This window comes from Myxocyprinus asiaticus, chromosome 9 (genome assembly GCF_019703515.2).
Source record: "Myxocyprinus asiaticus isolate MX2 ecotype Aquarium Trade chromosome 9, UBuf_Myxa_2, whole genome shotgun sequence".
In the NCBI taxonomy this organism is placed as follows: domain Eukaryota; kingdom Metazoa; phylum Chordata; class Actinopteri; order Cypriniformes; family Catostomidae; genus Myxocyprinus; species Myxocyprinus asiaticus.
This window is the reverse complement of record NC_059352.1, coordinates 42308031-42577935: the sequence shown is the minus strand read 5'-3', so window position 1 is coordinate 42577935 and position 269905 is coordinate 42308031. Positions and strand designations below refer to the sequence as shown.

Here is a 269905-nt window from a genome sequence, read left to right as displayed (position 1 = left end):
TTTACTAAGGAAAGTGAAAATGAAAAGCAAAGAAAAGTAAATGAGGGAGAAGAAAATGTAAAAGGGACAGATGGTGAAATACCAGTTGGCCAGACAGCTGATCAGAATGCAAACAATAATAACAATAGTAACTTTTTATTGGACAACAAGGCCATTTTGGCATCAGAGAACATCAAACAAGAACCAGGAATGCTTGACTTCTTCTCAGGGCCATTTCCTGCTCAGGAATTGTTTAATGAAGACACCATCAACAGTGAGATGAAGGCTTCTGACCCTTTCGAACAGTTCTCACCACGTGCCAGATACTCAAATGACATGATAGAGGCAGAACATCCAAATACCAAAATATTAGTCAGCACAGAGACTGATAACAATCCAATGTTCAGTGCCTCACATTTTCTAGATGACATATTTGCAGGTTTTGATGACACTTCTAGCTTGTTGCCTGAATTTAAGTATGACATGTATAGCAAGGAATCAGCCTCATCTCAGCTGGATGACCTTCTGAATTTTGGAATAGAATCAAGAGGGGAGACAAGCCAAAACACAGAGGTGGAAATGAGGAGGAATCCGCTTGATAAACATGACACCATTGCGTCCGGACTACTGGGAGAAGCCAGCAGCCTTTGGCAGGATGAAAGAGACGTCTTGTCCATAGAGGATCAAATTAAACAGAACCGATATTACGATGATGATTAATGAAGAGATATGAATTCACACACTTTTTAATCTGCCATACAGTCATTTAAATATATACAATCAAAGTTTCTGTTAACATCCCTTAACAGTATGGTCTCAAGATCTGTTCATGAAGAAATGAATGTTAGCATGCTTGTATTCTTTTATCCTCAGCTCGTGGCAGCCAGTGCATTTTATCCACATTCTGAAACCTTTAAGCTTTATTTAAAGCACCTGGTGTGCAAGACAAATTGGGAAAATATGATAATAGTGATTCTATTTTTTTGTTTTTTGTTTTGCTGTAAACATTTAACTCAGATTTCATGTATCTTTGCCTGTGTCTGTTTTTCCATGCCTGAAAATGTGCAAATTTTATTTGACTTTCTTTATAGAACATTCATAGATTGTTTTGGTTTCTGCTTTTATTTGATAGAATTCCTAACTAGTTTTCTGTTTTAGAAAGGTAGGATGAATTGCTTCCATTATTCTGCAAATGCATTGACAAGCAATAAAAATCATGTTTCTGGAACTGTCAGCATTATTTGTTGTGTGTTTCATCAGTATTATCTTTTATTTTATTTATACAACATGTTTTGCTTAACCTGGCATAGCTACAGAATATTATCAGCCACTGAAAATACTTGTGCAAATAATGTACTGTAAGAGTTCAAAACCTTACCTGTAAATCGGCTCATTTAAATTAAATTCTGAATTATTTCACAGGCTAACAATATAACTTTAAACATTATTTCACCATATAATGCTTACAGAATTACTGAACATTCAAATAAAGAGAAATGTAATTAAACTTTCATTCATATATTTTCCTGTAAGAAATATTGTGCAACAGTGGAATGGCTAAACCTTACCTGTGTACAACTTTTTTTTTTTTTTTAAAGGTACCGTTTAAAGTACAAAGCTGGGGTGGTACTTTTATTTTGGGTACATATTTGTACAATTTTGTTTCCCAGAGAAACCAAACATATAAATGTACCTTTAAATGTACACAATAGGTCCTTGGGGTACAATTATGTCCTCAAAATGAGTTATACATTTTTCCTAGAGGTACAAAATTGAGGGTACCACCCCAGTGACAGCCCTTGTACTTTAAACAGTGCCTTTATTTCTAAGAGTGTGGTGCTGTCCTTACCTGTGTACCTGTGAAAGTTCATTAATGTACCATCACAGTAAATAGTCCAAACAAATTATATTTTAACAAAACACCAATGTATAATGAATTTATAATAATTTTTAGCGGGGTAAAATTAGATTTAAATCCAATGTGTGTTATATAGTCGTCCTGGGGTGCATAAGGGACCCTCTAAAAAGTCCACACTTTGCGCTAAAACCTGGCTGGTGTCCAAGCATTCATTCAATTGACTTACTTTTGCACTGTGGGTGGAAATTGCAGGCGGTCCCTTAGATCATCAAGCAATGAAAAAGAATTGGAGCATTTTCAGGCATAATTCTGAAGTTACAGCAACAAGTGTTTACTGTTTTGAGTACAATGTTTTATGCTCATATCACTTAGTTAAATATTCTTTAGCCAAATTATGCTAATTAATCTTTGTAAGCAAAATCGAATGTCAAACGAATATTGAACCTAGACATTTCTGAAGATATTGGTGGAAGTTTGAGTATAATTTGCTCTGCATCCTTGGATTTGAAGACAGTTCCTGCTTCAGTTTTACTTAATGTGTGTTCTACATGCTGGTTTGGGAAACAGGTTTTCATCAAAATAAGAAAAAAGAAGTAAAATAAGATTTACTGTAATAGCGCAATTTCCCATGTTATTATCACGAAACGCTATCTTATTTTCTTCCCTATTGAATGCACCTGAGGCCAACTTGTTTAAGATTGATCTTATCTTGGGGCCTGGGTAGCTCAGAAAGTAAAGACACTAACTACCACACCTGGAGTCACAAGTTTGAATCCAGGGAGTGCTGAGTGACTCCAGTCAGATTTCCTGAGCAACCAGTTTGCCCAGTTGCTAGGGTGGATAGAATCACATTGGGTTAACCTCCTCATAGTCGCTATAATGTAGTTCTCGCTCTCGGTGGGGCATGTGGTGAGTTGTGCCTGGATGCTGCGGAGAATAGCGCGAGCCTCCACACGTGCTACATCTCCAAGGTAATGCGCTCAACAAGCCACGTGATAAGATGCGAGGATTGACGGTCCCAGACAGGGAGGCAACTGAGATTCGTCCTCCTCCACCCAGATTGAGGCGAGTCACTACGCCACCACGAGGACTTAGAGCGCATTGGGAATTGGGCATTCCAAATTGGGTAGAAAAGGGGAGAAAATTGAATAGATAGATCTTATCTTGGCAAGCATTAATTGTTTTAAAGAAGAGGACATGTTTTTGTAGTGTATGTTTTATTGGTTTTTCATTTAGGAAACAACATATATAAAAAATAATGTTATATTATGAGGCAATTTTATGTTTTGTACTGTACAATCATATGATCATTAGGCTACAATGTTTTGTTTGTTGGGGTAACTGACACAAAATGCTTTTGGGAAGTTGGCATATTCCATCCTCCATTTAACACTTTTTAAACAGCAACTTCATAAACATTATTATGTTTATTACATGCAATAATGATCAGAAAAATTATTATGCATGCAGCATATATAACCTTATAGTAACAGAGATAACCTACTACATGGAATAATATTTGAACTTTTAAACATTTATTTGTTACTCTGCAGGACCATTTACAATGAAGTAGTGAAGTTAAAAATGTGCTTAAACTGGCAATAATCTTTAAAGAAATGGTGACCATTTAAAAGACCTTTAGGCTACACATTGTTTATGCTGCTTAAATTCTAACCTAAAATATTGATATGGCATTCATTTTCAAAAATAGCAATATTTTAGCAAATATTAATAAAAGCAATTGTTTTATACTCGCTCAGAGTACATTTAAGGTATAATGCAGTTGCTCCCTTACCAGTACACCTGGCCCCATCCTGGACCCCCCACTTAAAATGGTCTAGAACCACCACTATTGCAAATACAAATAATGAATCCAATCCAAAGAAATGTCCAATTTACTTAAAACAAATGAGAATCAAACATTTTTAAATAATTATTTAATAATCTGTGCAATAGAATGTAAATGAAAGGTAGGTCTATTAAGTGTTACCGCTTACAGTGAAAGCATTTCCGTTAATTGGCATCAAAAACAACAGTCACCTTGACCTTTTTAGAGAAAGATTGCAGCATGAAGTGGAGGCTGTATGCTGATCAAATGAGCAGTAGGGGTAGGCTGGATGGCACCTGCTGTCGCGAAGCGTCTGATTCGCACCAGCGTTGTGATTCGCGTTTTGCCTGGTGCTGATTGGACAGCGCTCTATAACCCGCTGCAGCGCACTCGTTCACAACACTCGACCGCTCTTTCATACAGTACCGTCTATTAGCCTAATTCTCAGGAGACTACTGGCATCATTTCACCACGGCAGCTAATGTGACAAAAAAAACAAAGGTGGGGTTACAACGCATAACATCGTTTCCCATCACCGACGGTGTCGACGCGCGGCGTTTGTGGAGCATCCCATTCTTTAATGTGAGAGGCGCAGCATGCGCTATAGTCAAGTGATATTAATGTCGCGTGTGGGGGGTAAAACGAGCGACGTATAAAGCTTTCTATGCGTATACTGTCTACATTGGGGTCTAGCTATCAGTACCAGGGTTCCGTAGATCAGTCAGCTTTGTCAATGTCAACTGCATCTTGTTCTATTCGCAAAAATTAGTCGCGAGTCTGACGCTCCCAGCTTTGGAATGGTCGAGTGGCAGTCTGTCTGTTTGTTATTGGCAATGCAAACCGTAGGTAAGAGCATGGATGGCGTCATGCTCAGACCAACTTGGGTCGTCATTTATAGCCGCATCCTAGTTGCATATTTAAGAATAAAGCAGGCAGCAGACCTTGATGCATTCGGGACTTCGTGTTTCGTTGCGACAGCCTCAGCCCCCATTCATTTTCTATGTATGAAAAACAGAGCACTGTCAACATTCTTTAATTTATTTATTTTTTTCTCTCTCTTGTTGACAGGCAGGCATACAGATTTGGAACGACATGAGGGTAAGTAAGTGATGACAGACCTTTATTTTATGGTGAAAATCTCATTCAGGGCACAATACATCACATCTGGACTGAGGTTTTTATAATATTGTTATAGTCTCTGTGTAGATCAACATAACTGTCACCTGTCATAACATCACTGTCACTTAAGTTAATATTTTAAGTCCAAGCTCATTACAAAATGGATGGATAAGGCAGAAAAATAATGAACAGGCTCATATTTAATTCTAAGCTCCCCAAACTTTGTGACATTAAATTGTCAATATTAACAATCAGTATTGTAAAGACAATTTCCTGTTTGGTGTCCTAAGTTGAAATGAGATCTACACCCCTGCCTCGAGGCCACTTCTGTCTTTTTGTAGGGTACTATGTCGGAAATTACTGGTAGATGCATAACGTTGCTTTTAATTATCAACATCAAGATTTTTGGTAAAAATATATATGATTGTAGGGTACAACAGGGATAATTATTCATGAGCTTGTTGGCACGCTGTTTATATAGTCAGCTATCATTTTTGCAATGATTTGGAAAGTTGGCATACTTTTGATTATATTCTTTTTGTGGGATGAATTCTGCTGAGCAAGCAATTACATCCTCCTGTATGATAAAGAAAGTTTTGAGGATACTTTAAAGTTTAGGCTATTTTAAGCACTTTTACCTCTGTGCTCAAACCCATATACCTGTAATACTTATTGTCTTTATAAGAGACAGTTATCTGCAAACATGTCTTAAACAGGCCCTTAGCATTGTTTTAAGGACCCTTAATGACTGTCTGATTTACTTTTACACATTTGGCAAACACTTTCATCCAAAGCGACTTACAATGCATTCAAACCATGTAATTTATAAGTATAAATACATTAATTGTGAATCAAACTCATGACCTTGGCATTGTTAGTGTCATGATCCAGTGACCAGTTGAACTACGGGGCTGTCTAGAAATTTTCTCAGACCCTGATAAGCAACAGTCTGTTAGTTTTAGCCCCTACTAAGATCTTGTGATGTTTTAATTCAAATATACAGCACAGTGTTCTGGTGCATGCATTCTGTATGGAGAATGAGATACTTTAGAATTGCTCTTTCTCTATGTTGAGCTCAACATATCTGTTTATTAGTTGAGTCATTTTAGCTGTAGATAGAGAGATAGATAGATGGTTATTGTGTAATTAGAGGTATACAAGCCTATTCATACAAATTTGTGCTGACATTCTCATTCTCAGGAATGAGTTTGCTGCTGCACTGGTAATTTAATGTCATTGCATTAGTGTGTGTGATGCCTGTGTAAGTAGAGCAAACTCCCTTAAAGAATAAACCCAATTGCATACTAATTAAATTTTCCTGTTTAAACATTTTTTTCTTCTTCACATAAATATTGAAATAGTGGAAACAGAGCATTTTATTTCTAAAGTGTAGTTAAAACGGTTTTGATTTGTATTAAATTCGTTATTTGACACCAACCCATCGGTCTTCCACAAATATTTTAACATCAATTTGTATCGAGACAGAATGAAAAACCTTCTGACTATGAAACGTTTGTCACCAGCTGAGGCTTGTCTGTCCTCATGTGTTCTGCCTTTATTGATTTGAGTACATAAATGTGTCTTTTGCTTTGTAGATGTGAACAGGGATCAAACTAATTGACTTTGCTGCTAATGTGTTTATTTCCATTTCTATTCTCTGAGAAAATTAGCTAACATGGCTCAAAATATAATTGCTCAGTACTGACTCTGGTATTAAAAGTCATGTCCTTTTTAAAGCTGGTAACTACAGTACATGTAAACATGTCAATGTCTTAGCAGCTATTGAAGGAGGTGTTTTATTTATTTAGTTTATTTATCTCTGACTGCTAGTGTGAGAGCTTTATTTATAATGTAATGTCTCATTTTAACACTGTCAAAATATTATTTGTTTGAGCATACCGACCAGCCAATAGCTTGAGTTTGGAGTTTGGATTTCAAGACTATCTGTTTGGAGACAGGAAGAGTGTTCAGGAAAACTGTTTGAAAACAGTCAGTGTTTTTGCAATGCCATTTTGTTCCACTAATAGCACAAAAAAAAAAAAAAAAAAAAAAAAGAAAAATACACACTTCATCTTTGAAAGAGTTTTAGGGTTTTTAAGGAGGGTTAAACATTTTTTTTTTTTTTTTTGATAGTTGTGAAAGGTGAACCAAAGTGAATGAATAAAATTACATGACAATAAGCATGTAAGCAGCCAATGCCAGGAAGAATACAAAACTAAGACACCAAAGTGCATGCACACACACACACACACACACAAACATACTGCCTCAGGATTGATCATTTATGAGAGCAGCAGTGGCAGCCATCTGTTTATTGATCGGTAAATCAGAGAAAGCCTTACGTTGGCAAACACAATTATACACATGACAAATATGCAGTCATTGGACTGAGAAATATGTTTCAGACTCAGATAATTTACTTTTACTTTTTACTCAAAACAGGTTGAAATGCTTTAAAAAGCTTCTTTATAAACTGAAATAGAATTTTGAGTCCGAGAACAAGAATGTGTTACTTTTACAATAAGTGACTACCATTGACCAGTTGCTTTACTGGTCAAAAACAAGAAGATCAGTCATTAACAAGAAAAATTTGGCTCATTTACGCTTAGAAATACTTGTTCTGAAGATAGCTGGTGAGCACTGTTGTACTGTATATTTAGTACAGTGAAGCACTATTTAGTACAGTAGTATTAGTTTGGTTGTTCCTTTATGTAATTTCTCTGTCTCTCTTTCTCTATCATTCTCTCAGACTGATTCAATCAGCAGTTAATAAAAGATATTATGTCTGCCAGACTCTGAAACATATTTCTCTGTTGCCTGTCCTGATTTTTGCCAGTAATGTCGTAAAGTGTTAAATTGAAATGACTAGCTAGTGTAGTTCATACAGTTACTAATAATTAGTAACAATAGTAAAATTAGATTGTAGTAACATCTTTTTAAAAGTTTTATACAGTATATAAACAGTTCCGGTCCTCGAATCTGATTGGACGAGAGACATTCCATGAGTACTGATGGTCTCACATTGTTGTTAGGTACTCACCACTGCTGACCGGGAGCACTCCACAAGTCTTGCCGTTTCAGAGATGCTCTGACCCAGTCATCTGGCCATAACAATTTGGCCCTTGTAAAAGTTGCTCAGGTCTTGCTGCCCATTTCTCCTGCATTCAACATGTTGACTTTGAGAATTGATTGTTCGCTTACCATCTAATCTACCCAGACCTTGACATGTGGCCTTGTTAGGAGATGATCAACGTTATTCGCTTCACCTGTGAGTGTCCATAATGTTTTTGCTCATCGGTGTGTATACGTATATATATATATATATATATATATATATATATATATATATATATATATATATATATATATATATATATACATACACACACACTGTATTTAAGCTTGAGACCTCCTGCTCACTTTATGCTTTCATTGTATAAAATCTCCTTTTGTGTTCCACAGAGGAAAGAAAATCATACAGGTTTAGAATGACATCAGGGTGAGTAAATTATGACAGATTACATCAATTTCGAACTATATATATATATATATATATATATATATATATATATATATATATATGCACATACAGGTGCATCTCAATCAATTAGAATGTCGTGGAAAAGTTCATTTATTTCAGTAATTCAACTCAAATTGTGAAACTCGTGTATTAAATAAATTCAATGCACACAGACTGAAGTAGTTTAAGTCTTTGGTTCTTTTAATTGTGATGATTTTGGCTCACATTTAACAAAAACCCACCAATTCACTATCTCAACAAATTAGAATACATCATAAGACCAATAAAAAAATCATTTTTAGTGAATTGTTGGCCTTCTGGAAAGTATGTTCATTTACTGTATATGTACTCAATACTTGGTAGGGGCTCCTTTTGCTTTAATTACTGCCTCAATTCGGCGTGGCATGGAGGTGATCAGTTTGTGGCACTGCTGAGGTGGTATGGAAGCCCAGGTTTCTTTGACAGTGGCCTTCAGCTCATCTGCATTTTTTGGTCTCTTGTTTCTCATTTTCCTCTTGACAATACCCCATAGATTCTCTGTGGGGTTCAGGTCTGGTGAGTTTGCTGGCCAGTCAAGCACACCAACACCATGGTCATTTAACCAACTTTTGGTGCTTTTGGCAGTGTGGGCAGGTGCCAAATCCTGCTGGAAAATGAAATCAGCATCTTTAAAAAGCTGGTCAGCAGAAGAAAGCATGAAGTGCTCCAAAATTTCTTGGTAAACGGGTGCAGTGACTTTGGTTTTCAAAAAACACAATGGACCAACACCAGCAGATGACATTGCACCCCAAATCATCACAGACTGTGGAAACTTAACACTGGACTTCAAGCAACTTGGGCTATGAGCTTCTCCACCCTTCCTCCAGACTCTAGGACCTTGGTTTCCAAATGAAATACAAAACTTGCTCTCATCTGAAAAGAGGACTTTGGACCACTGGGCAACAGTCCAGTTCTTCTTCTCCTTAGCCCAGGTAAGATGCCTCTGACGTTGTCTGTGGTTCAGGAGTGGCTTAACAAGAGGAATACGACAACTGTAGCCAAATTCCTTGACACGTCTGTGTGTGGTGGCTCTTGATGCCTTGACCCCAGCCTCAGTCCATTCCTTGTGAAGTTCACCCAAATTCTTGAATCGATTTTGCTTGACAATCCTCATAAGGCTGCGGTTCTCTCGGTTGGTTGTGCATCTTTTTCTTCCACTCAACTTTCTGTTAACATGCTTGGATACAGCACTCTGTGAACAGCCAGCTTCTTTGGCAATGAATGTTTGTGGCTTACCCTCCTTGTGAAGGGTGTCAGTGATTGTCTTCTGGACAACTGTCAGATCAGCAGTCTTCCCCATGATTGTGTAGCCTAGTGAACCAAACTGAGAGACCATTTTGAAGGCTCAGGAAACCTTTGCAGGTGTTTTGAGTTGATTAGCTGATTGGCATGTCACCATATTCTAATTTGTTGAGATAGTGAATTGGTGGGTTTTTGTTAAATGTGAGCCAAAATCATCACAATTAAAAGAACCAAAGACTTAAACTACTTCAGTCTGTGTGCACTGAATTTATTTAATACACGAGTTTCACAATTTGAGTTGAATTACTGAAATAAATGAACTTTTCCACGACATTCTAATTTATTGAGATGCACCTGTATGCACTTTTCTCAGTGTGGGAAATATATCTACATCTTAGTTTTTGTGCATCAATCCTGGATAGTTTTTCTGTACACTTTTGTGCAGAGAAAATGGGCAGAAAATGATAATGGCCCACATATAATTGCACACTTGCATCCCAACTAAATGTTGGGAAAGGACAGTATTGACAGTATTGCCAGTATTAATCACTGTGCTCCATAACTGTTCAACCCCTGGATGCCCCCATGGCAACAGCCCAGTATCCCACAGCAACAGAAGACAGATGCTGCACTCCAAATTACAAAATGGTACCACCACTTGAGAACATAATTACTAAACAAGGGACTGGAGCATCAATATGAAGGTTCAGAAAGAGTGTATGTGTTGTAGACCTGTTGTGTTTTGACATTACATTTTTTTTATATTCACAATTATGCATTGTTAGTCAGATACTGTGCTGCAGGTAAGGGCTACATGTAAAATTTGAGGAAATTTTACTGATCAATACCTAATTAAAGATTCAATCAATAATTCAGATCAGTTAAATGTTGTATGTTTGAAAACATGAATGAATTGACAGAGTTCAGTAGGTCATTGTAAGTTGGTAAAGAACAGTAGGTTCTTTCTGAACTATCGGCAAAACAGGTTTTAACTTGATTCAATAGGCCTTTATGATTCAGTTGTACATGTAACAGGTTGATGAATACACATACTCACACGCTCAACAGACTTCTAAAGCCTGAGAAATGTGGCATATAAAAATTAAAACTACTATCAGCAATACGCATCATTGGGCCTTTAAGAATTGGTCTATGTTGCCTACAATAAATAATAATAATATATGACTTCAACGCCATAATGTTAAATATCCAAACTTACTTTATTAACAGCTTTTGATTGGACAAGTTACATCCTACATTCAAAATAAATGCAAAAATATAACTTAGAACTATTTCATTATTTTTATTTGCATATCCTTTCACAAACAGTATGTGCTGCAGTGGTGGCTCATCCCATTAGATTTTACATGGTGGTATAAAGTTCATCGTTAAATCGTTAGCAATTGCACTTTGAAAATTAAAAATATTTGTGATCAGAGTTTGTGCAATTCCTTAATGAAAAAGTTCAAATCTGCTAACAGCAGCTGAGGGGCATATAGGTCTTAAAGGAATAGTTCATCCAAAAATAAAACATTTCTCATCATTTATTCACCCTAATGCCATCCGAGATGTGTATGACTTTCTTTCTTCTGCAGAACACAAACAAAGATGTTTGGAAGAATATCTCAGCTCTGTAGGTCCATACAATACTAGTGAATGGTGACAAAAACTTTGAAGCTCCAAACAACACATAAACGCAGCATAAAAGTAATCCATATGACTCCAGTGGTTTAATTCATGTTATCTGAAGTGATCCAATCATTTTTGGGTGAAAACCGATCAAAATGTAACTCTTTTTTTCACTGTAAATCTTGCCATTGCAGTCTCTAGGCACGAACACGATTTCAAGCTCGATTACACTTCCTAGTGCCTGATGCATGCGCAGAGTGCTAGATGGCGCTAGGAAGTGTAATCGAGCTTGAAATCATGATCGCCAAGGAGACTGCTGATGTCAAGATTTTTTGTGAAAAAGGTGTTATATTTTAATCTGTTCTCACCAAAAAAATTATTGTATTGCTTCAGAAGACATGAATTAAAACACTGGAGTAACTTTTATGCTGCCTTAATGTGCTTTGTGGAGCTTCAAAGTTTCAGTCACCATTAACTTACATTGTATGGACCTACAGAGCTGAGATATCTTCTAAAAATCTCTGTTTGTGTTCTGCAGAAAAAAGAAACCATAAACATCTGGGATGACATGAGTAAATGATGAAAGAATTTTCATTTTTGGGTGAACTATTCCTTAACAATGCTTGTAACTTCTTCCCTGATTATAAATATAAATTAGATTAGGGTAGGTTATAACCTGTGCACACCATTCTCCAAATGGGGCCATTATGTTTGATTGCTCATATCTTAAAAATGCATAAAGGCATTTGCACGATTTTTGGCGTACTTCTATGACTTTTTGTCCCGAACACATATGTGAGTTTTATTTGCATCAATTGCACAAAATAAAGTGGTGCCATTTGGCGATACACATGGGCTGTAATAATAGTCACATTACTTTCACACAGAAATAATAAAAAACGTCTAAAATTCAGACAATTTACTGTTTTAACGAAATGTAAACAACAAAATGATGTCACTGTGATGTCATTGTGAGCATCAACTTGCTACAAATACATAAATAAATCGACTAGCTAAGTTTTCAGTGGCAGCAAACTTCAGTGCTTCTCTTTCACCACGTGGCTCCATTTTTATTGGACCACCCTTTATACCCAGACCTTAAAAATCAACATTTAAATAAAAGCTTAATTTTGGTGATATTATTGTATTATGTGTAGTGGTTGACTGATATAGGTTTTTAAATGTATGATGGCAGTGTTAATATCTAGAGAGCAGCATGGCCAATCACCAATATATAATATAGTGAGGAGACTAGCAATTGCATTATTCATTAAAAAAATGCTGTCGGTAGATTTTGAAACAAATACAAGGAAGAACTAACCCTTCTGTTAATTGGACAAGGATTATTAGCCAATGCTGATAATCTCAAAATGCGCAAACATTAGCAGATAAATTGCCTGGATATATTAGTCTATCACTAGTTGTGTGTGGAAAATTATGTTCTGCATGGTATCTTGTCTTTAACTGGCTACTATGGAAAACACAACAGCACCCCACTTACTCTTGGATCTGACCAGTATTAATAGAGGTTCAAAGAAACAGGCCAGAAAAGGGATGAGTCACGTTTTTCTACCATGTGAGGATCTGGGAGAGCTGAGGGGTTGGATATCGCATCTGGCTCTCCTGCTGGAGTCTTTCACTGACAGTTACTGCTGATGTTGTTTGTTTGTCATGATAGAGACATATAGCTTTTCACCAGATCTACCTTTAGTTTACACTCCCACCCGTAATATCACCTCTGTCTGCTTACATATATATCTAGCTGTTTGTGTGAGATTTTATAAGAGTCACTTTGAATTCCTCTCTCTCTCTCTCTCTCTCGCTCTCTGTGTGTGTGCGCATGCGTGAGTGTCTGCTGAGCGAGTGAGTGGTGAGTACGAGTGAGTTGTTCCTGCTGTGGGAAGAACAATTGTCTTTTTCTTTTTTTTTCTTTTCTCCCCAATTTGGAATGCCCAATTCCCAATGCGTTCTAAATCCTCGTGGTGGCGTAGTGACTCGCCTCAATCTGGATGGCGGAGGACGAATCTCAGTTGCCTCCGCGTCTGAGACATCAATCCTCGCATCTTATCACGTGGCTTGTTGAGTGTGTTACCGCGGAGACATGGTGCATGTGGAGGCTTCACGCTATTCTCTGCGGCATCCACGCACAACTCACCACATGCCCCACCGAGAGCGAGAACCACATAATAGTGACCACGAGGTGGTTAACTCCACGTGACTCTACCCACCCTAGCAACCGGGCCAATTGGTTGCTTAGGAAGCCTGACTGGAGTCACTCAGCATGCCCTGGATTCGAACATGCGACTCCAGGTGTGGTAGTCAGCGTCTTTACTTGCTGAGCTACCCAGGCCCCCCAAATGTCTTTTTCTAAACTTTCTCTTTTGTATTTGAGCTTTAATACCAGTTATACACCAGGTAGTGTAACAAAGTTCATTGAGTTTCGGGTGTCAGAAACCAGTGCTTTGCCCAGGGTGTGAATGCTTTAGATTCTTTGAAGCGGTGTCATGGATTTAAAGTGGTCTCCGCGGTGAATGTGGAAGAGTGCATTTTGGCTGACGGAGATGTTGTTGGCCATAAGTGTGTTTTAGCGGCATCAAGAATGAATAATGCAATTGTCTTGTTCTTGAATACAGTAGAGAACACAAATGAGGTGGTGGAGAAAGGAGTAGTGATTCATGGTTTATTCACCCCGGTGCTCCCCGTTTACACTTCCGCAAAGAAAGTCATTTTGTCTAACGTGCCACCTTTTATTAAAGATGAAATATTAGCCAAGGAACTGTCAAGCTTTGGAAAGTTGGTTGCTCCAGTGAAAAAGACTGCAATTGGGAGTAAATCTGACATTATTAAACATGTAGTGTCTTTCAGGAGATTTACGTACATGATTTTGAAAGACAACGTGACAGAACTTAACTTAAATTTTAAATTCACAATTGATGAATATGACTACACTGTCTTTGTATCTACTGATATGATGAAATGCTTTGGATGTTGCAGAACTGGGCATTTAGTTTGTGCTTGTCCAGAGAATGATGGTACAAGCACGCATCAAGATGTCTCAGGTGAGAGTGGGGTAAAGTAAAAGATGGAGAATCTACTGGTGCTTCTGAGCCAGTCCCGACTGAACTGGTGCAGGCCACGATGGGCAAAGATAAAGCAACTTGTAGATGGACAGTCGAGGCAGAACAGGTCACGGTAGAAAACATGCCACAAATCGACAAGGATGAGTCAAAGCTGAATGAATCCGAAGACTTGCTTAAGAGTCTTCTAATAGAGATGGAAATAATAATTACGTTAATGTTGCTGAAGGTGATGAGAATATGAATGATACCCAGACTAGTTCAATGAACTGTTTGTCTGACACAGAGTCCCTCTCAGAGAGGGTCAGTCAGGGAGAGAGCTCAATGATGGATGTAGATCAGGCTGTTTTCAAAGCACCCCTAAAGAGGAAAAAGAATGACAGAGAATCAGGGTCAAAACAAGCCAGAAAAACAGGAAAAGAATAGAAGAATGATGATGTAGACAATTTCGGCAGTGAGAGTGACTCTAGCGTCCCGGGGGGGGGGGGAGGGTGCAGGTTGCTGAATATTTCCCAGATCTTAAACATTTTGTGGAAAATACTAAGGGTATGAGTGAGGGATGTTTTACAGACCCGGTTGAAAAATTTGTACAAAACTCCAAAACCAACTGAATAATAATGGCAGAAAACTGGCTTAAATTTTACCCTTATTGGCTGCCTGTATCTATATGGATTATTTTTAATTTTGTTTTTACACATGGGTGACATCCATATTGCATCCTTAGATTGTGTAAAATGAGCAGACATTTAAGAAGTGCTGAAACAGAAACAACTTGATGTTTTATTTTCACAAGAAACACACAGCCATGATAAAATTCTGCAGAATGGGCAAAAGAATGGTGTGGTCTCACTTTAAGTCACAAAACCTCATGTAGTGGTGGATTTGCCATTTTATTTGCATTTTAGTTTTACTCCCTGCTCTTTTAAGATGGAAGAGATTGTGAAAGGAAGACATAAAGATTCGAGCCCAGTTTGAGAAACATACTTTTGTTTTTATTTGTTTAAATGCCCCAACTTTACCAACAGAAAGAATGGTGTTTTTAGATACTCTATGCACAACATTAAACAAGTGTAATAGTGAAGAGTATCTATTTCTTGGTGGGGATTGCTCATGATAACCTATTGTCATTAGCAAGACTAGACAGATTTTATAGTTTTAAACGCCATCCTAGTATTTTTATGAACTGTTTAATAACTCCAGTTGGTTTTTCAGACTACAGTCTAGTCACATGCAGAGTATTCTTAAGCTCTGCCATACCAAAGAGTGCTTATTGGCATTTTAACACAGTTTTATTAAGTGATGCACTTTTTAAGGATACATTTGAATTCTTTTGGAAAAAATTTAGGAATGAAAAAGCTACATTTCTTTCTTTGCAAAATTGTGGGATTTTGGTAAAACACAAATCAAGCAACTAAGTCAACAGTACACGCAAAATGTCACAAAGGATACAATTAAATCTGTAAACACTCTAGAAGCTGAAATTCTGAAATTTCAAGAGATGGCAAAGTCAAGTGGAAATCAGGCATATATTGAATCCCTTTATATATATATATATATATATATATATATATATATATATATATATATATATATATATATATGTATATATATTTATCTGCTTTGTCCGACCTACAAGAAATGAAGGCACAGGATGCACTGGTCAGATCACATTTTAAAAATATAGACCAGATGGATGTACCATCCAAGTTCTTCTTCAGCACAGAAAAAAAGTATGGCCAAAAACGTTTTATTCTTTCCTTGCGTTCTGAAGCTGGGTTTCTTTTATCAAACCCTAAAGATATACGAAATAGAGCAGTCAGCTTTTACAAAAAGCTTTATGGCTGTGAGCACAAGGAAGACAGGGTTGTTGAACAGCTGTTTTTTGAAGAGTTACCAAAAGTCTCTGAAAAATCAAATAAGGCTCTGAAAAGGGCTATAGGCCTGGAAGAACTGCATAAGGCTCTCCAAGGCACTGAGAATGACAAGGTTCCTGGGATAGATGGAATCCCAGTTGAGTTTTATAAAGCAATTTGGTCTGTTATAGGAGAGGATCTGCTGGCAGTTCTTAGTGACAGTTTAGTCAGAGGACTTCTGCCACTGAGCTGTAGGAGAGCAGTTCTTACTCTTTTGCCCAAAAAGGTGATTTGAGTGATATAAAGAGCTGTTGACCTGTGTCTTTATTGTGCAGTGACTATAAGTTGCTCTCTAAGGTGTTAGCCACTTGTCTGGGAAGAGTTCCGGGTGAGGTTATCCACCCTGACCAGTCCTACTGTGTGCCAGGTAGGTCGATTTGTGATAATATTCATTTAATTAGAGATTTATTTGATGTCTCTAAGATGTTTGGTGTAGATATTGGCTTGATTTCCATAGATCAAGAGAAAGCATTTAATCATGTGGAACATAATTATTTGTGGAAGGCTCTACAGGCTTTTGGTTTTAGCTCTGATTTTATTGCCTATATTAAAGTTTTATATAGTGACATTGAGAGTGTACTAAAGGTTAATGATGGCTTATGTGCTCCTTTTAAAGTGTGTCATGGAGTAAGACAAGGTTGTTCTTTGTCAGGTACTTTATAATCTAACAATAGAACCACTTCTGAATAAATTAAGAGGAGTTTTAGAAGGAATTTCTTTACAAACTTGTAAAATGTATTTTTGCTTATATGCTTATGCTAATGATGTTATCATAATGATCAATAAGCAAAATGATGTGGACACATTATTAAAGACATTGAGAAGGATTTTGAAACTAACTCTTCTGCAAGAGTTAACTGGAATAAAAGTGAGGCAGTTTTAATAGGGAAGTGGAAAGGTGGGGTACCAAACCTCCCAGATTGGTTAATTTTGACAAAAAATGGTTTAAAGTATTTGGAAGTATGTTTGGCGATGAGATAACTGTTCACAAAAACTGGGAGGGAACAACTGAAAAACGTAAAGGTTGATTAGAAAAATGGAGATGGATTGTACCATACTTATCATACAGGGGATGCACTCTAATTATTAATAATATTTTAAAGACTGCTGAAGGACTATGTTAAGACACATCCTTGTTCTTGTTGGATCCCAAAAGAATCAACACATCAAGGTTGCCAGTTTTCTACCACAATCGTTTTTAAAGTGTGGGTTCACAGTTTCTTTATTCTGGCTGTTGGAAGAACCCCTTATTTATGGTGCACATTTGGACATTTTAGAGACATGTGGGATACTGACTGCGGTATTCAGTAAATCCAAGATCTCAACACTCAGATGTTTAAACAAACTGGCTGGTCCGAGTTTCAGAAAAGCTGAGAATGTAGCTGCTTCCTTAAGAGTTAAATCAATTTGAGTTATTGCACAAGTACTACAGAAATCTGTTTTTACAACAGAACAAACAAACATGCTTCAAGATTATTGTGCCTAATGATAAAGACTTGTTTCCTAATCTGATTCTTTCTCCGAATTTAGATGAGTATACTGGTATTTTTTGAAAATGTAACATATACGGATTTGTATGAGAGTAGTGGCAAAAAGATGTACAAGGCTTATGTAAAAGTTTTTAACAAAAAGAGGTTGCATGAAAGAGTTGATACACCCTGGCGTATGTTTTTTGTAATGGGTGAAGATACTAGACCAGAGTGGAGAGCACTTTATAAGCCACCATTAACTAAAAGATTTGGAGACTTACAATGGAGAGTTTTACATGGCATTGTTGCTGTTAATGCTTTTATTTCTCTTTTAAATCCAGAAGTTGGCCAAGATTGTCCTTTTTGCCTCCAAAGAGAGACTGTTTTTCATGCTTAGCCATTTTTGATGTTTTACTAAATATTTTTAATGTTTTTGATGAAGAATTTTCGAAGATGGCAATATGAGCGCCAGTTGTTAAATTTTATTTTGAGCAAAGCCAAAATGGACATTTATGTTAGTAGAAAATGTTGATGATTATAATGTTGTAATGGTGTTTGTAGCTACTATCAAATCAAGACTTTTAATTGATTTTCGTTTCTACAGAGCTATAGATTGTCTAGTAATATATGAAAAAATATGGTGTCACAGAGGAGCATTGTGTTCTATTATTGAAAATTTTCTGTAGAATTCTAAATTTGAATTTTATAATGTTTTTATATCGCTAATTATTTGTAAAATAAAAAATAAAATAAAAAAATCTCTCTTTCTCTCTCTCTCTCTCTCTCTCTCTCTCTCTCTCTCTCTCTCTCATTGAGGCAGTCTGCTTATGAATACAATTTAAATTATTCTGCCAGATTCTGAAACCTATTTTTTCCATCCAACAGTTGTGTCCTCTGCTGCCTGGACTGATATTTGATGTATATGTAAAGGTACATTAAGTGTAGTTAGTCTATCTATCTATCTATCTATCTATCTATCTATCTATCTGTCTGTCTGTCTGTCTGTCTGTCTGTCAAGATATATACTGTATAATATTGTATATTAATATATATACAACTGAAGAACCCAAGGAAATACTACATGATATGAGTTCAGCATATTACATTTTCTATTTTTCTTTTCAGATTCATATGCAGCAAAAAAGTGGGATCTGGGAATAAAAATGTATACCCATCACGTGCAAAGAGAGCGTTTCGACTTCCTGTGACTTACAGACAAAGAAACATCCAGCAGCACCTGTACTGAAAAGCATCTCCATTCACTCCACACTATATTTATGCTTTATTAATGACTGTCGGAACAGACGCAGTGCAGTGAAGTCCCACAGAGACAGAAAGTCAGTTATAGGAAAATGCATGCTGCAAATCTCTTATAGATAATATGAGACAGGGAAGAGGGCCATTAAATCTTCTATGTCCTTCGTCAATAACACTGATACCCCTTTAAATAACATGATTACCAGCACCAATAAATAATTGGTGGCACCAATGCTCATCTAATGCTCCTCTATAGCAGAATGATGCTAATGAACAAAACTGAACCAGTTTTGACAGCAAAAGATGGATGGTTTGTGCTCGTTTGAGCAATGTTCTTCAAATAACTACACGTGGCCTGTGGGCTGAACACGTGTGATTGACAGGCGCTCAAGCCACTGCCGAGATGCCATCAAAGGTGTCATGCCTGTACATGCTGACTGTGGTCTGCTGGGCCAGTGCTCTGTGGTATCTCACCGGTTCCCGCCCCTCAACCTCCTACGTGGGTCCGATGAACTTCGCCGTCCGCAAACCACTCCCAAGACTCTCAAAAAATAAAACGTTGAACAACATCCGAACACGTTCCCTAAACCCACACAATTTCAAGTTTCTAATCAATGAGCCCACCAAATGTGAAAGCAAAACACCCTTCCTGGTCCTCCTCATCAGCACCAACCACAAGGAGTTTGACGCCCGACAGGCAATTCGGGAGACTTGGGGCGACGAGAACACATACAGTGATGTTCGCATTCTGACTCTGTTTCTTCTTGGGTTCAGCACAGAACCGGTCCTCAACCAGATGGTGGAACAAGAAAGCCAGATCTTCCATGACATCCTGGTTGAGGACTTTGTGGATTCCTACCACAATCTGACCCTAAAAACTGTCATGGGGATGCGCTGGGTGTACTCATTCTGCCCCGACGCGCAGTACATCATGAAAACGGACAGTGATATATTTGTCAACATGGACAACTTAGTGTTTAAGTTGCTGAGACCCAATACCAAGCCAAGGCGGCGCTTTTTTACAGGTCGCGTGATAAATGGAGGCCCCATTCGTGACATCCGCAGCAAGTGGTTCATGTCCAGAGAGCTCTATCCTGACAGCAGGTACCCACCCTTCTGCTCTGGCACCGGGTATGTGTTCTCTGGAGATGTTGCAGAGTTGATCTATAAGACCTCTCTCCATACAAGACTCCTATATCTGGAGGATGTGTATGTGGGATTGTGCCTGCGTAAACTAGGTATTCAACCCTTCCAGAACAGTGGATTTAATCACTGGAAAATGACCTACAGTCTCTGTCGCTACCGGAAAGTGTTGACTGTGCATCAGATCTCACCAGAGGAGATACTCAGAATATGGAATGATATGTCCAACAAGAAACATCTCAAATGCTAACAAACACAAGACATTGTTAAAGGAATAGTTCACCCCCAAAAAGTCATACGGGTTTGGAACAACTTTAAAATGAGAAAGGATTACAGAAATGAAATTTTTTGGTGAACTATTCCTTTATATTTGTGTATAATGATGTTAAAACTTGAAGGAGTAAAAACATGATTCATCTACTAGACTGCTGTGAACTTATTTGCTTTATATTAGTAGTGCCGACATTCAAAGTAAAATAAAATTATATTAGAAATAGCACTACAGTATTTACTATCCCAGAATTCTGCCAAATACTACATTTAATCATGTAAATCACTTTTAATGAATGAGAATGCATATTTATGTGTAGTAAAAGCCTTTGCAAATCATATAGCTCAGTTTTAGAACCTGAATAGGAACATTATTTTGCCATTGTTTAGGGTATGATGAAATGGTAACACTTTACAATAAGGTTCCATTCATTAGCATTAGTTAATGCATCAGATATCATGAAGTAACAATGAATAATAATTTATAGCATTTATTAATTTTTGTTAATGCTAGTTAATAAAAATACAATTGTTCATTGTTAGTTCATGTTAGTTCATAGTACATTAACCAATGTTAACATATTAAACTTTTGATTTTAAATATATGTTGAAATTAACATTAACAAAGACTAATAAATGCTGTAAAAATATTGTTCATTGTTAGTTCATGTTGTTAACTAATGTTAACAAATGGAACCTTATTGTAAAGTGTTACTGATTAAATAATGCAAAAATAAATTGCATAGACACACACACTTTGATTTTTCATTTACATTACATGCATGCACAAGAAATACAATGAAACAGGCATTCGCACACACATAAAAGTACCTTCTTCTTGGCAGGAAGAGCTATTTACTCTAGCCAGTCCAGCTGAATTAAAGAGAAACTGAGCTCCAATTCGCAAATCAATCAGCCAAGGATACTGAAACCCAATGCAAAACCATTAGCCCCCCAAAAAAACCTTTCCAATGTAACCTTTTAACCTTTACAAGTAGTATGTGCTTTGTATTTTTGACAGCAAGTGATTGTGTACTGCATTAGTGTATATTTAGCCATTCAGTTGTGTACTGCTGGTGGATGAATGAAACAGGGGGCAAAAATGGTCTTGTATTATAATAATGTAACATAGCACATGTGAAAAGGCCACGCTCGGACCATGCACTTTATTTTGTATATGAAAACTCATGGACAGATTTGTTTAGCACTGCTGACTGTATATTGAATAAACATATCCACTTTTTCTAAAAGTGTCACTGTTCTGTTATGTCTTTTACCCTTGGGCACAGTAATCTGGGAGTGAAATGTCAGATAATCAGATTGCTCTAGTGAGAATATACAGTATTATTAGACATGTCATAAACTCACTATCTAATGAATAACATACAATTTAATAACAATTCAATTTCATGAGTAAAAGTTACCTCAGTCAAATACTTCTACTAAAAAGAATTTCTTCTAACCGTATTAGTACATTTATTGTACCAACTGGCGCTACTTAAAATCAAGCCATATTTCGTCTCAGACAGAGCTCCAAAAAGAGGCGGGAGCTCCAACCCGCCAGCAAAGATATAGGGTGCCCATAACCTAACCCTTTCCCTAACCGTGTATGGAAGTGACACCACCTTTTGGAATTTGCGCAACCCCCTTTTGGAGTAACCCTGCCCCCTCATGGAGTAACTCCGTCTTCTTTTGGAGATTAAACTCCCATGTGGAGATCTCCAGCCTGCAGCTATACCTACCTGGGACCTTATGCAACAACTACTTAGCATTACTGACACCTGCCGGCCAAGAAACGTCAGATCACTACTGTTGCTTCTCTGTAATGTAATTGACTAACCTGTGTATTAAAAAAACAAAACAACAAAGCATGTCTTTTGGGCTATTGTTACCCTAAACTGGGTAATCTGGGAACCCACTGTCAGATAATCTGGTATATCTAGAGGGAATGTGCTGTTAGAAATTGTTACCACAATTTCACCAACTTCTGGGTGGATACTGCATTCATGTTTTGGTAATGGGTTCCAGATCAGACTTTCTTGAGCATGCCATAGTTTTAAGGAACCTTTCAAAGTAAAGAAATGTGTTGCTGTTTTTTAACCAATCAATATTTGGCATACATTTCAATCGAAACATGATGACTTTTATATTGAAACGTTTATGTGATAACAGCAAAGATGGTGCCATATTATACATTTTAATAACTCCATAGGCAGGGTTGTAAACCTGCTGTGTATCAACACTGATTGGAGAATGTTTTTCCCCCCATTCAAATACTAAATAAATCTAGAGTAATACAAATAAAACTATCTTACACAACATATGTGTATTGAATATGTATTATAAGCTATTTAATGACTTTTTTTCAGTAATTGAAACAATGAAACTTTATTAAACAGCAAAAATTGAAATGTAACACAAATTTCAAACCATTGAAACATGTGAAATGTGACAACTTACTCAAAACATGTTTCCTGCATTGTTTGCTATGGAATTCACTGGTCATTACAATGAATGACCTCATTGAAACAAGATAATTCTGTTGTGTTTTAGCGATTAAATTATTATTACACAATCATCTTTATAATAATGATTATGTAAAAGAAAATATTTACAGTCCTAATAAAAGCGTGACGGCAGTTAGTGTGAGCAAGAGTTTTGTACAAAGACTTTTAAAAAATGCACCACTTGTAAAATAGTAAAACAAAAAAAGAAAACTGTATGGTGTATATTCAAAAGATAGACACTGAAAACTGGAACCCAAAGAGGATGGTCATCATACCACTAGTGAGCCGGTGGTATGGTGAAATCTGACTCCCTACTACCTGATTGGCTCCTATCCCTAAAGCCCACCCCTACACCTACCCCTTACCATAGTAGGGAGCCACAAATATATATATATAGCTTTATTTTTGTACACAAATTATGATCTGGATCAAGGGGGCATTAGATAACCCTGATCCCAAATCAGCACTCTTAAAGATCAACAAATAACTGATTACATTTCTAGAAACTTCATAGTGGCAAAGTGCTGACTGAGGATCAGTTTTATCCATGACACTGTTTCAGTACATTTATATCAGGGTCTTCAACCTTAGTGGAAAAAGAGATGGAGCAAGGACCCTCTGTAACATATTCTATGTAATAACATGTGTATAGTACCATATTAATGTATTTACACACTTTGTTATGATGCTTACATTGCAAAGCCATTAAATAATCATTATCGATGTACAGTCATATACTTGTATATTATAATTTATAATGCAAGTTTACTTAATACATTATTAATGTGTAAGGTACAATGAAGCATTTAGATGAATTCTACCTTCTTTAGCTTTGGTTGAAGATAACTTAAAAGGATTGTTTAAGTTAACATTTTCATTTATTCACCCCCATGCCATCTCAGATGTGTATAACCTTCTTCTTTAGAACACAAACAAATGTTTTTTAGAATATCTCAGCTCTGTTGGTCCATACAATGCAAGTGAATGGTGGACAGAACTTTTAAGGTCCAAAAAGCACTTAGAAGCAGTATAAAAGTAATCCATACGACTCCAGTGTTTAAATCCATATCTTCAGAAGCAATATGATAGGTATGGATGAGAAACAGATCAATATTTAAGTCATTTATTTTTTTGGGGGGGGTTACTATAAATTATCCTCCCTGCCCAGTACGTGGTGATATGCACAAAGAATGTGAACTGCCAAAAACAAAAGAAGAAATGTCTTATTAATGTGAAAGTGAAAGTGGAGATTTATAGTAAAAAAGGACTTAAATGTTGATCTGTTTCTCACACCCATACTTATCATATCGCTTTTATATTAAGATATGGATGTTACCACTGAAGTCATATGGATTACTTTTATGTGGTATTTATGTGATTTTTAGAGCTTCAAAGGCCTGGTCACGATTCACTTGCATTGTAAGGACCAACAGAGCTGAGATATTCTTCTAAAAATCCTTGTTTGTGTTCAGCAGAAGAAAGAAAGTCATACACTATCACTTTAATATTGTGCTTTTGTTTAATACATGATAAATAGTTTGAGTTCAAACAATTGGCAAACCCCCTGCAGTGCCCCCTGCTGAAGACTATAATATAAAATGTAATAAAATAAGGACAAGTGATGGCAGTTTATAGACACAGAGCATACTAAGTACTCTGAAAGTTTATCTGACCCAATGACATACTCCTGGTTAATTCTTCTACAGGATGAAGCTTCGTCCTGTCACATCAGGCTCTAGTCGAGAGTAGTGTGATGGGCTGTATGGTTGTGTTGTGGAGAGTTGGGAGGAGCTTGGGTTCAGGGTGGAGGAGCCTGAGCCAGATCGGCTCTGCCTGTGTCTGTCTCTGCGGAATGAAAGAGGGCTGCAGCGACGGTTCTCCAGTCCCACGTGGGTGCTGACCTGAGATGGACTCAGACTGAGTTTATGACCCTGAGCTCTTAACTCATACTCTTCTACTGATGTCTTCTTGTAGCTGAGAGAGAGACAGAGAGGGTTTGAGATATTTATATCGTTTATTAGCTTCATGAGAAGGCAAAGATAAGGGTTATGGACATTGGAAAAGAAAGAATGTGAAATCATTCTTCTGCTCTGGATATTAGGAAAGAATAAACTGATTTTAGCAGACATAAAATTTTGCCTCCTGTCACCAATTTTTGTTAAGCTGGGACTCAAACCCAGGACCTTCTTGCTATGAGGTAACAGTGCTATCCACCATGCCACCCCCCTATAGAGCTGATATATTCTTTTAAAAATCTTCTGTTTGTGTTCAGCATAATAAAGAAAGTTAAACACATTTGGGATGGCATGAAGGTCAGTAATGATGATGAGAGAATTTTCATTTTTGGGTGAACTATTTCTTTAAGTGACTGATTTGAACATTTTCATGAAGCTTGTATATTAGGGAATTATATCCTTTTGAGACCCCGCGTCCACATGCATGGATATTACATTTTGGCTTTGCTATAGGCTATGCATAATTTTTAATTATTTAAACCAACTGATCTCAGTACAGGAGATTCTAGGCTGTCATTAAAGTGTTAAACTTTCGATGTGACAAAACAACATGGCGCCGATCCCAGCTGAGTTTGTCTTTGGGAGAAATGGCAACAAAACTACATCTGGTAAGAAACCTTATTAAGTATTTACATTAAAACCTGTTTGAGCAAAAGAGTAGATTCTCTAGTTTTATCCGATATGCCATTTAATAAATTTAATTGATTTCCACATATGAGGATTATGGGCTCATTTCCCTTAAAATATCCTACATTCACTGTACATTATTACATTGAGAGATCAATGGATGCATCCAAAAGCTGGAAAATTTTGCTTTCAGAGGCTGTATACGGAGTTAGGATGAAAATAAGGTGCATTTCAAACTGTTCTGAGACCAGTGCAGACAGACAGCACACTGAAGGTAAAGTCATTCCTTAATTAGGGCACAAGGGAGAATCCTATATCTTTCCTGTGCAGCCAAGTGCATTAACTCATAACATTCGGTTTAAAGTTCAGTTTCAGGCTGCAGATGATGTTTGGTCCACAAAACATGTTTAGCAGACATGGGACGATGGTAGTCAGTACATAGATTCAGAATTTTTCATGCAAATTTTTATTTTAACATGGTTGGCAGTGATTAGATGAAGCTGGCTATTACACTGAATCAGAATTATTTATGCTAATTTCTGATGTAATGTCTGTAACATCTAAAAAACATGAATAACCAACTCTCCTGGAAACATAATAAACAATTTGATTAAAGAAACTTTCTATAGCTTGGTATTATTTAAAATTTCACAACTTACTGTACTCCCACTGTCCACATATGTGGACATAAATTTTTAGGAAAACTATTTGGTCTAAATATATATATATATATATATATATATATATATATATATATATATATATATATATATATGCATGTTTCTTAGGAGCTACTAGTTACAAATCTAAAAGGGGACTGTTAAATGCACACAGCAGTCATGCTTGTATCTCAGGGGTATACTGACCACAAAGGAAATATGAGTGTAGAGCCGAGGAGGGCGGGGCCGGGTTGGAATGAGACACACCCGGTCCCCAATCAGCCTGATGGGGCGCGCGAGGGATAAAGGCGGCCGGGGACAACAGTTCGAGAGAGAGAGAATTACAGACAGCTGTGCTGTGTTTTTAGTTGTGTGTTTTTGTTTGGGTTTTTGTTTAATAAATTATTATTTAAGTTGTCAAGCCGGTTCTCGCCTCCTCCTTTCCTCTAAACCCCCTTACAATGAGATTCCTTATATTTTGACTAAAACGATGTGTCTTATAAAGCAGCATAATTTTTTTGCCTTCTGTTTGGAACAGCTTTTGTGTCAGAAGCACTCCTATGATGCCTAAACTGCCTAGGTGGGCAGCTCTCTTGGATTTGTAACAGCTATAGAATGGTCACTGATGTCTGCAGGGAGAATGTGAAGACTTCATGTTAGTGTAGTGTTGTGTGAACTTACAGTCTCAGCAGTAAAGAGGAGAGCACAACAGAGACAGATGAAGCTGCCATCGCAGCAGAACCCATCCAGGGCTGCAGCACCAGTCCAGCAGGCATAAACACACCTGAAAACCATTCAAATTATATGCAAACCTACATGCAAATTAACACAATACTTACTAATGACAGAAAACAGTATGGTAACATTATGGTAGTGTCACTGTGTGCCACTATGTTGGTGCTGTTTACCTGCAGCAATAGGGATGCCAAGCAAGTTGTAAATGAGAGCAAACACAAAGTTAATCCGGATTCTCTGCACAGTCTTTTTAGACAGCTCAATACTGGCCACCACATCCAGCAAATCATTCTACATCAATAACGGAAAAGCATATTGAACGAAGAATATGGTGACTTTCTCACATTTTTAGTTTACATAATTTGCCATTTGTCTCATGATTAATAAATTGTTATTGAGCAATCTCACTCACCCGTATAAGAACAATATCTGCTGCCTCTATGGCAACATCAGTGCCCGTTCCAATGGCGATGCCTAGATCAGCATGGGCAAGAGCAGGCGAGTCGTTGACCCCGTCACCTACCATAGCAACTTTAAGACCTCTTTCTTGCAATTCTTGAACCTTTGCCACTTTATGAGAGGGCAAGACCTCAGCAAACACCTTCCTGATGCCCACCTGTATAAAGAAACCCAAGTGTAAATAGCACTGGCTACACAGCGCAGCTATTTGCAATAGTCTAGTCCAGTCAGACAAATTATAAAAAGGAAAATAAGCAAAATATTAAATAGAATAAATACAAACAGTATATATTAAATGTTACAGTATATATTAAATCTGTACTAGCACTAGTAGCCTTTGTTATTACATTTGCCTTGCCTGGTCTGCAAGTATAGCATATAGATCTCTCAAAAAGTATGACTAATATATCAGTGCACCTGTGTGGCAATGGCTCGGGCTGTGCGTCTGTTGTCTCCTGTGATCATGAAGACCTCTATTCCCATACTGCTTAGGGTGCGAACAGCTAGAGCTGACTCTGCCTTCACTGTGTCTGCCACAGCTAACATAGCACACAGAACTCCTGAGAGACAGAGAATGAATACAAAAGAGGATATGTAAGTAAGAGAGAGGGGAAGAGAAATGGAATGAGAAAAGAGTGGTATAAAAAAAGGAATAGGGAAAGGATGAGGAAGGAATGAACGATACAAAAAATAAGATGAGATACATCTGAATAAAATTTATAAACCTGCAAAATGTAAAAAAAGAAAAAAGAAAAAAAAATAGAAAAAGAAAATAATAAAACATTACATTCTTTTTTATTAAATTAATTTAAATATTTTGTCTCTGGTCAAAAACTCTGATAATTGTAATGATTAAAGTTAAACACTCTGGCTAATAAGTTTTGTTGATATAAGAATACGTCCTCGTTAATTGCGTAACCTCCGTTCCCTGATGGAGGGAACAAGACGTTGTGTCGATGTAGTGACACTAGGGATCCCGAAACACCTCTATTTGCATACCACTCCCCCGAACATACGGGTATAAAAGGAGCTGGTATGCAACCACTCATTCAGGTTTTGACAAGGTCCCGGCCATTACAGCGGGTAGTCCAGCGTTGTGGCAGGAGGGACACAACGTCTCGTTCCCTCCATCAGGGAACGGAGGTTACGCAAGTAACCAGGATGTTCCCTATCTGTCACTCACTCGACGTTGTGTCGATGTAGTGACACTAGGGGTCCCTATACGAAACGCCACAACTGGCTGAACTGTGTTACGTGAACTGGCGGTGTGTGACGGGCAGACCACTGTGTGCCTCATAGCCAGCGCACCAGGCCGACATGTAACCTCCCCCAACGCTGTTATGAGTGTTGAATGGCACTTCGGGGACAAGTCGACTGCCCAAAAGATAGAGACAGGCTAGCCCAGTCATGACCTCTTATCCAGCTCCAGGCATGTTTCGCTGACAGAGAACACTTGCAGGTCTCCTACCCTCTTGATGGAAGTGAGCGCAGTCAGGAGGGCAGTCTTCAAAGAGAGTGCCTTAAGCTCAGCTGACTGCAGGGGTTCAAAGGGGGCTCTCCGTAGACCCTGAAGAACTACAGAGAAGTCCCATGATGGAATGAGGCGCGGTCTGAAGGGATTCAACCTCCTCTCAGGAACCTGATGATCAGGTCGTGCTTCCCTAAGGACTTACCGTCCACTGTGTCGTGGTGTGCCGCTATAGCAGCTACATACACCTTCAAGGTGGAGGGGGACAGCCGCCCTTCCAACCTCTCCTGCAGGAAGGAAAGCACCGATCCGACTGCGCATCTCTGGGGGTCTACGTGTTGGGAAGAACACCACTTAGCGAACAGACGCCACTTCAAGACATACAGGCACCTCGTAGAGGGGGCCCTAGCCTGAGTGATCGTGTCTACCACCGTGGGTGGTAGGCCACTTAAGTCTTCCACGTCCCATCCAGGGGCCAGACATGGAGATTCCAGAGGTCTGGTCACGGGTGCCAGATGGTACCCCGCCCCTGAGAAAGAAGGTCCATCCTCAGGGGAATTCGCTGGGGGGGCTGTCGCGAGGAGCGTGAGGTCCGAGAACCACGTCTGGGTGGGCCAGTAGGGTGCTACCAGGATGACCTGCTCCTCGTCCTCCCTGACCTTGCACAGGGTCTGTGCAAGTAGGCTCACTGGAGGCCAGCCATGTGCCAGCGCATCTATACCGAGAGGTGCCTTGGTCAGGGTGTACCAGAGAGGGCAGTGGGAGGATTCTTGGGAAGCGAACAGGTCTTCCTGTGCCTGCCCGAATCGACTCCAAATCAGCTGGACCACCTGAGGGTGGAGTCTCCACTCTCCCCTTTGGGTAACCTGTCGTGACAGCGCGTCCGCTGCAGTGTTGAGGTCGCCCAGGATGTGAGTGGCTCACAGTGACTTGAGGTGCTGCTGACTCCAGAGGAGGAGACGGCGGGCGAGTTGTGACATACAACGGGAGCGTTAACTGCCTTGGCAGTTGATGTATGCCACAGTTGCCATGTTGTCTGTCCGAACTAACACATGCTTGCCCTGGATCAATGGCCGAAACCTCCGCAGGGTGAGCAGAATTGCCAACAACTCGAGGCAGTTGATGTGCCAATGCAGCCGTGGGCCCGTCCATGAGCCAGCCCATTTTGGAGGCGTCTGTCATTACCACGACGTGCCTGGAGACCTGCTCTAGGGGAACGCCTGCCCGTAGAAATGTGAGGTCGGTCCAAGGGCTGAAGAGGTGGTGAAAGACCAGCGTGATGGCCACGCGATGTGTCCCGCGGCGCCATGCCCATCTCGGGACTCGAGTCTGGAGCCAGTGCTGAAGCGGTCTCATATGCATCAACCCGAGCAGAGTGGCCACCGCTGAGGATGCCATATGCCCCAGGAGCCTCTGAAACAGTGGACAGTGAATCAGTGGAACCGCTGTCTTCTGTCTGAACGCCTTCAAACAGGTCAGCACCGACTGTGCGCACTCATTCTTGAAAAGAGATGCTCTGAACCGGGAGGAGCTTGCTCTTTCCCCAGTTGACCAGAAGCCCTAGTCAGCTGAGGTGCGAGAGCACCAGGTCCCTGTGTGCACACAACACATCCCGAGAGTGAGCTAGGATTAGCCAATCGTCGAGATAGTTGTGGATGCGAATGCCCACTTCCCTTAACAGGGCAAGGGCTGCCTCTGCGACCTTCATGAAGAAGCGAGGGGACAAGGACAGGCCAAAAGGGAGGACCTTGTACTGATACGTCCGACCCTCGAATGCAAACCGCAGGAATGGTATGTGTCGAGGTAGAATCAAGATGTGGAAGTACGCGTCCTTAAGGTCTACCGCCACGAACCAATCTTGATGCCGGATGCTCTCTAGAATGCATTTTTGCATTAGCATCTTGAACGGGAGTCTGTGTAAAACCCGGTTCAGTACTCGCAGGTCCAAGATTGGCCGCAACCCACCGCCTTTCTTCGGTACAATGAAGTAGGGGCTGTAAAACCCCTTCTTCATCTCGGCCGGAGGGACAGGCTCTATCGCACCCTTCCGTAGGAGGGTAGCGATTTCCGCGCGCAAGGTAGCAGCGTTCTCGCCCTTCACCGAGGTGAAGTGGACGCCGCTGAACCTGGGCGGACACCTGGCGAACTGAATCACGTAGCCGAGTCGAACGGTCCGGACCAGCCATCGCGACGGGTTGAAAGCGCAAGCCACTTGTCCAAGCTCCGGGCAAGGGGGACCAAGGGGAAAATCTCGTCGGACGTACCGGCGGGTGGGGCCTCGCGGCGGGGCGGAGCCTGAGGTGCTACACCATGTCGTGGCCGTGCTGAGTTCAGGGACGAGGGAGGAAGAGGCCTGTCCTCGTGACCCATGGAGACCGTCACATCGGGGGCAGATTTGTGCCACAGCTGGGTGCGCAGGGGCGGGGAGACCGCCGCTGAAGTGCCAAACCTGCCAAAATGGAATGGTGGATGGTGGTCATGATGACGGCCGTGCGCACCGGGTATGTGACCAAGGGAACAAGGAAACCGCTCTTTTGCTGAACTCTTGGGTACCGAAGCCACTTGGGCATGTGGCGAAATTAAATGAAAAGGTAACAAAAGATTCTCCTCCCGGCCCTCCACCCGGGGATGGAGTGGTCTGCTTACCAGCTCCAGAGCAGCGGGTTTCGTCATCCCTGGGTCGCCCGTCTCAGGGGCGCTTCGAAGCTCTCCACGGGTTCTTGGCGGCCGGCCGTGAGATGGGTGGCATCTGCTTCCTGCGGTGGGCTCCACGCCGGGGCCGGGCCGCAGGGGCAGGATGTGCCGAATAGCCTCCATCTGCTGCTTCACAGCAAAAGTGCAGCAAAGTCCTCAACGGTGTCGCCAAACAGGCCAACCTGGGAAATGGGGATGCCAAGGAACCGTGCCTTGTCGGCCTCTCCCGTCTCGACCAGGTTTAGCCAAAGGTGGTGCTCCTGGACTACCAAGGTGGACATCGCCCGCCCGAGAGACTGCGCCATTACCTTCGTCGCCCGGAGAGCGAGGTCGGTTGCAGAGCACAGCTCCTGCATCAATCCCGGGGCAGAACTACCCTCGTGCAGTTCCTTTAGTGCCTTGGCTTGGTGGACTTGCAGGAGAGCCATGGCGTGCAGGGTGGAGGCAGCTTGTCCAGCGGCACCGTAGGCTTTGGCCGTCAGGGACGACATAAACCTACAGGCCATGGACGGGAGCTTTGGGCATAGGTGCACCGCGAGCGACTTATCCATCGGGGGGATCGCCGAATAGCCCTTGGCCACCCCACCATCGAGGGTAGTGAGGGCGGGGGAGCTGAAAGATCGGGACCAGGCAGTAAAAGGTGCCTCCCACGACCTTGTCGGCTCCTTGTGCACTTCCGGGAAGAAAGGAACTAGGGTGGGGCGTGGCTGTGAGCGGCGCCGCGAGCCCAGGAACCAATCACCGAGCCGCGAGGGTTCAGGGGAGTGCGAGGGTTCCACTCTAGCCCAATGCCACTCTAGCCCACTCTAGCCATCATCTCCGCATCAGCCTGTGACTGGGCAACCGTACCCGAGGGGGGGAGCCCAGCTGAGGCTTCCGTGTCTGACTGGACGAGCCCGCTTTCCGATGCTGCGCTCGAGAGCACATCACCTTTGCGGGCTCCGAACAAGAGGTTGAACTCGCCGTGAGACGAGCCGGCGGACTCATCCGGAAGCCCGATCGGGGCAGACAAGCGTGCTGAGGAATGGGAGGTCAGTGGGGGGATACCTGGCGGAGGTGGTCCCACCGGGGTCCCCAAATCGACCCCAGTGCTAGCCGCGCTGGCCTCATACCCGTGGGTAGAAGGACCGAGGCGGGGAGCCGCTGGGGTGGCTTGCTTTCTTACAAAGGCAAGCCGCGACCGCATCGTTGCCATGGACATGTTCTCGCAATGAGTACATGACCCATCCACAAAAGCTGTCTCCGTGTGGGCAGTGCCCAGACACGAAAGACAGCGATCATGACTGGCAGAAGGCGAGAGATAACGACCACAACCAGGAATAACACACAAACTGAAAGGCATCTTTAAAAAGACGCGTCTCTAAAAAGACTTTCCATGTGTGCCACTCTTTTCGAGAAACATACTCTTTTTTAGAATATACTCTTTTATTTCTGCCGAAGCACCCAGGGGCGTTCTCTGCCATGCACCAGTGCAGAGGGAGGAGAAGCCGCTGAAATGCGCCGTCAGATCCAGCAGAGGTGAATGAACAGCCATGGGAATTCAGCTCAGTGAGCATCGACTGTTCGGCTCCGAAGAGAAATCTGAATGAGTGGTTGCATACCAGCTCCTTTTATACCCGTATGTTCGGGGGAGTGGTATGCAATTTTCATTGGCCTTTTTTCAAAGACCAGAGGTGTTTCAGGCTCCCAAGAGTGACCCCTAGTGTCACTACATCGACACAACGTCGAGTGAGTGACAGATAGGGAACAATTTATTTTTAATTAACAGTGAATTAATAAAAAATTATATTTAGGTACAGTAATTGCATAAGTAGATTTTTCAATGTGCATATAAACACAAAAGGCCCTTTATGAGCTTGAACTGTACCGTCAATAGCCACAAGTATGGCCGTCTGGCCTTTAGTCTCATGGCTGCTCATGGCATCATCCACATCAGCAGTGACCTCCAAACCATTCCTCATCATCCACTGTCTGTTCCCGATCAAAACAGAGTATGAGGGGCTGTCTGAAGAACAAATCACATAGACATCACACTTTACTTTTGAACTGATCAATAACTTTGAGGGCGTGTTGAAGAGGGTTTCGCCCAAGGTGCCATACAAGCTAGAACCGCTACTGATTATAAAGCATCTGCTGAAATGTTGGCATCAATAAATAACACCTTAATATCACTCCTCACATTTCCTAATTCCTTCCAATGCAACTCTGACATGAAAATAAAAACTTCTAGGATTTTAAGATATACTCTTACTTCCTAGACCATCCAGACTTTTTATGAAAACTAAAAACCCAAAAAACAGAAATAAAGCACAAGCTGATGATGCAAAAAGCTCACACTAGGAGGCAGTAAAAACACATATAAACCTTACCTGACCCTGCATCTGTGTCTGCCAACAGGCTGCTCTCATCTGTGGTGGCTCCTTGGAGGGTGAGCAGAAGTGGTGTGGGTTTTGCTGTGGGCATTGCTTGATATTTTGGGCTGTTCTGTAGCAGATCCTCAATGTTGGAGACTTTACAACTTATTCCACAGCCAGGAACTGCCTGGAAGTCATAGCAGTGCCCCAGGCTTTCTGTTCCTAACTCCTATAGAGGGACAGAAAGAGGAAGATGGGAGATAAAGACAGAAAGAGGGAAAGATAAAAGGAAGCACAAAATGATCTGAAAGTTTTAAGATTTAAAAACAAGACAGCTTAATGTCAAATTTAAGGGATAGAGGTTTCCCCAAATGTCTGAAACTCTTAGAATTAAGAGCTTAGAATAAAATACTACAAATTCCTTAAAGGGATAGTCCACCCAAAAATGAAAATCATCCCTCTTATCATTTACTCACCATCATGCCATCCCAGATGTGTATTACTTTCTTTCTTCTGCTGAATACAAACAAAGATTTTTAGAAGAATGCCTCAGCTCTGTTGGTCCATACAATGTAAGTGAATGGTGGCCAGAACTTCGAAGCTCTAAAAAGCACATAAAGGCAGCATAAATGTAATCCATACGACTCCAGTGGTTAAATCCTTAACTTCAGAGGCGATATAATAGATCCTTAACTTCAGAGGCGATATAATAGATATGGGTGAGAAACATGAATATTTCCATCCTTTTTTACAATACATTTTTCTCCCTGCCCAGTAGGTGGTAATATGCATGAAGAATGCGAATCACCAAAAACTAAAGAAGAAGAAAGTGAAAGTGGAGATTTATAGTAAAAAATTATTTAAATAAAGATCTGTTTCTCATCTACACCTACAGTATCATATTGCTTCTAAAGATATGGATTTAACCAAAATAGATTTTAGTCTGATGGATTACTTTTATGCTGCCTTTATATGCTTTTGCAGCTTCAAAATTTTGGTACCCCTTCACTTGAATTGTATGAACCTACAGAAATGAAATATTCTTCTAAAAATCTTTATTTGTGTTCAGCAGAAGAAAGAAAGTCATACACATCTGGGATGACATGAGGATGAGTAAATGATGAGATAATTTTCATTTTTGGGTGAACAATTGTTTTAAAGAAATAGTTCAATGAAAGATGAAGAAGAAAGTGAAAGTGGAGATTGATAGTAAAGAAAGGACTTAAATATTGAATATTTGGAGCAACATTGGGGGTGAATAAATGACAACAGAATGTTCATTTTTGGGTGAAATACCTCTTTATCGTAAGAGTAACAGAAGTCTTTGGAGGTTCTGACAGTGTCCATTGACTATCATACAATACTATACTGAAGTTTCAAAGCTTGTTATGTTTGTTGCTTATTTCAAACCTCTTTGCAATACTTGGAGACAGCCATGCCCAACGGATGTTCACTGCTGGCCTCAGCGGTGCCCACCACAGCCAGAACCTTCCGGAGAGGAAGCCTTGCTCGGTCCCACAGTACCAGTACACGTGTCACTTGCGGCACCCCGTTAGTAATGGTGCCCGTCTTATCAAACATAACAGCCCCTACCTGAAGGGGGAGCAATGGTGTGAGGGTGAAAACAGATTATCTCCACCAGTAAATTCTGTTGATTCTGGAAAGAACTCTCAAAAGAATCTGAACATTTCTGTCTGAGCTAAACTTAACTGTATATACAATCTCACAATTATATAACTATATCTCTAAAGTTGTAGACATAAACATATATTATATACACTACCAGTCAAAGGTTTGAACTCATCTCATTCTTTATTATTACTATTTCCCACATTTTAGAATAATAGTAAAGTCCTCAAAACTATGAAATAAGACAAATGGAAAAATAAAACTATTACTTCAAAGTAAATTACAGCTCTACCCACTCTGGCAATTCTCTTAACCAACTTCATGAGGTGCCACCTGGGATCATTTTTAAACAGTATTAAAAAAGTTCCCATGCTGGCCACCTGTTGGCTGCTTGTCCTTCACTATCTAGTCAATCAATAAAAAAAAGTATTTAATTAAAATGTTATAACTGATATGTAGGCAAAATGTATATTTGTCTACAAAACTAATTGCAAGCATTTAAGCGTAAGGCTTTAGATTAAAATGCTTTTAATATCATGACAAAACATACATTCAGTCAAGTATGGCTAAACGTTTGACTGATAATGTAGATACATAATATATAGATCAAACCTACAGTATATAGACTAAACAACAAGAGCTGTCACAGTCCTGTCACTCTATCAGTCTGGATTTTTGTCTGACAGGACCGTGGCATCATCGTCCCATGTCTGTCTTATGTTTCGTTGTCTGTCTTTGTGTGCACGCATGGTTTCGGTTATATTCCCTGCTGTGCGCTCTTCGGTCTGTCTTGTTTCATGTCGGGAGCATGGTGTCTGGATCCTGACTTCCTTTCTGGTTCGGTTTCGGTCTGTGTCAGGATCCGGACACTCGTGCTCCATGTCTGTCTATTATTGACATGGGTGCATTGCACTTATGTCATCTTTGACTTATGTCAAACTCGTGTCAATAGTTTGTCTCTCGCGAACGCAGGTGCGCCTCACGACACACTTGCGTTGCATTGTCTTCATGTTGTGCTGAGGTTAGGTCACTTCGGTCTAAGGTGTCGGTGGTGTGTGTGGCTGAACTTTCGCACGGGTGTACTGTCTTGTTTTTGTCGCCTGTTGCATGCATCGCCTGCCGTTTGCCTTGTGATGTACGCTAAGGTTTCGTTTAGTGTGAGAATGCATGGCATCTCTTTGTTTGCCGTTGCTACGCATTCTCTCCTCTTGTATGTTAGTTGGCATGGGCGTATATTGCCTTATTGTCTTGGCAATGTGCGCTCATGCCATTCGGGTGTTTTGTTGTCTTGTGAGAGCATGTGGCTTTATTTTGTTTCTGTATCACCACGTGTCTCTGCGTTTGGGTCCTAAGCCTCTCTTATTCCTGACAAAGAGCCATCAAAAACATCATAATCAAGTCTTGATATTAAATGGAAATTCCCATCATAGACCACAGCAGCTGAGATTTAATATCAATATATACAGATCAGACTGAGGAAAGGGAACCGGGGTTGAACCTTGCCTTGTGGGCCATTTCCAGAGGTTCTCCACCCTTTATAAGAATGCCATTCTGGGCACCCACCCCTGTGCCCACCATAACGGCAGTCGGTGTTGCCAGACCCAGAGAGCAGGGGCACGCAATGGACAGAACCGTGATGGAGGCCTGGAAGGCAAACCGGACAATCACATCTGTCCGGGAGATGTTTTGGTCGTAATCCTGTAGACATTATACTTTAGTTAGAGACTTTTCTGCTTCTCTCTACACAGTATCTTGCATGTACAAATGGCTGAGTTCATGAATTAACTCACAGGAAAATACTGTGCCACTATGTCGAAGTCCATAAAGCCAATGATGAGCCATAGCACCACTACAAGAATCGAGATGACAACTATAAATGGAACAAAATAGCTGCTCAGTTTGTCAGCCAACTGCTGAATCGGCGCCTAAGAAAAGAGAACAATTACAACAAATCGTGACATAGAAATCATAATGGCTAACAATTAAAATTTCAGATGAAGTGTCCAATTTTTTCAGCATTAATTCCTTCTTCTATCCCAGCTTACTTACTTTTTTAGCATACACATGTGCAATTGCATTGAGGAGTATGTATATGTCTGGTTTACGAGGACATTTGTTTAGGTAACAACTGGTAATTACAAGGGTATTATGCTATAAATGTGGTTTATGAGGATATTTCTAGTGTCCCCATAATTCAAATAGCTTAAAAAACATACTAAATGATGTTTTTTTGAAAATGTAAAAATGCAGAAATTTTTTTGTGAGGGTTAGGTTTAGGGGTAGGGTTAGGGTTAGTGGATAGAATCTATAGTTTGCACAGTATAACAATAATTTTGTCTATGGAAAGTCCTCATATGGATAGCCACACCAACATGTGTGTGTGCGTGTGTATGTACATGAGTTACCTTTGATGTCTGGGCCTCTTCCACTAGTTTAACTATCTGACTGAGCGTGGTCTCTGCACCTACATGTGTGGCTTTCACCAGCAGAGCTCCATGAGCATTAATAGAACCTGCTATCACACAGCTGCCTGGTTTCTTGATGACTGGCATTGGCTCCCCTGGAGAAACAGAGAGATTTCAGTTAGCAGTTTATATTCTAATTCATCAGGCCACTTTGGACCATTTGGACCGCTATAACTAATAAACTTTAACATAGTATTAACCAGTGGCAAATTCTCAGGGCCAGCAAAGCCTTCTCTGCTATGGATTTAAAAACCTGAGATGTAAACAGGAAAGGAGGGCTGATTTTCACTTCAAGTAAATTGGTAAGTGCTTTTTGCATTGTTATAACAACATCAGAAGTTTTCTAAGTGTAAATTAGGCTGGCTGGAGCATTCAGTGTCAGTTTAAGTTTTGAAAAGTAACCGTGTACCCTTGCAAAACAAAAATTATTGCAAGCAACATTTAGATCGCAAATATTATTAGATAGCTTTTTCCTGGTATTAGACCTTATTGGTTTTGGCTTTCATGCGTGGATATGTTTTAAAAATGTTAATTGGTGTTATTATTTGGCTGTGATGTAATGTATGATGTCCATAGGCATAGGTTGTCTTATTAGTTGAGAAACAGTGTTTTCTTAATGGCAAGATTAATTGGCATTGAAGGCCAAGACTTAAAATGCATGGGCCGCCACTGGTATTAGCATAATACTGAGCATAATAAAAAAAAAATAAAAAAAAAAAGAACGAAATAAAAGTGTTCTACCAATTAAAGTAGCCAATCAAAATGTTACACTTTAAAAATAGAATGCAACATTCACTCTGTAAAATACTGTAAATGATTTTCAGCTTGATTAAAAGGTGATGTATGGTTTTCTATCCCATTCTATGTCAAAGCTATGCCACTCATGGATTAATTTCCCCGAAAGTTTTAAATAATGTGGCTATGACGCCATCAAAACATTGCTCTATCTGTTTCAGCATCCTGACCAGCCCAACATGCAACATTGTCCCAACCAGTGGCATGAGTTTGAGGTGGGACAATCTGTTTTTAGTGACTAATGGAAGATGGGGGAGACTTGTTTGAAAGTTGTTTTAACAATTCCATTTGGTGATGCTAGTGGTGTTGAAATACTACATCACCTATAAATTAAAAACTTTATTGCATTTGCGGCCACCTACACAGGGTTGCGCCTTCTTTTCAAATCATTGAGAAAAACCACGAAGTATGTACAACAACAGTGTTTACAAATGTAAATTAAGTATATTACATCCTAAATCTCATCAACTGAGGCAAAGTCTCTCACCAGTGATTAGGGACTCGTCTGCCATAGATGTGCCCTCGATCACCTTCCCATCAACAGGAAACTTTCCTCCCGGTGCCACCTTCACCACGTCACCCCTCTGCACCAACTCCACAGACACCTGCTCCTCTCTGACAAACAACAAGAAATGCAGATTTTGGTCTTTATGTCATATATACGTAAGTGTTATATTACAGAACACACACAGTGATCAATAAATTGTATATGTAGACGCACAACTAGAGCTTATCAAATTTAAATACACCAGAAGTGCTCAGTCCTGCTCCTGTAGATCCAATCTAATACAAACATACCTGTAACAAGTAGCTAATCAAGGACTTTGGGATCACTTGAAAATTACAGGGAAGAATGTTAAAGGTGCACTAAGTATTTGTTTTCTGCTTAAAAGGTTTTACATCTAAAGTATACTACTTTTACTTTCGATATGGATAAAATGATGTACACTTATTTTAGATGAAAACTCCAATTTATATCATTGGCCAAGAAAAGGATAATTTACTCTACATAAGAGTGGTCCCACCCTTATGGTCGCCACCATTTTGAGATTACACGACTGGTTGAATACTACTCATTTTTATAATTGAATAGATTCATTTTGCAGAATAAATTATTATTAGAATTAGTATAGAATTTATTAAGAGACAAATATGTCTACAAATAGGCCACAATGCAATGCTAAGTTCTTTAACATTTAAAACTTTGCAGATAGGTGTCATTATAAAGTTTAAGACTTCTGTGAAATCGACCAGTCATACTGTACATAAACAAAAATTACTTTTTTGAAACTGGATGAGCAGCCCTAATTCTATGACAGTAACTGTCTGCTTCTTGTTGAAAGCTGTAATACGTATTATATAATTATATTATATAGTGTGATTTGAACCTGATAATAGTGTTGTCTGGACCCAGGGACACTATAGTGGCATCCGTTGCCTGTAGAGACATGAGTTTTGCCAGAGCCTCAGAAGTTTTACACTGCAAGGACAAAAGAGTAATTCCACTATGAGAAAGAATGTACAAATCATCATTTTATCCCAACTAGGTCAGACTAATGCTATATAACAGCTTCTGTACATACTGAAGCCATAAAAACACAACTTTGATTTTATCCAAACACAAGTCTGAGGATATTTATTGGCTGTAAAAGCTGTTGTTACTGATTAAACCAAAGACAGCTCAGAACAGCTTGAGGAAATTCCTCAGACCTGAGAAGAGCAATTTACTTCAAGTTTTTTTTCAAAACCTATAGCTCTATCACATGAAGCATATCACTGGATTTATGACAAAAAGAGATTTCAGTACCAGTCAAAGTAAACACATGCTCTTAAACAACTGTTGTCATAACAGAAGAAAGCTGCAACCATATACCCTCACACCCTATTGGACAAACAAATATAATTGTAAATATACTGTATATAACTAAAACAAAATACCTATAAAATTCCCGCCACTGATTAAATCATTTTTAATTGGCATCAAATAAATATTTCCTATAGTTTGGGATTATTGCCAATGAAAACTGCAAGTAATGCAATCCAAAACATCAACCTGCAAGCAATTAAAACACTAAGAACATCATGATTACTTTCGTAACCTCTGTTCCCTGATGGAGGGAATGAGATGTTGTGTCAATGTAGTGACACTAGTGGTCACTCTTGGGAGCCCCAAACACCTCTGATCTTTTTTTTAAAAGGTTAATGTGAATTGGCGAGTGGAATTTGCATGCCACTTCCCTGGACATACGGGTATAAAAGGAGCTGGTATGCAACCACTCGTTCAGTTTTTGTACTGAGGAGCCGAGATAAGGTCCCGGCCATTTCAGCAGGTAGTTCAGCGTTGTGGCAAGGGGGACACAACGTCTCGTTCCCTCCATCAGGGAATGGAGGTTACAAAATTAACCATGACGTTCCCTATCTGTCACTCAAACGATGTTGTGTCGATGTAGTGACACTAGGGGTCCTTATATAAAACGCCACAACTAACTGAACAGTGTTATGTGAAGTGGCGGTGTGTGACGGGCAGACTGCTGTATGCCTCGTAGCCAGTGCACCAGGCCATCATGTAACCTCCCCCAATGTTCTTTATGAGCGTCGAACAGTCCTTCAGGAACAAGTCGACTGCCCAACGAATAGGTGGACAGGCTAGCCCAGCCGAGGCCTCTTTTCCTTCTCTTTTCTCCACAAAAAGAGTGGAATTTGTTAACTGACTGGGAGCCCCAAGTTTCTACGTCGGTGTGGTGTCACTCCCAAGGGGAAGACACCGCGGAGACCACACCCCGCCCAAAAAGGGGGGGGGGGTATTTTGAGTAGAAATATGTTGCATGGTCTTTACCGAGCCTTGTCGGAAGTATGTCATGTGGAGAGGTCCCATGGTAGGTCCTACCCAAAGGGGGAGGAGTTTCTACAAAGCATGGTGACCGGGAGTAGAGGGGCCCCTGCCCAAGGAAGATGCAGTTTACCGACAGGTAAAAGATTTTGGGGAAAATATCACATGGGGTTGCCTTCAGGGGAACCAGCACGTGCGGAGCACCTACCTCATTACAGGGCCTCATTAGCGCACTTACTGAGCCGGCAGCGAGTTTCTCCGCAAACTCAACTGCCACAGGGCTAAGGAGGAAAGTCATCCAGGGATCACAGTCTGTGAACACTACTGGGAGTCAAGAGCGCACGTCTTCCCCTCAAAGGAGGGGAAAGGCGCTATGCACAAGCGGTACACCCGGCCAGTTGTCCCGGAACTTACCTGCTCGTGCCTGCCACTACTCGGGATGAGACCGGCTCAACCTGGAGATTGTAGAACCTCGCAAAGGTGTTGGGTGCTGCCCAGCCCGCTGCTCTGCAGATGTCTGCCAAAGAGGTACCACTGGCCAGGGCCCAGGTGGCCGCCACACTCCTGGTAGAGTGGGCTTGTAACCCCGCAGTGGGTGGCACATCCTGAGCCTGCCATGCCATCATGATGGTGTCAGTGACCCAGTGGGCGATCCTCTGTTTGGAGACAGCGCTTCCTTTCCGCTGTCCACCAAAGCAGACAAAGAGCTGCTCAGAGACTCTAAAACTCTGTGTGCAATCCAAATAGATGCGTAAAGCTCGCAACGGACACAGCAATGCCAAGGCTGGGTCTGCCTCCTCCTGGGGCAGCGCTTGCAGGTTCACCACCTGATCCCTAAAAGGGGTCATGGGAACCTTGGGCACATAGCCCGGTCGGGGTCTCAGGATCACGTGAGAGTAACCCAGACCAAACTCCAGGCACGATTCGCTGACAGAGAACACCTGCAGGTCCCCTACCCTCTTGATGGAAGTGAGCGCAGTCAGGAGGGCAGTCTTCAAAGAGAGTGCCTTAAGCTCAGCTGACTCTAAGGGCTCAAAGGGAGCTCCCCGTAGACCCTGAAGGACTACAGAGAGGTCCCACGGGGGGACGAGGCGTGGTCTAGAGGGGTTCAACCTCCTAGCGCCTTTCAGGAACCTGATGATCAAGTTGTGCTTCCCCAAGTACTTACCATCTACCGCATCGTGATGAGCCGAAATAGCGGCTACGTACACCTTCAAGGTGGAGGGGGACAACCGCCCCTCGGGAGGAGCGTGAGATCCAAAAACCATGTCTGGGTGGGCCAGTAGGGTGCTACTAGGATGACTTGCTCCCCGTCCTCCCTGACCTTGCACAGGGTCTGTTCAAGTAGGCTCACTGGGGGAAACTCATACTTGCGCAGTCCAGGGGGCCAGCTGTGTGCCAACGCGTCTATACTGAGAGGTGCCTCGGTCAGGGCGTACCAAAGCGGGCAGTGGGAGGATTCCCGGGAAGCAAACAGGTCTACCTGTGCTCGACCGAATCGACTCCAAATCAGCTGGACCACCTGAGGGTGGAGTCTCCACTCTCCCCTGAGGGTAACCTGACGTGACAACGTATCCGCTGCGGTGTTGAGGTCGCCCGGGATGTGAGTGGCTTGTAGCAACTTGAGGTGCTGCTGACTCCAGAGGAGGGGACGGCGGGTGAGTTGTGACATGCAATGGGAGCGTAGACCACCTTGGCGGTTGATGTATGCTACCGTCGCTGTGTTGTCCGTCCGGACCAACACGTGCTTGCCCTGGATCAATGGCCGAAAGGGCGAGCAGTACTGCCAAAAACTCTAGGCAGTTGTTGTGCCAACGCAGCCGCGGCCAGTCCAGGAGCTGGCGGCTGTGTGCCTGTTGCATACGGCACCCCAGCCTGTCTTGGAGGCGTCTGTTGCAACCACGACGCACCTGGAGACCTGCTCTAGGGGAACCCCTGCCCGTAGAAATGCCAGGTCAGTCCAAGGGCTGAAGAGGTGGCGACAGACCGGCGTGATGGTCACGCGATGTGTCCCGCGGCGCCATGCCCATCTCGGGACTCGAGTCCGAAGCCACTGCTGAAGCTGTCTCATATGCATCAACCTGAGTGGTGTGGCGAGGTCTTGCGCCACGCCGGGGCAGGATGTGACGTATGGCCTCCGTCTGCTGCTTCACCGCTGAGAACTGCTGGGCAAAGTCCTCAAAGGTGTCGCCTAATAGGCCAACCTGGGAGATGGGGGCATCAAGGAACCATGCCTTGTCAGTCTCTCGCATCTCAACCAAGTTGAGCCAAAGGTGGCACTCCTGGACCACGAGGGTGGACATCGTCTGCCCGAGAGACTGCGCCGTGACCTTCATCGCCCGGAGAGTGAGGTCGGTTGCCGTGCGCAGTTCTTGCATCAGTCCCGGGTCAGAGCTATCTTCGTGCAGTTCTTTTAGCACCTTGGCTTGGTGTACCTGCAGGAGAGCCATGGCATGTGGGGCGGAGGCGGCTTGTCCAGCGGCATTGTAGGCCCTAGCCGTTAGGGACGACGTAAACCTACAGGCCCTGGACGGGAGTTTCAGGCGCCCACGTCAAGTGGCAGCGTTCTGCGGACATAAGTGTACCGCAAGCCCCTTATCCACCTGGGGGATCAACGAGTATCCCCTGGCTGCTCCGCCATCGAGGGTAGCGAGAGCGGGGGAGCTGAAAGATCGGGACCGGGCAGTAAAAGGTGCCTCCCACGATCTTGTCAGCTCCTCATGCACTTCTGTGAAGAAAGGAATGGGGGCGGGGCACAGCTGTAAGCGGCACCCCGAGTCCAGGAACAAATCATCGAGCCGCAAGGGTTCTGGGGAGAGTGGAGGGTTCCACTCTAGCCCGACACTCACGGCCACCCGGGAAAGCATGTCCATCATTTCCACTTCAGCCTGGGACTGGGCGACCATTCCCAAAGGAGGAAGCCCAGTCGAAGCATCTGTGTCTGACTGGACGAGCCCGCTCTCCGATGCTGCGCTCTATAATTCATCCTCTTCCCGGGCTCTGAACGAGGGGTTGAACTCACCCTGAGACGAGCTGGCGATCTCGTCCGAGTGCGCGACCGGGGCAAGCGAGCGTGCTGGGGAATGGGAGGTCCGTGGGGGCATACCCAGCAGAGGTGGTCCCACTGAGGTTCCCAAATCGCCCCAAGTGCTAACTGGCACGGCCTCAGCCGCTTGGGTGGCTTGCTTTCTTACAAATGCAAGAGCCCAGACACATAAGACAGCGATCGTGGCCGTCGGAAGTGGAGAGATAACAACTGCAACCAAGAATAACACACAAACGGAAAGGCATCTTTAAAAAGACGTTCTGTGTGTGCCGCTCTTTCAGAAAGAAAATATACTCTTTTAGAATATACTCTTTTAAATGTTCTGCTGAAGTGCCCAGGGGCGTTCTCTGCAAACCACAGATGCAGAGGGGGAGAAGCCGCTGAAATGCGCCGTAAGATCCACCAGAGAGAGGTGAATGAACTCGGTGGATGAATTCAGCTCAATGAATAGAACCACTCGGCTCTGAAGAGAAAATCTAAATGAGTGGTTGCATACCAGCTCCTTTTATACCCGTATGTCCGGGGGAGTGGCATGCAAATTCCACTCAACAATTCTCATTGGCCTTTTAAAAAAAGATCAGAGGTGTTTGGGGCTCCCAAGAGTGACCCCTAGTGTCATTACATCGACATAACGTTGAGTGAGTGACAGATAGGGAAGTACTGTTATACGGCCTTATCAGCTTGCTTTATTTCAGTTATTTAAAGTCTGTATGGACAATATCAAGATAAGTGCATATTGAAATCTGGATTATGGAAAGGATGACCAGACAAAAGCTTAAAGATATGGGGCTAAGAGTATTATCGCTAAACACAGCGCTATGCCATAAGTCATACATGCAAAATCAATAGGTATGGCTATGAAGTTTTGGTATTTTCGTGTAAGCATGTGCTATGTCTAGGCACAAGTGGGTTTGGCGAAACTGTGATGCAAAGCGCTACTGGGCTGGGTCAAGTGCAATTTAATTGGGAGGATCTTCTCTGGCACCATCTTATTATATAGTTCATTCCCTGTCAAGCACCAGCAATATAAACAAAGACAGCACATCCATAAGAAGTTGGTAGTGTAAATGGACTGTATGCAATGAATTACAAAAACTTATATAAATATAAACTTATGTTCTTTTGTGCATTAACTGCAACCCTGTTGTATGTCAGGCATATTTCTATGACAGTGACACGATCCTTTTATACACATGGAAAATGTGGTTCTCATCAGGATTTGGATTTATGCACCGTTAAATTATAGAGAATGTAAGTATTGTTAATCATTTTCATCTTTATGCACTTTACTTCTTCGATTTTGAAAAATTGTAATAATTTATCAAAAAATAAATAATTAAACCCAAAATATTTTTACATTTGAATTACACTTCAAACTAAATGAAAATATAATCAAAATAACGAAGTGGTCAAAAATAATTCCAAATTCAAACATTTCACTCTGTCCAACTTCTTCCACTGGCCCCTTTTGCAGAGACTTAAAAAATCACTCTATGACAACAAGTGGAAAAATACCAAAACAAATTAGATCATAAATACAACTGTAAATAAAAACATAATAATAATAATAATTTAGATAATTTAACACAAATCTAATACATTTTGGTTTTATAAAATGGCTACAACAGTGATTGTCAGGGACATAATTTGATGTCCCACTTTATTTTCAGAGTTTGGACAAGAACTTAATTACCATCTGCTGGTGGAATCTCCAAACTACAAATGCAGGAACTGATTTTAGACTTTGCACTGAAAACAGACGTGTTTTTTTAAACGTCTTAACACAATGACCTATTTCTCAGGAAAATAGAAAATTGCACTTTGTGCCACTTCATTAACATATAATACATGTACAGTTTGCTCGCATACACCCACAGATAGCTCAAACACTCCCACCCACGGCCACTTGCGCTGGCACGAAAATTGCACTTAGAATTAGCTCTCTCATGAAAATTTTATAAGGCGGTGTGCACTGTCCTAACACGTAGCGCTGCGCTGTGTGCACTCACGAAAAAAGAACCCATGGTTTCTTCAGGTAAACTAAAGACTCCTAACTGAGGTTTGTACTGTCTCTCAGGTGGTATAATATTTTCACCATTAAGGCATTTGACTGCCCACTGAGAAGCAGATGTTTGTTACTTTTTCGATGATCTAATTTATTTTCACCTATTTTAGCTTAATTTGCAGAATCAACCATAAGTATGCCACTCGTAGTTTAATTACTTTAAAAAGAGCAAACAATATGACTCTGTGGTGCCATTAAAACATTGCTCTGGTTGTTTCAGTGTCCGACATAGCAAGTTTGGGGTGAGACTATCTTTATGTCCAACCAATGGCAGATGAAGAAAGTGATCAGGAAACCTGTTTTAAAACAATGCAATTCTGTTTTGTGGTACTACTGGCACAGACATTGCAAATTTCACTCTTTAAGTACTTTTCAGAGAGTTATTTGATGTTTCTTTACCTTAGCTACATGCTCCAGCCAGCGTCCTAGAGCGATGAACACAAAAAGCATCGGAGGTGTATCAAAAAATGTGAGTGGGCTCTGTTTAGCTCCTTCAATCATGGCAACGATCAGCACTATGCAGGAATACACATACGCGATGGTGGTTGCCAAGACAATGAGCACGTCCATGTTGGCTACACCATGTCTTAGCGAACGGTACGCTTGTATGTAGAAGTAACGGCCACCTAGAAACTGAGTGAGAAAGAGAATAAAAAAAAGAGAGATGCTTTTAAAACATCATCAGTTATTTAACCCTCCTGTTATGTTTGGGGTCAAATTGACCCCACAGCAACTTTGCCATCTCTTAAAAATATGCTAAACTTTTTAGAAAAACTTGAATCTTTCTGACTTTTCCTACATTTATTAGAAGAATACATAAATATATACTTCACATGTTTCAGAGTTTTCAAAATCCCTGAACACATTTTGACCACAGTGGTCTTTAGATCCCAACCTATTTTATGGTAGGCAACATGGAAAAATGTACACCTTTATTTGGGTACCTGGGTATCTGTCACTCACTCGACGTTGTGTCGATGTAGTGACACTAGGGGTCACTCTTGGGAGCCCGAGACACCTCTGGTCTTTGATAAAAGGCCAATGAAAATTGGCGAGTGGTATTTGCATGCCACTCCCCCGAACATACGGGTATAAAAGGAGCTGGTATGCAACCACTCATTCAGGTTTTACGCTGAGGAGCCGATATAAGGTCCGGCCATTTCAGCGGGTAGTTCAGCGTTGTGGCAGGAGGGACCAACGTCTCGTTCCCTCCATCAGGGAACAGAGGTTACACCAGTAACCATGATGTTCCCTATCTGTCACTCACTCGATGTTGGTGTCGATGTAGTGACACTAGGGGTCCCTATACAAAACGGCACAAAGCTGAACTGTGTTACGTGAACTGGCGGTGTGTGGTGGGCAGACTTGCTGTGTGCCTCATAGCCAGCACACCAGGTCGACACGTAACCTCCCCCAACACAGTTATGAGTGTCGAACGGCCCTTTTTGGGGACAAGTCGACTACCCAGAGATAGAGACAGGCTTAACCCAGTCGTGGCCTCTTTCCCCTTCTCTTTTTCCACTCCCTAAAAAAGAAGGGGGATTATCCAACTGGGCCAACAGTCTAGTCGGGGGGGTGTCCCTCCCAAGGGGAGGACACCGCGGAGACCACACCTCGCCCCAAGAGAGGGGGGGATATTTAAGTGGAAGAATACATCACATGGTCTTTCCAACCATGTGGAGAGCCTTCAAGGTAGATCCTGCCCAATGGGGGAGGAGTTACTACAACATGGAGACTGGGGCAGAGGGGCTCTGCCCAAGGAAGACGCAGTTTGCCAGCAGGGAAATGAATTAGCGGAAGATATAGATCGCATGGGGTTAGCCTTACAGGGAAACGCCACATGCGGAGCACCTACCCCAGAACCGGGAAGCGAGTCTCTCTGAAAACTCGACTGCCACAGGGCTCGGAGGAAGTCAACCAGGGAACAACTTTTGTGAACACTACTGGGAATTAACAGCGCACGTCTTCAGCTCAAAAGGAGGTGGAAGGCGCTATGTGCAAGCAATACACCTGGCTGGCTATCCCGGGCTTATCCGCTTGTGTTGCATGCCACTACCTGGGACAAAACCGGTTCCACCCGGAGGTTGTAGAACCTTGCAAAGGTGTTGGGTGTTGCCCAGCCCGCTGCTCTGCAATGTCTGTTAGAGAGGCACCTCTGGCCAGGGCCCAAGAATCCGCTACACCACGGGTAGAATGGGCTCGTAGCCCTACCGGGGGCGGCATGTTTTGGGCAAGATATGCCATAGTTATGGCGTCAATAAGCCAGTGGGCGATCCTCTGCTTGGAGACAGCGCTTCCTTTCCGCTGTGCACCAAAGCAGACAAAGAGCTGCTCAGAGATCCTAAAGCTCTGCGTGCGATCCAAATAGATGCGTAAAGCGCGCACCGGACACAGCAATGACAGGGCTGAGTCTGCCTCCTCCTGGGGCAGCGCTTGCAGGTTCACCACCTGGTCCCTAAAAGGAGTGGTGGGAACCTTGGGCACATAGCCCGGTCGGGGTCTAAGGATCACGTGAGAATAGCCCGGACCGAACTCCAGGCACGTTTCGCTGACAGAGAATGCTTGCAGGTCACCTACCCTCTTGATGGAAGTGAGCGCAGTCAGGAGGGCAGTCTTCAAGGAGAGTGCCTTAAGCTCGGCTGACTGCAAAACTCAAAGGGGGCTCTCTGTAGACCCTGAAAAACTACAGAGGTCCGATGAGGGAACAAGGCGCAGCCTGGAGGGATTCAGCCTCCTGGCGCCTCTTAGGAACCTGATGATCAGATCATGCTTCCCTAAGGACTTACCGTCGACTGCGTCGCGGTGTGCTGCTATGGCAGCAACGTACACCTTCAAGGTGGAAGGGGACAGCCTCCCTTCCAACCTCTCTTGCAGGAAGGAAAGCACTGATCTGACTGCGCATCTCTGGGGGTCTTCCCGACGGGAAGCACACCACTTAGCGAACAGACGCCACTTAAAAGGCATACAGGCGCCTCGTAGAGGGAGCCCTAGCCTGAGTGAATGTGTCTACCATCGCAGGTGGGAGACAGCTTAGGTCTTCCACGTCCCATCCAGGGGTCAGACATGGAGATTCCAGAGGTCTGGGCGTGGGTGCCAGATGGTGCCCCTTCCCTGAGAAAGAAGGTCCTTCCTCAGGGGAATTTGCCCGGGGGGAGCTGTCGCGAGGAGCGTGAGGTCTGAGCACCACGTCTGGGCGGGCCAGTAGGGTGCTTACCAGGACGACCTTCTCCTCGTCCTCCCTGACCTTGCACAGGGTCTGTGCAAGCAGGCTCACTGGGGGAAAACGCATATTTGCGCATGCCAGGGGACCAGCTGTGTGCCAGCGCGTCTATGCCGAGGAAGGCCTCGGTCAGGGCGTACCAGAGCGGGCAGTGGGGAGGATTCTTGGGAGGCGAACAGGTGCACCTGTCGAATCGACTCCAAATCAGCTGGACCACCTGAAGGGGGAGACTCTACTCTCCCTTGAGGGTAACCTGTTGTGACGGCGCGTCCGCCGAAGTGTTGAGGTTGCCCGGGATGTGAGTGGCTTGCAGCGACTTGAGGTGCTGCTGACTCCGTTGGAGGAGACGGCGGGCGAGTTGTGACATACAGCAGGAGTGCAGACCGCCTTGGCGGTTGACATATGCTACCGCTGCCGTGCTGTCTGTCCGAACTAGCACGTGCTTGCCCTGGATCAACGGCCGGAACCTCCGCAGGGCGAGCAGAATTGCCAGTAACTCGAGGCAGTTGATGTGCCAACGCAGCCACGGACCCGTCCAGAGGCCGGCGGCTGCGTGCCTGTTGCCAACAGCGCCCCAGCCCGTTTTGGAGGCATCTGTCGTGACCACGACGTGCCTGGAGACCAGTTCTAGGGAAACACCTGCTCGTAGAAATGAGAGGTCGGCCAAGGGCTGAAAAGACGGTGACAGACCGACGTAATGGCCACGCGGTGTGTCCCGTGGTGCCATGCCCGTCTCGGGACTCGAGTCTGGAGCCAGTGCTGAAGCGGCCTCATATGCATCAACCCGAGCTTGGTGGCCACCGCCGAGGATGCCATATGCCCCAGGAGCCTCTGAAAATGTTTCAGTGGAACCGGTTTTCTGTTTGAACGCCTTCAAACAGGCCAGCACCGACTGGGCGCGCTCGTTCGTAAGGTGCGCCATCAAGGAGACTGAGTCCAACTGCAAACCGAGAAAAGAGATGCTCTGAACCGGGAGGAGCTTGCTCTTTTCCCAGTTGACCCGAAGCCCTAGTCGGCTGAGGTGTGAGAGCACCAGGTCCCTGTGTGCGCATAACCTGTCTCGAGAGTGAGCTAAGATTAGCCAGTCGTCGAGATAGTTGAGAATTCGAATGCCCACCTCCCTTAATGGGGCAAGGGCAGCCTATGCGATCTTCGTAAAGACACGAGGAGACAGGGACAGGCCGAAAGGGAAGACTTGTACTGATACGCCTGACCCTCGAACGCGAACCGCAGGAAGGGTCTGTGTTGAGGAAGGATCGAGACGTGAAAGTACGCATCCTTCGGGTCTACCGCCGCGAACCAATCTTGATGCCGGACGCTCGCTAGAATGCGTCTGCGTCAGCATCTTGAACGGGAGTCTGTGTAAAGCCCGGTTCAGTACTCGCAGGTCCAAGATTGGCCACAACCCTTGGCGATGAGTAGATGGGGTGCAGGATCTTGAGCCGCGCCGTGGCAGGATATGCTGGCTAGCATCCATCTACTGCTCTACCATCGAGAACTGCTGGGCAAAGTCCTCGACGGTGTCGCCGAATAGGCCCGCATGGGAAATGGGGGCAGCAAGGAATTGTGTCTTGTCGGCCTCACCCATCTCGACCAGGTTGAGCCAAAGGTGGCGCTCCTGGACCACTAGTGTGGCCATCGTCCGCCCGAGAGACCGCGCCGTGACCACCGTTGCTCGGAGAGCGAGGTCGGTCGCCGAGCGCAGTTCCTGCATCAATCCCGGGGCGGAACTACCCTCGTGCAGTTCCTTTAGCGCCTTGGCGGACTTGCAGGAGAGCCATGGCGTGCAGGGCGGAGGCGGCTTGTCCAGCGGCACCGTAGGCCTTGGCCGTCAGAGACGACGTAAACCTACAGGCCTTGGACAGGGGCTTTGGGCACCCGCGCCAGGCGCCGGCGCTCTGTGGGCATAGGTGCACCGCGAGCACCTTTATCCACCGGGGGATTGCCGAATAACCCTTGGCCGCCCCACCATCGAGGGTAGTGAGAGCGGGGAAGCTGAAAAGATCGGGACCGGGCAGTAAAAGGTGCCTCCCGCGACCTTGTCAGCTCTTCATGCACTTCCGGGATGAAAGGAACGGGGCGGGGCGTGGCTTTGAGCGGCACTGCGAGCCCAGGAACCAATCACTGAGCCGCGAGGGTTCAGGGAAGAGCGGTGAAATCCACTCTAACCGACGCTCGCGGCTGCCCGGGAAAGCATATCGTCATCTCCGCGTCAGCCTGTGACTGGGCGATCGCCCCCGAAGGTTGGAGCCCAGCTGAGGCTTCCGACTTGACGAGCCCGCTCTCCGATGCTGCGCTCGAGAGCTCATCACTTTCGCGGGCTCCGAATAAGAGGTCAAACTCACCGTGAGACGAGCCGGCGAACTCACCCGGAAGCCCGATCGGGGCAGACGAGCGTGCTGGGGAATGGGAGGTCCGCGGGGGGATACCCGGCGGAGGCGGTCCCATTGGGGTCCCCAAATCGCCCCCAGTGCTAGCCGCACTGGCCTCAAACCCGTGGGTAAAAGGACCGAGGCGGGAGCCTCTGGGGTGGCTCGCTTTCTTACGAAGGCGAGCCATGACCGCAACGTTGCCATGGACATATTCTCGCAATGAGAACATGACCATCCACAAACGCTGTCTCTGCGTGAGCAGTGCCCAGACACGAAAGACAGTGATCGTGACCGTTAGAAGGCGAGAGATAACGAGCACAACCAGGAATAACACACAATCGGAAAAGCATCTTTAAAAAGACGCGTCTTTAAAAAGACGTTCCGTGTGTGCGCTCTTTTAGAGAAATATATACTCTTTTAGAGGGGAAAAATGCTCTTTCAGAAAATATACTCTCTAGTTTTTCTGCCGAAGCGCCCAGGGGATTTCTCTGCAGTGCACCAGTGCAGAGGAGGGAGAAGCCGCTGAAATGCGCCGTCAGATCCAGCAGAGGTGAATGAACAGTAGTATTCAGCTCAGTGAGCATGACCGTTCGGCTCCGAAGAGAAAATCTGAATGAGTGGTTGCATACCAGCTCCTTTTATACCCGTATGTTTGGGGGAGTGGCATGCAAATACCACTTGCCAATTTTCATTGGCCTTTTATCAAAGACCAGAGGTGTCTTGGGCTCCCAAGAGTGACCCCTAGTGTCACTACATCGACACCAACGTCGAGTGAGTGACAGATAGGGAATACTTGATTTCTGTCACAAGTCCCATTTGGGTTTGTTTTGTACATTAAATAGTGCGAAGAGATAATTTCTCCATCATTTTATCACTGACAGGAAAGCGCTGTCAAAGATTCTTTTACTTAATGAGTTAACAACCTCCGCAGCTCTGTCATTGGAGAGAGCGTAACAGTAAACTTTAGTGTGTTAAGACAGTTCCGCCCATAGAATGTATATGGGACAGCCGTGTAGGCCTATGCTGAACTTGTAGGCTCTCCTTGGTAGAAGGGTTCTGGTGCTGTGGCTTGTGCATCAGTGTAATGACACATTACAATGGTTCCACCCTTCACACCAGTGTTTATGCTGTATTAACAATAAATGCGTTAATCACGATTAAGAATAATTAACGCTAGGGGTGTAACGGTACACAGAAGTCACGGTTCGGTACGTACATCGGTTTTGGGGTCACGGTTCAATACGTGTTCGGTACAACAGGAAAAAGCAACAAATCCCAAATGCTAGGTTTCTTTTCATTTATTTTGAACAGACACAGTGTAAATTACAGTTTGTTCCACCTAGCGGCATTTAGTCCCCCCTGAGGTAGTTGGTACAGTAAAGCCTCCTTTAGTGTATTAAGCACTAAGCAGTAAACAGAATGCACTCTTGCAAAGGTATTTGGTCACAATCAGCTACAAAACTGAAAAGCATCTCTTGTGTTATAAAAGTACAAAATAAATAGAATAATGAAAAATAAATCTTGTGCATTAGGAGAAGCCATTATTGTTTTGGGTTGGTGCATAAATGATCTCTTCTACTTCTGCTCTTTTTCCTGTTGTGGCAGTTAGCAAACAGTGTTGCATTACTGTGCGCGCCCCCTTCTGGATTGGAGTGGATCGCCTGTGACTGACTCGTATGTATGCTTCGTCTGACTGCATGCACCGAACCGTAACGTCAGTACCGTGACGGTTCGGGATGAATACATGTACCGTTACACCCCTAATTAACGCATTAAATGTTTGAAATTAATCGCATGCGTACGCGTTAATTCTGATAGCTCTACTAAAAATATATTACTTAATACCACAAACTGAGCCTTCAAACAGCACAAAGTATTGTTTGTGAACACAATTGTGATTTTGCTGGTATAAAAAATTATTTTCCTATGCAATGCATGCGATGCATGTCATTATAAATATAATATAAACATAAATATCATATGACATGTTTTCTGCTAATACTTTGTATAAAAATATTGATGAGAAGTGACACAATCAGTAGGTATGACATAAAAGCAAATAGCATTTTGAATTTGAGTAATTAATCTTATTTTAAAATGTTTGGGGTCAATTTAAACGCAAAGGAGGGTTGAGCTATTAGGATGGGGGTGTTGGGGAAACCTGCATGAAATAATCATTATTTTTGCAATTTCATTGAGTGAAACAGAAATTAGACACTTCGCCTTTAAAACTAATGACAGGTGCCATGGAGGTACCTGAACTGGTGTGCAAAGCAGGAAGAAGGCCAAGTTAAGGGTAGAGAGACCAGGTAGGATGTTTTGGTCTACAGGCATGGAACCACCGTGTTCCTTGTGTTGACTGTCCATCACCATCATGTAGATCATTAGACCCATTACTGGGATCCCAAACACCAGACTGAACAGAAATGAGTGCTTCCATCTGTAAGCATAGGTACATTTTACACTGTTACATACAGTCACGTTGAATTAGCTATCTAAAAGTGGACATACCATACTTCCCTAGAAAGTCAAAACACAGTAACTATGACACTTTTCACATTCTGTTTTCTCTGAATCTGAGCATAGTTAAACCAAACTTGTCTGTCACAAGACAGATAATCATATAAGAGACCTGATTTTGGTGAACGCAGATTTGACGAAAAAGTGTAGTTACTACATTAGCAAGGCAGCACAGACTATTATTTTTATATAAAGCTGAATATAATTGCTATAGAATAACCTTATCCCACACCCTTTCCTTACCCCTATAGGAAAACTTTATGCATTTTTATAATAAAACAAAGTATTTGCTCTATTTATGAATCTATTTTCCGGTGAACACAGTTTTGATGAAAAAGTGTAGTTACTACATTAGCAAGGCAGCATAGACTATTATTTTTATATAAAGCTGAATATAATTGCTATAGAATAACCTTAACCCACACCCTTTCCTTACCCCTATAGGAAAACTTTATGCATTTTTATAATAAAGCAAAGTATTTGCTCTTTTTATGAATCTATTTTCCAATTGCAGACATCCCAAATGTCCACAAAGGGAGATTTTATCAGATTTACCTCACTTTTGGGGGCAATTTTGTCTCCAAACTATAGCTAAGTATGTACACACACAAACCAAAAATAAAATAAAAAAATAAAAAAAAGATACTTGCTGCCGAATCTCCTCATGATGGTCTAAAGTGTTCTTCCCAAATCCCTCATTCTTTATCAAAGACACTCCAAAACCCAAGCCCTATTTACAGAGAGAGAAAGGGAAAGAAAGACCAAAAAAAGAGATAAGAGAAAGAGTGGAAAATAATAATAACAATAAAAAAACTTTAACATTAAAACCCATCTTTCTCCTCTTTTTCTTCAATAATTCAGTTCTTTACCTCAATAATTCTGACAATGTCCCGAGAGCCCACCAAATCAGGGTTAAACTTCACATGAGCTTTGTTTGTTGCCAAGGCAACAGAGGCTTCCAAAATTCCCTTTGTCCTCAAAAGTTTGCTTTCGATGTTATGGACACAGGAAGCACATGTCATACCAGTGACCTGATGAAATATCATTGTCAAGACAGAAATACATTGAAATAAAGCCTTTAAAGTACATACATCAAACCATTCTTTTGTTGAATTTTATATTAGCCCTTCATAAGAATTTCTTGTTCATCTCTGTTCCTGCTGGTTTATATATAAAAAAGAGAACAAAGCAAAGCTTATTCACTTTTCATTCAAACATACTGTATGAATCCAGGCTTGTCATGCAGATATAGGTAATTATGTTACTGGACACTTTTTAGTTCAAAAAGGTGAAAAATGTGTCCTTTTTCTTTTAAACGGTATAAATAGTACTGTAAAGTAGTTTAATAAATAATGTTCTATTATGAAGTCATTACCCTTACTTGATTGAAATTGAGAAAGTTTTTACAAGCAATTTAATTTAAATCATTCAGATTAAGTCACTTTCATTGAGCCAACATAATTTAGTTAAATAAGGTCAAAACAATGTTCTATAGTAGTTTTAACTAAACTTCATTAGGTTAGTCAAACTCAATTTAATAATGTTTAATTTAATTAATTCTCTTATGTTAGTCTAACTTCTTTTGGTTTATTAATCATTAATATATGCCAGGTGAGCAAGTGTAAGAACAGTGAAACTAATACACTGTCAATTTGATAGCAACTGCTTATAGATCTTAAAGAGCACCTATTATGGTTTTTAAACGTGCCTAATTTTGTTTTAAAGGTCTCATACAATAGATTTACATGCATCCAAGGTCAAAAAACACTTTAATTTACTCATAATTTAAATTGCAGCATTACTTTTTTTCCCCCAGAGTCAAAAACGACTCGTTCAATGATCCGTTCTAAAGGATTCATTCTAAACTCCTCCTTTCAGAGAGCCTACTCTGCTCTGATTGGTCAGATGTCCCAGTCTGTTGTGATTGGTCTACTGCTTAGTGTAGTGTTTGAGGGCGGGTCAAAGCTGTTCGCGAGCAGCCAATGAAGACCAGAGGTGGGGTTTTTTGTTACCAAATTACGTAGGTTAGTACAGGAAGTAAGTCTGGAATTACTAAGGACTCGTTTCAGGTGTTCAGAATCGTTTTTTTTCTTTTGTGAGTCAGTAACTCCATTTGTTGTGCACTTTGATTTTTGAAACTTTGCGGGCTTTTTTACATTCACCAACAGCTATATAACACACTACATGAAAGTTAATATTTGACAAACCATAATAGGTGCTCTTTAAATCAAACGTCACTTCAACGTGACAGTCCATCCTCAACCTAAGCACAAGCACCAGTCTTCACCGCAATGGTAACCCCCAGAACTCCAGCCTTACAGACACTCTTTTTAAATACCAATTTAATAGAACATTAAATATTAACTCCTCCTATTCTCATTTTGCTAAAAAAATATATAAAATACACTTCATTTCAACATTTGTTCGCCCCATCCAGTCCTGTGCAAAGAATGGTGGGAAATGGAAATCCCCTGCCCAGTTTCCTCAATGCTACAAAAATTATTATGCAGTCCCAACTCAAATGGATTAAGTAAACTTACAAATTTAATTCGATATAAATCACTGGAATCAAGTTGTGACAAAATGTTCTAGAATTGCGTTGCTTTAGTTCGTTTTAATTAAGTAAACTGAACTACCTGCAAAAATCCTTTTTTGAGTGATTTGTGAATGAAACATACCTCTCGCCAGGTTTTATGTAATTACCCCCACAAATACTAAAATCACTGGGTAATAAAGTTCATTTGCAGAATACAACTTTGAAAATGTCAAGATAAGTATTTGAAGGAATTATGAGAATTTATTCTTTGCCATTATAACAACACAATTCTTTCAAATTCATCTGTATGGCATCTATTTTTTGGACAAAGTATTACAATGATAATATTGTTCCCGCCAACAGCTGTAGCTAGTCCTCAGCAGCTATAACAAGCAGTTGTTTCCCAAAAAGCTCATAAATGTTATTACCACAGCATGTCATTATAAAGACATGCATGTCATCGTAACGACAATGTGCAGTGGTAATGATTAATATCTGTGCTCAGTGCCTCTGAATGGAGGGAGATGTGTTCATTTAACCTAGTTTTTATGTGCAAGAAAATGTTCTGATGCTGATTTATTTTTTATTTAATTTTTTTTTTCAAAAGTTACTTTTTGTATTTTAAACAACCTGTGCATACAAAGTTATTTTATAAGAAGAACATTTGAAAATTTGTATTCAAAACAATTTCTTTTTGATTTTGAAGAATTAAAAAAAACAGATTATAAATTGTCCAAAGTTACAGAATCAGCCACATGAACATATGCCCCCAGACACTTACAGAGAGATCCAGGACGCCATCCAAGAATGTGTTCTCCTCCATCACTGAAGCACCAAACCCCAGAGCAGAGATTAGCTGGACAATTCGAGCTGGGTCCAAAAGCACTGCATCATATCTCACCTCTGCCTTACCAGCCATCAGGGCAACCAATACTGATTTAATACCTAAAAAATAACAAATCAGTAAACCAGTTCACACAAAAGCCAAACACACAGAAAATCAAATCACTGAAACTATTGTTCTGCCTTATACATATTTAGAATATGTAAAACAAACTAAAAAGCACTCCTTTAAAATAAAAAAGTTCCTACCTTTAAATTCCTGACACATAAATACAGTACAAATAAATGATAATGCCATTTTAACCTTCATGTTTCAACAGGTTTCTCTCAATGTTGGCCACACAGGATGCGCAGGTCATCCCTGTCACCTGAACAAAAATTTTCTGTGTCTCTCTTTCCTCAGAACCACTGCGGTTGTCTTTGTTGATGAAATTTGGTGAAGACCTAGGTGTCTGGATACAGCTTTTTGGGGGCAGGTGTTTCAAACCACTAGACCTCTGAATCCTAGATGAACCTTTACAAATGGCAGAATCTTTGGAAGAGACAAAAAAATGTACACAGTTTGGGAAACAACAAAATCTACTGTAATCGTGACATTGCTTGTGATTCTTGTACAAAGATGAAAGATTTGATGCTTATATACAGAACAACACGAATTAATGCACAATATTTAAATGTTTTTATGATTGTAATCAGGTAAGTTAGTTATCATAGTTTAATACAAGATACATTTAAACATGATTTCATGTTTAGGGACCACAGTTAATAAGTTGAGCTATGAACATTAAGAAGAGGGAGAGACAGAGAGAGAGAGAGAGAGAGAGAGAGAGAGAGAGAGAGAGAGAGAGAGAGAGCGAGAGAGCGAGCGAGCAGCCTGCTTAAAGCCTCTTTAATCCGATTAGACTCCAACTCTCCTGCTTTGCTATGTCTGGATTTGAGTCATTCAAGAACACTTCATGTTACTCTAGAATGGCAACCTGTGTTGTAATCAAGGAAACCATTGTACTGAACATACCTTACTAGCTGAGGAGAAGCAACTGTCTAGATAAAGATTTTGCTAGTTTCATGATATCTACTAGATTTTAGAAGCAATGAAAGATAAGGTTTTTGATTGCCAATTTTTTAATCCATATCAATTGTTTTAAACTTGGGAAACGATAAACTACACATTCACACAAACACTAATAAATATAGGGCAATTTTTATAAAAAGATCCACTTGAAAGTAGCTAGTAGCTAATTGTTAGATATTAGTTTTATATACTGTATTTCACTCTTATTTGCTTATTTGGGTGAAAGAGGTGTCCAAGTTACATTTTACCCCAACAATACTACATTTTTTATTAAATCAAATTTGCTATTAGGACCCTTAAGACTTTTTTGCATTGTGTCATTATTTTAAGGAAAATTAAGGTCTTTTTACCCCCATATCTCATTACTGTAATGCAAATTACAGTCTCGTTCTCATTACTGTAACATCCAAAAAAGATTAATATAGGCCTATACATTTTAAAGTATTAATTTAAAAAAATGATTTTAATTTTTTTTTTAAATGCAAAACAGAATTGTTTATTGTAGCCTAATGAAAGTCAATAACAAACGCATTACATTAATGACAACTAGGTGGTAAAATGTGCTTAATTGTCCTGAATATAATGTCACAATGCAAAAAATTATATGGGTCCTAATAGTAGACAACATTCTTTTGATGCAAAAATATGATTTTTTACTATTTCCCCTCATGTTTTGGCGTGAAATGTATTTATGAGTTTCAATTACATGTAGCCCCAGTGAGAAAGAAAATTATCTTCACCACACAAGATACAGGTTTGTCGTTTTTGTATTTATGTATTTAATAGGCCTACCTTGTTCTAGCCACGCTTCAAATCCCATGTCCTCGATTGCTGCCTGCAGTTCTTCTGGACAGGTCAAGCTGGAGTCGAATGTTACAATTCCCTTCTTTTCCTGTAAGTAAACCTTTATGGAATGTACCCCAGCTCTCTGGGACACCATTTCCTCTATGGCTTGAACACAAGAGATGCATGTCATTCCTTCTATTTTGATGGTGACGCGCTGTGATGAAATACTGACCAAAGAATTCGATCTGGATTCTGAGTTCCAACCAGGTATGGAAACCCTAAAATTCCCAGGTGGAATCTCCTCCAACAAACCTTTAACTGTCTCCAAGGTTAACAGAGATGGGTCAAATCTAAGGTCCACACTTCCTTTTTCCAATGACACAAATACAAAGTTGACACCTAATATTCCTGATAAGGTCTCAGTTATGTTCTTGACACAAGACCCACAATGCATCCCTTCTACACCTAAAGTCACCTCAGACCAATCAGCGGAGATGGGCGCAGCACAAGTCCCAGTTGCCGCAGGCTGTAGTTGACTAGGCAAGACCAGAATTGAGGCATCAAACCCCATGTCCTCTATGTGTCCTCTCAAAACCTCAGGTGTTACCTTTGAAGGGTGAAACCTCACAGATGTTTCTTTATCGCTCAAAGACACCTGGACATTTAGAACCCCTTGAAGAGTTCTAAGCCGTTCTTCAATAGATCGGACGCATGTCTGACAGGTCATTCCTTGCACCCTGATCTTCACCTCACTCTCCTCCACCACCATCTCTCCCATCTGGACCCGGGCGAGGTGACCCAAACTGGTCTTCAATTCATTGGGGCCCCCTGGCTCAAAACCAAGATTATCAAAAGCATGTTGTTGAGGGGTCCAGGCGTCATGTGGACCTTTATTCTTCTACACAAATAGAAGAAAACTGAGTTTAAACACATTAGATTAAACGTTTTGCTTTCCAGTTGTAAAGTGTAATTTCATTCAATTTGCAGTGAAACATTGTAGCATGGGTAAAGAACTGCAAGCCATTTTGTTAAAACTCTTTGAAGAATGTGCACCCAACTGAACCCAAGAAATCTGCTCAAAATCTGAGGCTCCACAAGCACTTGACACAAAAGTATTAATACAAACCTTTCCCATTTTAGAGCATCAAAGAACAGATTAGTGCTGAGGTTGTTGGTCTGAACTGTCACAAGACTTGAAATTTTCTCTTGCTCTGTTAGTGCCATATTACAATGTGAGAGCTGATCACATTGGACCAGAGTAGCATGTTTATTTAACTTTACATTAGTGGTTAAAAGGATAGTTCACCCAAAAATGAAAATTCTCTCATCATTTGCTCAACCTCATGCCATCACAGATGTTTATGACTTTCTTTCTTCTGCTGAACACAAATTAATATTTTTAGAAGAATATCTCAGCTCTTTAGGTCCATTCAATGCAAGTGAATGGTGACCAGAACTCCATAAGTTCCAGAAAGGAGATAAAGTCAGCATAAAAGTACTCCATAAGACTCCAGTGATTTAAACAATGTCTTGTGAAGTGATCCAGTTAGTTTTGGGTGAGAACAGACTAAAATGTAACTACTTTTCACTGTACATTTTGTCATTGCAGTCTCTAGGCACGATCATGATTGCAAGCTCGATTACACTTCCTAGCGCTTGATGTATGCGCAGAGCGCTAGATGGCGCTATAGGAAGTGTAAACCAGCTAAAATGATCGCCAAGGAGACTGCTGTCAAGATGTACAGTGAAAAGGAGTTACATATTTTGGTCTGTTCTCACTCAAAACCAACTGGATCACATCAGAAGACATCGATTAAATCACTGGAGTATTATGGATTACTTTTATGTGGCTTTTAATGCGATTTTTTTAGCTTAAAGATCTAGTCACCATTCACTTGCATTGTATGGACCTACAGAGCTGAGATATTCTTCTAAAAATCTCTGTGTTCAGCAAAAGAAAGAAAGTCACACCTCTGGGATGGCATGAGGGTTAGTAAATGATGAGAGGATTTTCATTTTTGGGTGAGCTATCCCTTTAAAACTACTAAATAACACATAAATTACCTATTTTTAGCTAAACAGTTGTTCAGAACACATAAATGAATGAATGTTATTGCATCATATAACAAAATATCAAACCAAGTGGTGATTATTTTCAAGAAAATGTAAAAGAAGTGCACTTCTAGGACAGCTGCGTAAACTTGACTGGAACTGACTTTGGCCAATAAAAATCACCATTAATTGTAAAAAATAAATGGTTTGCAAAAAGTGAAGGTCTAGCATCACTTATTTTCTAAAGACATTTGTTTATATATTTTGTAATCAAATTGCACTGAAATTCAGACATTTTAAGTGTGGCTTAAGTCGGAGCCCATTGTTGGGGCCATTATACTGTATATATGTATAATATATTTACATAGACAATGTGCATTTTCTATTCAAATTTGTTCTGCTCATGCAAAGCTTGAATACTTCTCATCTTCTGAGTCAATTTGGGCCATTCAACCTTTCATTTGATTGAGGCAAATTCTTTATTGTTCTATTATTAAAATAGTAACACTTTCCAATAAGGGCTGGGTTTCCCGATAACGTTGCAACTTAAGCTTTAACGATCATCTTAACTAAAGTCGCTCCTTATTTTACGATGGAGTAACACCCGTTTCCCAAACCAGCACGTAGATCGCTCATTATAAAGTAGAACTTAAGTGCTTCGTTACGTGAGTTGTCCGGTCCAAAGGTGCTGATCACTTTAGCCGGTATGTCCAGGAGTTTGTCTTCTCAAAATGAAAATAACGTGGAAACAGGGGCGGACTGGCCGTCAGGAGCACCGGGCATTTCCCAGTGGGCCGCTGGGTAATTTGGGCCTGCCTATCCTTCAGGTGATGAGGCTTACTTTGTACAGCAGAAACAGTGCTTGTCAAAACATAGGGCTTTTCATTTTTTCTCAAGAATAATCTGGGGAAGGAATTAAAACCCTACAGATATAAAGATGCAACAAACTCAAATAGAGGGAAAATATGAACAAATAATCTGCAAAATATTTGCAAAGATCTACACTTTAAGAGGTATGTTTATTTTTTTATTTTATTTTTTACATTTATTTATATTTGTTTATATTTATATATGTACATATTCTGGCCAACTTTGTTTTCATACATTTTTTTAAATAAATAATTTACACATAGTTATGTGGGTAATTGACATGAAATTTTAAGTATTGTCATTAGTGTCCTGCTATGTATCACTTTCTTCATCTAAACTATTAAACAATTTTTTTTTGTTTTTTTTGTTTTGTTTTTTCAAACACAAAAATTTGAAATTGAGCAGGAAAATGAAATCAATGAGCCGGTGTGTTGCTTTTCACACGGGAAGTCGGCATGCTGTTATCCAAGGATCGGCACATTGTGATAGTTGCATGGGAGACCACAGTTCAATGCCCAGTCAAGTGAGGAAGTAATCACATTTGTATAAACAATCACAAGCATGATAAGGAGGTTGCATTTTTGTCCCTAACATTGCATTTTGTCTCTACTAATGTTTAGGGTTAGATTTGGGTTTTGGTTGGGGGGTAGAATAAATAAAATAAGCATTTCTCTTCACTGTTTTACACCCTGTTCAGCTGAAAACAATTCTTTTTATAACTGGCTTCTGGCGACCTCTCCTGGATATAAATGGATGTCACACTTGTTTATATGCTCTGAAACACTTACCGCTTTAGCCTCTGGAGGCAATTTTCAAAGTCGGTCAATGTATACCGATTTCGGCTAAAGAAAAATCGGCACACACTTGCCGATTTTTATGTGAGCTCAGGCTGGTTATGGTGTGGTGTGTTGCGGGCCGGGTTTGGTGTGCTGCTCTGGGCCAGAAAGTCCAGGGCCACTTTTTAGACCTAGTCCACCCCTGGGTGGAAATACTGACAAACATGGAAGTTGTTTGTCGAGGCACCAAAATGTATTATCTAACTATTACAGAATTTATTTAAAGAAATAATTATGGCTTTAGTAAGACAGAGTTTCAGATGTATTGATGCTCAATTATAGAGATTAATGAAAGTGACGCAATAAATGCATGTAACGTGAATATATGCTATGTGAATCATAAAGGGCTCTCATGTAGCCTAAAGTTTTGTTCCTTTGTCTGGAAACTGAACAAATGCACACTGAACAGGACTAAAATGACAGGCATCAGTATTGAACTACTCATAGACCTGTCTAAATATTAATAGATCATCTGGTTAGTTGAATGTACGGTGTACTTGTAGCCTAACTGCCATTATGCATCATGCAATTTGTTACTGCCTTGTAAAAAGACTATAGGTGAGCTGATTTGAACCAGCCATTGGAGGAAGAAAGAAGAGGAGGAGGATGAAGAAAGAGAGAGGGAATCTGTCATTGCACACTCTAGCTATAAACTCCTCTGTTAATCAAATTTTAATTATTTATTAAGGCATATTTATTTAAGTTTTAAACTGCGTGGTCACACTACTCACATATGTCTTCTTAAATAATCTGTTTAATAAGAACATGTTGTCTTTCTGTTGCCATTACAATTATGCTTATCAAAGAAGGCTAACATAATGTTATACTGTCTTGTAAATTTAGACCTATCACGTCGCACGATCAAAATATATTATTACAATGTATTAAAAGTCCCATTGTCTTTTATAAACTGTAAAAGATGCCAGAAAGACATGTTTAAGTTGCACTTAATGGACTTAAGAGCGGTTCAAATCTCTCGTTAACTGCTTTGATGACGATGCTTTTGGGAAACGTGCCTTTGAGATTAAATACTACTTAAGTGCTGCTAACGGTCTACTTAGTGCTTCGGGAAACCCAGCCAGTGTTGTATTTTGTTTAACATTAACTATAACTGGATTTTCCGATAACGCCTTTAAGATCATTGAACGATAATTAAACAAGAATTTAAGTAAGTTTCTATCTTTTAAAATTGTTAAGGCAAAATGTTTTCTTAATTAAACTTATGGCTACTGTAACTTTCTGTTCCATTTTTATACATCAATGCGACTAACCTTATTTTCCTTGAGTCCGTCTTTGCTGTTTTGTGAGAAACCACAAATGCAAGGATCCGACCCGCAGCGACAAAGAGGTCTGCAGTCGTCCATGCACATCTGTTCCCCGCTGACTGTCCCATTATCAGACGACTTCGAGATAAACTTGACAAGGTTACTGACCGGACTGAGTTTATTCATTGTATCGGTGTCCTACACTAGACTTAAGGCTGAAATTTAATTTCTAAACTAATAATATAGTCGCTCCTCTGCTGCAAATCTCTGCTTTTGTGTTGGCTGTAGGTGAACAGGTTGTTCTGTGGCGTGACGGCGCGCATTTAAATCTCTGCAGGTTTTGCGCTCAGCTCCGCTTATCATCACCGTTCCTGCATATCTGCCGCTGTGGATTTTGCACTCGTCACCGCCTGTCAAACTTTTGCACGTCAAATTTTCTGTTAATGATTGAACCGAATGAGATAACCGTGTGCACAGTGCACAACTAAAACAAATAAAGGTCGGAAATCACACGACACGGCTGTATGACTTCTCTCTGTGTGTGTGTGTGTGTGTGTGTGTGGGCGGGTTTGGGTGTTTTTTTAGGTTACAAACTGTTAATTACAAGGGTATTCATGTGGTTTATTAGGACATTTCTAGGGTCCCCATAAATCAAATCGCTTAAAAAACATACTAAACGAAGTTTTTTTGAAAATGTAAAAATGCAGAAAATTTTTTGTGAGGGTTAGGTTTTGGGGTAGATTTAGAGTTAGGGGATAGAATCTATAGTTCATACAGTATAAAAATCATTATGTCTATGGAGAGTCCTCATAAGGATAGCCGCAACAACGCGCGTGCGCGTGTGTGTGTATTAATTAGCTATAGTTTGCGGACAAATTTGTACCCAGAAGTGAGCAAACTCGGACAAAAACTCACTCGGAGAACATTTTAAGATGTCCTCATTTGAAATTAAATTAGTTAAATATTGATTTTTGAAATTCTGATAATGCTAAAAGTTTTCTGTTAAGGTTTAGGGTGTGGCTTAGGGTAGAAAAATGAAATGGCCTCACACTAAAAATGCAGAAAGATTTCTGTGGTTTCTGTGGAGGAGTAGATGTGTAAATAAAATAAATAAAACGATTAAAAATATAATTTGATTCCACTGCCTCTACTGGCTAGGCTATACACGTTGTTAGCATGTCTGTTATTTCACTAACAAAAGTAGGCCTACCAAAAAATGTTTACCATGGTGTTTTTTTTGGACATATTAATAGTAACAATATTAATATAATGGTATTCTTTGAAATACCTTAGAGTACCAGGTAAATAAAATGGAATCGATATGGTCATCGTTCAGTATATAGGCAATATTAAAGCACCATATTTCCATACCGTCATGGTAGATACTTTTTGTAAGAGTTATATTTTGCAGAGACTTTTCTCTAGTTAAATAAAAATAAACTCTGCCACACTGAAACACATTCTTCACTTTTACTTTGCAGTGATCGATTTAGTGCATATTATCTATAGCCTATGCTGGTTCCACCTATTAAACCAGCTATTTTAATTCAACCTATAGAATATTAGCCAACTTTTATTATCACTATACGGTCGAAGATCCTCATTCAAGCGGAATAAACTACAGTAAGATTCTGTATTTTGGCCTCTACTACAATGCCAAAGATCAATACACATCAGTTGCATCATGTACGGAGGTTGTGAAGGTCAGCTTACCCATACTGTACACCTGGTGGACCCGTACATCGCTTGCAGGGGGGAACATTTATTAACCAAGAGTGGCGTTGTTCTGAAGGATGGATACTGACCTCTCATATCGCGCTCAAACAGCCACATGACTGTCATGGACCTTTAATTAAAACCAGCATCCGCAGGAAACCCTTATAAAAATGTCTATGGTAACCATAGTTTCCGTCAAAATGCTACAGTCATTATTGCTACGGTAAAAAAAAAAAAAAAAAAAAAAAAAGCCTAAAGTAAGTTGGGTTGTGTGCTAGAATTGAGAAATGCTTTTCTAATTCAATTCCTGAATTTGAACTGAGGTACAGGATCCAGAATTAGAATTAAAGAAAGTAGAATTAAAATGGATTGAGTGATAGTGGCCTTTAGCCCCTGCAACAGGGGGGCTTTTCCCCAAATACTTTCCTTTCACTTACTGGACAGTTATTAAAAAAAAAAAACTTTTGTTTTCATCACCTTGAACAAAACTGAAAATTATATATATACACTATATTGCCAAAAGTATTCGCTCATCTGCCTTTAGACGCATATGAACTTAAGTGACATCCCATTCTTAATCCATAGGGTTTAGTATGACGTCGGCCCACCCTTTGCAGCTATAACAGCTTCAACTCTTCTGGGAAGGCTTTCCACAAGGTTTAGGAGTGTGTTTATGGGAATTTTTGACCATTCTTCCAGAAGCGCATTTGTGAGGTCAGACACTGATGTTGGACGAAAAGGCCTGGCTCGCAGTCTTCGCTCTAATTCATCCCAAAGGTGCTCTATCGGGTTGAGGTCAGGACTCTGTGCAGGCCAGTCAAGTTCTTCCACACCAAACTCGCTCATCCATGTCTTTATGGACCTTGCTTTGTGGACTGGTGCGCAGTCATGTTGGAACAGGAAGGGGCCATCCCCAAACTGTTCCCACAAAGTTGGGAGCATGGAATTGTCCAAAATCTCTTGGTATGCTGAAGCATTCAGAGTTCCTTTCACTGGAACTAAGGGGCCAAGCCCAGCTCCTGAAAAACAACCCCACACCATAATCCCCCTCTACCAAACTTCACAGTTGGCACAATGCAGTCAGACAAGTACCGTTCTCCTGGCAACCGCCAAACCCAGACTCGTCCATCAGATTGCCAGATGGAGAAGCGTGATTTGTCACTCCAGAGAACGCGTCTCCACTGCTCTAGAGTCCAGTGGCGGCGTGCTTTACACCACTGCATCCGACGCTTTGCATTGCACTTGGTGATGTATGGCTTGGATGCAGCTGCTCGGCCATGGAAACTCATTCCATGAAGCTCTCTACGCACTGTTCTTGAGCTAATCTGAAGGCCACATGAACTTTGGAGGTCTGTAGCGATTGACTTTGCAGAAAGTTGGCGACCTCTGCGCACTATGCGCCTCAGCAACCGCTGACCCCGCTCTGTCATTTTACGTGGCCTACCACTTCGTGGCTGAGTTGCTGTCATTCCCAATCGCTTCCACTTTGTTATAATACCACTGACAGTTGACTGTGGAATATTTAGTAGCGAGGAAATTTCACGACTGGACTTGTTGCACAGGTGGCATCCTATCACAGTACCGCGCTGGAATTCACTGAGCTCCTGAGAGCGGCCCATTCTTTCACAAATGTTTGTAGAAGCAGTCTGCATGCCTAGGTGCTTCATTTTATACACCTGTGACCATGGAAGTGATTGGAACACCTGAATTAAATTATTTGGATGGGTGAGCGAATACTTTTGGCAATATAGTGTATATATATATATATATATATATATATATATATATATATATATATATATATATATATATATATATCTACCACACCTGGAGTCGCGAGTAACCCAGAAAAGAAAAGGTGACTATCAAGATGGAAGAGGCCAAAACAGCAGAGCACTCAGCAAAACCAAGAGGAAGCACATCCCTCCATTTCATATGGCAGACCACACAAACATACTTGCAAAGGTCAAGCTTATTCTTAAAGGGATAGTCACCCAAAATGAAAATTCTCTCATAATTTCCTCACCCTCACGTGTATGACTTTCTTTCTTCTGTTCAACACAAACAAAGATTTTTAGAGAATATCTCAGCTCTGTAGGTCCATTCAATGAAAGTGAATGGCAGCCTGAACTTTATGTTTTGTTTATGGTCCAAAAAGCATAAAAAGTCAGCATAAAAGTAATCCATACGACTCCAGTGGTTAAATCCATGTCCATGGACCTACAGAACTGAGATATTCTTCTGAAAATCAAGAAATTCATACATATCTGGGATTGAATTATTGTGAGTAAATGATGAGAGAATTTTCATTTTTGGGTGAACAATTGAATGATTTGCCATTGAAAATGTCCATCCACTGATTAATTAAAATATGCCATTATTGTTGCTCAAATGCTATTCTTATACAGTTTATTTACTTTAAATGAAAGTTTTTTCAAGAAAACACTGCCAAACTGAATAAATTTCATGTGATATCATATGCATTGCAGTACATTTGAGAAATCCATATATAAAAGGCCCATTGCTGGGCGAAGGAGGGTTTGGCTCTGTGTTTGCTGGGACCCGCAGGTCTGATGGATTGAAAGTAAGACATTCTCAAGTTCCTCACAATATACAGTACTGTATGTCCAGGTCTTCTGTCTAATGCACTGTTACTTTGAGCCTTGAATGATAAACAGCAGCATTCATTTTTTTTCAATTTTACATTCTATTTTTCTACTTTCCTTCTTTTTTAAAACAGTTCAAGATCATATAGTATCATAATAAATAATTGAAATGCAGTATTTAGTAGTGGAATCTCTTCTCCTTATTTAATTGTGCTTTGCAAAGCAGCTTTTAGTACAATCACACCATGACACTTTGTCATACCACATATAATATTAGTGCAGAGCATGAGGTTATCTGTCAGATTTTGCCATGTTAATGTTAGTGTTGTTTATCGGTCTTCAGGTAGCCATCAAGTAAGTCACCAAAGACGGGCAGAAGAGGAGCTAAAAGTTGTAAGTTCCACTTTGAATCAGTTGTATCCATGTTTGTTAAGTTACTTCTGAAATGTAATCTGGTACTGCCAACAAATTACACAATTTAAATTGTAATCAGTGATGTTATCATTCAAATGACACTTTATAGGAAATCAAATTAAAATATTTTTGAATTAGTTTTGATCAAACTCTTATTTATTTGGTGTCAAATGCAAGAATAATTTTGTACTCTTTTGACAAAAACAGATAAAAAAGAGTGAAGAGGAGCATTTTCCTTAAACTACTCCTTTATCATCAACACAAAGTGCCTTACTTACAGGTGCTATATGTAAGACTGACAACAAGCGTTTGAAATGGGTACTGCAGTCCAAATTCTAAATATTGGGAGAGTTGTCTTCCCCGCCCCAGACTCGAATCTCATGCGGGTTGCCAGAGTATCCACACGCAAATTAGCCAACTCAGCATCCGTCTTAAATGATTTCTGGGCTTTAAGCTGTCTCCATCTTCCAAAGGCATCGCCAGTATTTATCCTTGTTTTACTACGCCTCTGGTCATGGTGGTTTTTAGACGGATGGCGAGGCTTTTTAAGTCGGGTGGAATCTGTTATCTCTGATCCAGTTCGTTTGCTGGCTTCCATGGCTGCAGCACGCAGTGTTGTTTGCCTGCAAACTTGTTCAAATCTGGCAACTTGGCAGTGTCGAAATACTATTGGTGAGCGGGCAGTGGGCGGGATCACACAGGCCAAAACATAAACATAAATTGTTTGGAAACTTAAAAGTAGAATATACTAGCTGTAGCATTGTTATCGTAGAAGCCAGTATTTCAATTCAGCATGTTTCCTAATTCTCTAATGACATATTATGGTCATTTTATGATTTAGTACAGTAAAAATATTACATATAGCACCTTTAAAGTTTTCTAGTTTCTGTATATGTTCAAGTAATTTTTGTAATCCAGATTAAATGTAATCTGTTACTACCCAACAAAGGTTATATACACATACACATCAGCATTTAGCCCTTTACCAATGATAAAATGACACATTAGAACATGTGATTTAAAAAATCTTCTACTATTGCAGGAAGGCCGAAGTTTTGTGCCTTTGGAGGTCGCATTGATGAACCAGGTCAACTCAGCTCTGGTCTTTCTCAGTGTCCTGCAGCTTGTGGAGTGGTTTGACTATCTCAACGCTACATCATGATCCTGGAACGCCCTGATCCTTGCCAAGATGTCGAAAAGTTCTGTGAGGAAAATGGCTGTTTGGAGGAGAACCTGGCCAAAAGGGTGATGGTGCAGCTGGTTAATGCACTCAAACACCGCAAAAGCCAAGGAGTCCTGCACCGGGACGTCAAGACAATAAAATCTGCTCATTTGCATGAATTCTTATGAAGTCAAGCTGTTGGATTTTGGTTGCGGAGACCTCTTGAAGGATTTTGCCTATAGAACGTTTGCAGGTTGGTAGTGTCAGTTTCAGACGGCATGCCCATGGACTGCCCACAGTTTATTCTTTGACCGCCTGATGCATATTGCATGCAAAATTGGAAATCCCATTATAGATCTAGTAAGCCCTAATCTGACTGGTGGTTTTACACAATTTCCGAAAGTAAGAGCGCAACATTGTTTTTATCAGTCCACCTCGAAACAAATTGTGTTTACAAGGTACCATCATTTAAACTAAGTTATCTTCAAAAGTTTTCCTGATTAGTAGCATCAAATCTTTTTGTTTGAGGCACTTCGTAGCAAGTAAGTTGTTATCCACAAGCAGAACTGTAAATTCTTCCTTGTTTTCTCAGTCATGTCTGTAAAGTAATCTGTACTTATTTTCTCTACTGAACTTTGAGTCTTTGTGTGTTTTCTGTAAAATTGTTTGACATTTATTATATTTTTCCATGTAGATCTAGTATTGTGGTATAATTTATTTCATATAAACCTGCCCCTAAATGTAATGTTAAAACAAAACAATCTGTGATTGATCGCTTCTGTCACAAAGGTGAGGCAAAGAGACCCAAAAGCAGAGGAACGGTTCAAAGGATTTATTAACAATAAATTATAACTTCAGGAGATCCTGGCACCGACTGCAGTAGAAGGTGTTGAATGTTTTTTCGATGAGTGCACGCTGACCGTGCAGTGAGCAGATCCGTAAGGAATCCTTTGTGAGGAGTGTGTTTGTTGGCAAGTGTAGAGTTGTGGTAGTCAGGAGTAGATTCGTGAGGAATCCTCCATTGAAGAGATGTGGACGAAGAGAACAGGCATACAGCAAACTGGAAGGCAACCACACTCCCGACACGTGGGCAGAGACGGGCAACCAAAACAAATACACAAGACGGGACCAACTTGGCAGAGAGAGCGAGATGAGTTACTTCAACACCAAACAGCAATCTAGCAAATTACATGACACAACAAAGGGCTAAAATGGCCAGTGAATTAGTGGAAAGACAGGTGCTGCTAGCACGCTAATTAGTGGTGTGATCAGCGTTCCCATGGAAACACTGATCATGTATGCCGACATCACAAGAGACACATGAGGGAGAGAAATAACAAAACAAACAGAACAGACAGAGGAACTCATCGGAACCGTGACAGCTTCACATGTCAGTCAGACGGACTCTTCCGATCTAAGTGGGCGATTCTTTGCCAGAATAAGCTGCAATGTGGACGAGACCTTTTATTATCGACAACGCTCAACGAATGTTCTAATACGTGGATATTTTTGCTAAGTTTCGGCAATCCAAAAAACTCTTTGACTCAAAGGAGTTGAATATATTTTGATACCTACAATTTGATTGGACTGGAATCTTTTCACTTGTTGTTTTGTTTTGTTTTTTAACCTCCTGTTGGGTCTCTCAGGCACTCTTGAGTACAACCGATATTATGCCAGACCAGCCACTGTTTGGTCTGTGAGGGTGACACTGTACAGCATTCTATGTGGCTCAGTCCATTTCAGTACCAGAAAGGATGTAATCGAAGGCAGACTACGCTTCACTAAAGAGCTGTCTATAGGCAAGAAAGTGCAAACATAAATCTTTCCACAAAGAGGAGACACATATCATGCTTAAACCAAAAGAAAATCACTATTCTGTATTACTGAAGACAAGTACTGTGTTCTATGTAACAGAGTGTCATCATTTGATAGCCTGGTGCCTCAGTGCTGAGGTGGAAGACCGTCCCAGCTTAGAGAACATTGAGCACCATGCATGGTTGCAGGTAGGGACCACTAGGAGCATAAAGCACAGGGACAGATGAGACAGTTGCTAGACACCTACAGCAACGAGGAGACATCAATCATAACAAATCATTAATCTCCCATTCACAGCTATCAAAATTTACCCTGGAATCATTAACTTCCCCGTTTTAAAACCCAGAAGTGTGAAAAGGGTCCATTGCTCCCAAAGTTAATAGATAACTAACACTTTGCGTAGTGCCTACATTTTGTAGTCTGAACATGCGTGCATGCACACACACATACACACACTGCAAAAGCACACCAGTGCACCTGTTTTATGATACAACACATTTTGAAATCTAATATACACTCACTGAGCACTCTATTAGGAACACTATGGTCCTAAGAAAGTGTCTGACATTATCTTCTGCTGTTGTAACCCATCTGCCTCAATGTTCGACCTGTTGTGCATTCTGAGATGCTATTCTCCTGACTACAATTGTACAGAGTGGTTATCTGAGTTACCGTAGCATTTCTGTCAGCTCAAACCAGTCTGGCCTTTCTCCGTTGACCTCTCTCACCAGCAAGGTGTTTCCGTCCACAGAACTGCCACTCACTGGATGTTTTTTGTTTTTGGCACCATTCTGAGTAAACTCGAGAGACTGTTTTGCGTGAAAATCCTAGGAGATAAGCAGTTACAGAAATACTCAAACCAGCACGTCTGGTACCAACAATCATGCCACGGTCAAAATCACTGAGATCACATTTTTTCCCCATTCTGATGGTTGATGAGAACATTAACTGAAGCTCCTGACCTGTATCTGATTGGCTGATTAGAAAATCGCATGAAAAATAGGTGTACATGTGTTCCTAATAAAGTGCTCACTGAGTGTATGTCCCATAAGTAAAGTGTAATTCCTGTGTTGTAAGTCTGTAACTTGATATTAACACAAAATAAATTTGATCTGTATTCTTCTGACTTCCTTTTTTCATGCTTACATTTTTATTTTATTTATTTTTTTGCCTAAATATGGCCAAAAAACATTGCAAACCTGTAAACAGCGGTGTGCAAGCAAAGAAAGGGTGTCAAGACCGTGTAGAATCAACCTGTGTAAAAATAAACTATTGTAAAAGTGTAAATGACTTGTTTTTGGTGGAAATAATTTTCCGAAAATCTCCAATATACATTGTTCCATTTTCCATTCTGTTGCACTTACATTTTTTGCAGGACTTTCTATGATGCCAAAAAATTATATTTTATCCATCCATCCAGCTATTAATAAAAATTGATAATTTGGCGTATCGCCTCCAGCAAAACAGTGAGTGCTGATGTGTACTACACAGATAGAATGTTTAAATTTGCAGTAGTTATGACACATGCTTATGTTGTTTGCAGAAGTCCTCTGTCCTGTCACAAACATCCTGTCATGACCCACATACGTCAGGAGAGTGACAGCAAGACTCAACGAGCTCCACACTGGAAGTATGCTTGCTTCGTTGAGTCTTTTGCCGTAACACTTATAGCCAAACAGTGAGTGATGATACATACTACACAGATAGAATGTTAAATTGCAGTACTTATGACATATGCATTTAGGTTTTTTGCAGACGTCCTCTGTCCTGCCATCACCATGAAGTCGCGACCCACCATGCCAAGGGAGCAACAGCAAGACTCATCAAACTCCACACTGAAAGTATGCTTGCTGCGTTGAGTCTTTTAGCATAACTCTTCCAGTCAAGCAGTGAGTGATGTTGTATACTACCTAGATAGAGTGTTTTAAATTGCAGTAGTTTTGGCACATGCTTTTTTATGTTGATTGCAGAAGTCCTTTATCCTGCCATTACCATGATGTTTTGACCCGTCTATGCCAAGGAAGTGACAGCAAGACTCATCACTACATGTAGGTTTGAGGCATTGAGTCTTTTTGCATAACATTTCCAGTCAGACAGTGAGTGATGTTGCATACTACATATACAATATAAAGTGTTTAAAACTGCACTAGTTAGGACACATGCTTTTTTGTTTTTTGCAGATGTCCTCTGTACTGCCACCACCATGATGTCATAACCCACTGTGGTGATGTGGGCATGGCCGAGCGACGTCTATGAAGAGTGAGGCCGGGAGAGGATAAACGGTAAGGATTGACACCTGTGGGAAATTATTTCTTAACAATAAGAGCTGGAGAGGGATAAAAAGGGAGTCCAGACCGCTGGAAGAGAGAGAGAGAGACGCACGCAGCCGAGTTTTTGTGTGTGTGTGTGTGCACATGCGTGCATGCTTGGGAATGTGCACGTGTGTGTGCGTACATGCATGTGTGTGCATTTGTTAAGCTGAAAAGCAAACCCGTTTATGTTACACTGAAAAGTGTGCACACACACACAAGGACTCGGCTGCGTGTGTCTCTCTCTCTCCTCCGGTGGTCTGGACTCCCTTTTTATCCCTCTCCAGTTACAGCATTCTGTATGGAACATAAATGATTGTTTCCGTGATCCTGATTATTGGATTAAACCAAGGCTCAGCGAACTAACCCACAATCCTTGATTAGAAGTCACTATCAACACACATAAAAAGAGATGGTAAATTAACACTGAACAAACAATTAACAAACACAGTTAAATTAACTACTTGCAATTGTGTGTCCTTTTTGCCACTGTAACAAGTGGGCTAAATCCCCTACTTATAATACCTCTACATTACAAATATGTACTTATTTGAAAAATTTTACTTGTTTGGGGAATGACTGCTGAGCAACTATGATGACACAGCTGGAACTTCACTGATAGGACAAACAGATGACATGACCAACAATTATGGATTGCAATAGTGCTATTTCTATTCTTGTACCTGTACATGTAATACATTTTTCAATAGTTTTTAAAAGCTCTTTAGTAAATTGTAAGAAAATAAAAGCTTGTAGTGCATGTGTTTTTCCATGTGTTTAGTAGGCTACATGTTTTCATCTGTATATCCAAGCATACACCTAATTTATCTCTCAACCGGTAGTTTTGCTGCACTGCATATTTCCTAACTCTGCTTTATAATGAAGTGAATTTCATCTGTGCTGATATTATTGTATTTGCATCCCTGCCTCTACCTCAGGCTACCTGTCCCGAGGTTACCAGAACCTGCCAGCTCCAGCTTCAGGTCCAGCCTCATGTACCATTCCCAAGGTTGCTGAGAGATGACTACTTACTGTAGCCTTGCCAACCAGACAGTGAGGGGTGCTTCAGTGACCACTGCCTGCATCATCTCAGTCTTTAGAATGGACTTTGCAGAGAATAAACTACTACCAGCTGCAGCCTACAACATTCAGCCAGAACCAGAGTTGTTTTTCCTTAAGTGTTTTTTGAAGATAACTGCTCATTATCTGTAAAACACATTTGTTTTTGGAAAATAAACATTAAGATTTAAAATTATTTCGACACAGCTGTTGCCTTATAATTGCTTATGTGCATAGCACATTGTATTACTTGAAAGGTGTGCAGATTGTATGTACTGAAATATTTCTTGTGGTTCAATAATTATGTTGAATGACTTTTGTTGTATGTTATATCATGTTCTGTATATGTAATTTAATTTTAAAATTACAAAACAAATTTAAAACAATTTTTTTTTATTTTTTAGATTTGACAAGAAAATAGGTTTAATGTTAACACTGATGTAATAACACTTAAAATTGTTGTGATTATGTGTAGGGCAAGTTACTTGCATAGGGTAAATGCTAAGCTAGTAGGATAACTGGCTAGTGCTATGCTAAGCTAATACCTAGAGAAAGCTCTCTGTTAGCTTTCCCATTCATTGCAATTACATCTGTGTGGCTAGCACAGGGTTTCCCAGAAGTATGTGATATTTTTTTTATAGACGCTCAGTAGGATTGGCTGTCATGTAGCCTATTCGATCACTTGTCAAGGGCAACGGGGTAGGGTTGCACCAGCTGTGCGTAAGGTCTTATATAAGTTGGGACATAAAGTTCACAGTAAGGACTTAGTAACTTCTAGTTAGTTTGTAACTAAGTAAGTGCTTAATTTGTTTGCACCAATGCATATTTGCATAATATGACATTTACCTGTATTGATCCAATAAACAGTCTTCAAATTTGAAACAGAACTGTTAAAAAGCCGTGAATTTCAATTTGATCTTGTTATAGTTGATGTTCAAATCTTGTTTGCTCATGTACACTGCCGTTCAAAAGTTTGGGGTCACTTGAATGAAAGGTTTCTCATTATCTTAAAAACCTTTTTATTTGAAGGCATATGCTTAAATGTATGAAATTAGTTTTGTAGACAAAAATATAATTGTGCCAACATATTAATTTATTTCATTACAAAACTAAAAGTTTATAAAAAAAAAAAAAAAAAAAAAAAGAAAGAAAGAAAAAAGAAACGGTTTTGAAATGGATGACTTGGATCAAATAATAAAGAAAAGCAGCTAATAAGTGCCCAGTATTGATGGGAACTCTTTCAATACTGTTTAAAAAGTATCCCAGGGTGATACCTCAAGAAGCTGGTTGAGAAAATGTCATACATTTCTGCAAAGGCTGTGCAATGGGTGGCTACTTTGAAGATGCTAAAGTATAACATAGTTTTGATTTATTTTGGATTTTATTTTAGTCACAACATAATTCCCATAGTTCTGTTTCTATTCTTCCATAGTTTTGATGACTTTACTATTATCCTTAAATGTGAAAAATAATAATAATAAAGAATAAGTGACCCTAAACTTTTGACCAGTAGTGTAACTGTCAGCTGTAATAAATTATATCCCCATTAAAATACAATACTTAATAAAAGAAGATTTGATAAATAGTATTTTTGCCCTGTGTAAATAACAATATATAGGAACTGTATCTAAAATTAATAAGGGGTGATAAATAAATATCAATACAACAGGCTGGAAAAATTTACATTTATTCATTTTAATTATATATATATATATATATATATATATATATATATATATAGTTGAAGTCAGAAGTTTACATACACCTTAGCCAAATACATTTAAGCTCAGTTTTTCACAATTCCTGACATTTAATCGTAGAAAACATTCCCTGTCTTAGGTCAGTTAGGATCATTACTTTATTTTAAGAATATGAAATGTCAGAATAATAGTAGAGATATTTTATTTATTTCATCACATTCCCAGTGGGTCAGAAGTTTACATACACTTTGTTAGTATTTGGTAGCATTGCTTTAAATTGTTTAATTTGGGTCAAATGTTATGGGTAGCCTTCCACAAGCTTCTCACAATAAGTTGCTGGAATTTTGGCCCATTCCTCTGGACAGAACTGGTGTAACTGAGTCAGGTTTGTAGGCCTCTTTGCTCGCACATGCTTTTTCAGTTCTTCCCACAAATCTTCTAAAGGATTGAGGTCAAGGCTTTGTAATGGACACTCCAGTACCTTGACTTTGTTGTCCTTAAGTCATTTTGCCACAACTTTGGAGGTATGCTTGGGGTCATTGTCCATTTGGAAAACCCATTTGCGACTGAGGTTTAACTTCCTGACTGATTTCTTCAGTATACCCACATAATTTTCCTTCCTCATGATGCCATCTATTTTGTGAAGTGCACCAGTCCCTCCTGCATCAAAGCACCCCCACAACATGATGCTGCCACCCCCATGCTTCACAGTTGGGATGGTGTTCTTTGGCTTGCAAGCCTCACCCTTTTTTCCTCCAAACATAATGATGGTCATTATGGCCAAACAGTTCAATTTTTGTTTCATCACACCAGAGGACATTTCTCCAAAAAGTAAGATCTTTGTTGGAGCAGTGGCTTCTTCCTTGCTAAGCAGCTTTTCAGGTTATGTCAATATAGGACTCATTTTACTGTGGATATAGATACTTCCTGTTTCCTCCAGCATCTTCACAAGGTTCTTTGCTGTTGTTCTGGGATTGATTTGCACTTTTCACACCAAACTACGTTCATCTCTAGGACAGAATGCATTTCCTTCCTGAGTGGTATGATGGCTGCGTGGTCCCATGGTGTTTATACTTGCGTACTATTGTTTGTACAGATGAACATGGTACCTTCAGGCATTTGGAAATTGCACCCAAGGATGAACCAGACTTGTGGAGGTCTGCAATTATTTTTCTGTGGTCTTGGCTGATTTCTTTTGATTTTCCCATGATGTCAAGCAAAGAGGCACTAGTGATGGGTCGTTCATGAATGATTAGTTCATTTTGAACAAATCTTTTATGTGACTCAGAAGAATGAGTAGTCTCAGACAGTGATTCGTTCATTTTGTGTTGGCCGCGCATGTGCATTGCGCAACCTCCTTTCGTTTGTCACGTGAATACCTCATAGGCGCTGTACAGGAAACAGAAATGATTAGTTCACTTTTCAACTCTTTTGGTCTGAGTCGTTCGTTCTTTTGTCACGTGACAGCCGTATACGTTATGCATTGCTCACACAGGAAACAGAAATGATTAGTTCACCTCTCGAGTCTTCTGGTCCGAGTCGTACATTCTTTTGACACGTGACAGCCGTAGTGACAAAAGAACGAATGACTCGGACAAGAAGATTCCAGAGGTGAACTAATCATTTATGTTTCTCATAATTTGTCCTTGGCTACATTATCAATTCTTATTGGGACTATAATCAAAGTTTGCGTAAGTAGACGTGTTGGGGGGGATTTGGCTATTGAAAATTTAACATTTTAATTTAATTCTGCTCAAATTAACAATATGAACAGAATGACTTGAATAAAGATTTTTTCATTTTGCTGAACGAGACTCAAAGATCCAAGTCATTAAAATGATCCGATCTTCCCATCACTAAGAGGCACTGAGTTTGAAGGTAGGCCTTAAAATACATCCACAAGTACAACTCCAATTGACTCCAATTAGCCAATTAGCCTATCAGAATCTAACTGGCTAATTGTCTAAAGGCTTGACATCATTTTCTGGAATTTTCCAGGCTGCTTAAAGGCACAGTTAGCTTAGTGTATGTAAACTTCTGACCCACTGAAATTGTGATATAATCAATTAAAAGTGAAACAATCGGTCTGTAAACAATTGTTGGAAAAATTACTTGTGTCGTGCACAAAGTAGATGTCCTAAACAACTTGCCAAAACTATAGTTTACTAATATGAAATCGGAGTGGTTAAAAAATGAGTTTTAATGACTTCAGCCTAAGTGTATGTAAACTTCTGACTTCAATATATATATATATATATATATATATATATATATATATATATATATATATATATATATATATATATACACTATATGGCCAAACATTTGCGGACATCATATGTGCTTGATGAACATTTGATTTCAAAACCTTAGGCATCAGTTTCCCCCCTTTGCTGTAATAACAGCTTCCACTCTTTTAGGAAGGCTTTCCACTATACTGTATATAGTAACATGGCTGCAGGGATTTGCTCTCATTCAGACAAAAGGCTATCAGTGAGGTCAGGAACTGATGTTGGTCGATGGGGCCTGACTTACAGTTGCTGTTCCAGCTCACCCCAAAAGTGATCAGTGGGGTTCAGGTCTGGGCTTTGTGCAGAATAGTCAATTTCTTCCATGCCAGACACAGTAAACCATTTCTTTATGGACCTCACTTTGTTCACAGGGGCATTGTCATGCTGGAACAGAAAAGGGCTATCCCCAAACAGTTGCCACATATTTGGAAGCACACAAAGCCCAAGCCATTACATAAAGAAACATTAAGATTTTTCTTACTGGATTTAATGGAGTAACCAAATTTGTTAATTAGAAGGGGGTGTCCACAAACCTTTGACCATATAGTATTTATGTGTTGAAACTTGACTCTAGCCGACGCACCCTGAAAACTGCACCATTAGAACGGTTTCATGCTGAAGAGCCGCTTAAAAGCACGTTTTTTTCTCTCTCATAAATGTAAACGAGTGTAAATGTCAATATCATACTGTATGTTGAAAGGATTGAAGCCTGTCACGCAAAACATGAGCTCATTGGTGTCATAAAATATCAGTCTGCTTTTTTATTCCAACCGTTACTCCTGGTCGGAGTCTTCCGTAAATATCTAGTTTATTAAGTTTAATGGTGCAATGCTCACATAATTAGTAGTGTGTAAATTGTGACTTAGTGCCCATTTATGCCACAGACTAAGCTGTAACTTACATATAGCTGGTGCAACTGGCCCCAGGATGGGGAAGGACCAAGATGGCAGTCTGAGCAGACAGGTTTTTTGATAGCACTAACACGTGCTCTGTGGTTAACGATAGCAGTGAACATGACTATAGTTCCATCCAAAGGCTGAAAAGTGCTGTCTTTAGAGGTTGTGTATGGAGGTAGATAGTTTTAAAGGCAGTAATTTTAAGGCAGCATATAGAACCAACTTTCTCTGCCTTTGATACAGCACTCCCAAAATCCAGCATGTGTGGTTAGCTGGTTGGTTAAAAGAATAAACATGGTCTGATGGATTGAAAGTAAGTTTTTTCAACTTTTGACTCTATTTCTAGCAAGAAATAAGCATTGTAGTTTCTAAATATTTTTTTGGTTATGTCTAAAGCTCACAACCAGCGTCCTTATGGGGTGCCTTCATATTGCAAATGCTGTCTGTGAAGTCATTGTCCATACAAAAATCTTGAGCTCATGGCAACTGTTTTGTTTTTTGCCACAAATTCACCACTGATAATTTTCACACGCAAATGAGCTTTGTGTAAACTTGTGGTAAACTGTCCATTGTTCCCAAAGGTTTGCTGCAGGTTTACCACTACCGGTGAAGAGCTGCAAACGTATGCCAAAAATTTGCAGAGAATCACAAGCTAGTTTATAATAATAAGAGGCAAATTTGTGGCTAGTTTGCCAGAACTCTAGATTTTTTGTAAGGGTGACTGACTGGGTAGGGAGGCATCAAAACAGCTGCCTTGGCATTCGGACCCAGTCTATGTTGTCTCTTTTACAAGCATGGATGAATGCTTCACCTTAGCCGAAAATGAGTTCCCAGCACTGCCTGTTACCCAATGCAAGTCCACAGTTGCAAAGAAAAAGGTGTTTGACAACTCAAGTGCTGACATCTCATTTCAACCATTCAGCATAAAGCAGCTAATCAACAATCATTCTGACTCGATAGAGAAAAAGATCTCAGATTTAAATGGAAAATTGGACGATGTTTCGTCTGAGCTAAAGGCCATTGCAGCAAAGATGATGAGCCTTGAACGTTTCAGATGCAGAAGAAAATGGATGACTTGGAAACATACATGCAAAGACAGAATCTTAAGTTACTAGGTGTTCCAGAAGATGCAAAGGAGAACATTTGGCTGGAAATTATTAAGATCTGCCAAAACTTTCTTCTCGGCGAGAGAGATAAGCTTGTGAATGCCACTGATGTTGTTCATCGTTTTGGGAAGGCTCAACATGATGGCGCGAGTGCTAAGCCAAGAACAACCATCAATCGGTTTTCTGCTCGCACCTGTCTTACAGAGATGCTGTGTGGAAGGTGGGTAAGAACTCTTCCTAATGACAAAGGATTGCAATTCAAGAAAGATTTCTCAAAGAGTGACCGCAAGAGGACCACAATCTATTAAGTGACAAAATGGGTTATAAATAATATTGTGCTCTTTTTGTAAGGATTAAGAAATTTTCTAGAAGATTATTTTTACACAAATTGAGATTTATTGTGGTGTTACTACCCATTTAAATTACCAATAAACATTATATGTTTGGGTCATTTTTTAATCAGGAGAAAAAAATACTTGATAACTTACATTTGTATGGTGCTGTCATCACTGAAGATTCGCTAGTTGCTACATTCTCCATTATTTACAATTGTTTTGTCAGACCAGCATCACAGCCAGGTAACTCCACCGCTTCCGCTGCGCACAGCAAGCAGGAAGTGCAGGAAGTGTCCAACAATCCACGCTCTGTTATGAGGGTTGAAGAAGTGCATCATCCAGGTACTCATAGTACATTTCATGTTGCATTGTCAGTGTTAACATACTACTCTACTACTTACACTACAAAATGATATAGACTAGCAATTATGTGTGAGGTTTAAGATGCACCTTGTGTCTTATAAGTGATTAAAGCAAGGAATATTGCAAGACTTTTTTTCTTTTTTTCCCCCATTGAACTGAAACAGTCACACACAGTTTAGACACTTTCATTTAACAAAACTCACGTCCTGAGTTGGTCTATTATTGACCACCCACTTTACTACTTGTCTGCATTTGTTTTTCATTCAGATGGCATGTAATGAATCAGGGTCAATTGTTTGCAAGTTCATTTACCAAACCTTCCAAACCTGGACATTTCAACAAAGAGAATGGCAACATCTCTGTTTTATTTTCTTTATTTTATCTACCCACATATCATACATAGGTTTTCACAATAATATTTATAATATTAATAATTTAACAAACTTCAAACTATTTCTCAGAAAATTTACTTTTAATACGTTGACATTAAATATGCTGTATACAATTAATTGGCAGTCAAGGAGTGTTTGTGATTGGCTAAAAAATTGTAGACTGTTTTTGCAAATTACAAAGCCTAGTGCTGTCACAGAGACAGACAGACAGATATTTGTATAAACATACTGGATGGTCATCAAATACTTTACATTTACAGCAAGTATTTTTTTAAATCCTGTACAAAATATAGAGGAAGTTGTTACAAGAGTTCCACAAAGTGAGCTGTGAAACTTTATTGCTGTTGGCCCATTTTAAAGCATCTCTCTTGGCTGTGTGCCATATGTAGTATATTCAGTGCTGACTGTTCTGCTGTGCACAGGTAGACACAAATTAAAATGAAAGAGCTATTTTTATGTAAAGTATTTTACACCTACAAAGAGACAGTTGCAGAATTCAACTGATGAGAATCAGAAATCATTAAAAAAACACACACACACAAGAGCAGTAGTTCTCAACTAGTAGGTTGTGACCCAGAAGTTGGTTGTAGGTCTATTCTGATACAGGGACATCAGGGAAAAAACAATGTTAAACAATGAAATTCAACTGTATAGTCATGCATATAAGACAGCAAAAATAATTAGGCTTACTTTAAATAGGGACGTCAGAGTGTGTGTATCGAATCAAACTCCATGCTAATTTCATCTGTCACTTGGAAGAAGCTATCAAATAGACAGATGGCAATATAAACAGGTTGCTTTACATCCCCTTCTCCTCATAAACCATGAACGAAACAACTTGAGGTACAAATAAATGTATAAAAATACAAATCAAACTATATTAAATACAGGTTCACCTGCAGTGAGGATAACCATGATTTGTTGTGTTTGGTGAATTGCTGTGAACATTAAACTATTGAAATCGTCTTCATTACTGATGTAACCTCTGTTCCCTGATGGAGGGAACGAGACGTTGTGTCGATGTAGTGACACTAGGGGTTCGATCTTGAGAGCCCCAATCACCTTTGCTTAAAATAGAAAAGGCCAGTGGCAAGTGGAATTTGCATGCCACTCTCCGCCCCGGACATACGGGTATAAAAAGAGATGGCGTGCACCACTCATTCAGATTTATGCTGAGGAGCCGATAGAGAGTCCCAGCCATGTCAGCGGCCGGTTCAGCACCACGGCAGGAGGGACATAACGTCTCGTTCCCTCCATCAGGGAACAGAGGTTACATCAGTAACCAAGACATTCCCTGTCTGTCACTCACTCGACGTTGTGTCGATGTAGTGACACTAGGGGTTTCTATAGGAAATGCCGCAGGCGCTGAACCGTGTCACGTGGTACGGAAGAGTGGACACAGGCAAGCTGCTGCGTGCCTCACAGCGAGCACTCAACCACGTCGTGACCTTCCAGCGAGTTAGGTAAGGTGTCTCCCTTAGTCCCGTTAAGGGGGGGAGGAGGCACTTACCCAAGGAGGCTACCAGTGGAGCCTTTCCTGATTTGCTGTTAAGCAATTTCCTGCCGAGCACTTTCTAGAATAGCGCTGGTAAGTGCTCTTCGGAGGGCACTACGGAGACCACATCCTGAAGGAGGGAGGTTAACGTGGAGAATACCTCACATGGACTTACCATCGGGAAAGTTTACATATGGAATGATACTACCGGAGGACCTTATCTACAGAGAGGGAATGCAGCCACAGTGGCCAAGGCAGAAAAAGCTCTGGTGAGAGGAAACCGAACAGTGGAAACTCATCATACGGGATTACCAAGGGGGAATAACCACGCATTTAGCACTGAGCCTGAGCACATGGGCTCACCTGAAAAGGGGCATACCATGAGTACTGGGCCTGGTGCCGTTACTCCTCCACCGAGTTAGTCACCGAAGAGTGCTTAAGAATTAGAGAGGCGTCCGGGGTTCACCGGATACGGGGAACTGTTGTGGACAAAAAGGTGCACATTATCACTTTTGAAAAAGGGGAAAGGTGCAATGCAAGCGGTACACCCAACCGGCCGCCCGGTCTACCTGCTGTTACCGCGTTTCACTTGGGTCGAAACAGGGTTTATGCGTAGGTTATAAAACCTCGCAAAGGTATTGGGTGTAGCCCAACCCGCAGCTCTGCATATGTCTGCTAGAGAGGCCCCCCTTGCCAGTGCCCAGGAGGACGCAACACCTCTAGTGGAGTGCGCCCAGACTCCCAAGGGGCACAGCAAGTCCTGAGATTGGTATGCGAGAGAAATTGCATCCACAATCTAATGGGCTAGCCTCTGCTTGGAGACAGCTTTCCCCTTCTGCTGTCCTCCAAAACAGACAAAGAGCTGCTCCGAGCATCTAAAGCTCTGCGTGCGGTCCAGATAGATTCACAGGGCATGAACTGGACACAGCAACGACAAGGCTGGGTCTTTCTCCTCTGAAGGGAGAGCTTGCAGGTTCACCACCTGGTCCCGAAAAGGAGTGGTGGGAACTTTGGGCACATAACCGGGCAAGGGTCTCAAGATCACTTGAGAGTGTGCTGGCCCGAACTCCGGGCATTCGCTGGTAACAGAGAGCGCCTGCAGGTCTCCCACCCTCTTGATGGAAGTGAGCGCCACCAGGAGGGCCATCTTCAGAGACAAAATGCTGAGCTCAGCCTGCTCCAGGGGCTCAAAGGGGGCTCTCTGTAGGGCAGGTAGGATTACAGAGAGATCCCAAGAGGGAATCAGGCACGGTCTAGGAGGATTCAACCTCCTCGCGCCCTTGAGGAACCTGTTGATCAGGTCACGCTGTCGTGAGGGTCTCCCGTCCAATGTATCATGGTAAGCTGCTATGGCAGCCATGTACACTTTCAGGGTAGAGGGAGACAGCCGTCTCTCCAGCCCTTCCTGAAGGAAAGACAGCACAGACCCGATGGCGCATCTCTGTGGGTCTTCCCCACGGGAAGAACACCAGTTCACGAAGAGATGCCACTTCAAGGCATACAGCTGCTTCGTAGAGGGGGCTCTGGCTTGAGTAATCATGTTTACCACCGCTGGCATGGCTGCCATCCCAGCGTCTGCCTCATCCTTTGCTCTACCGCTCGTAGGTGGGAGCTCAGAAGATTCATCTGCTTCTGATAACAGAAGCCCACCCTCCGATGCTGTGACCGAAAGCTCATCCTCGTCGCGAGCCACGAATGACACATTAAATCCACCCTGAGGTGGACCGCCTGTATTGCTCGTCAGCTCTTCCAGATAGAAGGAGCATGCTGGGGGATGGGAGCGCTCCCATGTCCACCTCCAGATCACCCCCGGTGCTTGCCGACCTGGCCGGCTGAGCATCAGCCCAGGATGGACCAGGTTGGGGAGCAGCTGCGGTGGCTCCTTGCTTCATGAAGAAGGAAGTGAGCCGCAACCACAATGTTCTGATGGGCATGTTCTCGCAATGAGAACATGACCCTTTCATGAAAGCTGCCTTGGCGTGCTGGCACCCCAAGCACTCGAGACAGATTTCATAGCTGTTCGGATAGGAGAGATACTGTAACATCCACATCCAGTAGCGCAAACGCAGAAGGACATCTTTAAAAAGACGGCAAGCATTTGTGCAAGCTCTTTTAGAACGAAATATACACTTTTAAATATACTCTTTTAGCACCCGTGGAATCAGCCACCGAAGTGCCCAGGGGAAACACAACACTCCGTGCGAGGGTGACCGCTGATATGCGCCATAAAAATCCAGCATCGTAAGCAAAGGATAATAGGGACGAACACACATGCGTTCGGCTCCGAAGAAAAAATCTTAATGAGTGGTACACGCCATCTCCTTTTATACCCGTATGTCCGGGGCGGAGAGTGGCATGCAAATTCCACTCACCAATTCTCATTGGCCTTTTCTATTTTAAGCAAAGGTGATTGGGGCTCTCAAGATCGAACCCCTAGTGTCACTACATCGACACAACGTCGAGTGAGTGACAGACAACTAAGAGATGTATAAAAATAAAAAATAAAAAAATTTCTATTTAGCTAATGTCATAATAATCTGTGTTATAATCATTTTGCATATTGTTGGTCCATGTGACTTGTGCATCATACACCAATTCTTCTGAAGGCATATGGTCACCTTGTATCTTGAACAGACCGTAATTTAATTCATAATTCACTCTCAAATCAAATAAAATCATTAATAAAGTCCATTACAATGGGGAACTGTAAACTGGGGAATCACAGACTATTGTTTTTGGTTTTATGTTGCTTCCAAAAGCTGCTGAAACTGCTCAAATTTCTAAATGGATATAATAAACTAAGCTCAACTGTACAACAAATTAGGCAAAATACCTGATTATGAAAGTTGAAATGCATGTTACATCAGATTACAAAGAAATGCATGTCTATCGCAGAGTCGCTGAACTCTGTGCGCTCGACAGTGGTGCATTTACATTTCAATAACTGTCAATCACATACATCACGTTTCAGTTATTGGCTGTTTTTTGTGAACTCTTTCCCATTTGAGAGCTCAACCAATCATCATACAGAGAAGCTGGGCTTTCAGGACACAGTTATATTGATTGAAAACCCAATGTCCAGTAGGAAATCAGATGCAGATCCAAAGAAAATAGCACTCATGGCACTTCCGGGTAGGACCCAGAATGACACATTAACAGCCTCTCATCCAAAGAAAACATCTTGTGCGCCTTGATTTGAAAGGTACCAGAATCTGCTATAAACTTGGCTTCAATGGGGCTCTATGGGCCAAGCCACCACAGACTTCTATGGGCATATTAATTTAGAAAAATAAATCGTTACTTCAACGAATAGCACGATAGTGATGTGTGATTTTAACACATCTATTTGCTAAAATATTGAAATTCACAAAGAGTGCTATGTAATTTATATAGATTATTTGTACAAATATTAAACTTCATTGCAAATTTTAGGGGGGAAGCTATGTTTCCCGTGTAGTCTTAAAGCAATCACCACTGGTCCAAAAACAGCGCTGAAAACCAATATGTGTATATTGGGTGTTGTGTATTTGGTCACGAAATGCGCATGAACCAATGAGGTTTTGATGTAATCGACGTGGCTCTCATATTGGATTTCAGCGCTGTTTATGGAGTTTATTAATTATTTGATTTAATTTGCTTTTATTTGTGTTAATTTTTGCTTGATCGCCACTTGATCTCCAATGTAAAATCTGGGTTCTGCAGTAAAACCAGTTGAAAACCATTACACTTGTGTCCGTTTTCACTCTTACACATGACTTACTACTTCATCCCTTTCCTTGTGTTGTGCATTTATAGAGTTTGACTTGTCTGTGTTGAAGAAGCCTCGAGACTGGCTGCCTTCCACCCTCCCTTCTGATGAGCTCTCCACCTTCAGTGGAGACCTGGAGGAGCTGTATGCCAGAGGAGGGATGGAGCTGACCAGTATCAGCTGTAGTGGCCTCCTCTCATCACGGTAATGGCAACGCATGTACCGGGCGAAGGCGGCGCGGTACGTCTTATTGAAGAGCGTGTAGATGAAAGGGTTGACTGCAGACGACAGATAACCCACCCACACAAACACATTCATTAGTCCTCCCACCAAATCTTCGTCACATGCCGAGTCGCACACCACCGACATCACGTTCGTCACGAAAAATGGACACCACATGATCACAAAGAGAAGGAAGATGATGCCCAGCACTTTAGACGCCTTCTGCTCATTGCTGATGGACTGCATGGTGCAACGGCCTGATCCTCTGCTCGTCCCATCAATGGCGTGACAAAGAGACGAACGGGAAAACAGTCGCTCAGAGGACAGAGAACCTCGTGGGAGGAGTCCAATTGTGAAAGACCATTTTGGCTGCACAATGAGTTGGTCCAGGCACAAAGTCGCTTCGCTTTGCAGAGTGCTGATGGTGAGAATGTATGTGACCACCATGATGATGAGGGGGATAAAGAATGCCACGAAAGAGCCAATCAGAACAAAATTGCCATCTGTCAGTTGGCAGCTTTCATTCCGGAAGACTTTGGAGTGATCATGCAGGCCGAGGACTGGGACAGGCATGGAGATAACTGGAGACAGATGGAGACAGAATGAGAAAGAAACAGACAGTGAAAAAACAGCTTGGTGCTTTGGTTTGGAAACAACTATAATAAATGCAGTCTCAGTTGTTTAGCAGTTCAGCATTTAGTTGGAATGCAATAACCTCTTTAGTTTGGAGGATCTAGCACCAAATGTGTGGTAAATGCATACAGCCTATGCCCACCTATTTTTCTAAGCATTTTGTGTATCATAGGCCTGTCGCAATTATTAAATAACCATCTGATCGCAGTTATTTGATCGAACCGCGGTTATTTGAGATAACTGCGATTATTGGGCATTCTAATTCCAATAACATTTTAATGCCCAAAAAGGGTCATTTTAAGCGAATATACTGTATAAATGCCATGCACGGTGCGTTTGTGTGTCATTCAGTTGAACTCGGAGTCTGAGCTTCACTGAGCTGCACAGCGGATGTCTACCAGCTCCTGTCCTGAAGAGCACGTGAAGCGCTCTGATGCAAGCGCTGTCTGCAGAGGCTCGCGTCAAACTCCCGCGAAAATATAAACGAACAAGTATAAAATCTGATAGTGTTAATGACACAGTGACACGGAGGAGGAGACGCACACTTACTGTATATGTGGAGTGGTGAAATGGTGAAACGAAATCTCAAAGGTTTTACTTCATGACAAATAAGGGCTTGTGGGTTTAAACAGAGCAACGTGCGAAAGTGAAGAAATTAGGACAGAAATATTTTACTATTGCATAATATAATAAATATTAGATAAATATAATAATATATATATATATATACATTATATTTTATATTTTATAAAAATATATAATATAATATATATGACTTCAAAAAACAACAGTGTACATGTAAAATTGACCAAAACTAAAGTTGACCAAAAAGAGAGACATATTTTAAGTATTTAGAAATATTTTGAAACATTCATACGTTTTTAAAGCCTTAAAAAGAAATCATATTTCCCTATTTTATTATTTGATTAATAGATTTCAAGTAAAAAAAAAAAAAATTAAAAAAAGACTTCTTAAGTTGTATGAAGCACACATGCGGAAAAAACACACCTAAAAAAAGTACAGCAATATGACACGTGAAAGCCCTTAACGAGACAATTAAGCGTCACAGCCCTAAAACAGACAATTAATCATCATAAACACAATTATTTGTTTGACCATTAATTATCAGCCAAATTTTCATAATTTCATAATTTTTTTTGTGCCTTTTGCTTCAGAGAGTAGTGCTTTTTTCTTGATATATATATATATATATATATATATATATATATATATATATATATATATATATATATATATATATATCAGATCATTTCAATTTAAATTTCTTAGTAGAAGACAGATAACAACGCATATTGTACACAAATAAACCAAATAACCAAATTACCATTGATACTTTGTAATGTATTGTAATGTACAAGATATAGGTTTACATAGTTACTTTATAACATTAAAGGAATAGTTCACCTAAAAATTATAATTCTGTCATCATTTACTCACCCTTATGCTGTCTTAAACTCGTATGACTTTCTTCTGCAGAACACAATTTTTTTTAAGGATTATATGATGTGTTTTTGTCCATACAATACAAGTCAATGGGGTCCAAAACATTCAAGCTCCAATAAGGACATAGCCTTGCAGCCTCCTTGGCATTTTAAGAAGCTCATTAAGACTTCCTTGTGGTTGAAAGTTTTGGACCCCATTGACTTGCATTGTATGGACAAAAACATATCAAGTCAAGTCATTTTTATTTGGATAGTGCTTTTCACAACACACATAATTTCAAAGCAGCTTTTCAGAAAATCATGCATTAACAGAAAATGAAACTGTAATATCTATAAAGTCTTAGAGTCATCATTGTGTAGTTTGATTAAATATGATTGTACATTTTGTATAGAAATAAATAATTAAATAATAATTGTATTTAGAACCCCAGTAAGCAAGCCGAAGGCGACTGTGGCAAGGAACACAAAACTCTATAAGATGTTAGTTAATGGAGAAAAATAACCTTGGGAGAAACCAGGCTCACTGTGGGGGCCAGTTCCCCTCTGGCTAACATCATGAATATAATGCCAATATTACTTATTTATGTGCAGTTCAAGTCATGGTTTAAAATTAGTAAACTAAGTAAGTGTTAAGGGCCAGTGTTTAAACAAAGATTTTGTATGAACTGTAAGATTAATGACTAATGTCTTTGAAGTCCATCCTGGATTAACTGCAGAAGTTTATATAGATGCATTGTCCTTTGTTACATTGTAAAAAATTGCTGTAAATTTACAGCCAAATTCCTACAGCAATCTACTGTGATTCTTAAGTACAGTGGTTTGCTGTTAAAAATGTTGCATTCTGGAAGATCAAGAGCAGGCTCACTGTGAAGTGACTAGTTTTACGGTAAATAGCTGTTCTGTGCAAGTCATAAGGGGAAAATGAACATTTAAAATCATGATATCATCTTGGTGAAAGCTATAGTGACATTTTGACACCCCCACCCCCCCATGAAAATTGTAGTGTGTGGCACATGGTTAGTGTTCATGATGTTTCTGACCAACACCTCTGTTCTTTATCATCTCACATCAGCCTTCACTTGTCTGTCTAATGAGAAGTCAAAAAAAAGGATCAACCTTAGAAGCAATGTACATATTAAATGTACAATTTTGCCAGGATTGAACAGTGTATTTTTTAAGAAAAAACAAAACAAAACAACAACAATCTGTACACAGTAAAATAACAGTATAGCACTGCATTGTGGGTTATAATGGTGAAATACCCATAAGCCTTTGCGCTTGAATATGTATGTATGCTTGGCCATGCACTGGGGCTACAAAAATTGAAAAAAATTATTTATTCAGACTTAATAGAAGTCTTAGTTTAATTAGTGTTGTTGTTTTGTTATCAATAGTTGTGTTTTGATTGAAGTTACCATTACGGTGATTAGTGATCTCTTGAGCTGGCACCTTGGACCTTCTTTATTATTATATTATGTTCTTCCAGCCAGTCAATTTATGTTTAAGTTAAAGACATGTTGTTGCACTATTCTACTTGGAAAACAAAATCTAAGGTCAGACTAAATATCTGATCCTACCTTGCTAATGGCACTATATGTGACAATAGTGATGCATTATACATACAAACAAAAACAATAGAGGATATTTCAGCAAAATTATGTCAGCATATTGAGTGTTTGATGTTTTTGATGAACTTACATCATAACTTGAGTTGTTACCAAGACACACAGATATCAACCTCAGCATACAAAACACAACAATGGTGACAATTAACAAACATACTTTTACGTAAATAAGTAAGAGCTGAACATTAAAATCCAAGTAACTTAGACTACAACAAAAACATCAAAATAAACCAGTAAATAGTAAAAAATCGAAGTAATTTCTTCATGCCGCAGTGCATGCTGGGAACATAGCTGTTAATTTCAACAACAGTAGATAGTATGTAATTTGACAGCTATATGCTGCTAAATTACAGTTGTATACTGTAGCTGTTAAAACAGTATCTAGCTGTTAATTTCTGATAATACAGTATCATGCTGGCAAACCTGCTGCCAGTTCTTTCCTGTTTTTTGACAGGAAAATCTTTAAGAGTGTAGTTGGCTGATGAAGGCTTTTGTTGGCAATCAAATTTATAGTTTATGCATTCCATTTCAGCAGTGTAGTCCATCATTAGACCAAGGTGATGCAGGCAGAGATGAGTGAGGTGCATCGCAGTTCAACCGGCTGGTCATTTCGGTGAGGTCTATCCTAAGTCCAAGGTTCAGGCAATGGCATATGAAGTATCCCATGTCTCATGGTTGGAGCTGGCAACAGTTCATCCTCTGAAGTCCATCATAATAGACTAAAGTGATGTCTTGCTGGCACCGGCTGCATTTAGTTGTCATCACTCAGAGACACGTAGCAGTGGAGTCAGACACCAAGCAGGAACGGAGCTGGATCTGGCCGGTTCTGGTGACCTAGGGATAGGAATGAGACAGGAATACAAATAGAATAATATTAGCGTAGATGCCATTAATTTGTTTGCAGAGTTATATATCATGATCAACATTTCTGGTTCCGGCAGACCTAACTAAAGCAGCCTAATTGTGAGTTGATGGATAAATTAGGTGTATGCCTGGCTAAATAGTAGAGTCTTTAGTCTAGACTTAAACTCAGTGAGTATGTCTGTGTCCCGAACAGTGTTAGGGAAACTATTCCATAGTTTAGAAGCCAAATAGGAAAAGGATCTACCTCCTTTTGTGGATTTTGATATTCTAGGAACTATTAAAAGGCCAGAATTTTGCGATCGTAATGAACGCGATGGAATATAGCATGGTAGAAGGTCACTTAAGTACTGCAGAGCTAGACCATTCAAAGCTTTGTACATAATTAACAAAATGTTAAAATACGAAATTTAACAGGTAGCCAATGTAACGACAATAAAATGGGGCTAATATGATCATATATCTTGGTTCTAGTCAGCACTCTGGCTGAAGCATTTTGAACCAATTGAAGTTTATTTATTGAACTTGCTGGACATCCTACCAGTAACGCATTACAATAATCTAGTCTTGAGGTCATGAATGCATGAATTAGTTTTTCGGCATCAGTAACAGAGAGCATGTGTCATAACTTAGCAATATTTCTGAGGTGAAAGAATGTTGTTCTACAAACATTGGAAATTTGATTTTCAAAGTACAGATTGGTATCAAACATAACATCTAAGAAGACAATGTAACAGTACATCCATCAAGAGTCAAATTATATTTTAGCGGCTTATTTTTAGAGGTTTTTGGTCCAATAATTAGTACTTCTGTTTTGATGGAATTGAGTAGAAGGAAATTTCTGGCCATCCAATCTTTGATTTCATTGATACACTCTGCTAATTTGGAGAATTGTGAAATTTCGTCAGGTTTCGAAGAAAGTTGGGTATGGTCGGCATAACAGTGGAAACTTATTCCACAATTCCTGATAATATGTCCCAGAGGAAGCATAAATAGGAGCATAAATAGGTCTGCTAAATAGGACCTAAACCATTCTAATGGAAGTCCACAAATGCCAATATAATTCTCAAGCCTATTCAAGAGAATGTCGTGATCTATGGTGTCGAAGACAGCACTAAGATCTAAAAGCACTAGAAGAGAAATGCAGCTGCGATCAGATGATAGGAGCAAGTAATTTGTAATACTGATAAGTGCAGTCTCTGTACTGTTGTGGGGCCTAAATCCTGACTGAAATTGTTCATATATACTATTTCTCTGTAGAAACAAACATAGTTGGGAGGACACTACCTTTTCTAGCATTTTTTTTTTTTACATTAATGGGAGATTTGGAATCGGTCTATAATTAGCCAATTCTCCAGGATCAAGCTATGGCATCTTAATAAGCGGTTTGATAACTGCTATTTTAAAGTTTCTTGGGACATGTCCTAAGGATAGCGAGGAGTTAATAATATTAAGCAGAGGTTCTGAGATTACAGGGAATACCTCTTTTAAGAGCTTAGTTGGTATTGGATCTAAAATACATGTTGTGGCTTTTGATGTTTCGTTTTTGTTAGCTCTTCATGACCTATGACAGCGAAGGATTGAAGCTGCTCGTGAGGAAAATTATGAGACACTGTTTTCTGAGGTACTGTGACAGACGATTGCATAATTCCAATTTCATTTCTGATTATTTAAATTTTATCAGTAAAGAAATTCATGAAGTCATTACTATTGTGTTGCGACGGAATATCTGGTTCAGTTGAGGCTTTATTCCTAACCAATTTAGCCACAGTACTGAATAAACACCTAGGAATGTTGTTGTTATTTTCTATGAGTTTGCTAAAATATGCTGACCTGGCAGCTTTTAGTGCCTGTCTGCAGCTACAGACACTATCATTCCATGCACCGCAAAATACCTCTAATTTTGTAATTTTGCTCCATTTTCCGAGCTGCTCTCTTGAGAGCATGAGTGTGACCATTGTACCATGGTGCGGGGCTTTTTTCTTTAATTTCCTTTAATCGAAGCAGGGCGACACTATCAAGAGTGCTAGAGAAGACTGTATTTAAATGTTCTGTTATTACATCAAGTTCTTCTAGACTTTGTGGCTTACTGAGTATATGAGATAGATCTGGAAGATTATTAGCGAAGCTATCTTTAGTGGTCGAAAGAATAGTTCTACCTGAATGATAGCGTGGTGTAGATTGAGTAATATTAGCTGATTACAGCATACAAGAGATGAGGTAATGATCTGAGATGTCATCGCTCTGTGGCAGAATTTCTATAATATCAACATCAACTCCATATGACATAATTAAATCTAGCGTATGATTATGGGTTGGTCCTGTCACATTTTGTCTGACTCCAAGAGAGTTGAGAATATCAATATATGCTAATCCCAATGTGTCAATTTCATTATCTATGTGAATGTTGAAGTCACCAACAATTAAAGCGCAATCCACAGCAACTACTAGATCTGATATAAAATTTGCAAATTCACCAAGGAAATCAGAATAAGGCCCGGATGATCTATATACTGAAGCAAGGGCAAAAGATGACAGAGATTTTTTATTTGTCTCTGATGGTGTCACATTAAGCATTATTAGTTCAAAAGACGTAAACTTATTTCCTGTCCTCTGAGTAACACCAAAAACTTCACTGTAAATTATAGCAACACCTCTTCCTCGACCCTTCAGATGAGACTCATGTTTATAACAATAACATGGGGGAGTAGATTCATTTAAACTAATATATTCATCTGGTTTAAGCCAGGTTTCAGTCAAACAGAGCATATCCAAACTATGATCTGTAATAATAGCAGACATTCGGATTAGCCAGTTTGCCTGCTTCCTGACCTGGGCCCCAGTTAGTCAAACACTATTACTATTAAGTCTATGAACCAAATTACTAGAGAGGAGAGCAGCACCTTCCCTGGAGGGATGGAGTCTGTCTCTCTTTAACAGGTCAGGTCTACCCCAAAAACTCTTCCAATTGTCTATAAATCCTATGCTATTCTCCGGACACCACTCAGACATCCAGCCATTCAGTGACACTAATCTACTATAAACCTCATCACCACAACAAGCAGGGAGGGGGCCAGAGCATATTACAATGTCTGACATCGTTTTTGCAAGTTCACACACCTCTTTAACATTATCTCTAGTGATCTCTGACTGGTGAAGCCGGACATCGTTAGTGCCGACATGAATAACAATTTGAGAAAATCTACATTTAGCATTAGCCAGTATTTGTAAATTTGATCTGGTGTCAGACGCCCGAGCCTCCGAAATGCATTTAAAATAGATGTGGCATTTAATGCAGGAAGCAATAACATGAGTGGATGCCATGACTTACCGCAATTGTTTGTTGTTGTTGGTTGTTCCTGAGCGGCGAGGGTTTGAGATCGATGTGAATCCCTCACGCAACTGTTTGTCGTTAAGGTTGTTCTTGATAAGCAATGCTTTGAGATCGATGCAATAATCCGTGTAACAGAGGAGAAAACGGGCGCGCATGGTAAAATGCACGCAGTTTAAACGTGATAAAAATAGAAAGTGGATCCACGCGGAAAAATGCACACAGTTGAATTGCAATAAGAGAATAATGTGGAAAAAAAACCCGATGCGTGCTGAAAAATGGCAGAGATTAAAGATTAAACGCTGAAAACAGAAAGATAAGCGATGATAAAAAAGATAGCTGGCTACAAACACAGACTCAATCTAGGCACCAGCAGCAATCAGATGAGGTGTACATCATATATCCTTCAAAAAATCTGTTTGTGTTCCGCAGAAAAAAGAAAGTCATACGAGTTGGAGACGGCATATGGGTGAGTAAATGATGAAAGAATTTTAATTTTTGGGTGTACTATTTCTTTATCATTACAACACAACACATTATGCTGGTTTCACATACCCTCGTGAGCGGGGCGTGAGCAGCGTGTTTTCGTTTCGGTGTCCATATTAACAGATTACACCCTTCACATTGCCAGCGTGAGTTGCGAGTTGAAGTGTCCCAGAACAGTTCCAGATGTGGCAGTGAGTGGATAGTTTCGGTGCTGAGCCTATTTTTGCCACACAGCTCACGCTGAACTCAGCGACTCTGGGTGCAGTAGAAAACTAAAATAATCAGGATATTTTAGAAAAGACGCAAAAACAAATAATCAGTATTTAAACCGAACCAACTATACACTACAATTTACTAACATTTTGACCAACCTTTTTGGAAATTTCAGTCTTTCCCCATTCAAGTAGATAGCAGCTGTACTTTTATGTCGTTTGTTTACAAAGAAAATAGCTGCCCAGCCTGCCCGAGAACATTCCAAAGATGTCCGCCGAGTGGACTGAATTGCCTTGAAAGGGACTTTGATATATTAACCAATTAAGACCAAGCAGAGTTGCCAAATATTTCTCATGGGAAGTCACCAAAGGCTCACTGAAATGTCGCTAAAAGTAGCTAAATCACGTGATGACGTAATTTATTACGTAAGACGTCAAATTTACATATGTACATTTAATTGAACTAATGATTTAACAATTAGTATTTAAATGCTAATCATTTAGCTATCAATAATTGAACTTATCAAACATTCAGACAGTGGGGGATTTCTATTTATTTATTTATTTATTTTGTTTTGTAATTAAACTGCATTATTGAACATTGACAAAGTCCAAAATTATCCTAGCAATAGCAACCAGGGGAAGGCAGTGGTGTAGTATGTTATTTTATTATTATTTTTAAACATGGATCTATATGCCTTATAATGCCCCACGTGGAGCTGTTTTGGAGATAATATGCAATATATCCAGTGATAAATAGAACTGAATCGCTGATGCAACGTTAAACTGCCAGTTGGAGCTGAAGCCACTGGAAGTTTTCGAGCGGCCATCTTAGTATGCCCAAACTGCCAAAGAGCATCAATGACTGACAGGCAAAAACACCCCGTTACACTGTCTCCAACCTGCGGATACGACTTTCGCCCTCTAGTGACAATCATGTTTAATGTTTAATTAGCTTGCTATGGATAATATTCGTTATGAGGGAGAAGATATATGCCGATCGCGATGTCAGAGCATCCACCTGCCCCGATGTTCAGTCTATCAGTGCAGCACAACGATCACCAAAGGAAGTGGCAAAACTGTCCACAAGTTGTAATGCAAGTAGGAAAAACTGTAATATCTGCTTGTTAAGGGAAATATATCCTTACCCCCGAAAGGGACTTTAAAAAAGTCAGACCGGGATATTGAAGTGCTCTCTGTAGTCATACATGGATACATGTCATAAATACGTGATGGTTTGCCATTTAAATCTTGTGTATCAGTTTAACTTTAACTAAATTTGCTTTGCGTGTCTCCCTGAATCTCAGTGCCCCCTGCGCGTTTGATAGAGGGAGAGAGAGCGCACGCTCTTATTTAAGTGACCACGAGAACAAAGCATTTTTTGATAAAAATCTAAACTCTGAACAAACACTTCGAAGATCACATAAGTAAGTCTGAAAATGTCTGTTTGTATCTTAACTCCGTTTCAGTTAACTTGTTTACATTCAGATGATCTGTTTGCTGATGAAGTTTGTTAGAGGTGGATAATGTTTGATATAAATACACATAACTCGCTCGGGATTTCAAGAAACAGGAAAAATTCCAGACTTTAAATAAATAAATAAATACATGCGTGGGCCATTTGCGTTCTAGGGATGTACATGCCGATATCAGATATAAAATCGGTGATTGAATGACTAATGTTTACTCGCTGAAATGAGATGATTTCCTATTAAGTCAATAGGGGCATTGGAATGTTTGGGCATAGCAATATGGCAGCGCAGTGGCTTCACTGATATGACGTCATGAGCAATACAGTTCTATATATATATATATATACACAGAGAAAAATGAGACATCATTCACGAAAGAGCTAATTTTTTTCTTTTTTGTGTGTCACCAGATGTTGAAGAATGTCGCTAAAGCAGACTACAAAAGTCGCTAAAATTGTAGCTAATCACTAGATGGCTCTTTTACTCACTAAGGGGGTCAAAACGTTGCTAAATCTACCAACAAAGTCACTAAATTGGCAACACTGTGACCAAGCATGCTGTTAAATGAGTGAACGTGACTTCCCGCCGTTGCCGTAGGAACTTAGAACAGAGACATGGCCAATGTGAAAGCCCAAACACAACGCGTTGTTCACGCCCCGCTCACGGAGTATGTGTGAATCCGGTGTTAGTCTTCATTAATTCACTACATGCCCACCTCTTCAGTCACCACTACACCACTTACCCACAGAGATGGTCCAGGCTGCCATTATTTTAACACGGGCTTTAGTTAGAGAGTTTGAGCGGCTGTGGTGGATGGGGTTACGGATGGCGATGTATCGGTCTAGAGAGATGGCACACAGGTGCATGATGGAGGCAGTGGAGAAGAGAACATCCAGGTAGATCCAGATCGGACACAGGGTAGAGGGAAGTGGCCAGGTGTAACCTAACATATCAGAGAGAAAAAGACTTGTGTATCAGAACATATTAAATATTCATGGGGAAGAACACTGCCTAGGGATTTCTTAGATTGAACCATTATTGATATACAGGAAACACAAATTAAATGGTATTCGTAATAAACCACAGGAGCATGTGATATGCAGTCTGGTTACATAGAATGTAACTATACCTACATTTGTGCAAAATTTTTATATGGTTCTTTGTACGTAACGTGGCAGTTTCCTGGTCAAATAAACATTAGTGGCACTACAACAACAATGGCTTTTATTCACATACAATATCAGATAACACGAGGAAAACAGCAGATTATCCGTTTATAAACGTTTACTTTTCAACCTGTTTCTCACACAATGCTATCTTATGACATCAAAAGACGTTTACTATAGCGTATGACTTGTAAGGCTCAGCTGACAGAGCGTTGCACATGCAATGTAAAGGACCGGGATAGGAGTCCTGAAGAGCCAAAAGGGTCATAAACGAACAACAAAATGACATGGTTGCTTCAGAAATTACGTTTTTCATCTCAAATTTGCTTTAATGACACTCTCTGTTGAGTTTAGGGTTGGAATGTTGGTATTGTTGATTTAAAACTCCATAGAACCTTAACCTCATCTGTTTGGGAGAATATTTAATTTGCTTTTGGCACCACACAATGGACGTTTCACCTCGGAACTTGCGCGATATGTGAAATGAACAGTGTTAGGTGCAGTCCAATTACAAAGTAATTAATTACTGTAATCTAATTACTTTTTTACAAAAAAAGTAGTGTAATCCATTACATTTTAAATTCTTATAATTAGGAATGTTCCGATAAATTTTTTTTGAGAACGAGTAGGAGTACCGATACCTTTTTTTACTACTCGCCAATACCAAGTCCGATACCTGTTTTTTTTTCTGAACTTAATATCAGCAGTTTAATTAAAATTTTTCATCAAAATTGTGTTTAAATTAATACATTAATTAAAACTTTAATCAAATGAAAGTATAACAATTAATTTTCAACATTAAATTTTATTATTTTTATCAAATGAAGTGATTTTATACAGAACCTCACAGCACAATCCTAAATACAACATTGGAGTTATTTATGTCAAATAAAGTGCTGCATAATAGAGCATCGCAGATGTGAGATATTGCTTAAATATAACACGGTTACTATTGATTTATTATTAGTAGTAGTAGTAGTTGTATAACAGTGAATATTACATAACTATACAGTAGTGATCTATTTCTGTCATACTGTTTTCATTTAACTTGAGCTTTTATTTTTAAGTGTTTGTGTTGTTAGACCAAGGAGCTCTGACGTAATCATGGCAGATTCCCAATTCGGATAAGCTGGTCACTACATGAATCACAGTAATTATTAAACTGCAAAAGGCTACTACATAAATAAATAAATATGTAGTCTGTATATGACTTGTGCTAAAAAGTGAATTAGAGCTCTGCCTGCTGTCATCTGCTACAAACAGAACATGCGATGCTCATAATAGTGTTTTCCGTGTATGAGCCAAGGATCTCTAAAGGTATGAACAGTGTGTCTCTATGCCTGCACAACACCGGCTCCACACATTCACAAGCACTCACATTTAAAAAGCTGCACATGCAAACAATCTATTTATCTCATTAAATCACAGATTTTGCTGTTAAATAATCTCACTAGGACATGACATTATTTTAATCTGTGTGCTGAATGTTTACGTAATGGCATTTGTACGTCAGATGGTATCGTTTTTTGGTATCAGAGCATTTTTACAAGTATGAGTACAAGTACATGAGCGTGGTATCGGACCCGATTCCGATACCAGTATCGGTATCGGTGCATCCCTACTTATAATCTGATTACAGTTATGCCGAGTATATGATGTATGAAGTGTATGTTGAAATGTAGGTATTATTTTGATTTTGTTGAGTGGAAAAGTGTTTTAGAAAGTAACTTAAAAGAAAAGTAATTAATAATGTGATTACTTTTTCAATGAAGTAATTAGTAAAGTAATCTGCTTACAATTTTAGAGAAATAGTTATTCATTTGTATTGGATTACTACTTTTAAGTAACTTATCCAAAACTGGAAATGAACCACGAAATATAATTTAGCAAAAATGTCACCATAGTCACTTTATTTTCATGAGATCAAGCTGAATATGTAAGAATTGCTGACACATACTAATGTTCTGCCAGTTTATGGCACATCATTAGCAGTGCTTACCTAGGCAATCATCATATTAATGCTTATATTTAAAAGTGCACTCAGTAAATGTTTTGTTTATGTTGTGCTGGCTGTGCCAGTTTAATCGCTTAGAAAAGTAATAGTACACTTCAACAAGCCACATGACTCAAAGGATCAGATTGTAGTGACCAAAACTATGATTAAATTATGGCAAATGCTATTTGCACCCTGATGCAAATAAAGGTAGCTATTTACACACCCCAGTGCAAATAGTGGCAAATATTTTTTCTCCCCAATTAGGGAATGCCCAATTCCCAATGCTTTCTAAGTCCTCATGGTGGCGTAGTGACTCGCCTCAATCTGGGTGGCGGAGGACGAATCTCAGAATCTCCGTGTCTGAGACCGTCAATCCATGCATCTTATCACGTGGCTTGATGAGCGCGTTACCGTGGAGACATAGCACGTGTGGAGGATTCACGCCAGTCTCTGATGGGCTGGTTTGAGTATTTCTGTAACTGCTGATCTCCTGGGATTTTCTCTAGAATTTACTCCGTATGGTGCCAAAAACAAAAAACATCCAGTGAGCGGAAGTTCTGTGGACAGAAATGCCTTGTTGATGATAGAGGTCAACAGAGAATGGCCAGATTGGTTTGAACTGACAAAGTCTATGGTAACCCAGATAACCGAGAAGAATAGCATCTCAGAATGCTATTCTGAGATGCAGGTTGGTGCTTTTTTGGCGGCACGAGGGGGACCTGCAGGTGGTTTTAATGTTGTGGCTGATCGGTGTATACATTCAATTACTCTCACCCAGTTACATAATAGCATTACATCATAGATGTGGGAATAACTTGTTTCAGTGGGCAAATAAGATGTTAGGCTCAAATAGCTACAGTTCCAATTCCCCAAAACTAAAAAGCTGGAGGATAGATTTAGATTATAATTCTGTCGTGCAAAGGCAGATTGCAATAGCTAAAATTGAGTTCGGGTCTCTTAGACTATAATCTGTCCTGTGACAGATAGGTTTGACTCAACTATGCTCAGAGAAAACGGTGTGTGAAAATTGCAAGTACAAAATCCACATTATGCGCTATTTTTGTTGGCTCTGACTTTTTGCAGTCACACTGTGATTGCGTCATGTTTCCATGGTTTTCAACATCTTGCGCATCAACGCTGCATTCTTAGGACACTGCGTCGAGTTAAATGCTGTTTGAAACTTTGATAAACGCACCCCGAGACACTTGCATTGAGAGTTGTGCTCCATCCAGTGGTCTTTGAATGCAAGAACGCATCCTGCTGTTTGAGGATTCTTTTAATTTTTTAACTCACTGCTCTCGATAAGTGTTTCTTGCCTGTACAGCTCACGCTGATTGCCTCCTGCCGACTGCAACATGAAGGTGGTATGTCAATTTTGAATTGCTCCAATGGTAAGAATTTATGTACTATCAGGGGGCATTTTTATTTTTTCTCCCAATTTGGAATGCCCAATTCCCACTACTTAGTAGGTCCTCGTGGTGGTGCGGTTACTCACCTCAATCGGGTGGCGGAGGACAAGTCTCAGATGCCGCCGCTTCTGAGACAGTAAATCCACACATCTTATCACGTGGCTCGTTGTGCAAGACCCCGCAGAGACTCTGCACGTGGAGGCTCATGCTACTCTCCGCGATCCACGCACAACTTACCACGCGCCCCATTGAGAGCGAGAACCACTAATGGCGACCGCGAAGAGGTTACCCCATGTGACTCTACCCTCCCTAGTAACTGGGCCAATTTGGTTGCTTAGGAGACCTGGCTGGAGTCACTAAGCACACCCTTGATTCGAACTCCAGGGGTGGTAGTCAGCGTCAATACTCAGCTACCCAGGCCCCCTCAGGGGGCATTATTAATTACTTTAATGATTATTTTGTTTTATACAACAGTTAGTTCCGGTCCTCGAATCTGATTGGACGAGAGGCATTCCAAGAGTGCTGATGTCTCAGAACAGTTGCACTTCGACACTTTATTGTTTGTATCACTCCACTTGTGTTCGTGGCATTCAAAACTAAAGTGTGAGAGCAGTGCAGATGTGTTAAAAGCATCTAGACGTGACTTTTCATTTTCCCTTGTGACATTAAAGATTTCAGCCAGCAGGAGTCAGTGCTGCCAGTCAGCAAGTGGTTTCATGAAGTAACTGGCATTGTCTCTCATTGCATGATCGCTCAGATTACTACTACACTACTGTTGGAAAATACAGTTAAATTTACAGCTTCATCATTCAGGCTTATCACTGCTGAAAGACACAGCAGACAAATTAATCACACATACTGATGGTGCTTACCTACCGGAGCTTCCACGTTGGAAGCAGATGTAAACATTCAACATGGCAGAGGAGAAAACAGAGAGGCTACCTCGAAATACTCAGGGAGGACCCCGCTCAGATGGATATTTAGGATGTGTTTACCGGGACTGCATTGTAAGTTAAGAAATTATTAAAGTAATACATTACTATTAAATAATAATAATAATATGTTATTATAGTAATAATGCTTATAATTATTATACAATCATAATCATAACAATTTCTTAACATTATTATTGCAATAATGTAATATTCAAGTTGACTGGGTTTAAAAAAAATAGTGACTGAACAGACCCTTTCACAAATTGTACAAATTTCACTGTTTTATTCATTTATTTATTTAGGTTCTTTTTCGAGGACTCGAGTGTGAACACCCTTTCTAGAATAGTATTTGCGGTCGGCAGTAAAGCGTGGGCAAAACATGGTTTAATTTTGGTTAAAAGGAATCACATGTTTGCGTAGGTCATTATAATAATATATAATATATATAAGGGCCAGTTGTCAAAAAACACACGCCTCTCCTGGAACCAGGAAGAGGCATGTTTTATTCTCCTTGGTCAAACTACTCAGGATATCAAATAGAAAGCATCCCAATTTTGCTGCTCACTCACACACCAAAGGAAAGCATCATTACTGCATAATTAATACCTCATTAAAGCACTGGAAGGATGAGGAAGAGGGATTTCTCTCCCCATGCGTGAATGCATACAGGCTAATAAGACACACCAGACGGACAAACATGCACTCATTATGCACTGAAATAAATCACCTTCCAGCAAAATGAATGGAGGCCTAATTATTCGTTATAAATAATTATATCTTTTCTGGGGATACAAATATTATAAATTAAATTAAATTGGTCTATCACACATTTTACCTGGAATAACATTTGAAGAGAAACTTTTGATGAGTGCAATGTTAAAACATACACATAAATGTTTTATGCCGAGAATGGGAATTCTGGCAAATGCTTTTAACAATATATGATGTACAGCAGCTCAAATAACATCCCTCGCACGACCCCAGGCTCAACTTGGGTTGTTTAAAGGAATGTTGCATGCTCAAAACAAGTTCTATCAACAGCATCTGTACCATGCTGTTGATTACCACAATAAGACTCAATAAGACAAGTCAAAATTATTGTCTGTGGTAATCATTAGCATGCCACAGATGTTGTCGATTAACACAAACATTCATTTGACTAGTCCTTCATTTTGTAAAAACAAATAAAAATGGCATTTATAGTTACACACTTGTATTGGGAGTGTATGGGGCAAGGCATTCCGAAGGGTGTACAAGCAGAAATGTGAAGCTTGTGTTTTCGTTAAAGCGCTTGTATTAATTCTTTCATAAACCTTTTTTTTTTTTCTTTTTTTTTTTGAGCTGTAAAGTTGGGGAAATGGTTCTTTTAGCAGTGAGACTACTTTTCTAGGTGGATGAACTTCTGGTCATGTAATTCCTGTATGTAAACAGACTGATCTCATTGTGAATTTGGTGACTGTAGATTGAAAGTTCTTTAGCTAAAATCAGTCTGTGCTTACCAAAATTAGAACCATTGCCCCCAGTGACCAAAGCAGTAAGTGTTTTCGAACATACAGTTTCCAGGTGAAATGTCCATAGAAGGGTACCAAAATAGAGTTGTAAAGAGAGTTGTTTGAGTCGTAAATTATGTAATACAGTGAAGAGGAATGCATATTTCATTTAAATCAACTTGATAAAGACATTCTAATCTGCAATGCGTCATTTTGTGTAATGTTTTTAATTTAATAGCCATGATTTAATAAAGGCTTTTTTCAGTTTGGACTACTAGTTTAGCATATTTAATTTATTCAGTCCCCAACTGCCAACCCTAAACCTAACCATAAGTGGAGTAAAAGTTTTATCTTAGAAGGAAAATGCAACCTCTGAATCGGGGTCGTCATTGATTATGTGAACGCAATTACTTCCTGGTTACATGGTGTGACGAGGAGGAGGGAATGGTTGGGCCGTGAGGCTGCACGCCTGTGTTTATGTTTGTTTTATGTTGAGTTTCATATAAAATTTTATGTTTACTGTTCAGTCGGTTCCTGCCTCCTCCTTGCCTGTCCTTATACTGTTACAGTGGTGCTCCACCAGGGGCAGTGGTGATCCGCCAGGGGAACAGCCGCAGCCATCTGCCTGGGGACGGAGGGGTCGTTGCCGGCCGCTGAGAGCCTGAGGAACCACTGCCATCCACCAAAGAAGGGGAGGAGCGATTCCGTCCGCCATGGGCCGGAGGATTCGCTGCCGTCCGCAGGGGGAAGGGGCGAGCTGGCGTCCGCCAGCGGGCGGAGGAGCAGTTGAGGACCGGCGTCCGGGAGCCAGCGAGCAAGTTCTTCTCTTTCTCTCTCTGTGTCTCTGCTCGAACTTTCCCTCTCCCCACGCCTCCCCTCGTCTCTCCCCCAGGTTCACAGGAGGGCAGCGTCTCCCCTCTAGAGACGGGGGGGGGGGGGGGGAGTTAGTCAGACCGGGGGAGGATGAGGAGGGCGTGGCCGGCCATGAGGCTGCACAGCCGGCGCTGAATCAGCTGATCAGCGGTAGAGCGATATAAAGGGGAGCCGGAGACGCCAGTTCAAGAGAAAGAGAGACGCACGCGGCCACGTTGTATGTGTGTCTGTGTTTATGTTTGTTTTATGTTGAATTTCACATTAAACTTTACATTTACTGTTCAGCCGGTTCCTGCCTCCTCCTTGCCCGTCTTTGAACTGTTACATATGGTTATCGATTGTGCCACAGGAAAAGGTATATATATTTCAAACATATTTAAACGGATGCAAAAATGAGCAATGGAAGATGCCACTTGTCATGAACGCAGTAGAATGGGGTCGCTGTCAGGGTACTAGAACATTCAGTACCAAAATGTTGACTTCCCAAGTGATCATGTTGAAGAAAACAGTCTCTTTCTGGTATCCTTGTGCGTATTATGCAAAAGTAACAGGGTTTAATGGCTTTACATAGTCATGACAGGAGTTGAAATATTGACTGTAACATCGTACATACAAGGTTAGTAAGCAATTTTATCACACTAGTCTTGTTAACACATACAATGTTTAAATCTTGTGGTTATACTTTAACGGTTATCAAAGACCCCGTTTACACCTGGTATTAGGATGTGTTTTGGGTGAACTTATCACATGTGGTCAGCCCTAAATACAGGTCTAAACGGGGTCTAAAACGTTTTGTGATCGCATCACAAAAAACACATATGAATGTGGTCAAAAACACATGACCACATCGCATTTGATGTGTAAACGCTATCTGTCCTGAATGCGTCCCGGACAGCAGCGAATTGCAACCCCTCACCTGTCAGTGAACCGCTGCGCTATAATAAGAGTTTAAACTTTGCCGGTTGCGAGCGGCTTTAAACAAATAACCATCTGATCAGAAAATTTTAAAAAGCGGATACATTCACAAGCAAGAGAACTTCACGAATCTTATTCATTACGTCTGATATCAACATGCAGCGAGACAGATAAGAATCACAAACGACTGAAGCTCAGGTTTATACAGGAAACTCAATAAAATAACATAATTCTGCTCGAAATGTTGCGTTCATGCTTAGATTAAATTTTAGGTGCACTTGGGAGAAGCAGCGCACCATTTTTCTGTGCTTTCTTTGTCTATTCTGACTTTGTTGCACTTTAATGTCATGCAGTAACATACTTACAGTGATTGATGTATGTCGTCATGAAATCAGAGACTCTCCCCCTCGAAATCTGAACAAAAGTGGTCACAGGAGACGTATTTTGACGATTTTTACTTTTTTTTACTAGGGGTGTGGAAGTCGACATGTTTTCATAATTGACTAGTCGCCGAGTTGTCTGAATCACTAGGATGCATTATTATGTTCAAAATCAGCTGGACGGTTGCAGCTGGAGTGCAACATAATGGTGCAGACTGAGTTAGTCTTGAGATGCATTTTAAATGTTTTAAACTTGACAGGTCATCTTAAAAATGTTCATGCTGTGCATTAATGAGAAAAACAGCGCAAGATACATCCTTCTGCATGTTTACATAGACAACAATTTTAAAATATATCTATAAATTTATATTGCAGAAAAGTATCATAGCCCTCACATTTCTCACAACAGGCAATTTGTTACAAAAGCCCTGCACTGAAGGCTGTAGCAATCGTGTTTCACCTCGCCAAATTTTAAAGCTAATTAAAGCTAAAACAAACTAAACATCTATAGTTTTTACAGAGGGATGAGTTTAAATTATTTTCTGTGGTAATCAACATGTCACAGATGCTGTTCATAGATGCTCTGATGGACTCTAAATATTCTGAATGTGAATAAGCTCTCTCTTCCCCAAAATAGCTTCGAACTGTTGTTGAATATCAAACATGTGCAAATACATATGTGCAAATGTAAACAAACTCACCATAGAGGATTGTCACCATGGCTACTGGCATGACAAGGATCCCAAGAAGCATGTCTGTAATGGCTAAAGACCTTAAGAAGTAGTTGGTGGCGTTCTGTAACTTCCTCTCCAAACTCACCGCCATAATGACCAGGATGTTACCTGCCACTGTAATGATAATGACCAGTGAAATCAATAATGCAACCCAGTTTTTCTGGACAGCCATAGACGTCAAAGAGTATGACCTATTTCTGTCTTCACTTCCATTGCAAACCATTGAGTTATTGACCAAAGAAACCTTCTGCTCCATGAGCCAACTTTCAGCGTTTTCTTCTGTCGAAATCTCAGCTGATATCCCTGAGAATCTGAATTCAGCAGTCGTCCCATTCAAGGCCAGTAAATGACAATTTTTGCAAGAGTGGTATTTATTAATTCAGGCAAACGACAGTCCATAGGATGCGTTCCATGGCACTCCAAAACTGTGCAGTCCAAGATATTCCAGTTTGAAATCAACAACATGTTCACAGTAACCATCAAGAGCCTCTGTCCTGTTTTCCACACCCTTGTGGATGGTTGTTGTACATGAATCTTCAAAGCTCCACTGAGCAGATGGATTATGACTCAGGATAGACGAAACAACTTTACTGCTGCATGTACAATGAGAGAAAGAGAGAGAGAGAGAATGAGAATAGAGAAGACAGGCTGGAACGCATTTATGCTCTATTCTTGCGTGCATGTCCTGGGTTAAACAAAACATCATGTAAACACACAAACACATGTATAAACAAGCATTATTATAGACAAAACACCCTGCTTTTCTTTAATTCCCTGTGAACGCATTAAGCATGCAACCAAAATGCTCAGACTATACTTTGTAGTGGGTTCAAAGAAAAGCTAGACAGATTCAGCTGTGCCAGAACATCAAGCTGCACCAAATAAATTCTCAGTTTATGTTTTGTTAATATACATTACCGCTAAATCTGGGAGAGTTTTCCTGTTTCCAGATCACACTTCCAGTGACTAGAACACTGTGAACTCCAGAGCTGGAGAATGAACTGCTAATGATGTGTGGCTCTCATATCAACCCAACACTGTATAATTCCATTCATCCTTTCTCTTCTCCTTTCAACAATTCACCGTCCTATCTCCCTCTCCCTCTCCCTCTCTCTCAAGACAGTTCTCTCCAGAATCTGTCTCTAAAGTCAGACTGTTTGAGCTCTCTCCAGAAAGAATAGCCTCTGAAAAGACAGAATATGAAGACATATGAACACATTTATTCACATATGCAAAAGACATAGTATATGAAGACATTTTAACACATTTATTCACATACGCATTAAAAAAAATTCTTAGAACAGGAAACCAAAAGGAGGAATCTGATGCACTCAGTTTTTTTTTTTTTTTTTTTTTTTTGCATGTCCCGTTCCATTTAACCTACTGAACTTTAAATGCAATTTCAGGAAAAGCAGGAAATATTTAAGAAATTCATTTATATTTCATTCATTTTCTATATTTGCAAATAGAATTGCACAAATTCTAGTTCTCTGTTTTCTGTCTCATTCCACTGAGCCTTCTGAACTTTTCAAGCAATTTCAGACAAAACAGGAAATATTACTAATTTGAGTTATAGGCAAATATTTTCAAAAGAGGATCATTGCACAAATTGTCATTCTCTTTTTATTTTCTGTGTCCCATTGCATTTTATCTTTTAACTTTCAAAGTTATTTAATAAAAAACTGGAAATATTACAAATGAATTAACTAGACAAATAACAATTAAAAAGAATACTGCACAAAAATATCTTTTTTTCTGTCATTCTGTTATTATCTGTGTCCCATGCCCAGGAAAGTTACTTCAAAAAAGTAATTCAATACAAATTACTGATAATTACTCTAAAATTGTAATCAGAATACTGACTTCATACTGATAACTTCATTGAAAAAATAATCACTTACTTCTTACTTCTACTTTCTGCTCATCGAATTCCAAATCATATTTTCCTCCTTGTTCATTTACTCTTTAGGGAGCGCATGTCCTTTGGCTGTTGCAAAATGCAAACAGATGTATATACACTCACTGAGCACTTTATTAGGAACACTACGGTCCTAATAAAGTGCCTGATGTGGTCTTCTGCTGTTATAGCCCATCTGCCTCAAGTTTCGACATTTTGTGCATACTGAGATGCTATTCTGCTCACCACAATTGTATAGAGGGGTTATTTGATTTACTGTAGCCTTTCTGTCAGCTCCAACCAGGTTGGCCGTTCTCCATCAACAAGGCGTTTCCATCTGCAGAACTCCCACTCACTCTATGTTTTTTGTTTTTGGCACCATTCTTAGTAAACTCTAGAGACTGTTGTGTGTGAAAATCTCAGGAGATCAGCAGTTACAGAAATACTCAAACCAGCCCGACTAGCACCAACAATCATGCCACGGTCAAAATGACTGAGATCACATTTTTTCCCCATTCTGATGGTTGATGTGTACATTAACTGAAGCTCCTGACCCATATCTACATGATTTTAAGCATTGCACTGCTGCCACACGATTGGCTGATTTGATAATCGCATGTATAAATAGGTGTACAGGTGTTCCTAATAAAGTGCTCAGTGAGTGTATATATGAAATTATTATTTTAAGATATTCTACATATATAAAATTATTTTATAAACATGTCCACCAAAGTAATTAAAAGTAATTAATTAAAATTAAAAGATTTTTGATTACAAGAATTCGAAACGTAATGCACTACACTACTTTTTCTACTAAGTAAGTAGATTGGATTACAGTAATTAATTACTTTTTTTTTCTCCCCATTTCTCCCCAATTTGGAATGCCCAATTCCCAATGCACTCTAAGTCCTTGTGGTGGCGTAGTGACTCACCTCAATCCAGGTGGTTGAGGACAAATCTCAGTTGCCTCCATGTCTGAGATTTACACATCTTATCACGTGGCTTGTTGAGCTCATTACCATGAAGACATAGCGTGTGTGGAGGCTTCACGCTATTCTCCGCAGCATCCACGTACAACTCACCACGCGCCCCACTGAGAGCGAGAACCACATTATGGTGACCACGAGGAGGTTACCCCATGTGACTCTACCCTCCCTAGCAACCGGGCCAATTTGGTTGGTTGGGAGACCTGGCTGGAGTCACTCAGCCACGCCCTGGATTCGAACTCATGACTCCAGGGGTGGTAGTCAGCGTCTTTACTCGCTGAGCTACCCAGGCCCCATTAATTAATTACTTTGTAATTAGCTTACACCCAACACTGCCTATGTAATTTAACCTTTTTAAAAACAAAAACAAAAGGAAATATTTAAAGTTTGAGTAATTAATTAGGCAAATAGCTAATTTTATTTAGCTATATTTAAAATATAATTTTATTGCACAAATTCTCATTCTCCTTATTTGTTGTTTTTTTCCATTACCCCTTTAAAAATGTTGATGCACTTTCATGAAATGTTACTAATTAGAGTAATTTCTAAGGCCATTATTTACAACAACAACAAAATAATTACATTTGCACAAATTCCCATTTCTGTGTTAAGCTCCATTTTATGTTTTGAACTTTAAATGGTATTTCAGGAAAAACAGGTATCAGTATCAGCAAATTGTATTTAATTAAATATTTACAAAAAGAACATTTAACAAATTACATAGTCTATGTCATCCTAAGAAAAGGTGTTTCACTGATCTCCTTCCTTTAGGGTGTATACTAAAATAATCCAGTTAAATTGATACATTTCCACAGAAGACCTCTGCCATCACAGGATATTAATAATGCATTATTAATACACATCATGAATTAATATTTAATATATTCCAAGAATACATTCATACTTTTATTAAAACTGTGGAAAAATGATATACATCTTCCTCTAGGCAAGATTTGGAGAGATAGATAGAGGAAAAGATCCGAGAGAGGGATAGAAATAGATTTGAAGAGAAAGAGGAGTAAAAACAAGGCAAGACTGAGAAATACAGAAGGATATAGAAACTGCACAAACAGAGGACTGTGGTTAAAAAATGAAAATGTAGAGAGAGATATTGGGGGTGAAAAAAAAATCCATTGAATTTTGCTCCAAATAGATATGCTAAGTCTCCAAGGTTTGTGATGAAAAAGAAAAAAAATGGCAAAGAGAAGGATTGGTGGGAAAGGGTGGCAGCGAGGGAGGTAGTGGGGGAGGAGGCCAAACAGATAAACAGTAGAAGAAGTGAAGTATTCAAACTGTAAAGGACAGCATGGGGGAAAAGAGTTACTCCTTTCCACCTCACCTGTCTCCATCCATATAAATGATGGATTGCTGGGCTGGCTGACAGACTGATAGAGCATTCTCTTTCACTCACTCCTCAGGTAATGGAAGTGGTGTGGGAGAAAAAGCAGAAGATGGATCAAGAATGTGTGTGTGGAGAGGGCTCAGGCTGTGCTGTAATTGCTCACCTGGGAGTAGAGGAGACAAGGCGACTGAGATGCAGTTCAGGTGTCAGAGTCAGTTTTGCACACACTGCTGTGATTAAGAACCCCATCAGTGTTCCAAAACTCACCAGGACAGGAGAACTTGGATTGATGCATACAACCGCAGGAGGTCTAGATGAGGAGGTCAAAACGCTTGGACAGGTCACTCACAGTTTGGCCTGTGCTGTTTTAAGGTTCACTTAAAGAGCCATATTCTACACTTTTGTAGCATTTTATTTATTTCCCTGAAGTCGAGAATGTTAGTGTCAAGGAGTGCAGAGGCAGGAAATCAACAGGTTAACAAGACAGGGCAGGCGTGACTAATAAACTAATAATGGGCAAACAATAATGGGCCTCCCGGCGTCCTAAAACGGAACATCAAACAATACACAAGATAGATAAAATGAGCACTAACACAAAACAGATAACACAACAGAAAGGGAGAGAAACCAGGAGGGGAACTTAAGGAAAGGGGCGGGGTCCGGTGGCCTGGGAGGAGGCCTCAGGGCGGAGGCAGGGTTTGGCAGCCTGGGAGGAGGCCTCAGGGCAAAAGCAGGGTCTGGCAGCCTGGGAGGAGCCCTCAGGGCAAAAGCAGGGTCTGGCAGCCTGAAGGAGGCCTCAGGGCAAAGGCAGGGTCTGGCAGCCTGGGAGGTGGCCTCAGGGCAGAGGGGACAGAGTACTGGGTGGCGGCCACTGGACAGGGGTCAGGAGGGAACGGCTCAGGGGGCTGAGCCAAGGAAGGCTTGGGTGCGGAGCCGTGGAAGGCCGCAGCAGGGGAATGTCCTCTGTGGCCATGAGAACTGGCAGAGACTGGGGAATGGCCTCCGTGACCGTCAACACCGGCAGAGACTGGGGAATGGTCTCCTTGGCAGTGAGCACTGGCAGTGACAGGGGAACAACCTCCGTGGTCATGGGCACTGGCAGGGGAACAGCCTTCGTGGCTGTGAGCACAGGCAGTGACAGGGGAACAACCTCCATGGTCATGGACACTGGCAGTAACGGGGAAACAGCCACTGTGGTGGTGGGCACTGGCAGTGATGGGGGAACAGCCTTCGTGCCTGTGAGCACAGGCACTGACTGGGGAACAGCCTCCATGGCCTGGAGTGCTGGCAGCGACTGGGGAGTGGCTTCCGTGGCCGGGAGCGCTGGTAGCAACTGGGGAACGGCCTCCGTGGCCAGAAGCGCTGGCAGAGACTGGGGAACAGCCTCTGTGGCCAGGAGCGCTGGCAGCGACTGGGGAGCAGGAGCCCTTTGTGACAGAGGATGTTGGCACTGGGATGGCCGAGGCTTCAGGTGATGGCTCTGGGACGGACAAGGCTTCAAGAACTAGCTTGTTGACCGTGGCAGGCATGGGCACTGGCTTGTTGACTGTGCCAGGCATGGGTGCTGGCTCATTGACCGTGATTTGTTACACATTATTCCATTTCTGTTAGTCACATATCTGTGAAACTTGTTCAATTTATGTCTAAGTTGTTGAATCTTTTTATGTTCATACAAATATCTACACATGTTAAGTTTGCTGAAAATAAAAGCAGTTGAAAGTAAGAGGACGTTTATTTTTTTGCTGAGTTTACATAAATGTGGGTGTTTACATATTTTTGTATGCTGACATCACAACCATGACAATTTCTGAATGACCCATTTTTGCTGCTAATTTGCTGCTTGGTAGACTTGCAATTTGCTTTGCAATTTGAATATTGGTGTATATGCACAAAAAATCATGAATATTAAAAGAGCAAATCCTCTTATTTATATTTTCCCAGCTGAGACATGTCAGGTTAAAGGGCGAAATAGTGATGCTCACTTTCCCCCTTAAACTGGCATGCCTCAGCTGACAGAGCCCTTGAAGTGAGTACTTTGAAGGGAGAAGGACATTACTGTCACATTTGTGCATATTTAGAACACCCTTCAGAAAGACGTATATCACAGCCTCTCTATTTTGAATGGGAATGTAATTGTAATAACATAGCTGCAAAATTCATGATTATAGCTGTTCAGATTGCCAAGAAAATAAAAAAGGTTGTGTCAAATAAACTTTGTGTCTTTATTTTATTTCAATTTATACATTTATTTAAAGGTACACTCTGACACCTAGTGACCTGGATGCAGCATCATTCAAACGCAATAGTTTTCAGTTACAGATGGCAATGTAAAAATTCAGAATTTACAGTCATGATTAATTTAATCCATGAGTGAAAGTGTTCAATGACAGGACGGTTACTGAGATTAAGTAGTATTTGGCTGGTCATATGATTCTAGCATGGCAGCCCCCGTGAGTGGACCCTCTCCATGTAGAATGAAACAGCTTTTTATTAGGTTATTGATGTGACTGGAGTCTTCATCTCATGCAGGTGTTCATGATTTTATACATATGTTCCAAAATTACAATTCATTTCTTAAGGAGTACAGCTTTTTTAATGAGGAAAAAATTACTTAGTGCACCTTTAAACTTGTGTACTGTTAAAAATAAATGTGTAACACTGCTGGGGAAAGCTACATGTTCTTTTAAAAAGTAGCTAGCAACAGAAAAAGAAGATATTTAACCCTGCTATGGTATTCGGTCATTTGTGACTGAAATACATTTTTTAAATTTTATAAAAATGGTTACCTTTATCTGACAAGTACAAGACTTGGTGACTTTTCCTCCATTTGCCATCCGAACATACAAAAAAATATTGGGCTTGATTTGATAAGTGGTCGTAAAAAAATAAATTGACACCTTTGGTGTTAGCAGTAAAAATTTACCGACCACTGAAAATGAATGGGAAAGACCAAAAAACAGAGCAATTTTTTTTTATCTGCCAAATACAATCAATAAATCAGCTACAATGCAGAAAAAAACCAGACAGAAATTACAGGGTGAGACTCTAAAACATCCTCAGTGCAAAACAAACACACCCACTCACACACACATACACATTTACACACACACAAGAATGAAATGGTGAAGTCTTCTTATAAGCATTGATCTTGGGTGGGCATGGAGTCAAATTGTGGCCCCCCCTTTACATGGCAACCCTATGCGTTGCATACATTGCATATATGGTTTTGCACCTCTGAGTCTGAAATGAGGTGAAGGTTTCCTGCTATGGGTTACATGAAAGAATTGAAATATGAGGAACGCTCCTCATAATTCTGAATTTGATTGGACAACTACTGTAATCATTTAGTTTCAAAGAACAGGTGCCTAGAGTTCATGAATAAAGAACCTAAACATAAGCATAAAATGGTTCTTTAGGCAGATATAATTCTAAATTTAATTATTAATATCATTCATGAACCTTTAAAGGAATATTCCAGGTAAGTAAAGGTTAAGCTCAATCAATAGCATTTGTGGCATAATGTTGATTACCACAAAAATGTATCTTTTCTTTAAAAAAAATTCAGAAATCGTGGTTTCAGTGAAGCACTTTCAATGGAAGTGACTGGGGCCCATCCATAAATGTTAAAATACTCACTGTTTCAAAAATACAGCCACAAGACATAAACAGTATGCATTTTTACATGATTTTAGTGCAATAAAATCGTTTACTCAACTTTCTGTGTAAAGTTATATACAATTTTAAAATTTGTTGCCATGACGCATAATGCCGTAAACCCTGTAATCACGCTTTTTCTTTAAAGATAAGGAGGAACAAGTCGAACTTAATTTTTGTGGTTATCAACATTCTGCCTCAAATTGTGTCAACTGAGTTTAACTGCCATTGAACCTGGAATAATCCTTTAAGTAAGCCTTCTTTTTTTTAGACAGTATTATTTATGTTTGAGATGTATGAGATGTCAGATTTATGGCAAGATGTCAGTGTTATTTATGTTGATATGTTGCCTGACATCACAACGTGTGAAAAATAAAGTACCCTTTTTAAGATGCACCATATGGTATGTCATATGGAGTTAGGAAAGTCAAAACAAGAATAGGATAGGAAACGTAGATAAAAATAATTGACACCTCTGATAGAGCAGAGTGTGTGTTGGGTAAGCAAGGGGGCTGCAATCTATGGTTACCAAGGCAACAGGGTGTCAATTTTGTTGCTTTGAACTGATGAACAAGTTTGTTGAAGACTCACGGAACTCTATCCCTATCACACACATACACTCATCTCTAATACAACACAGCTGAAACATCGCTCTGCTTTAACATTGGAAATTGATATATGATCGCTGCCTTTAAGGCATAATCTACAGCCAGCTGTCGGTTGGGTGTTTATAGAATAGCAGACACCTTCAAAAAACAACAATCCCCCCCAGTATTTTTTCCTGATAACTCCACCCATGTGTGTTTTCAAAGAAGCAGTTTTGTCTTTTGGCATCAAATCACTGAGGCCACAATGGATCCACGCTAACACATTGTTTGCCTAATAGTGTGAAAGCAGCATGACTGATGGAACACATCACATTCAGGAACTGAGATCAGAAAGCGAGAAAAACCTTGCACTTGTGCGGTCTCCAGAGATTACCTGATGTATCCCTCCATAACTGCAGGTGAGGTGGGAGAGGTATGGAGACATCCTCTGCTTCACCCTTTTCACCTCCCTCTGCAAAAGATTTAAGAACTTCTGTCAGAGCTGCGAAACTAATTAGAGAGAAGATGGTTGAGAGAGTGAGGGAGGGATATACAGTATGGATTGAGAAAAGGCCATTGGGAATATGAGGAGAATAGGTAATAAAGGGATACAACTTCTGAGAGAAGTCAACTTTAAAGTTTCAATATGGGGCCTCTGGTAAGAATTATTTTAAGGATCAGGGTGCATGTGAGGTAATATGTCCATTTAAACCTATTCTTGCAAATATCAGCTTTTTTAAATCTGTAAATCATTTAAATCTTTTGATGCATCTGAGACACTCTTTGTCGTTAAAAGTCACAGCACAACAGGGCGAATGATGTGTTCTGTTATTATAAGAATTGTTTAAATCCTTTAACAATCATCACTTTCTCAAAAGCTCCCACAGAAATTCAAATCTCCAACAAAATGTTTTCCAGAATACCATTTTAACTTAGATCCACCGAGTTCACAAGCAAAGCCCTGAAGAAGTTCTCCTCAAAAAGCTGAGGATAATTTCAGCCTCAGGGGCACATCAGCCTCAGCATTGCAAGAAATCTTACAGAGGCCCCACTCCAAAAATAAACAGGTAAACAAGCCTGCAGCATGGTGGGAAATTATGTAAATTTAATTTCACAGAGATGAATGTTGACTTTTTACAGCTAGGAGCTGGCAAAGTCGCTGCCTACAAATTCAGGAAGTAACAACACCAAACTAGTAACTGGGATGCAACAAAGATACAGTTGTGCTCAAAAGTTTGCATACCCTGGCAGAAACTGTGAAATTTTGGTGTTGATATTGAAAATATGACTGATCATGCAAACTGATCAGTCATTTTGTTTTAAGGATAGTGATCATATGAAGCCATTTATTATCACATAGTTGTTTGGCTCCTTTTTAAATCATAATGATAACAGAAATCACCCAAATGGCCCTGATCAAAAGTTTACATACCCTTGAATGTTTGGCCTTGTTACAGACACACAAGGTGACACACACAGGTTTAAATGGCAATTAAAGGTTAATTTCCCACACCTGTGGCTTTTAAATTGCAATTAGTGTCTATGTATAAATAGTCAATGAGTTTGTTAGCTCTCACGTGGATGCATTGAGCAGGCTAGATACTGAACCATGGGGAGCAGAAAAGAACTGTCAAAAGACCTGCATAACAAGGTAATGGAACTTTATAAAGATGGAAAAGGATATAAAAAGATATCCAAAGCCTTGAAAATGCCAGTCAGTACTGTTCAATCACTTATTAAAAGTGGAAAATTTGGGATATCTTGATACCAAGCCAAGGTCAGGTAGACCAAGAAAGATTTCAGCCACAACTGCCAGAAGAATTGTTCGGGATACAAAGTAAAACCCACAGGTAACCTCAGGAGAAATACAGGCTGCTCTGGAAAAAGACGGTGTGGTTGTTTCAAGGAGCACAATAAGACGATACTTGAGGGGGGCCTGGGTAGCTCAGTGGTAAAATACATTGGCTACCACCCCTGGAGTTCGCTAGCTCGCTAGTTCGAATCCCTGTGTGTGCTGAGTTACTCCAGCCAGGTCTCCTAAGCAACCAAATTGGCCCGGTTGCTAGGGAGGCTAGAGTCACATGGGGTAAACTCCTCGTGGTCGCTATAATGTGGTTCGTTCTCGGTGGGGCGCGTGGTGAGTTGGGTGTGGTTGCCACGGTGGATGGCGTGAAGCCTCCACACGCGCTATGTCTCCGTGGCAACGCACTCAACAAGCCACGTGATAAGATGCGCGGGTTGATGGTCTCAGACGCAGAGGCAACTGGGATTCATCCTCCGCCACCCGGACTGAATCACTACGCAACCACGAGGACTTAAAAGCACATTGGGAATTGGGCATTCCAAATTGGGAGAAAAAAGGGGAAAAATCAACAAAAAAAAAGACGATACTTGAGCTGCATGGTCGAGTTGCCAGAAAGAAGCCTTTACTGTGCCAATGCCACAAAAAAGCCCAGTTACAATATACAATAGGCCTTGACATGCCTCACAACTTCTGGCACACTGTAATTTGGAGTGACAAGGCCAAAATAGAGCTTTATGGTCACAACCATAAGCGCTATGTTTGGAGACGGGTCAACAAGGCCTGTAGTGAAAAGAACAGTCCCCACTGTGAAGCATGGTGGTGGCTCACTGATGTTTTGGGGGTGTGTGAGCTCTAAAGGCATGGGGAATCTTGTGAAAATTGATGGCAATATGAATGCAGCATGTTATCAGAAAATACTGGCAGACAATTTGCATTCTTCTGCAGGAAAACTGCGCATGGGACGCTCTTGGACTTTCCAGCACGACAATGACCCTAAGCACAAGGCCAAGTTGACCCTCCAGTGGTTACAGCAGAATAAGGTGAAGGTTCTGGAGTGGCCATCACAGTCTCCTGACCTTAATATCATCGAGCCACTCTGGGGAGATCTCAAACGTGCGGTTCATGCAAGACGACCAAAGACTTTGCATGACCTGGAGGCATTTTGCCAAGATGAATGGCAGCTATACCACCTGCAAGAATTAGGGGCCTCATAGACAACTATTACAAAAGACTGCACGCTGTCATTGATGCTAAAGGGGGCAATACACAGTATTAAGAACTAAGGGTATGCAGACTTTTGAACAGGGGTCATTTCATTTTTTTCTTTGTTGCCATCTTTTGTTTTATGATTGTGCCATTCTGTTATAACCTGCAGTTGAATATGAATCCTCTAAGAAATAAAATAAATGTGTTTTGCCTGCTCGCTCATGTTTTCTTTAAAAATGGTACATATATTACCAATTCTCCAAGGGTATGCAAACTTTTGAGCACAACTGTATATATTGCCCCCCAAAAAAACTGAGGAGTGGACTTCATTTCAACAGGAGTCCACTCAAAAAAATAGCACTTTGGCAGAACTTGTTTCAATTGTGGACAGTGGTTCCACGCAGAGCCGAATGTAGGCATGGGCAGGGGTGGGCACCCAAACATGAGTCTTGCCCACCCAATCAAACATTTGGCAAACACGGTATAAAAATAACTTGGGGACAGGCTGTGCGTTGCAAAAATTGGCTATGTCTCGTTTGGAAGGCTGCATCCTCTGGAGGTCGCATTTGTCGGCCGCATAAGTCATCAAGTCTGTCTGGTTTCAGAAAAGCGAGTAGGACACTTCGAATGCAGCCTTCGAATGTGACCTTCTTTCACGGGAATTCGGAGAATGCATGAGGTGTATGCTTCGTGGGCACTCACAATCCACAATACTTTGCTTCAACGGAAATGTAAAAAAAAAATGATGCCAATTTGCCCGTAAATATGATGTTCAAACGCAAGGAATGTTAATTCCCATCCTAAGTTGAAGTACCTCAGTAGATGGTTGCAGAGTATATAATATGTATAATTAAATTAATATATAATTAAAATAAAGTATTAGACTAAAAGTACACCTATAAAATCTATTTTCTTTTCTCTTTACATCATTATAACTCTCCTAAAATGTACCTTATGCATTCCCTTCCAGAGGGACTTTGTTCCGTTCTCACTCAAAGCACTCGCGCTTGTTAAAGAGTGGCGTGCTGTCATAGCAACCATGTTACGTTCCATTTCCGTTTGTCCTACGAAGCCCATCTCGTTTAAACGAGGCTTTTTTAAAGGAGGACACTCGGTATAGTGCAGCCTTCAAAGGACGCATCCTACCTAGCACGCAGCCTTCGAAACGAGACACAGCCATTGAGAGTGTGCTGTAGACTACCCCAACCAATAACAAAATAGCACTGGAAATTTGTAGCATTTTTCTATTTTTGTCATTGGCCAAAGCAACGACACTTTCTACATTTAAGAGGTGACCAGGCTTCACTCTGTTATTGACCAAAGATGGCAATGCGAGCGACAGTGTTAATAAGGGATATTTTTGTGCAATGCAAAGGTTTTTAGTGCCCATAAAGAAGCCTGGTGGTGCTTCTAGCAGTAATCATGTGGCTCCCTCTTACCGCTAATCAAATATCTCCCTTTACCTCAGCTCCCCAAGATTGCACTGCGGTTGTTAGCGAAATACTGGACCTGAATTGTAAAGCACCATCCCAGCCAAAATTAGTTGGTGGTACCATTCAAGATCATGGCTTGAATACAGTAGTTGTGTTTTTGAAGACGCATGCTTCTGTGTCCCCTGTTGAAAGTTCGATGTCGCTGAAAATTTCTAACTTCTAGTTATTAGATTTGGTGGCTGAACCAAACAGACAGTTATAGATGTACACATCAGGACTCAATGACGGCCAAGTAGAACTGTGTCAGCAGCTCCTGTGGCAGGTTGAACTTCCTCAACTGGTGAAGTACATCCTCTGCTTAGCCTTCTTCACAATGGAGTCTATGTGGGCGTCCCACTTGGGGAGTGCAGGGGGATTTGTCCTGAAGTCCAATATCATCTCCACTGTTTTGAGTGTGTTCAGCTCAAGGTTGTTGTGACTGTACCAGACAGCCAGCTGATCCACCTCCTGTCTGTATTCAGAGTCGTCACCATCGCAGATGAAATGTAACATTTACCTATTTACTGTATCTATTTAAAAAAATAAACAATAATTTGTATGCCCTTTCCTTCCCAATTCGGAATGCCCAGTTCCTACTACTTAGTAGTTCCTTGTGGTGGCGCGGTTACTCACCGCAATCCGGGTGGCGGAGGACAAGTCTCAGTTGCCTCCACTTCTGAGACAGTCAATCCGCACATCTTATCACATGGCTCGTTGTGCATGACACTGCAGAGACACCAGCATGTGGAAGCTCATGCTACTCTCCGTGATCCACGTACAAATTACCACTCGCCCCATTGAGAGTGAGAACCACTAAACGCGACCATGAGGATGTTACCCCATGTGACTCTACCCTCCCTAGCAACCGGGCAAATTTGGTTGCTTAGGAGACCTGGCTGGAGTCACTCAACACATATAGTAGTAGTCAGCGTCAATACTCGCTGAGCTACCCAGGCCCCAACATTTAACTATTTAAATGAATATCAGATGCTAAAACTACATCGAATTATAGTCCTTACCAGGAATACCCTTTAACGTCTGTTGTTGTTTATGCTTGAGGACTTGCTATTGGCTGTTGTCATTGCATAATTAATGAGGTACATCTGTGCAGGTTTTGGGGAGTGTTTGGGGGTGTAATTAATTAATATTTAAAAGTTATTGGAGGTTAATAGTTATGTTTTAAGTTCCATTTAATGTTAATTATGTCGTTTTATGTTATGACATGGGTTTATTTATATTTATTTTTTAATGTGAGATTAGTTTCTCTGTGTTAGGTGTGATAATGTTTTAAAATATTACATTTATTTTATAGCTAATTTTGAGTTCTGGATCACTTGAACCAATATGTTTGGTAATTGATTCAGTGTTTCACATTGCTGCGAAATATCACAGACTGGTGATACCTGCTGATGAAATCATATAAATTGGGAAGTGAGATTGAAGCTTAGAGGCTCTGGTACTATATGAAACAAATGGTTTGTTAAAATTTCAAAGTTTTAATGAAGCATGATTCTTAGGTGTTCGTCACCTATTTAAGTTTGTTGAGGTCTGACATTTTGGTTGTTAGAGCAAGACATCAGTTTGATCATTACTAGCTATCTAGAACAGGAAAGCAATGTTTCACAGTTGTTAGTGGTCACTCCTTTTCAGTCAGTTTCCATGCTATACTACTATTAATGCCTTTTGCCAGAAGTGAGCATATTTTTATGTCAGCCGAGTTCAGCTGAGGTGTAGGCTAAAAGAGTGGGGGCCGTACTTGCATTCGTGGGGACTCTGATTTGTCTTTATAATTTGCTTTAAGGCTGTAATTCTAATTACTCTGAAAGTGTGTTGCTGTATTTTATTCCTTAGTAATGTAGGTAGTATACAAAGAATAAGGTTGCCAGGGCCCACTTCAATCTTATGATTTATGGTTTATCTGTTTATTTATTTCAATATATTTTTAATATGGGAAATATAGGTATAATGGGCCTTATAATCTTAACAATTACGCCATGTTATGCCAATTACAGAAATTAAAATAAATAGTCTGACTCCCCCTAGAACCTAGCTGAATTGGGTAAACCCAACTAAATTAAATGTCAATGTAACTAAAATAAATCTCTTTTATTTCTTTATAACTAGTGAAACTGAATGTTGCCACTGTTATCCCTGATGTTGTTTTAACTCAAATAAATAAAGTAAAATAAAGTACAATAATCATAAATCCTAACATATTACCTACATTGCGTAAGTGTTTTGTGTTAGGTGGATGATTTTAATGATTTCTCTCATTCTACTAGAATTTTTTAGTTCAATCAATTTATCTGAGCCTTTTTTTAGTCCATTTTAATTTAATCACTTTGTATACTTAAGTTGAATTAACAAGCGTATTTGCCAAGTCAACTCAAAAACATAGGCTGAATCAACTCAAATCAGTGTCAGTTAACTCCCAACATTTATTGCAAAATCTTCAATACTAAGAAATGTAAATTACTTTGAATCTAAAGACATGTTAGACAGACAATATCACCCTAACTGTTGTCCCAACCAGCTTAACAAATTTGTCTTAACAGACTATTTAATATTGAACAATGTTGCTGATTTGCCAGATCCCAGCATGCATTGCAGTATGCATATATTTTATGGTTAGTGTTAGTGTTATAGGCTTATTGTTTGCAGTCTGTGCAGTTGTTGTTTTTGACAAAACAGTGTTGGTTAATAGTTGTGTGATGATGTTCAGAGGTCATCTCTTTACTTAATTATGTTTCATAATTGTCACCATTACTGAGGTGTGTGTGTCAAATGTTGAGTTCTATGTACCTCCCTCACTAGTTATTATATACAATTGTATGTACTCTGTAATATGCTCATGCTTTCAAAGGCAAAGTTTTTGTGCTTTGCAGATGGTGTTTAGATATAGTGTTGAAGTGTATAAATGAAAAAGCTAGATTATTTATGTTGAAGTTGTTTGAATGAAACATATGTAGTTTACTTTTTTAAACCAAAGATTTTTTTAAATCGGCTTACCTGTTGTCTCAACAAGACTTTAGATTAAAAAAAAAATATATGTTTGTATATAAATGTAACCTGAGTCAAAAGCAAAAATAACAAATCTAATTGAGTCAACCCAACATTTTTACCACAGAAAAATTGATCTTTTTTAGGGCAATAAGTTTCCATAAAACCTTTATGTTCATTGAACTTGTCCGGGCTTCTTCTAAATATCAACATAACAAAACATTAAACACAAGTAAAAACAAAAGTAAAAACAAGTATCCCCTTTTCTATTCATTGTGCACAAAACACTTAACAAACACTTAATTTTAACATTTATTCTCTCTAACATGTTCCATGCAAAGCATGCCGGGAAATGGAAATCCTCTGCCTAGTTTCATCAATGCTACATTAACACCACAAAAGGTATTCATGTAGTCCTAACTCAGATGGATTAAGTAAATTTCCATTTTACATATTTAAATGGAATGCAATGAAATCAAGTTCTGACAAAATGTATTAGAACTGTATTGCTTTAGTTCATTTTAAGTAAATTGAACAAGTAGTAAAAAAAACATTTTTGTTTTTAATCGTATGTGTAACGACTAAAATTAGGTTACTGAAATGGTTCAGTAATTGAAAGCCAACAGGCATCAACATTTTACTTCAGTGAAAAGTTTAGGTGTAGGGATGGATTGACACAGGTTTGACATAACTGCCAATAGTGGCAGACATTTTTAGGCCTACTTACCAAAAGTTTGCGATTAAACTGTTTATGGGTAGTGGCAAATATTTACCAGTACTGGTAGATAATTGGCAATGTTACCCATATAACTGTTTTCCTGTGGCAGATATTTGCCAAAGGTTTGCCACAGAACTGTTTGCTAGTACTGGCAGATAATTGCTGAATATTCACCATAGAATTGTTTGCCAGTAGTGGCAGGTACAGTGCATTCAGAAAGTATTCAGACCCCTTCATTTTTTCACATTTTGCAGCCTTATGCTAAAATGCTTTAAATTAATTATTTTTTTTCACATCAATCTACACTCCATTCCCCATAATGACAATGATGATTTTTCTAACTTGATCTGGGGCACAGATCTGGGGAAGGCTACAAAAAATGTTTGGCTGCATTGAAGGTTCCCAAGAGCACAGTGGCCTTCATAATTCTTAAATGGAAGAAGTTTGGAACAACCAGGACTCTTCCTAGAGCTGGCCACCCAGCCAAACTGAGCAATCGGGTGAGAAGGGCCTTGGTAAGAGAGGTGTCCCCATGGTCACTCTGGTTGAGCACCAGAAATCATGTGTGGAGATGGGAGAAACTTGCAGAAGGACAACCATCACTGCAACACTCCACAGATCTGGGCTTTATGGCAGAGTGGCCAGACGGAATCCTCTCCTCAGTGCAAGACGCATTAAAAACAATTAATAAAAAAAAAAACACCTAAAGGACTCTCAGACTGTGAGAAACAAGATTCTCTGGTCTGATGAAATGAAGATTAAACTTTTTGGCCTCAATTCCAAGCATCATGTCTGGAGGAAACTAGGCACCATTCATCACCTGCACAAAACCATCCCAAAGGTGAAGCATGGCGGTGGTAGCATCATGCTGTGGGAGTGTTTTTCAGCGGCAGGGACTAGGGGACTGGTCAGGGTTGAAGGAAAACTGAACGCAGCAAAATACAGAGATATCCTTAATGAAAATCTGGTCCAGAGCACTTAATACCTCAGACTGGGCCGACGGTTCAGCAGGACAATGACCCTAAGCACACAGCCAAGACAATGCAAGAGTGACTTAGGGACAACTCTATGAATGTCCTTGAATGGCCCAGCCAGAGCCCGGACTTGAACCCAATCTCTGGAGAGACCTGAAAATGGCTGTCTACTGACAGTCCCCATCCAATCTGACAGTGCTTGAGAGGATCTGCAGAGAAGAATGGCAGAAAATCTCCAAATCCAGGTGTGCAAAGCTTGTCACATCATACCCAAAAAGACTTGAGGCTGTAATCACTGCCAAAGGTGCTTTAACTAACTACTGAGTTAAGGGTCTGAATACTTATGTCAATATGATATTTCAGTTTTTTCTTTTTAATACATTTATAAAAGTTATCAAAGATCTGATTTTTGCTTTGTCATTATGGGGTATGGATTATATATTGATGTGAAATTTTTTTTTATTTAAAGCATTTTAGCATAAGGCTGCAACATAACAATGTGAAAAAAATTAAAGGGTCTGAATACTTTCTGAATGCACTGTATATGCAGAATGTTCGACACATAACTGTCTGTTTGCCTGTAGTGGCAGATATTTGCCAAAGGTTTGCCATTACTGTTGGCCAATAGTGGCAGATATTTTCAGAACATCCACTACATAACTGACTGCCTGCAGTGACAGATTTTCCAAAGGTTTGCCATAACCGTTTGCCAAAATTTCCAGATATTTGCCGAACGTTCACCACAGAACTGTTAGCAAGTAGTGCCAGTAAACAAACAGCAGAAAAAGCTGATAAAACGTCCACGCCAAACACTGAAAAAGCTTATATAGCCATGCAAGTAGCTTTGGTGCGTAAGCTAAAAAACTTGGCACATATTTAAAGAAAGTTCACCATGTAACTGTTTGCCTGTAGTGGCAGATATTTGCTAAATGTTTGCCATGTAACTGTTGGCCTGTAGCAGATATTTGTAGAATGTTCCCCATATAAGTGATTACCTGCAGTGGCAGATATTTGCGAACTTTCATCACATAACTGATTGCCTACATTGGCAGATATTTGCCTAATGTTTGCCAAAACTGTTTGCTAAAAGTGGAAGATATTTACCAAAAGTTTGCTACAACTGTTGGCCAATAGTGGCAGATATTTGCTGAACATTCACCACATAAATGATTGCCTGCAGTGGCAGATATTTGCCAAAGGTTTGCCATAACTGTTTGCCAGTAGTAGCAGATATTTGCTGAATGTTCGCCATAGAATTGTTTGCCAGTAGTGGCAAAAATTTACAGAAAGCTCGCCATGTAACTGTTTGCCTGTAGTGGCAGATATTTGCCAAAATAAACTAATTAGCCAGTTCTGTTGATTTCTGAAACAACCCATATGACTTGATCTGAAAATGTGCAAGGTGTATCATAGTGGTTAAGATCTGGGCTGACCACCCAAAGGTTTTAGGTTCAAACCCCAGAAGGGGCACTCAACTCTAGGTTTCTTCAGCGAGATTGTCCTTGTAATAAATGTACTGAAGTATGCTTTGGATAAAGGTGTCTGCTAAATGACTTCCTACTTAGCTCACTTCATGATCATCTTACCCATATGCACTGAACTCAATCATCAAACAAATGACGCTCTACCACGACATATACAGCAGCTGTTTTTCCCTCTAGAATACATAGGCAACATATTACATATACATTTCATAACGGGCAATAAACAAAATATCTTTGTAAAATCCAATTAAGCAAATATTGGATGTAGCAGCAAGGGAGCAGAGAACTTAATATTTTATATAAGTACTGCTGTGTGAAAAAAACAAAAATAAAAAATGAAGCATTGCAGTATTGATTCACATCCCAACTGAGATGAGAGACACAGCTGGAGAGTGAGCGTGCATGGATGCTCACAGAATGGACAATATCAGGAGTTTGCTTGATCTCTGTAATTTCCCATAAACATATTTAAACATTCCACTGGCCTAAGGACTCCACATCTCTACACTGTAAAAAATCCAACTTCAGTTTTGTCAGATAAGCTAAATTTTAAGTTGATTGAACTATGTAATGTCAAAAAAAGTGAGTTTATTTAAAACAATCAATTAAGTCAACTTTTATGCCATTTAAGTCAGAGCAACTTACATTTTTAAACAGTGAGAACATACAATATCAAGTTTGGTGGTGAAGGTAGAACATACAGGCTTTTGAGCATGCTCAGTTTGATCACTAACTCTACAACACCCCCCTTTTTGAAACTTGTGCACCTCTGTGAAATGGAAGTTTAAATTTTACTGTTGTAAGCAGGGGCGGGTTTATGATTTCTGAGGCCCCAGGCAACCGATCAAGCTGGGGACCCATTTTGAAATGTTTTGCTTAAAAAATTACATAATATTTATTTTAAATCATAATTTTAAATTCATCCTATCAACCATTGTAGCCAAGTACATTAAAAATGTTTAATGAAATAAAAATCTAGTTAATTAATGCATGTTTTCCTGTTTTTCCACAACACAGTAATTAAAAAGGCAATATTTACCTACATAAATTTATACAAAACAAATTTTTTGAACAGGGTGTGCAAAACCTACTACAAGTAACATTTTGGAATTCAATTGATATTTATTAATTTTATAACCCAACAATTATTTATTGATGTCCAGTTTGCAATTATAATATGATACAGTATTTTTATTACTTTGAGGATTTGTTGTATACAATCGTAATATATTCCTGTCTTATTTACTTTACTTTCACCTGGAGCTTATATTCTGATGCTGAGGCTGTATTTTATGTAAGCATTGTAGGCAACATTCGTAACTAACAATAAACATACAAAGCACACTAGAGCAGAAGGAAAAAAACCATTGCCGTTTATCAAGTGCTGAAATTTGCTTGTTGCAGAACAATCTGGAATAATTGTAACAGTCCCCTATTTGCAACCTGAACTTGTTCAGAATGTTAAATCTTTGTGACACCTGTGCTAAAACAAACAAACAAACAATCTAGACACAGTTCAACGACTGATACAGAATGCAGGTGTCTCGGCATGCATTTTTGCAACCTGAAACTCTCATTAACTTGACACAGAGTCTAAAAATGTGCCAGTCCTCCATGAGACACTGAAGAAACAGTGAGATGCAGTGCAGCAGGTATGGACGTTCGTCCAGCATGTTTACACAGGATAACAATGGCAAAACAGAGCAGACATAGGCAAATACACTTTCGGTGTTAACAGCCCCTTAACTCATCCGTTTGCGCATATCTGTGAGTGAGAGTGCGTGCGCAAAACAATTTTGGATGGCCTATATATTTTTTCATAAATTACAAACCCGAACCCTACTTAAAAAAACTCAGCTGTCCCGACACCAGCAGCTTCTAATGTGAACCGCTCCAAGAGCGCTGACAACAGCGTATTCGCGCGTGTACCAAGAACAACATGTCACACCTCAAGCATTTTTTGGTGAGCTTTCCTACCAGGGCGGGGGCCCCCCCGATGTCTGGGGCCCCATGCAATTGCGTGGTTTGCATGGTGGTTAAAACCGCTACTGGTTGTAAGCCAGGCTCAACCATGGAAAATCAGGAAATATGTGGGACATTAAATCTTTTATTTTGACTTATATCTTTAATGATGTTATCCATTTGTTAAAATCATGGAAAGGTCTTGAAAATTCATGGGTCGGGGCCTGGGTAGCTCAGTGGTAAAAGACGCTGGCTACCACCACTGGAGTTCGCTAGTTCGAATCCCAGGGCGGGCTGAGTGACTCCAGCCAGGTCTCCTAAGCAAACAAATTGACCCTGTTGCTAGGGAGGGTAGAGTCACATGGGGTAACCTCCTCGTGGTCGCTATAATGTGGTTCGTTCTCAGTGGGGTGCGTGGCGAGTTGAGCGTAGATGCCGCGGTGGATGGCATGAAGCCTCCACACACGCTATGTCTCCGTGGCAACGCGCTCAACAAGCCACGTGACAGTCTCAGACACGGAGGCAGCTGGGATTTGTCCTCTGCCACCCGGATTGAGGTGACCACGAGGACTTAAAAAGCGCATTGGGAATTGGGCATTCCAAATTGAGTGAAAAAAAAATTCATGGGTCAAAATCTGGTTGAACCTTGTAAGGCTGAGCACTATGAACTTTGCATTGTTGCACCTGCTACTGAGCATGCCCACTGGAGAAGCATTGTGGCTGAAGACACTACCCACAATCCCCTGCTCTTGAATTTATTTAAGTTTGTTTGGGCAAAGCGTGTCTACTTATGAGGATATGTAAATAATCTGTTTTTAATTAATATATGTTTTTGCTCTTGTGTTTTTAATTATGTTTTGCTGTAAAAAGTGTTTTGTTAAAGTCACCATCAGGGTAATTAGTGTTCGCTTTGATGAAGTTTCTTTATATATAAAATTGATCCAACTCTTATAAGTTTGAAGTTCTTGTAACCTCACCATTTTAGTTAGACCAACTATTTGATCTCTTGGGGGATAACTCATACATGACCTTCTGTAAAATATAGATCTGGTTAAAAATATTTTGTATTATATTATTTGAAAGTTATGGACAGCTATACTTAAAAATTCAAATTTATTGAACTCAATGATCATTGATATTTTTGAGTTCACTGAACTTTTTGTATTAAATTCATGGAACTTAAAATCCAACTTGAATTGTTAAGTTGATAAAACTAATTTGCCTGAAGTTGAGTAAATGCAAAAAAGTTTTGCAGCTAGTTGCCTTTTTATTTTTTAGTGTAAGATTAAATAAACATACCAATTTGTACCATTTTTCACTAGGCTGGTGTAAATCGCCCTAGGAAAAGAAATATATTGTTTTAACATTTAAATTGCAATGCATTTGCAATAGAATGCCTATGGGCAAGTCTATACTCACAGCACCAGTGGTCTGAACATCGCATGTCAAAGAAATTTCAACTGACTTCAAATCAAGACTAATACAACACTGTCACATATGTGTCCTGTGGAAATGGGTCCAAGTTCCTTAGACACCTAGACTATGTCAGAAAGCTGAAAAAAGCTGCCACAGGTACAGTAAGAAGGCAACAGAGTCAGAGACCAATGTTTGCATAACACCGTCTACTCAGATGCCTTCCTCTAGACAGTTTTAGTGCATGTTCCACAAAGAAGCTGAGACAGATGCAAAAACGTATTCTGTTTAAATGGTCCCCTAGGTTTCGGACATAAGACCTAATATCAATATTTACTTTCTGAACTGACATACCTGCTTTAATTTCTTAGGTACACTAGAAGGTAGCAACTGCATGCTTCAATGGTTTGATTTATCGTAAATGTTGGATTCTTCCCACAGTACGCACACTGAAATTAAAGAGGATTTAAGGGACAGACTTTGTCAGACAGATAAAGGCTCTACATTTCAAGAACAGACACAGACAGAGCTTTTCAGCAGATTCAAACATCATCCTCTGAGACGCTTGAGTATTTTAATTGTTTCCTGCTACTGCTGCACCGTCAGCTCCATGTCAAACTGAGAGAACACCAATAACACACATATTCCCTGTGAGTGCTTGTGCGTTTGTTTGAAAGGGAAATGGTGCATTTCTCTTCAGGAGAACACAGAGCACACCCTGCAGCGTCACTCACTCCCGCCGGAAAATAGAAGAAGGGGAGAAAGGGAGGGAGAAAAAGGGGGATAGCATTCGCTTTTTAATGATACTGTGTGTGTGTGGCAAAAGACAGAACCAGTGTGTCAAAGACATTCTACATCCAGAGAATCGGCTCTCCATGTACATTTCAACAGTATAAATACAGTGCCACATAAATACATCCTCCACTTGAGAAAACAAACATAGACAAAATAAATGACAGTAGGCAGTAACACTGACCCAATCTTAACCAATGGAACATAATAACCAACATTATGTTAGTGGTTAGATGGGTGCTGCACAGTGGGGTGGGGGATGATCGCATGAAATGTAAGTGGTACCATGCAGACACGTGTTTCTTTACAATCTGGAAGCACTGGTGAAACAGAAGGGAGGGGGAACCACAAAGAGACAGAAATGATAGCTTGACCAGGACAGGGGAGCTGCGGAGAACTCTATTGGAGGTCTGGGACAAGACAAGTTTAGGTTGCCGACTTGGATTCAGTTTCTACAAGATGGTTTAAATGGTGATTTGGTGGGTTTGTGGTTTGTTCTGTTAGATGGGCAGCTGGAACTTGACATCAACCTGGGCCTCTTTGGCCAATGACACAATTTCAGAAAGCTTTACAACCTAGAAAGAGAAAGGGAGAAAGAGATAAGAAATACACAAATTATTACTTAAAACTAGAGCTGTCAGAATTAAAGTGTTAATGCATGCAATTAATTAAAAAAGTTTAACACATTCATTCTTCTTAATCGCAATTAACGCATATACCATTAATACAGCATAAACCAGCATAAACACTGGTTGGACGGGCATAACCTTTGTAATGCGTTCGCCTTGAGTCATTACACTGATGGACACACCACAAACACACACACAACAGCACTTCCGTGTCAGTGACAAAGTGATGGGGAAAGGAGCTCTTCACACTATTTGATGTACAAAACAAGTCCAAATGGGACTTGTGACAAAAATCAAGTATTTTTCAGCCTGTGTAGGCACATTTTAATTACTACAGAAGCATGTCAAGTCTTAACTATCACCAAAACGCAGAATGAGACGTTTTTGTCTTCAAAAACGGAACAACCTGCCAACAACCTTGAAAAACTGCGCAAGTGTACTGACAAATTGAAGAGAATTGGTGCTGTTTAAAAGGCATAGGATGGTCACACCAAATATTGATTTGGTTTAGTTATATTTATTATTATTATTATTTTGGAAAACATCCTCACTATACAACGTTTTACCAACTGCCTAAAGCTTTTGCACAATTTTGTACCATATTTTAAAAAGATTTCAGTAAAACCAGTTTGTCTTTCATCATTTACTCTTATCCTTATTTTGTTTCAAACCAGTATGTCTTTCTTTCTTCCGTGGAATACAAAAGGAGATGTTTTAAAGAAAGTTCATCATACTTCTTCCCAGAGACTGTCAAGCTCCAAAAAGGACCAAAAGAAAAACATAAATAAAAACAGCACCATAAAAGTAGTCCATACAACTCAACCAAAATCTATCCTATTCAAATGTGTCAGATTTGACCTTAATGACACCAAAAGTCATGGCTTCTAACTGAACAGGACGCAAGTTTGAAAATGTACATATGAAAATGAGATGAGAGCTGCAGCGGAGAGGAAGATTTTCAATGAACAATTACTTAAATTTCGTCTTTTATTTATTGCTGTAAGACTTGGATAATGCTGCACATGTCATATGGACTACTCTTATGATACTTTTATGGGGCTTTTTTGTCCTTTTTTTATCTTGACAATATAAATTCCATTTGTTGTATGGGAAAAAAGTGCAGAATGAACATGGCAAATAACCTCTTGTGTTCTACAGAAGTAAAAAACATCATGAGGATGAGTAAATGACAGAATCGTAATTTTGGAGTGAACAAAAAACTAGCCTTGTATTTCTTCGTACTATCAATTTGATTGCTGAACATTGTATGTGGATTCCTCTTTTTTTTTTCATCTCTGTATTTCCACTCTTTGTCAATTTTCCATTTGCCTGTCTAAATGAATGCAAGACTAACACACCATCTTGGCCGCCTCGTCCAGATCGTCACAGGCCAGGATTTTCAGAGGGCTGGCAGCAATCAGAGCCTTGGCATCATCCACTCTCGTTCCTAGAGATCAGACGAGTGTGATATGAGAGTGAGAGAGAGAGCGAGAGAGAGAGAAATTAAGGACACGACACATGGGCCACCTGCACAAATATCTCTCCATCTCAACACACACATTTCTTCTTCCCATCACCTTTCTCTCAATCTTTCCTCTCACTCAAAATTTCCAACTCTACATTTTTAGAGGACTTTTGTCACACCTGTCACAGAGACTGTAAGAGGGGACTAGTGTTGAGGAGCAACTTACAACACTACTAACTTTTTCAGTAGTATGACAGTAGCTCAGCAGTTAAAAAAAAAAAAAAAACTTTTTTTTGTGGTGTCGTGCTTGCAGCTTTACAGCGGAGCAAACTGAATTGCTGATTATATCAGCACCCTTTTAAATAAAGTATGGGAAGTGGAAAATATTTTTAATAGGTTTCAAATTGTCCCTCATCTATTCATTAATCAAACTCACCCACACCATCCATCTCTCTCTCTCTCACCTTGTAACCGCACTACGATGGGAATTCTCAGGTTTAAGTCTGTGACGGCCATGATGATTCCCTGCGCGATGACATCACACCTCATGATGCCACCGAAGATGTTCACCAAAATAGCCTGGACCTGTTACAAAGGAAACAACAAACAGACCAATTGAAGTGTGGCCAACATCAACAAATTAATACCATCAAAATAGGAATCCTGTGTCCAGTAGACCATGCCATTACCTTTTTATCAGAGGTGATGAGCTTGAAGGCCTCTGTCACCTGCTGTGCTGTGGCTCCGCCTCCTACATCTAGGAAGTTCGCAGGAATTCCACCATGCAGTTTTATTATGTCCATTGTTGCCATTGCGAGACCAGCTCCATTGACTAAACAGAGACAAAAAAAAAAAAGTGACATCAACCGTCTCCAATTATACTCAAATTCCACTCTGAATGTCATTCAATCCACTAGTAAAAATGGTTCAAGTCTTTTATTTAAAGCTAAAAGCTATCTGTAATAGAATATTAGAGATACACTGACATATCGGTTTTATCGATTTAATCTGTGCTGATAGTTGCTTTGTTATATACACTGGTGGCCAAAAGTTTGGAATAATGTACAGATTTTGCTGTTTCGGAAGGAAATTGGTTCTTTAATTCACCAAAGTGGCATTCAGCTGATCACAAAGTATAGTCAGGACATTACTGATGTAAAAAACAGCACCAACACTATTTGAAAAAAAGTAATTTGATCAAATCTAGACAGGCCCCATTTCCAGCAGCCATCACTCCAACACCTTATCCTTGAGTAATCATGCTAAATTGCTAATTTGGTACTAGAAAATCACTTGCCATTATATCAAACACAGTTGAAAGCTATTTGGTTCGTTAAATGAAGCTTAACATTGTCTTTGTGTTTGTTTTTGAGTTGCCACAGTATGCAATAGACTTGCATGTCTTAAGGTCAATATTAGGTCAAGAATGGCCAAAAAAAGAAACAGCTTTCTCTAGAAATTCGTCAGTCCATCATTGTTTTGAGGAATGAAGGCTATACTATGCTTGAAATTGCCAAAAAACTGAAGATATCATACAAAGGTGTACACTAGTATCTTCAAAGACAAAGGACAACTGGCTCTAACAAGGACAGAAAGAGATGTGGAAGGCCAGATATACAACTAAACAAGAGGATAAGTACATCAGAGTCTCTAGTTTGAGAAATAGATGCCTCACATGTCCTCAGCTGACAGCTTCATTGAATTCTACCCACTCAACACCAATTTCATGTACAACAGTAAAGAAAAGACTCAGGGGTGCATGCCTTATGGGAAGAATTGCAAAGAAAAAGCCACTTTTGAAAAAGAAAAACAAAAAGAAAAGGTTAGAGTGGGCAAAGAAACACAGACATTGGACAACAGATAACTGGAAAAGAGTGTTATGGATCTTAACTCCATTGAGCTTTTGTGGGATCAGCTAGACTGTAAGGTGCATGAGAAGTGCCTGACAAGACAACCACATCTATGGCAAGTGCTACAGGAAGCGTGAGGTGAAATGTCACCTGAGTATCTGGATAAACTGACAGCTAGAATTCGAAGGATCTGGAAAGCTGTCATTGCTGCATGTGGAGGATTTTTTTGATGAGAACTCTTTGAAGTAGTTTAAGAAGTTCTGAAAAAAAAAATTCAAATTGTAATAGTAATTTTTCACCTTATTAATGTCCTGACTATACATTGTGATCAGTTGAATGCCACTTTGGTGAATAAAAGTACCAATTTCTTTCCATAAGAGCAAAATCTGTACTTTATTCCAAACTTATTCTTCCATGTTCCTCTATGGCCAGCACTGGAGGACTCTGCAGTTAGGACAACTTGGTTCTACAGTGTAACAGGGGCCTCTAGAGGTGAAATAAAAACAATCACTGACTGACAATATTTATCCACATTTTTTATCCTTCAATGCAAATTTGGTTATTTTGATTAGATGAATCAAGTGTTCGAAATTGAAGCGAGGGCATGAAAAGAAAAAAGTGACTATATGGAAATGTGCCCTGCCAGCACATACATTGTGTCTCCAACATATATATATATATATATATATATATATATATATATATATATATATATATACACACACACACACACACACACACACACACACACACACACACACACACAACCGGTCAAAAGTATTTAAACTCTTACTCATTCTTTATTATATTTTTTTTTCTTCACGTTTTAGAATAATAGTAAAGTCATTAAAACTATGGAATAACAAATGGAACTATGGGAATTATGTTGTGACTAAACAAAATCCCAAATAAATCAAAACTGTGTTATATTTTAGCATCTTCAGAGCTGTCACCCTTCGCTTAGAATTTGCAGAAATGTACTCTTGACATTTTCTCAACCAGCTTCTTGAGGTATCATGCTGGGATGCTTTTTAAACAGTATTGAAGGAGTTCCCATCTATGTTGGGCACTTATTGGCTGCTTTTCTTTATTATTTGGTCCAAGTCATCAATTAAAAAAAAAAAAAAAAAATTTTAATTAAATTTTAGTTTTATAATGAAATAAATTAATATGGTGGCACAATTATATTTTTGTCTACAAAACTAATTTCAAACATTTAAGCATACGCCTTCAGATCAAAAGATTTTTAAGATCATGAGAAACATGTTTCAACACAAAAAAGTGTTTCAAAACTTTTGACCGGTAGTGTGTGTGTATGTATGTATATATATATATATATATATATGTATATATATATATATATATATATATATATATATATATATTATACATACACGCAAAATAAATCCTTAATCTAGTTAATATATACAAGCTTTGAAAATCTTAATTTGTTAAATACTTAAAAAGCATTGTCATTTCAAAATAAGTGTCCCAAAATAAATGTTTATTTTGGGCTTGTTATGCTCCAAATCTTAATTTTTTCTGATTATTAGTGGGATTTTGCTTGCACAATTAACTGCATCAGATTTTATTAATTTTGGACTCTTGTTGCCACTATGTCTGTGCCCGTCATAGTAAGGAAAGACAAAGTCTTTCTATAAATAAACATTCTATAAATCGATTTTAAAAACAATTGGCCGATTAATCGGTTATCGGCCTTTTCCACCATCTTAGTTATCATATCGGCAAAATCCTCTGTCAGTCGACCTCTATAGAATATTACATAGAACAACATGATCCAAAAAGGAAACTTATAGAGTAACCACAGGTGTAGTTACTTTATCACATTAACTATAGACAACCAAAAGGTGTCCAAATACTCGTAACTTTGACAGAATGGGAAATTGCTGCATTAATCTTAATTTTGAACATCTATTGCTTTATAATTTAAAACCTAAGAAACTTCCTTTTGTGAACTGTTTTGCTTGAAGTGCTTTTTTCTCAAATTAATGCCATTTGGTTTGATATTTTATTATCTGTTGCAGTGACATTCATTTTCGGGGCCACTGTATATATAGATAATATGAAAGACACTAAAAATGCTAATAAATGAGTCATCCACTCAGTGTTGTAATAAAATTTCACAGTTGTTCACTAATGGAAGCCTGAGGTTTATTCCACTGACCCAGGCAGCCGATAGTGCCGTCCAGGCCGATGTAGTTGAGGTCTGCTTTGGCTGCCTGTCTGTCTCTGGCGTCCTCCTGAGTCCAGTCACGCATGTCGAACACTTTCTTCTGTCTATATGCAGCATTGGAGTCAAAGTTGATCTTAGCGTCCATACACATCACTGCAGATACAGAAAAGAACATTTCTAATCATGTATGTACCTGCCTGGATATGGAATATTATGGTGCAGGGATTGGGGGTCACAGGTGAGGATGTATAGGCTATGTTACACCGGCTTTGAACGTGGCCCATCCAATCAGAATTTAACATTTTGAATTTAGAGTCAGAACTTTATATCAGCTTTATAATATTAGATTAACTGTTGAGACTGTGGGTTTTTAACTCATGTTAATCATGTTATCATATCTAAAGATATGGATTTAACCACTGGAGTCGTGTGGATTACTTTCATGCTGCCTTTATGTGCTTTTTGGACCTTCAAAGTTCAGGTCACAATATACTTGCATGGTATGGACCTACAGAGCAGAGACATTCTTCTAAAATCTTTGTTTGTGTTCAGCAGAAGAAAGTAAGTCACACATCTGGGATGGCATGAGGGTGAGTAAATGATGAGAGAATTTTCATTTTTGGGTGAACTATCCCTTTAAATATGAAGTTACATATATGTGAAGCTAATTTAGCACTGATACCAGACTTACTGCATTTTTTTAATAATCTTATATTTTCATTAGCTTCTATCAAGTTCCAAACAATGAGTTATTTACTAGATTATCCAAAACTTTTGCCCAATTATTTTCGTTGAATTTCCAGCCAAAAAAACTATATTGGGATATACAATATACTTTTACCGTGAAATGTAATTCCTTATACTGCGATATATGACTTTGGTCAAACTGCCTATCCATATGTGTTATTAATAAAAAAAAGAAATCAAGCAGAGCACATATTTAGAGCGTCTGCTACCAATGCCAGATGAGTCCTCCACCATCGGGTTTATCTCCACCATAGATGCATCATACTTAATAAAGACATCATAGAGTTTCAACATGTTCTCTGCAGCTTCATTGATCAGTGCAGGAGGGAAGCCCATCTTCTCTGCCACCTGAGAGAGAATGAAAGATTATCAAAAACATTCTTCATGCAAGATGGGTCACATGATCATCATGTGTGGCCACTGGCATCCATACAGCCCGCAGAGCTGTCTTGTACTCTGCACCTCACCTTTACGGCCTGCTCCATCTTTATTCCCTCTACGATATCAATGGGCTCTTTTACAATGGCATCGGGATTCTCTGCAGCCACATCCTCAATGTTCACGCCCCCCTGAGAACTGCCAATCAGCACGGGTCCCTGCAGGGGCGGAGCAGAAGCGAAGAGATCATTTTAAGGGCAGGTGAAACTAGAAAATGTGCTGAGAATTCAGGTTACTGCAAAGTAAAAATTTATTTTTCCACCCTCTGCTGTACATTTTGCTTACTGCAGCCTGTCACTTGTGATCACAAGCTCCATTTACACTTGAAATTAACATGCATCTCAAAGGCATGACTACCCCCAAATGTGGTTTTGTATTGGATCACCTGAGATGGATGTTAATACCAGGTGTTAATGGGGCCTTTTTTTGTGCATGTATAGAAAGATACAAATTCTAACTGGAATTACCATCTATATGAACAGCGATTTCATACATACAGGTGCATCTCAATAAATTAGAATGTCGTGGAAAAGTTCATTTATTTCAGTAATTCAACTCAAATTGTGAAACTCGTGTATTAAATAAATTCAATGCACACAGACTGAAGTAGTTTAAGTCTTTGGTTCTTTTAATTGTGATGATTTTGGCTCACATTTAACAAAAACCCACCAATTCACTATCTCAAAAAATTAGAATACATCATAAGACCAATAAAAAAAAAAACATTTTTAGTGAATTGTTGGCCTTCTGGAAAGTATGTTCATTTACTGTATATGTACTCAGTACTTGGTAGGGGCTCCTTTTGCTTTAATTACTGCCTCAATTCGGCGTGGCATGGAGGTGATCAGTTTATGGCACTGCTGAGGTGGTATGGAAGCCCAGGTTTCTTTGACAGTGGCCTTCAGCTCATCTGCATTTTTTGGACTCATGTTTCTCATTTTCCTCTTGACAATACCCCATAGATTCTCTATGGGGTTCAGGTCTGGTGAGTTTGCTGGCCAGTCAAGCACACCAACACCATGGTCATTTAACCAACTTTTGGTGCTTTTGGCAGTGTGGGCAGGTGACAAATCCTGCTGGAAAATGAAAGCAGCATCTTTAAAAAGCTGGTCAGCAGAAGGAGGCATGAAGTGCTCCAAAATTTCTTGGTAAACCGGTGCAGTGACTGTGGTTTTCAAAAAACACAATGGACCAACACCAGCAGATGACATTGCACCCCAAATCATCACAGACTGTGGACACTTAACACTGGACTTCGAGCAACTTGGGCTATGAGCTTCTCCACCCTTCCTCCAGACTCTAGGACCTTGGTTTCCAAATGAAATACAAAACTTGCTCTCATCTGAAAAGAGGACTTTGCGCCACTGGGCAACAGTCCAGTTCTTCTTCTCCTTAGCCCAGGTAAGACGCCTCTGACGTTGTCTGTGGTTCAGGAGTGGCTTAACAAGAGGAATACGGCAACTGTAGCCAAATTCCTTGACACGTCTGTGTGTGGTGGCTCTTGATGCCTTGACCCCAGCCTCAGTCCATTCCTTGTGAAGTTCACCCAAATTCTTGAATCGATTTTGCTTGACAATCATAAGGCTGCGGTTCTCTCGGTTGGTTGTGCATCTTTTTCTTCCACACTTTTTCCTTCCACTCAACTTTCTGTTAACATGCTTGGATACAGCACTCTGTGAACAGCCAGCTTCTTTGGCAATGAATGTTTGTGGCTTACCCTCCTTGTGAAGGGTGTCAATGATTGTCTTCTGGACAACTGTCAGATCAGCAGTCTTCCCCACGATTGTGTAGCCTAGTGAACCAAACTGAGAGACCATTTTGAAGGCTCAGGAAACCTTTGCAGGTGTTTTGAGTTGATTAGCTGATTGGCATGTCACCATATTATAATTTTTTGAGATAGTGAATTGGTGGGTTTTTGTTAAACATGAGCCAAAATCATCACAATTAAAAGAACCAAAGACTTAAACTACTTCAGTCTGTGTGCATTGAATTTATTTAATACACGAGTTTCACAATTTGAGTTGAATTACTGAAATAAATGAACTTTTCCACGACATTCTAATTTATTGAGATGCACCTGTATATAAACCATACAGTAGAAGCAATAACACAATCCATGATCTCTCACCTGGAAGGACCTCTCCATAGTGATGGCAAAATAATACTCTCTGCGTGGGTACCTGCGCTCGCAGATAAACACCTGGTTACAAATTCGCCCTGCCTCCCCTGTCTGCTTGGTGAACAGTTTCTTGCCAATCATCTTAGAGGATATGTCCCTTGCTTCTTCTGGCCTGCAGATAGAAATAGAGAAATTAAATACGGAAATCAGAAAAGTAATAGAGCAAAGTCACAGAAAATCACGGCACAGACACTCACGAGTAAACGATTCGGACTCCTCCCTTCAATCCTCCCTCAAAAGAGCCTTTGCCTCGACCACCCGCCAACACTTGAGCTTTTACCACCAGGTCTTTGGAGCCTGAGAGAAAGAAAAGGAGAAATCATAAATAATGAGTGAGAAACACACTTATACATAATTAGTATACTGTACAAAATCAACATGATATATCAGGAAAAAAAGAGTGATAAAGGATATTCAATGAGAAAAAAAAAATAGGGCAGGACTTGTTTTAATCTATCGGGCGTTGATTGGATTGTTAAAAGTGGACTGGATGGGAGGGCTGAAAAATAAGAGCGCTTTGTGACATCAGCCGAAAAGGAAAGTTGTTTCAGAAGCAGAGTACATTATTAATGATTAAGGACAAAAAAAAATAAAAATAAAATACAAATTCTACGGAATAACATGAATCGTTCCCAATAACACCAGGAACATGTATTAAGAAAGTAAAAAGGGTAAATTTTGATGTCATATTGACATCAAATACACCTTCAATAAGCAAAAACCAAACACAAATAGCTATGCCCAAAGACCATAAGCAAATAGACAGAAGCCATCAAAATTAAGGCAAATCCTTTGCAACTATAAAACTGCTGTTGACTAAGAGTCACACTATTATTACCTATAGTCTCTGAACCTGCAGACACAAACTTGCTTTACAATCACACAAAACACACACATCTGAGCCAATCCAAACACACTGGTCTCTCCCGACTGATGAGGGGCTCCTTCACAGGACCTGATTCTTATGATGCTTGTTTGTTTCTTTCTTAACGCCATGCCAGCTTTCATAGCGGAAACCAGGTTAAAATAATAAAAGAACAACTAAATAAGATGTTTAAGATACATTTTTTCTAAAAACTTAAACTAAATTTGTACTAATTTTGTTAAAAACCTTTTCAAGGTTGTCAGCAGAATAAGAGAGTTTTCTCACAGGAATAGAAATATTACAATCCAATAAAACATGTTTGATAGGCACTGGGCTCTGACATGATGCGATTCTTATGATGAAACCTGCTCTAGATTTAGTCTTTAGTGTACCATTCACATGTAAAAATGGTACAGACCGTTCATTTTGGACATTGCAGAATGGTAAAGATGAAACCATTTTGATTCCTGGAGCATTTAAACTTAAATTTAATTTAACTTACACATGACACCAATAATAGAATGATTAAGTAAGACACAGAAAATTATATTCTATCTTGATAGAATATAGCAGAGCTGGAGTTTAATTGTTGTACCTTCACAAGACTTGTTATTTTAACAAATAGAATAATATCCCCATCGGGAATCTAAGGCTATTTCCACATTAATCCGGATACATTTGAAAGCGGCGTTTTCTAAACGCTCTCCGTCCACACTGCCGTTTACATTTACATTTATGCATTTGGCAGATGCTTTTATCCAAAGTGACTTACAGTGCACTTATTACAGGGACAGTCCCCCTGGAGCAATCTGGAGTTAAGTGCCTTGCTCAAGAACACAATGGTGATGGCTGTGGGGATTGAACCAGCAACCTTCTGATTAACAGTTATGTGCTTTAGCCCACTACGCCACCACCACTCCCACTGTTTTCAAATGTTTTCCAAAAGTTGCTTATCCACACTAAAACATAGGAAAACTCTTAAATCCCATTACTGCGCATGCATGTACAGTCTGAAACACTGTACTGCTGAAAAGAGGCCTTATTGTGTGCAACTGAAAAGTGCAACAATAAATGTCTACGTGTTTTGTCAAGCCGGCCCCAGCTTCCTCCTTTCCACGAACTGTTACATAGACGTATTGGGGGTGATTTGGCTATTGAAAATGTAACATTTAATTTAATTCTGCTCAAATGAACGAAATGACTTGAATAAAGATTAGTTCATTTTGCTGAACGAGACTCAAAGATCCAAGTCAGTAAAATGATCCGATCTTCCCATCACTAGTTCAGACAGTCACTAAAAAAACTGGTGCATGCTTACTAGGATTACTACGGTAACCTGAAGGAAGAACAGACAGATGCCTGTTGTGCACATTCTTTCATTGAGTTGGGCAGTGAATCTTCACATAATGAAAAAATATGATGCATTATATTTTGATTATGCAATCTTTTGTACATTTTGTAACAGATTATTTTATTACAGCCTATATTAACAAATAGACGATACACTGGAACAACAAGACGCAATGCAGCAGCCAAAGACGTTTGTCAGACATGTTATTATATATACAGTTATTTACATGTCATTGCCCCTCGAGTACTCGAGTAGACAAAATGACCAAAATGCCCATCCTTAATACGGATTAGTATGGATGTAACTCTCTAGAGTGATTCAATCATCATTTACTTACACTTAAGTCATTCCAAACCCACATGACTTTTTATTCCATAAAAAGTAGAAGTTCATCAGAATGTCTGAGCTGCTCTTTTCCATATAGTGAACACATATAGTGACATGGGGCTGTCAAGTTCCAAAAAGGCACTATAAAACCATTCCGTACAATAGCTTTGTGTCTGACTGAAATGAAAGTCGTTATTAAGGGATGCGCCGATCGATCGGCCAATGATATTTACTGGCTGACATTAGTCTTAATTCTCGTGTTTAGATTCAGAGACGATCTTTTTTTAATTGCAGCACGCATTAAATCACACATACACTTCTACTCGGATGCATGAGCACTTGCTCAGCCCTCGAAGCATGACATTGCGGCCACTGGAGGGCGCGTTATTGGCAGTTCTAAGCATTCGCAAATTTACACTCTCAGACATGCTGTAATTCAGATGAATGATTATGCTGGTTGGTTTTAAAAATATAATATTAACTGTGTATGAAATGTACAAATTGGACAAAGACACTGATGTGAGTCACGACAGTCAGATGGTGTGTGGAACGATAGAGGCAATTTGAGCGATTGTGTGCACTCTTAATCTCTCATCAGTCGCTCATACCAGCGCTATTTTGTGAGAACCCCGATTTAAATCAGAGATATTTGTTTGACGCAATACCACTAATAACAGCAATAACAGTTTAACTCTCAATAACGGCAGTATGTCTTTACACAGTTGCTTAATAGTTACTGATTTGCGTTACAACAAAAGGCCAAAAATGGTAAACAAATCATAGATACTAATGATGTCTCACTGGAGCAGTTTTGGAGCTTAAAATGGATATCTCTCTTTTATTTTTCAACATATCTCTGTGTGTGATGGTCTTATGGTGTTTACTCATTGCCAGTTTGTCACAATGATCTCTGATAGTGATAACAGAACTATTCATAACTCTTTTCAATTTAAATGTTAGCATTTCACAATTAAAGTATAATGTAATTTTACAGTGTGGGGCATAAACATATAACTGCAGCATATAACTTGTAAAAGTGTGGCAAGGGGCACTTAAGAAATAAATATTGGTCTCAAATTTTCCTGATCAGTGTACCACTATTGTTATTCGCAGAAAATCCTCCCCTCCGCTGCTCTTAAATCTCATTCAAACTTCTGCATATTCAAACTTTCCACATCGTGATCTGTCATGTGACAGGTGAGAACCAATGGTATGCCCCATCACTGACATCAAACCCGTCACGATGCATCTTCAAACAACACAACTATTCAGATGCATCTGAATAGACGCAAACTTGCTTGACAGACTCTGGTCACTGGTCGCTTTCATTGCCGGAAAATGAGCAGTGTGAGCATTCTTCAAAATTTCTCCTTTTTTGTTCCGCGGAAGCAAGAAAATCTTCTTGGTTTAAAACAACATGAGGATGAGCAAATGACGACAATATTTTCTTTTTTGGGGAACAGAAATCAGGAAGATCCCTGCTTGCAGCCATAAAATGGCTGATTTGTGGAACTCTGGATATTTTCAGTTTCATGTTGCAATATTGCGAATACATCAGAAATTCTTCCACTTTTTATGGTGCATACCACATGGGTGCAAATGCCATGAGCAGCGAGTCCCTGGTTCAATTCCCGGTTGGCCGGACCATTTGCTGCATGTCATTTCCCTACTCTCTTCCCCATGTTTCCTGTCTCTCTCCACTTTCACTGTCAACAAAAGGCATAAAATAGCCAACAGAAAAAAATTAAAAATACAAATTGATTCATTTGGTACCAGTAAGATATGGAGAGAAGTCCAGCCTAAAAAGATAGACTCTCAAGACTGCATGGACACAGATTAGGCCAAGATCTGGTCTGATGGATCACATAAACAATGTTTATCAGCCTAAAGCTACTGTATTCCTGCTCTATGCTTATGACACCCTACACTCCTTTATTCCCGCTAACAACTCTGCCCGTCCATCATGGGTCTGTGCAAGTGCTGCCTGTATGCTGACAGTATGATTAATGGTTAGGACAGTCACATTCTCCAATGGTGGTGCGCTGCAAATCTATGTTTAGACATCAGTGTGTGTGTGTGAGAAATAAGCACAACAGCTGAAACACACAGACTCACACTATACACAAGAGCAGAAAATAGGGTAATCCGGTTGTCCTTTATAAAGGCCCTTAATCTGATCTACATAAAATCACATTTTGGTCTGTTTCTTCCCCAAAACTGGTCGTATCGCTTCAGAAGACATGGAGTTGTATGCTGCCTTTATGTCCTTTTTGGAGCTCAAAAGTTTGGACCCCATTAACTTGCATTGTATGAGTATGTTCACTTCATATCTCCATCAAAATATCTTCGTTTGGGTTTTGCGGAAGAAAGAAAGCCATACGAGTTTGAGATGGCATAAGGGTGAGTAAATGATGAGAGAATGATCATTTTTGGGTGAACTGTTCCTTTTACTATCGTTGAAAACACACTATATGTTTGTCTTTGCACAAATTTTGCATGGCAAATTCTCTATCCTTACCGATCTGCTTGGCAGCAGAATAGGCCTCATCGGGCGAGCTGGCCACCAAACCTGCGGGCACAGAGATGCCCGCTTCTTTCAGCAGCCCGATGCTCGTGTACTCATGTAGGGAGAGGTTTCTCTGCTGCTGCCCTGACAGCATTGGAGATGGCAGGTTCCCATGGTTACCAAACAGACCTGATGTCCCACCAAGCACCTGTAAATGTAGAGGGAAAATACCATTTAAATCCAATAAGAGAAAGAGGATTTGGTCTTGACACGGCAAAAACAAGATTTGAAATATAATATTTACATTGCAAATACTTCTTTTAGAGATTTGCTAAATGGTAACAAGAAAAGAACCTTCAACCACTAAGTCACCAGTCCAGAACTTTATCCACTAGGCCACACCACCCACTATAATTTAATCAAGAGAAACGATTATTTTTGAAAGGGTAGTTAACCTTTTTTACATCTCATTCAGAGGGGAAACATATGAGAAACAACAGTTTTATGATTCTGTTAATGGTTAGACAATTAGTAAGGTTTACAATAAAAAGTACACTGCATAGTTGGTCTTTACAATAAGCGAGCAATCCTCAGGAGGGACATATCTCACGACTTCTAGCTCACATATTAGTGGAATGTTGCGAGACTGTATTTATTATACTGTATTTTCTTCCGGTACACATATTTTAGTATGCAACGGGGGGAAAGTCAGAATAAAAGCACTGTCCAGTATTCATCTTTACACCAGAGGTGACCATCAGAAGACAGAGTGAAAAGTTTACAGCTCAATAACCAACTGGACAGGTTTGCATTGACTTGAAATCTGCGATTCTGAATGGTTAATGATTTTAACTATACTAACTAGCTAGCTTAGCAGAAACACTTAAGTGAAACTAAACAAGACAGTCATTTGTCCATCTGTCCATGTAGGTCAAACTAAGTGAGCCACTAATCTCAGCAGCTGCACTGCTCTAATGAACTGAAGTATAATCATAAAAATCTAACTAAAATCCTGGATAATTCAACATAATTCTGACTAAATTTAAAAAGAGGATCCATTCAACAGATAATAACTAGGCTTGCTAACCTAAGCATATTACCAATAATGACAGGCAGCTAGCCTGCAGGCTAATGTCAAATGAGATTCACCCATTTGGGGCCACTAAAAGTGCCCAAAAAGGCAACCTCCGCAACAAATGAAGATTGGATATTGTTATCTAATGTGTGTACATAAAACTGACCTTAGCTGCCGAGCTTAAATTCGTCCTAGGGCCGGCATTCCTCAGTCCAGCGGACAACCGGCCGCAAATCAGGGACGTCGCCATGTTGCTCTGTGAACAAGCAGCGTAGCAGAAAAACAAATGACAGCACGCGCCTGCGTGAGGACGTACGCCAACTGCGCGACTGCGCTTCGAGAATCACACCTCGGATTCATCTTTCCCCGTGATTCGAAGTTCTCCATTTCAAATCAGATCATGAAAATCTACTTTCTTTGTAAATTATTTCATGCGCATGCTAATCATTGGTATATTTAATAGTTTATAAGTTTCCATCAGGCCGTAAAACGCAGGTGTTTTACTAAAAGATTAATCTGCCAAGTTAGAAAAAAGGAGGGTACAGACTAGCCGTCCGAAATACTATTTTACCGGCAGGCCACTGGCTAATTTGGGTCAGCCCCTCCTACAGGTGATAAGGAGCCACTCTGTGCTCTAACACTACCCAAAAACTGAATTGTTTTGTTAATTTATTTAATGAAACTTCTCATGCGTACCTCGTGTGGACCTGATTATTTGACATACAAATCATAATAATAGTGACAACCAAAGACATCATATTAAGTATAAGATGAACTCTGAATAATCACAAAATTACAAGTAACTGCAAGTTACAACAAATACAATAACAGCCGCGTATATAAAATCTACAAACATTAAAGCTATGAGCAGTACATAGTCATTTGCATAATTTATTCATACCGCAGGGAGCTGAAGTGTGGCTTGCTGAATAATGCTCTGTTCATTTTAGGCTCAAATTTGACCGAAAACAGTAATACATTTTTTTTATTAAATACATTTAAGAACACCAACTTCAATAAAGTAAAAACACTAAAGTTTTGCATGTTTGGGGAGATTTTATGCTATTTAGATCTTATCAACCTTTAAATTTCTCAATTACACCATTAATTTGCATATGCAAATAGAATTTATGTTAATTTCACAACAGTAAAAACCTACACTTCTATAAAGTTGACACGAAGAAAATATGAGAACGTGTCATTTATTTGGGTAGATTGCTGCCATCTGTTGCAAAAAAAGAACAATTACATGACTTGCAAATGTCATGACAATAATAACCAGATGGCTGCAGAGATCCACTAATTCGTTCCTGGTTTTCTGCATTGTGGATGTGTTATGGCCTCAACCATTTATTTGTGTATGAGTGTGTGTTCTGCATTGTGGCTGAAGTATTCATTTAGTTTGACAAATAAAATAAAAAAATTGCTCTGTGTTATAGATGTGAGTGTCTCACCCATTCATTCCTCTGTCTGTGTGTGTGTGTGTGTGTGTGTGTGAGCACATATGTTCTGCATTGGGGATGTGTTATAGTCTCACCCCTTTATTTATGTCTTTGTGGGTTCAGCATTGCAAATAATTGCTCTGTGTTATAGTCTCGCCCATTCATTTCCTATGGTCGGTCAAATTTGACAACACAAGTGTAGTTTTTTTTTTTTTTTTTTTTTTTTAACAGTCCAAAAATGTTTTTGTGTTCAGATGGCAAATGTTTTGAAAAGTAACCAAGCCTCGAGCCACTCAGATAAAGTATACAATTTTTATTAAAGAAAAAAATTAAAAAAATTACCAAACAGTACACAAGCGTTAATCATTATATATATTAAAAAATATCAAGGTTACTCCAAGGAAATAATTTAGGACATAGGGATTTAACAGGCAAAAACATTTGGGAATGCCTTACTGTGTATGTGTATGAAATATGCTATATAAATAAACTTGCCTTGCCTTATTTGATTGCTTGTCAAAGCTATAAAATCCCCAGGCTACAACAAAATAACTCTGTCTGGCTCTTTCATTACAGCTTTAATAAAATGTCTGAGGCTGTACAAAACAGTCAGCCCATCCCCAAATGTCCTGGGGTGGGACTTGGTGTCCTTGTGACAAATTTCTCCAGTCCTGGATGTGTTGTGTTAAGAAAAAGGAAAAGCATAGTTAGGAAAGGTACCCACCAATTACCAGGAGGTCACATTGAATTTGGGTGAGTATATTATCAAAATAGTGCGTTAATGTGGCCTTTTTTTAATGTTAAAGGAATAGTTCTCCTCCTAAATTAAAAATCTGTCAGTATTTACACACCCTCATATTGTTCCAACCCCAAAGAGTCTTCATGTTTTATATCTTCCATACAATGACAGTTCATAGCAACTGTCAATGTCTGTCAAGCGCCAATAAAAAACCATAAAAGCAATATAAATGTAGGACATATGAGATGTTAGGCAGAATATTAGCCTCCCAGTCACCATTCACTTTCATTGTATGGAAAAAAGATGCAATAAAATTGGATGGTGATTGAGGCTAACATTCTGCCTAACATCTTCTTTTGTGTTCCATGCAAGAAAGTCATTTGAAACAACATAAGTGTGAGTGAATGACAACAGAATTTTCATGTTTGGGTTAACTAACATTATGCATTCTTATGAAAAGTGCTACTGCTTATGTTTATACACAAGTAGAACGTAAATCAGTTGTATGACAAGTAAAAGTTGTACTGCATCTTGAGAGAGACTTGGGAGGAGTGTGCCCAGAGAGAGGTGATGGAGGAAATAGGTGTCCATCTGAAAAACATCCAATTTGCCTCCGTTGTCAACTCTGTCAGAATGAAAGAACTACCATTATGTCACAATCTTCATGCAGGGAGAACTGGTCAGGGCCTTCTCAGCAGAACCAGTTAATGTGGAGCCAGAGAAAAATGAAGGTAAATATTTTCAATGAATGTGTTACTGCCGGTCTAGTCTCAGTCACAGATGGCCCGCCTACATACTATTCGTTATAGTGATAAAAGGCTTCTGAGACTATTGCCTGTCTCACGCTATCTTGACAAATTGTGAGCAAATCTTGTGAGCAAATATTCAAAAATGGTTTGTTTTGATTACAGTATACGGCATAGTATTTCAGTAGGAGATGTATATCACACGGTAAACAAATTCATGTTCACAAGGCACCAGGTTGCTACAGCCCTTCCAAGCAAGAACTACATTACAGGTTTGCCAATGTTTGTGAGATTTTGTATGAATTGGAAATTTGTTTGCAGAATATCCAAATGTGGACAGTGTTCCACCATTATGTAGTAACCAGTTTTTGCATACCAGTCTATTATTGTGTAATCATCGATTTACAATTTACCTGCCCCCAAACTGTGATTGGCTGCTTTATATATTGGTCAAACAGCCTTTTTCTGTCTAAATGGTCCAGAATAAACTGCCATGTGGACTAATTGGCAGCATACAGTACTTTATGTGTGTGTGTGTGTGTGTGTGTGTGTGTGTGTGTGTGTGTGTGTGTGTGTGTGTGCGCGCACAAATATTCATATCTATATATAACCATGTTATATATTTCTATGTGTCATGAGTAAATGGTGACCTTCCCCAGAGAAATGGGTTTGTTTAGATTTAGATATCAGTGTTAAGTGTTGTTAAGTGTAGCTAATGTTGACCAATGTTTAAAACCATTCAAACCCTCGTTAACATTTCTATGCTACAGTCACGCAGCATTTAAAGGGATAGTTCACCCAAAAATGAAAATTCTCTCATCATTTACTGACCCTCATGCCATCCCAGATGTGTGACTTTCTTTCTTCAGCTGAACACAAACACATTTTATTAGAAGAATATCTCAGCTCTGTTGGTCCATACAATACAAGTAAATGGTGGCCAGAACTTTGAAGGTCCAAAAAGCACATAAAGGCAGCATAAAAGTAATCCATACAATTCCAGTGGTTAAATTTATCTTCAGAAGTGATTTGATAGGTGTGGGTGAGATACAGATCCATATTTAAGTCCTTTTTAATCTAAATTATCCTCCCTTCCCACCAGGTGGCGATATGCACAAAGAATGCAAATCGACAAAAACAAAAGAAGAATGTGAAAGTGAAAGTGTAGATTCATAGTAAAAAAGGACATGAATATGTTTCTCACCCACACCAATCATATCGCTTCTGAAGATACCAATTTAACCACTGGAGTCAAATGGATTACTTTTATGCTACATTTATATACTTTTTGGACCTTGCACTGTATGGATGTACAGAGCTGAGATATTTTTCTAAAAATCTTAATTTGTGTTCAGCAGAAGAAAGAGTCATACACATCTGGGATGGCATGAGGGTGAGTAAATGATGAGAGACTTTTCATTTTTGGGTGAACTTTTCCTGTGAACCATCAAACTATGAATTGCTTCCATAAAGTTTAATTATGAATTCCACTACATATCATAAAGTGCCCAGTGCAAACCCAAATGAATGTCCTTAGATAGGTTTAGCTTCATTTGTTTTTGCTTTCTCAGGTTGGACATGGAGGCGATGGGAGGAGTTTCCGCTGGAAGAGCAGCTTTTCTTGCCATTGGCCAATCTGAGACAGCAGGGTTTCCAGCCATTCTGAAAGAGTTAAAGGGATTTTGTTTTTGTTTTTTGTAATCAAGAAATATTTGTACTCCCTGGTTTAACACCTGATTCAGGATCAGATGAACAGTGCTTGTGTATAACCTTATCCCTGGAGAAAAAATTAAAAGTACCCTGGCCTTATGTAGTGAAATGGACATACTTCCTGATTGACAGTGACTCGCCTATCACATTACTTTACAAGGAATGCTTTTATTGTACACACATGTGTACTATATTATAGCTATCATTCATAATTGCACAAGGCTTATCAGCCGTATTTATTTATCAGTCATATTTATCAAGTGTTGTCTGTATAACTGCATTTTTCATTGGTGATTTTACATGACCGGGTCAAAAAATGCTTCTGACATAATTTACTCTCAGTTTCCACCACACCTTTTTTCTGGGTAATCACACTGCGGTGATTTCGTAACATTATTTTCCACATAACCATGTCCCTTACCCAGGGTTGGGAGGATTACTTTTAAAATGTATTCCACTACAGATTACAGAATATATGCTGTAAAATGTAATTTGTAACGTATTCTGTTAGATTACTCAAGGTCAGTAACGTATCCTAAATACTTTGGATTACTTCTTCAGCACTGGCAGATTTTTTAACTTATTTTGACTTATTTTAAAAAATCTGCCAGTACAGTAAGACAAAATACACAAGGTAAAAATACATTCTCTGAAAAAAGCCTAAATAGCTTATGCAGCTTCAAAACAAGATAAAGCAAATTTATATTGTTTTAAGGATTTTATATAAATTTTTACAGAAAAACAATACAAAAATTCTCATCAAGAATAAGATTTTTGGCCAAATATCAAAGGTCGCACTAGAGAAGAAAAAAAATATATGATCTAACATGTATTTTCTTGATAAAAAAAATATGATCGTGCCAGGTAATAGGTGCATGTAAAATGGCTAGAAATAGCATTTGAGCTTAGCGTGAAGCTAAATGTGTTCACATGACAATTTACACAAGGTTTATTTCTATTTCTGCTGCTCCAAACTTACTTCAAACTCACTTCTCTGTCTGCTCATATGAATGTAACACATCTTAAGAAAGTGTTTCACTGCTATTCAAACACTCTTTGGATCACATCATTTATACTGATAAATGTTTTCCAACTGAATAGACAATGACAATGACAATATGTCCATAATGACAATAAAATGCAAAGTAATCTCTTCAGTAATCAAAATACATTTGTAATGTAACTGTATTCTGATGACCAATTATTTAAATTGTAACTAGTGGAATTACAGTTACTAATAGTTTGTATTTTAAATACGTAATACATGCAGTGTTGCCAACTAGTTTCAATGGAAAGTAGCTAAAGCCAGCTCGAAAAGTCGCAAAATGACGTCATACGCTAATTAGCATATTTGTGACGTCATCGCGTCTCATTTACATTTTGCATAGTGTCCGCCCTTTACATGTGTTTGCTTCTCTGTGCTTATGGTACATACTGTAATACCCTATTAAATCCCTATATCTATCAATCACAAAAAGTCGCTAGATTTGTCGCTAGGCGCTTTTTTGAATAAAAGTCGCTAAAAAGGTCTGAAAAGTCGCGAAATCTAGCTACAAAGTCGCTAAATTGGCAACACTGAATACATGTATTCCTACTCTCCAACCCTGCACTTTCCTGTACTCCAATCAGCATTACTGGGTATTACCTTTTATAACGCTGAGTTGGATATTGCTGGAAACGGCGCCCTCCACCCATAAACTGATGTACATACCGTCTGGATAAATATATATATATATATATATATATATATATATATATATATATATATATATATATATATATATATATATATATATATATTTTTTTTTTATTTTTTTATTTTGGAGTCCTGGTGGCCTCAATCCGGGTGGCGGAGTACGAATTCCTGCTGCCTCTGCGTCTGAGACCACCAACCCGCTCATCTTATCACATGTCTTGTTGAGCGCGTTGCCACGGAGACATAGCGTGTATGGAGGCTTTAAAAAAAAAAAAAAAAAATTATAATGCTTTATTAATTACCATATTGCAACAGAGAGACATATCACATGCTTCACAATACAGGGTATGGAGGATTCACGCCATCCACTGCGGCATCCGCGCTCAACTCACCACGCGCCCCTCTGAGAGCGAACCACATTATTGCGACCACTAGGAGGTTACCCCATGTGACTCTACCCACCCTAGCAACCGGGCCAATTTGGTTGCTTAGGAGACCTGGCTGGAGTTACTCAGCACACCCTGGGATTCGAACTAGCGAATTCTAGGGGTGGTAGTCAGTGAAAATATTACATTATATTATACTATATAATATTATATATGCACATTCATATTAAAAATATAAAAAAATAAAAAGATGACAGGAACGGTGAATACAGCGCCGTCTACCCGCGCACTGATGTACATGCAGTCTGAATCTGGTCGGCTCAAGCTAGCTGAATGCGCCACATTAAGTTGTAAGGCAACACTGTGTTAAGAGAGGTCGTCCGTTTCATCGAGCTTTCTCTTTATTTCGAGGAGAAAAAAGCAAGAAAATTACCATATTAACATGGTAAAGCTCGCGTTCAACTCCTCTCTCGTCCAGAAGGATTTGAAAAAGGAGGAGAAAGATGAAGCTTTGATCCCTCAAGATGTGGTGAGTTTTGTTAGCACGAATGCTACCCGGTTAATGTGATTAAAAACAGACCGAAGGTCTTCAAAAACAACGTTGTTTTAAACCATAAAACTCTTTATTCGACGTGGAAATGGTCGGTCAGCGTGTATAGATGAATATATGTCAGCGGCATGTAGGTATATAAAGGGAAAAAAAAGGATTTTTCGACATTAAGTAGTCAAAGTAACAAAAACATTCAGTGTTTGACTGAAATTTAGATGTCATTGTGATACACACATTGGCAATATTTATTTGAGGTTCCAGGGATTATAACAATTTTTTTACTGCAGAGTTTAGTTTTAATGTGTGTATAGGGAAGCCATCTCCTGCTTAATTTCACTGTGTTTATGAGTGTGTGTGTGTGTGTGTGTGTGTGAGAGAGTGTCAGACATCTTTGAGCTTACAGGAAAATGGCCGACAGTTCAACACAAAACACTAGGAAATATACACAAAACATAAAAAGCTTCACGCATTGAACTTTTAATTGTTGTTTTTTCTTATAGATACCCAATGCATAACCATGCATGCACATGCAATGGTATTATTATTACAAAAGCGTTTAAAAATGCATAGCATTTTTAAAAATGCGTGTTTAAATTAATAATGATGCATTGCACTTTTACTGTTTTTTCTACTAGTTGCCTGATGCATGTCCATGCACAGTCTTGTAGTGTTGTGAGTCAATACAAATGCATTTACAACAAGAAAGTGTGTGTGTATGAGTGACGGTACATATGTATAATGTTATCCCCTGCACTTCCTGAATATGTTGCAGTCGTGAATCTAGTGAAGTCAGGAAGAGGAAAGACATGTTTAGCCAGCTTATCGTGGAAGACTTGCAGAAGTGTCAGACCAGCTCCCACTCAAATGCGTCTACCTTCTGTTACTCAAATACGATCATCTGCCACCGAGGATGAGTCAGCGCCGAATCCAGTAGATGAAGAAGAGGAGGTCGTGAATCATTCATAAGACAGTGTTGTGTCTACTAAAACAGCCTGATCCAAGTGGCAGAATTTTAGCAGACACAACAGTGATGTAAAGGAGTGCTTCAACATGAGGAAGAAGAAATTAATTCAGATGAAGAGGTGGCTTCATGCATGGAGCTGTGTGCCTTACAGACATTTCTGTAACCAGAGAGTCTCAAGCTCTGTAATACGTATCTAAATCAGATCAAGGTATCAGTTCATCATTAGATAAGCTGTAAAGAGCCTGCTGTGTGGTCTGACTTGCAGAGTTATCAAAGCCTCACTAAATTTGTGGCTGGAGCCGAATACCAGAAACAGCCATCTCTGTACCTTCAAAAACTCTGGAAGGCTCGGGTTAGTTAAACAAAGACACTCTCTGTTAGAGCTAAACCATAATCTGCAGTGTGTCTTTGTGTTCAGGGGTGAGTCGTAGTGTATTTCAAATATGTGTGTTTGTTTGCAAAAGTGAAAGAGTGAATCTCCGAAGCTTTTTGTTTTAATTTTGGAGGATAATTTTTCATATTTTATGAACTAGACAACAGGAAGATCTGGTACTAATTACAAAGTACATGACTTAACGTAATCTTTTAGATTACATTTTTTTAGGTTATCTAATTTGATTTCTTTTGGATTGCTCGTCGCAAAGCCTATTTTGATTCAAATTTAATCAATAATTTTAAATGCCTTTAGTACCAATTAACACACAAAGGGACTTAACCCTTTAAGCCTGGATTGAAATTTTATTTTTAATACAAATATTAATAACTACAATTTTGACCATCACAAAATAGGTTCGTTTTAAAGCTTAGAAGCAATACTTTACAATGCATGTAGGCGTTGTGACCAAAACCGAACAAGTGCATTGAAATTTGCAAACAAATCAGAAGTGTTCCATTTTGATCATTTATTAATAATTTTGCACTGAACATACAATTGGAATTAGTAAAAAAAACACATCAAACTCTTCAAATAGCCATGTATCATATGTCGTTGGAAAGCTCTCGAAGAGTAGAATACAACCAGCCTGTTTTTTTTACTTGCAGGTAAATGTAGCGAGTAATAGCTTAGTACATGTCTTTGATATACATGTTACATTTAAACAGGTGTTGCTTATAAGCCGCATTTTCACTTATAACTTAACGAAAAATAAACAGAACATAAAATATCACATACCATTACTTAAAGGAGGCGATTATCTTTAAAAAGAGCCCACACATAACATAATCGGATGCATAGGTCATTAGATAATCCACATGAAGCACAATGTGCACACAACACACAATGTCTGGCAGATGACTTTATCGGAAATGTAGTAAGTCGTATGTCATGGAACACTAAACCAATGATATTAGGATTCAGATTGCTGCAACCAGATGTGGAAGTCATCCAAATATAGACTGAGAGGAGTTTTCACTCTAATTACATATGTCCACCAGTAGATGGTGCCAAGTACGTGACACAGACTCGATGGCTCAAATGACACAGAATGGAACCGAATGAGATCTCGTTACTCATGCCTGCATGCTTTAGAGCGAGAGCAATACTTTAGTCATTGTTGAATTTGCATGTGTAATTAGTTTTTATGTACAATTATTATGTTTTATTTGTTTGAAGAGGCTTTTGGACACTAGGATAAATAATTTTGTAATGTTATAACTTTTGATTGCTTTGTTGTATCAACACAACATTTTACTTAGTTACAGGAGGCATGATTGGGAACAAAACAAAAGTTTTTTGGAGCTACCTTACTTACAGCCCCTAAAATATATCATGTTAAATCAGGAAAATAAGAAAGAAGGTACATTTTTGGCTCAGGTTTTTTTGTTTGTTTTTTTTTTTTTCCAGCAGTTTCTTAGGCTGAGTCTCATATTTTATCATAATTTATATCATTAAAAATGTGAAATATATATATATATATATATATATATATATATATATATATATATATATAAATATTTATTATTTATTTATTTATTTATTTTTAAATGATGGCAAACATTTGACCCACTTTCGGTTTTTGTTGACTTTTAAGCATTTAATTTTGGGCATGCCACTGAAGCAGGACATCTTTAAAAACACCTTTAGAGTAGGGTTGGGAGATATGGCCAAAAATATTATCATGATATTCTTTTTCATATCGTTCAATATTTATCACGATATACATTCACATTTGCACATTGCACTTTTTTTTTTTTTGTAGTGGCGAGAGATGTGTAGTTTTAAATGTGTTTTTATATATATATATATATATATATATATATATGTCAAGTTGGACCACAGGGATATTTGTTGCGGGTCAGGGTGGGGTTGGGGATTGGGAGGGCGAAAGGGAATTATGGGGGTTAAAAGTTGATTCGGTGTTTATATGTTTGCTTTTCTGTTTCTGTTACATCAATAAGTGTAATCAGAAAAAAAAGAATACAGCGCAGAAAGACCAGAGCTGTTGTACACAGTTCTGTTGTTTTGTTGCACAGCTCACTAGAGAAGATGAGAGGGCGCAACAGTCGTCATGATGTCTTGCTGTCCGGATGGAATCAATCCGGAAGGCAGCTAACGTTAGCAACTTCATACAGTCTGAGAAAGACGAACTGCTTGCGTTTTTAGCGACAGGCACCTGATCGTCTAGATGTAGAACAGGCTAAATATAGAAAATTATAGATATGTGGTGGATCGTTTTATCGTGATAAATATAGAGATTGTTTTATCGCCCAGCCCTGCTTCAGAGCTTAAAGGGATAAATGTCTATGGGAGTTTGTCAGTGGCATAAGTAGGCCTGTCGCAATTATTAAATAACCGCCTAATCGCGGTTATTTAATCTAACCGATGTTATTTGAGACAACCGCGATTATTGGGCATTCAAATTCCAATCACATTTTAATCCCCAAGTAAGGGAATTTGAAGCGAATATACTGTATAAATGACATGAACCGTGCGTTTGTGTCATTCAGTTGAAGTCTGCATCCGAGCATCACTGCCACAGCCGCACTGTGGAGATTAACCAGCTCCTGTCCTGAAGAGCGCGTGAAGCGCTCTGCTGCGCATGCTGTCAACAGAGGCTCCCGTGAAAATATAAACAAACAAGTATAAACTTTTATAGTGAAAGCAAAGTATTCCGGTTTCACTTTAAACGATTGTGTAATGGCAAATGTTCATGGTTCATACGCTCTGTGTTAATGACACTCAGTGACACAGAGGAGATGCACACTTACTCTGTTTCTGTAGCGTGTTAAAATGATAAACGAAATCTCAAAGGTTTTGCTTCATTACAAATAAGGGCTTGTGGGTTTAATCAGAGCATTAAAATAATGTATGAAAGTGGAGAAATTAGGAAAGAGATGTTTTACTATTGCATAATAATAATAATAATAATAATAATAATAATTATACATATATATATTACACACACACACGCACAACCCTCTACGATCATATTGGAGAAAGAATCGTCATTGGCTAGTACATTTTTGTTTCTACTCACCAGACTTGTAAGCATAATGGAACAACTAAATATACTAAGCAAACTGAGAAAGGGGGCCTCTTCATATATATTCACGCAATATAGTATATTGTAATTTTTTTATATATATTTTGCTTTATGATTTTAATCACATTTTAGCTTTTTAAAAATGTACAAATTTCACATTCTATGTCATGAAATTGCATTTTTAGTAATGATACAAGCTGTTGTCACTGTTTGAAATTTCGTACACATTTTTAACCAAACAATTCACAAGGTAGGAACCTAATAATGAAAATTAGGGGTCACAATTGTGAAATTTGTCTGACAATTAATTGTCAAACAAATAATTGCGATTATGACGATTAATTGCCTGTTTTAGGGCTATGATGATTAATTGCCTGTTTTAGGTATTTCACGAATATGACGATTAATTACCATACAAACTCACTATGTGTGCTTCATGCACACAACAAAGTCATTTATACAAATTTAGCTTGGGTCATATAATAAAATAAAGGTATATGATTTCCTTTTCAGGATTCAAAAACGTATGAATGACAGTCAAATATAAAAGTATAAAATGTAAAATAATTAAAATAATATTTTAATTATCAAAATATGTCTAAATAACTAAAATACATCTCTCTTATTTGTCCAGTTTACTTTTGATCCATTGGACTTTTTCAATGTTTTGTTTTCTTTTGCTTCTTTTTTAGCCCAGCCAACCTGTATAGCTATTATGTTATATTATATTATGCAATAGTAAAATATTTCTGCCTTAAATTCTTCACTTTCACACATTATTTTAAGGCTCTCTGATTAACTCACAAGCCCTTATTTCTCGTGAATGAAGACTTTTGAGATTCTGTTTCTTGCATTTTATCATCTCCACAGAAATAGAGCAGAGCATCTCCTCTGTCTCACTGCGTGAATAAACCCACAATGACCACGGACATTTGCCACTACATGGCCGTTAAGTGAAACTGGAGCGCTTTGCATTCACAAAATGAATACATTTATACCTTGTTTATATTTTCATGGGAGTTTAGCGCAAGCCTCTGTAGACGGCGTGCACATCAGAGCGCTTGAGAAGTGGTTAATCTTCACATGCTCTCAAGAGAGCTGCTCTTGTGACGTCCGCGGTGAGGTTCCCTGAGATGCTCGGAGTTCAACTGAATGAGACACAAGTGCTTTTACCTGCGTGCTCATGAGACAGCATGCAGGGAAAAAACGGTGCTGAATCCAGCTTCTTAATCAACTGCTTTTTATTCAGTAAAAGGGCCGTGGTGCTTCGACACTACACAGCTCTATCACTGGCGAGTGAAATGTTAATGTTTACTTACCGGTGGCTAATAACAGAAATTTTTTGGTCGCATAGTGTGAAATTTACTCGCATATGCGAGTGATTTACTGGCAATGTAGAGGGATGATATATATATATATATGTTATATTTTATTTTTTATTAGAGTTCAAAAAACAAGTGTAAATGTAAAATTGACCAAAACTAAAGTTGAACAAAAAAAGAGACATATTTTAAGTATTTAGAATTTTTTTTATATTTAAAACATTATTTTTCATGTCATTCATAAGTTTTTAAAACCTTAAAAAAAAAAAATCATAGTTTATTCCTATTTTATTATTTGATTTATATATTTGAAGTTAAATATGTAAAAATGACTTATGACTTAAGGTGTATGAAGCACACGTGCAGAAAAAAAGCACACCTTAAAAAACATCACAATTTACATGACAATTAATCGTGAAAGGCCTTAACGAGACAATTCATCGTCACTGCCCTAAAACAGACAGTTAATCGTCATAATCGCAATTATTTGTTATTGTATCATCTGCCATATAATTCATAATTGTGACAGCCCTAGGCATAAGTCTGAGACTACCTGGAACAATAAATGCAGCTCCAAATGTTTGCTTAATCAGCATTCAGAATGAGCACTTTGCAAAAAAAATGTGTTGCTGTTTTTATATGAGTGCAAGTATTTGGATCATTAACAGCAATCAGACACAATCTCAAAAATAAAATAATATATATAAGATCACTTAATCAGGGTTGGATGATGATGACTAGATTCCTTTAAATTGCCGGATTGTCATGGGAAATACAGCACAGACTACATCCCTTAGACACACCTGTAAACAAACCTGTATACATTTTCTGTTGGAAATGTATCCACTTTTTTTGCACATGATTTCCCTAGAGTCTAGAACAGGATGGCTTTTGTAAATGCATCAAAGCTAGTTTACCTTGCTATTCTCTTTTAATTTTTCATTATAAAATATGACAAGAAAATACATGTTCTTATTGGTCTTCATAGACAACAAAGTCTAGGTTCTAACCAGGGAGAAAAAAGAAAAATATTTTTCATTTCAATTCATTCTGAGCAAAAACAATATTTTTCCGTTCCACGTTCTCCTTTCCAAATGATAACCAGTTAGAACAAAATAGAAGAACAGTTAGTAACATTCTTTTTAAAATGAAAGTACTCTGTTCTTAAGGTGGGTGACATACTTGTTGCAGTGTTGCTAGATCTTGCAAGACAAACAAGCCCAAAATAAGCGATACAATTTTGATTAGCATAGAAGTCATAAGAGTAGTACAGTAGCCCAGGGCTATTCAACTTCATAGACAAGTGGGCCAGATGGAAAAAATCTCTGGGGCATGCGGGCAAAGCCAGAATATTTTGTTTACATAAAGCTTCTATCAGATATTGTGTTATGAAAGGCCTATAATATTTGTTCACTATATAGATAAAACACCAAGAATTTTTTCTTTCCAGCAGGAAATAAAAAAAACAACTAAAAAGTGGTTTAAAATTGGAGTAAATTAGATTGATGCTAAAATTTTATTGAACAATAAGTGTGAAGCTTGTGTTCGTGAAGATGCATTATTTAAACATTTCGAAAATTGAATTTCTTTTCCAAATTAATGCATAGAGCTTCAGTTTCTCCGAACTCACACTTGTAAGTCATCCATGATTTTAGAACTTTAATCTTCCCATTTTGTCAAAATTATGGATTATTTTTAGCGTAACCGCTGAAAGCGTCTAAAAACGTGGCACTTCTCCACGAGACATTGTAAAAACAGAGATCTGGCGCGACACCCGTCTAGCACAAGTTTACACATGAAAACTATTGAAAAACAGCGCGATCAGACGCAAAACGCGTTTGGTGTGAACAGTTCCTAAGACAACTGACAACCTCATGCGGGCCACTGAAAATTTAAAACGGGCCGGATTTGGCCCACGGGCCGCCAGTTGAATAGGCCTGCAGTAGCCTATTAAAATAAAGACTTAACTATAAATTAGTGATGCTATTGATTTATCGATAATCGATTAATTGTCATTAAAAATTTGATCGATTAAGCTTATCAATCATCGATTATGCTTATCGATCGACTTGCGTGCTGCAAGTCATGTCTTCTCATACTAGAAGACGACACACAGATGAAGATGAAGCGGGCTCAGTGTAATCTGTTTCTCTATAAACCAGGGGTCGGGAACCTTTTTTCTCTAAGGAGCCAATTTTTTTATTTTTGGTTGATGCATTTTTTCGAAAGAGCCATAGCACAAACGAATAATTTACTATTTTCAAAAACAAAGTTTTTCAATAAAATAAAATGTTTATATTGCCCATAGACTACTCAAAAACACAAAAACAAACAAAAATGCAAAAATTAATAGGTAAGATGTTGCAATATGGAATTGAGTACACGTGTTTGTGAGGGTCTCTGTAAAATTACTTAATTTTACAATTGTTCATGAAAAATGTAACTTCCCTTTTGGGCTGGATGATATGTAAAAAATATTTAAATGATAATCACCTTTAAAATATTGCGATATCCGATTATATGGTCAACCACCCTGCCAAGGGTCGGAGAAAATGTTTGCTTAATTGATTTTGCTTTAAAAATGTAATTAATTTATTGAAACACGAAAAACTAAAAAGACATATCTAAATTCGAATTGCAATTTATATGAAACGAAAAAAGCAATTAAAACAACATGGTGATATAAAAATCGTATAACCACCTCCCCAAATCCAAACATTTACTGTCTCCAACGGCCCCATTTGCTATCACGCAAGCATCTGTCAATGACACCAGGTGAAAAATTACTAATAGGCTACAAATTAAGAACTAAAGACAATTATAAATGTCAAGATAATTATAATAATCATCATAATAAATAAGCTAAATAAATTCCCTTGTGTTCCCAAAAAAATGCTGCCAAATGTGTGTTCTTATCGGATGTGTTTGTATTGCATTTTGGTAATACAGTTTATGCTGCCTAAAGAAAATAAAATAGAACTCAATTTTAAGTTCAAGTTGAACGTGTCTTGTATTACTTTGATTTAATCGCTTTCGTTTCTTTAATACAAAGATACCTGTATACAGTTGTGCTCAAAAGTTTGCATACTCTGGCAGAAATTGTGAAATTTTGGCATTGTTTTTGAAAATATGACTGATCATGCAAACATTTTATTTATTTATTTATTTATTTAAGGATAGTGATCATATGAAGCCATTTATTATCACATAGTTGTTTGGCTCCTTTTTAAATCATAATGATAACAGAAATCACCCAAATGGCTGATCAAAAGTTTACATACCCTTGAATGTTTGGCCTTGTTACAGACACACAAGGTGACACACACAGGTTTAAATGGCAATTAAATGTTAATTTCCCACACCTGTGGATTTTTAAATTACAATTAGTGTCTGTGTATAAATAGTCAATGAGTTTGTAAGCTCTCATGTGGATGCACTGAGCAAGCTAGATACTGAGCCATGGGGAGCAGAAAAGAACTGTCAAAAGACCTGTGTAACAAGGTAATGGAACATTATAAATATGGAAAATATATAAAAAGATATCAAAAGCCTTGAAAATGCCAGTCAGTATTGTTCAATCACTTATTAAGAAGTGGAAACAGAAAAAAGGTGTGAACTTTTTACATGCGCTTGTTCCACATGACAGGCTCATGCTGCACGACTCTGAACAAACAGCGAATCAGACACAAACATTGATGGCTTTTCTTTTATTTGTTCTTAAAAATATAATAAAATGTGTTTCTTCAAGCATGTGTCTTTTTGAATAACAGCATTTCTTGTCATGTGTCTCAAAATTACTCACCGTGAAATACCTGTATTTGAACGAGGAGCTCACGAACTGGATTGAGCCTTGTCGCATTTGGACAAGCGGCGGGTGCTATTTCACACCCTGGGCGCACATAAAAAATACGAACGTTCATAAAATCGCTCGTAGAAAATGCTCTTAACAGCTAAGATCAGTAGTTATTGGGAAACGAGGCCCAGAACACTATGAATGTGCATATCTTGGAGAAGTGCTTTCATAGCACTCGTGATCAGCAGTGCTTACTGCGCACGCAAATAAAATCGGATGCGCATCGGCGGCTTTTCTTTCGTCTGTTCTTCAAAATATAATCACGTTTCGTCAAACACGTGTCTTTGTGTCTAATTTCTTGTAATATGTCACTCCGATAAGTCTTACTGGTCGCCCTCCACAGTGGCTGGTACATCAGCAAAATACTCTGCATGAAAAATCCGCATTTGCCTGGTGTTAATTTCAAACCTTGTTCACTAGGAGTAGGCTGTATGACAAATTTGGGAGAAAGGAAATCAAAACAGTGTCATTGACTTCAAGTTTTGCAGTTGCACCCACACTTTCTGCAGGAAAATTATCTCTAGAAAGATTTAAATGATCATGTGTTGGTGAATGGTGAGACACCCGGCAAGACACTTGGTTTTTAACAAAGAGCCACTTGTGGCTCGCGAGCCATATGTTCACGACGCTTGCTATAAATGAACATTATGTTTTCTGCATACATCGTGATAGTGTGTTAAAGTACAACATGAAAACAAGCACCGTTCATCTGCTGGTCTCCTTGTTTCATACCAACCTACAATTACGTCAGTGATCGCCAGGAAAGTACATTCATGCTGACATCTTACCAGCACCAGAGAAACGGTATGATATGTTGGCTACTGTGTTTACAATGTGTGTTATGATTTAAAAATGAATCATAACACACACTTAATTTCAAATAAAAAAAATACGTCCGAAATATTCCACGATACAAACTGAAATATGTTTACAAGTATAATTCTTGTATACAAATTATTACAGTAATTCATTAAACAATTCACAAATTTGTACTAAACAGAATAAATGTATTAAAATTCACTGAACTAAGAATATTTTAAGAGGAAAGTACCAATACTTGCATTTCTTAAGTGAATTAATTCATATTTAAAGAGTAGGCTTGAACATTATTCAGAGTCCTGCACGTGCGTTTTGCGGTATTAAAGGAATAGTTCACCCAAAAATGAATTACTTACCTTTAAACCATCCCAGATGTGTATGACTTTCCTTCTTCAGCAGAACCGAAGTGAAGATTTTTCACTTTTCAGCTCTTTTTGTCCACACAATGCAAGTGAATGTGTGCCATTAGACTGCTGGCTATTTGACAGTCCAAAAGGCATATTTAGGCAGCATAAAAGTTATCCACACTACTCCAGTAGATCAGTTAATGTCTTCTGAAGCAAACCGATAGGTTTGTGTGAGAAACAAATTGATAATTAATAGAACATTAATTTCCACAACGATCGATTATGAACGTCTGAAAATTGACATCCCTTATATAAATGTATCCTTCATGTTAAATATATAATTTAAATAACTAAAATATAAAACTGGCCATCTAACATCAATTAATATGTTAAATCTCCAGTGTGCGCTTATTTTTCGGGCAGCAGGAAGCAGTGTAACTCTGAAAATGTACAGTGATAGACCCTTTGGTCTTTGGTTTCATGAAAAAATTATCAAAAAGAAATAATAAAATTATTAACCGTTAACAAACAGTTAACATTAAAAATAAAAATTTTCTCTTCGGAACAATTGAAGGACTTCATTCCTGTTTTCGGTTACGTTCTGTAAAATATGTCATTTGTTTTTGGTTTTCGTTTTAGTTCCTTGTACCATTTCTAGTCCCTGGTCCTGACTGGTCTTCATACACATTCTCCTTCACTTTCGCTCTCTCTCATTGTGTCAGCAGAGGTTTGTCATTTGCATCATGCAGTATGTTTATTAGTGTTGGCCTCTGGAGGAAGGTTGGAAATTTCCCAGTATCTATTGCACACAGTGCAATTGTTTTGAACAAAGCCACACCCAGGCTGAGCACACACAAACAAAATCTGAGAACACACTCGTTCAACACAAGCAAACATGTACAGGTGCATTAGGGGTTGAGGGAAAAGTTTTAAAGGGAAATTTGTCTAAATTTGGGAACATATACAGAGTTTCGAGCTATAGCTGTGGGTAGGGCTGGGCGATATGGCAAAAAAATAAAATCTTGATTTTTATCAAACTTATGGACGATTCACAACTTTTAAATATACTCCAACATGATTCAAATTGTTTGTTCTTTATTAGAATGCAAGGCAACCTGCTTAGAGAAATCAGAGTTCTTTTCATTATAGGAAACAAAGGTGTGCAAGAAAAATTTACAAATGCACCACAAGGGGTAAGTTGTCAACAGTGTAAATGTAAAATAAATCTAATTCTAATAAACCCAGGTGTTCAGAAATAGTAGAATAAGAAAACTGCTAAATAATTCTTAGCCAGTGTATGTATTCATTTTATCTAATCCAAGTCTATCTAGAAAGTTATCTAGAAATCAATATCTATAAATTATGAAGTTTATCTAGAAAGGACAATTTATACAAGATTATACAATTTGTGTGTATGTTCATAAACCCCTGCAGATAGAGACGCGCCCTCTAGCAGTTCACGCTGAGCAGCGCAGCAAATAAGGAATAATTGATGACGAACCGTTGAATTATTGAAAAATAATGCACACCCGAGGTGGTAATGCGGTCACAACGAATTATTCCGTCGTCCATCAGTTATTCCTTACTTGCTGCGCTACATATTTCTTGAGGAACTTTTATCTTGACACCATAATACAAATCACTCACTCAGCTTGCTGAGTACAAGCTATTTTCACGGTGTAAAAATTTACAACATGCATAGAATGGTTGCTGATATACATAAATGAATTTGACCAAAACTGCACTAACAATTAGCTGTATTTAGAAAAATGAACAAAACCTGTCATTCACTACAGAAACTGTACTCTCCTCCACCATGTTGAAAGTTTAGAACTCCTCCCATCTCGGAAACTCGAGTATCAAAATTATCTCAGAGTTTCCCAGTTGTAATTACAACTTGAGGGGTCATTCATGTGCAACTTCCAAGTGGGATTGTGTGTGAGCAAAAGAGAGGGGAGGGGTAGCGCGGTGCTTTCCATTACAGCAATGTGAGGCTGATTAGGGCGAAATACATTGAAACATAAAAAGTTTCACATATTAAAAGTTATTTAGGATAATAGAAACTGTTGTATTGATCAAGTCGTGGGGGGTGCGGCTCTATTTTTTAGTCGCGAAACAAGTCTCAATGTGTGTGGGCGTGTGTAAATGCGGGGGAGACGAAGGAGCTTTTCAACCGAAATTGAAATAAATGTAGGATATTATAGACATTGTTTGACGTTCTTAACCGATTTACTTTAACCAATGTCTTTGTTTATATGGTTATTTTGCTGTGGTAGCATGTACGGCTCTTTGAAATTACTGAAATAATTTGGCAAAGTGATATGGAACCATTATGCGGTCAAGACCTGGAACTACTTCATAGCCGTGCGTTTACATGAGAAATTAGTAAAGAAAAAGAACACTTTAGAACATCCGTCAACTAATCAGAATCAAGCATTCAACAGACCCGTGGTATAATATGAAATAATTTATCATTAAAATTCAACTAGCAAAGTTTGTCAAAATGATCGCTTGCCAAATGTTGGCTATAGATGCAGTACACTTAAAATTGTCACAGAACAAAGAAATAATTAGTGATATATCTGAATCATCATGGCAAAAGGAGTAGCGGATGTTTGATTCTCCTATATGTATCCTCTCCATGATTTGAAATGAAGCGCCCATAACTGTCACGTAACTAACACTTTATGAGTTAAAAGAAAAGAAAGGAGACCGTTCATCAACATGCGCTTGCCGATGCCAGTTATGGTTTTAAGCCTGTGTATACCTGCGTGATGGACGAAGCTGAGCTACAATCACACTGTTTACAATCGTACTGGGAATATTACCACTGTCTTTTATATCAGTCTCCGTGTTGTTAACCTGTCATGTTCATTTGGACGTGCCACATGTGCAGCTGATCAGATCAGGAGTGGCATTAAGACAAGCGCTATTAATTCTTTTTCTCTGCCTTATTCAGCCTTTGGTGGATTTACAATGTTTCTAACTTTAACGTTTGCAATATTTTTTTGCAAAATCTAAATTTCTTGATTTAAAAAAAAAACAAAAAAAACAATCAAAATGCAAATTCAAATTAATCAAGAAAATCTGAAAAAATGCCCAGCCCTAGCTGTGGGGTCATGAAATATTAGTGAGTTCGGGTAAGTGAGCTGCTGTTGTTCGAGTTTGTTACGTGAGCTGTGGTACCACACTCTTTGTTCCAGGTAATCTCAGACTTGTGCCATTGACAGTCTCCCACTGACATTCAATGCTCCTCACAAATTAATTATAACCGGTAAGCACATGAGCAAGAGTTGTTGATGTGCTGAAGGGGTACATTTACATATATTCACATTTTTCTTTGCATGCTGTCCCTTCAGCTTAAAACGCTTGATTCTCTTATTTAAAGTGAGGCTAAAAATATGGATGAATATTGTCAGTGATAAAAGATTAAAATTCTCACAAGGTGTTAGTGATTTTCATCTCGCTTCTAGAGGCAGCAGTTATATTATAGAACAAAGCTGTTTTAACTGTGGAACCCTTCAGCGGCAGCCACAGAGGTACAAGGAGGGGGGGGGGAACAACTATCAGCATAGATTTTTGCAGATAACTGATAGTTGCTTTTTGGAATCTGTAAACCCATGGTCTACCTCTACTTACTAATAACACTCAGACTGTCTAGGACACCATGAACACAGACAAGTGGATTTATTCAAACACTGAAGAATCCCAATACTGTTTTTCACCTTTTTCCTGAATGCGGAAGTGTTCCATGGTTCATTATGGAAGCCTGTTTCCTTTTTCTGGTCTCCAGTTTTCTCTTCCATTGGCATATGTTTTTAGTGGATAAGGTGATGTTTAGCATATTAAATTGCAGAATAAAACAAAATGTGGCTCTGTTGATACTTGATACTGTTGAGTCGTAATGACCACCTTTTGACAGTGTGTTGATGATATGAAGTGATGGTCTGAGGTTTGTAACGTTGAAATCATTAACTACTTCGAGTTGTTATACTCAACTGTACAAGCTGAGCCTGAACTCATTTGTACTCCAACTAACAACGGTTGTTGTTCTAAATTCTGAATCGCTCATTTTGGTAGTTTCTACATTGCTTCTTATGGACACTCGAACCAGAAAAAAGTCCAGCAGCAATCAGAATCATCTTGGTGCCGCCCAGTGGTTGGTCAGGAAAAATATGGATACTAAATATGAGCACTCTTGGAACATCGCTTGTCCAATCAGATTAGAGGAGCTAACTATTGTACAATCAGAAACAAGTGTTGGTACAAAAAAAGTATTGGTGGAGTCATCGAACACTTAAAGACATAACATTTTTACCAAGAGCACATACTTGAACTATTCTTGCAGTGACTGACTGTGTGTTTGTGTGTACAGGATGTGGAGGATGGTCTGCGTGTCAGGCAGCAGTCCAGGGCCTGGTGCTGGTGCATGTGTTTGGGTCTGGCCCTTATTCTGTCCGGCATGGTGGTGGGTGGAGCTTACCTGTACAGGTATTACTTTATAGAGGTGAGAAAATGAATTACTAAATATGTTATGCTGCATGAGAATATGGAATAAGGACGTTATATATGTTAACAGTTTAGTTTGAGGGACTAAACTGTGAAAGAGACCTTAGAAGTCTATGGTAGAGTTGTCACAATACCAAATTTCAGTGGTTGATACCAATACCAGTAGAATTTTCTCAGTTAAGTGAACATTGCTTAAAAATTTTTAAGTAATTATTCAAATTATCAGTAATATCATAAAGCAGTTGAACAAAGATACAAATGAAGTGTATCTTGCAGCACTGTCAATATTCAAGTAAAGATTTAGAGATTATAGTAATTTTCATTATAGACACACACTGATATTTTGTGGATATACATATTAACAGCACTCTGATACTGTAGAAAGACTGATATCGTTACAATTTTTAAAAATGTGGTATCGACTTGGTACCAAAGTACCAGAACTGATTTTACACCTAAAGAGCCGTACGTGTTTCGGTCTTGTTGATCATTGTCAAAGAACATGTATTTTGATGATGATGATGTTAATGATTGTCTCCAGGAGGAGAGGATGTATTACTGTGGGGTGAACTACCGTGAGGAAAATTACAAGATGCAGGACAGCCATGAGGAAAGTGAGATGGATTTGCCGACCGCATCAAAGAGGATTGAAGAGAGAGTGAGGGTTCTAGAGGATGAGGGAGTGGAGCTTATTAACATCCCAGTGCCCAAGTTCAGTGACAGCGACCCTGCCGACATCGTTCATGACTTCAACAGGGTGAGAATCCAATGATTCCCACTCTCTCTCCCACACACACACACACACACACACACACACACACACACACGAACACATGCACACATGAAATCAGCAGAGGTTACACAATAATAAAAAATAAAAAAACAGAGACAGATGGGTAATGTATATGAGACTAACCCCTCCAGAATAAACAACTTAGATAAATTTCTACTGGTTTTCCTTCTCTGCTCTCAGAGACTGACAGCCTATCTGGATCTGCGTCTGAACAAATGCTATGTCATTCCGCTCAATACCTCTGTCGTGATGCCACCGAAGGACTTCCTGGAGCTGCTCGTCAACATCAAGGTAACCACGGCAACACTGCTGTAAAAGTACAAGTATACATAATTTAGTATACGCAATTTGTGAAATTGTACAAAATCTACTTGCCAACTGATGGCTAGGCAGGAGACATAAAATATATGTTGTTTTCATAGCTAAAGAAGTTTGCTTTTAAGTGTATATAAGCTGTGTCTCCAAACCTAGTGAGCTGCCTACCTAGACAACTTATATTAGCATCATGATGCACAAAATACTGTTAGTTTGGGGTTTAGTTTGTGATAATGACCATATAACCCATGTTATCCTACTTGTTACATGGCTACTTACCAAATGAATGAATTAATGGATATAAAACATTGAGTTATTTTTTTTATGCAAGCAGAGAGCCATGTAACAAGTTTGTGATAATGTAACTCTGGTTCTGTGTGTAGGCTGGAACATACCTGCCACAGTCTTACCTGATCCGTGAACAGATGATAGTGACTGGAAAAATGGAGCATGTGGATCAGCTGGGTTACTTCATCAACGGCCTCTGCAGAGGGAGGGACACCTACAAACTGGAGCGTAGAGAGACTGTTTTTGGTAAACACACACACATTGCACTTCTTACACTTGTGAGGACCTCCAATGGTTCTTAAGCAAAGTATTGCACCTTAACTCTCACAGACAACTTGGTATTTTTAGATTATACAGTGGCAAGAAAAAGGATGTGAACCCTTTGGAATTACCTGCATTTATGTATAAGTTTGTCTTAAAATATGGTTTGATCTTCATCTAAGTTACAATAATGAACAAACACAGTCTGTTTTTAATTAATAACACACAAATGAGTGTATTGTTCTTTTACATATTGAATACATCATACATTCACAGTGTAGGTTGGAAAAAGTATGTGAACCCCTAGGCTAATGACGTCCAAAAGAAAATGCTAATTAGAGCCATGAGTTGGCAAACCTGAAATCCAATTAATGAAATGAGATTGGAGGTATGGGTTAGAGCTACTTTGACTTACTTGAAAAGCACTCAAACATTTTGAGTTTGCTATTCACAAAAAGCATCTGCTGACGTGGACCATGCCTCGCAAAAAAGAAATTTCAGAATGCCTACAATCAAGAATTGTTGCTTTGCATAAAGTTGGAAAGGGTTACAAAGTTATCTCGAAGAGCTTAGATATTCATCTGTCCACAGTCAGACAAACTGTCTATAAATGGAGATGATGTAGGTCTGTGGCTACTCTCCCTAGAAATGGCTGTTCAGCCAAGATGAGTCAAAGAGCACACAGCAGAATGCTCAGTGAGGTAAAAAAGAACCCTAAAGTGACAGCTAAAGACTTGAAGGAATCATTGGAACTGGATAACATCTCTGTTCATGAGTCTACAATACAGAAAACATTAAACAGGCATGATGTCCATGGCAGGACACCACGAAGGAAGCAGCTGCTTTTCAACAAAAACATTGCTGTACGTCTGAAGTTTGACAAAGACCACCTTGACACTCCACAGCGCTACTGGGAAATGTTTTGTGAAATGAGGTGAAAGTAAGGTTGAAATGTTTGGGAAGAACACGCTGCACTACTTATGGCATACAAATGGCACCGCATACCAACATGAAAACATCATCCCTATGGTGAAGTACTGTAGGGGGAGCATCATGATTTGGGGCTGCTTTGCTGCTTCGGGGACTGGACCGCTTGCCATCATGAGGGGAAAATGAATTCCCAATTTTATCAAGACATCCTACAGGATAATGTCAAGGTGGTTGTGCACCAACTGAAGCTCATTAGAAGTTAGGTGATGACCCTAAACATCGAAGTAAATCCACTACAGAATTGCTTAAAAAAACCCAGAAAATCCACCTTTTGGAGTGGCCCAGTCAGAGCCTAGAACTTAACCCAATAGAGATACTGTGGAATGACCTAAAGAGAGTCATTCACACCAGACATCCTAAGAATATGGCCGAGCTGAAGCAGTTCTGAATGGGTGAATGGTCCAAAATTCCTTCTGAACGTTGTACAGTTCTAATCTGCAGCTACCGGAAACATTTGGTTGAGGTTAAAGGAGGATCAACCAGTTATTAAATCCAACGGTTCACTTACATTTTCCACAGCACTGTGAATGTTTAATGTTATGTGTTCAATAAATACATGAAAGAATTGTATGTGTGTTGTTAGCTTAAGCACAATGTGTTTGTCAGTACTTGTGATTTTGATGAAGATGAGATCATTTTATGACCAATTAATGCAAAAAACCAGCTAATTCCAAAGGGTTCACATACTTTTTCTTGCCACTATAACTAAAGACCCCATGATTTGGCTTGACGAGTGCAGTTTTCTTTCCCGTGTTGACAGATTTCCAATTAAAACAGTACGTTGGGGCGAAACATTATTGGAGGTCGTTTTTTCTGTTTAACACTTCTTATTGATTCAGACAAATGAAACTGAAAAGCAAACATATATAAACCGAATCAACTTTAACCCCCATTATTCCCTTTCCCCCTCCCAGTCCCTAACCCCACCCTGACCCTCAACAAATATCCCTGTGGTCAAATTTGAGAATACACAAAACAATTTATATATATATATATATATATATATAAATAAAAAAATAATAATCACACACATTTAAAACTACACAATTCTCTACACTGCCCCACCCCGAGAGCCTTCCAAAAAAGGCCAAATAGCTGCCCCATTTTTTATTAAATAAATCCAAATTGCCCAGCCTTCTATATGACATTTCTTCAAATGCCGCCACCCTGCCCATCTCTGTGCACCACTCCTGAAATGAGTGCGTTCCAGCCGACTTCCATCCTCTAAGGATGACCTGTCTGCCGATCATAACACTGGCTAGGACCCAATTTTTTATGTATTTATTCCTTATATTAATTACCGCCCCGTCGCCTAAAATACAGAGTCTGGGGCAGAATGATATTTGAGTGTCCAATACGTCACACATAATACTCTGAACCCTCAACCAAAAATCTTGGATCTTAACACACCACAAAAAACATGGGTTGTGTCCCCATCTTCTGGTTGGCATCACTAGCAGGTGGGTGTGTCTTTAAGACCCAGTCTATACAATGTAGAGGGGGTCCAATAGAATCGATGTAAAATCTTAAATTGCATAAGGCACATCCTTGCATCTCTAGATGTAGACTTGACGTTTTTTAGAATCTTAGCCCACACTCCCTCCTCCAATACCAAGTTTAAATCTTTCTCCCATAATTTCTTGAGAGACGTTGAATTAGCAGGGAGTAATACACTGATGCCTCATGGCCTTTTCCAAAAGTAGTAATCACCACTCCCAGAGTATCTGCCACTCTAGGGGGGTGTATGCTACTCTCAAAAATAGTACAGAGCAGGTGGCGCAGCTGTAAATACCTGAAGAATTGAGACCTGAGAATCCCAAAATGTTGAACCATATTTTCAAAGGACCTCAACACTCCACTCTCACAAAGGTCAACGAGCGTATTAACCTCCCTCACAATCCACTCTGTCCAGCAGAAAGGAGACTTATTAATACATAATTTAGGGTTCAGCCATATGCTCGAAGCAACATTTAAATAAATGTCTGAATTAAACACTCTGGACACTTTTGTCCATACCGCTTGCAAATGCGAGATAACGGGTTTTAACTTAACTTCTCTGGTTAATTTGATAGAAAGGCTTTGCAATGGCGAAATAAGGGCAACAACTTCCTGTTCAATACAAAACCAGGGAGGGGCTCTCTCAGGTAGAAGTGACCAATGAGCCAAATGTCTTAGACCGAATGCATAATAATAAAACAAAATCTTGGGTAGGCCTAGCCCACCTTTGTCAATTGGCCTATGTAACGTACTGAAGTGTAATCTGGGACATTTACCATTCCAAATGAAGGACTTCGCTATGTCGATAGGCTGGACTAAGCACAAAGAGCGTTTAGATCCATTTATAAAACTGTCCTGAAGGTTTGTCACTCCACAAAATAAACTCCAGCCACTAGGAGGAACCAGCACAAAAAAAGCATGCAGAATCCTCAAACAGTCAAGCGAATGTTGAGTGAGCCGGTCCACTCGGCTACAACGTGAGTACAACAAAATGACTTACTCCATTGACTTATTGAAGGACATCGCTTGCTGTGGGCATGTGAATGTTTTACGCCCATTTTTGCATCTATTCTCAATTTGGCTGGGAATATCAGTGCAAAAGCGACCTTCCCGTTAATGTAAAAGTTTCTTGCATTCCTTGAATCGATCACGTTTAATTCTTGTCGAGTTTGCAAACTCTGGGAACAAGAAAATGCTATGGTTCTTCCACGAAAGCCTTCCTTTACTCCTTGCCTCTCATATCACATGATCTTTTAGAATAATGACACAGAGAAAGCCCAACTCTGCAGCATCCCTCTATCCATCCATTTTATCTTATGTAGGTTTGTGGGGTGAACTTGGCAGCATAAACTTTCTTTATTTCAAAGTGTGCTTTCTTTACCTTCAATCTTGCATGCTCCGCTCCGCTGTCAGATGCGAGAAGTTTTGTGTAATATGAGACGGTCACATTGGGTATTAATATAGTAATGATAATCAATTCTTAAATTCCATAATTGATGCATCAAAATTTCTTTGAAAGATCGATGCACCATGATGCATTTTCACACCCCTACTATCTACATTCTCAGCATTCTCATTATAGAGAGCATTGTATTGGACAAAAAGTTGGATATGTCCCCCTTGTCATTGTTTTTGGTCTGTTTTCCCAGAAGAAAAAGACATAACAAATCAAGTTGACACAAGTTTATTTGGTCAACGTTTAGGTGTATGCTAGCCATATACAGTGCCATATATTCAAAGTATTCATACCCCTTCATTTGTTTCACATTTTGTTATGTTGCAACCTTATGCTAAAATGCTTTTAAAAAAAAAAAAAAAAAAGTTTCACATCAATCTACACTCATACCCCACAATGACAAATCAAAAATCTGGTTTTTGCTAACTTTTGCAAATGTATTAAAAATAAAAAACTGATCACATTGACATAAGTATTCAGACCCTTAACTCAGTTGAAGCACCTTTGGCAGCGATTACAGCCTCGAGTCTTTTTGGTTATGATGCGACAAGCTTTGCACACCTGGATTTGGGGATTTTCTGCCATTCTTCTCTGCAGATCCTCTCAAGCTCTGTCAGGTTGGATGGGGACCGTCGGTGGACAGCCATTTTCAGGTCTGTTCAGAGATGTTCCATTGGGTTCAAGTCCAGGCTCTGGCTGGGCCACTCAAGGACATTCACAGAGTTGTCCCTAAGCCACTCTTGCATTGTCTTGACTGTGTGTTTAGCGTCTTTGTCCTGTTGGAAGGTGAACCTTCAGCCCAGTCTGAGGTCCTGAGTGCTTTTTTTTTTTTTATGTGTCTTGCACTGAGGAGAGGCTTCCGATTGGCCACTCTGCCATAAAGCCCAGATCGGTGGAGTGTTGCAGTGATGATTGTCCTTCTGCAAGTTTCTCCAATCTCCACACATGATCTCTGGACCTCAACCAGAGTGACCATCGGGTTCTTGATCACCACTCTTACCAAGGCCCTTCTCCCCCGATTGCTCCGTTTGGCCGGGCGGCCAGCTCTAGGAAGATAAAAATAATTTATTGCGACTTTAATTTAAAATCAAGTCGCCACTGGCGGCAGTCTGGTTGTGTGCGTTCATATACGGTTTCGTCATATATCATCTTGAGAGTTATTGAATACATCTTTAGAGTATGCATCATCAGTGTGTCTTGCGCTGCTTTTCACCCGTTCTGTTTCTGACGAGCTTGTGCACTGCACCCAACAACAAACCTAGAGAGTTGTGAACAAATGATTCTTTTGAACCGGATCTTTTTAATGAATCACCAGAAAAGAACTGCGGGTTTAAACTCAGGAGCTCAGGTTAGCAGTTTGAATCAGATTCACTTTCTCAACGATTCAGCTGTCAGTGAACTCACAACTGGGAGTGCAGACATTTTAAAATAAGTTCCATGCGTATTTCTGGCTTCTTAATAATTAAAAGTCCCGTATTGTATACCACTTTTTTTCTTTATTGATTGGGATTGGAGTAGCACAATAAACTGCATCTGGGATTTCATTTAATTTGCACTCTTGTAGTCTCTGTGTCTGGGCCATATGGTAACAATAAAAGACTAAGGCAATATTTTAAACAATTTATATGCTGTGTGTGTGTATATATATATATATATATATATATATATATTATACATACACTATATGGACAAAAGTATTGGGACACCCCTCTTAATCATTGCATTCAGGTGTTTCATTCAGCCCATTGCCGCAGGTATAGTAAATCAAGCACCTAGCCATGCAGTCTGCCTTTACAGACATTTGTGACAGAATGGGTCATTCTAAAGAGCTCACTGAATTCGAGCGTGGTAATGTAATAGGATGCCACCGTTGCAACAAGTCAGTTCATGAAATTTCTTCCCTCCTAGATATTCCACGATCAGCTGTAAGTGGTATTATTGCAAAGTGGGAGTGTTTAGGAACCACAGCAACTCAGCCACGAAGTGGCAGACCACGTGAAGTTACAGAGCGGGGTCGCCGAGTGCTGTGGCGCATAGTGCGTAAAAGTCGCCAACGCTCTGCTGACTCAGTAACTGCAGAGTTCCAAACCTCCTCTGGCATTAACATCAGCACAAAAACTGTGCGCCGGGAGCTTCATGGCATGGGTTTCCATGGTCGAGCAGCTGTATGCAAGCCTTACATCACCAAGCACAATGCCAAGTGTCGGATGGAGTGGTGTAAAGCACGCCGCCACTGGACTTTGGAGCAGTGGAAACGTGTTCTGTGGAGTGACGAATCACACTTCTCTATCTGGCAGTCTGATGCACGAGTCTGGGTTTGGCGAATGCCAGGAGAACGTTTCCTGCCTGACTGCACTGTGCCAACTGTAAAGTTTGGTGGAGGAGGGATAATGCTATGGGGTTGTTTTTCTGGGGTTGGCCTTGGCCCCTTAGTTCCACTGAAGGGAAATGTTAATGCCTCAGCTTACCAAGACATTTTACAAAATTCTGTGCTTCCAACTTTGTGGAAAAAGTTTGGGGAAGGCCCTTTTCTGTTCCAGCATGACTGTGCCCCAGTGCACAAAGCAAAGTCCATAAAGGCATGGTTGGATGAGTTTGGTGGGGAAGAACTTGACTGGCCCGCACAGAGCCCTGACCTCAACCCTATCGAACACCTTTGGGATGAACAAGAACGGAGATTGCGAGCCAAGCCCTCTCGTCCAACATCAGTGTCTGACCTCACAAATGCTCTTTTGGAAGAATGGGCAAAAATTCCAACAGACACACTCCAAAATCTTGTAGAAAGACTTCCCAGAAGAGTGTAAGCTGTTATAGCTGCAAAGGGGGGACCAACTCGATATTAATGCCTATGGATTTAGAATGGGATGTCATAAAAGCTCCTGTAGGTGTAATGTGTAGGTGTCCCAATACTTTTGTCCATATAGTGTATATATGTATATATGAGAGCAAGCTTTTGACACTTAGGACAATTGAGGGACTTGTTCACAACTATTACACAAGGTGCAAACATTCATTGATGATCAAGAAGACAACAAACTACTATATGCATACTATATGTAATTATCTGTAATGTAGATTGTGAAGAGCAGTATTAAATAAAAATCTTATCTCTTATAGTTGTATAAATTATGAAAGGGGTGTGAACATTTATGAGACAAAAGGGAATGCAAACTTATCTTCTCAATTATATACTGTATACTATTTATTAAACCTTCGATAAATGGGTTATCAGCTGTCATCCTTTTCTTCTGCTTTCTATTTTGTTTCTGAACAGAAATCTAAATCGAGCAATTCTGTGATTTGGCAGCTAAAAACAGCCATTTGGCTCCTTAATAATTTTTTTAGTCTGGAGTCCTGGACGTAAAGCCACAAAAGTCCATTTAATTTTTCAATTCATTGGGTTTTTAAGAAATGTTTTGGCCTGTTTATGGACTTTTTTTTACTTTATAGGCACAGTTGGTTTCAAGAGATTGTACATTTTCTGAAATTTTGCTCAAGACTCACATATACAAATTCACCATACCATTTCGTGTACACAACTGCGCTACAGTGCACATAGTAGTTTTCTTGTCCAATTAGTGCATGGTCAGAGATGCCACCTGATTGAATCAATCATGGATTCAACCACTCAGAGCTGGGCCAGTGTACTGTGTGAACATATAAACACAATATATTGCAGCCCAGAAACACTTTGGCATGCGAGTATACACACGTGTGTGCAAACAGACAAAGGTTAGCAGTGTATATAGCACTGATATGAAATATGATATGGGTGTGTTTCTAAGTCACGTGACAATTAAGAACAGTAAACAATAGACAGTAGAGATACGTATGCACATAAACAGGGATTGTTCCTGATGTGACACACAGAGCCTGTCTTTAATTAGTCAAGTCATTATAAAAAATCTCCTTCTGTTTCTTCCTCACAGGAATACAGAAGCGCGAGGCTCTCAACTGCCTAAAGATCCGCCACTTTGAGAACAATTTTGTGATGGAGACGCTGATCTGTGAGCCGTAGGGTGCAGAAGACAGCTGGGTAGCAAGATAAACCACTTTGGACAAATTCCACTCTGACCCTTCCTGTCCTTCCATGAAACTTTTCCTGTTTTCCCTGTATGTGTGCGTGCGTGCGTGTGTGTGATTTTCTCAGATTTGTGTATCTCTGTATAGCAGCAATCAATATTACAGAGCGAGCGAATGCGACTGAACGCCTTGAGCAATATTATGCGTAGAACTATTTGTTTAGGCAAATGTTTTGACCCGTTTCTCTCTCCTAGTAATGCATTTTTCTGTATTTGGGTTCTGTTAAGCAGGGAGTTCGAAGTCTCCAAGAGGGTTTGTAGGGTAATGTATGATAACTAGTAACACATTGACCATGGAAGGGGGAAGGACTCAGAGGATAGATGTAAAATGAAATCTATAATAAGATGCACTAAATGTGTACATTTAAAACTGTGAACTTCTGTCACAGACACCAGATTATATACTGGAAGATATATTTGACTAGGTGTGGTATATGGCCAATAATTACATGGTAAGAACACACGTAGAATTGATTTTTGTACTAGTTACACTTTTTTCTTTTTTTTCTTTTTTTTTTATTATTACATATTTTGCTCTGCTGTAAGTTAACACACTGCTAAACGTGTCTTGTGTAAGAAATGCAATTTAGGAGCACTTTAAGTTTTTGGTTCCCTCAAATATTCTAAAACACAAATCTAAAATAAATCATCAATGCAGACTAATAAAATGTGTAACTTCTGCATCATTTAGGGACTGATTCGTGGGGAGTTGAATTCTGTAAAGATTGTTAAAAATTTGCTAAAATGTTGAACATCGTACATCAGTTGGAATGATTTATACTTTGTACATAACCCAAACAGTTTTAATGTTAACCTATTAACGCTAATAAAAAAAATTGACCATTTATTTTGCCTGTCTGTCTTTGTGCTAAGGAAAAACTTTACAAAACCATGTAAATACATGGCTGCATTAGTCTGTGTAAATACTGCTTTTCGTGGCTTCAGATACAGCTTCCTGTTGTATAGTAATCTAGCCCTCCTATTGGGGATAGGATAGGGAAAGAATACATTATAAATACTGCCTAGTTTTTGTTACAGAAACCAAACATGACTTTTCAAGACCATAAAATCAAACAAAATAATATATATATATATAATTGTTTAACCTCTTTAACTCTGGAGCAATTTTGGGCTTTTTTCTGCAATTTTTCACACTTAAATTTAAAAGCTCACCATTTACACATACTGTGGAATAATTGCTAAAGATTGGTCAAAACAATCCATTGTTTCATTGAAAATTTGGCCTCCGAGTGGACTAGAAGCTCAATCTAAGTGTCATTAGAAAGCTGAGATCCTCCCCTTTGTAATAAGGTATAACCTTTTATCATCAGTAGTCAATAACATATATTTCCAATTATTTGTTTAGCATGTTTTTTAGCATGTTTTGTTCTGGACATCTAAGGTATAACATTGGATTATTTACACAAGCAAGCTCACAGACAAGTAAAAACTGGCAATTTTTTTTTTTAGAAAACTACGTAAGTTTAAATCAGATATAAAGTTTTTAGCTATTTGGGGCTTACAACAGCAGTGATTGGCTCATAAAAGAGACATTTGTATTTGATGTCTTACAGAAATCATATTTCACTTTGTGATTATTTTGAAAATCTTACGAACTAGTATTAGGCCAACAAAATAAAATCACATTCCTGAGAACGAGAGCTTTCATTTAATATATGTTTTGACTATTTAAATGCTATCTGAAAGACTTTTATATTCATCTTAATATTTATACCACATGGCCTCTAGGTGGCGCTGATTTATGACCACCTGTAAAACATATCGTAAATCCCCCACCCCCAATGGTAAAAGACCAACTGAAAATAATTTTCTCCTAAAACAGATGGCAGAAAGAACTAATACAGCATCTTTCTAAACCCCTTTAACACTTCAACAAATTGCTTAAAATTAGTGGGAAAGAATGGATTTGTTGCCACGGATGTGCAAACTGGGCCCAGTTTTGACTGCTGGGTCTTTAGTGCCGTTGTACACGAATCAAGAATTTACACATTTTGAATGGTTTTCAGTACGGGTCAAAAATTACCCGAAGGACTAGAGGGTGCAGTAAGACAATAGGAGGACTAGATATGGATAGGTGTCCCATATGCTCCAAAAGAAAACTTTCAATTTCTCAAACTTAAAGGAAGTGTGAGCCAGTAGACCAGATATATCCATTTTATTCTCCATCAGCAGGAAAATCACAGAATTTATCAACATGCAAGACCCGTTTCACACACGCGCACTGCCACAGACCTTTAATTGAAAATAAAGATTTGCACACAAACAAGCAAGTCAGTCACCAATGATCCATAAACTGTGAAATCAATTAGTTTCACACTCACATACACACTCATACACACTTACATATAGACATCAAAGTACTTTATAGAAAAAGTTTCTGTGCATTAGTACAGTTTGTTCCACATTATCTGCATGAGGGTCAGAGGTTGTGTTAAAGTCTGGGCTGGTTTCTGTTTTTATTTCATTAATATCACTTCATCAAAAGTCAGTTCTTCACATTTTGTAAGATCTTCCTAAGATCACATTTATCTTCTTGTGCTTTAAAGATCTCTCTAGCTCATCGACTGAGGACTTTCTACCTGTGCCTTAGTTATTGCAGATAAAATAGGGTCCATACACCAACACAAAAGATTTCTAGAATATAAATCATTATATAACACATGTAATAGTCTTGTATCTGCAAGTCCACAGTTGGTCAAAGGGATGAATCAGAGGTTCAAGATCACAATACACATTTTCTTCCTGAAGAACAGCACATCCGGTGCTGAGATTCATGAACAGCCTCTCACATCCAAAAATATGACCATCTACATACATTTCTTTATGGCACAAACTTCCTGAACAATTTAATAGCATTTTTTTTTTTCTCTCTTTTTTATCATACATATAAAGAATACACACACTTGCAAATATTTCAAGCAATAAAACCTTTGTTGGAAAGAAATAAATGTAAAGGAATGGAGAAAAGTAAATATTTTTCGGTCCCGTTCACGATCCAAAGTGTCACTGAAATCCTTTGGTATATCCTTTTGCTAATGACTTCAAACTGAACAGCACTCTAAATTTAATAGTTTAAAAAAATAAATGTAACCCCCAATGCAATGAAAAACAGGAAATAAGCCAACCAGAATCAATGCATCTCTCTAAGACCTGGCACAATAAAATCCTTGTGTCATTCTTGGCAAAAGCTTCTCTCATTTGCTGGTCAGAGGACAGCACACAGTTAAAAAGTGATGTAAAAAAAAAACATGCATGTCCGAGATGCCCGTCTTCTAATCCCTCTCCCTTCATCCAAGCAATTTCATGATGACATGAGTGGATAACTGTCCTTCCACTATGTTATGACCGTTCCTCCATAGCAGAGAAGGGATAGAAGCAAAAGCAAAGCAATCAATGTCAACACAAGTCAAGCAAAACCAACACTTTTCTGATACATGTTTCTAAAAGATTCAAAATAAGAGATGAATTAATGTTCTAATGTATTTATCATACACATTTCAATTTTCCCATTATAGTATTGAGGAACTGTCCTCTTTGCCAATGTACACAATGCCTCAATTCTTTGCCGCAGCTCTCGAAGTCATCTTCGTCCACAGTTCATTTGTCTGCAACAAGCCTGTGCCAGACGTAGTGTAGCTGAATTTGTTTGTGTTCCTGTGTGTGTGTGTGTGTGTGAATGAGCACACTCAAAGAATGAGGAAGATAAAGGACAGAGGAGCAGTGGCGCCACTTGGTGGCTCAGTCAGCATAGTGCATGATGGACTCCACATAATTCCCAGGAAAGAGGCCTGTGGTGCCGCTCATCACACCCTCAAACCAGCCGTCATCATTCTTCTTGATGACATAAATGATCGCCCCCTCCTGGAAGGACAGCTCGTCTTCTTTATCACGTGTGTAGTCGTAAATCGCCACCACTGACAGGGAACAACAAGAGAAAGAAGAAAAGGAAAATGAGAAAACAGGGAAAGATACCTATAAACTGTAGTAGTGTTTAAATATAACTTTAAACTGTAGGACGATACAAAAATGTTCTACAAAAATGTAGGGCTGTTGATTTAACTAGTTAATTCAGTGTGATTAATAATAAATAAAAAAAAAAGCATTAAAAGTAGGGCTGTCAATCGATTAAAATTTTAATCAAATTAATTACATGGTATGCCGATTAATTGCATACATAAATATTTGCAGAGAAAGCCCCTCAAATAATAATAACTCAATTTATAATGATTAAATAATGATAGTTATATTTAAATAATTACAAATAAACTTTATCTATTATAAAAAATAATAATATAGATAATTAAAATGCATTACATCATTGTGGCACACGAGTAAAGCATTAAAAAAGATGGTAACACTACAATAAGGTTCCATTTGTTAACATTAGTTAACAACATTAGTTACCATGAACTACCATGCGCTTTGATTACTGGCATTAAGATGCCGTTATAGTAATACATTGATACATGATTAATCCTTTACGCCAACATCACCCAGGGAAAGAGCCGCAGGTGAGCCGAAACTGCACTCTCCCTTCTATTTTTAAGCAGGCACACAGTGCTAATTCGGACAGACATGAAAGAATAACTAAAGTGCTTGGGGTGTTCATGTGGGATTTCCATGTATTATTAAAATACTTGAGCAGCATTTTCACAACATCACTTCTCGTATGCATTCTAACAGCAAGGTTATTTCTTCTATAGTGATGTACAGCTTCCAAATATTGAATATGTTGAGATGAGTTTGAAGTGCACTTTATGTTGATGCATGAAGCATATTTGTGCAGGTATTAAGTTAAAATGTTGATTTAGTAATTAGAGAAAATGTTTTTTTTTTTTTTTTTAGTTAAGGACCCTGATGAAAATTAACCATGGTTTTACCATAGTAATATTGTAGTAACCATGACTGCTGTCACCATGGTTTTCTGAGCAGAAATCATGGTTTTGATATAATTAACCATGGATTTATAACAGTAATACTGTAGTTTCTATATAGTAACCATGATTTTACTATATATTGTAACCATGACAGTAACCATGTTTATATTGTGGTTACTGTGATTTTACTACAAATGCCATGGTTAAACTATGGTTACTGTTGTAAAACAATGATTGTTATTTAAGAGCAAACCTGCTGAAGTGTTTACCAAATAGTTTATTCTTTGGATTTGGCAGTAATATTTTTTTCTGAACAAAGCAAATACCTAACTGCACCGAAAGCGTGACCCTAAAACCATGATAACAAACCAAACCTTGAGAAATTCAAACTGTTACACCCCTAATATATATATATATATATATTTATATTATAAAAAATAATAATACTGATAATTAAATGCATTACATTATTGTGGCATGCAAGTACAGCATTAAAAAAAGATGGTAATACTTTACAATAAGGTTCCATTTGTTAACATTAGTTAACATAATACTTTTACAGAATTTATTAATCTTAATGTTAATTTCAACATGTACTAATACATTTTTAAAATCAAAAGCTGTGTTTGTTAACATTAATTTATACACTATGAATTAACAATGAACAATTGCATTTTTATTAACTAACATTAACAAAGATGATACCTAATGCATTAACTATTGTTAACGAATGGAACCTTATCGTAAAGTGTTACCAAGACAATACAAAAAAGTGGCTTTAGAATCCAATATATTGTTTATTTCCATATTACTGAACATAAGCCTGTCATTGGCCTACAGTTTACAGCAATCCATTTTACAATTGAATTCGTCAATCAGTCCAAGATTTACTATAGGGGCTTTTAAAGGATGCGTCTCGGTTGCGTCCCGTCATTAACATACCATTTTTAGGTTGCTGTGTCAAGTTAAACATAGTTTGAAACTAAGAAAAACATGTCTTGAGATCCCTGCGTTCGGAATTGCGCTTAATCAAGTGTTTGAACGCAAGAATGCGTCCTCATGTCGTGCTGTCTGTTGTCAGTAAGTGTGATTTGTTCTCTGTATAAGCTGCCTATACAGCTGGAGTTTCGATTACTGCCCCCTGGAGAAAACTCCAAGCTTGACATAAATTATTGTGTAAATTTTTTTAACGTGTTATTTTTTATATAATAAATCACACTGAATTAATGCGTTAAATCGACAGCCCTAGTTAAAAGGCAACGTGCAGCTGTACACAGAACAAACCACACTCAAGCTTGTTTGAGACTAGCAACAGCACAAGATGATGCAATTCCGAATGCAGGGATTTCGAGACGCGTTTTCCTAAGTTTCAAACTACGTTTCAATTGACACTAGGGCTGAAACAATTAGTCGATGTTATCGACAACGTCAACAATAAAATAAATGTAGACAAATTTTCATTGTCGAATAGTTGTTTGATCTCATTTAACGTAACATGAGATCACATTAAACTCTAATGATGATGCACGAGAGCAGCAATGCAGCTCGTGCCGGACTGAGGAGAGAAGAATTACACAGCTCACGGTCCAAATACACTCTAAACTTTCCAAACAGCTTCAGATGATGTAGATCGCAAAGTATGAGGGAATTATAATGCAAAAATACAAAATAACTAAATATAGAAGCTCTCTCGCTGTGAAAGAAGTGGAGCTGGAGCTGCCGCTATGCTGAAGCAAAACTTAAAGGAAACACCCCGGCGTTACATTTATTTAATGCATTATAGCTTTATTAAAGTTCAAATAATACGGAAGCAGATCACGTAAATAACTGGCATTTCTCTGTGCGGTCAGCGCCTCTTCTATAAGTTGCGTGAATGTCCCGATCTGAGGGGTAGAGATTGACACTGCACCCCGCCGATGGACATTCTGTCGATCCCTCAACCGCGCACACTTAATGCAGCTAGATTATAACGTGATGGCTCGCGACTTATTGAATCATAATATATTGTAACTGCATTTCTTATTGTGAAGAAAATTGGCAATACACAGCTTTATTAATAAAAGTATTTGTTTTTTGTGAGTTAAAGATTGATTGAAGTGAACAGAAAGGTGAGAGAGGGTAATCTTCGCCCCATTATACACTGCAACAAAATAAGTTTTTGATTTGTTTTTGGCTTGTTTTCCAATAGAAATATCTAAAACTCCTTTAAAACAACGTAGATTTACTTTAGTAGCTACACTGCAGAAGAAAAAATTGTTATCTGAGAATGTTGACTAAAATATTAAAAATACAAATATTTTAACATATCTAAAAATCCTTTAAAAAAAGATGCATTCATAAGCAGCATATAAGATATTTAGACTTGCTTTTAGAGAATAGATTTTGAATAGAAGTATATTTTGTCTTTAATGCACTCACAGAAGTATAACCAAGTGAAAAAATACACTTATATACAAAATACACTTATATTTAAGATACATTCTCCGAAAGCTCTTAACAACTTATATGTTGCTTCTCAAGTAAATGCATCTTGTTTTAAGGATTTTTAGACAATTTTAAATGGAAAACAAGACAAAAACACTTGATAACAATAGGATTTTTTTTTGCAGTGAATTTCTTTACTGAATTAAACTTAATAAAAAGTATTTTTTCCCCTTTAATTCAGTGAATGTCATTTAGAGGTATTTTTAAAAGATGATTTTGTCCTCTTTATTGTTAGTAAGCATGTTTAATACAACCTTTTAAGTCAGGGCACAAGCTGAATAATTGGTTAAGAGCTAATGATTAATTGTTGCAATAATCGCCAAATAGTCGAATAATGTTCTAATAATCGTTAGATTAATCGATTATCAAAACAATCGTTAGTTGCAGCCCTACTTGACACAGCAACCTAAAAATCGATGTATGGTGTGACACATACAAACTGAGATGCTCCAAAAGGGACTGTCTTGAAGCATGTGTACACTGACGGACCTTTAGAAAAGCCCTTATAATAAATCTATTTCTGACAGTTTGACGAATTCAATGGCAGAATGGATTGCTGTGGACTGTAGACCAATGACAGGCTTATGTTCAATAATATGGAAATAATATATTGGATTCTAAAGCCACTTTTTTGTATTGACTTTTTGGTAACACTTTACAATAAGGTTCCATTTGTTAACATTAGTTTATGCATTATGTATCATGAACAAACTAATAAATAATATATTGTTTACAGAATTTATTCTTTGTTAATATTAGTTAATAAAAATACAATTATTCATTGTTATGCTCCTTGAAACAACCACACTGTCTTTTTCCAGAGCAGCCTGTATTTCTCCTGAGGTTACCTGTGGGTTTTTCTTTGTATCCTGAACAATTCTTCTGGCAGTTGTGGCTGAAATCTTTCTTGGTCTACCTGACCTTGGCTTGGTATCAAGAGATCCCTGAATTTTCCACTTCTTAATAAGTGATTGAACAGTACTCACTGGCATTTTCACGGCTTTTGATATCTTTTTATATCCTTTTCCATCTTTATAAAGTTCCATTACCTTGTTACGCAGGTCTTTTGACAGTTCTTTTCTGCTCCCCATGGCTCAGTATCTAGCCTGCTCAGTGCATCCATGTGAGAGCTAACAAACTCACTGACTATTTATACACAGACACTAATTGCAATTTAAAAAGCTACAGGTGTGGGAAATTAAACTTTAATTGCCATTTAAACCTGTGTGTGTCACCTTGTGTGTCTGTAACAAGGCCAAACATTCAAGGGTATGCAAACTTTTGATCAGGGTCATTTGGGTGATTTCTGTAATCATTATGATTTAAAAAGGAGCCAAACAACTATGTGATAATAAATGGCTTCATATGATCACTATCCTTAAATAAAAGACATGATAAGTCATATTTTTTTTGCATGATAAGTCATATTTTCAAAATCAATGCCAAAATTTCACAATTTCTGCCAGAGTATGCAAACTTTTGAGTGCAAATGTATATATATATATATATATATATAATACTCACACATTTAAAACTAAATCCCTCTCCACTGCTCCTCCCCGAGAGTCAAATAACTGCCCCACTTCCTATTAAATATCCCCAGGTTGCCTAGCCTTCTATCTGACATTTCTTCAAATGAGGGCGCTCCAGCCGACCTCCATCCCCTAAGGATAATCTGTCTGCCGATCATAACACTGGCTAGAACCCAATTTCTTATATATTTATCCCCTATATTAATGACCGTCCCATCGCCTAAAACACAGGGTCTGGGGCAAAATGAAATTTGAGTGCCCAATACATCAACAATACAACACATATAAAACTCTGAATCCTCAACCAAAATTCTTGGATCTTAACACACCACCAAAAAACATGGGTTGTGTCCACATCTTCTGATTGGCATCGCCAGCAGGTGGGTGTGTCTTTAAGACCAAGCCTATACAATCTAGAGGGGGTCCAATAGAATCGATGTAAAATCTTAAATTGCATAAGGTGCACCCTTGCATCTCTAGATGCAGACTTGATGTTTTTTAGAATCCTAGCCCACACTCCCTCCTCCAATACCAAGTTTAAATCTTCCTCCCATAATCTCTTGAGAGAAGTTGAAGCTCCATCCCCCAGACTCTGAATTAGCAGGGAGTAATACACTGATGACTAATGACCTTTTCCAAAGGCAGTAATCACCACTCCCAGAGTGTCTGCCGCTTTAGGGGGGTGTATGCTACTCCCAAAAATAGTACAGAGCAGGTGGCGAAGTTGTAAATATCTAAAGAATTGAGAATTGACCTGGGAATCCCAAAATGTTGAACCAAATTTTCAAAGGACCTCAACACTCCACTCTCTATAGGTCACCAAGTGTATTAACCTCCCTCACAATCCACTCTGTCCAGCAGAAAGGGGACTTGTCAATACATAATTTTGGGTTCAGCCATATGCTCGAAGCTACATTTAAATAAATGTCTGAATTAAACATTCTGGACAATTTTGTCCATACCCCATGCAAATGTGAGATAACAGGGTGTAACCTAACTTCTCCAGATAGTTTGATAGAAAGGCTCTGCGATGGCGAGATAGGGGCAAGAACTTCCTGTTCAATACAAAACCAGGGAGGGGCTCTCTCAGGCAGAAGTGACCAATGAGGCAAATGTCTAAGACCAAATGCATAATAATAAAACAAAATCTTGGGTAGGGCTAGCCAGGGGTGGAAAGAGTACTGAAAAAAACTACTCAAGTAAGAGTAAAAGAGTAGCTCATTTAAAAGTACTCATGAGTATTGAGTACTGAGTTGCGAAAGCTATGCTCTTTTATAATAAAAACTCTATGCTGCAATTTAAAAATGTAGCACACATACCGTCATTTACATTCCCTTTTATGGCTGTTTGCCAGAAAGAATAAAAAATATAGGTATTTTATAGGTGTTTGTGATTGAAAACTTTTAAAATACATCACTTATCTATGATACTGTAAACACTACATGAATCTGATTTAAAAAATAAATAAATAAAAGGGCGACATGATTACAGAAATGAAAAGATGAAAGTTATTTTCAATATCACAATGTATGAAACACACTCTCTACATCAGGGGTCGTATTAAAAAAAAACTAACAATATTATTAAAAAATATTATTATTAAAAATGTCATTGGTTTATTCTATTACATTAATACTTTTAAAGCTACTAAATTTATTCAGCCAAAAGTAGTGAGTGGTTTTCTCGTTTCCTTGTTATTGTTGTTTGATTAATAGCCTTTTTATGACATAGCCTACTAGACTGTGCTCAGTTCAGTTATATGTACACTTCAAGTCTGACATTTTGATACAAATATGCTTTCTGTCCCACTGTTTACGTTCACTTTAGACCAAACCGACTGTGTTTACATTAATGCCTCACCAAGACGGGCATTGGTGGAATTATAAAGTATATTTGACCGTTTAGGTGCGTACCTGCATTAGCGCTCCTGGAACACACATGTAAAGCGCACAAACATTAGCTGCCTGTCAATCAAACAGCATGCAGCTACATACATCAGGAAATAAAAAGTCAATCTTTTATATTTTATCTAGATCAACCAACCAGTGGTTGTCTTGCTATCGCAATCGATGTAATGTACACCCCTGGTCTAGATGTAGAACATAGGCTAAGTATAGAAAATTACTCAAAGGTTTATCATCGATATCGAGGACATCTCTCTTTCTTTCTTTTTTCAGATAAACATCAAGATTGTTTTATCGCCCAGCCCTATTGATAACATTGCCTTAATCTCTCACATCAACCCAATAATCTCAGTGACAGATAGCAAAATTACAGGCTACTTTATAAACAGAATTTAGGAAGCAGAAATATGAAATTTACCTCGATATGTTTCTTAAAATCAGAGGCAGGATTAATGCTGATATCTGGCTTGAGCAAGCTAAACTCACATACATAAAGCAATTGGCCCTTTTCACTGCGAAAAGCCCTTTCAGGTGCGGCCGTAGATGTTCAGGTGTTGAACGGTGCTTGAGGCATCCTCCACATCCATAACAGTTGGCGCCTGATCTACAGCTGCCATTCAAGTTTTTAATGTGTGATTTGATTTGACGGGAGTCACGAGACTCTCCCTAGCCAATCATGTAAGATAGATAAAAATAAAATCAGGACAGGGAAGTAGCAAACATATACGGTGGGAAAATAGCGCATTAAAATTACAGTTACAGAACTTAAAATGTACTCAAGTAAAAGTATACAATTTTTAAACTACTTAAAAAAGTACAATTCCTGGGAAAAACTACTTAATTGCAGTAACGTGAGTATCTGTAATTCGTTTGCACCCCTGGGCCTAGCCCACCTTTTTTAATCGCCTATGTAACTTACTGAAGTGTAATCTGGTACGTTTACCATTCCAAGTGAAGGACTTCGCTATACTATCAAATTGCTTGCAATAAGAGAGGAGGACATCTATAGGGAGAGATTGTAGCTGGTAGTTGAATTTTGGAATACAATTCATTTTAATAACATTAACCTTCCCAGTCATAGATAAATGTAATGAAGCCCACCTGCCCACATCACTCAAAAACCTTTTTATTAAAGGGTAAAAATGAACTCTAACTAAATCACACAAATTTGCTGGGAATAAAATACCCAAATATTTAATGCCCTGTTTGGGCCACTGGAAGGCGCCTGGCTGAAAAGCCATTAACGGGCAGTACGCTGTCAGAGACAAAGCTTCGAATTTAGACCAATTAACTTTGTATCCTGAGAACTTCAAAAGGAATTAATAATTCTGTGGAGGCAAGGCATAGATCTAGTAGGGTCGGAGATGAATAATAAAATATAATCTGTGTAAAGCAAAAGCTTATGCGCCACCCCTGGAAAATCATCCTCCTTTCTTATCGCGGCTGCTAATGGTTCCAGGGCAAGACAGGACAATAAGGGTGAAAGAGGGCAACCCTGCTGGGTGCCCCTATCCAGAGTGAAATAATCTGAAATTAATCAATTTGTTTGAACCGCCGCTACTGGGTGTCTATAAAGTAACTTAATCCACCCAATAAAAGTATTCCCGAACCCATATATTTCCAAAATCTTAAAAAGATAATCCCAATCTACCATATCAAATGTTTTTTCGGCATCAAGCGAGATGGCAGCGACCGGAGTCTGATCGTTCGCCACTGCCCACATGACATTAATGAATCACCTAATGTTATCAAGGAGTTACAGCCCCGAATAAACCCCACCTGATCTATATGTATAAGAGATGTCATAACTTTACTCATTCGGTAAGCCAAAATGTTTTACAATATTTTAACATCTAGTTGGATCAGGGAAATTGGACAGTAACTCTTATACTCGCTTGGATCTTTGTCCTTTTTAAGTATCAGACTGATCCGGGCTTGTGTCATGGTTGGTGGAAGCTTTCCATTCTTTAATGATTCCATATAAACTTCTAGCAAAAGTGGAGCCAGTTCTGTAGCATAAGATCTAATAAATTCTTATCTCATAATCAAGAGAATTTTTTTGCTCATCCGACAGTTTAGGAAGTTCTAATGGTTCCACAAAGTTTCTAATATTCTCTTCAGCAGACAAAGATGTGGAACTATAAAGATCAAGATAGAATTCTTTAAAAGCATTATTAATATCAATGGCCGAGGTAAATATTTCACCACCAGCAGATTTCACTGAGGGAATGGTAGAAAAAGACTCTCTCTGCTTTATATATCTAACCGGAAGTTTTCCTGCCTTGTCCCCCAACTCAAAGTATGACTGTCTTGCCCTGAATAGCCAAAACTCCACCTTCCGTGACAAAATAGTATTATATCTGTATTTCAATCTAGTCAATTCTCTGAGGCCATTAGACGACATTCGGTGTTTCAGCTCTGCCTCGGCACTTTTAATATTCCCTTCCAATTCCACGAGTGCTTTGGATCTTTTGGTGAATGCGGCATACTGTATGATCCGGCCCCTAAGAACTGCCTTACGTGCCTCCCAAGCCACACCCACAGAGGATACTGAGGACCAGTTTTTCTCCATATAGACATTGATTTCAGCCTTTATCATTTGTTGGAATTCAGGATTTGCTGATTACCTTTCTCTAGGTAACTGCGAGGGGCCCATGGCGGGTCCTCTTCAGCATAAGGGTCACTGTACTCCACCACTGCCGACTCTTCCTCTTCATCACCCTCGTCATCCTCAAAGTCCTCTGGAGGAGGTGGGGGTGGTGTTGCTTCCTCAAAATCCACCTCTTCTGCAGGGGGTGGGGGTGGGGGTGCGTCTGAGACTTAAGGGATAAATAAGCAAATTTTGAGGGAATTAAGATACTTTTTCTTGCTGACACGAGACAAGTGAGTCATGCTGGACGGGGAAGTTAGAGTTGGAGAAAATGTGTTTGTAAAGATCAAGAAATTACATTTAGGGAGCGGTGGAATAATCACTGACCTCAAATCAGTAGTTATAAGCCACTTTGTCAAATGGGAACTTCAGTATGACCACGTAAACACTGCAGCTAAATACAGTTCAGTCATGACAACTCTCAGAATAAACTAAAGGTGTTATAATGGACATGACAAGTTGGTAGGTTTTGGTTTTGCCAGACTAGATCTGGCTACGCTGCTGCATAATTAGATATGCATACAATTCCCTTTAAGCAGATTTAGACAAGTGGTGCTGGGGAGGAGGAATGTTTCAGAGAAAACTCACACTGCAGTGAAACTGGATTATCTGCAAGCAACTGAGCAATTTATATGTTAGAAAAAGAGAGTGCGCAAGTTGATTGGCTAACAGATTACATGTTCAAAAGACCTATCAGCTGGCGCCATGCAGAATTTCATGACTGAACTCAAAATCATTTTTCATTCCTCTTTTGAGTGAGTAATCCCGTTCTGTACACACAGAGTTTGGTTATTTATGGAAGTGAAAATTGCATTAAATCTGCATAGTGTGTGCAGAATGTAGCTCACTAATATATGTTTTGTCAAAACAGTGCCAGAGTGGGTTTAACTGTTGCCATCCATGCTGCTTGTTTATAGCCACAAGACCCCAAAGTGTTGCTATGGTTATCTATAAGTCAAAGATTGTGGGTTTAGGAGTGATTCTTATATTCTGTACACGCAGAACAGATTCAGTTCTGCATTTAAATGCAGTTTTCACTTCCAAAACTTAGCAGTGTGTATGTGGTCCAAGACATGAAGGAACTTTCAAAAAGTATGTTCTAGCAGATTATGGGATAAAAATCAACAAAGATAATCATAGACAACTGATCTGTGAAACAGGGTAAGATCTAGGGCTGGGTAAAAATACTGACTTTCCGATGCATCGCGATCTTGTTTGAACAATCTCGATATCGTTTCTTAAATCCCAAGATCGATCTTTCACTCTATGGGGCAACTCTCTACAATGCAAGTAAATAACTAGCATGTGCAACCAAATCTAACACTATGCAACTAAAAATGTCTATGATTAGCCACTGGCTAGTAAATGTCCAAATTTCACTCACCAGTGATTGAGTAGTATAGTGGAGAAGTTATTAGCACAGAGGTCCTTAAAAGTAAAAGTTTGTTTTAACTCATTCTGTGTGTCCAAAGATGAGATCCACGGATCCTTATGTCACTATATAATGTCTCTTTTAATACCCTTTCTGTTTATTACAGTCAGTTGTTGGTTGAAAACAACAAATAAAGAAACATTTGATTCTAATCACAGAGGGATGCACTAAATAAATTATGCACGTATTCTCTCATTATATGCGCTTACAGGCTGATGCCGCTAGTCGTAAAGAGAGTGCCGATTAAGCACGTGTTCTACATGTCAATGTAAATACTCGTAAATAGTACCGACTATGCAAGTAAACAATAAAAATTTAACTAATATATATATATATATATATATATATTTCAAGACATTAATTTATGGAATACACTGAATCTGAACATTTTTCAAAAGCTAAAATAAACTAATGATAAAATATCATTTGTAAATTTTATATTTTCAAATTGTTCCTAGAAGGGTTGCCTAGAAGGTTCTTTTATAATTAAGCGCATTAGCTGAGAGAAAAGTTCTTTTACATGTAAACAAAATGGACATTGTAACAGAAATGGGCCCACGTGAAATGATATCAAATTGGGAAATCTGTATCAATACCCAGCCCTAGTAAGACCAATAAAAATAAAAAAATAAATCACACATGCATTTCTAAAGAACATGCAAAAATCATGCATGCATCTACCACAGATACAATTTGGAGTTGTTTTCTTCCAAATGAATAACTTACTGGTCTCCTGAACTCGAGCCACAAAGCCCATGAGCGGGAGCTGAGGAGTGATCTGAAGGATAGATGGGGGAGGAGGGGCCATAGGGGCTACCCACCCCCCAAAAAACAGGGACAGTTTAGAGAAGAGGGAAAAGAGAATGAGAACAGTGCAAGTGACACAAAAGGAATGAATAGAGAAGGGAGTAGATAAGAATACATAAATACATCTTTATTTATATTAGTGAATAAAAAAAGGGATAAACAGCAGTGTTCAAATAAATATTTATTTTGGCACAAAAAAGATGATAAAATCCTGTGTAATCAGTTATTCACCAGATCATTGAGCACTTTACATGCACACCAATACGCTGATTACTCCCAAAAATCAGCTATTTTAAAAAAATCTGACAAAGCAAAAAATCCACGTTAACATGACATTTGAAATAATGGTATTATTCTCTGCTTTTGACGTCAAACCTTGAAGAGGCATGCACACAACATGTGCGTACATTGGATGAGCCGGTAACCACGGCCGTTAAGGTTTTTAAATACAACGCATTATCAGGGTAATGGGCAAAAATCTACCCAAGTCGACCGGTTTATTCTTAAGCGGTTTATGATATTACACCGATAAAGGAAAGGGTTTATTGCATTTACATGACCACACACATTGTTGGCTTATTAAGCAACATTTGTATAAGAACATGCATGTAAACGCGTTTACCGAAACAACCTTTCTGAATGAATCACTACACTGAAACAGACTTCCCAATGCTTTCTAGGAATTCTAGGAGAACTGCACGATACGCATGCTAATCTATGCCTCTACTCAATTGGTTGTAAAGCTGTGTGTATAACATGACTAAGGCTGTCAATTTAACATTTGAATTCAGTGTGATTAATTATATAAAAAAGAACTCATTTAAACAATTTACGCAGTTAATCATGCAACACTAATAAGGAATTTTCTAACCAACTGAGCAATTCAAGCTTGCAGTCCCAACTCTATGTTTTTGCTAATCACAATCAGCAGGGAGCAGTAAGCGCAGCTCCAGCTGTACGGGCAACGCAAGTGATCAAAGACAGCTTGGCAAAGCAGAGTGCAGGGGTGGAAGCGATTTTAAAGTTTCAAACTACATTTAACTTGACACAGCATCCTTAAAACATGTTGTTTATCGCTAGAGATGCTGAGAACCAGTGCAACCACAATGAGATGCATGCGTACCGACGGAATGCAAGAACGCGTCCTGTGAGAACATCAATCAGACAGATTGATTAACTCAACTTTAAAATGGATTTTTGTGGACTGTAGGCCAGTGATAGGCTTATGTTCAATGATATGGAAATAAACCAAACAAAAAATTTCCTTCTGAAGCCATTTTTTCTATTATCTAATCAATGTCTACTGGCCTGCTACAACACTCATCTGCCACTCGTCTTTGAATAATCTGATATTTTTATATTTACAATTATATATGAATATTATTATATGCATATATTTAACATTATTTTGATTATTATTAGAGCTGACGGAATTATCGTGTTAACGCATGCAATTAATTTAAAACGTTTAACACGTACATTTTTCTTTAACGCATTTACCATTAATTCTATGGGCGGTACTGTCATTCTGTCCTATGGTTGTATAAAAGAATCTCTGATGGCGCTTCCCTGTCAGTGATAAAATGATGGAGAAAGGAGCTCTTAGCACTATTTCATGTACAGAACAAGTCCAGATGGGACTTGTGATAGAAATCAAGTTTTTTTCAGCCTATGTAAGGCGCATTTTAATTACCACAGAAGCACAACAAATCTTAACTATCACCAAAACGCAGAATGAGATGTTTTTGTCTGAAGTGCAAACGTAGCTTCAGGACTGCTGTAGGAAAGCAGATAGCCACAGTCTACCGGCAGATTAATATTGTGGAGAATGAGAGTTTAAGAGATTGAATGGCCATTGCAATGAATATGCAACCTATGTGGGGGCTAGTTAATTAAATTAGTCAAACTCCCACTTAGACTTTGGGAAATGATTAATATAACTTGAATAGGTGCTATTTTAGTGCATTTCTTTATACTTTGGAGGCTTTGTTTGAAAAATTTTAATAAAGCATTATATTGTTACATATTGTTTTGTTTTCTTTCCTAAAATGGAAATAAATGCATTCTGACAAGAAAAGAAGTATATATAGTGTCAAATTTCAGCACTTTTAAAATCTGCGAATAATCACGATTAACTACAAAAAAATAAAAATAATAATAATGCGATTAATCACAATAAATAAATTTAATCGACTGACAGCCTAATTATTATACATTTAATTATCTTTGGGGGGGGCTTTTTCAGCAAATATTGATTTGAGATTAATTGGGATTCATTTGATTAATCGCCATATCATGCAATTAATTTGATTTAAAATATTAATCGATTGACAGTCTTAAATAATGATGCACTGTTGTCACACTACATTGCTAATTGTTGGAACAATAACTTGCAACTAAAAAAGCTATACTATTTTTAAAAACGCAGAGTTTCTGTCACACTAGTTAATGGTGTCACTACTTTTAGTTTGTTACCCCCAAAACTGACCATCAGTGAGAAAAAAAAATACAGATATATATATATATGAGGACACCATGTCTAATCATTACCTTGGTTTTGGTTGTAATGTGGTCCTCCATTGAGCTGGTTTTGGATAATGTTTGGATTTGTGTTCTGAGGCATGTTGTTGGGCTGTCCGGTAACTGATGACGGCCGGCGATAGGGCAGGGAACCTCCCACAGAGGGCGTGGCATGCCGCGTCATTGGCCGGTTCATACTGTAAAAGTGAGGACCATTGCCTGGGAGACAGCAAGTTAGAACAATGAGTAAAACAACTTCTGGTTCTTTTCAGAAGTATGGTAAAGAACACATATTATGAATGAGATGACCACAGTATAATCTACAGTATATGGCATGAACTGACGACACAAGCTCTGTCCAAACTCTAATGAGCTGCCTCTGTCTACATACAAAGACAGGCGATACTTCTATGAAAAAAGTTGATTGGTTGTTAATGGATTTTGCCAAAACTAATAACTAAGCTGATGGAAAATGTAGATAACCGATTAATTGGGTAAAATAAATAAAATCTAAATTTATTGAATGATACAAGAAAAATTTTTATTTAATTATTAGCATAATAAATTCTGATTCAAAGTAATGGCAGCATCATCCAATCACTGCCAACCATGTTAAAATAAAATTATACATTATAAATTCCTAATCTATGTACTAATTACCATTGTCCCACGTCTACCAAACATGTTGAGTGGTCCAAACATCATCTGCAGCCTGAAACTGAACTTTTGGTCAGATTTTAGGAGTGAATGCACTGAGATGCATAGAGAGCTACAGGATGCTCCTGTGCTCCCTATTTAGTGAATGACTTAACCTCCAGTGTTCTTTCTGTCTGCACTGGTCTCAGAACAGTTTGAAATGCACCTTGTTTTCATCCTAACTCCATATAGAGCCTACAGAGAACATTTTCCAGCTTTAGGATGCATCCATTGATTCTCAAAGTGATAATACACATTGAATAAAGGATATTTAAAAATGAATCTGAGCATACAATCCACATATGTGGTCATTGTGTTTAACAGCCTGCCGTTTCACAATAAATTGCTCAAATTTTAAAAATGGCACATCGGATGAAACTAGAGACTCTAATATTTTGACTCAAACAGGTTTTGAAGTAAAAAAATGATTAGTTTTCTTACCAGATGTAGTTTTGTAGGTGTTTCAACCAAATACAATTCCGCTGTGATCAGTGCCATGTTGTTTGGTCACATGACTCCGTGCGTCAAAAGTTTAACCTTTTACTGACAGCACAGAGATCAGTCAGTTTAAATGAAATTAAATTATGCGTTGCGTATAGCGAAGCCAAAAAAAAAAAAAAACCTCCACGCATGTGGACGCGGGTTGCACGAGGTTAAAAGTGACAGGTACAGACGTAGAGGCGACAAGAGTCTAAAACAAATAGGATCCCAGATGCAGTTTATTGTATAACCAAAATACCAATAATAACCAGAAATAAAATCAGATTTTGTGCATTATGTGAGACTTTTAACTTTGAACAAGCAACAATAGACCAGGAACTCTTATTTTGTGCTCCCAGCTCACACATAAGGGGAAAAAACATGCATAGGTCACATTTTGTATTTAAAACGGCAAATTAAGATCAGCAGTTTCCATCCTTCACATTGTAACATTTTTCTAACCAGTCGAAGTTAAAATCCTGTCCACCTTGTTGGAAAACATGCAGTTCTCCAATGCAGCAATTAGTTATAAACAAAATAATTATCAAACTATTACATTTTAGTTGTCTTAAATGATTGATTTATTGTATCATGACTATGTATGTAATGATAACGTGTACTATATACATACCTTGGCTTTTCTCTATGTTTTAAATAATCTTAAGTGTCACGTGGCACAACAAACTTGCAGATTACGATAGTTCCAAAAAGCAACTTATGGCACCGATATATCGATAAAGCCCATATATCGTTCGACCTCTTGTATTAACTGTAAGTGGGATTTCTATTCCTACAGCCACCATATAAAGCAATATGATTACTCCCATTTATATGTACACGAGTGACCCGTTTCATCCTTACAAGGTCTCTGGTTTGGCATTAGCAAATACCGCTAAACTGATGACTCATTACTCTACAGTTCAAGGCACACACAAATATTTGGAAAAATTTTGCATTTTAATTTATTAAACTTTTTACTGATAACCTCTCAATACTGAATGGGATACAAATATATTTATAATAAGCATTTTTCTCGACTGCTTGCCATCGTGGATTATTTTTTCCTCCACAAAGAATACATTAGATTTTTGTCAAAACTAAGCATCTTAGCAGGTAGCATGATGTCGCTGCCTACCTTTGTGTGAGTAGTGCGCCTATGTTGCCTTAAAATGCTGTCTATGTAGGCAGCTCACTATGTTTTGGTACAGAGCTATAGAGAACAAAATAGCCTTTCAGCCAGAGAATTATATTGGCTCACACTATTTTTCTCACAATGATTTGCCAAGGAACATTAAACCATGAAAAGAAAGCAAGAATTTGAAACAGTCCCAAAGAACAAAAAGGAAGCAGACATGGGACATATGGAGAGATGGAGAAAACAAGTGCAAAAAGAAGACTTGAATGTCTCTGGGTATGTAAGCAGGATAAGAACTGGATCCCAGATGCATAGCAAGCTAGAGGCCCGGGTATACTTGGTTTTTCCTGTGTTTCCAGATTGGATCACGCCCGGTGGACCACATTGCATTTCAAAGAATCCTCTTTTGACTGCGAAGGAATAAGAACGCGTTCGACGCATTTGCACTATGACTGCTTTGTGACACACTTTTAGTATAGTCAACAGCAGACGAGGACTGTCCACGTGTCGAGAACATCTGGGCAGCACGCAGACAGTCCGCGCAGCATGTGCTGATGGCAAAATTGGTGTCACGCATACTGTAGGAATGATCAGCAAAACGGACAACTGAAGTATACTTTGACCTTAAGCCAAGCCCATGCAGGTGAAGCCTGGGTGAGGGAGAGGAGAGATGAGTCTTGGATTATGTGGAGTGATGGTGTTTGCATGCAGATCATCACTCAAAGATGGAGGAGTGGAGATGGAGTTGGAGTGGGGGGAGAGGGGGACTCACCTTGAGTGGGGGTGCAAGTTGCAGCATCAAGGCTGGTGTTGGTGCTAACAGGGAGGGATAGGGGCAGCTGTGGGGGTGGTGGTATCTCAGGAGGATCCTCTACTGGCAGAGCAGGGGTAGGAGCAGGGGCAGGGGGCACTGGCTCAGGGGTGGAGGGTGGTGGAGGTACGGGAGGGGCAGGGACAATAATGTTCGGTGGGGGTTTGGGAGGGGCAGTTGCAGTACCTGCAGCTCCGCACACCACACGCATCGAAAGAAGAAACAGGACCAGAGGGAGGAGAGAAAGGTACAGCGTTAAAAAGAGAGAATAAGGGAAAGAAGCAGGTGAATAGAAAGAGGAGTTCTCATCACTAATAGTGAGAGAGGAAGTACAAGTAATATACAGCTCAACAAGATACACTTTTAACACAATAGCAAAAATACTTTTTCTATGATGTTTTCTAGGCAGGTAGGGGGGAAAAAAGATTTGGAAGGTGCCATGCTTGCTTCAGGACCTTGGACAGTGCTTATATTCATTTACAAACTTATTTATACAGTAAACAGTGGAGCTCTTACCAGGAAAGGCAGTGGGCGGGGCAGGGGTTGGTACAGCGATAGGCACGCCCACACTTCCACTGCCACTGTTCTCTCTGCTGCTACTGCGACTGCTGGGATGACTGCCTCCACTGCTGCCACTACTGACACACACACACAAAAAAAAGAGAGGAAAACATCATATAATTTGAACAGCACACATAAACCAATAAAGTATTATATAAAACACTAGGGATGGAATCATAAGGAATTTAACGATTCCAGCTCCGATTCCTCTTAACGATTCTTTCAGTACTTTCGAGGAAGAATTATCTGGTATTAAGAAATGCAATTCTTATTGCATTTACTGCCCTCAGCACCCTGATGCCTGTTGAGATCATCTCAGCTTTCTACAGAGCAGATTTAACAAATCAGAAATAAATGTAATACAGTTCTTGTAAAAGGCATGTTTGCATACATTTTTAGAGGCATAGATGCAATCCAATAATTGATCTTAACCATATATTAAATACAAATTCTAAACAAAGAAATGTGATCAAATTTACAGTATAATTTTAAGTAGTTCATTCATTTATTCTTTCATAAAATTCCATTGATTACAACAAAACACATGTCTATCTTTAACTGCACATTGTCATATGAACAACCAGTTAGTAACTGCACATGCCTGATTGAAGTCTCACAGGTCTAAAGTACAACATTAAATTAACACTGAAACGGTTCCAGAGACAGTTTAGACTGTGTTATGTAGCCTAATGTTGTACTTCATGCTTGTGAGACTTCAACAGTTCTTATTTCATTTCGAGTTGAACATTCATAACTTCTGCATCAGTATAAGATTAATTCAGAAACTGCTTGGACTAATGTATAAGTGCTTTTGATTCACTAAAAAGAACCAACACATAACAGTCCTTTGTTCAGTAATCAGACTACACTGGGAGTGCTGTGTTATGAGCCGGTTCTTTTGAATCTGCAGCATGAAACATTAATTAGTTCTGGAATGAGAATACATTGGACATGCTGCGGGTTTCGTGCTTAGATTCAGTAGGAGCAGCGCTGCTGCAAAAATGTGCAGCAGGAAACACTGTCAGAGTATTTTAGTACAGTGTTCAGTCCGCAGGAAAATTTAAATGTAAAAATGGAACTGGTTCTGAACAAGAACTGGTTCTCAGTTCCTATCCCTAATACTCACTCAGTCATACATATTTTACTCTGCCCCTTTCACATGAAATCAACATGAAACCTCATAATTTTAGGAATCATTATAAAATTCACAACAACAACAAAAAAGTGATAACCCAATATATATACACATGCAAGCCAAATGAATAACCTAATATCTGATAATGTAGAAATTTTCAGTCTACTAGTGGTAGACTGATATATTGACCAGGCCAATATTTGGCCATTTTCAGATTAATTATATTAACGGATAACAAGTGATGGGCCGATATATTAGCCAGGTAGATTAATCATCTTTTATTTTGGAGATTATTACTAGTGATGGACCAATATATCGGCCAGGCCGATTAATCATCTGATATCAGGCCATTTTGAGATTATCAACTGATAACAAGTGATGGACTGATATATCAGCCAGGCAGATTAAACATCTTTTATTTGGCCATTTTGAGATTATCAAATGATTACTAGTGATGGACCAATATATCGGTCAGGCCATTGAATCAGATGATATTTAGCCAGTGTGAGATTAATCGACTGAATACTAGTGATTGACCGATATATTAGCCAGGCCGATATCTAGCTATTTTAAGATTATCGACAAATAACAAGCGATGGACTAATATATCGCAAGGCCGATAATTCTGATAATATTTTGTTTATCAGCATCAGCCAATAACCATGCCCACATCACCAAATAATAAAAGTAATTCTCCCATGTGTCTGTTTCAAACTCTGCAGGCAGCTTTGACAATTGTGTAAAACTAAATTATGTATGTATATATATCAACCAGCAGCCAAACTGTTCAGCCCATCAGTTATTTTAAAACCTATTTTAACGGTCGCCACTAGTAAAAATAAAAAATACTGAGTTTCCAAATGTCCAAATCACTGTCCCTTGTGTGTCAAGTTCAGTCCAATTGACAGGTTATGGCCTGAAAATACAAATGTGTAGAATCTACAAAGTTAGATTTCTTCATAAAGATCTGGCATGGTCTTGACTGAGGATTTGTGGGTGAAAATCTGAGGAGGAAGAGTTCTGTAAGAATATAATTATAAGCTCTATGTTTGTCCCCTGAGAGTATCAAAATCAGAGCAGAGGGCTGAGAATGCAAACAGCAAAGAGATGGTGAGATACTGGTAAGAAAGACTGAAATAGAGAGAAAGACGGTGAGTGAAAGAGTGGGAGTAAGCAATTCTTTAAGCAGGGTATGGCTGTTTGAATCGAAAAAATAAAAAAATAGAAATCCAAGTATGAGAGAGAGCAAGCAAAGGAGAAGAAAAGAGAAAGTTAGTGAGTGACTTTAACCCAGAGTCACACTGCGACAGAGACACTGAACAAAGACAGCTTAAAAACACAGAACGACACAAAGAGGAGAGACAGACAGGAAAAGAGGATGTGGAAAAAGAGGGACGTTTTTTTTCCTTTTCCAATTTCTTTTTATTCTTTGTGAGAGGACACCATTTCTGAAAGCTTGTTTGGGGTTCTAAAAGTGCATATATATATTTTTTAATAAGTGTGTGTGCGTGTGCGTGTATGTGAATACCTGTACGTGCGGGTCCTCTGATTAACGGAAGCAGTTCTAGCCGGGCTCTGCAGTGGTGGTGCGGTGTTGCGTGTAGGACTCGGCACGTAGTCGTTAGGGACGATGGGTGGACGCACTGGCTCGAGTGTCCGGTAAGGGGAGTGCCGCCTGCCGAGGGGGCAGGGTTAAAATATTTTAAAGTCCACTAAGGGGTGGAGTCAAACATCATTGACAGACCCCCAATAATTACATACTGTAAAATATTGTGTAAATATCCATCTAGAACATAATCACAATAGTACCGTAAAGGACACCTCATAAGTCATGTCTAAGTTATTGTTATTTGTTGATATTATGAGGTATCTGTTATGTGCGGTCTATTATATGGCCAGCAGCCATATCACCCTGTAACTCAAGACTGGTTGCCTATTGAAGCTAAGCAGGGCTGAGCCTGGTCAGTACCTGGATGGGAGACCTCCTGGGGAAAACTAAGGTTGCTGCTGGAAGAGGTATTAGGGAGTCCAGCAGGGGGTGCTCACCCTGCGGACTGTGTAGGTCCTAATGCCCCAGTATAGTGATGGGAACACTATACTGTAAAAAGGCACTGTCCTTTGGATGAGACGTTAAACTGAGGTCCTGACTCTCTGTGGTCATTAAAAATCCCAAATTCCCCCATTGGCCCTTCTCAATCATGGCCTCCTAATAATCCCCATCCATTAATTGGCTCTAACACTCCACTCTCTCCTCTTCATCACACTTTGCTGGTGTGTGGTGAGCGTACTGGCTCCCTATGGCTGCCGCTGCATCATCCAAGTGGATGCTGCACACTGGTGGTGGATGAGGAGAGTCCCCCTGTTCACTACGTAAAGCGCTTTGAGTGTAGTGTCAGAAAAGTGCTATATAAATGTAACGTTCATTCAGTGGAGCCTGTTTTAGTGCATTACAGAAGGTTTTCTGAATTGCTTGTGATTGGCCATTGTGTTGCCATGGTGACAGTGAGGGGTTAAGGGCCGTGGGCATGAGCAGGAGAACACTTGAGGTTTAACAGTACCAAACATCAGCTGTTAAAACTCAATGACATAAAATAATAACACATCAACACACAACATGACAATTTGTTCTCCACAGTGACCTGCAATGGTGGAAAAACGCACATAGACTGAAACACACACAGATCCAAAACGCTTTAGTGTTTCAATCACTGAACAGAGAACAAGCCAAAACTATTAACTCATACACACAGTTGTAGGTATGTGTGTGTGTGTGTGTGTGTGTGTGTGTGTGTGAGAATTGCTGTCAGGAACAGAGATCAGAGACAGAGAAAAAGAGAATGAGAGAGGGAGAATTTCTTTTTCAAGCACCATATGAACAGTGTAAAATTTTATGTGTTGAATTGCCTTAATTGCCCCTTTGCTAAGCCCTGCCCGAAAAAGGTTACTGAACATTCCTACCTTAGCAACCATTGCCATCCTCAATATTAGATGACAAGCTTTTGCTCTTTTCTAATGCAAGTCTATGGAAAAACCATGTGTTTGGATAGTTTTAAAATGAATTCTCCTGAAAATCCAGAAAAACAATGGTAAATCTTTGTTGGGGAACTTAGTGACACTAGGTACAAGCGGATATAAGCCTTTTCCAAATCTTTAATATTAAAGGCGATAGTACCTAAAGTGTACAAAAATATAATTGCGAGTATGTTGTAGAAATGTTAGGAACAGTTCTGTTCACTGATAACATTCATTAAAAATATCCACTAATGTTACCAGTTGTAATTACCATTAAATTAGGTTTCTACCTTCTTATTTGACAGTGATAAGCATTTGCCTCAATTCTAATTCCCAGACTCCACAGTTTTGAATCATATTACTAAGCAATTAAAAAATGTATTTGAAGAGAAACGGCAGGTAAATGTGTTTAGCAATGTGACATTGTATAAAGTAAGAATAACATCCATTTAACTTGTCATACTAAAAATCTCCAATTCATTCCCATGGGATTTTATTTAAAGCGTGTCATGAGCGAGCAACAGTAACCAAGGGGGGGTGTGGATTAGCAAAGGGTCAATTTACTACCACTGTGCTTTTGATAAAAATCATGAGGTCACATCAATCTGTTCTACAGACAAACAGATTAACTGAAAGCTCAGTTTCTATATTATTGTACAGCAATTATTTCACCTCCATAACCTCCACCTTCATAAGTTCACCTTCAGTCTAGATGGTAGACCTGAAAGTATACTTAATCGACCCTGAACAAACTCACACCTGATTAAACTAGATCAGTAATCAACAATGAAATTTATGTCAAATCAATCCCAGAATTGATAATTTAATAACAATAAAAACCATTACTTTTATTTTTATGAATGGCATCAAGAGAGACAAAAGAAATAAATAAAACACATGCACTTACCCGATGGTTCCTTTGCCAGGGCCAGGAGGGCTGGGTGGTTTCTGGGTAGGTGCAGCTGTGCGTGAAGTCGTTCCCACTTTCATATTCTGGGCGTTGACCTTTGGGTCAAAAGTAAAAGATCATTATTCTGAGTCGGTAGGAATGTGATAACACTAACATTACACCACATACACACGAAACACACAACAACAAAAGCCCGACTGAATACTTACCTTAAACCTTAGTAACCACTACACTCAGAAATGAAAGCAATAAGAGAGGTGAGGAGAGAAAAGATACAAACCGTTAGTGTAAAAAGTTGAGAAGAACTCACACATGCACAAACACACACACACACACACACACACACAATGTAGCTAGTTAAGTACCAATGTCCGTATGAGCCAGAGCCAAATACAGTACATTCATATTCATTTAAAGCTTAAGTGTGTCATTTTTGAAGTGGCACCATCAAATCATTGCTCTGTTTATTTGAGCATCCTGTCTCACACAATAGAGTTACATTGGCTCAATCTATTTGTCTGAACAATGCCAGATGGGCATTGGGATGAGTGTTTGGGAATCATTATTTGTGCAATTCCCTTTGGTGGCGCAAGTGGCGCACAAATTACACACTTCAGTTTTAAGCTTATTAGTACTGCATATATTTAAGCTCTAAAGTAGTACCTAGTATCTTAATACTATAATTATCTTTTTATTAATTTATTAATTAATAAATTAATGATTAATTTAACTTCAGTGTGTGCCAGATTTCACAGTTAAGCCAAGCAGACACGTGTACTCACAGATGGAAATCTAACTACTATGATATACAAACATACACACAGATTTATTTATTTATTTTTCTTAATGCCATGCCAGCTTCTATGGCTATTTTCATGGCAATAACCATGTTAAAATAGTAGGGGGAAACTAAAGATGTTTAAGATCCAATTTTACTAAAAAATAAATTTGGATTGACTTTGTTAAAAACCTTTTCAAGGGTGTCAAAGTAATTTTAAAAAAATATAATAGGAGTAGAAATATTACAATCCAATAAAATATGTTTGACAGACAGTGGGTTTTGACATGATGCACATATGGGGTATTTTACCCTGATAGTAGAACACACACAGACTGGCTTCATCGTTACCTTGACGCCATGGCCTACATCATCCAGCATGCTGTAGTCAATGGGCTTGCGGATATACCGCACAGGCCTCTCAGGATTGGCTGGTGCAATGATCTTGTGTGTGCGTGAAGTGTTCTTATTGGTGGTGAGTATTCCAATCTCTCGTCTTGCCACCTTTTCTTTATGGATGTCCACCGTCTGTGGAGGAATGTTGGAGTGTTACAGTTTGTAGTACAAATTCACAGCTCTGGTCTTTAACCATTTAAGCTCTGAGGGTGTTTTTTAAAGATGTTTTATTTCAGTGGTATACCCAAAATTAAAGGCTTATAACTTGACAAAAAAAAATAAAAAAATAAAAAACACAAGGAGGGTCAAGTGTTTGTTATCATTGTAAAGAAAACTTTACAATTTTTTTAATGATATAGATTATGATAAATTCTAAAACTCAGCCTAAGAACTGCTGAAAATTCACAAAAACACTTGAGACAAAAATTTACTTTTTTCTTATTTTTCTGATTTGAAATTATATATATGGGTGTAAATAAGGTGGCTCAGAAAAACTGCTTTTGTTTTGTTCCCAATCATGTCAACTGTAACAGAGAAAAATGTTGTGTTGATATGACAAAGCAATCCAAAGTTATAGCATTACAAAAATAATGTAGCCTAGTGTACAAAAACATCTCCAAACAAATAAAACAAATCAATTGTACATAAGAACTAATTACACATGAAAACACAACAATAACTAAAGGTATGCATAGCATGAAGGCATGATTTTAGTAATGAGATTTCACAGAATGAGTGCCATTTGATTCAATGAGTCTGCATCATGTACTTGTGGCCATATGTAACAGTTAACAATCACATGTATCTCTGCCCAAATATGGATGATTTTTGCACTGATCTGAACTCAATCAGATTGGTTTAGTGTTCCATGATGCTACATCATTTCCGAAGACGTCATCTGATCCAGGAATGTTAACATGTTTTCAGCCAGATAGCCAGATGCTGTGTGCACAGTGCATATTGTGCTTTGTGTGGATTATCTAATGATCTATGCATCCGATTACCTTGTGTGTGGGCATGGTCTTGTATGAAAGATAATCGCCTCCTCTAAGAAATGGTATGACATTTTATGTTTTGTTTATTTTTCGTGAAGTTATAAGCGAAAATGCAGCATATAAGCAACACTTGTTCACATGAAACATAAATGTCAAAGACATATATTTAGCTATTACTCGCTATATTTTTGTCTGCGAGTACAAATATGTTTTCTACTCTTTGAGAGCTTTCCAACAATATATGACACATGGCTATATGATGAGATTTATTTTAGTTTTATTTATTCTTTATTTAAATAGTCAGCAATTCACTGATATTAAACAGTACTGATGTTTATTTTATTTGAATTTATTCTTTATTTTAATGGTCAGCCACTGATTGATACTAAGCATACAGTACTGATTTTTATTTAGCTATAATTTTAATTTATTCTTTATTTAAATGGTCAGCAACTGACTCATACTGAACATACAGTACTGATGTTTATTTAGCTATTTATTGGTTTTTCATTTATTCTTTATTTTCTCAGTGTTCATTTCTAGAATTTGTTGACAATGTATAATAATTAGAGCCCGACCGATATGGGATTTTTGAGACCGATACCGATTTTAGAGAGGGAAAATTCACCGATTACTGATATGGTGACCGATATAGCACATTTTTGAGCTGGAATGAAAATAGACCTTTTCTATGTGCATTTTTCACCGATTTTGCACTGATATGACTATGCAAAGGTAGTCAGAAGGCTGCTTTCTTAAATAAATATTTTTATCAAAGAACATTTGATATTATTATTATTATACATTTTCAACAAATTCTAGAAATGAACACTGAGAAAATAAAGAATAAATAACAATACAATAAATAGCTAATTAAACATTAGTACTGTTAGTATAAGTCATTTGCTGACCACTTAAATAAAGAACAAATAAAATAAAAATCAGTACTGTACGTTTAATATCAGTCAATTGCTGACCATTTAAATAAAGAATAAATAAAAATACAATAAATAGCTAAATAAACATCAGAGGCCGGTTGCACCAGCTATACGTACGTTACAACTTAGCCTAGTTGTGGCATAAATGGGCAATAAATCACAATTTATGCACTACTAAATATCTGAGTGTTGCACAATTACATTTATGTAGGACGTAACCCTACGTATAAACTAAATATATACGGCAGCCTCTGATCAGGAGTAACTTATGGAATAAAAAAGCAGACTCATTTAATGACATCAATGAGCTCATGTTTTGGTTGACAGGCTTATATATATATATATGATATTAAAATGAATAAATGTTTATTTTTCCAGCCTGCTGTATTAGTATTTCTCACCCCTCATTTATTTTGGATACAGTTCCAATATATTATTATTTACACAGGACAAATATACTATTTATTAAATCTACTTTTATTACGTATCCTATTTTAATGTCTGGAAAACCAGACTTTTAAATATTACATTTTATAAATGCAACGACTGGAATTGTTCAGTTGAAGGGGGTACCAAACTGTGAATCCTGAACAAAACAGTTTGGTGAATACATGTTTACACGCTGACACGGTATGAAAGTAGCTACGTGGTTAGCTAATTAGCTGTAAGCTTGTTGCCACGGAGAGTAAAAGATGGACTTTATTTACTTTCCAGCATTGTGTCTCACCAACTAGATAATAACATAGCATGAAATCAACACTCACCACACACAATCCACCACCGCACCGTTGTCTGCTGAGCTGCAAAAAGATGCTCTGATGTATACCTTTCAATCTGCTACATTACTGACTGCACTGACAAACTATAGCTGGCTGACAGCAAACAGATGTGATAAACATGAGTGACATGGTTGTCAGGGACAGGGTTAACATTATATTAGTTATATAAAATGATGGAGTCATTTTTTATTAACTTTCCAGTATGTATTTCACAAACTAGTTAGCAATTTAACGCACCGTTTAACTCCGCCCTGTCTGCAGAGCAACCGTCAGTTCAGCTCTGTAAACATTGGAGTCAGAGTGCGCTCTGCTGGACAAACTACATAATGACACCAATTCTAAAGCATTGTTTTCTGCATTATATGTTCTGAAAAAAGTTTTCATATCGGCGCATATCGGTAAAATATACGCCGATACCGATATATCGGTGAAAGGCTAATATCGGTCGGGCACTAATAATAATAATAATGTCAAATATTCTTTGATAAAAATATTTAAGAAAGCAGAGTATCTTTGCATAGTCATATCGGTGCACAATCCACATAGAGGTCTGCTTTCATTCCAGCTCAAAAAGTAACTATATCGGCCACCATATCGGTAATCTGTGAATTTTCCCCCTCTGAAATCGGTATCGTCTCAAAAATCCCATATCGTTCGGGCTCTAGTTTCTATATCTGTAGAATTGCTTGGAGTGACTCAGTGTACCTGTGAAATGTGGTTGATGGAGGACTCCATGCGGCGTAACTGGGACGCCTGTATGTCCAGCATCTGGAGCACATTGTTGGCAAGAGTGTTGATCAGATACGCAACACTTGCCAAAGACTGAGTGGTGTAGCTTTTGGTTTCTTCTAGAGCTCTGTGCTTATCTGGAGACTAGAACAGAAGGAGAAAAAAGGAGAGAGAGTGTGTGTTAATCTCAGCACAGAAGGATGGATAGAGGTGAAACAGAACATCATATTGACTTGTGGCCTCGTTTCTACTCCCTTGTTTTAATGCCCCATAATGATTAATTTCCTGCGAGCGAGAGAGAGCACATAAGAACAGTGAGACAGACACTGCAGCAGCCAATCAGAGCAGTACAACCATCAATAAAAACTGCTTCATTGGCTGATACAACCATCAATCATTCCTATCCGGTGTAACCATGGTGATGCCGTCAAATATACGGGAAGGCCTACTGACGAACAGCACTGTGAGTGAGGAAAGTGGGGGAGTAGGATGGTGAGTAAATGTGGAACTGAAAGTGTGAGAAAGACACCTTCCAGCATTCAAAACAAACGAGGAGCCAAAACAAATGCAGATAAATGCAGTTATTAGGTCACAAACTTTAAAGTCATCAAATATATTAATTAACCTAATTGGCTAAATGCTCTGTTAAATGAATAGTTCACACAAAAATGGAACTCTGTCATCATTTACTCACCCATACCACCTATCCTCCTTGTAGAAAACAAATGGAGATGTTTTGAAGGATGTTCACGCTGTACTTCATTACAATTAAGTATAAGGGCTGGGCAATATGATGATGTATATCGTGGTGATGATTTAAAGTGTCAATTGACAGAGATTTTGTTATATCGTTTATTGCGATATGTTAATATCCATGTGCACAGTGTGACCGTATCTATCAGTGAGCATGCTTCACGTGAAACTGAAAGCACGCTTGAGCAGGGAATGAATTCGCCGGTTATTTGCGCGCGCTGGTTTAACGCCAGATTCACTAAAGGAATTATGCAGATCAGGCAACGCCGCAAACGCACCCATTCGTGGCCGATTCTTTGCAATTCTTATTTTGCGGGCCGATTCCGAGCGCTCTACAGTGAAGGATGCAGAAGTCCACCGTGATCTGACTGACACACTCTGCCGGGACAGTGTCACTGTGATCCAGACAACTGGATCATCTCTTTCACATGCCGAGGTGCACTTGACTACACCGCACATCTGTACGTCTCCATCATTTGATGAATTTTGGCTGATGTGATAAAAAAAAAGTTAAGAAAATGAAGGGGAGCTTGTTATTAAAACAGGTGCGACATCTGGTTCACAAAAGCTGGTACAGATTAGAAAAATGTAATCTGCAAACAGTCGCACGACAATCACTTGTGGAAATACAAACAATTTGCTTTTAAATTTATTTTCTGCAAGACGTGTTATTTTCGTTGTGTATTTTTTTTACTGAAGTTATGTACTATTTTCTTTGTTACTTTGCTTTGAAAAGATCTTCAGTTTCTTCAGGAAAGTTTATAATAATATTACTCAACATATCAGACTGAAACGTGCAATAATGTGAAATTGAGTATTATGGTAAGGTTGATTTATTTTTAATTTTAACTTTGTCAAGTTCTAAATAAAGAGAAAATTATATAAGAAGTAGTTTTCATTTAAAAAGTATTTATTTCACTGACTAGATTTTCCAAAAATAGGCATTACAATATGTTTATTTATTATGTTAACCAATTTTGATTGGTTTTCCAGAAAAGCCGCAAAAATTAAAATGCGACAAAAAAAGCACCATAGAAAAACCATAAAAGTAGTCCATTCGATGTAGTCCAAAAGTTCCTATTTGCTGAAAATGTTGCCCTCCAATGTAGCTTTGTAGCTGTAACTATGTCTTTCAATTTAAATATTCCATGTAAAGATGCAGTGTGTTAGTTTTGACATCAACGCCCAACACCAATGGCTATTGTGTGTCTCATAACGATCCGACACACCTAGGTTGAATATATTTCACAACTGAGAGCTGCAATGGAGGGCGAGATTATCAATGAATACCGACTTGAATTTATTATTATATATATTATATATACACAAAGACCTGGACCCGTATTCACAAAATATCTTAAGGCTAAAAGCAGCTCCTAATGTGGAAATTTAGGAGCAACTTTTAAAAATTAGGGGTGTGTCACTCCTAAATTTTAGGTGTGTCACTCGTAAATTTTCATCTAAGAGTAATTCATGAAGCATTTTAACGCTAAAAGTAGCTCCTAAACCCATGACAGCTTAGAAGTCTTCCTGAGGACTTATGGATAGGACAGGACAGGATGATATTGTTCTCTCATGATTCAGTTCGATATATGATATGAGGTTCACAATTCTATATGATCTCGATTAAATATAATAACACTTAAATTACAAAATATTACAGTTTCTTTTTTTATTTTCTGAAAAAAAAAATTTAGCAAAATACACATTATAATTTCTCATCAAAATAAAGTTATTTAATACACAATATAAATGCTCAAAGATTAAATAATAATCTTTGAGTTGCTCATACCTTTCTCTATAAGAAGAGATCACAAACAAATTAGCTTTCAAAAACAATGGGGTACATTCAGGCTGATCAGGTGCAGAACAAGGAATAGAACTGAACAGAACCTGTCCTGAAAAAAGTATGTGAAAGTGTATATTTTATTTTTTAAACATTTGTTTGTCATCATTACTATAATCGCATTTTAACTTTGTAAAAATACAAAAATTCTACATTCTATTAATTAATATTATATCATGAAATGGTACATATAATAATGATATGAGCTATCACTGTATGAAATAATGTGTAAAATTTACTAGTAAAAACACTGAGTTTACATTCATTTGTTTAAGAAATGCTAAAATGGTTACTGTCACTTTAAGAGATGATTCCTTGATGTAATTAATAAGGATTAATAATGGTGTTTTCCTTATTACATCACGTGTTGTTCTGAAAGCAAAATAGAAAAAAATGAAACACGGAATGTAGGCTGTCATCCGCACAGCCTGACCGAAGCGGGCGCGTTTACTCGTGCAATTAACCGAAAGTGAAGCGCGACCTGCTCGTGATGGGCAAATGGCTTGCAGACACTGCACGAGTCTGTTGGGTATACTGCAGTCTCGTCACATTTTAACTTTTTATTTAGCCTCCCATTCAGCTCATGAAAACATGCTGCATGATTGTGAGGAAGGATTACATCAACACGTAGATTGGAATGAAGGTGCGGAATTTATATAAATAAAATAGTCTACTCTTCTCTCGCCGTTGCTGGCGTGCCAGTGATCGCCTCTCTACATGCAAATGCTGGCACGTGTGCCATAGGTTGCCGACCCCTGTTATATATCATTAGTTTTTCATCATTTGTTACATTTTAGCTTTTAATGTTTTTTTGTTTTACATTTTAGCCATTAAAAAACGAAATTGCATATATTTTATTGCATGCTTATTGTTTACATGCATAATTTGTACCATTTACAAGTATATACATTGATTTGTAGAACACAAGCTAAAAACTGGTACAGTCTCTTTAAGCGGTTAAGCGCAAACACGTAGACAAGAGAGGACTCAAATGTCTTCCTTTTTTACTATTAATTTCAACTTTCACATACTTTTGTTTTTGGCGATTCGTAACATTTGTGCATATCGCCACCTACTGGGCAGGGAGGAGAATTTATAGTAAAAGAGAACTTAGATATTGATCTGTTTATAACCCACACTTATCATATCGCTTCTGAAGATATGGATTAAACCACTGGAGTCGTATGGATTACTTTTATGCTGCCTTTGTGCTTTTTAGAGCTTAAAAATTTTGTTCACTGTTCACTTGCATTGTGAGGACCTACAGAGCTGAATATTCTTCTAAAAATCTTCGTTTGTGTGAAGCAGAAGAAATTCATACACATCTGGGATGGCATGAGGGTGATTAAGTGATGAAAGAATTTTGGGTGATTGCTTTAACATAACTCTGGGCCTGAACGGACTATTAGCCACTAACACAAACAAGCGCAATCATTTTTACAATCCTCCCAGCAGGGAGAATGTGCTGTCAGCTCGAGATAAAAACCCTGTTTGGTCATCATCACTTTGAGAAAAACATCAGACCCCCGTTAGGTTCAATAACAATCACAAGTTCCACAACTCAGCGCTCCCTTTACTGTCGGATGACCATGACACCTGTACAAATAATTCAACAACTAGGCCTATCCATTAATCTGGCATTCCCAAAACAACGTGCATACAGGTTTATTTATCTGCATAAGTTGAGAGAAGCTCTTTTAAATCCACTAACATATCTGTATGTAATATGCATGAATTGAGAAAGTGGGCAAGACAGCAAATATTGAGTTACACACTGAACTAAAACCAGACCACAGACCACATGCAGGCAAGAATCATATCAACCCGAGCTGAATACCGCCATTGAAAGAGATCTGAGCTCGGTCACATGGGACATTTCTGAACCTGCTGTGACAAAGAAATTAAGTCAAAGGAAATACAAGGATAATCACTACCAGAATACAATGATTTTTCTCAACCAACCAGCCTGACGGCATCACAAAGCTGGTGGATCCCATTGAAAGCTTTCAGAACAGATCCAACTTACATTGTCCATAACAACACACATTCAGACAGCATTGCTGTGTGCCCGACATGATTACTGGGGGCCAGATTGAGGTGCAATACGAACCGAGATACCCCTATGCCAGTTCACCAAGCAAAACCTGTTTAACATGTTTAAAATTTTCAGCTCAGGAGGCCTGGTTAGCTCAGCGAGTAAAGACGCTGACTACCACCACTGGAGTCGCGAGTTTGAATCCAGGGCGTGCTCAGTGACTCCAGCCAGGTCTCCTAAGCAACCAAATTGGCCCGGTTGCTAGGGAGGGTAGAGTCACATGGGGTAACCTCCTCGTGGTTGCTGTAACGTGTGGTTCTCGCTCTCGGTGGGGCACGTGGTGAGATGTGCGTGGATGCTGCAGAGAATAGCGTGAAGCCTCCACACGTGTTACATCTCCACGGTAACACACTCAAAAAGCCATGTAATAAGATGCGCGGATTGACGGTCTCAGATGCGGAGGCAACTGAGATTCGTCCTCCACCACCCGGATTGAGGCGAGTCACAACGCCACCACAAGGACTTAGAGTGCATTGGGAATTGGCCGTTCCAAATTGGGGAGAAAAAAATAAATTAAAAAAAGTCAGCTCAGACTCAAAAAACACTGACCCAATGGCTTTGCGCATTTGCAGGCCAGCAAAAGCTGTCAAGTTCTCAAGTATGCAATATTTAATAGGAACACATCATGCACTATCTGACCCATAAGGACCCAATTCAGCATCCACTGAGAAAAATCTCATATCAGGTGACATCCAGTTCTGACTGTATTTTTGGAACAATAAAGCATTAGAGCTTCATTTCGGACACTCTTTTTCTGTAGGTCGAATGACAAATAGTAAAACAGAGAAGTGGAGATGCCTACACACCCTCTTCTGTACATCCCCCAGGAATGCTGAAAATAACATGAATTCATTTATTCATTTTCAGTCCAGAAGCACTTAACAGTTTCCATAGTGAATCATCAGACTCATGCTAGTAGGAATACAACTTTTTGAAGATTTATCACAGTTCTTGCATAGTAAGTTAACTATAATTTAATTGTGATGTGAAGACCATTAAACACTGATTACCAGGGATGACTCCTTATTACAATGGTTAGATCAGTGTAACTAACAAACTATGATATTTGTTAATTATAAAAAATAAAAAATAGGTGCCTTAACACATTCAGAAACTACTGCCATTTCCGTCATAAAAATTAAACACATTCCTACACTTTATATATATATATATATATTTTATTTTTATTATTTTATTTTTTTTTTTACAATTCCACCAAAACACCGTGGTTACTTCAGTTAGTGTTACCATTGTAAAACTAAACGAAATATTCGATTTTTGTCAAAATACAACGCGAAAAGTGCAAAAGAATGTAAACTAAAACGAGCATTGCAAGGTTTAAATGAGATGACACCAATACTGCCAAAGTAATAACACACAAAACATAGTACTTATCACATACACATATGCTCTATAATCACTGAACCTCAATATTACCTCATAAAATACAAATAATGATAAAAAAAACAAAACAAAAACATAGTATCTACAATCTTCAAGCATAGCAGCCGAGCTAACTTCAAAAACTGCGGTGCTTTGATTCAAATCACTTACAAACGCTATTACTCATTAATATACCACCTTAGATCATATCACTCAATTTAATAAACACATAAATGAACGGTCTTTGATGTGGTTAATTTGAGGTTTACACATTGGTTTCGCTTCGGCTAGCGCGTTAGCCTGTTAGCTCAGTGTTTGAGGCCTCAGTTCTCTACAAAACCTCTGATAATGGGAAACAAAGCACCCATAAAGTGTGCTAGGTGTTTAATAAATGTATTATAAATCGTTACAAACTATACAGCTGTTATTAAATGCGGTGATTTTTGCAGTCTGTTGGTCGGCATTATCACTCGACCACACGGGCAGTTGGATCACAGTCATTTCACTCCAAGTATCTGATCGTCCCTCGTATATTTGTCAGTGTTTTTTTTTTTTTAACTTATTCATTTTTATGTTACCTGTATGTAGTTGCTCTCGCAGTACTCGGCGACTCTCTCTAGGTTGGCGTAGCTGTCTAACAGGGCTCCTCGACCAGCAGGAATCTCCTCTTCCAAAAGCATCTGCAGCTCCGCCATCTTCACATCTTACTGATGCATACAGGAGGAAAACACCACCATCACACTCCCCTGTCCCTCTCTCTCACTCACTAATGCATGCAGGAGGAAAACACCATGACACTCCCCTCTCTCACCCTCTTTTCTAGAGGATATTTCTTTAACTTGTGAGAATCTGTTGTGATTGCATTTTAAATACTCCATGCATGAGGATAATTGCTTTAATAATTTGACCAATGCCAATATGCAACCCTGATCTCTAAATATTAGATAGATAGATAGATAGATAGATACAAATACACAATATTTACTCAAAATTCACTTTTTTATCCTTTGCTATTGGTATATTTTAGAATTGACACTAGGCTGAAAAAACCACTACACCTATCATGTCACTTCTGAAGACATATATCAAACCACTTGAGTCATCTGGATTACTTTTATGCTGCCTTTATGTGATTTTTGGAGCTTCAAAGTTTTGGTCACCATTCACTAGCATTGTATGGACCTACAGAGCTGAGATATTCTTCTAAAAATCTTCGTGTTCAGCAGAATAAAAAAGTCATACACATCTGAGATGGCATGAGGGTGAATAAATGAGATAATTTTCATTTTGGGTGAACTATCCCTTTAATAGGCCTGGCTGATGTATTGGCTCATGACTAGATTTGACATTTCGAGCAGTTTTGTTACTCTTCGGAAAACATAATCATATTTGTTTTTCCTTTTTATTAGTATAGAAAGATTGTAGTATTTAAACAATTATAAATCATGTATTATACTATATGGAAGTGAGGCATTATGGCACCAGTAAAAATGTTTAGACATGTTCACTGAAAGCTGAAATGTTAAGCAAGAACCTTGGCTGTAACGGTGTCCTTATTTTAAATGGCCTTATTGTTGCATTTTGTATGAATTAAAATCTACAGTGTCATATGGGTTTAATAAACTGGACATCGCTAAATGACATCGCTTTGATCTTATCAACTGAAGCCCCACTCTGTGTGGTGAGGAAATGCACTCATTTGCAGACCTAGAAGAATGCCCCATGCCATTGGCCATGCATAATTCATTTTTCCAGGAAGAGTCCATTTTTAGGGACATGAGATATGAGTTCTTCAGTTCCTCTTGCTGAGTGTGATCCAGGTGTCATCTTTGGGTGTGGCCACCAGTTCATACCTGGCCTCAACCACCTGCCCTTCAACTCTGTGCAGTTTCAACCTGCGCACCAGTGTGCTGAGCAGCACTGTGGCCACAGTGTATGCAAATCTGAAATATGGAGAGAAAAGTTAAATACAACACATTCACCATTGAAAATATTAAAGTGCAACTCCAGGTCAGATTTGAATATTCTTAATGGTTTATGTATTTCCTCATAATAATGTCTGTATTCCTCTTGTTGTACCTAAGTTCAGGGCAGGCCTGGTTCCCTGAAAACCCAAGCAGTGAGAAGCTCTTCGTCACTGACTCATCAGCAAATCTGTCAGGATTAAATCTGTTAAGAAAGAGAAACTGTTAAGAACCCAAGCTAAACATGTTAATATACAATCTTATATATGATACACATTTATAATACAAAAACAAACACACCCCTACCTGTATGGAAGTGACCAAGTATCTGCATCTTGAAGAACCACACCCAGGGCATAGATAACCAATGTCTACAAAAAACAAAACAAAAAATCAATTTTGACGTGAATGAAAACAAGGCTGTGAGCGATATTTTTAAACTCTCTTCAATGACATGTACAGCACTATAAAAAAGCTTCCACATCTCATCTAATTTTCATCTACCTCGTGTTTTCTGGAGTTTCTCGTCTGCTGAAAATATTTGGAAAGGTGTTTTTTTTCCATGTTTTATCTGCTGAACAATCAAAACCAATTTGAAAAATAGAACAACCCACTGAAGAGACTCGAAGTGATTTTTTGCATACGTAGTAAGGGGATTTAAGAGTTTTTATACATTTCATTGTGGATGAGTAACTTTTGAAAAACGGCAGTGTGGACGGAGAGCGTTTCGAAAACGAAAACACCGTTTTCAAATGTATTTGGATTAATGTGGACGTAGCATGTCTATCCCCCACAGCCTCCCGTCAAAAAATAAATATAGTGCTACTCTAAATAAGGCCCATTGTTTATGTAACTAAAAGTGACATAAATGCCTCAGATTTTTTTAAATGTGGGGGTGCAAAATCCCTTGTTGATCATTCCTATGTTTTATCTATGGTAATGGTTTAGTGCCTCTATATAATTGTATAGAATTATTTTGTCAAAATTATATCCAAGTGACAGGACACTAAATTAACTGAAGCTGCACAGTGCACACTTAAAGGGATAGTTCACCAAAAAATGAAAATTCTCTCACCCTCATGCCATCCCAGATGTGTGACTTTCTTTCTTCTACATAACACAAATAAAGATTTTTAGAAGAATATTTCAGCTCCGTAGTCCCATACAATGCAAGTGAACGGTGGCCAGAACTTTGAAGGTCCAAAAAGCACATAAAGGCAGCATAAAAGTAATCTATATGACTTCAGTTAAATTGAAATCTTCAGAAGCAATATGATAAGTGTGGGTGAGAAACAGATCAATATTAAAGTCCTTCTTTTTTATACTATAAATCTCCACTTTCACTTTCACATTCTTTTGTTTTCGGCGATTTGCATTCTTTGTGCATATCGCCACTTACTAGGCAGGGAGGAGAATTACAGTAAGAGTGAAAAAGGACTTAAAGGTGCTGTAAGCGATTTCAGCCGTTCTACTTCCACGAGACTGAGCCGTTGGATTAGCCACACCCCCTCTTTCCAAAACCCTGAACTCCAAAGATACCAAAATGAGCTCTATTGAGAGCAGAAACGGTTGTTAAAAACAACAGCTGCAAAATAGCTTCCTCAACTGACAACTGTTATGAACAACATGGCACAAAAATGCATTATTCCTCAATAATTCTCTGCAACTACAATACTACGAAAACGTGCAAAATGATTGACAGGCTGAAAGTGTCATTGTCCGTGGACACATTTTTGTTTGCTGTTTACAGAGTCTAGAGCTGTCACAAAGACCGATGAGATACCAGATACATTAATTATTTCATTAATAATATTTTTTTTTTAAATGAAAAATTTTTGCATACCTTTCCATGAAAAAAATAATAGCTTACAGTGCCTTTAAATATTGATCTGTTTCTCACCCACACCTATCATATCGCTTCTGAAGACATGGATTTAACCTCTGGAGTCTGCATGGATTACTTTTATACTGCCTTTATATGCTATTTGGACCTTCAAATTCTGGCCTCCATTCACTTGCATTGTATGGACCTACAGAGCTGAGATATTTTTCTAAAAATCTTTGTTTGTGTTCAGCAGAACAAAGAAAGTCATACACATCCAGGATGGCATGAGGGTGAGTAAACGATAAGAGAATTAAAATTTTGGGGTAAACTACTCCTTTAACATATTCCATTTCTCACCTCTTTGGGAATGACGTGTTGATCCACTTTACCCTCCACCTCCTGTAATCTGGCAGCCACGGGCGTTAGTTTGGCTGTGCGGACGGTTTCATTCAGCACCTGCTGGCAGTATCTGGAAGGAGGAGGAGGACAATGTATGTGAGAGAATGTGATGGAAGTAATTCTTATAAAAATAAATTCCTATCGCAATTACAGCATTGGACATATCTGCCCCCTGGTGGCAAGAATGCCACTACATTCTTTCCACTAGGGGGCATAAATGTCAATTCTGGGAGAAAAAGAAAAGGCCACAAAGGAAAATCCATGTGTTTATACATATTGTAAACTTGCCTTCAAATCTTAACCATAATTTGATTCATGCATGTTTAGACATGATCCTAGTGGCTTACAGAATTCTCATTTTACTTAAAGGAATAGTTCACCCAAAAAGAAAATTATGAAAATGTTTTCCTCACCCTCAAATCGTTCCAAACCTGTATGACTTTCTTTCTTATGTGGAACAAAGATGTTTTAGAGAAGTTTTAAAAAAATATTACAGTCCGTCTTTTTATTTCATTCAATATACAGTACGTAAATGCCAATACAATGGCAGTGAATAATGCCTCACTTTAAAGCAAATAAACAAAAGTATCATAAACATCTAAAACAAAATGAGTTGTGTTTGCTGCATAAGAAAGAAAGTCATTAGGGTTTGGAAGGATGTGAGGGTGATAAAATTTTTGACAGAATTTTCATTTTTGGGTAAACAATTTCTTCAACACCTTATTTAAACTCTCTACTTATCCCTTAACTAACCCCTTAGTAATTCTACTCTCTACTAGTTAACTGTTGCTGTTTTATCTCTGTACTAGCATGTACCCCTTTAGCCAATTTTGGAACTATATATTGCAGCTCTTCTTATAACATCCTGAGACCCCGCATCCACACGCATGGACATTATGTTTTGGCTTCACAATAGGCTATGCATAATTTAATTTAATTTAAACTGACTGATCTCAATTCAGGAGACTCTAGGCTGTTATTAAAGCTTTAAACTTTCGACGCAATGAGTCGTGACAAAACAACATGGCGCTGATCACAGCTGAATTTGTCTTCAGGAGAAATGGCAATAAAACTACATCTGGTAAGAAACCTCATTAAGTTTTTACATTAAAACCTGTTTGAGTCAAAAGAGTAGAGTCTCTAGTTTCATATGATCTGCCATTTATTCTGAAACGGCACGCTGTTAAACACAATGATCACATATGTGGACTAAGGCTCATTTTCCTTAAAAAAATCCTATATTCATTGTGCATTATCACATTGAGAATCAATGGATGCATCCAAAAGCTGGAAAACATTGCTTTCAGAGACTGTATATGGAGTTAGGATGAAAATAAGGTGCATTTCAAACTCTTCTGAGACCAGTGCAGACAAACAGCACAATGGAGGTTAAGTCATTCCATAATTAGGGAGCAAGGGAGCATCCTAGTATGAAAAGAATGAATTGCTTGTGTTGTAGCACTTATTTGTGAGTCTCTTACTTTTGTTTCTGCTAAATGAATAAACAAAAATGGAATATGGGTATTATAGGCAGAATAAGTCAGAAGCAATGACCAGAATTCACCTGAGCTGTGGAATCTTCTCCAAGGTAACAGGATCTTCACCCAGCACTTCAACAAGCTCTCGACAGAGCTTCTCCTGCACTGCCTCTGACACTGACAGGAAGTGCACTGCCCAGATGCACACTACAGCATAAGAACAGGCATGTTTCAAAGTTGGCATAGTTGCAAATGAAAGAGCAAATAACAGCAATAGAGACATGAAGGTAAACGACAAGGAAGAGAAATTTAGACTCACAGTTAGCGGTGATGACACAGCCAGCTAGAGTAAAAACCATACCATCCTCCATCACCTGGGGAGAGAAAAACACAAAAAACATGTTTAATCATATGCAATTTCTGCATAAATACTGCCACGTTAAGAATTTATGACATATTCAGTAAATCAATATAAGTATGGATCAATCTGTGTTGAGATAATGTCACCTGCCGCTCTGTCAGGTTGGCCTGCAGTAAATTATTAACAAAAGATGATTGACTGACTCTTTGTCCAACCCTCTGTTTTGCCACAGATTTCAACACTGACTCCATCTCAACCAGAGCTGAAAACAATAAAAACACATTCACAAACACTGAATAATCAAAAATAGAGTCAACCAGTGTTCAGCTGCTCTCTTACCACTCTCATAATGGGCCTTTCTGCTAGAGCTCTTCTCTAGGGATCCATCCAGATAGCCTTTACCGATCTCTGACCAGATCTATGCAAATCCACAAATGTATACCATTAGATTTAACGATTACACCATAACACAACTCTAACAATGAACAACTGAATGTATGAATGAATGAGTGGATGAATGAATATTCACCGCTTCGTGATTCTTGCGGAACCGAATGACCTCAGCATCATCCTGAAAGCGACTCCCCATGGCAAGCTGAGTGACAGCCTTCATAGCCAATCCCAGCAGATGAGCACAAAGGGGCGTGTGCTGAGATTCAGGATAAGATGACCACTTGTCAACTAGTTCCTCCACCAGCTATAAAAAAAAAAATATTTAAAAAAAAAAAACAGTAATAGGAGTAATAAGAGAGGAAAAATATCAACAAATGAGAAAATGCACTTTATTGACATTTTATTGTTCAATGGGGGAAAAACTCTTTAATGGAATAGTACAACAAAAAAATTAAGTGTGAATGAGCTTCTCTCATGAACATGCCAAGGAGACTGCTGATGGCAAGATTTAAGAGAAAAAGGACTTTTGGTCTGTTTCTCACCCAGAACCGATTGTATCGCTTCAGAAGACATGGATTAAATCACTCTAGTCATTTGGATTTCTTTTATGCTGTATTTATGTCCTTTTTGGAGCTTGAAAGTTTTGGACCCCATTGACTAACATTGTTTGGACAAAAACACATCACACATCTATCAAAATATCTTCATTATGAGTTTGAGATGGCATAAGGGTGTGTAAATCATGATAGAACTATAATTTTTAGGTGAACTATTCCTTTAAGTTTTAAAGAGACTGTTCACCCAAAAAATCATTTACTCAAGTAAATGACTTTCTTTCTTCTGCTGAACACAAACAAAGATTTTTAGAATAATATCTCAGCTCTGTAGGTCCATACAATGCAAATGAATGGTGATCAGGCCTTTAAAGCTCCAAAAAGGAGATAAAGTCAGCATAAAAGTAATCCATACAACTCCAGTGGTTTAATCCATGTCTTCTGAAGCGATCCAGTTGGTTTTGGGTGAGAACAGACCAAAATATAACTCCTTTTTCACTGTACATCTTGCCATTGCAGTCTCTAGGCACAATCACGATTTCAAGCTCGATTACACTTCCTAGCGCTTAACACATGCGTAGAACGCTAGATGGCGCTGTAGGGCCAGCTAGATTAACCCAATGAAAAGAACTTTGCTGTTGCATGGACCTAATATTGAAAAAAAATTATTGACAAAATAGTTGCTGAACAGAATATCCTCCACGCACCTGGAGCAGAAGGGGAAAGTTGTTCTCAAGAGTTTTATTGATAGCTCCTTCATACACTTTCTTTCTCATCAGTGACTCGGTCACTCCCACTCCTGAACCTGACTGGTAACCTAGCAATGACTTGAGCATCGTCTCAAAGGAATCCGCTATAGAAAGGTACAGACATGAATATGTATTAGATAAAGCAAGTATATTCAAATAAAGGATATTAGTAATATCTTGTACTGTAGATATTTTAAGAATTAGAAAGGAATTTCAAACACATTATTTATGGCAATTCATGCCACTATTTATAGATGATTATTTTAAGATGAAATTATTCAATTTTATTCAGAGAGGTCCTCCGCCCTTTTCTGCAGGCTACTCACTGGTTCGGTTGGGGTTTATGTGCTGCCGTAGTTCATCCACCGAGCCCAGGCTGACCACTGGTCTCCCACCAAACCAGAAAGATGCCACAGATCCAAACTCATCGTGAAGACCCACCAAGAACTCATGCAGGCTTCCTCTGCTCACTATATCCTGCAGATTTCCATCTCTGGGAATGTGAATAGATGGGAATGGGTGTTGGTGAAATTGGTTTGAAGTTGAAAGATAAGAGAAAGAGAGAGACTTACTTCTCCTCTGTGGGGTTTAGTCCAGGTATACCAGAAGCTCTTCTAGATGACTGTCATGAAAACAAGGAAACATCTGCTTAATACATATATTTTAAAAATTAAAGTCCTTAGACTGAAAATGATAGCATTTGAATTAAAAGTGACATAAAATCCAAGTTTTTGTTGATACACTATACACACTATTAATTCAATATGCCTTGAATTCATCGCTTCTTCTCGAATTATTCTCATTTGTAAATAGCCTTGGTTAAGAACGTCTGCTAAATGAACAAATGTAACTGTTATGCAAAACGCACAATTCTTCTTACAAAAATGATGTAAACGTAAAGTCATTCTGTCGTGACCTTCTAGTAACGGGTCAGAACTTTCTTTGAAGCATAATTTTAGATAACAGTCGCTGCATATTCAATGTTTAAAAACACAGTAAACCAACTTCACAACAAACTATACAACAGTATAGTACAGATCAAATAATACTTCATTTTTTACCGGATATAAATACAGAACGGCACCAATTAGGATAATGACGAATGTCACTGCAAATATAGCAAAATCCAGCATATTTGCTTTTCAGAAATGTCTGATGTTTCTCATAAATGAGTTTCAAGTGTTATCTAAACTACTGGCTAATAATCCACGTCTACAGTAACCATCTGAAAACTGCGTCCCTGAAGATCAGTACTCAACTACACTTCCTGAAAACAAGACTACAACAATCGATAGCAGGGAACAAGGATTGTCAAGTGTTACTGCAGCAGAGACGGATCACTGGTATTAAAATAAATGGGAGACATTGGAACGCCCACCATTGCAACGGATGTAGCAATGAAGTCCCGCCTTACAGGTCAAAGAGCCAATCGCATTTTAGATACAGACATCGCCTGTCAATCAACTCGAGACCGCGCATGCGCATTACCTGAACCAGCCTGAAAAATTGCGGGTTTTTTGTTTTTGTTTTGTGTTTGTGTGTGTGTGTGTGTGATCTCAGCTAAAGAAGCAGAAATTATTATACAATTGTTGTCGGATTTACTGCTGATTTTAAATATTTTCTTTGATTGTAATCTTGACCAACCGGAGATTTCGGTCTTTATCCATTCATGTATATAGGAGCCGTACTTTTATGCCGCTTGTTTACATGAAGACATTGAAAATAGCTGCCCGGGACCGTTCCAAACACTCATTGGTTCCAAAGATGGCTGATGAGTGGACTGACTTGCTTTGAAAATACTTTGGTGTTACTGAAATCGCTGATAAAACTTTCATGATAAAGTTGCATTTGTATTACTACATGAAGCCAAACAGGATTATATAACTCGTTCTTGCTCTAATTTTGTAAATAATAAAATATACTTTTGTTAAAAAAATACATATTTGAAGTACTTTCATAATTTCATATCTTTATAGGCCCTATGCATAGTATTTATTTATTTACTTTATTTTATTTGTAAAATTGTGAATGTGTGACCATAATAAAATATTGTCTAGTCTTCATCAGCACACAAAAGCTTGTTTATAGTTAACGGGGCGGAGCTCGTGATAATTAGGCTCGTTATGAACTCTTTAAATGAGACACACAGGAAAAAGTGTTTACTTCGCGAAAGAAATCCGCAAAAAAAATGTTGATAATCGTAACATTAATTGCGGTTACGCTTAATGTATATTTGAGCAACGCCCAGGACCCTCAGTTTCCCTGGCACATGCCGAAATATCAAGCCGGTGGTTTATCATTTTCACCCGTTTTGCCTCCATTGAAAGAATCCCCCCAGCAAGAGTTGTATGACGCCCAGCAGGTGCTTCCTCTCGACACGAGTGACCCTCAGGGCCAGTTGCCCTCCTCTGGATCTCAGCGCTGTGTGGTGGAGCAGTATGAGCGCATTGAGTGTGGAGAGCCCGACATCACCCCTGCTGAATGCGAGACCATCAGCTGCTGTCACGATGGACAGGGGTGCTACTATGGCAAGGAAGGTAAACGCTCTGCTGTAATTCTGCATAACAGCATGGAAATGCTTGATTGGTATCGAGTATTTAGGTGTGGGCAGTTAGTTTAACGACTTCTTTACAAAAAGTACTGTGGCATGATATTTACATGGTACTTGAGCCCAAATGTCCCAAAACAATGGCATTACCATGGTACCATGTCCAAAAAAAAAAAAACACTGTAATCCCATGGTATTTTTCGTTAGTGCTGTTAAACTACAATGAACAAACATTTACTATGGTTTTACTACAGTAACACTAACTGTAGTGATTGATATTTTAATATTAAACTTCATTTTTATGACCATTGTGGCATTTAGCTACTATTTTAATTAAACAAATACCATATTTGGTTTTATAGAAACTATTACATTTTACCATTTTAGGAACTATCAATGATTTTACATTGGTCTAGCTACAAATACTATAGTTAAACTATGGTGTATATTTTTACAAAGGATACATGCGAATATGAATGATTGGTGTCTCGGGTGTTGATTGTGTACAGAAAGTCTTAGAAGTTTTTGTTCCTGTCTGTGCCAGTTACCCTGCAGTGCACAAGGGATGGGCAGTTTGTATTGGCGGTTGCTCAAGATGCCACCCTGCCACGCATAAGTCTAGACTCCATCCAGATGCTGGAGGATGACCCCAGTGGACAATGCGCTTCTGTTGACCGTACTGCCAGCTTTGCCATCTATCAGTTTCCCGTCAGCTCCTGTGGCACCAGAATGAATGTGAGTATAAATGGAGGGAGGGAGAGAGGGAGGGAGAGAGAGAGAGAGGGGGAGAGAGAGAGAGGGAGGGGGGAGGGAGGGAGGGAGGGAGAGAGAGAGAGAGAGAGAGAGAGAGAGAGAGAGAGAGAGAGAGAGAGAGAGAGAGAGAGAGAGCGCGCGCGCGCGCGCGCATTTTTTCCATATAAGATCTGAGAATAGTGTGTGTCTGAGAAACAAACTTGAATGTTACTATGGGGGTTATTTACACATTCACTGCTACCTCCATTATCCAAAAATTATAATGGTTTTATTTTTTTCCCCCCACCTGTGCTTTGTTCTTTCAGGAAGAAAGCGGATCTGTTATTTATGAGAACATGATGTCTTCGGTGTACGAAGTGGGCATTGGACCCCACGGATCCATCACAAGAGATGGTGCTTATGAGTGAGGGAGCTCATCTCATCACATGTTCTTTTGGTCTCTCTTTGAATTTTAAGATTATTGATGCTGGTCTGTTTATTATTGGTAGCAAGTGCCTTCTGTCAGAGTAAGCTGTAATATTTAAGATTCCCAGAGTCATGGGAAAACCTGGAAATATTAGGGAATTAAAATTCTCAGGCCTGGAAAAAGTCATGAAAATGCTGGAACCCTTGTATTGTCTGTGCCTGTCAATAGTTAGGAGAAACAAGGAAGTTTATTTTGTAACCTTCTATAAATCGATTTTTAAAAACTATGACCGATTAATAGGTTATCTGCCTTTCTCACCATCTTTATCGGTATCGTCAAAATCCACTATCAGCCGACCTCTACTAGAGACCCCAAATAGACCTTTTGCACAGACTTTTGATAACTCTTTGTCATCAGTCTTCATTTTGTGCAAATCTGTCTAAGAGGAGTTCAAAAAGTAGGTTTTTCGGAACTCAATGGCGTGTGGACTGATACGCTTTGTTACTCTAATCTTTCTAAGTCTGCAAACCCCATACCTACAATGTAACGAGTACTTGGTAATGAAATTACTTTGCCCCTGACAGATCTTTTCTTTAAATTAGGCAATTTTGGTAGTTTTCTCCACTTTTCCAAACTGCTTGGATGTTTTTCCTAGATATACTCCGCTCCACAATTATTCTTTTATTGCTTAGATATTGCTCCGTGTAAGTTCATACTATATGAAATTATTTATAAAATTTGTCCCAGTCATGAATGTCTGGAAAAGTCATGGAAATTCCTTGGTCGAAAGGAGTGGGAACCCTGTATATTAACATTGTCCTTGTCTTGCAGGCTGAAATCCAGTGTAGGTATTCGGGAACCGCAGTTGAGGCTCTTGTGATTGAGGTAAATACGGTTCCCCCTCCACCCCCTGTCTTGCAGCAAGGCCCTCTGAGAGTGGAGCTCAGACTCGCCAATGGACAGTGCACCACTAAAAGATGCACTGATGGTAAGCATAATCTAAAAATAAATCCTTCCCAGCATAACCAACCATTCATTCACAAATCTCCTTGTTTGTTTTAGAGGATATGTATACCTCGTACTACTCCGAGTTTGACTATCCTGTTACTAAAATACTGAAAGAACCTGTATACGTGGAGCTGCGGCTTCTGGAGCAGACGGACCCAAATATTATCCTTGTCCTGGACCACTGCTGGGCCACATTCTCCAAGGAACCCCTGAGCCTGCCCCAATGGGACCTGGTAGTTGATGGGTAAACTTTGCTAGTTGCAAAATGGGGTCAATTACTGTACCATGTTTATAGGCACAAGCCAAGGATATTCTGAATGAGTATGCATCATGTAAAATTAATCCGATTCTTTTAAGAAATCTGAATGTGCCTGTACTGTAACTGGAATTCTGGGTCATGGAAATGCCTTATTGTAAATATAATTGCCACACATTAATGTGAACATTTTAACTTTTGAAACTCCTAAAATTATGCTACAAAGATCATTAAAGTGTTGCCTTTTTTTCTCTCTCTCTCTCTCTCTCTCCATCCTAGCTGCACTTATAAGGATGACCATTACCTTACCACGATCATTCCTCTTGGAGAGTCAGGACTGCAGCACCCATCTCACTTCAGACGCTTCGTCCTGAAGATGTTCACCTTTGTAAACCAGTCATCTCTTGTGCCTTTGCAGGAACCGGTGTGTGTGCCCTTTTGTCTATATTATTTCCCCCCATGTTCTCTCTCTCTAGCTCTAACAAATGGTTTAACACCGGCTCTTTTACAGGTCTTCATTCACTGCTCTACGTCTGTTTGCCACCCCTCTGCCAGTAAGTCCTGTGAGCCCAGCTGTGGCAGGACAAGTGAGTACAGCTGAGTTTTTTACAAGGCTACTTGGGAAGGTCCTTGTGACCTAGCTGTCTTAAAGTCAACATGAAACCGTGCTTGAAACCATTTTACTTCCCTAATGTGACCTATTTCCTAAAAATGTAAGGCAACTATTTTATCCATCTGGAATTAATTGGATCATGTAAACTGGTATGTATATGACAGGTGGTTGTAGGGTAGGGGTTTAAAAAGAATAGGATTTGGTGATTTCAGCCAAAAAGAAAAGAGGCGGAACACGTGATTGATTAATTACACATTTTTTTGTGGAATAACATGCACCAATGAATAATCAGGAATGTGTGTTAAAGTGATAGTTCACTCATTTACTGCAGGGTACCCGCAGGTCCTTAATGTCTTTAACTTTTTAAAATTTAAGGCCATAAAAAGTCTTGCATTTCATTTGCTGAGGTCTTAAATTTTGGGGCGTCAATATATATTGTCAACTTTAAACAGCCATTTTTAAGGTAACTTAGTTTTGACTTCTATTTTTGTGTGAAATCTCAAATTATCACTTACCTTCATGCTGTTGCAAACCTGTATGACTTATTTCAGCGGATATCAAAAAGAGATATTAGGGAGTTTCAATCACCATTCACATACATTGAATGATAAAAAGATGCAGTGACAGTCAATGAGACTAAACGTTTTTCTTTATTTATATTTTTCCCACGGCAGAGAAATTCATACAGACTCTAGGGTGAGCTGTGATGACAGATTTTTAAATGAACTGCCCTTTAATTACCTGTTAAAGTATTTATTAAAGGTATCTGCCAAGGAAAAAAAAATATACATGTTCTTCAGCACATGCTAGACCTTATTCACAGCAGCCCCATATTAAAGTTTTGACGAGAATGACAAGGCTGTGAGGGATAGACGTACAGTCTCTTCAATGGGCTGTACTGCAGTTTAAAGAGTTTTTGGATCGTTCCGCAGACAAAACCTTAGATAAATATCTTTTCAAGGACACTCGGTAGACAAAAAAAAAAAACTCCAGACAACATTAGTTGTGGAAAACCAGATGGGGATATTGGAGCTTTTTACAGGTTTATACCATTCGAGACCAAGTCTATCCCTCACAGCTTCATTTCCCATTAAGAATCAAACATGGTGCTACTGTGAATGAGGTCTATAGACCAATCCTCTTGTTTACAAAAATGTCAGCGCATGTGCAGTAAATGGTGCCTGAAAGCCCACTGACTGAGTTGGATTTGACCGATTAGATGATTAAACGAAGGTATGACACAAAACCATCATAAATACATGTAATCATGTTTGCTATAAATTTTTGCTGCAAAGTTGTGAGTTGAAATGATCTCAGTCCAGTCAGCTCTGATGGCTTGAAGCCACAGCAGTCAACTAGAGCCCTCGGAATCATTTTTCAACAATGTATTCCGATAAAAGTTTACTTTTAATGCATGGTTTTTGCCACCACTGCCGTGTTTGACATAAGCGGTGACATTGCCAAAGCATTGGTCTATTGCGTCACGTCTTGCTGGAAAGCAAGTGACTAAAGGGTCACAATATAGGCTACATACTTTAGGCTACATGCATTCTTAATGAATTCATTTAGAGTTTTAATTTCAAGTTGACTTGCAATTTTTCTAATTTCCTGTCCTTTTAGGAAGGTCAATTTCACATGAACTGAAGGCTTTCGAGGAGGAAGTTCTGGTTTCCAGTGGGAAGGTCATTCTTCTCTCTGATTTGCCAGTTTTGGAGAGCCTAACTAAGGAAGAAGGTAAAAAATGCAATAATTTGTGAAGACTTGTACAGCCTTTAAACAACTGAAGATGTTTTACCTTTTTCTTCTAGTCCCACAGACATTAGCTTATGTATTCTGGGCGACAGCAACTCTCACTGGGTTTGGTGTTTGTGGACTTGTGTTGGCCGTTTTAACACAACGGTCCAAACCTCGACCTCAGCCCGCTCCAGTATGATTTTAGTTTCATTTGAAATAAAAGGTTATGGCCTCTCTTGTGTGATCACTTACTATGGTCCAGTAATCGTAAAGACAAAAATTTAATTTATTGCAGAGACTTCACAGTGGGCAAGCATGTGACATTTCCATATACAATTACAAATCTACAACCACGTATCAAAATGGAGTAAATAAAATGCATTCAGCTGCATCAAGCAGTGACGTTTCCTTTCTCCTCTGCTTTTGCATAGTCCACTTCCATTGACATTAGAAACTCTGTAAGGAAAAGGACATGAATATTCTGTTATTTAAACAATGGAAACTTTAGAATTTCTATTTGTACACACACTATGGTCAGAATTGCATACTATTGCTGCAGTTTATATGATGTAAATGCCAGTATGCATGGAATACACCTAGTACAAGTATACATCTAAGCATGCGGTGTGGTATAATGCTATGCACTCGACTTGCCCTCACATTTCCAGAGTGATAAGTCATGTAATTATCCGTTGCAATTTTACATCTTTGTCATTCTTAACTCAAGAACTCTTGCCTAGGCTCTTGTTATATCTAGACTGGACTACTGTAATGCTCTTCTGGCAGGACTTCCTGCATGTACAGTCAAACCTCTGCAACTGATCTAGAACGCAGTGAGACGAATGGTCTTTAATGAGCCAAGGAGAGTGGACATCACGCCTCCTCATTAAACTACTGGTTGCCAATGGTTGCTCGCATCGATTGCAGAACAACCACTGGCTCTGCACCCCCATCTTTACGCGCTTCTCTAAGCAATTTGTGATTTTGTATTACTGCACTTCTCTTATTGCTGCCTCCTTGGGATGAATCACTTCTATTGTACTTCCCATTTGTAAGTCGCTTTGGATAAAAGCACCTGCCAAATGAATGTAAATAATTTGAAATGCCAAGAGTCAAGGCAATTTTTTCATGAAAAGATAAATGCAGAATAATTTTTTTTTTTTTTTCCAGAGGATGTCACTCTAAATAAAACATGCAATGTGGTGAGGTCATGTGACAAAGTATTCTAGTCTTTAAAATGTTTATCATTAACTTAACCGTAAGCAGGATGCTACAATTTCATTCTGAATACAGCCACAGATCAGCAGAAGACTGAACTTTGGCTACTTGTTGTATTTACCTTCTGTGTGGTCAATATCTGGGCTTGTTGACATCAAAACCCAGGCCAACCCGACTAGCAGAGTGACCACCAGGTTCACTATGATCCAGGGGTACAGGATGGTACGCTCTGAGCCTGGCTGCCTGTGAAGAGAGACATATAACTTCTCCGGAATGATTACTGTAGGCAATTTATCCATCATGCCCTAGTGAATAAGAGGTATTACCACAGTGTCACATTTAAGCTGGAGTATTGATTGTAGAGATTAATGCGATCGCTAGTCATCTGCTGGCTCAATGATAAAACAAGTGCAGTGAAGTACACTGAAAAATAAAATATGTATACATTAATGTGTTCAAAAATCTTTTAAATTAGTATTTAAATCTATTTCCAAAGGGGGATGTTACAAACTCACAGAGGGAAGCAAGTGCCACCGGATTCAGGGTTAGTAAGCTACGCATGGCCGCAGGAGCTTTAGCCAGATTCAACCTATATAGGAAAAAGAGAGACTAGACTAGTTTAATCTTATAAAGGTCTCAGACATCTGCAAATACTTGAATGTGGCTACAGTGTTGTTTTGGTTCATGTGAGGAGACATTTCATATAGGTGGTCCACCTGTCAAAGGCAGAAACGGTGCTAAGGGCCAGCAGCAGGTAGAGCAGGGATTGTGCAGGGTAGGCCAGGGTATGATACTGCTGAAGAAGGTTGGAAAGAGTTCTCATTTGTTCACCAGCCAACACATAGACAACGATTATGTTCCACACAGCATAACCAGCCAGGAAGCCATGAGAAAACAGACCAACAACCCTGTGTAATGAGAACAGACAAGATTTAGAAAACAGGTTTTATGCAGATGTAGGATAGACAAAGTACTTAAAGGGATAGTTCACCCAAAAGTGAAAAATTCTTATTTACTGACCCACATGCCATCCCAGATGTGTATGACTTTTTCTGCTGAACACAAACCAAGATTTGTAGAAGAATGGCTCAGCTTTGTAGGTCCATACAATGCCAACAGGGTCCAAAACTTTGAAGCTCAGAAAGCACATAAAGGCAACATAAAAGTGATCAATACGACTCCAGTTGCTAAACCCATGTCTTCAGAAACAATATGATAGGTGTGGGTGAGAAACGGATCAATATTGAAGTCCTTTTTTTTTTACTATAAATTCACCTCCCTGCCCAGTTGGTGGCGATATGCACAAAGAATGTTAATCCCCAAAAACAAAAGAAGAACTTTTAGAGCACTTAGGAAGGCTATTTGAAAGTGGAGATTTATAGTGAAAAAAAGGACTTAAATATTGATCTGTTTCATACCAACACCTATTATATAGCATCTGAAGACATGGATTTAACCACTGGAGTTGGATGGATTACTTTTATGCTGCCTTTGTATGTTTTTTTAAGCTTCAAAGTTTTGGACCCTGTTGACTTGCATTGTATGGACCGACAGAGCTGAAATATTCTTCTAAAAATCTTAGTTTGTGTTCAGCAGAAGAAAGAAAGTCATACACATATGGGAAGGCATGAGGGAGAGTAAATGATGAATTTCATTTTTGGGTGAACTACTCCTTTAAGCTGTTTTGTGTGCAAACGACATCTAACCAAATAGCTTAACATGGACTTTTTAAAAAAAAAAAGCTGAAGTGTGTAATTTCTGCGCCACTTGATGTTACTGGCAAAAAAAAAAAAAAAGTCATGCATCACCCTTAAGTTGAAGTTTAGATTAGCCATAAATAGCCATTAGATTAATGATTCAAGCACGTTTGAGGTCAGGACGTGCTGACGTAAGAACTGTGCTTTCGGCCAATCAAAAAGTTCTGACGGAGATGGTGCAGTTACTTTACACTATTTAATGCCTGTGAAAAAAAGGAATCAAACTGGACAGAGTAACTAAAGCCCTTCTCTTCATCGAAACGGTTGAAGAAATTTGCCGACAACATACAGGAACAGTAAGTGATTGCAGTAATGAAGTATACACATGTATACCAAAAGCTTTTCCAGGAAATGACATCACAGAGTTTAACAGCGTTTTGGTGCTGTGTGAATGGTGGCAAAATGGATAAAAGGCAAAAAGCTGTAGCGTTTTTTTTTTTTTTTGCATTACATTTAACAGAAAAGGCAATCCAGCAATATGACTGCAATTTAACATGTTTCATGTGTGAATGTGGCTATATAGATGATATGTATTAAATTAAGTGGCATTTCAAATCTAATGTCAACAAAAGACACCTGAAGCCGCTGTGTACTCTCATAGAGACATCTCTAGTGGTCCACATTGAATGGATGTCCATAAAGCTCTGCTCCATCTGGCTGCTGGGCTTCCACTGGTCCACTCGCTCAGCTGCTTGAAAACGACCTGCCACCAAACAAACATAGTCACAACTTAGACACAACATTTATCTGACATAAAGAGTAACATGCATACAGTATATACACTTTAAAGCACACATATACTTTAAAGAAGAAATGTGGTCATTGTCAGAATTTGTCACAAACCTAATGTTGCAACTTAAAAATCTGCAAACACTCGTAAACAAAGATATGCAGCTCGTATTCATACTAACTGACTTATCTTGCGTTTGCATGACACTTACGGCTCTTCTCAATGAACACCTTCCCCACAGGCTGGCTCTGCCCTTGAGGAGCAGAGAACAATGAATGCTGAGGGACCGGCGTCTGGGGGTCTGTGATGATGTCATCATCCTCCACATCTAGTTCATTGTTGGACTGTGTATCTGTCACTTTAGGCTTCACTCTGTAAAAAGAGAGTTGAAAGCATTCATTAAAGGGCAAATTAAATCAGGACGGGTCTTACAAAATACAAATATAAAAAGTGTCTCACATATATAACCAGAACCTTCCTTGTTTTCAATTTTAAAAATAGATTCCTACAAGACATCAACTCACTTCCTCTTTTTTGGTTTCCTTGTCACCTCTTCATCAGTGTTCTGATCCATCATATCTCCGTTTGACACAAGGTCTGTTTGATCTCCTTCAACATCTGAACAATAAGACCAGACCAGCATTATGTAGCAGTGTGGATCATGTCTGTTTAAAAAGTCCTTACACTTATAGAGATAATAACAGGGCATGACGTTAGCGTTTTTACCAATAGCCTGAGCTTTCTTCTTCTTTTTCCTCCTCTGTGGCGGATTGTCTAGAGGCTCTGGGGTCAAAGGCTCACAATTGTCAGACTCTCTGCAACTGGCCAGCCCTCCCATTTCCATTCCACCATCTACAGAGGTCAAGGGGGAATACACCTTATCACGAGTACACACAGATTGGACAACTATAGCAATATAACACTTTCCAATTTAGTGTACTGCACTACTTTAGAGTTTCTATTCACATCATTTAAAAAGCTAGGTACATAAATCTCTTAAAGGGATAGTTTACACAAAAATTTAAATCATTTACTCACTCTCATGCCATCCCAGATGTGTATTTTCTTTCTTCTGTAGAACACAAACAAAGATTTTTAGAAGAATATCTCAGCTTTGTAGGTCCATACAATGCAAGTGAATGGTGACCAGAACTTTGAAGGTCCAAAAAGCATATAAAGGCAGCATAAAAGTAATCAACACGACTCCAGTGGTTAAATACATATCTTCAGATGTGATATGATAGATGTTGGTGAGAAACAGATAAATATTTAAGCCTTTTTTTACAATAAATTCTCCTCCCTGCCTAGTAGGTGGCGATATGCATGAAGAATGTGAATTGCCAAAAACAAAAGACGAAGAATGTGGATGTGAAAGTGGATATAGTAAAAAAACCATGAGATGTTTCTCATCCACACCTAATATCGCAGAAGATAAGGATACAATCACTGGAGTCGTATGGATTACTTTTATGCTGCCTTTATGAGCTTTTTGGACCTTCAAATTTTTGGCCACCGTTCACTTTCATTGTATGGACCTACAGAGCTGAAATATTCTTCTAAAAATCTTCGTTTGTGTTCAGCAGAAGAAAAAGTCATACACATCTGGGATGAAATGAGGGTGAGTAAATGATGAGAGAATTTTCATTCTTGGGTGAACTATTCCTTCAATTAGCCATGAAAACTCCCTTGGTAAAAAAACAAAACAAAAAACATGGTCAAATTACAGTAAAATACTGCCTTGAGTAGCTTAATGCTTTTATAAACAGCATTATAATGAAAGACACCAATGTTCAATAAATAATTACATCTAATAATACTGATATTTAAAAATATATATTAATTTAGTTCATTAAGAGTAATTATGTGACATTGTACATACAGTACAAAGACTTATTTTTCCATATTTATGTTCACAATTTGTCATTTGGTATTGATGAACAAATAAATTGATGAAGTTGATAACAGAAGAAAGATTAGTTTATATTATAGTATATAAACACTGTATGTGTCAAGCTGAAGGCGGAGCTGAAATAAGATATATTGTGTGATTATATGCGTCTCATCTGAGCTCACCATCAGGTTTCTCCACATCTCTTTTGGCTTTCTTTTTCATACTCTTTGGGGCAGGTATCTCCTCTGTGCAGTACAACAGAAGGACTCATTAATCAAAAGTGCATTATCAAAAATACCCTTCTGCAAAATGTTTGAAAATAATAACAGAAGGGTTTTTGGACACTCGCTGCCATGAAATTTGCAAGTTTTATTTTATTACCTGCTGTGTCTTGACTGTGTGTTTGTAAGCATAATGAAGAAAGATGAATGAAATAAGAGTGTCAGAATGCCGCTTTCTTTAATAATGTAAGATAAAATATAAACAACATCTTACTCTACGAGTCAAGGTGATCTTACCTTGGCATAGATGGAAGTGCTCGAGGTCCCCGCTGAAATGTTAAAAGTTAATACTATATTAGGAAAAAACAGCTCAAGTCATAAAACAACAAAATTCTTACTGTTTACACACTTCTTGAGAAACAAAAAATACCACTGCAAACGGAAGGGTCAGACACGTGTGTATTATTGTGTCTAATCAATTTACATCATCTTTTTTGCTATTCCACTTCAGAGTACAGGGGAATACAAGGGAGCTGTCAGAAATGTTGACATTTACACATACACACCTCAGTGCTCTTACACCAAGGATTAATGCAAGTCTAAATCTGAGACGGGCATCTGCCAAGCAGCAGGATTATGAGAGTAAGGGATGAGCCACTAAGGAGCCTGGATCAAATAGTGTTATTCAATCTTCTGACACACCCTTATATACCGATGATTACAAAAGAAAAATATATATATTCTTTTACATAAATAGATATTCATTTTGACTTTCTAATTAACAGCTGGGCTCCAACACTTTTTCACCAATGAATTTACATGACTTTTACAGTTGTTTGTGATTACTGGATAAGGATTTAATATATATATATATATATATATATATATATATATATATATATATATATATATATATATATATATATATCCTTTACAGTTGAAATCAGAAGTTTACATACACTTAGGTTGAAGTCATTAAAACTAATCTTTTTAACCACTCCACAGATTTAATATTAGCAAACTATTTTGGCAAGTTATTTAGGACATCTACTTTGTGCATGACACAAGTAATTTTTCCAACAATTGTTTACAGACAGATTGTTTCACTTTTAATTGATTATATCACAATTCCAGTGGGTCAGAAGTTTACATACACTAAGTTAACTGTGCCTTTAAGCAGCTTGGAAAATTCCAGAAAATTATGTCAAGCCTTTGGACAATTAGCCAATCAGTTTCTGATAGGTGGTATACTGAAATGGAGGTTTACCTATGGATGTATTTTAAGGCCTACCTTCTAACTCAAAGCCTCTTTGCTTGACAACATGGGATAATCAAAAGAAATCAGCCAAGACCTCAGGAAAAACAATTGTGGACCTTCACAAGTCTGGTTCATCCTTGAGAGCAATTTGCAAATGCCTGAAGGTACCACGTTCATCTGTACAAACAATAGTACACAAGTATAAACACTATGGGACCACGCAGCCATCATACCGCTCAGGAAGGAGATGCATTCTGTCTCCTAGAGATGAACGTAGTTTGGTGCAAAAAGTGCAAATCAATCCCAGAACAACAGCAAAGAACCTTGTGAAGATGCTGGAGGAAACAGGTCGACAAGTATCTATATCCACAGTAAAATAAGTCCTATATCGACATAACCTGAAAGGCTGCTCAGCGAGGAAGAAACCACTGCTCCAAAACCGCCATAAACAAGCCAGACTTCAGTTTGCCAGTACACATGGGGACAAAGATCTTACTTTTTGGAGAAACGTCCTCTGGTCTAATGAAACAAAAATGGAACTGTTTGGCCATAATGACCATAGTTATGATTGGAGGAAAAAGGGTGAGGCTTGCAAGCCGAAGAACACCATCCCAACTGTGAAGCATGGGGGTGGCAGCATCATGTTGTGGGGGTGCTTTGCTGCAGGAGGGACTGGTGCACTTCACAAAATAGATGGCATCATGAGGAAGGAAAATGATGTGGATATACTGAAGCAACTTCTCAAGACATCAGCCATGAAGTTAAACCTCGGTCGCAAATGGGTCTTCCAAATGGACAATGACCCCAAGCATACCTCCAAAGTTGTGGCAAAATGGCTTAAGGACAACAAATTTAAGGTTTTGGAGTGGCCATCACAAAGCCCTGACCTTAATCCGATAGAAAATGTGTGGGCAGAACTGAAAAAGCGTGTGCGAGCAAGGAGGTGTGCTACAAACCTGACTCAGTTGCACCAGTTCTGTCTAGAAGAATGGGCCAATATTCCAGAAACTTATTGTGAGAAGATTGTGGAAGGCTACCCTTTTTTTTTTTGATTTTCTCCCCTTTTCTCCCCAATTTGGCATGCCCAGTTCCCCATGTGCTCTAGGTCCTCATGGTGGTGTAGGACGAATCTAAGTTGCCTCTGCATCTGAGACAGTCAATCCACGCATCTTATCATGTGACTTGTTGACCGTGTTACCGCGGAGACCTAGCGCATGTGGAGGCTTTACGCTATTCTCCGCGACATCCACACACAACTCACCACGTGCCCCACCGAGAGCGAGAACCACATTATAGCGACCACGAGGAGGTTACCCCATGTGACGCTACCCTCTCTAACAACTGGGCCAATTTGGTTGCTTAGGAGGCCTGAGTGGAGTCACTCAGCACACCCTGGATTCAAACTTGCAACTCCAGGTGTGGTAGTCAGTGTCCTTTCTTGCTGAGCTACCCAGGCCCCTGACATTTCACATTCTTAAAATAAAGTAGTGATCCTAACTGACCTAAGACAGGGACTGTTTTCTATGATTAAATGTCAGGAATTGTGAAAAACTGAGCTTAAATGTATTTGGCTAAGGTGTATGTAAACTTCTGACTTCAACTGTATATATATATATATATATATATATATATATATATACACATCACACACACACACACACACACAAAGTATATAAAGAAAAGAGCCATTTCTAAATATTTTTTTAGAGCAGACCATTAAGGAATTTATTCACTAGATGTAATTATTAACTAGATGTATCATTACTTTAAAAAAAGGGAACTCTAAAAAAGTTTGAATGCTTAAATGTATTAAATGTATTTATTTTTGTAAAGTAAATGCAAATGTTAAGGGAAGTTTGAGTCCTGATCAGGGCCATTACATAAAGAATCACGTAAAACATAGCATGCATTTAATGGGCTTACCCTCTGTCCTTGAGGAATTGGGGGAAGATCTCTTTTCCTTCTGCTCGGAGCCTAGACAGCATATTCAAAAACAACAGATCGTAACAAACTACAAGACATTAGCACTCTGTTCCATTAGACAAGAATAAATATATGTGGGCAACTACTTGCCAACAAACTAACTGTACACGACACGAGACTTTTCATCCAAACGAGAAACAAACCTTTGCGTCGGTATCCATCGTTTGTAGTTGTGTTACAAATGCTATCTATTTAATTTGTGATTATCTTTGAATTCGCATATTGTTGTTGGTCTGAGATTTTGTTTTGCACGTTGTCTTTGTTGACGTTGGCGACGAGTGGGCGTGCCTCACTTCCGTGACGTAATATCTGACGCGCGCAAGATGTGTTCACGTTGTAGTCCCAAAACACACAAGAAAATTCGCCATGGGTTCCCTTATGGATTTTCCTATGGGTTTTATAATGGGGGGTTTCAACTTATGAGTAAAATAAGGTATGTGGTAAACATTACTTGACGATGCATGGATGTTTGTTTCTACAACATAAATTACACACTCTCATACCTGAAAAACCCACTGGAAAATCCCATAGGGAACCCATGGCGAATTAGACTTCCGGGTTAGCCTACTAATTGACGTCACTGTTGAAACCCTGTATGATGACGTCACTGCTGAGAAACAGTTTTATGTTTTCTGTTAAGATACCGTTCTCTTTAATTTCACTTAATATTAGGGGCGTACAAAATAAAGTGAAAAGAAAAGCAATGTTTTTTTTTTTTTTTTTTTGCTAAAGTCAGGGCTGTCATTTTACATTTCTGCAAGAAACTCATTCTAGATGATGTCCCCTTCTGGTCAAAGCAGTGGGGTGATAAAATTATATTTAGTCATGGTAGCACTCATTCTGCAGGTGTGGCAATCTTGTTTAATAACTGTCCAGGGAAAATAATTTCCTCCAGAGTAGACTTTAATGGACATTGGGTAGCAGCGGTCATTGAAGGTATTTTTTTCATCTTGATTAATCTTTATGGTCACAAAAATAATGTTAAACAAAATCAACAATTGCTTTTTGATATTTCCGCTCTAATCTCTGAATTGAAGACATTATACCCAACGAAAATATTATTGTAGGAGGAGACTTTAATGTAGCACTAGCACCAGATAAGGCACTTGATCGAAATCCATCAAATTCTTCGATTTCAGATTTTTGTAACAGCCATAAAATGATAAATGTGTGGAGACATCTTAATTCCTAATCATAAACAGTTTTCTTGGCTCAAATCCAATGCATCCAGCAAATCAAGAATCGATCTCATGAAAATTCATACATATTTTACGAGTTGGCTATTCCGTATGATTTCATACGACTTTGTTCATATGAATACGTACGATTTTATCACGTGCAAATGCCCGGATGTCTAATGCAGAAGTAAGCTCGAGTTTTGTGCACAAGGCGTTAAGGACATGCTTATTAATATTATGCCCTAACCCAAACCCCTTATCTAAACATAACTGAGCAGTAGAGTGTGTAAACATGATAGGAAGCTGTTGTGTGTGAAAGAAGCAAGTAACTGTTGCGTATTAGATGAAAACAATGACCACCGACATCATTGGCTGTAGTGAAGGTCGTACAAATTCATATGAATGCAAAATTTAGAAAAGTCATATGAATCCTTACGATTTTGCCGTGAGAGTGTATAGATTATTGGCTTATTTCAGACAATTTGTTCGCTTATGTTAAGGACTGCGCTATTTCTGCAGCTGTTCTTACGGACCATTGTAGTATTTCTTTATTTGTTAAACCAAAAACTGGGAATTCACGCAATAAGGGCTACTGGAAGTTTAATGCTGATCTGCTTAGTAATGAAGAATTTTGTGACAGAATAAAACAGTTAATTGAGAGTGTCAAAAACAATAATAAATTCAATTCTAGTGTAAACAGATGGAAATATCTTACATTTAAAATTCGTGAATTTTTCATTAATTATAGTAACATTTTGTCTAATGGAAGAAGTCAAAAGGAGCACAATCTTATTTATGATTTAAATAAATACTGCAGTAAAGATACCCTAAGTGATGCAATCCAAGCTAGATAATATTTATATTAAAAAAGCAGAGGGGGCATATGTAAGGTCAAGAGCAAAGTGGATCAAAGATGGTGAGAAAAGCACATCATATTTCTGTAGACTTGAAAAAAGACATTCATCCAAGAATGCTATATTATCTTTGATAGTTAATGATGTTGAAATGACTGATCCCAAGTCAATAAGTAAAGAAATGTCTTACTTTTATAGTGAACTGTATTCATCCAATTTCTCACCAGCTGACTGTTATACAGTTTTTGATAAAATACAAACCTTTATTCCCTGCAATGATGATGAATTTAGAGTCCTTTGTGATAGGGAATTACAAATCAAAGAACTTGATTTAGCTATTCAAAAGCTTAAACTAAACAAATCACCAGGCCCTGATGGACTTACCTCTAATTTGTATCAGTTCTTTTGGAATGATGTGAAAGAGATGATGTTTAATGCATTTGTAGAGTCCATTGAAGAAGGATCGTTAAGTTGTATTCAGAGTCAAGGAGTGATTACATTAATACCTAAACCAGGTAAAGACTCATGGTATGTAGACACTCTTCATCCAATAACTTTACTCAACAATGGTTGTAAGATCTTTGCACATATTTTTGCAAACAGATTAAAAACTGGAATAAACAATCAGGATTTCTTAAAGCACAGTCTATTCACAGTAATATAAAATTGGTTATTGATTTGCTGGATTATAGTGATTGGATAGAGGATGACGAATTTATTTTATTTTTGGATTTTAATAAGGCATTTGATATGTTAGAGCATACTTTTATTTTCCGTGCCTTGCGGTCTTTTGGATTTGGTGAAAAATGTGTAAATATTATCCAAATGATATATAAAGAAATAAATAGTTTAGTTTCTCTTCCCTGTGGTATATCCCAAAGATTTTTAATTGCCCGTGGAACAAGGCAACGTTGCCCCCATCTCCCCTCCTCTTTATTCTAGCAGCAGATATATGTTGACCACCTTGATTAACCAGGACTCGAGTGTGAAGAAACTGAATGTGTTTTGAAAACCAAAAGGAATTAATCAATTAGTAGATTATACAGATTTGTTTCTTCAAGATATAGAGCAGATCCCATTAGCTATTTCCTTAGAACTTTTTTCTAGAGCATCAGGTCTTCAATTAAACATGAGCTAATGGCTTTACATTAGTGTGATCTTACCTCAGTGTGTATAAAATCCCTATTAAAGATATAATTAAATATTTAGGTATTACTATTACAAGACATTCCGACCAATGTATGGAAGAAAATTTTGAAAATTATTTTAAAAAGGCCAAAGCAATCCTAAATATTTGGTTACAAAGAGATATATACATTTTTGGTAGAGTCTTACTGGCCAAGGTAGAATACTTGTCAGGGTCATTTATTCTGCAGTGGCATTAGCTCCCTCTTCTTCTATTTTAAAAAAATTAATCAAAACATGTATAATTTTAGTTGGAAAAACAAAACTTACAGTTATAAATGCTATACCTGCTGGTATAAAAATGATGATGAAAAGTATCCTACTGTATGATCAAGTTACCCCAGCTCTACCACTGTTGTACATTGAAACTGAGTTTGAGAGTGAGAAATATACCAATAGACACATAAGACAGGTCCTTAATGAAACATATTACCCATATCAGATTCTAAGAAATATCTAGATCATACTTGTAATATACACATTACAAAACATATTAGTACATCTTACTTGAAATTTCCTGTTCCTCCCAAAGCTAAAGAAACTAATTTCAAAATTCTAAATGACATATACCCTTCTAATCAGTTTTTAAGCTCAAAATTGAATGTTGAAAATGCTCTCTGTAATTTCTGCAGTTCTTTTACTGAATCTACAGAACATATATTTTTTGCATGTGAATATTCTGCTGCCTTTTGGAAAATAGTGCAGGATTTGGTTATTAGAAAATGTCGTGATTGATATTACATTCACTTTTGAAAATATAAAATATGGTCCACTTGAAAAGGATTTTTTATTGACTTTTCTGATAAATAATGTTGGCCAAATACTTCATCCATAAATGTCATAAATACTTCATTTTCAAATCTTCCCCACTTTTCCTTGTATTTATGAATGAATTAAAACTACTGTATATACAGATGCCCTGAAAAGAATAAAAAGTTAAAAAGCTTTGAAATGATTGGAGATATTTGTTAAATATAATTTGTTATAAAGACCTGGCGATGCCTCCTGTCATTTCTTTTAATGTTTTTTTTTTCTTTCTTTTCTCTCCTTTTTTCTGTTTAATTTAAATTAACTACAGAGGGGATGTATCAGTTATAAAAGTGCTATATTGCTTGCCTGAGCGTTTGAACATGAAATATCTTCTGATAGACAACATTTCTTTAAAATATATCCCAAGGATATGCGAGGTCACATGATCATAAACGGCCAAATTACTTTCTCGAAGTGACCACCGCATGTACCCTTCGCTAACGGCCTTGTGGAAGGGCCCTTCGTGGAGGGCTTGGGTTGATTACTTTCGTTTGGAACACCCCTTCGTGTGGTGTCCCCTTCCCGCAGTGCCCCTTAAAGGGCGCAAAAACGCTGTTTGGATTTCGCCCGACATCTGCGGTTAAAGATGGTGACACATACTTTCAGATGGCTACAAATCAGACTGAAATAAACACAATTCCTAAAGAAAAACATATGTTTTAAAACACTTTTATTCGTTAGTCAGAACAATGTATATATCATTAATATTTACATTTTAAACGGAAAGTCTCTTAGAGCACTGCTCTATAGCTAATGTGGCTGATTTTAGACATTTTTCCATTTTTGAAAGAAATAGGCCTATATAGTATCTGTGACATAATTCGAATTATATATATATATATATATATATATATATATATATATATATATATATATATATATATATATATATATATTACTATGGGGGGGCTGGGGGGCAGGTTTAAGTGGTTTAAGAGGACTTTTTTTTAGGTTACAAACTGGTAATTACAAGGGTATTATGATATAAATGTGGTTTATGAGGATATTTCTAGTGTCCCCATAATTCAAATCGCTTAAAAAACATAATAAACAATGTTTTATTGAAAATGTAAAAATGCAGAAAGTTTTTTGTTAGGGTTAGGTTTAGGGTACAGTATAAAAATCATTATGTCTATGGAGAGTCCTCATAATGATAGCTGCATCAACATGTGTGTGTGGGTCTGTGCATGTCTGTGTCTGTGTGCGTGTGTGTGTGTCTGTGTGTGTGTGTGTGTGTGTGTGTGTGTGTGTGTGTGTGTGGGTCTGTGCGTGTCTGTGTCTGTGTGCGTGTGTGTGTGTCTGTGTGTGTGTGTGTGTGTGTGTGTGGGTCTGTGCGTGTCTGTGTGCGTGTGTGTGTGTGTCTGTGTGTGTGTGTCTGTGTGTGTGTGTGTGTATGTCTGTGTGTGTGTGTGTGGGTCTGTGCGTGTCTGTGTGCGTGTGTGTGTGTATGTGTGTGTGTCTGTGTTTGTGTGTGTGTGTGTGTGTGTGTGTGTGTGTGTCTGTGTGCGTGTGTGTGTGTCTGTGTGTATGTGTGAGTCTGTGTGTATGTGTGTGTGTGTGTGTGTGTTTGTGTACATGTTTATACTACATGGTCCCCACAAGGATAGTAAAACCTGAGATCACCTACCTTGTAGGCCCAGCCAGCGGTCCCCACGAGGGAAATGGCTTATTAAACATACGAAAATGTAAAAATGCAAAAAGGGTTAGGTTTAGGGGCAGGGTTAGGGTTAGGGGATAGAAATTATCATTAGATCTGTATAAAATCCATAAAATGTATGGAAGTCTATGGAGAGTCCCCACAATGATTTAAAAACAAGTTTGTGTGTGTGTGTGTGTGTGTGTGTGTATGTTAATATGTAGCTGGCTGAAAAGCAGTGCGAGTTTTTGTTTTGTTACACACTGAAAAGTGTTTGTCAACACATAGACGTGTCTATCCTTGCATTGTAACAATGCTATTTTCACTAAGTGTAAAAAGCAACAAAAGGCATCTTCTTTGCACTAAGTGCAAATAGCGTTATATGCTATTTGCATTCTAGTGCAAATAGTGGCAGATACTCTTACACCCCTGTTTAAATACTAACACACAGTATAGTGGCATCACTGCAGCATTTTTATTGTGTTTATTTGGAGTCCCACAGACACGCTACACCAACCACTACCCCTAACCCTATTTTACAAAAATTAACCATGGTTTTACTACAGTAACCATAGTATCACCATGGTATTTTTCTAGTAAAATCATAGTAACCACAAAATTAAACATGGTTACTATTAACTACTATTAACAACATGTTACTGTAGTAACACCATGGTTAGTACATCATAACTAAATAGTTTCCACCAAAACACATGGTTACTACAATATTACTACAGCAAAACCATGGTTAATTTTATCTGGATCAAATCCTTCGCTCAACTCCCCGACCTTTACTGTGACCAAATCACTACGAGGAATCTCTTTTATTTATTACTATAAGTAGTATTATAGGAAATACTAAGAGTAGAGACATGGGGAAAATTATGTCAAAAAGTGGGATTTGAACCCAGATCTCCAGCATGACAACACATACACATACTGTCATTACACCCAGAGCTACATTAACTGGGGGTCATTTAGTTATCCAGTCTCTTAATCCACTAAATGTCTAACCCGTTAACCAGTTTACTGTTTCTGCCCCATCACGAAAAATTAAAATATGCCCGCCTTCATTTGATCAGCAGCTGATCAAATAAATCTGTTGAGGCTGTCTTGAGTTTGGTTGAGCAGTGGTGGGCTGCATAGTTGCATATTTGCATAGTTATTATTTATTTGCATTTGCATATTCTCTGTTAAGACTGGTCAGTTGGTCTGACCCATGCAGAAAGCGAGATATAGAGAAGGATGAGGTTGAGAGACCTTTAAGACATACAGTAAATATTACACAGTAGCTCAAGACAGAGTTGTAATCCCACCTTAAAGGGCCGGCTGATGTAGTAATTTGTGATGATATGAGAGTTCATTCGTGTCTGCTTCATCTGCTCAGTAGAAGGAGGCTTTATAAAGATGACATATGCCCTCAGCTCTGGGGTCCTCACTGACTCTAATAATCCATGATAAATATAAGTATTTTTAAGGGTGATTTTGAATGGTCAGTGGTGTTGATAATATACTGTAGCACAGTAGGCTTAATGTATGGTTGATACTTTTTCTTTTCTAATGGAATACATCAAATAAAGTGCTCAACAATGATAAATCTCTTTGGGGAGATTAATAAGAGTTTAGGTTTATTTTATTTTTTTCCCCAAAGAGTGAACAAAATATCGAAACGAAAGATTGTGACAGTTGCAAAAAAAAAAAAAAAAAAAGAAAAGTGCAAAGAAATTATTTTGTATTCAGACTAACATTTTTACAGACAAAACATACAGCATTTTCACCATATACAATGAAAAATAAAAAGTTTATTTGCATAGTTATTGTTTATTTGCATTTGCATATTCTCTATTAAGACTGGTCAGTTGGTCTGACCCATGCAACTGGTACCCACTGGGGTTCGTCCTGAGCTCTCCTCACTGCAGTCAGCAGCTGCACACATGCAGCCTGTAAGCCATCATTTACTATCACATGATCAAAGAACTGACAGTAATGCTGTTCTATTTTACGTCCTGCATTCTCTATTTCCTGAAAATCTTCATCCTAAGAAAGAGAGAGACAGAAAGCGAGATATAGAAAAGGATGAGGTTGAGAGACCTTTAAGACATACAGTAAATATTACACAGTAGCTCAAGACAGAGTTGTAATCCCACCTTAAAGGGCCGGCTGATGTAGTAATTTGTGATGATATGAGAGTTCATTCGTGTCTGCTTCATCTGCTCAGTAGAAGGAGGCTTTATAAAGATGACATATGCCCTCAGCTCTGGGGTCCTCACTGACTCCAATGCCTGGAAGTTAAAAAACACAGCAAGAAGAAGTCAGAACAAGTCAGGTGTAGTCCAGCAGGATTTATGACAAAGCAATTGTAAGACTTTGTTCCACAAAACTCGTTACCATAATGCTAGGGTGTTGCTAGGGCATTACTATGCGGTTGTTAAGATGTTTTGAAATGGGTTTCAGTGCATTGCTATGTGCTTGCTAAGTCTCTCTGGGTGGTTGCTAGGTGGTTACTGGCCCAATTTAAAAGAGCCTATCTCTGATACGACTTGGCTCCTTCAATGCAAATCTATGGCATTTTTATCCATAGATCACCTGTTTTATCATCTGCAAAACGAATATCATAAGTTTGATCACTTACAAAAAAAAAGAATACCACATCTCTCCTCAGCAAGCCACACAATTTGAGGCATCATGTCCACAAATGGTGCGGGACAAGTTATGTGCCTAAATTTGATACCTAAAGAGACCCAAAAATTCTCTCATCATTTACTCACCCTCATGCCATCCCAGATGTGTGTGACTTTCTTTCTTCTGCAGAACACAAACGAAGATTTTTAAAAGAATAGAAGAATTAGTTCTATACTGTAGGTCCATACAATGCAAGTGAATGGTGACCAGAACTTTGAAGCTTCAAAAATCACATCAAGGCAGGGGCCTGGGTAGCTCTGCGTGTAAAGACGCTGATTACCACCCCTGAAGTCGCAAGTTCGAATTCAGGGCGTGCTCAGTGACTCCAGCCAGGTCTCCTAAGCAACCAAATTGGCCCGGTTGCTAGGGAGGGTAGAGTCACATGGGGTAACCTCCTCGTGGTCGCTATAATGTGGTTCTCGCTCTCGGTGGGGCGCGTGGTGAGTTGTGCATGGATGCTGCGGAGAATAGTGTAAAGCCTCCACATGCGCTATGTCTGTGCGGTAACGAGCTCAACAAGCCACGTGATAAGATGCGCGGATTGACGGTCTCAGACGCGGAGGCAACTGGGATTCATCCACCGCCACCCAGATTAAGGCGAGTCACTACGCCACCACGAGGACTTAGAGCGCATTGGGAATTGGGCATTCCAAATTGGAGAGAAAAGGAGAGAAAAAAATAAATAAAAAAATCACATAAAGGCTGCATAAAAGTAATCCACAAGACTCCAGTGGTTAAATACATGTCTTCAAAAACAATAAGATAGGTGTGGGTGAGAAACAGATCCATATTTAAGTCCTTTTTTCCTATAACTCTCCACTTTAACATTCTGTAAGTGTAAGTGGAGATTTATAGTAAAAACAGATTGAAATATTGATCTGTTTCTCACCCAAAGTGATTGCATCGCTTCAGAAGACATATTAAACCACCATCTGGATTACTTTTATGCTGTCTCTATGTGATTTTTGAAGTTTCAAAGTTCTGGTCACCATTCACTTGCATTGAAAGGACCTGCAGAGCTGCGATATTCTTCTAAAAAATCTTTGAATGTGTTCTGCAGAAGAAAGAAAGTCCTAAACATCTGGAATGAGGGTGAGTAAATGATGAGAGAATTTTCATTTTTGGGTGAACTGTCCCTTTAAGGTTAGAGGTTTGTTTAGATCCCTAACTCTAAGTTGAAGTCATAATAATACTGACGCTTGCCTTAGCAAATGACACTGATAATACTGGAAAAATACATTCTCACAATAAACTCACATATGGCTCAATGTCAAGCACACAGATCTTCCCACTGGTCAAAACATCTTTGATAGCATCCACACTAGTGCCGTAGAGATGACCTCTAAACTCCCCAAACTCAATAAACCTAAGGAAGACAGAGAAAAAAATGCCACTGAGCTACGCTATATGAAGAAAAAAGTTTTGATTGATGAAATGAACAAAAAACATACAGTACATCTGGAAATATTGTCTGTTGATGTACAGCCTAGTACATTTCAAGTACCTGTGATTGCAGACCATGTTGTCAAACTGTTCTCGGCTTATAAAGTGATATTCTCTGCCAGATTCCTCATGGCATTTGGGTGGTCGTGTGGTATCTGCATGGAAATGAAAGTCAGATAGTTTCAACATATGTACACTTGTACACTTTTAGTTTAAACATTTACATTGAAACACCACATCTGGGATTTAAAATCCCATTTAAACCTAGGCATAAACACTTTTCGGATTTTGGAAAATTTAAAAGAAAGAACATTTATGACGTAAGATGAAGAAATATTTAACATTCTGTGCTATTTCTAGATCACTAAACAAATTTAAGCAAATTTGTGAAATTGACTATGTTACTACTTTGTACTGAAGCACACAAGATGCTCTTTGGAACATTCTTAAATCATGTTGAGATAACATGGATCATCAGGTTTTGCACAAACTTGTGGAGTCCATGCCAGCTCAGGTGCATGCTGTCATTAAAGCAAAAGAGGTAAATACCAAAATAACAAGAAATTATTAAACTTATGTAACATTTTCTTGGAAACTTTTCACTCAAACTGTTATGATAATAATTTGCAATTAAAAATGTTGTGTTAATGGTAGTTGAAAAATAAGGTTGTCCCAGATGATCAAGTTTAAAACACGTGTCAAGTTCGTAGAAATGTAGTATTTGTGACCATGTTGGTTTTTTACATTTTTGAAAAACATTTATAGCATTTTCTGCAAATAAAAATGTATTTAATGACTTATATAAAAATGTCAAGTGGTGTAACCAGTAAAAGGTACAATACTTTCCTTGCTCCTTATATACACATGACTGTAAAGAACTAAATAATTAATTTCAAATTAAGTCACGAATATCAAGACGTTTTCTCAGGGTTACTTCAATGACCCTTAAATGTGGAAAATGCAAAACAGAAGCATTTTTTTCAAGCTTATGAAAACCACTGTAAATCACACAATTTCAGATTTACAGAATGAAACTCACGGGGAACAGCTCCTTGGTAAACCTTAGGATTGATCTTGATTAGCCTCCTGCGTAATTCATTCACCCCGACCCCAGATGGACCTAACAGCAGAACATCGACAAAGCTTTAAAACATTCGGTGCAAGCAGTGATGCAGCTACAGGAAGATGTAGCAGGTTCTATGTGTTTTTGCTGGATGATTTTAACTTCCACATGTGTGGAAAAGCAAACAAACACACACTCACTCACCCAGCAGTGCTATGAGGAGGTGTGTGTGTTCTTGATGGTGCTGGTATCGCACCACCTCCTCATAAGGATTAGCCAGGGAACTGTAACAGCTCATGGGGCAACGAAGGGAGCAGAACTGGGATGTTCCAAAAGCCTGACCCCTCCGCCGGCGACAGAGACGTAGACTGCGCTGAAAACCAGCTGACATGCATAATAAGAGGCACAAACATTAAATGATGCAAAACAGTCCAATAAGGCCACAAAATCACGAATAGACAGCTAACGCAATTAGAATATGTTGTATTCTTTGGTTAATTCAAATACTAGTAATTAGGGATGCACCGATATTAACATTTTTGGCCGATACCGATTTTAACAAAAAGCAATAGGCCGTTACATATATTTTGCCACTTAATTTATATTGTTATCAGATCACTGTTTTACTTTGGTATGCATAATTTTTTTTTTACTGTTGTAACAATAAATAATTCCAATATATCTCATTTCCAATACAATTTTTGATATCTCAGAAGTCAAAGTCTGCTGGTTTCAAAGCATTTTGGATGGTTTCCATCATCATGTAGCCTATAGGTAAGTGCCCCTTTCACAACACATTCGTTTATGGTATTTTTTCTGCATGAACGTGAGAATGAGAAAGAATAAAAATGAAACATTACATGTTCTTAGGAGTGCCAACCCTTCGACATATTGTAGCAATTATTATTTCTGGTTTTTACAAAGTGTTACTAACTAAACCATCTGTTTTTCATATTGGCGTTTACATGCTTATTACCGACATGCTGATGGTTTTAATTTGGTCAATAATTGGCCGATAAATATCGGCAGCCGATATAACCGATGCGTCCGATGCAACTTGTCATACTTGTAATTTATGATCTAATGGAGTGGAAAGATTTCTATGATTTTACAACCAATCATTTGCTCTTAATTTTCACTGAGATCCTTGAAAGTTAATGGTCCTTATTCAACATCAGTAGTATGTGCAAAACATTGGGGTCTACAAACAGAGATCAGGTAAGAAAAATCTAATTCATCTGGTCTGGGTTTGTTATGCTGTATACAAGATTCATCTAATCTGCTTCACTGAATATAATAATCCTGTAAAATTGTAAGATTTGAGATTCACTCACTCAAATAAAACCCCTCAATGTTGGTGCTGAATTCACTCTCCTCTGTAACAAGACACAATGAGCACATCAAATTAGCCATGCTGATTGCTTTAAGGTACTTTTATGGTGTTTTTAGTCATTTTTGGAGCTTGATAGCCTCAGTGCGCATTCAGTATAGTTGTATGGAAAAGACAAGAGCAACTTGAAAATTCTTCAAAACATCTAATTAGTGTTCCATTTGGAAAAATAAGTAATCAGGGTATGAAATGGCATGAAGAAATTTCCACTTATGATTTATATTTCCATAAATACTGTGCACTCACCATCCTTTAGCTCTTCTGAGGAAACACCATGCAGGGAACAGATTTAGATAAGATGAGAAATGAGCAATTTAAAGCTTTTACCATCATACCATCACTTATTCACATTATGATCTAGCTGTTTCTATAATCTTCCTTAAACATGTTTTAAAAGACATTTTCACAGTGACCTCAAACCTGACTGTTGTATTGTTTTCTCCTGATTGGTCAGGACTTACCTACCAGATTCAAACGCTTCCTCATCTGTGCATACAGAAAGGAAGTTTAGAATGAGTTGAATACCATGATCAAGCACACATGCATTAATACACCAATTGCAGTACCAGCTTTTACCTGCTTCTACAAATTTTTCATCTATGGCAATCATATCCTCTTCTAAGAGGAAGAGACGAGAGGAAAGAAGAAACATAGATTAGTGTAGGTAAAATTAAAGAAAAGGCCCCTGTGTTTCAAGTGTCCTGTTTACATGCTCACCTTCATCCACTGGGCTCACTGCCGGTTGGCATGAAAACAAAATAAAATCAATACAAAACGGTTAAAGGTGTCGAATCAAACACATACTAAATAAATGCACATATCATACAAGTACAGTGAGACTGATCTCACGGGAAAATCTGTGACAGGAGGTCGAATTTTTGCGGGATAAAATCGGTCTATGCTTGCCAAAATGAGAAGGATATAGTAGCTGCAGGCATTGCTCCAAAAAGGGGCGTGAGCTCCAAATCGCCGTTGAAGATACAGGGAGCTCCAAACCTAACCCTTTCCTTAACCTTAACTGTGAGTGGAAGTGACACCCCCTTTTGGAGTTGGCGCATTCCCATTTTGGAGTAACCCCGCCCTCTTAGCGCATTAACGTATTTAAAATTACATTTTATGTTCATTTTATTTTTAATAGATTTTTAATTGCGCATTTGCACACAAAACATGGTTACTACAATATTACTTTAGTAAAACCATTTTTAATTACTTATTAACAACAATTACACACAATTCTAAGAAATAAGAAATGTCACCTTTAGATATGTTGTTATTTTAGCGTGAATTTACTCCAGAAGCAGTGGTGTAGTAGTGTCTGAAGAGGTGGGCATACTGTGAATTTATGAAAGACTCCCCATAAAAAAAATAAAAAAATAAAATAAAATAAAAAAAAAAACACATATGCACCTGATCTCTAAAATTAATTTACATTTATATACAGAACATATGTAAAAAGTGTAAGAAATGTATTTTATCCATTAAAAAAAAAAAAAAAAAACTTGTAATGATAGTTCCACATAAACTTACAAAATGTATATCAGGGTAAGTTTCTTGCTGGCATGTTGTAGAGTACACTGCTAAGAACAATGGTATGGTAACTTCATGTTAAATATGTATTTAAATTAACAGGTGTCATTAATGTTCCTTTTATTAGGCTACTATGAAAACTGTTAATACTTTATTATTACTATTACTCATTATACGCAATAAACTGTTAAGCATTGTAGCTAATAAGAGTGTAGTAATGTTCACGTTAACACGTTTTGTATTACCATATATAGCCTACATAAAAAATGTATGTTTTTTTTGTTTTATTTGTGTACTATTATGTGATTTTCTGTGTATATTAACATTGTTTTCCTACTCAGAAATATAAAATGATTGATTTGATATCATGAGAAAAAGGCACCACAGACAACATTAAAAGGCAAAAAAAATAAAAATAAAAAAAAAATAAAAAAAGAGAAAAGAGCATTAAAAACTAGCAGGGGTGCAAAAACATGCAGTATTTTCACAAAGTTTAACTGCATGTTACATTTAAATGTATAAAATATATCTACGTTTAGCAGGGAAATAATTTACAGTGCACATTATGGTTACTCCTTGTGCATTAGACGATGGAAATGTCCAGCCCCTTACTGAAACAGAAAATATGATTGGTTCGCAAATATCCAATATCGTCTGAAATGAACGTTCTGATTGGTGGATCAGCTTAGTCGGACTGTCTGTCTTGCCAGTGCCATCAGTTGTGCGTGAACAGATTGAAAAAGGTCCAGGTCAAAAGACTGCTCGTTGTTCTGGAGGCCATACATATCATCACTTATTTTAGGTGGGCATATGCAAAATCCTAAGAAAGATAGGTGGGCATACTGTGGGCATACTGCCTATGCCCTAGACTACGCTTCTGTCCAGAAGCTGTTTCTCTGATTTTTTATCATTACCTTAGCATGGCACTGATCCCTCTTGTTTGAATGAGCTTTTCAGCATGCATGTTAAGCTGAGCGGAAGAAGAAATATTTCCCAATCCTGCATAAGTATTTGCTAATATTGCCAAATAATTTTTATTTCACTTTGAAGCTTATGATTATTGTTCATGGTAATCAAATAATAAAATTTATAATATCCCTAGTTTAATTTTTATTTTATTTTTTAGAATCTATATTTTTGTGTGAGGATCGATATCAGAAGTATCAATACTTTAGGATCGATCCGCCCATACCTATTAAATGCTCCTCTAAATGCCTCCCACAGCGGTGTGGCTGGTGTCTGAATGTTCGCAAATACCATACCATTACTCAACTGTTTAGAACTTACAGTGCATCCGGAAAGTATTCACAGCGCTTCACTTTTTCCACATTTTGTTATGTTACAGCCTTATTCCAAAATGGATTAAATTCATTATTTTCCTCAAAATTCTACAAACAATACCCCATAATGACAATGTGAAAGAAGTTTGTTTGAAATCTTTGCAAATTTATTAAAAATAAAAAACGAAAAAAAAAAACAAAAAAAAAACAATCACATGTACATAAGTATTCACAGCCTTTGCTCAATACTTTGTTGAAGCACCTTTGGCACCAATTACAGCCTCAAGTCTTTTTGAGTATGATGCTACAAGCTTGGCACACCTATTTTTGGGCAGTTTCTTCCATTCTTTTTTGCAGGACCTCTCAAGCTCCATCAGGTTGGATGGGGAGTGTCGGTGCACAGCCATTTTCAGATCTCTCCAGAGATGTTCAATCGGGTTCAAGTCTGGGCTCTGGCTGGGCCACTCAAGGACATTCACAGAGTTGTCCCATCGCCACTCCTTTGTTATCTTGGCTGTGTGCTTAGGGTCGTTGTCCTGTTGGAAGATAAACCTTCGCCCCAGTCTGAGGTCCAGAGCGCTCTGGAGCAGGTTTTCATCAAGGATGTCTCTGTACATTGTTGCATTCATCTTTCCCTCGATCCTGACTAGTCTCCCAGTTCCTGCCACTGAAAAACATCCCCATAGCATGATGCTGCCACCACCATGCTTCACTGTAGGGATGGTATTGGCCAGGTGATGAGTGGTGCCTGGTTTCCTCCAGGCATGATGCTTGCCATTCAGGCCAAAGAGTTCAATCTTTGTTTCTCATGGTCTGAGAGTCCTTCAGGTGCCTTTTGGCAAACTCCAGGCGGGCTGTCATGTGCCTTTTACTGAGGAGTGGCTTCCGTCTGGCCACTCTACCATACAGGCCTGATTGGTGGAGTGCTGCAGAGATGGTTGATCTTCTGGAAGGTTCTCCTCTTTCCACAGAGAAATGCTGGAGCTTTGTCAGAGTGACCATCGGGTTCTTGGTCACCTCCCTGACTAAGGCCCTTCTCCCCCGATCGCTCAGTTTGGCCAGGCGGCCAGCTCTAGGAAGAGTCCTGGTGGTTCCAAACTTCTTCCATTTATGGATGATGGAGGCCACTGTGCTCATTGGGACCTTCAATGCTGCAGACATTTTTCTGTACCCTTCCCCAGATCTGTGCCTCAATGCAATCCTGTCTCGGAGGTCTACAGACAATTCCTTGGACTTCATGGCTTGGTTTGTGCTCTGACATGCATTGTTAACTGTGGGACCTTATATAGACAGGTGTGTGCCTTTCCAAATCATGTCCAATCAACTGAATTTACCACAGGTGGACTCCAATCAAGTTGTAGAAACATCTCAAGGATGATCAGTGGAAACAGGATGCACCTGAGCTCAATTTTGAGTGTCATGGCAAAGGCTGTGAATACTTATGTACATGTGATTTTTTTTTTTTTTTTTTTTTAATAAATTTGCAAAGATTTCAAACAAACTTCTTTCACGTTGTCATTATGGGGTATTGTTTGTAGAATTTTGAGGAAAATAATGAATTTAATCCATTTTGGAATAAGGCTGTAACATAACAAAATGTGGAAAAAGTGAAGTGCTGTGAATACTTTCCAGATGCACTGTATTTTTACCCCTGAACGAAGAATGAAGATGAACTTCTTCGGAAGTATATTGGGGCCTTAACACACCAAATTCCCGTGTGATCATGTTGGCACAGCAGACACAGGTTAACTCACAGAGTTTGACACAGGTATGGGGTTGATAAGGCTGAGACCACCAGTGCTCTTTCTGCTTCCTACAAACACACCCAAACACATTCGGGTTATAAATATAAAGCTTAAAATTGAGACAGCAGTGATTATCAGCATAATCTCAAATCACATTCAATTCATCTGCCAAATCTCATCACATCATAGCCCATGCAGATGTGTAATTATAATCACTGTCACTGACCTGAAACCCCTTTTTGCTTAGAACTGACCTTTTGAACAAGCTGGTGGAGGGAATGAGGCCAGCGCCGGCAGAGATGCTTGACAGTTTTATGGCCTGCCACCAGAGGGTGTCTGTCTGATCCACAATCTCCAGGATATCTCCCTTCCTGAAGGCCATACCAGCGTCTGCGCAGGGGATGGAGGGGTCCGCATGAGGGTTATAGTCCACCATGGCACGCACATAAAGCTGGCAAAGAGAGCCATCAAAGACGTCATTAAAGCCATTAAAGAAGTCATGAATAAGTACTGTGCAGCTGTACAAAAGCCAGACATTTGCAGGTAACAGAAACACAGACTTAACAAACATTATCAAATTATTAAATAAGAGCTAGTACTCATGATAAAAGCACTAGTTTGAAAAAAACGTACTGCTATAGCACCATTATTTAATAACTTACCATGGTTTGATTATTGACTGGCCTGTCCGTGATAGGAACCACCTTGAACATTATGGTTCCATGGGAGTGGGCCTGTGGCAGGAAATCAAGATAAAATAGCATGAATTTGATAAATGTCCCATAAAAATCAATTAAAATAGTTTTGTTGTTTGGTAGGTCTTTTGTATCTGGTGAAAAGAGGGAGTTATTTATTCTATTTTGACCAGGGTGTCAAGAATTGTCTGGTCCGGATATGCATACTTTCCTACTATATGTATGCCAAAAATTGAGTAATATGTCAGAATCCTCAGTATTCTTAAAAGCAGTCAGTGATAAATATCTGGATGACCTACTCTTATCGGCAAGATTCTGAAGTGCGCATCGACTGGATACTTTACTATATGTCATAATCCCATGTGTGTTGAGGAGACGCCACGTTCAAAACACTGGATGTTTTCTTGGTTGATGTTATTATGCCTTATACTCGTGTCACAGGACAGTGCCGACAATCCGGATGAAGTATGTCTGAAATGTATTCATACAGCATACCTGCATATCTAAAGAACGTACTTCATTACCTGCCAAGAAGTGTGAACTTCATCAAATGCAGTGCATACTCTGACAACATGCAGTTTCAGATGCAGCTTGTGTTTCTTCATTGACAGTCATTAAAATTTAGTCATGTTTTCTGACATTTGTTTTTTCAAAAAACATTTAAATTACATTGTTTCATTACATAATAGTTCCAGAAACATATTGTTTTGAAGGGCTCTTAAAAGTGTGAAATGGACTTTTATTTTTGCATATATTCTGCTACTGATGAGTTATCAGTCACATGATTGCATACTTCTGAGAAACCCTGTGCTAGCCAAGCAGATGCCATTGGAATTAATAAAAATGCTAACGGTGAGTGAGCTCCTTGATTTGAACTATGAAAACGAAGTATATAATTATGAATACATTCACAAATGTATGGCTGGTCTAGGTTGGTTTATATTGGTAAGTGCTGGTTAGGCAGTGGTCCAGCTGTTGTACCAGCATAGCTGTTGTGTTCACCAAACAAACTTTATTGATGAACTTGTTCATGAATCCTGTTAACCAGCATGGTCTTTCTGGTGAGTCTGATTAACCAAGGAAGTGTTGCTGGATAAGATAGTTAAGTAGTTTGGAGGGAACACTAGCATGGCAGGAATCAGCATTCAAATCACAATAGGTCAGTCAGTATACAGATGTTTAATTGAGTATGTGTACTAACTAGAATCTGGATGATCTGTTCTGGTTCCAGTCCAAACACAGGATGACCATTCACCTCTACCAGTCTGTCTCCAGCATGCAAGAGACCTTCAAAGGAAGCACATTGATAAGATGCATGACACAAATACTAATGACATAGTGAGTGCATGTTAGTGGCATATCACAGAAACAAACAGAGAGAAAAGGTTTAGAAAGAATAGTAAAATAAGACAGTCTTCACCACTGCGGTCAGCCAGTCCTCCATGTATAACCCGAGCAATATATATGTCACCTGTCACCTCATCTCTCCTGATCGTTGCCCCCTAATTGTCAGAAGAAAACAGAAATATCATTAAAAATGTCCATTAGGTATGTATCATGTACAACACATGCTTTCAAAAAACATCATAACTACATCTGATGGGAATGGCACACAAAAGAATGTAATTCAATGACAGACAACTAAAACTAAGATTAGGGCTGGAAGCTGATTCCAAAAAGAATCGATTCTCCAATTTCAAGCTATTGGGAATAAAAGTCAACTCCGCCCAGGGGAAACGATTTCTCTCAGGGCCATGGCATCTTCAGTTATTCATACTATCAGTCATAAATAGTGTGAAGTCTGCTTTAGATTGCACTGTTTATTGTAAAATTTTACTTTGCCTCTCATTTTTTCTTTAGAATCGAGAATATTACTCTGGAATTGACTCTTGGAATCGATTTTCCAAAACTCCTGGAATCGAACAGCCCTAACTGTGATGTGTTACAAGAAGAGAAAGAAATTAAAGAAAGTAAAAAAAAAGAGGATATCATAAACAAGAGAAATGGTCACATGAAAGAGGAATAAGAGGAGGAAGATGCTAAACCAATAAGATGGAGATGAATAGGGTTAAACAATAAGTCCAACAGATCACTTTCAAATACTGTAGATTCAAGTAGGTATAGCTGCAGGCTGGAGATCTCCAAATGGGGATGGAATCTCCAAAAGGGGGCAGGGTTACTCAAGAAGTGGTGGGGTTAATCCGAAATGGGGTTGCCTCAATTCCAAACGGGGGTGTCACTTCCACACATGGTTAGGGAAAGGGTTAGGTTAGGGGCTCCATCTCTTTGCTGACGGTTTGGGCTCCCGCCCCTTTTTGGAGCTCTGTCTGCAGCTATATCCTTCTCAATAGATTGGAGAAGCACTGATGTTGTAAACATGCCAACTCAAAGGATTGGTGGTGACATATTAGATGAATAATAACAAACACAGATTAAAGGTTTGAAAGCTGCATGCCTGAGACAGCAAGAATCTGAAAGGATGTTCAGAACCGAGGAAACACTGAAGTGGCCTTATTCCTTTTTCCTGTTTTTCCTCTTCTTCTGGCTTGAGAGACACTCAAATGTGCTGTTGTTCACTTTGTGGTTTTGGGAAGGGCTGGACGTCAAGGAGCCATTGGTCATCTTGGGCTGTCCATCAACTTGTCTCCTTTGAGAAGATGTTGATGGCTTTGTTTTTACTCTGCCTTTCAGTGATGCAGTGTTGGAGGTGTGACCAAAATATCTCCCCTTTGATACTATTAGCTGCTCCAGTAGAGTGATGGCAGATGAGGAAGATGATGAGGAAGAGGAGATTGAATGAAAACGTGAACATCGAGAGGAAGAGGTGATAGCTGGACTGACAGGAAGACTGAACGATGTGTTAGCTATCCTTGCAGTCTCAGTGCAATGTTGCGAAACTGCATTAATCGCAATTACATTTCTGCGGGTGTTACCTAGTGTCTCTCTTTCAAGGACATCATTTTGAACTTTGGTAACTATTGGAGGTGCCAAAGTTATGTTGCCTGTGGTGACTATTTCCTGGAGTTTCTCCACAATGTGTGTAAGCAGCGTCAAAGCTTGAGAGTTCTCCTGCATGCTCTCGGACATGCGTTCTGCAGCAGCGGCCATCCTCTCACCAAGCAGCTGTACATTTTCAGAACTGTGCTCCAAGCAGCTGGCTGCCTGCTTCAAAGTAATCCGCAACTCATCCAGACCTTCATCCTTTGCCGACCCTGTATGGGAGCAGGTGGTGGCCTCCCCTACCTGATGACAGTGCATTGAGCTTGGGGGAGCAGTTTGGAAATGAGGGGTGTTTCTAGAAGTTTCTGTGGGGGGATTTGAAATATGATAGCAGAGAGACGATGAGGAAGTCCATGAAGACAGTTGGGGGAGCATGTGTGGCACAGAATTACCAACATCAATTTCCTCCCCACTGTCTACATCCTCAATCACATTCTCTTCAGAAAATTAATGAGAAATGAAAAATGAAATGGATGAAGACAGGAAAACAAAGATCACTGATTAGATAATGCTTTCATTAGACTCTTAAATCTTGATGAAATTTAATAATGGGAATCTCCAAATCCACAGGTTTGGTCCTTACCAATCACAGTTGAGCTACTGACTCGAGAGGAGGAGCAACTGAGTGTCTGTTCCCATAATGTATTGCTCTGGTGGCATCTGCCAAAAGTGTTGGGACAATGCGCAGTGGTGGGCACAACAATGCTTGGGGAAACAGGAGTCTCGGCTGATGTGCAACCACTCATCCCAGGACCTTTCAACATGTCATCTAAGCCTCTAGCCAGCTGTCTCCCAGTTGAGGAGAATCCACGGTGAGTCGCTTTCCTTAAAGTGTCCCAGTGGCTACAGAACCCTCTACCAGCTCTGTTCTAACCATGATAACACACAGCTTACAGTTACCAATGAGAGCACATGACAGTTTTCATGTTACAGATTTTACAGATTTCAGTTAGCTTTTTTCTTAAAGCCACATGAAATCGCTTGATGAGCACAGTGTACTTTCCTGTGTTGATGTATTTAGTTTTAAAAAAAGGAAGTTGGGGCTTGTCCCTTTTTTAAATAGCCAATAGCCTTTAGTTTACGTCACAGCCATGAACATGATTTGTTACTTGCTATTTCTAGTCAGAAGTTGGTGGTATTAGTGGGAGGTACATTCTCATTCTAGAGAGCATTTTATTAGACAAAATGAGTGAATGCATGACAGAACGTCCTGTATTTTGGCTAAATTGAATATGTCCAGTATTTTAATGGTGAAACACTGAAGGGGAACCCCCCCACCCCCCAGTCTGATGTCACATATTAAAGTGCTCAAAATGCTCAAGTGTCCTGAATTCACTTGGCAAAAAATGTTGGCAACACTAGGGCATGGTGAAACCAATTCTGATTCCATGAGTTTTTAATAAAGTAACTAACTCTAACAAAACATTTAACTGGAAGTGGAAAATTAAGCAAAAAAATAAATAAAAAGATGTTAGAAGAAATAACGTCTAAAACTGCTGCTTAGCAGTTAGGTTTTAAACCACTGGCAGTCTCTATCTCTGTACCTTGTTGCTATGTTGATTGGAAACACAGGCTCCAGTAATGCACACTGAGAGACACCACAATAAATCACAGGTCAGTAAAAACAAGCCTTAGATTTGCCTGCCACTCCTTTTTCTGGTCATGCTCACCAGAGGCTGATTGTTTTTGACCAGGCAAATGATCCTCATGGCTTCCTCATCTTCAGGGATGTCTTTAGGCAGTGGTGGCAATTCCAGCTCATAGTCCCTCAGACTTACTGTATCATGTGCCGAGAGGAGAGCCTGAAAAATACATGTAGTTTCAATTATTCACTATGTTTAACAATAAATACAAATGATGATAAATCAAATAAATAAATAATAAGTGCCATTGGGGGCCTGGGTAGCTCAGCAAGTACTGACGCTGACTACCACCCCTGAAGTTGTGAGTTCGAATCCAGGGCATGCTGAGTGACTTCAGCCAGGTCTCCTAAGCAACCAAATTAGCCCGGTTGCTAGGGTGGGTAGAGTTACATGGGGTAACCTCCTCATGGTCACGATTAGTGGTTCTCGCTCTCAATGGGTGCATAGTAAGTTGTGCGTGGATCGCGGAGAACAGCATGAGCCTCCACATGCGGAGTCTCCACAGTGTCATGCACAATGAGCCACGTGATAAAAAGAATGGATTGACTATCTCAGAAACGGAGGCAACTGAGACTTGTCCTCCGCCACCCAGATTGAGGTGAGTAACCGCACCACCACGAGGACCTACTAAGTAATGGGAATTGTGCATTCCAAATTGGGAGAAAAAGGGGATGAAAATAATCATAATAATAATAAAAAAATAAACAATAATAAGTGCCATTACAGATTAACAATAATGAAAGAATAACAACAATGTCTACCCAAGTGGTCAGGGTTTGACTGGTTAGTTTGGGCCAATTAGCCCCCGATGGTAGAACTCAACTTGCCTTTGAGATGAACAGGAATGCTAACAGATAGCTTTCTTCTATAAGCCTACTTGTGTCTATCGGTGTCTACCAGTTAATAAAGTCCTGCATGGGACTCCAGAAAGAATCTTTTATGAAGAAGGTGATGGCAACATGAAGAAACTAATGGCTTGCTATGATCTGTTCTTTATTTTTTTCTTACAGTTTGCCCTTCTAGACCCCTTACAAACTCCTTACTGTTGACACCACACATTACAAATTCATATTATAATATTAGTCTTATAATATTAAATTGGAAATATGTAAAGTCCATCTAATGACCTGAATGCTCACCTGTAGATGGGGCTGACTCAGGAGGTCATAAAGTTCTCGAGCTTCATTTGAGGGGCTTGGTATTGCCAGCAGGTCAGACAGAATCTAGAATGCAATTAAGAGCTGAAATGTATTGGTGGCAGATGTATTGGTAAGTGTCAAGACTAGACCCCCTTACACTGTGTCCTAACCAGACATGATGGGATAAGATTCCAGAGACAAGCAATACTGTAGGTCTTTCAACACTGAACACAAAATGACTGTGCAACGTGCCACAATCACAATCAATTAGAACATATTTGATGTTTAATGTACAATTATGAGAATATGGATTTTAGACCAGTGAGATTTCACAGCGGGCGGGGCTACCTGGCACAGTGTCGCATAAATAGAAACTAGGTGATTGACACTGCTTGTTGTGGCCATGGTTGGTTAGAACAAAAACTCAATATTGAAGAGATACCTTTTGTCATGTCACTTCTGGTAAGGACACGATGTTAAACCCAGATCTATACTAGACCCCCAAAGACTTTGGTTCAAATCCAATACCAGACTACCTAAGACCCAGACCAATGAGAATGTGTGAGAAGAAACTACAACACTTAAGAGTAGGGCTAACCTGTAGAGAAAGTCCAGATGAATAGGAGAGATATGGCCTAGCGGAATCCTTCAGTTGCTTCTGTAGACATTCATACACCTGCAGAGAGAAAGAGTATGAACAATGACTTTCATGCATTGTTAATAACTGTTAAGTGTTCAGAATGCAGGGATGTCAGTACCTTTAGTAGAGACTGCAGCCAGGGAGCATTAAGCAAACTGTACAAGAGTTCAGACCCATTAATATCTTTACTGATGGAGCCCCTCACCTCAGCAATCACATGAGCCAAGATCTGCGTAAGAGCTGGAACATGCATATAAGAACACAGCTTTTTTTTAATACCTTCACAGTAGCATGTAATAATGGTCATTATCGTTAGCATCCACAAAAGCACTCACATTAGCGTAGCAAAATCCAACTTTAAATTGGTAAATTTTAAAGTTGTGGCTTAGCTTATTTCTTACCCTTGTCTCCCATCTCCAGTGTTGCTGATCCAGGATCAGTCTCCATGTCTGGCCTCATCCTGAGTCCTGAAGCGACTTGGGCGTCAGGCTACAGAAGAACAACACGTTGGCCTCCTCATATATAACTGCAAGAAAAAGCACTCAGACCTCAATTCAAGTGAATTTTTTTTTTTAATCAACGGCTGTAAAAAGGTTAATAAGGGCTGATAACCCAGAAGTTCTAAATTTGGTCCATAAACTGGAGAGTCACTGAGTACCCTTGTCACAGTTTTGACCTTGAGCAAGACCACTGGGTGGCTTTGGATAAAAATCACATGTGCCACATAACCAATAAATCAAAAATATAAGTCAGAACTGAATGTGTCCTTGTAAATATTCTATTATACTTTATAGTTACAGTCCTTTTAACAAACTGGTTTGTCTCAGTGTTTCTACATTTGAGACTTTGAGTCCATTTGCATAGCCAAATCTGATTGTTGAGTGCAGGATATGTGCAGAATTTACACATAACAATGTTGAATCCTTTTGGAGCATCCTAGGAACACATACAGTAGGGATTTAACAATCACAGTTGTAAATAAACAGCCTGCTTGATTGTCCTACAGGAAACTTCCTTATAGGATAAGGCAAGAACCACAAACCTACATCCAGGCAGAAAGACTTAAGAAGCAAATCCAGTTCACTCACTTCCCTCGTTGGTCACGTTTATTCCCAGTTTAGAATTTAACAGACTGAAGAGCGTTGGCTGGCTTTATTTTGCATGATGATGGTCAGTTTTAATGCTGCTCGCTCAAATATGCTGGTATAGTCAGACGAATATTACGCGTTAGATGTCCTCTTGGAAAAAGGAGTGTAATCCCTCTCTATCCTGCTTAATCCCTCGCAAGCAAATGAGTCAGAGAGAGAAAGAGAGAGAGAGAGAGAGAGAGAGAGAGAGAGAGAGAGAGAGAGAGAAAACGTGAGGGAAGAAATTTGGAAGGGAGGGATTGCAGAGTAAGGTTGACAGTGAGTGAGTGAGAGGAAAACAACAAATGAGTGTGCAAGAAGAGTATTTTCTACTTTCACATTATATCACTACATAAAATTTATTTAGTTTTATAGCTACTGATGAATCATACAAAACATAATCATAAAATACATACATACTACCACTATGACATGGCACACACACATTTGGTGATCTACAATTTCATCATTCCTCACCCACTCCATTAATCAAATATACAATACTCTCTCTCTCTCTCTCTCTCTCTCTCACACACACACATACACACACACAGGACATATAATCCTCTTGATTAACAATATACACGTTTACATGATTTTTGTGTGATAAAATCGCTTTTCTGTGTAGTTATTTCCAAATTTACAACTCTGTTGCAATGACGACATAAACCCTAAAACGACCGTAAAATGGTTTAGAAAATGATTAGCTACACATTTCTGCCTTTAAACCCTTCAAAAGTGGGACCCATTCATGCCTCTGTCATTTATAGGAAGTTCCCTAGCGGACAGTAGGAGCCGCTAGTCTTGTTGTCCTTTATTTTGAAGTAATGTTCCTGTATTCTTGTTTCCTGTTTTACATGTTGATGTGTTCCTAGGTGTTTCTTGTTAACCCATTTGTCCTTTGTATGGCTGTTGTGTCGGAGTGTTCTGTTTTCTAGTTTATTGTGTTTATTCTGTTTTCTAGTTTATTCTGTTTATTTAACCTTTTATTAAAGCTGCACTTAGGTCTGCATCTCGGTTCTCAAGACTCCTTTGTTACAGAAGATCTGTCCCAACCATGGATCTAGCAGTAGAATTTGCTACACTATGCCACACAGGACTTTCTATTTTGGATTATTCGTCTTGCTTTTGTGCTTTAGCAAGCTGGTCAAACTGGGGTGACTCCCAATAGAATCCATTTACTGGATAGGCCTAAATTGTTATAATAATGTTGATGTACCAGATATGGGGGAACTCATATTGAGGGAGTATGTCAACATCACTCTGGATAGTATATACCCTTAATGTGAGGATAAGAGAAGCACTCTCTTGTAGGAGGTGGCACCCTGTGCTCTCTCAACGGAGGCAGCACCCAGCACTCTACCCCCTAGTGGTCCCGGTGGTTCTCCATTATGGTAGCCCCACCGCTCCCTGCTCCAGTGGTCCCAGAGGTCTCAACCTCAGTTTTCCCAGCTTCGGTGGCCTGGGTGGTCCAGCCTCTGTGGTCCCAGCTTCGGTGGCCCTGGTGTTCCCAGACTCAGTGGTTTTAGCTTCGGTGGTTCCGGTGGACCCTGGTTTGGTGCCATTGCCCTCATCAGAGTTCCATAGTGCCTTTTCTGTCATATGCAAAACAGACAAATCATTATGACCACCTTCCTAATATGCAGTTGGTCCTCCGCATGCCACCAAAACAGCACAGACCCTCCAAGGTATGGACTCTACAAGACCCCTGAAGGTGTCCTGTGGTATCTGGCACCAAGACAATAGCAGCAGATCCTTCAAGTCATGTAAGTTGTGATGTGGAGCCGCCGTGGATCAGACTTGTTGGTCCAGTACATCCCACAGATGCTCAATCGTATTGAGATCTGTGGAATTTGGGGGCCAGTGCAACACCTTGAACTCTTCATTATGTCCCTCAAACCATTCACGAACAATGTGTGGCAGGGAGCATTATCCTGCTGAAAGAGGCCACTGCCATTAGGGAATACCATTGCCATGAAGGGGTGTACCTGGTCTGCAATGATGTTTAGGTAGGTGGCACGTGTCAAATTGACATCCATATGAATGGCTGGACCCAGAGCATCACGCTCTATCCACCGGCACGTCATCTTCCCACAGTGCATCCTGGTACCATCATTTCCCCAGGAAAACGCTGCACACGTACATGGCTGTCCACATGATGTAAAAGAAAAAAGGACTCATCGGACCAGATGACCTTCTTCCATTGCTCCAAGGTCCAGTTCTGATGCTCGCGTGCCCATTGTAGGTGCTTTCGACAGTGGACAGGGGTCATCATGGGCACTCTGACCGGTCTGCGGCTATGCGGCACCATACGCAGCAGGGTCAGATGCACTTTGTGTTGTGACACATTCCTCCAGTAACCATCATTAACATTTTCTGTGGCTTGTGCCACAGTAGACCCTCTGTCGGTTCGGAGGAGACAGGATAATCTTCGTTGCCCTCGTACATCGATGAGCCTTGGACGGCCAACACCCTGTCGCCGGTTTGTGGTTTGTCCCTCCTTGGACCGCTGTTGGTAGGTACTAAACACTACTGACCGGGAGCACCCCAAAAGCCTTGCCATTTCAGACCCAGTCATCTGGCCATAACAATTTGGCCCTTGTCAATGTCACTCAGGTCTTTACTCCTGCCCATTTCTCCTACATTCAACATGTTGACTATGAGAAATGATTGTTCGCTTACCATCTAATCTACCCAGACCTTGACATGTGGCCTTGTTAGGAGATGATCAACGTTATTCGCTTCACAATGGTCATAATGTTTTGGCTTATCTGTGTATAGGAACGCTAGCAGCCAGTAGGGGCTGCTTATCTTGTGGTCTTCTATTTTGAAGTTATGTTCCTGTATTCTTTTTTCCTGTTTTACATTTGATTTGTTCCCAGGTGTTTCTTGTTAATTAGTCTTGCTAACCCATTTGTCTTTTGTAAAGCTGTTATGTCGCAGTATTCTGTTTTCTAATTTCTTGTGTTTATTTTGCCTTTTATTAAAGCTGCACTTAGATCCGCATCTTGTCAAGGCTCCTTCGTTACAGCCTCACTATAGAGTGTATTCAGAAAGTATTCAGACCCCTTCATTTTTTTTTTTTTTTTTACATTTTGTTATGTTGTAGCCTTATGCTACAATGCTTTAAATTATTTTTTTTCACATCAATCTACACTCCATACACCATAATGACAAAGCAAAAATTAGATTTTTGATAACTTTGCATTTATAAAAAAGAAAAAAACTGAAATATCACATAGACATAAGTATTCAGATCCTTAACTCAGTACT

The 269905-nt window shown here is 39.0% G+C and overlaps 10 protein-coding genes and 2 pseudogenes across 39 annotated transcripts; 5 read left to right on the top strand and 7 right to left on the bottom strand.

The window, feature by feature from the left end:
- Nucleotides 1-4054: 4054 nt before the first annotated feature.
- On the top strand, nucleotides 4055-21593 carry LOC127446481 (beta-1,3-galactosyltransferase 1-like). 7 transcript variants are annotated; one of them, XM_051707442.1, is made up of 5 exons: nucleotides 4151-4166; nucleotides 4734-4763; nucleotides 16502-16571; nucleotides 18559-18603; nucleotides 18799-21593. In XM_051707442.1, exon 5 carries the CDS (start codon nucleotides 19334-19336, stop codon nucleotides 20321-20323), a length of 990 nt encoding a protein of 329 aa, XP_051563402.1. In that variant the 5' UTR covers nucleotides 4151-4166; nucleotides 4734-4763; nucleotides 16502-16571; nucleotides 18559-18603; nucleotides 18799-19333; the 3' UTR covers nucleotides 20324-21593. The 7 variants fall into 7 exon arrangements, with proteins under 7 accessions (XP_051563400.1, XP_051563402.1, XP_051563401.1 ...); XM_051707439.1 differs by lacking the exons at nucleotides 4151-4166; nucleotides 4734-4763 and adding exons at nucleotides 7932-8052; nucleotides 8247-8283 and having other exon boundaries at nucleotides 16480-16571; XM_051707440.1 differs by lacking the exon at nucleotides 16502-16571 and having other exon boundaries at nucleotides 4055-4166.
- Nucleotides 21594-22618: 1025 nt separating this feature from the next.
- On the bottom strand, nucleotides 22619-65400 carry atp7b (ATPase copper transporting beta). Of its 2 annotated transcripts, XM_051707406.1 has the most exons (21): nucleotides 65070-65398; nucleotides 60047-60938; nucleotides 58487-58714; nucleotides 58121-58284; nucleotides 55673-55834; nucleotides 55454-55533; nucleotides 54540-54723; nucleotides 47091-47324; nucleotides 40139-40230; nucleotides 39238-39365; nucleotides 37896-38050; nucleotides 37281-37415; nucleotides 36994-37188; nucleotides 35272-35454; nucleotides 33877-34090; nucleotides 33375-33512; nucleotides 27763-27905; nucleotides 27299-27502; nucleotides 27060-27177; nucleotides 26833-26935; nucleotides 22621-24824 (listed from the first exon to the last, which is right to left on the bottom strand). In XM_051707406.1, exons 1-21 carry the CDS (start codon nucleotides 65247-65249, stop codon nucleotides 24551-24553), a joined length of 4206 nt encoding a protein of 1401 aa, XP_051563366.1. In that variant the 5' UTR covers nucleotides 65250-65398; the 3' UTR covers nucleotides 22621-24550. The 2 variants fall into 2 exon arrangements, with proteins under 2 accessions (XP_051563367.1, XP_051563366.1); XM_051707407.1 differs by lacking the exon at nucleotides 33375-33512 and having other exon boundaries at nucleotides 22619-24824; nucleotides 65070-65400.
- A 1347-nt stretch (nucleotides 65401-66747) lies between these two features.
- Nucleotides 66748-73003, top strand: LOC127445686 (serine/threonine-protein kinase pim-1-like; annotated as a pseudogene).
- A 15464-nt stretch (nucleotides 73004-88467) lies between these two features.
- Nucleotides 88468-109022, bottom strand: LOC127445685 (5-hydroxytryptamine receptor 2A-like; the record flags this gene model as incomplete). Its single annotated transcript, XM_051705909.1, has 3 exons — nucleotides 88468-89273; nucleotides 99518-99718; nucleotides 108641-109022. Coding segments are annotated over 3 exons (1389 nt in total), but the record flags the coding sequence as incomplete, so codon positions are not given.
- A 22932-nt stretch (nucleotides 109023-131954) lies between these two features.
- LOC127446476 (succinate--CoA ligase [ADP-forming] subunit beta, mitochondrial) lies at nucleotides 131955-147918 on the bottom strand. Its single transcript, XM_051707429.1, has 11 exons — nucleotides 147757-147918; nucleotides 146528-146723; nucleotides 141664-141763; nucleotides 141416-141578; nucleotides 139317-139445; nucleotides 139059-139197; nucleotides 138094-138255; nucleotides 134748-134890; nucleotides 134523-134643; nucleotides 133952-134040; nucleotides 131955-132539 (listed from the first exon to the last, which is right to left on the bottom strand). Exons 1-11 carry the CDS (start codon nucleotides 147838-147840, stop codon nucleotides 132465-132467), a joined length of 1401 nt encoding a protein of 466 aa, XP_051563389.1. The 5' UTR covers nucleotides 147841-147918; the 3' UTR covers nucleotides 131955-132464.
- Nucleotides 147919-149541: 1623 nt separating this feature from the next.
- Nucleotides 149542-152219, top strand: LOC127446491 (nucleotide triphosphate diphosphatase NUDT15-like; annotated as a pseudogene).
- A 2410-nt stretch (nucleotides 152220-154629) lies between these two features.
- Nucleotides 154630-180684, top strand: LOC127445923 (integral membrane protein 2B-like). Its single transcript, XM_051706424.1, has 6 exons — nucleotides 154630-154838; nucleotides 170022-170153; nucleotides 170697-170912; nucleotides 171129-171239; nucleotides 171647-171797; nucleotides 179685-180684. Exons 1-6 carry the CDS (start codon nucleotides 154752-154754, stop codon nucleotides 179771-179773), a joined length of 786 nt encoding a protein of 261 aa, XP_051562384.1. The 5' UTR covers nucleotides 154630-154751; the 3' UTR covers nucleotides 179774-180684.
- Nucleotides 179684-218273, bottom strand: abi2b (abl-interactor 2b). 19 transcript variants are annotated; one of them, XM_051706405.1, is made up of 12 exons: nucleotides 218075-218273; nucleotides 211396-211563; nucleotides 207934-208110; nucleotides 207014-207031; nucleotides 206802-206899; nucleotides 204411-204557; nucleotides 201703-201824; nucleotides 201148-201372; nucleotides 198095-198283; nucleotides 195464-195550; nucleotides 193283-193474; nucleotides 179684-183772 (listed from the first exon to the last, which is right to left on the bottom strand). In XM_051706405.1, the coding sequence occupies exons 1-12, from the start codon at nucleotides 218189-218191 to the stop codon at nucleotides 183597-183599; spliced, it is 1716 nt and encodes a 571-aa protein (XP_051562365.1). In that variant the 5' UTR covers nucleotides 218192-218273; the 3' UTR covers nucleotides 179684-183596. The 19 variants fall into 19 exon arrangements, with proteins under 19 accessions (XP_051562365.1, XP_051562366.1, XP_051562369.1 ...); XM_051706406.1 differs by having other exon boundaries at nucleotides 201703-201821; XM_051706409.1 differs by lacking the exon at nucleotides 204411-204557.
- Nucleotides 218274-218882: 609 nt separating this feature from the next.
- Nucleotides 218883-226507, bottom strand: LOC127446321 (cytochrome P450 20A1). The gene is made up of 13 exons (XM_051707135.1): nucleotides 226281-226507; nucleotides 225792-225841; nucleotides 225546-225712; nucleotides 225178-225323; nucleotides 224053-224220; nucleotides 223863-223941; nucleotides 223670-223785; nucleotides 223482-223536; nucleotides 223249-223369; nucleotides 221643-221754; nucleotides 219767-219831; nucleotides 219576-219665; nucleotides 218883-219439 (listed from the first exon to the last, which is right to left on the bottom strand). Exons 1-13 carry the CDS (start codon nucleotides 226350-226352, stop codon nucleotides 219289-219291), a joined length of 1392 nt encoding a protein of 463 aa, XP_051563095.1. The 5' UTR covers nucleotides 226353-226507; the 3' UTR covers nucleotides 218883-219288.
- Nucleotides 226508-226552: 45 nt separating this feature from the next.
- LOC127446324 (zona pellucida sperm-binding protein 4-like) lies at nucleotides 226553-232742 on the top strand. Its single transcript, XM_051707138.1, has 10 exons — nucleotides 226553-227756; nucleotides 228312-228502; nucleotides 228826-228923; nucleotides 229344-229353; nucleotides 229758-229914; nucleotides 229989-230178; nucleotides 230470-230614; nucleotides 230702-230777; nucleotides 232424-232537; nucleotides 232612-232742. The coding sequence occupies exons 1-10, from the start codon at nucleotides 227408-227410 to the stop codon at nucleotides 232734-232736; spliced, it is 1455 nt and encodes a 484-aa protein (XP_051563098.1). The 5' UTR covers nucleotides 226553-227407; the 3' UTR covers nucleotides 232737-232742.
- A 60-nt stretch (nucleotides 232743-232802) lies between these two features.
- On the bottom strand, nucleotides 232803-242002 carry tmem237b (transmembrane protein 237b). 2 transcript variants are annotated; one of them, XM_051707136.1, is made up of 14 exons: nucleotides 241739-242002; nucleotides 241536-241586; nucleotides 238652-238683; nucleotides 238515-238528; nucleotides 238316-238378; nucleotides 236969-237094; nucleotides 236767-236860; nucleotides 236454-236614; nucleotides 236089-236215; nucleotides 234472-234663; nucleotides 234271-234344; nucleotides 234082-234178; nucleotides 233877-233998; nucleotides 232803-232993 (listed from the first exon to the last, which is right to left on the bottom strand). In XM_051707136.1, exons 1-14 carry the CDS (start codon nucleotides 241754-241756, stop codon nucleotides 232929-232931), a joined length of 1236 nt encoding a protein of 411 aa, XP_051563096.1. In that variant the 5' UTR covers nucleotides 241757-242002; the 3' UTR covers nucleotides 232803-232928. The 2 variants fall into 2 exon arrangements, with proteins under 2 accessions (XP_051563096.1, XP_051563097.1); XM_051707137.1 differs by lacking the exons at nucleotides 238515-238528; nucleotides 241739-242002 and having other exon boundaries at nucleotides 241536-241577.
- Nucleotides 242003-248033: 6031 nt separating this feature from the next.
- Nucleotides 248034-266748, bottom strand: LOC127446266 (MAGUK p55 subfamily member 4-like). Of its 4 annotated transcripts, XM_051707037.1 has the most exons (22): nucleotides 266594-266748; nucleotides 265907-266031; nucleotides 265624-265745; nucleotides 265464-265541; nucleotides 264866-264949; nucleotides 263754-263885; nucleotides 260504-260585; nucleotides 260285-260370; nucleotides 259051-259122; nucleotides 258643-258839; nucleotides 258398-258456; nucleotides 254554-254571; nucleotides 254413-254454; nucleotides 254302-254322; nucleotides 254083-254097; nucleotides 253781-253822; nucleotides 252651-252830; nucleotides 252423-252503; nucleotides 251445-251538; nucleotides 251198-251306; nucleotides 249406-249540; nucleotides 248034-249295 (listed from the first exon to the last, which is right to left on the bottom strand). In XM_051707037.1, exons 2-22 carry the CDS (start codon nucleotides 265962-265964, stop codon nucleotides 249104-249106), a joined length of 1899 nt encoding a protein of 632 aa, XP_051562997.1. In that variant the 5' UTR covers nucleotides 265965-266031; nucleotides 266594-266748; the 3' UTR covers nucleotides 248034-249103. The 4 variants fall into 4 exon arrangements, with proteins under 4 accessions (XP_051562997.1, XP_051562994.1, XP_051562996.1 ...); XM_051707034.1 differs by having other exon boundaries at nucleotides 254302-254454; XM_051707036.1 differs by having other exon boundaries at nucleotides 254302-254454; nucleotides 265711-265745.
- Nucleotides 266749-269905: the final 3157 nt, after the last annotated feature.

Bases quoted from the DNA above. Each gene is read 5' to 3' on its own strand.
- LOC127446266 (XM_051707034.1), bottom strand. From the start codon at position 265,964: ATGAGGCCAGACATGGAGACTGATCCTGGATCAGCAACACTGGAGATG. The intron at 260,586-263,753 runs GTGAGCATGACC...TCTGACAATTAG, and splicing joins TCAAAAACAATCAGCCTCTG to GGGGCAACGATCAGGAGAGA. The intron at 260,371-260,503 runs GTGAAGACTGTC...CTTCCTTTGAAG, and splicing joins AGGACTGGCTGACCGCAGTG to GTCTCTTGCATGCTGGAGAC.
- LOC127446481 (XM_051707440.1), top strand. From the start codon at position 19,334: ATGCCATCAAAGGTGTCATGCCTGTACATGCTGACTGTGGTCTGCTGG.
- LOC127446476 (XM_051707429.1), bottom strand. From the start codon at position 147,840: ATGGCGACGTCCCTGATTTGCGGCCGGTTGTCCGCTGGACTGAGGAAT. The intron at 134,644-134,747 runs GTAATGGCATGG...CCTTTGTAACAG, and splicing joins TCATCACCTCTGATAAAAAG to GTCCAGGCTATTTTGGTGAA. The intron at 134,041-134,522 runs GTGAGAGAGAGA...TCTGATCTCTAG, and splicing joins CATCGTAGTGCGGTTACAAG to GAACGAGAGTGGATGATGCC.
- LOC127446324 (XM_051707138.1), top strand. From the start codon at position 227,408: ATGTTGATAATCGTAACATTAATTGCGGTTACGCTTAATGTATATTTG. The intron at 229,915-229,988 runs GTAAGCATAATC...TGTTTGTTTTAG, and splicing joins CACTAAAAGATGCACTGATG to AGGATATGTATACCTCGTAC. The intron at 232,538-232,611 runs GTAAAAAATGCA...TTTTTCTTCTAG, and splicing joins GAGCCTAACTAAGGAAGAAG to TCCCACAGACATTAGCTTAT.
- LOC127446321 (XM_051707135.1), bottom strand. From the start codon at position 226,352: ATGCTGGATTTTGCTATATTTGCAGTGACATTCGTCATTATCCTAATT. The intron at 225,842-226,280 runs GTAAAAAATGAA...TTTTCATGACAG, and splicing joins CCGTTCTGTATTTATATCCG to TCATCTAGAAGAGCTTCTGG. The intron at 223,786-223,862 runs GTAAGAGAGCAG...TATTGTTTTCAG, and splicing joins AAAGGCCCATTATGAGAGTG to CTCTGGTTGAGATGGAGTCA.
- atp7b (XM_051707406.1), bottom strand. From the start codon at position 65,249: ATGAATAAACTCAGTCCGGTCAGTAACCTTGTCAAGTTTATCTCGAAG. The intron at 37,189-37,280 runs GTGAGTTAATTC...TAATGTCTACAG, and splicing joins TAGTGGCACAGTATTTTCCT to GATTACGACCAAAACATCTC. The intron at 27,906-33,374 runs GTACAGTTCAAG...TCTGTCTCTCAG, and splicing joins CATACTTGTGGCTATTGACG to GAGTTCTGTGTGCTATGTTA.
- tmem237b (XM_051707136.1), bottom strand. The intron at 236,615-236,766 runs GTGAGTTGATGT...CTCTTTTTACAG, and splicing joins AGGAAACCAAAAAAGAGGAA to AGTGAAGCCTAAAGTGACAG. The intron at 233,999-234,081 runs GTAATACCTCTT...CTCTCTTCACAG, and splicing joins AGCTTAAATGTGACACTGTG to GCAGCCAGGCTCAGAGCGTA.
- LOC127445923 (XM_051706424.1), top strand. From the start codon at position 154,752: ATGGTAAAGCTCGCGTTCAACTCCTCTCTCGTCCAGAAGGATTTGAAA. The intron at 154,839-170,021 runs GTGAGTTTTGTT...TTGTGTGTACAG, and splicing joins CTTTGATCCCTCAAGATGTG to GATGTGGAGGATGGTCTGCG. The intron at 170,154-170,696 runs GTGAGAAAATGA...GATTGTCTCCAG, and splicing joins ACAGGTATTACTTTATAGAG to GAGGAGAGGATGTATTACTG.
- abi2b (XM_051706405.1), bottom strand. From the start codon at position 218,191: ATGGCGGAGCTGCAGATGCTTTTGGAAGAGGAGATTCCTGCTGGTCGA. The intron at 211,564-218,074 runs GTAACATAAAAA...CTTCTGTTCTAG, and splicing joins GCGAGAGCAACTACATACAG to TCTCCAGATAAGCACAGAGC. The intron at 198,284-201,147 runs GTGAGTCCCCCT...GCTGTCTCCCAG, and splicing joins AACTTGCACCCCCACTCAAG to GCAATGGTCCTCACTTTTAC.